The 223184-nt window shown below is 42.5% G+C and overlaps 12 protein-coding genes, 1 long non-coding RNA gene and 1 pseudogene across 30 annotated transcripts in view; 7 read left to right on the forward strand and 7 right to left on the reverse strand.

The window, feature by feature from the left end:
- Positions 1-1855, forward strand: part of LOC112261503 (sodium-dependent multivitamin transporter) — a 17093-nt gene extending 15238 nt beyond the window's left edge. For all 5 annotated transcript variants that reach the window (XM_024436888.2, XM_024436886.2, XM_024436890.2 and 2 more), the window contains exons 16-17: positions 1-25; positions 759-1855. The exon at positions 1-25 is cut by the window's left edge and continues 97 nt beyond it. In XM_024436888.2, the coding sequence (XP_024292656.1) occupies positions 1-25; positions 759-893 (160 nt within the window). In that variant the 3' untranslated portion in view covers positions 894-1855. The remainder of the gene's footprint in view (positions 26-758) is intronic.
- A 12405-nt stretch (positions 1856-14260) lies between these two features.
- LOC112261516 lies at positions 14261-17318 on the forward strand. The gene is made up of 4 exons (XR_002955177.2): positions 14261-14361; positions 15300-15414; positions 15735-15896; positions 16387-17318. It is a non-coding gene; the product is annotated as an uncharacterized LOC112261516 (long non-coding RNA).
- Positions 17319-21723: 4405 nt separating this feature from the next.
- On the reverse strand, positions 21724-29464 carry LOC112261513 (visinin-like protein 1). The gene is made up of 4 exons (XM_024436905.2): positions 29185-29464; positions 26397-26563; positions 24639-24854; positions 21724-23731 (listed from the first exon to the last, which is right to left on the reverse strand). The coding sequence occupies exons 2-4, from the start codon at positions 26556-26558 to the stop codon at positions 23534-23536; spliced, it is 576 nt and encodes a 191-aa protein (XP_024292673.1). The 5' UTR covers positions 26559-26563; positions 29185-29464; the 3' UTR covers positions 21724-23533.
- Positions 29465-30127: 663 nt separating this feature from the next.
- Positions 30128-46613, reverse strand: LOC112261506 (sex comb on midleg-like protein 4). Of its 4 annotated transcripts, XM_024436895.2 has the most exons (9): positions 39251-39435; positions 38835-38941; positions 38006-38229; positions 34423-34552; positions 34117-34317; positions 33392-33550; positions 32639-32857; positions 32260-32405; positions 30128-31649 (listed from the first exon to the last, which is right to left on the reverse strand). In XM_024436895.2, the coding sequence occupies exons 2-9, from the start codon at positions 38935-38937 to the stop codon at positions 31524-31526; spliced, it is 1308 nt and encodes a 435-aa protein (XP_024292663.1). In that variant the 5' UTR covers positions 38938-38941; positions 39251-39435; the 3' UTR covers positions 30128-31523. The 4 variants fall into 4 exon arrangements, with proteins under 4 accessions (XP_024292663.1, XP_024292664.1, XP_024292665.1 ...); XM_024436896.2 differs by lacking the exons at positions 38835-38941; positions 39251-39435 and adding an exon at positions 46355-46613; XM_024436897.2 differs by lacking the exon at positions 38835-38941.
- Positions 45948-52518, forward strand: afg1la (AFG1 like ATPase a). 3 transcript variants are annotated; one of them, XM_024436892.2, is made up of 14 exons: positions 45948-46103; positions 46565-46773; positions 46936-46987; positions 47121-47222; positions 47375-47505; positions 47761-47860; positions 47969-48027; positions 48336-48418; positions 48614-48750; positions 48881-48981; positions 50023-50163; positions 50513-50620; positions 51935-52093; positions 52129-52518. In XM_024436892.2, the coding sequence occupies exons 1-13, from the start codon at positions 45977-45979 to the stop codon at positions 52067-52069; spliced, it is 1485 nt and encodes a 494-aa protein (XP_024292660.1). In that variant the 5' UTR covers positions 45948-45976; the 3' UTR covers positions 52070-52093; positions 52129-52518. The 3 variants fall into 3 exon arrangements, with proteins under 3 accessions (XP_024292660.1, XP_024292659.1, XP_024292661.1); XM_024436891.2 differs by having other exon boundaries at positions 51935-52518; XM_024436893.2 differs by having other exon boundaries at positions 48614-48684; positions 51935-52518.
- Positions 52519-53402: 884 nt separating this feature from the next.
- LOC112261501 (forkhead box protein O3) lies at positions 53403-73744 on the forward strand. Of its 5 annotated transcripts, none has more exons than XM_024436883.2 (4): positions 53403-54729; positions 54941-55064; positions 55202-55818; positions 70202-73744. In XM_024436883.2, the coding sequence occupies exons 3-4, from the start codon at positions 55240-55242 to the stop codon at positions 71564-71566; spliced, it is 1944 nt and encodes a 647-aa protein (XP_024292651.1). In that variant the 5' UTR covers positions 53403-54729; positions 54941-55064; positions 55202-55239; the 3' UTR covers positions 71567-73744. The 5 variants fall into 5 exon arrangements, with proteins under 5 accessions (XP_024292651.1, XP_024292652.1, XP_024292650.1 ...); XM_024436884.2 differs by having other exon boundaries at positions 54945-55064; XM_024436882.2 differs by having other exon boundaries at positions 53403-54553.
- A 1319-nt stretch (positions 73745-75063) lies between these two features.
- si:ch73-242m19.1 lies at positions 75064-102037 on the forward strand. Its single transcript, XM_024438084.2, has 43 exons — positions 75064-75473; positions 75642-75825; positions 75985-76098; positions 76311-76505; positions 77157-77301; positions 77417-77568; positions 77735-77887; positions 78267-78368; positions 78588-78752; positions 78879-78955; positions 79064-79205; positions 79496-79783; positions 84237-84602; positions 84848-85054; positions 85284-85453; positions 85520-85790; positions 86013-86215; positions 88702-88854; positions 89466-89559; positions 89746-89880; positions 89967-90073; positions 90176-90287; positions 90389-90438; positions 90643-90819; positions 91038-91155; positions 91775-91949; positions 92129-92267; positions 92517-92667; positions 92825-92920; positions 93125-93289; positions 93481-93698; positions 94113-94251; positions 95844-95964; positions 96162-96274; positions 96462-96611; positions 96901-97122; positions 97432-97581; positions 97718-97852; positions 98115-98267; positions 98477-98686; positions 100538-100658; positions 100991-101118; positions 101216-102037. Exons 1-43 carry the CDS (start codon positions 75334-75336, stop codon positions 101333-101335), a joined length of 6726 nt encoding a protein of 2241 aa, XP_024293852.1. The 5' UTR covers positions 75064-75333; the 3' UTR covers positions 101336-102037.
- Positions 80300-83038, reverse strand: LOC112261512. The gene is made up of 2 exons (XM_024436904.2): positions 82918-83038; positions 80300-81379 (listed from the first exon to the last, which is right to left on the reverse strand). The coding sequence occupies exon 2, from the start codon at positions 81368-81370 to the stop codon at positions 80750-80752; it is 621 nt and encodes a 206-aa protein (XP_024292672.1). The 5' UTR covers positions 81371-81379; positions 82918-83038; the 3' UTR covers positions 80300-80749.
- On the reverse strand, positions 101382-109286 carry fbxo30a (F-box protein 30a). 2 transcript variants are annotated; one of them, XM_024436881.2, is made up of 3 exons: positions 109049-109286; positions 104670-106844; positions 101382-104369 (listed from the first exon to the last, which is right to left on the reverse strand). In XM_024436881.2, exons 2-3 carry the CDS (start codon positions 106824-106826, stop codon positions 104166-104168), a joined length of 2361 nt encoding a protein of 786 aa, XP_024292649.1. In that variant the 5' UTR covers positions 106827-106844; positions 109049-109286; the 3' UTR covers positions 101382-104165. The 2 variants fall into 2 exon arrangements, with proteins under 2 accessions (XP_024292649.1, XP_024292648.1); XM_024436880.2 differs by having other exon boundaries at positions 104670-106881.
- A 171-nt stretch (positions 109287-109457) lies between these two features.
- Positions 109458-124146, reverse strand: si:dkeyp-110a12.4 (alpha-tectorin). Its single transcript, XM_024436899.2, has 9 exons — positions 123882-124146; positions 122847-122935; positions 122519-122623; positions 116377-116537; positions 115934-116069; positions 114848-114942; positions 113017-113185; positions 112618-112732; positions 109458-111054 (listed from the first exon to the last, which is right to left on the reverse strand). The coding sequence occupies exons 1-9, from the start codon at positions 123967-123969 to the stop codon at positions 110876-110878; spliced, it is 1137 nt and encodes a 378-aa protein (XP_024292667.1). The 5' UTR covers positions 123970-124146; the 3' UTR covers positions 109458-110875.
- Positions 124147-125187: 1041 nt separating this feature from the next.
- shprh (SNF2 histone linker PHD RING helicase) lies at positions 125188-149119 on the reverse strand. Of its 2 annotated transcripts, none has more exons than XM_024436876.2 (30): positions 148953-149119; positions 147718-148443; positions 147319-147448; positions 145997-146218; positions 145768-145846; positions 145344-145494; positions 141861-141969; positions 141514-141770; positions 140597-141295; positions 140104-140355; positions 139806-139884; positions 139470-139633; positions 139026-139282; positions 138283-138404; positions 137948-138036; positions 137647-137739; positions 137320-137427; positions 136904-137046; positions 132693-132866; positions 132545-132607; positions 132217-132442; positions 130694-130837; positions 130322-130423; positions 129687-129758; positions 129272-129466; positions 127697-127789; positions 127459-127545; positions 127028-127206; positions 126851-126931; positions 125188-126128 (listed from the first exon to the last, which is right to left on the reverse strand). In XM_024436876.2, the coding sequence occupies exons 2-30, from the start codon at positions 148432-148434 to the stop codon at positions 126029-126031; spliced, it is 5187 nt and encodes a 1728-aa protein (XP_024292644.1). In that variant the 5' UTR covers positions 148435-148443; positions 148953-149119; the 3' UTR covers positions 125188-126028. The 2 variants fall into 2 exon arrangements, with proteins under 2 accessions (XP_024292644.1, XP_024292643.1); XM_024436875.2 differs by having other exon boundaries at positions 140597-141298.
- Positions 149120-150657: 1538 nt separating this feature from the next.
- grm1b (glutamate receptor, metabotropic 1b) lies at positions 150658-179105 on the forward strand. Of its 3 annotated transcripts, none has more exons than XM_024436877.1 (11): positions 150658-150745; positions 154654-155501; positions 159233-159482; positions 161964-162199; positions 163243-163254; positions 165309-165555; positions 165973-166141; positions 166560-166686; positions 174668-175056; positions 175520-176052; positions 176761-179105. In XM_024436877.1, exons 2-11 carry the CDS (start codon positions 154772-154774, stop codon positions 177743-177745), a joined length of 3678 nt encoding a protein of 1225 aa, XP_024292645.1. In that variant the 5' UTR covers positions 150658-150745; positions 154654-154771; the 3' UTR covers positions 177746-179105. The 3 variants fall into 3 exon arrangements, with proteins under 3 accessions (XP_024292645.1, XP_024292647.1, XP_024292646.1); XM_024436879.2 differs by having other exon boundaries at positions 176796-177034; XM_024436878.1 differs by lacking the exon at positions 163243-163254.
- Positions 179106-179131: 26 nt separating this feature from the next.
- rab32b (RAB32b, member RAS oncogene family) lies at positions 179132-183175 on the forward strand. Its single transcript, XM_024436903.2, has 3 exons — positions 179132-179447; positions 180051-180328; positions 182704-183175. The coding sequence occupies exons 1-3, from the start codon at positions 179234-179236 to the stop codon at positions 182839-182841; spliced, it is 630 nt and encodes a 209-aa protein (XP_024292671.1). The 5' UTR covers positions 179132-179233; the 3' UTR covers positions 182842-183175.
- A 23922-nt stretch (positions 183176-207097) lies between these two features.
- On the reverse strand, positions 207098-211337 carry LOC112262434 (annotated as a pseudogene).
- Between the last annotated feature and the right edge of the window lie 11847 nt (positions 211338-223184).

Below are 223184 nucleotides of genomic sequence, written 5' to 3' on the forward strand. Positions count from 1 at the left end.
CTGCGCCACCCCACTGGGGCACAGGGTAAGTCAACAGAGCACATGGGCTCATCACACTCACAGTTCAGGATTGTGTTCATTAGTGGAAACCACATCAAAAAGCAACAAAACATTTTGCAACAAAAACAAGTATTAATTATTGGACAAGGTCTGGTCCTCAGGGCTGCAGTAAACACAGGGTTGCAATTCAGCAGGCACAACATAATGGAACGTTCAGATAGAAATATGTTATGTTTGTCTGACGTGTAGAATAAAGAATCACGTCAGTTCCATTCATGACGTTTCTATCTGCAGCATTCCACAATGTTTGCTTCCTGAAGGTTCCCCTGATGCATTTATAGCAGAGGGGGCTATGCATTCAAGATAGGCTGGAATTCAATCATTGCAGATAAGAAGATTTCCACACGGCACTTTCAGCAAGTGTGTACAGCAGACAAATGTTTAAAAGTCCATTGTGGAAAACCCACCTTCTTCCATGATTGAACTCTGGCTTCAGTTAAAATATGTTATATTGTTTTGTCATTATGGCTAGCAACACTCAAGTTCTATTGTTTTGGGTCTGTGTGAGACATTTCAACAAAGCTACAGTGCCTTCAGAAAGTATTCACACCCCTTTACTTTTTACACATGTTATTGTTATACTTTCTGAAGGCACTATGTGCTATTGTATCAAGGGTACTTAACATTACCCATTATCTTATCTCAAGGTAAATTAACTCTTGGTGAGTTGTTTATAGTGTATGTTTTTGTACGAGTAGCCAATCATCCAGGAATGTCCACCTGCACAACACAAGGAAAGTAATGTTCAGGCCGACTACACAGAAGAAGAGGAGAGGCTGAACTTTCTTCCCACTTCCCCCACACCTGTTACGGAACACGAGACAACTGTGTGATGCACAGAGACACTTCCATAACCTCATGTTATGTCGTGGCACACGGGGCAGTGAAATGGTCCACACCATTTTATGTCACTGTTTTTCACCGAGGACCTTTTTCTTTTGAGGAGATGTGTTGTCGGGAGTGACTCTTATTTTAAAACTTTGCTTCAGGTTTGTAATTCAAGTGACTGGATAAAAAATGCACTGGGACTGTACATGTATATTGTACATGACGCATGGCAATACCAAATATACGTAGAGTATTACGTATTCTGGAAATCAAAAGATAAATCCGAGGCCATATTATCTAGTTCTGAGGAATTCAGATTTGAATGGACCGGATGTATAAATGCAAAAAATCCGGTTTATGTTTCCTCTCATTACCACATATTACCACACATTACCACAGATAAGAGGAAACCCAGTGGCCGGCAGTGGGAGCAGAAGGGTTTTGGCCGACATTCTGCCAATTTTCTCAACGACCAAACATTTTATGTCCATACAGTTTTCTGTTTCTAAAACTACAATCTGTAACCAACTGAGAGGACTGCATTTTGTAGACTTTACCCTTTGCCAAAGTTTGAAAAACGTTGTTTAGGAGTGCAAGGGTGAATTGAGTTATTGCACACCCACACTTTAGAATAGGCAACAGAAATATGCAAATAAATGCTAGAACGTGCCAATGGGAGCTTGTGTCTCACTAGCTTGTGCTTGTCCTGCCCACTATGATTAATTTGCTCCCATTGGAAACTACAGGCTCTGTTCAATCTTGGGTTAGTTATATATTTGATATCACTATGCTGCTGTCAATGAGAAAATATCTTTAATTTGTAGAACTGAGTAGTTCTTTCAGTAATGTGATCCGGTGAACAACTTTGTCATGTTGGCCTGTTGTGTCGAAGCAGAAAATATTTTTGTAAAATTATACTGAGACGGTTTTGTTAGAAAAGAAAATCTTAAATAAACATTTCAATGTATTTCAGGTTTCACAGTCCTTTACTGCTGCTGATAATTATACTGTTCCTAATAAAGAAAAATTATCTATTTGTGTTTTAGTGTAAAGTTAGTATTGAGTTGGCAGGGAAAGGCAGTGTTCCTGAATATCCAGTGAGTAGGAGACTCGGATGTGATGAAGTTGGTAGAGATGAATGAGGAGGAGAGGAAGCCTGCCCTCTTGGAGGTATGGTACACCATCACATATCTGGCCAAACAAAGACAACATGGGAAGTAATTATTGATATCACCAGAAAAATAGTTAAGTTTGTAATAAACATTGGAAATCTTTATCATCAGAGCTCTCACAATAAAAACTGCAATTCAGTCGAGACAAATATGCAGACAATGCTACATCAACCCTATACAGTACAGCATTGGTATAATAACAACCCTCATTGTGGAGCCAAAACACAATGTTGAAGGGATAGTTAGCCCAAATTATTTAAGTTAGATGGTTTCCTACAATAGTAAGTAGTAAACCATTTTAACTAATGTTGTCATTTGGATGCACTAACCATTTAATTGCTAAGAACTGGTTCAAGATTGGCGTTACTATCGGAAAGATACATGAGCTAAATAAGTAAAAACAATATAGAAATTGCAGTGCCTTTGGAAAGTATTCAGATCCCTTGTTCTAAGGTTACAGCCTTATTCTAAAATTGATTAAATTGTTTTTTCCCCCTCATCATTCCACACGCACTACCCCATAATGACATAGCAAAAACAGGATTTTAGAAATGTTTGCTAATTTATTATTAATAACACCAAAATATTACATTTACATAAGTATTCAGACCCTTTACTCAGTATTTTGTTCAAGCACCTTTGGCAGTGATTACAGCCTTGAGTCTTCTTGTGTATGATGCTACAAGCTTGGCACGCTTTCTCCCATTCTTTTCTGCAGATGCTCTCAAGCTCTGTCAGGTTGGATGGGGAGCGTTGCTGTGCAGATACTTTCAGGTCTCTCCAGAGATGTTTGATTGGGTTCAAGTCCGGGCTCTGGCTGGGCCACTCAAAGACATTCAGAGACTTATCCTGAAGCAACTCCTGTGTTGTCTTGGCTGTGTGCTTAGGGTCGTTGTCCTGTTGGAAGGTGAACCTTCGCCCCAGTCTGAGTTCCTGAGTGCTCTGGAGCAGGTTTTCATCAATGATCTCTCTGTACTTTGCTCCGTTCATCTTTCCCTCAATCCTGACAAGTCTCCCAGTCCCACTACCATAGAGGAAATCTAGAGCTCTGTCAGGGTGACCATCGAGTTCTTGGTCACCTCCCTCACCCGATTGCTCAGTTTGGCCGGGCGGCCAGCTCTAGGAAGGTTCTTGGTGGTTCAAAACTGAATCCATTTAAGAATGATGGAGGCCACTGTGTTCTTGGGGACCAAAGCTGCAGACATTTTTGGTACCCTTCCCCAGATCTGTGCCTCAACACGATCCTAATTCCTTCAACCTCATGGCTTGGTTTTTGCCCTGACATGCACTGTCAACTGTGGGAACATATATAGACAGGTGTGTGCCTTTCCATTGACTACCACATGTGGACTCCAATCAAGTTGTAGAAACCTCTCAAGGATGATCAATGGAAACAGGATGCACCTGAGCTCAATTTCGAGTCTCATAACAATGTGTCTGAATAATTATGTAAACAAGGTATTAAAGTCTTATTTTTATACATTTGCAAAAAAATCTAAAAAGCTGTTTTCGCTTTGGTATTGTGTGCAGGTTGACGTTTTTTTATTTAATCCATTTTAGAATAAGGCTGTAACGTAACAAAATGTGGAAAAATTAAAGGGGTCTGAATACTTTCCGAAGCCACTGTGTTCATACTTGAAATTGTATTTGATACAATTGTAAACCAAAGACAAATGTATATTTTCTAAAGCTTGACAATGGAAAGTTTTTAACTTGAAATTTAACTTGAAAGTAATGTCTTTCTTTTATGGCTGCTAGTTGAGGTATCTTTATTGTGGCTGTTGCACATTTGTTCTAAATACTTACTTTTATGTTCGCTAACTAGACAGGCAAACGCTGCCAAGTACTAAACGGTAAACCAATCAGAACTCGTCTGCTAATCACTTTCTCCGTACTTAAGGTACATAAACACAGCTGGTGACAGTTTAGTTATATAAATGTGATACCATCAATGCAATCTGTAAAATAACTCCCAACTTTACTTAGAACGCAGCAACCCTAGCAGCTAGCTACAACAAGTAGAACTGTTGCTAACTAGCAGTAGCATAGCTTTACCACTACTAGCATGTCGTTCCAGTACAGGGAGCGTTGGCTATCATTATTCAAATTAATAACAATGTCTCTATCCTTAACCTAGTTGTTGTCATTATTTAAACGGTAAGGATGGTCATTTTCTAACCTCATAAACTACAATCCTTTGATTCATTCTTGTCCCTCACCTTTATCTCCCATGAGCAATTCAGCTCTCCTCTCATGTGACCTACTCCCAAAGATCAAACAAGGGCTATTCACCAAGCATGGTCTTCGCTGATTCAGTCGCCTGTGAGGAGGACTATCCTACTGCAGTTTTAACTAGCACTGCAATCACTATTAGACATTGTGGCCCCATATGCATTTGCCGGTTGTCTATCCTTTGGGTTTAGTCGTGTACGGTCTACACAGTCTAGTGCATTTATTGTTATTATTTTTTTATTGAACCTTTATTTTAACTAGGCAAGTCAGTTAAGAACAAATTCTTATTTTCAATGACGGCTTAGGAACAGTGGGTTAACTGCCTTGTTCAGGGGCAGAACGACAGATTTTTACCTTGTCAGCTCGGGGATTCAATCTTGCTACCTTTCGGTTACTAGTCCAACACTCTAACCACTAGGCTACCTGCTGCCCCTGTAACACCTATGTGAGAATGCTATTTATTGACTACAGCTCACCTGTTCAACACCATAGTGCCCTCAAAGCTCATCAATAAGCTAAGGACCCTGGGACTAAACACCTCCCTCTGCAACTGGATCCTGGACTTCCTGACTTGAACACATCCGCCACTCTGATCCTCAACACGGGGGCCACTTCAGGGATACGTGCTTAGTCCCCTCCTGTACTCCCTGTTCACTCATGACTGCATGGACAGGCACGACTCCAACACCATCATTAAGTTTGCCGATGACACAACAGTGCTACCACTGTAGGCCTGATAAACGACAATGATGAGACGGCCTATAGGGAGGGCAGAGACCTGGCCGTGTGGTGCCAGGACAACAACCTCTCCCTCAATGTGATCAAGACAAAGGAGATGAGTGTTTACTACAGGAAAAAGAGGACCGGGCACACCCCCCATTCTCATCGACGGGATTGCAGTGGAACAGGTTGAGATCTTCAAGTTCTTTGGTGTCCACATCACCAACAAACTAACATGGTCCAAGCACACCAAGACAGTCATGACGAGGGCACAACAAAACCTATTCCCCCTCAGGAGACTGAAAAGATTTGGCATGGGTCCTCAGATCCTCAAAAGGTTCAACAGCTGCACCATCATGAGCATCCTGACTGGTTGCATCACTGCCTGGTATGGCAACTGCTCAGCCTCCGACTGCAAGGCACTACAGGGGGTAGTGTGAACGGCCTAGTACATCACTGGGGCCAAGCTTCCTGCCATACAGGACCTCTATACCAGGTGGTGTCAGATGAAGGATCTAGAAATTGTTACTTTTATTTGTTATTCTTATCTGTATTTTTTTTTTACTGCATTGTTGGTTAGGGGCTCGTTAGTAAGCATTTCACTGTAAGGTTGTACGTCTGTTGTATTCGGCACATGTGACTAATAAAATTTTATTTATTATACATTCATGGGGAATGGAAATAAATCTTACTTATTAAAGTACTTATGTTATTAACCCCTAATATACCCTCTATGCATTCAGGATACCTATGATAAGTGAGCAATACACTCTCTGAACAGTCTACCTAAGACTGACCTGCAACAGAGCCTCAAGAACAGGAAGCATACATAGTACAGTACAGAAACACCTCAGAATTAAAAGGGCAACTACACTCTCCAATTCGTCCGAGAGTGAAAACCTGAAAATATAGGAAAACAGCATTTTTCCCACATTGCACCTTTCCTTTGGGCAGGCAATTTGAGAAATGTTGGTCAAATTAGATTATACCCACTTCATTTCTTCGAGATGCTCTAACAAGCATGTGTATCTGTAGTTGGGTCTTCTTCAACTCTAAAAATCCAGGCTGTATCACAACCAGCCGTGATTGGGAATCCCATAGTGCGGCGCACAATTGGCCCAGCGTCGTCCAGGTTTGGCCGGTGCAGGCCGTCATTATAAATAAGAATCTGTTCTTAACTGACTTGCCTAGTTACATTTGTGTTCCTTTTGTCCAGGTGGGAAAGGGCTGTGTGGAGTGCAATAGAGATTGCATCATCTGTGGATCTATTGGGGCGGTATTCAAATTGGAGTGGGTCTAGGGTTTCTGGGAAAATGGTGTTGATGTGAGCCATGACCAGCCTTTCAAGCACTTCATGGCTACAGACGTGAGTGCTACGGTTCGGTAGTCATTTAGGCAGATTACCTTATTGTTCTTGGGCACAAGCACTATGGTGGTCTGCTTGAAACATTTTGGTATTACAGACTCAGACAGAGAGAGGTTGAAAATGTCAGTGAAGACACTTGCCTGTTGGTCAGCGTATGCTCACAGTACACCTCCTGGTAATCCGTCTGGCCCTGCAACCTTGTGAATGTCGATCTGTTTAAAGGTCTTACGCCCATCGGTCTTACCCACATATACAATATTCAAATGAATATGAAGATGCCCATTAATATTAAATGACAATAATAATAATAAAGGTTTTTGAATAGTTTCAACAATACAGGATTAAATACGTATATGTTAACTTAGTTAATCAATGTTTATATTTTTCCTTAAGGTTGATATTGATGTTGTCTGCCCAGGCTCTGAAGAAATACACTTTGTTCCAGGTCCAGGATCCACAAACCCAAAACCTTATACGAGCAGTACTACTTTATTATTTTTTTATCTGTTATTTTACCAGGTAAGTTGACTGAGAACATGTTCTCATTTGCAGCAACGACCTGCAATAGTTACAGGAGAGAGGGATGAATGAGCCAATTGTAAACTGGGGATTATTAGGTGACAGTTTGAGAATTTAGCCAGGACACCAGGGTTAACACCCCTACTCTTACAATAAGTGCCATGGGATCTTTAATGACCCCAGAGAGTCAGGACACCCGTTTAACATCCCATCCAAAAGACAGCACCCTACACAGGGCAGTGTCCCCAATCACTGCAATGGGACATTTTTTTTTTAGACCAGAGGAAAGAGTGCCTCCTACTGGCCCTCCAACACCACTTCCAGCAGCATCTGGTCTCCCATCCAGGAACTGACCAGGACCAACCCTGCTTAGCTTCAGAAGCAAGCCAGCAGTGGTATGCAGGGTGGTATGCTGAGGAAACAACAAAAGGCAAGAGGGATTACTTCTTATCCAAGTTTCATCAATTGCAGTTTATTTAGAGCATAATAGCTATGGAGAGGGTTTACTTCTATACCATCCAGTCTGAGGGGACTATCATGGTGAACAGGGTGGTGTAGACCTACCTTCTAGTCTGAGGGGACTATCATGGTGAACAGGGTGGTGTAGACCTACCTTCTAGTCTGAGGGGACTATCATGGTGAGCAAGGTGGTGTAGACCTACCTTCTAGTCTGAGGGGACTATCATGGTGAACAGGGTGGTGTAGACCTACCTTCTAGTCTGAGGGGACTATCATAGTGAGCAAGGTGGTGTAGACCTACCTTCTAGTCTGAGGGGACTATCATGGTGAACAGGGTGGTGTAGACCTACCTTCTAGTCTGAGGGGACTATCATGGTGAACAGGGTGGTGTAGACCTACCTTCTAGTCTGAGGGGACTATCATGGTGAACAGGGTGGTGTAGACCTACCTTCTAGTCTGAGGGGACTATCATAGTGAGCAAGGTGGTGTAGACCTACCTTCTAGTCTGATGGGACTATCATGGTGAACAGGGTGGTGTAGACCTACCTTCTAGTCTGAGGGGACTATCATGGTGAACAGGGTGGTATAGACCTACCTTCTAGTCTGAGGGGACTATCATGGTGAGTAGGCAGTGTTGGGAGTAGTTCAACAACTAATCTAATTACATTTTGCAGTAGTTGAACTAAATTAAAATCTTGGAAGTGTTTTCAGTAATTCATTATTTATTTTGCCATGTAGCAGTGTAGCTAACTACTGGAACTACACACAACTTTTTTTTTTTACAGAAATCAAATATGGCTGAAGTAGGCAATCATTTCCTTTCTTTTTCAGCATCAGACCTGTATAATTTTCAATTGAAATGTTTTTTTTGTTTTGTTTAATAGGACAAATTGCAGTGAACTATATTTTTCATAGTTAAGTGAACAATATTTTTCTTAAGGGTCGCTTTAGTGTAGCTTAAAATCTTCCAGTGTGAAGTAATAGCTCGGTAAACTACATTTTCAGAGTAGCTGTCCCAACACTGAAAAAGATAAGTGAACATGTAATGAAATCAAAGTTTATTTGTCACGTGCGCCGAATACAACAGGTGTTTCACCTTACAGTGAAACAGGTGTTTCACCTTACAGTGAAATGCTTACTTACAGTGAAATGCTTACTTACAGGCTCTAACCAATGGTGCAAAAAAGGTATTAGGTGAACAATAGGTAGGTAAAGAAATAAAACAACAGTAAAAAGACAGGATATATACAGTAGCGAGGCTACATACAGACACGTTAGTCAGGCTGATTGAGGTAGTATGTACATATAGATATGGTTAAAGTGACTATGCATATATGATGAACAGAGAGTACCAGTAGCGTAAAAGAGGGGTTGGCGGGTGGTGCGTGGCGAGACACAATTCAGATAGCCCGGTTAGCCAATGTGCAGGAGCACTGGTTGGTCGGGACAAATGAGGTAGTATGTACATGAATGTATAGTTAAAGTGACTATGCATATATGATAAACAGAGAGTAGCAGCAGCGTAAAAGAGGGGTCGGGGGGGCACACACTGCAAATAGTCCGTGTAGCCATTTGATTACATCTATGTGCGGGTTGTGTTTCTGCTGGAGGGGGACCCAGACCCACCTGGCCAGCAGGCTGCTGTCTGATAGTTGAGCTGCAGGTTGACTATAGTATGGAGTAGACCTGGGTTCAAATACTATTTGAAATCTTTAAGTAATTTTTGCTTTTGCGTACCTGGAGTGCCAGATGGGTAGAGTTTGCACTCTTGAGATTATTCTTTTGGTTTCATTCTTCCAGAGGAGCTCAATCAAGCCCAGATATGAGTATTTCAAATAGTTTTTGAACCCGGTTATGGGACCCACCTTGCCAGCAGGCTGCTGTCAAAGAACCTGGGCTGCAGGCTGACTATGGTGTGTAGCAGCTGCTGGGTCTGGTTCTGCAGTATCACCATTTCTGCCCTGCTGTTGATGCCAATAACTTCCGCCATGTCCTTGTCCTGCATGTTCTCTATGTAGGCTCTACACTGGGACCAGCTGGCATTGAAGAAAATATAATGTAATGGTCTCAATGTAGACACAAAGAATAACAGACAAGTACAGTTTTGCTTGAGGTTATTTTAAAGTATTGTCTGTAATATTTCATTATGTGACATACAGTGCCAGTCAAAGGTTTGGACACACCTGCTCATGCAAAGGCCTTTCTTTATTTTTTATATTTTCTAAATTGTAGAATAATAATGAAGACATCAAAACTATGAAATAACACATATGGAATCATGCAGGAACCAAAGAAGTGTGAAACAAATCAAAATATATTTGACATTTTAGATTCTTCAAAGTAGTCACCATTTACCTTGATGACAGCTTTGCACACTATTGGCCTTCTCTCTACCAGCTTCACCTGGAATGCTTTTCCAACCATCTTGAAGGAGTTCCCACATATGCTAAGCACTTGATGGCTGCTTTTCCTTTACTGTACGGTCCAACTCATCCCAAACCATCTCAATTGGGTTGAGGTTGGGTGATTGTGGAGGCCAGGTCCATTAATCTCCTTCTTGGTCAAATAGCCCTTACATAGCCTGGAGGTGTGTTGGGTCATTTTCCTGTTGAATAACAAATGATAGTCCCACTAAGTGCAAACCAGATGGGATTTTGTATCACTGCAGAATGCTGTGGTAGCCATGCTGGTCAATTGTGCCTTGAATTCAAAATAAATCATGCACAGTGTCACCAGCAAGGCAACCCACACCATCACACCTCCTCCTCCATGCTTCACGGTGGGAATCACACATGTGGAGATCATCCGTTCACCTACTTTGCGTCACACAAAGACACGGCGGTTGGAACCAAAAATGTCAAATTTTGACTCATCAGACCAAAGGACAGATTTCTACCGGTCTAATGTCCATTCCTCTTGTTTCTTGGCCCAATCAAGTCTCTTCTTCTTATTGGTGTCCCATAGTAGTTGTTTCTTTGCTGCAATTCGACCATGAAGGCCTAATTCACGCAGTCTCCTCTGAACAGTTGATGTTGAGATGTGTCTGTTCCTTGAACTCTGTGTAGCGTTTATTTGGGCTGCAATTTCTGAGGCTGGTAACTCTAATGAACTTATCCTCTACAGCAGAGGTAACTCTGGGTCTTCCTTTCCTGTGGTGGTCCTCATGAGAGCCAGTTTCATCATAGCGCTTGATGGTTTTTCTGACTGCACTTGAAGAAACTTTCAAAGTTCTTGAAACGTTCCATATTGACTGACCTTCATGTCTTAAAGTAATGATAGTCTGTCATTTCTCTTTGCTTATTTGAGCTGTTCTTTCCATAATATGGATTTAGCAATATTTGGTAAATCTGGACCATTTTCTGTATACCACCCCTACCTTGTCAACACAACTGATTGGCTCAAACGCATTAAGAAGGAAATAAATTACACAAATGAACTTTTAACAAGGCACACCTGTCAATTGAAATGCATTTCAATGCTTCTACACCTGCATTGCTTGCTGTTTGGGGTTTTAGGCTGGGTTTCTGTACAGCACTTTGAGATATCAGCTGATGTACGAAGGGCTATATAAATAAATTTGATTTGCTTTTTGATTTGATTTGATTTCAGGTGACTACCTCATGAGAGAACGGCAATAGTGTGCAAAGCTGTCATCAAGGCCAAAAGGTGGTTACTTTGAAGAATCTCAAATATAAAATGTATTTAGATTTGTTTAACAGTTTTTTGGGGGTTACTACATGATTCCATATGACATCACAATTATCCTATTGGTTGTTGTATCAGTGTGTTAAAGAAGCAGAGGCTAAAGAGCAGAGTCTTCCAGGCTGGGCTGCATTTTATCTTACAGAAGCTCCTCTGTCACCTCTCCACTGGGACTCATGGTGTGAAGGAGGCTCCACCGCTATCTACAGGACAGGAAGTGAAGTTGCTGTATTATTAACCGAGGCTCTCCAGCTATCGTCAGGAACAGAATCATTAGCAATGGATTTGTAATAACAATAGATATTGTTGTGTTCTGTGTAGAATCCCAAGAAGAGACAAAGCCCCTCAGACGATGGCAATTTGACTGGTTCACTCATGGGTACACCATACAAATAAAATCCCTAACTATACTGTGTGCACAAAACATTACGGACATGTCTTTCCATGACACAGACTGACCAGGTGAATCCAGGTGAAAGCTATGATCCTTTAATGATGTCACTACTCCAGTAAGGGATTTGGCCTTGTGTTTTAGGTTATTGTCCAGCTGAAAAGTGAATTAATCTCCCAGTGTCTGGTGGAAAGTGGACTGAACCAGGTTATCCTCTAGGACCAAACCGTTTATTTAAAAAAAACTCCCCTGTCCTTAATGTTTACAAACATACCCATAACATGATGCAGCCAACACTATGATTGAAAATATGGACAGTGGTACTCAGTAATGTATTATATTTGCCCTAAACATAAGACTTTATATTCAGGACAAATCTTTTTTTGCAGTATTACTTATAGTCCACACTATCAGAGCAGTTCAGTACCAAATATAACTTTCCAAGAGAATGAAGAGAAAAACAACATCAACATGGCTGTACTTCCTGAAAATACCCGTTTGAATACAGAGCTAAATGGATGCCAGTGACAATGATTTTCACTACTGACAATTTCAGGTCTACACACCAACTAACTAAATAAATAGGTAACACTTGATTTGGATAGTTTGTAGAGCATCTACAGACGTACTATCAGTAACAAGTATCTACTAACCCTAACTCTAACCTTAAACCTTACCCTAACCATGACGTAAACTTAACAAGCAGTTGCTTATCGACAGAGAGTCCATTGCTTATCAACGTATGCAGTACAGCTTGCCCCTGCTTGAACATGCCTGTCCAACCTGGTGCAAAAACTACAAACCATCCCCAAGTACACCAGCATTAACTACATCCACCAGATGGCAGGACTAAGAACAGTGGAGGAGAGAATGGCTGTTCTGGGATGCACAGATTTCTATCCAGCAACCCCTTTCTCTGCGCTTCTTAAATGATGAGTAATTACTTTTTCTTTTCTTTAGGATAGACACTTGTGTACTGATGCAAGACTTCAGTGGTGAAACCCATTCATCTAGGGGCAAAGTAGGGAGTAGAGGTTGCAAATAGCAATCATATCACGCAATTATACCATTTATAAAATGGTCGTATACACCGAGTGTCTAGAAAACATTAAGAACACCTGCTCTTTCAATGATGTAGACTGACCAGGTGAATCAAGGTAAAAGCTCTGATCCCTTATTGATGTCACTAGTTGAATCCACTTCAAATCACTGTAGTTGTAGGGTAAGAGACAGATTGAAGAACAATTTTTAAGCCTTGAGACAATTGAGACATTGTGTATGTGTGCCATTCAGAGGGTGAATGGGCAAGACAAAAAATGTAAGTGCCTTTGAACTGGGTATGGTAGTAGGTGCCAGGCGCACCGGTTTGTGTCAATTACTGCAAAGTATCAAGAATGGTCCACCACCCAAAGGACATCCAGCTTACGTGAAGAGGGGTGAAGACATCAAAACTATGAAATAACACATAAGGAATCATGTCGTAGCCCAAAAAAGTGTTAAATACATCAAAATATATATTTAGATTCTTCAAAGTAGTCACCCTTTGCCTTGATGACAGCTTTACACACTTTTGGCATTCTCTCAACCAGCTTCATAAGAAATGCTTTTCCAAAAGTCTTGAAGTAGTTCCCACATAAGCTGAGCACTTGTTGGCTGCTTTTTCTTCACTCTGCAGTCCAACTCTTCCCAAACCATCTCAATTGGGTTGAGGTCAGATGATTGTGGAGGCCAGGTCATCTGATGCAGCACTCCATCACTCTCCTTGGTCAAATAGCCCTCACACAGCCTGGAGGTGTGTTTTGTTTCATTGTCCTGTTAAAAAGCAAATGATAATCCCACTAAGCGCAAACCAGATGGGATGGCATATCTCTGCAGCATGTTGGCAACAATGTAAGAAAGAGGATTTTTAAACTGTCACTTTGTATGCCTTACGATATATACATGTTTTCTCTGCCTTATCTTACCTCTGGGTCATTCCATATGATTTCAATCGCTTTCTGACTGCACCCCTTTTGATTTGAACGGAACCTTAGAGGTGCTCAAAGTTGACCAATTTTGCATACCTCACCATGAGACATCCATGTCTTCATCATTGAAAATGATCGTGTTTGATATCATTCGAAAGCTTACAAACAAGATTGTCAAACTATTCTATGATTTCTTGTAAAAGAAAGTGTTTAATAATAAATACAAAAAATGTACTATTAACATCAATTATAAAAATTTTAAAAATCTCAAATGTTTTAGTTTGGACACTATTTGACATAATCTGAAGTGTTTGTGGTGTGTCTGTCATACTCTTGAATACAGGGTGGGGGTCATTTCAATCATGGAAATATAATTAATAGAATGGAACTATCCCTTCAGACTCCTGACATTTAAATTAAATTCAAACTTTAACTTCCAATTACGCCGGTCCACCCACCGTCAAATGTCAACTTGAATGGGTATTGTTTTTTATTCTATTGTCTATATTTCTATGATTTCAATAGGTTTCCTATAAAAGACTGCCCGTTTAATTTATAACAATGGATATTCCCACTCATGTCAACGTTCTCTGATATCTGACACCTACCTTGCATTCAATAGTATGCTGTGTCTCAACCGATGGCAGGCACAAAACCAACACCTCAGATGATGTAAAATAGGATCTAAACTACAACATACAGTACCAGTCAAAGGTTAGGACACACCTACTCATTCAAGTAGATTTTTTATTGTGGCTATTCATTGTACTATAAATGAGTGGGACCAATTTCGGCTATGTTGTTTTGCCATGTGAATTTGATCTGATTTGTTTTTGCAGGTGGGAAAAGTGTCATCCTGACTGCTGTAATAGTGGGTCTTGGTGGAAAGGCCACCGTCACTAACAGAGGAGTATCATTGAAGGGTTTCGTGAAAAATGGTGAAAGGTAAAGTCTCATGTTATAGACTCCCATTCCATATACTATTGTTCCCCTCCAGTGAAGTGAAGATAACATTTTAAATTTGTCTCTATACTCCAGCATTTTGGATTTGAAATGTTTCATGTGAGGCGACAGTACATAATGTCACCTTTTATTCTAGGGTATTTTCACACGTATCTGTTTTAATGTTTGGAAATGAAAGCACTTTATATATCTAGTCCCCCCATGTGAAGCAGTCATAAGTACTTGGAAAAATTCAGCTTACAGTGTATTCAAGTAGTCAAACATATATTATTCAGTCCCACATTCCTTGCAAGTCATGCTTACGTCAAGCTTGTGACTCTACAGACATCCCCCAAATGCATCCAACCAGGCTGTAGAGTCACACGCTTGATGTAGTCTTGGCGTGCAAGGAATGTGGGACCAAATACTCAACTTTTGACTACTTTAATACATTATAAGTGAATTTGTCCAAATGACTTCTTCAAATGTGGAGACTAGATAAATAAAGTGATTTTACTTGTAACGATTGTGTGTGAGTGTCTGTGGCGGTGTCAGTGTGTGTGTTTGTATATGTTCAATGGAGAGTTTAATGATGTTGCTCACTTTTACTAATGTCTGTACTTTAAACGCCTCTTTTACCGTAAATCACAGGTCAATAACCCAGTCTCAATTCTTAACCAAGAAAGAAAAAAGTAGTGCACTATGTAGGGAATATGGTGCCATTTGGGAAGCTGACATCATTTTTTATTGTTGTTGTTGAATAGCGGTAGCTACTATTGACCATATTTGGTCAATGGCCATATTTAGTTTTCGCTGTGTGTAGAGAAGTCTTAATGTTAACAAATAATTATGTTATATGCACATAACAAACTGTATATAAACATGTTGAGTCAGTAAAGCTATTTTGTATAAATGTGTTTTTGTATTCTGTTGTGTTTCAGGGGAGTCAATCATCCTGACTACCCCTCGGTGCTGGACTCTCTAAGCATAGCCAACCCAGTCATTACCAACTGTCTCATTGACAAGAGGGGCATATAATCCATTCTCATCATCAAAGTTAGTTTCTACCCGGATCAAGTTCATAATATTTACATGTTGCATGCACAGTCCAACAAACTGTTTGAAGGAGAGTGCATTGAGGTAGATCAAATTGAAAGATAGAAAAGTGGCACAATTGTGCTTCTAACTGTACCATCATGTAATGTATCAGGCTGTCTTGCATAGAATGGGCACTGTATGTGGCTAAAGTTTGATGAAGATAGTTTAAGTTGGCAGTAGACTTTGCTGCAAATGTAAAAGGTAGACCCCTTGCTTGCTCGAGTCGATGGTTATAAAGTGCCCAGGTACTAATGTCTCTTCCCCTATTTTGATTGCAGGGGAAGGACGCAGCCAGGAGGGTGATGCGACAAGGCCGACCCCCCAAGGAACTGTCGCGAGGCCTTCACTGTCGAAGGAGATCAGGTTTACCGCAACCGATACTACACCCCAGACTTCGGCATGGCCAAATACCTCAGGGGAGATCTGGAGACAGAAATTCGGTAAGTAACTATTTTGTTCATCTGGTCTCTACTATTTTCCACTCCAGTCTCATTTTCACCTCATTTAAGACCTGATTTACTTAACAAGAGGCACATCTCAGTAGGTGTTCCAGGTATGTCATGACATAGCACAAGTGTGGGGGTTCCTCTTTTGTTCTCTATCGTTCCTCTATTGTTCCTCAAGCAAGGGGGAGGTCGATGACATTACGGATTCTCATCAGACCAACTCCTTGAATGCCCTACTCCTTGAAGTTTTCAGTTGTGTAAAAAAACAACACTATTATTGTATTGGTTGATGAAAGAGCTTGCACAGAAACGCATCTGCACTAAATCTTTTCTATCTATTTATTTCATGTTTTATTTAACCAGGAAGTCCCATGAGAGGACTGATCTCTTTTTCCAGGAGGCGATAATAGAAGGGAATTAAGTTTCCGCCCTAAACCTGATCTTGTCTTTCAGAATTGTATTGATTTGTAGTTGCATTTCTCAGCAAATTGGAGTCAGAGCTGAAGAACTACAAGGCCCAGCTCTCCCGGGTTTCATCTTCACCTGGGCTCAGTCACTGAGGACATCCAGCGCATGGAGGCCAAACTACACAACACCATCATGGCCCTGGTAATGTCTTGAACTGTGTTGTAATGTGTCAGTCACTGCTGTATAAAATTTAAACATTGATGCATTGAATAGATAACAGTCAGATGCGTTGCTTCATCACACTTAAGCACCATCATGACCCCATAATGACTGAAAAAGACTGGTATTGTGTTGTGACTGTAAGCACGCTTGTTACAATTGTAATAATTGCATCTCAAAAATAAAAATGCATTTCCTGTATATCAATGCAGAGTGCTGCTGTCTGCTATTGTGCATGATACACCTCTATTTAATGTATGACATAAATGCTGTTTAACTGTTTACCTGTATTTTTGAATGCAGGCCACAGTGAATCAGGTCAAGGCCAGTGTGACAGAGCTTGAGAATGTCGAGGAGGAACAGACTGAGAACTTTATTGATCCATGATTACAAATTATGCTTTGATTTCCTATGGAGATGATCGATGTTGGTTTGATTGATTCTGAAAAACCTTTACATTAAATTGACCGTGCTAACGTCATCAAATGCTACAGGAAGAAGTGGCTCAAGAGAACCAGCAGAGAATCGAATGGTGGGAAGAAAACTGTGGAGGAAGCAAAGGAGGAGCTGGAGGAGCATGAGAAAACTACCAAGGAAGTTGATTGCCAGTATGTTGACGGGAGGAACAGGATGGAACAGCTGGCTGAAGAGATGGAGCCACTGAAGGTGAAGAGACATTAGCGACTAACAGTACAGGGAGGTGGTGCGTCACAGTGCAATGAGTACATTTTTGTATGTGTACAGTGCATTCGGAAAGTATTCAGAACCCATCCCTTTTTCCACATTTTGTTACGTTACAGCCTTATTCTAAAATGAATGTATTCTTTTTTTTCCCCCTCATCAATCTACACACATTACCCCATAATGACAAAGAGAAAATAGGCACACACCTGTCTATATAAGGTCCCACAGTTGACAGTGCATGTCAGAGCAAAAACCAAACCATGAGTTTCGAAGGAATTGTCCGTAGAGCTCCGAGACAGAATTGTGTCGAGGCACAGATCTGGGGAAGGGTACCGAAAAATTGCTGCAGCATTGACGGTTTCCAAGAACACAGTCACCTCCATAAGTCTTAAATGGAAGAATTTTGGAACCACCAAAACTCTTCCAAGAGCTGGCCCCTGGCCAAACTGAGCAATCGACCTCATGGCTTGGTTTTTGCTCTGACTTGTACTATCAACTGTGGGACCTTATATAGACAGTTGTGTGCCTTTCCAAATCATGTCCGATCAATTGAATTTAACACAGGTGGACTCCAATCAAGTTGTAAAAACATCTCAAGGATGAACAATGTAAACCAGATGCACCTGAGCTCAATTTCGAGTCTCATAGTAAAGGGTCTGAATACTTATGTAAATAAGGTATTTCTGTTTTTTTATTTGCAAAAATGTCTAAAAACCTGTTTTCACTTTGTCATTATGGGGTATTGTGTGTAGATTGCTGAGATCTTTCAAAATATTTAAATCATTTTAGAATAAAGCTTTGTGTAAAGGGTTTGAATACTTTCCGAAGGCACTGTATCTGGAGATAGTTTAGTGCCTAAAAATAAGGGGTTAAATATAATGTTATATCCCTCATATATAGGGCAGACACTTTCTTTTAGATATACATGTATATATATATGTTTATCCATGTATAAATGTGTGTCACGTCCTGACCTTAGTTCCTTTTTTATGTCTCTATTTTAGTTTGGTCAGGGCATGGTTTCCCAGACACAGATGAAGCTTAACCCTGTACAAAAAAAGCTCAATGGATAATCTCCAAGCCAAAGCCCACGACTGGCCCTTTTAGTACACAACTCTCCCTATAGTCCACAATACTGAGAATACGAATACTGTATATTGAATATTCCCACATTCTTTTGAATTCATATTTGTGTCTTAATGTACATAGGTCCCTCTCTGTGAGATGCAAATTGTACTTTCATCATTTCCTGATGGAACATGAATTGCTGTTGGTACATGAAGTTTGATCACAGCAGTGAAACACTCCATCTCGGTATGTGAGCTAATCCTGATAGCTCTCAAATGGCCTCTATAGCTTTTACATAATACCAATATATTTGTCAGAATCAATCTGACATAGATTTTTATCAAAATTGTTCAGTTAATTTATTTGGCCTTTTGGGCAGTTCTAATGTAACTCCATGGCAGCACCCAAGGGGCTTGAAGTTTCGAGCTCTCCCCGTAGATTTTGTGGTGGTATCGTGTCCCAATGAGTTACAGAACACTGAGCCAATCACAGCGCAACTAGAGAACAGTACCAACCCCATACGCTTCGTATTTTCCGCTGGCTGCCCTACCACCACAGAAAGCACTGAGCTAGGCTGAAACACCTACATTTTGGAGCTGCCTTACTCAAGAAAGCAAAAAAGAGATCATGTTTGTATGCGACTTCTTAACTCAATGCTCATGTATTTTTTACGTTGTTTGCAAACTGATATGTGACAAGTATTAATGCCAAAATAACATGCAAAACAGGTTTTTAAAAAACAAATAATTTGGTTATTATTATTTATAATAATGCCCCACCTGGCCTGATTGACGGGTCACCACTGCACTTTTCCAGCAAGTCAGCTTGTCAAATATCTTGTCCTGCTAGAGGTGCCCCGGTCAACTGTGAAGTGGAAATGTTTATGAGCAACAATAGCTCATCCGCAAAGTAGTAGGCCACACGAGGTCACAGAAAGAGGCCGCCGAGTGCTGAAGCGAGTAGCACGTAAATATTTTCTGTCCTCGTTTGCAACACTCACTACTGAGTTCAAAACTGCCTCTGGAAGAAACGCCAGCACAAGAACTGTTCGTTGGAAGCTTCATGAAATGGGTTTCCATGGCCGAGTAGCCGCACACAATTCTAAGATCCCCGGCTGGAGTGGTGTAGAAGGCCCCTTCCTGTTTCAACATGACAATACCCCCGTGCACAAAGCGAGGTCCATACAGAAATGGTTTGTCGAGTTCACTGTGGAAGAACTTGACTGGCCTGCACAGAGCTCTGACCTCAACCCCATTGAACACCTTTGGGATGAATTAGAACGCAGACTGCGAGCCAGGCCTAATCGCCCAACATCAGTGCTCTTGTGGCTGAATGGAAGCATGTACCCGCAGCAATGTTCCAACATCTAGTGGAAAGCCTTCACAGAATAGTGGAGGCTGTTATAGAAGCAAAGGGGAGACCAACTCTAAATTAATGCCCATGATTTTGAAATGAGATGTTCCATATACTTTTGGTCATGTAGTGTCTATATACTGTAGGCCTAAGGCCGAGACAATAAAAAGACAATAGCAGAATAAATTCAACCACACCTTTGTTTCATCACAAAACCGGAGAGCAACACCTGTCCAGTGAAGTCCACAAAACGTACTGCATGTAACAAGCAGTTACATGACCTACAGCATGGTCAAGCGAGTTAACGTTTCCAACATTTTCAGACTACAAAACAATTATTGATTTAGAACCACAGAGAGTTACCATGCTGTAGGGTTGTGTGTGTGTGTGTGTGTGTGTGTGTGTGTGTGTGTGTGTGTGTGTGTGTGTGTGTGTGTGTGTTTGCGTGTGTGCCCGCAAGTAGAAAAAATATGTTGACTCACCCTACTTGTAGAGAAATGCCCATGCCATCCTCTTTCATGTTGCCTAAACGGTCTAATTCGGCCCAATTCTGTCATACACGTTTTTAGTTTTTGTTGTCCTAGTCTACCTGGCTAAAATGCTTGCTCTCTAGCCTAACTTCCTTTCATGGGCAACGATGTGCCAGGCCAGCTAGTTAACATTAGCCTGATGTTACTACATCTAGCTACATGTTGAACTTCCATCCTCTTAGGCCAAGGGCACAATGTATGAATTTATGGTTGGAATCGCCGTTATAATTATTGGCCAGTATGTAGAATTAAGTAAAACCACAAATCCCTATCTCCATCCATGTCTAATTTAGGAAAAGGCAGATTATATGAGATGTAACAATTCAAGTGTTCTGTCAATGATGTTTGGCTTCTAATGTGATGTGATTGGTGTGAAGCCAAATCCAAACTGGCTTCCCTTGACGCTTTTTTTTGGTGTGCCATTCACAGCTGAGCTCACTCAGTTTAGTTCAATGCTGATGGCCTAAAATGATCAAGGGAGGCCAAATGCTCGCTGGCTTCCCTTGCATTCAGCACTAGGGCAGCAACAATGTCATACTCTTTTTGACCAAACAGCATGGATGGCCTACACATACAGAGATAGAGGGGCACTGTTTCGTTCGCTTGGACGCTTTCTCCAGTGATATACATTCAGCCTCTTGCGAATTGAAGGGCATTAATGTAACAGAGAGACGAAAGACAACATTTTTTGGCATGTGTTTTAAGCAGCCAATTTTTCTAAGAATGTATTATGTTGGAATTCCTACTGTTACAAAAAATATATATACAGGGGAGAATGTATAATTAATTTCTTCCCGGTTCGGGACCTCCTATATGTGCATGCGCTTGCACCAAAAATGTTTAGGGGCCTAATCATAGAACTACATATAGAATCCCTGTTAATTCAATAGGATCTCTGTGGGCCTAGCTGTAAAGATTTGTCATTTAACTTTTCAAATGTATTACCTTTTATTGTGTCATAAACACAACCAGTCATGATGCTTTTTATCTGATTGTCAAATTATCTCTTCAAAGGGCTCCTTTACTAGGACCTAGTTTGGAAAACCCTGGCCTACACCACCAGTTTTCAAGTCCATCCGCTAATTTTTCATGCCTCTGACATGAAGTAATGATAAATAATGGTGTAACAGCCTACAGTTTTCTTGACATTTTGTTTTCATTATTGTGAGAGGCTCATGTTTTACCGGTATGGCGTACCCCCATGGTGTAACCACCACCCCTTTATTTTGCTGGGATGCCATACCGGACCGTACCGCCTTACTTTTACCCCTGATTATATAGCAAATCTTAGCTTAACCAACAGTCATTGGTTGTAATAAAGGCAAATACAGACATTGGTGGGAAAATAGACAGAAATGGGAAAGAATGGTTAAATCAGAGAATCTTGAAAGGTGAATAATTCCACCTCAAACAACAATAAAATGCATCACAAAATATATACCTTTGGAACCTAACCAATTGTCAACTTGCATCATTTCCATGTTGGCGTATCAATCACGGAAATGTGTAATATTCTTGATTGATTGGTTAAGGAATAGCATCACACTTACCAGACCATGCCTTTTGAAAAAGCCCATAGATGTTTTTATTGAGTTTCATTAGTACTACATAAAGAATGTAACTATGTCATTTTGGGTGCAACACATGCCACATGTATAAAAAGAACAAAACAAAAAAAATACACAGTCACTTATCTTTTAAATTAGATTTTTCATATTCAGTATAAACATTTACTTGACAAAGATTGTTGCCATGAAGTTTGGATCATCCTGTACACATAATAGTATAGACAAATAATAATCAATAATGAGCATTCAAGTCTACATTATGCTGTATCCAGAACTGTCAAAAAACGGTGTCAGCTTCCACTAGTATAATGAGTGGAATGTTTGCCAGTACATGCCTGCATAGCTTCGAAATGGTAAATCGGTCTTGTATGTTCAATGAAATGCACATTTTCACGATATCTGCAATCCATATAGGAGTAAATTTGAAACAGAAGCGTTGTTTTTTTTACCTAGCACTTCTTGCAACTCATGGAGGGGTTCTGCACCATCACAGACCATTGTAAACTTAGATTTATTGAGAGATTAGAAGATTAAACCTTCAATAAAAAGTTGTTTTATATAAAAGTACCTTTTGTAGGAACGCAGTATGTCCAGTAAACTCTTAAGGCTTTTCGTATCTGGTTTTGGAAATTCACAAGCTCCGGACGCCATGCTTGAAAGCCAAGATTTGTTCAATTTCTGCCGTGCTCTGTGCTACTGTAAACATATTGATATGTGTGATGTTACTTTGTATTGTAAATCGAGTGGGCAAACGTACAGGCGGAGAATTCCAACCAATTTGGAGTTATCATGGCGCATTATGTATCCAGCAATGCTAAGAGTGATAGGTGGTTGATACCATTGAAGATGGATAAGCATTGACCTGGTGTTGATTGATGGCAACAGTGCAATAGAATAATATTATCAGGGAAATATAGTATATCATCAGCAGCGTATTTATTCACTAGTTGTTCTATAGTGCTGGACTTTAATTCAATACTCAACTTTCAGATACATCTGGACTCTGTGTGAAAGGTTACAACAAGGGCTCGTAATTAGCTATCATTCAAGAACTCGTGTCATATTAATTACACATACGTAATGTTATTAATAATGAGGGCAACATGCTCCCACAGGAAGTTAATAATATAATGGTCTGGTGAATCACTACTGTACATCCCATGCAACAATACCAAACGCTTTTTCGGAGGGCTATTTCTGGAATACCGCTCTTGAGGATGCAAAAATTGAAGAGGTTAGATTATATAGAGTCTGAACACATAACACATGCATGCAAAGATTGGAACCTACACAGTTCCAGTCTCTATTTTTCCAAGAGCTCAAGAAGTTTGGATATTATAGAGGCGAGTTACAATTATCATAGGAATTATTGTTCATTACCAGTATGTTAAGCATTAGCATTAGCATTAGCAGCTAGCTGCCACAGTGTACATGGATCATCTAAATACTGCAAGAACAGAATAATTCAATGTATAGCGCTTCACTGATATACAAGCTAGCCTAAAAGTGAATGGGTAAATGGAGTAGGATTACTGGTGCACAATTCACATTGGCAGGTTAGGTTTGATAAAATATAAACGTATCATGATATTGTGTAATATAATATATTCAAAATGATTCCGCTATTTCACATTCTCATGCATACAACCACAAGAAGCGAGTCCATTGAAAAATAGTCCAAGCATATTTTTTTTTCCTGTGGAAATGGCTGAGAAGAAGAACTTAATGAGACATTAAAACATGTGCTGCCTGTCCAAAGAGAGTGTACACGTCTGGTTTTATACAGATGAGCACCTCCTTCTCACTTCTGCATATCACACTGCAAGAGGAGCACGATGGAAGGATCACTCTTGGCCGCCTCTTTGAACTCATCCAATGAGATTTGGTCGTCGTTGTTCTTATCCATCTTGCTGAAGATCCTGTCCACCCTCTGCTCCGGTGTCAGGCCGTCCTCGTTCATCTTCATCATGATCACAGTGCCCACCATTTTGTAAATGGCCTAGAGAGACACAGGGGACGACATGGACGGATGATAAGTAAGGCAATACCACATAAAGGAACAGGGGTATAATTAATGAAATACCTATTTTCAGACAGTCTTAGTTAATATGTTAACATGTTCGAAGTTTAATCTCAATACTGCTGCAGTTATTTACCAATGTTCCCCACAATATAACACTGTAGTCCTACACATTCTCCTGATTATCTAGCTAAACTTGACTGTCCTCTGTCTCAATGTTTCCTTTTAGCCATGTTTGTCTTTGCAGAATACATTCTAATAACATGCACTGCTGATTACTTCAAACTGGATAGATAGCTTTAACAAATGGTATATAAACATCACGGTAACAATCCAGTGTAATTTGTTTTAAACACACAGTATAGGGCTGGTTTCCCGGACACAGATTACACTGGATTGTTACCATGACGTTTATATACCATCTGTTATATGGTAATTTTAAGCTTTTTTATTTTAGCCCCTTTTCGTGGTATCCAATTGTTAGTAATTACTATCTTGTCTCGTCAACTCCCGTACGGGCTTGGGAGAGACGAAGGTCGAAAGGTCCGAAACACAACCCAACTGCTTCTTGACACAGCACACCTCCAACCAGGAAGCCAGCCACACCAATGTGTCAGAGGCCTGCCACAGGAGTCGCTGGTGCGCAATGACAATAGGAAAATTGTGCATCGCCCCATGGACCTCCCGGTTGCGGCCAGCTGCAACAGAGCCTGGGCACGAACCCAGAGTCTCTGGTGGCACAGCTAGCGCTGCGATGCAGTGCCCTAGACCACTGCGCCACCCGGGACGCCTCCTAAAAAGCTATTTCAATGGAGGAAATAGCTTTTTAATCCAGAATGTGGCTTAATCTGTGTCTGGGAAACCAGCCATCAATGTGATTCCTTACCTCGATGATCTCCAACATCTCCACCCTGGTGATCTTGCCGTCTCCATCCAGGTCGTACATGTTGAATGCCCAGTTGAGCTTCTGCTCGAAGCTGCCACGCGATGTGATAGACAAGGCACAGATGAACTCTCGGAAGTCGATGGTGCCGTCGCTGTTCTTGTCGAAGGTCCTAAAGGCGTGCTGTGCAAACTTTGATGCGTCGCCATACGGGAAGAACTGCAAAGTAGAGTGATTGATTGAGAGACAGCTGTGATATCCAATTATTTATTCATCTCTGACATGATGTTTAAAAACATGTCTTTAGCTCTATCTAACTTAGCTCTCTAACTGAAAGGAACAGCTTCCTTCAGTGTTGTGTATTCATTGATGCCAAGGGAAGCCAGGCTTCCACCAAAAATGTACCAAGAAAAATCCAATTAAACAGAAATGGTTTTATCTTTCGTCTCTGTGTTTCAGAATTTTCCTTCAATTCGCAAAAACTTAATGTATCTCACCGGAGAAAGCATCCTAGTGAGCGAAACAGTGCCCCTCTGTCTCTGTATGTGTTGCCCATCTATCTAATGCTGTCTGGTCAAAAAGAGTATGACATTGTTGCCGCCCGTAACATTGGATGCAAGGGAAGCCAGCGAGCATTTGGCCTCCCTTGATATTTATTTGTATACAATAACAGGCCATCAGCGTTGAGCTAAACTGAGTGAACTCAACTGTGAATGGTGTTGGCACACCAAAAAAAGTGTGAAGCGAAGCCAGTTTGGTAGGCTAATGATAACTAGTTAGACTAGAGAGCAAGCATTTTAGCAAGGTAGCCTAGGATAACAAAAACTAATAGTGTGTACTGTATGACTGAGTCATAGACCGTTCCGGCAACATGAAAGAGAGGAGGATGGCATTGGTAGTAGGGTGAGTCAACATGTTTTTTCTACTTATGCACACACAGAAATCAGTACCATGGACAGCCACATGATACTTTGCTTACGTTGATTGGACTAAATTGTTTTGGGAATCTTTTAGTTGTCACTGTATTAGACTAAGTATAGGTGAGTGATTTGATGATGTTGAAATGTTACATTTGAAACGGTGCTGGAATAGTGGAGGCAGCTCCTGTTTTCTTTGCGACTTGTGGTAACTCTATGGTGTTGGTTTAGTAGTCCGAAAATGTTGAAAAGATGAACTTGCTTGACCATGCTATAGGTCATGCAACGGTTTGTTACATGCAATATGCTTTGTGGACTCCACCGGACAGATGTTGCTCTCCTGTTTTGTGATGTAACGAAGGTGTGGTTGAATTTATTCTGACACTTGGTCTTTTTATTGTCTCGGCCTTAGGCCAATATATAATGGTTTTCTAGGCATATGAACTAACAGGTAATAGAGCAAACAAAGCCATTTATCACAACACAGGTTGTTTTTCCTGGCTTGGCTCCCCAGTGATTTTACCCACATACCTCTACTGGTTTCCTTTCAACCATTTACAAGGATTCCATAATACATAGCTCAGAGCGACAACTGTTCAGGCATTATGATCAGTTAGAAAATATATTGAACAACAGTGCCTTTTGAATACGAACAGAGAAATCAAACCCTGATTCCGCTCTGTTCTAGCTTCACAAAGATTTCTTAGCATCACATTATATAATCATGATATCAATAATTTCCCTAGTTAGAAGTTATAACACCATATAAATAATGTCTCCAGCATGTGAAGCAGATGTACCACACCTGATCTGCAATAAGAGAATGTAGCCAATCACAACACACCTTGACATAGAGCTGTTGGAATTCGTCCAGGTTCAGTCTGCCGCTGGGGCAGTCTTTGAGGAAGCCTTTGTACCATTGCTTGAGCTCGTGTTCGTTAAACTCTGTGCTCTTCACCAGGTCCTCCATCACCTCAGGGGTCAGCTTGCTGTTCTGTTTTCCCATGGTGCCTGTTGTGCAGGAAGCACATGACCAAAGAGACTCAATAACATAAAACATCTCTGAAAATGATGACTGGGAAGGATTTATACTGATTAGAAAGGAAACTCCAGCACATGGGTGATCTTGTTGCTTCGCAACATTTAATGGATCCAAGACCAACGTTTCAGTCTCAGTAGACCTTCATCAGGGTATTTTTTTATACCAACATGTAGTACAATATAGCACAGTAAATAAGGCATTTCTTCATTTGAATCATGGTGAGAGAAATAGCCTATCACACATTCAAATGTATGTTGTGCATTATAATGCATTATGCATAACGCATAAGGTGTTATAAACATGCTTATAATGCGTTATAAAGAGAGGGTTTTCATTGGAAGTGTAACCAACAAGTTTGCTCTCAAATCTGCTTTGTTTCAAACAGTCCCTTTATAAGGAATGATATTAGTAAAAAAAAAAATAGAAAAGCTATTCATCAATAATGAATTGCTTTGCCTGCCTGATGCCAGTGTTCTATTTGTGTTTTCTAAATCTGTTGGCACCACAGTCTCTGGCCTGACATCACACAGTGCTGGGCAGGAACACTGCAGTCAGCAAGACTCACATCAAGCGTTCAATCATTGCCTATCATGTAACAACCTAGGTCTACGTTTTTACCTGTAGTCTCTTGTGACAGACTTTCGCACGCAAGTTTTGTTCTGGATTCCAAAATGACCAATAGCCTGATGTTTGGTGTTCGTCCCAAATGTACAGTGTACATTGGTAGTTTATTATATAGGGAATAGTGTGCCAGTTGGCACGCATGCTTTTAACTGCAGTTCACGTTTAATAACGTCAAAGTATAAACCTCTAGAGGAATCTATTCATTAATGAAAACGAAGTGAGTGATAATGACATGTCCTCATCACATAATGGAGTAATTATATGAAGTCAGCAGTGTGTAACCCATAGAGTACATGGGCAATAATAATAATAATAATATATTTATTTCATTACACAAGTAATCTCAAAGTCCCTGTAAAAACAAAACAGTCATTCATGTTGATCTCGCAAATTCTTGGGCGATGCCTTCCGCAACTTCAGATGATAACACGATGAAGAGTGAGGGAGTCTGTAGTTAGATAGGAGTTGATGCGGTTCTCTTCAGACAGGCAGCATGTTTTGGGCGGAGGGAGGGAGCATCGATGGTGCAGTACTTCATTAATCCTTTAAAGCCATTGACTAGATAATTAATCAACAAGGGAATCAACCCAACTTGTGAGCTGCTCTCTCACAGTGGATCATCATCTTAAATAACAAAAAGTCACAAATCTGACAGCCTAGATTGGCAGTGGCTACTGTTTACATCTGTTCTGCCAATATGTTGACTATGGAAACTATACATGGGCCTTCATACAGTTGCCTTATATGCTAAAATGTTATCCTGTCCTAGAAAACATAATAAAATGAACTCAAAGACTAATTGTAAATTGACAGTTGTGGGAGACCATGGTAACTGGAACAACTATAATATGACAAAAGCTGTCGATGGCCTGAGGTTTAGGCTATGCAGTAGGCATACATTGTGATGGAGCCATTGACAGCAAGCACCGTGCATGAACCAACAACCATGTAGCAGTGCACTTTCTATGCCAAAAAGGTGCAGACCTCTTTGCAGAGGCCATGTATGCCCCATACAGGCACATTACACAATACACAGGCACTCTACATTGACACGGGCTTGGCCTATTTGCACTGTATGTTGCATACCCAACATATGCAAAGGATATTGTTCATTAAAAAAACGACATATATTTAGATGATGCTACCAAAAGGCTTGTGTTGAAATTATTTGGATCTTACATAACATCAAATGAGCCTAAGGCATGGAATGACCTTGAGGAGGAACATTTTGCTTGAAGATGAGAAAAGAGATCAGAGGGAAGGTGAAAATGGGTTTGGCTCCTATGGTCTGAAGGCTTAATATTCTAGTCCCTTAGATTAACGTCGTTCCAAATATAAAAATGTATAGTTGTCCACATCACATGTACGCGCAACACTAACGTCATGTGGAGAAAAAAAATGCAATTTAATTGCAGATAGAACATGTCGTTTCAGATATCCATTTCATGGTATAAACCTGCTAGGACATAGAGGGGGGTATGCAAGTGCATTCCGATAGAAACGACGCAGTGGTGTGGGAATTAAACCTGGTTAGTGATAACCCGCCCGAAATCACACCACTCACTCATGTCATTTTTCACCATGCGCACCATCTAAAAATGATAAAAACGTCAAAAATGAACTATCAACCAATCAAATGACATCTGGTCATTCTCGTGAAATGTGAATAAACCAACGGAAAAACATGATATGAATATTATTTTCGAAATATAATTAGTTAAGCATGTTTTTATATTTCTAAACGTTATGCAAATGTTAATGATGGATGCACATATCCACCAAATAAAACGCCAAAACCTCTCCCCAAATCTCATTCATTGAAACGTGTCTATAAGGGCAGGAAAACCCCCAATTATGTGATACATCGTGAATGGAAATGATTATATCGATAGACAACCATCTCAAACTATTTAAATACATGCCATGCCAACATAAAAACGACATTCTGCAGACACATGCTTCTTACCTTACTATACAATTTTTGGAGATGCTATTGCTAATGGTCGTCTGCACTGTCGTGTATTGTGAGACAGTAAAAAACCTCCCGATGATCAAGAGTGCCCAAATGGGAATATACCCTAAAATTGGCCTCTTCAAGACGCAGAGAGAAAAATAACGGGTTCCCGTGCTATTCCAGATGAGACAGGCGCAGGCAGGCAGCAGCAGCGGCAGTAGGGACCGATCCCACGCTAGTCTTTGGTAATGCGACTGTAGACATACGGCGTCACCCGTGTGCATCACAAATTGATCTTATGTTGACTGTTGTCTCTGTGCATTGCTCCAACTGATTGATTTTATATTTGCGTTGATAAAAGAAGTATAGGCCTATCTATGACTTATAAGTCGTGTTCCCTTTTAGCACAAATAATTACATTTATTGGATAGGTAGGTGTATGGATAATTTATGATTGAGGTGACCAAAACCAGTCAATAAGCACATCCAGCATAATTAAATATGTATTTTACCCTGGGGGCTTTTATTTGGTTTTGTTGAAGGGCTATGTATCATAATGGAATATTCAGTAAATATTTACACTTTAACAGTTATATTCAATCAGATTATACCATTTACATGCCCCTGCAAAGCCTACTGCAGTAAGGCATGTTGCCCTATTTTACATTTGCAACGATTTCTGCATGTAGCCTATGTAGCCTAACTTCCAATGCAAACATGGCTGTAAAAAAAGGATAGGCTATATATACTGTTTGACTAATTCAAATATACTGAAGTAGCCTGTAATAAATAATGTTGCATCAGGAGGGAGCAGAGCTATCTGAATTAACATATGATTGTGTCACCATGTGGACACATTTGGTAACGTTTAATTCTTATTTTTCCATGAATCCTAAGCTTCATTTCATTCCGTAAATTGGTTGATATCACAAAGAAAGATGATCCTCAAACCATACCTGGTCCCCTTAAAATTTTCTTAATTTAATACTTAGGATACACAGCCAGGTTAAATACACACATTTGAGTGTTTTCCATTTAAAACTCACAACACAAAAGCAAACATGAGATATTCAATACATTGAGAATTTCTTTAGCACCAGTACAAGTAAACTCATCCATACATTGGTCATTCTCTGACTTACAGTACATCTTTCCAACATGATTTTCAAAATAAAAGACATCGTCCCAGTTTGATTTGACTTGGCATGGCTAACATGTAATCATTTTACAGCAGCATTCACATACACTGGTTACTAAAATGTACACATACTGCCAAACTGGCACACACAAGCAATGCTATATGGCCTCATAACCCAATACTGTAGGTCCTTCGACATTTTTCCCGGTGAGTGTTGTCATCCCTTATGCTCCAAATCGGTTTCAACAATGATAACATAGTAAAACATTTATATAGTAAATATCCACACAATCAAGTTTCAATGAATTTGTGAGGTGTCTTGGCGATGATAATTATTTGACAATCTGGTATATTCAACTAGAAATGGCTCATTGTCATGTATTTGAGCGCAAACATGTTTTTTTGACAATTCTATCAAAATAGTATGTAAAACAATATGCAAAGTCATTTGTATTTCTGCACTGAGTTTAGTTTACATTATTTTGTGTAAAAAAACAACAGTTTAATAATGTTTAACATGGGCTTAAATTCCTGTTTCTAATCACATGCTTCACAATATGAGTTTACATTGATGTGTATAGAACTTGAAAAACCATTATGTGGAACTGTATCTGTAGCTTCAACCCTATGACACATTCAAATAAACTTTTGTGAGGGTATAGAATCAAAACAATATGGGACAATTTTGATCTGTTTATCACACATTTGTGAGGCCTTAACTACGTTTTTAGAAGACCAAGTATAAATAATAGTTTATCTAAAATAATTCACACTTCTCAACAGATCATAAATGTGTCTTGCTATATGCTTTGGGCACATTATAAACTCATTTATGGGACAACTGTATCCTCGAAGTAATATAGTCTACTTTTCCCAATATTGTCTGCCAGTGTATCAGTTATGCATTCCAGAATTTGCATATTGTGTCATCTGTATAAACCAAAAAGTTATTTCAACATCAAAACTAGAATATCCCAAAACGTTGTATTCTGTCAGAATACATTTTTTCCATTAGCTACATAGCATCTGAAAATGCTAAATAATTAGTAAAATATAGCATCCCAAATGGCACCCTATTTCCTATATAGTGTACTACTTTTGACCAGGACCCTTAGTGCTCTGGTCAAAAGTAGTGCACTATATAAAAGTGCCAGTTGGGAGGCATCCACAAAGTTGGGTCCCACAGATTGATGAAGTGAAAAAATGTTCAGATTCAGAACTTGTTTTGTTTTAGTTTGTCGATGTGATAGCAGAGCTTCAGGGCTGGCCCCAGCTTCAGTCCTAGGTACTTCATGATCATCTCACTCTTTAGAAGTAACAACGCGTTGCCGTCTATCTCCTGTGGGAAAGAAAGTCAGGTTATATCTCCACAAGTAAACTAATCATACATGTGTATCAGTTTTGTTTACTGAATTGACTGAATTAAAATAGAAGTGACCCAAATCCTGGTTAGTATTTCACAAAACATCACATCCAGATATAATCACTGTTGCAGATCCATCCACTGGACACAGATGTCAGTTCAACATCTATGTTTGATTTACATTTGGTTAAGTTGTCAACTAACGTGAATTCAATGTGAAATCAACCAAAAAAAGTCACCATGTCATTGGATTTAGGTTGCAAGTTGGTAGCATTTTTTTTTTTAAATCCCTTAAACTGATGACTTGTTGCTAATCCAAACAGTTTTCCACGTTGATTTAATGTCAGCACATTTTTTGCAGTTGTTGAAATGACGTGGAAACAATGTTTATTCAACCAGGTTTTGCCCAGTTTTCTGTGATTCCTCTCACCCCGTCTCCTTCTCAACTATATTGGAGGAGAAGGTCCAAGGTTCCTCTGTTCCTCCCCCCTGACCGTCTCATCCAAGGCGTTTTGAGAAGGTGAGGAGAGAGGATGCAAGGTATCAAAATATTAATGAATTAAGAGTGAGCACAGGGGTAGCCTACATGCTTCCTGAATATGTCCACATGAGGGCCCAGGGAATGGGGGTCAGCGTCTCTGATGAACCACACCACGTCCTCTACACTCCAGGTGGAAGGGTCCTTACTGGGGGGCACCTTGGACTCCTGGGAGTCCTGAGATGGATTGTACGCTGGATGAGAAAAGAGAGATAGGTACAGAATAAAGATTTCACTACGGGTCTATTTTACCTGGTTAAGGCATTGTGATTATAGCAAGAAACAAACTTTCCCAAAATCCCCAGGTTTTCCAGAAAACCCAGTTGAAAGATCGCCGGAATCAGAAGGGAATAAGAAGGAAAACTTGGTAATTTTGGGAAAATTAACAGAATTTTGTAACTCTAGTCTCCACTCTCCAGTCTCTTACCTATCCTGTTACCTTCCAGGAAAGTATTTGGACTAGACGTCTGTCTACACATGCCCATGGGGGAGGAGCTGTTGGGGAATTGCTGCGAGGAGCGAAACCCATAGGACGGTTTGGATGAGTAGGAGGAGCTTATGGCACTAAAGGCGGAGTCACCTGGGTCCATTGAGTAGCGTTTGTCTGACGGGTCCAGAAGGTACTCCTCTGGCATCGAGGTTTCAGCTGTGAAATGGATGGAAAGAAATGACATTAGTAAAAAAATATTTGCGATACTTTGAATCACTTTTGGATAGAAGCTGAAGTCTTTGAAATATGTATTTGAAATGCCGTTCTGTGCTTTAATTGTCCAATCCGAAGCAACAAACGCACATGTTTGGGGAATTGAGCCTAGGATATTTCTGGGGGACATGGGAGTGTTCTAGGTAGTCTTCTGGCATGGAGGTCTCAGCTGTTTGGGTAGGAATACAGGGATTTTGATAATGGATTACACAAGTAAAACACCAAATGATGTGTATTTCACAAATTGTCATTCTGTGCTTCCATGTGCAATCTGAAGCAATATAGTACAATATTTGGGGAACTGAGCCCACTATATTTCAGAGGGACATTTTTTCAGAGGCTCTTGTTAAGTTACAGGACTGTGTTTTCTAAGAAGTAATGTACAATGCATCACATCTGCACTCCTGCCTACATAATTGCCCCTTGTAGGATAAATAAAGTATTTTGAATGTAATTGAATAAACGACAGTACATTACCCTCTGATTGGTAGGAGGCATTATGCTGGGTGATTGGTTGGTCGCTGAAGAGGTTTTCACAGTGTAAACTACGACAGAGCTTCTTGAGGAAGCGTAGCACGTAGCCAACGCTGTTGACCACAGGCAGACTCAGAAGGTGCTGCTTCCCATCGAAGGTGGCTGGAAATCAAAAGGAACACTTGATTAACCTAGAAACTTTGTTGATTTCCTATTGTAGTAAAGCTTGTTGCAGTTAACCTTGCCCTAGGCGACACATCTCTACAGCCATGTCTCAAAGCAACAATCTCAAAGCAACAAATGTCACCCTATTCTAGAGCCTTATGGGCCCTGGTCAAAAGTATTGCTCTCAACACTGAGTATACAAAACATTAAGGACTCCTGCTCGTTCCGTGACACAGACTGACCAGGTGAATCCTGGTGAAAGCTTTGCTCCCTTATTGATGTCACTTGTTAAATCCACTTCAGCCAGCGTAGACGAAGGGAATGAGACAGGTTAAAGAAGGATTTTTAAGCCTTGAGACAATTGAGACATGGATTGTTTATGTGTGTCATTCAGTGGGTGAATGGACATGAGACAGGAAGGATACCTCATGGTTATTAGATTATCAAATGAGTGTATGCCAATTTCTGTTATTTCCCTACGGGCTATTTCTACTAATGAAATAAATGAATATAAAACAGAAATCTCAGTTACACTACATACAATCTGTGGGTTTATGTTATACCTGATATTTTCTCTCCTCCGTAGCCCTGTGTGAGGAGAGTGAACACAGCTTTCTGCTGGAAGGCACTGTCGATGCACCCCTGGACAGCCTGCTGCAGCACCACGGAAGGCCTGTCAGGTCCAAAATGATCTGGGAGCTGCTGCAGCTTCTTCCTATCCAGGTTAGGACCCATGTTGGCTTGCTTGTTGATGTAGATACACACTGCAGGGAACACAAAGAGAGAGAGACACCCTTGTTACCCTGCTTGTTTATGTAGATAAACACTGCAGGGAACACAATAGGAGGGATCGAAAAGGCCTGGCCTACCTGTGAGCACCTGGGGCGTGGCAGAGTGGGGGATGGTCGCAGCATCCTGGGGGATGGAGCTCATGTCTGGTTCTGGGGTGCTGCTGGGAGGAGAGATGGCCAGGGGAGTCATCACCATCCTGGGCTTCAGCTGCAGGGAGACACAAGGCTAGGATCTCAATATCTACAGGGTTATTTATACACAGTTTAAATGGATCACTTGTAAATAATGGCATTTTATTCCAGTTTTAGGTAGCAACAATAGTCTAAAATTATCCTGTATGGCTCAGTTGGTAGAGCATGTTGCTTCCACAGCAGGGTTGTGGGTTCGATTCCAGGGGCCGCCCATACATAAAATGTACGCACACATTACTAAGTAGCTTTGGATAAAAGGTCTTCTAAATGGCATATATTATTATTATTAGTAGTAGTACTATTATTATTAAAATATTATGGTTCGCAATTTGCATTAGTTAACTGTCACGATCGTTGGAATGAATGGACCAAAGCGCAGCGTGATCTGGGTTCCACATCTTTTTATTACTAAGTGAAACTCACAGCAAAACAAAACAATAAACCTCAAACGAAACGTGAAGCTAACAGGCAACTATCCATAGACAATATCCCATAACCCACAGGTGGAAAAATGCAACATAAGTACGATCCCCAATTAGAGACAACGATTACCAGCTGCCTCTAATTGGGAATCATACACAAACCCCAACAAAGAAAATAAACCTAAAACCCCACAGAAAATAAACCTAGAACCCCACATAGAAATAATAAACTAGACTAAAACCCCTAGTCACGCACTGACCTACTCTACCATAGAAAATACAGGCTTTCTATGGTCAGGACGTGACATTAACACTCAACAGCAATCTTCATATTAATATACAGTCCAAGTCAAAAGTTTGGACACACCTACTCATTCAAGGGTTTTTCTTAATTTTACTATTTTCTACATTGTAGAATAATAGTGAAGACATACAAACTATGAAATAACACATAAGGAATCATGTAGTAACCAAAAAAGTTTAAACAAATCAAAATATATTTTATATTTGAGATTCTTCAAATTAGCCACCCTTTGCCTTGATGACAGCTTGGCACTCTCTTGACATTCTCTCAACCAACTTCATGAGGAGGAATGCTTTTCCAATAGTCTTGAAGGAGTTTCCACATTTACTGAGCACTTGTTGGCTGCTTTTCCTTCACTCTGCGGTCCAACTCATCCCAAACCATTTGGGTTGGGGTCAATTGGGTTGAGGTCGGGTGATTGTGGAGGCCAGGTCTTCTGATGCAGCACTCCATCACTTGGTCAAATAGCCCTCACACAGCCTGGAGGTGTGTTTTGGGTCATTGTCATGTTGAAAAACAAATGAAAGCACAAACCAGATGGGATGGTGTATTGCTGCGGAATTCTGTGGTAAGCCATGCTGGTTAAGTGTGCCTTAAATTCTAAATAAATCACCAACAGTATCACCAGCAAAGCACTCCCACACCATCACACCTCCTCCTCCACGGTGGGAACTACACATGCGGAGATCATCCGTTCACCGACTCTGCGTCTCAAAAATTACACAGCGGTTGGAACCAAAAATCTTAAATTTGGACTCATCAGACCAAAGGACAGATTTACATTGCTCATGTTTCTTGGCCCAAGCAAGTCTCTTCTTCTTATTGGTGTCCTTTAGCAGTGGTTTCTTTGCAGCAAATCGACCATGAAGGCCTGATTCACACAGTCTCCTCTGAACAGTTGATGTTGAGATGTGTCTGTTACTTGAACTCTGTGAAGCATGTACTTGTGGTGCACTCTGAGGTGCAGTTAACTATAATGAACTTACCCTCTGCAGCAGAGGTAACTCTGGGTCTTCCTTTCCTGTGGCGGTCCTCACGAGAGCCAGTTTCCTCATAGTGCTTGATGGTTTTTGCGACTGCACTTGAAGAAACTTTCAAAGTTCTTGACATTTTCCTGATTGACTGACTTTCTTGTCTTAAAGTAATGATGGGCTGTCGTTTCTCTTTGCATATTTGAGCTGCTCTTGCCATAATATGGACTTGGGTTTTCTACCAAATAGAGCTATCAAATAGAGCTTCTGTATACCACCCCTACTTTGTCACAACACAACTGATTGGCTCAAACACATTAAGCAGGAAACAAATTCCACAAATGAACTTTTAACAAGGTCCGCCTGTTAATTGAAATGCATTACAGGTGACTACCTCATGAAGCAGGTTGAGAGAATGACATGAGTGTGCAAAGCTGTCAAGGCAAGGGGTGGCTACATTGAACCATCTCTATTATAAAATATATTTTGATTTGTTCAAAACGTTTTTGGTTACTACATGAATCCATATGTGTTATTTCATAGTTTTGATGTCTTCATTATTATTCCACAATGTAGGAAAAAAAACCTGGAATGAGTAGGTGTGTTCAAACATTTTACTGGTATTGTACTTGTACAGCAATTTGTACACAAAACAAAAATATAAACGCAACATGTAAAGTGTTGGTTCCATGAGCTGAAATAAAATATCCAACAAAAAGCTTATTTCTCTCAAATTTAGTGCACAAATTTGTTTACATCCCTGTTAGTAAGCATTTCTCCTTTGCCAAGATAATCTATCCACCAGACAGGTGTGGCATACCAAGAAGCTGATTAAACAGCATGCTCATTACACAGGTGCACCTTGTGCTGGGGACAATAAAAGGCCACTCTAAAATGTGTCGTTCTGTCACACAACGCCACAGATATCTCTAGTTTTGAAGGAGTGTGCAATTGGCATGCTGACTGTAGAAATGTCCACCAGAGCTGTTGCCAGAGGAATTAAATGGTCATTTCTCTATCATAAGCCGCCTCCAACATCGTGTTAGAGAATTTGGCACTATTTGTCGAACCAGCCTCACAACCGCAGACCATGGGTATAGTGTCGTGTGGGTGAGCAGTTTGCTGATGTCAGCGTTGTGAACAGTGTGCCCCATGGTGGCGGTGGGGTTATGGTATGGGCAGGCATAAGCTACAGACAACAAACACAATTGCATTTTATCGATGTCAATCTATTTTTGTGCATTCAAATTACAGAGTCCCTGAGGCCCAGTTTTTAAAAAGGTTTCTGTGACCAACAGATGCATATCTGTATTCCCAGTCAAGTGAAATCCATAGATTAGGGCCTAATTTATTTATTTCAATTGGCTGATTTCCTCATATGAACTGTAACATTTTTGAAATTGTTGCATGTTGCGTTTATATTTTTGTTCAGTGTAAATAAAATCACTTTTTATGAAATAATTCACAATATTCCCTATTCTTATTGCGACACTCACCAATCACTTAAACAATGCAGACATTTTTGCTAGGCATATACAGTGGCCAATCAGAATACTAATCAATTAAACAAACCTACCTCATGTTAAGTCTTTTTCAGACAAATATGACCCCACTAAATATAAATGAAATGGGGTCTGTCTTGCTACATCATCATATACATTTTTAAACACACTGCATCCCCATTGCCACCCCCTTCCCCTCTCTTTCCCCCATCCCATCCCATCCCATACCCTCCTCTTCTATTCCCCTCCCTTCCCATCCCTGACACTGACCTTGAAGCCAGGCTTTCTCCCCCTCTTCTTGGGAACTTTGAGAGGAGGAAGGGAATCAGGGTAGTGGGTTGGAAAATCCATCTTGCGATGAAGTGGGGGTCTCCCTCTCTTCCTGCCGGGTATCTTTCCTGGCTGGCTGGGGAGGAAGGAAGGAGACACTGCAGGCGACTGCATTTCACTGTTGTTGTCTGCTTTCTGTGCTGCTGCAAGTACACTCATTGGAGCTGCAGGGAGACATACAGGAAGGAGGGAAACACAAAGGGAGATACAATAATAATAATTTAAGACTGCATGGCTTGTAATCTAAACCACTGTTAGTGCACACGTCGTACATCAACATTGTTCTTTCATAGAATCAACCATCTCTTCACATATAATAAACATACACATGCTACATAAGAATCTATTTACATTGTGCCTCCATAATCCAGCTACTGAGGCGGATGTGGAAAAAAGATGCTGTCACATAACATTAACCACAACAACAGTAAACAGAAGAGCCTGCAAGACATTCTGCTGCAGGGCACTAATGCAGCCAGCTACAGAAAATTGAGTTGAACACTAAAAAACAGACAACACAAAAGGCAACAATGCCTAAAGCAAGTTCCCCCTGATGGAACAGATCTACCACCCAGTCCATCCTATCTTCATTGTGAGCCCCAACGTTCTGGCTGCTTGTCTACCAGCGCCTCCGTTACCTGATCTCCTCTGATCTAGAACGCTTGAGAAGCAAGCTCTCCCCTTCTTCGATCCCTGTTAGAGTCCAGATCCGCAGGAGAAGGTTCTATGCACAGCACACTCCCTCAGCAGGCTGTGAAAGCCATTTTACCTCTAGCTGCTGTACTGTACGTGTTTCTCCCTGCTCCTTTCGTCTCTGCTGCTGCTGCTGCTGCACGGCACACAGGCTGGCTGGCTGGCTGCAGACATCTCATTACACTAATGCATTCAGCAGTGGCAGAGGGAGGGAGGAATTGATTTCACTACACAGCTATGAACTACCATTACGATGACAGTGCTCACCCTAATCTTTAAAAAAGCAGCAGCCTCAAGTGCCATCCTACTGATGAAAAAAATGATACATACATGTCTCATATATACACAGCACAGAAGGCTATGCACACAGGCACTGCTAAATTATAACAGTGGTCAGACTATAGCAGTAGCATGCAGCATGCTTCATCCTTCCTTCATGCAGACAAAGACAATGAAAAATAGGAAGAGAAGACATAGCCAATATGCACACACCATCAGAAAGAATGAGGATTGGAGAGTATATCCCTTTTCAGTTGATCTCCTACTGAATCCTCCTCTGTTCTGTCTGTGTCTGAGTGTATTTGCCTGCTTCTAAATCTCTTGAACCGCAACGCAGAGTGGAATATCCAAGCAGGGCAGATTCCACTGTAATGGTGTGTGTGTGTGTGTGTGTGTCTGTGTCTCTGCCAGAAACGGTCTACTGTTGTCATGGCAACAAGCCTGTAACACCATGGTGGCTGTAACTCCCATGTTTTGCCGCTTGAGTCAGGCTCCCTCAAAACTGGGAGGATGAATAATGAGTACAGAAGACATCCTCAAACCAACCGCTAACTACAATAGGAAATTAATTAAGTATTGAGTGTGTGCATATACTACCGGTCCAAAGTTGGGACACACCTTCTCATTCAAGGGTTTTTCATTTTTACTATTTTCTACATTGTAGAATAATGGTGAAGACATCAAAACTATGAAATAACACATGGAATCATGTAGTAACACATAAAAAAGTCTAAATATATTTTATATTTGAGATTCTTCAAATAGTCACCTTTTGCCTTGGTAACAGCTTTGCAAACGTTTGGCATGCGGTAATATTTTCCTATCTTGAGAGTAAAAAAAACAAAAAACTATAGTAAGTGCCTCTCCAGCTGAATTAAAAAATGAAAAAAATCTATTTGTATTATCTTATTTTATATCGATTTAATCAAAAACTATACATCGTACTCCACAGTATGTCAAAGTGTAGGTCTATGTAAGTCGCCTAGGTGTAGCAGGTAAGGCGGAGTCAGGCGCAGGACACAGAGATGAGTAATTCACGTAACTTTACTCAAAACATAAAATATTCCAAGAAGGAAAATAATCAAGCTCACAAATACAGACCAACTTACAACGAACAAACACGCACAAAACCATGGGGAACCAGAGGGTTAAATAAGGAACATTTAATAATGGGAATGGAAACCAGGTGTGTACAATGAAGACAAAACAATTGGAAAATGAAAAGTGGATCGGTGGCGGCTAGAAAACCGGTGATGCCGAACGCCGCCCGAACAAGGAGAGGGACTAACTTCGGCGGAAGTTGTGACAGTCTAGGTCTTGTACTTCCAATGAGTGATATTATACGGCTCTACAATGGATGGTTAGTGGTGTTACGTTTGTTTGTGACCAAGTGGGATATTACCACATCTGGGAAAAATCAATTTGGAAGACCCTCCAACTGGTAATTACTAGTTAAATCAGCCATGAATCCCCTTGTGACACAAGGAATGGAAGCTTGTGGTGTGCAACAAGGAGGGGCAACTGAATGCAAGATTCACAAAAACAAATGACATTGTTAAAATAAGTCTAGCATGTCTATCTATGGGTAGGTAACAGGGTTGATGTTATGCTCATTTTCACCACAAAACACCAGAAAATGGCCAAAGTAGAACCAGCTCACCTACTTTTACACTATGATTTGACTATTAGATGTTCAATGTTTCTTTTGAAATTGACCATATTAAAACGAGTTCAGTTCACATAACAGGGTTGACCTTGAAATTATAGACAGATGTAAATGAATCACTAGACACATAAAATAAATAATAACCTTCATAAATTACTAAAAATGCACTTTAGCAAGTCTTCATTCATATTGACAATTAGAAGTATTGAATTCTCCATGTGGACTACACCAAAGGGCACTTCATTTCATATAAAAGTATTTTAAAATGAAAAATTTGTAAAAATGTCTACTTAATATATCAAAGGACACTCATTTTGTGGAACGACCCAGTTCTGACCGTTGGAATGTTCTCGTCAAGTTTGTTTGTTCATTTGTCATATGCACATGAAAGACATGTAGTCACTACATGACAAATACAGTGCATTTGGAAAGCATTCAGAACCCTTGACTTTTCCACATTTGGTTACGTTACAGCCATATTCTAAAATGGATTAACATGTTTTTTTCCCCCTCCTCAATCTATACACAATAACCCATAATGACAAAGCAAAAACAGGTTTAGACATTTTTACAATTTTTTTTTTTTTTTTAATGTAAAAAAAACTAAATATCACGTTTACATAAGTATTAAGACAATTTACTCAGTACTTTGTTGAAGCACCTTTGGTAGCGATTACAGCCCCTAGTCTTCTTGGGTATGATGCTACAAGCTTGGCACACCTGTATTTGGGAAGTTACTCCCATTCTCCTCTGCAGATCCTCTCAAGCTCGGTCAGGTTGGATGGGTAGCATTGCTGCAGAGCTATTTTCAGGTCTCTCCAGAGATGTTCAATCATATCAAATCCAACTTTATTTGTCAGTCGCTCCGAATACAACAAGTGTAGACTTTACCGTGAAATGCATACTTTACAAGCCCTTAACCAACAGTGCAGTTCAAGAAGAGTTAAGAAAATATTTACCAAGTTGACTAAAATAAAAAGTAACACCATAAGAATAATGAGTCTATATACAGGGGGCACTGGTACCGAGTCAGTGTGCGGGGTACAGGTTAGTTGAGATCATTTGTACATGTAGGTGAGGGTGAAGTGACTATGCGTAGATAATAAACAGCGAGTAGCAGCAGTGTACAAAAAGGGAGGAGGGGGGGGGGTCAAAGCAAATTGTCCGGTGGCGGTTTTAGAAGCTGTTGAGGAGCCTTTCGGTCCTAGACTTGGCCCTCCGGTACCGCTTGCCATGCGGTACCAGAGAAAACAGTCTGTGACTTGGGTGACTGGAGTCTCTGACAATTTTATGGGCTTTCCTCTGACACCGCCTATTGTATAGGTCCTCGATGGCAGGAAGTTTGGCAGTACTGGGCCGTTCGCACTACCCTCTGTAGCGCCTTACGGTCAGATGCCGAGCAGTTGCCATACCAGGCGCTAATACAACCGGTCAGGATGCTCTCGATGGTGCAGCTGTAGAACCTTTTGAGGATCTGGGGACCCATGCCAAATCTTTTCAGTCTCCTGAGGGGGAAAAGGTTTTGTCATGCCCTCTTCACAACTGTCTTGGTATGTTTGGACCATGATAGTTCGTTGGTGATGTGGACACCAAGGAACTTGGAACTCTCGACACGCTCCACTACAGCCCTGTCGATGTTAATGGGGGCCTGTTCGGCCCGCCTTTTCCTGTAGTCCACGATCAGCTCCTTTGTCTTGCTCACATTGAGGGAGAGGATGTTGTCCTGGCACCACACTGCCAGTTCTCTGACCACCTCCCTATAGGCCGTCTCATCGTTGTTGGTGATCAGGCCTACCACTGTTGTGTCGTCAGCAAACTTAATGATGGTGTTGGAGTCGTGTTTTGCCACGCAGTCATGGGTGAACAGGGAATACAGGAGGAGACTAAGTACACACCCCTGAGGGGCCCCAGTGTTAAGGATCAGCGTGGCAGACGTGTTGTTGCCTACTCTTACCACCTGGGTTGGCCCGTCAGGAAGTCCAGGATCCGGTTGCAGAGGGAGGTGTTTAGTCCCAGAGTCCTCAGCTTAGTGATGAGCTTTGAGGGCACTATGGTGTTGAACGCTGAGCTGCAGTCAATGAACAGGTCGACCGATTATGATTTTTCAACGCCGATACCAATACCGATTATTGGAGGGCCAAAAAAAACCCGATACCGATTAATCAGATAATTTTTATATATTTGTAATAATGACAATTACAGCAATACTGAATGAACACTTTTATTTTAACTTAATATAACACATAAATCAAATCAATTTAGTCTCATATAAATAATGAAACATGTTCAATTTGGTTTAAATAATGCAAAAACAGTGTTGGAGAAGAAAGTAAAAGTGCAACGTGTGCCATGTAAAAAAGCTGGTCAAATCCAGAAACTATCATTTCGAAAACAAAAGGTTTATTATTCTTTCAGTGAAATACGGAACCATTCCGTATTTTATTGAATGGGTGGCAACCCTAAGTCTAAATATTGCGGTTACATTGCACAACCTTCAATGTTATGTCATAATTACGTAAAATTATGGCAAATTAATTATGGTCTCTGTTAGGAAGAAATGGTCTTCACACAGTTCGCAGCGAGCCAGGTGGCCAAAACTGCTGTATATACCCTGACGTGAATGTGCTTAAGCAGGAATCAGGAGGATAGAATTATGGTCAGATTTGCCAAATGGAGGTTGGGGAGAGCTTTGTATGTATCTCTGTGTGTGGAGTAAAGGTGGTCAAGGATTTCTTTTTTCTCTGGTTGCACATGTGACATGCTGGTAAAAATTTGGTAAAACTGATTTAAGTTTGCCTGCATTAAATGTCCTCGGCCACTAGGAGCGCTGCTTCTGAGTGAGCCTTTTCTTCTTTGCTTATGGCCTTATAGAGTTGGTTGAGAGCGGTCTTCGTGCCAGCTTCGTTCTGTGGTGGTAAAAAGATGGCTACGAATAATATAAATGAGAACTCTTGGTAGATAGTGTGGTCTACAGCTTATCAAAAGGTACTCTACCTCAGGCGAGCAATACCTCGAGACTTCTTTAATATTAGACATCGCACGCCAGCTGTTATTGACAAATAGACACACATCCCCACTCTTCGTCTTACCAGAGGTAGCATCTCTGTTCTGCCGGTGCATGGAACATCCCGCTAGGTCTATATTGTCCGTATCATCGTTCAGCCACGTCTCGGTGAAATATAAGATGTTAGTTGTTGATGTCCCATTGGTAGGATCATCTTAAAAAGTAGGTCATCAATTTTATTTTCCAATGATTGCACGTTAGCAAGAAGAACGGATGGCAATGGGAGTTTACTAGCTCGCCTACGGATTCTCAGAAGGCTGCCTGATCTGCGGCTCCTTTTCCTGCGTCTTTTCTTCACGCAAAAGGCCACGCATCTGGGCATATTCCAGTGAGAATGTAAAACGTCAGCCATGTTCTTTGTTGCCATCAGGTTCAAGTCCGGTCTCTGACTGGGACACTCGAGGACATTCAGAGACTTATCCTGAAGCCACTTCTGCGTTGTCTTGGCTGTGTGCTTAGGGTGATTGTCCTGTTGGAAGTTGAAACTTGGCCCCAGTCTGAAGTCCTGAGCAGTTTTTCATCAAGGATCTCTATACTTTGCTCCGTTCATTTTTCCCTCGATCCTGGCTAGTCTCCCAGTCCCTACCGCTGAAAGACATCCCCACAGCATGATGCTGCTACCACCATGCTGCAACGTAGGGATGGTACCAGGTTTCCTCCAGACGTGACGCTTGGCATTCAGGCCAAAGAGTTCAGTCTTGGTTTCATCAGATAATGTACTTACATTCAGTAATCTTGCTTTTGATTTGTCATCCTAAGGGTCCCAGAGATAAAATATAGCATCATTTTGTTTGATAAAATCAATTGTGATGTTCAAATGCGGGAACTGGGGTCTACAGTTTGACCCCACCGCTGTCTCTGGCTCCACACCCGCCCCGCCATCTAGATGTGTGAAAGTTAGTGTATAAGCTAATGATCCATCATGTATGACATTCCTGGGAGTGTGTAAACTTGTATTTTTTAATACCATAGCATTTTTGTATGTTATCTATAGTTATGTACTTGACAATGTATTAATTGACCAATTCGGCACATTTGGGCAAACTCGGGGCAGACTTGTTACAAAATATTGTGTAGTAATGTAATTATTCAACTGAAAGTATGGCCTTTCTCTTGCATTTCAAAGATGAAAAAAATGGTTTATATTATCTTTTAACAGATCTAATGTGTTATATTATCCTACATTAATTTCACAATTACACAAACTTCAAACGGTTTCCTTTCAAATAGTATCAATAATTTGATGTCCTTGCTTCAGGTCCTGAGCTACAGGCAGTTATATTTGGGTATGTCATTTTTGGTGGAAATTGAATTTTTTTTGTTATTGAACGTCATTCTAAAACAAGCTCAAGACTTATTTTGTCTGCTGCTTTTGAAAGCTGCAAAACAACTAAAGTCTGGGCTACAGTTGCTTGATTGACTAGCTACGTTCAGTTCATGTCCTTTCCGTTCCTGACAAAGGTTTGTAAGTATAAAAAATATTTGTAACTGAGTAAAGGAAGACGTAAAGTAAGAATTTAATGTGTAAATGTTAATTCATAGTCGTAACATAGGGTTTGTACATTTACAGATCTAATTTAATGGTTACGTTTCATGTTTCACACATGGCTTTTCTTACGATCTTAACAATTTAGGTATGGACTTTACGATCCTAACAATACATACGTTCAACCTTTTGGCAGCTATCTGGCTCCAAATACATTCAGCCTCTTGCAAATTGAAGGAAAATTATGAAACATTGAGAGAAGAAAGATAAATTGTATTAAAAAAAAATCAAATTAATTGGTACATTTTTGGGGGAATCCTGGCCTACCTTGGCAACCGTTGAATACACATCACTGGATGCTATGCTACTGGCCTCATATCATGAATATGCATAAATATCCATCTGGAGACATCTCAAAGTTAGTGTTTTTTCTCAAAGTTGCCGTGATATCACGAGTCCTACTTATATCAGTACACTCGTAGCAACTTTAAGCATTACAAAATTATATTCTATCAAATAAACCTCATGTGATAAAATAAGCCCTCTCTCTTTCAAACTCTTTGCTTGGTGGGCGAAACAATGAAAAGAGTGCCACCTGCTGGAGGGGACACATATTTTCCGCCGAGTTGGGCCTCTCTCTTCTACTACTGCCATCTCCTGACGCACTTCAGAATCGTTGTGTGCATTTCCGCCTTGTTCAATAAAGTTGGAATTGAAGCCAAAATGGCGACGTGCATGTTGTCGTCAAAGATGTCGCCCTTGGTGTCACCCATCATTAGATTTCTACTGAAAGATCAGTACTATTCCTCGAAAACGATATGTAACGGTGTGACTAACATTTCCAGACGAGGTGAGAATATTATTTGGGTGAGGCAAGAGCTAGATTGACTGCTGTGTGTTGTTCAAAATGAGTACTGACAGTTAGTTAGCATAGCTAACTTCTCTAAACCGCTAGTGTCAGCTGTCAAACTTAATTATATTCATGACCTGTCTAGTTAGACTAGATAGCGAATTATCTAGCAACCTATGCGTCAATCAGCCATTATTATAATTGCATTTTTAGATAGCTACTTACATTGTTACGGTGCTTACACAACTTACCTTTAGAGACGGAGGAATATCGAATCGCTGACTGAACCTTTTGGCTTTGGACAGTTTGCTCGCTAAATTAATAACGTTGCGTTTCTGCTCTTAGCACGTTAACCAATAACCGCCACAGGTGGTCTCGCTAATTATTTAACTAGTTCTAGTACTAATACAGCTTCAGGATGTACCGATAATTCCGATTCCGTGATCTTTTCTACTGCTCAGGCTATTCGACGGATGCTCTCCCCCAGCCGGCTGCAGAAGACAGCAATGCTGCCGCAGCGTACAGCGGACCACTGGAGCACTACAACAGTCTGGTCAGGGATGAGTCGCTGCAAGAGGACCCACATCAAAAAGCCGTGGTTCAGACCTTGGATAAAATGCACAAAACCCTAAGAGGTTACAACAACCAGCCTACGTCCCTCTTCGCGAAGGTAATCTGATTTCTATGCATGTTCTTACTGATGTCAATAATACATTATCTGATTTTTACCACTGTCAAAACACATTAAATAAAGTATAGACTATAATCTATAGTTAACCCTATATTCACACAGACTCACAATACATTGAACACTGTCTATTTTATTTTACAGTTTTTCTCTAAGCCAAAGCCCCCAAAAGGGTATTACATCTATGGAGATGTTGGTAAGTAGTAGCTCTATAATATCCATCTTTGTGCTGCCACTTTAGCATTACATGTATGATATTTCCCTTTTTGACTACATTGCACATTTGAAACAATTAATTATCATTCTGTTTTTCTCTGTTTTATTTATAGGCACAGGGAAAACGATGGTTATGGACATGTTCTACTCCTACGTGGAGACAGAGAAGAAAAAGAGGGTCCATTTCCACGGCTTCATGTTAGATGTACATAATAGTAGGTTAAGTTGTGTCGCTAAATGGCGATTTGACATGACTTGTCGATCATACTTAATGTCAATAATGAATTGAGCAATAGATTCAGATTGATTGAACTGAGATCTATGAGAGAGTCGACTCAATCTTTGTTCTTTTACTTACTGTATTTAGGGATACATCGCCTTAAAAAGAGCCTGCCAAAAAGGAAAGCTGGGAGGATGGCTAAAGTCTATGACCCGATTGCACCAATAGCAGAGGAGATCAGTGAAGAGGCCTGTCTGTTATGCTTTGATGAGTTTCAGGTGAGGTCTGGGGGATATTCCTCTTACTGATCACTTGTAACTACTGTTATACCTTCATGTTATAATTGTACAAAATCATCTGAATGGCATTAGCTAATGTATGGATGTGATAATGAGGAATCCTGTTTTAGCCAAAGCCTGTTTTAGAGTTGGACTAATAAAGTTCTATTCTATGCATGGTTCCCAGTTTTGGATGCATGAAAATATAACAGGATAGAACAATATGAGTGAATTGGTTGTAAATTCATTCCACAGGTGACAGACATTGCAGATGCCATGATTCTGAAACAGCTCTTTGAAAACCTCTTTAAGAATGGGGTTGTTGTCGTGGCCACGTCCAACCGGCCCCCAGAGGGCAAGTAAAATATTACATCACAAAACAAAAACCTTGTTGAGCTGCGTTCAGCACAATCCATAGAGGACAATCTATACTGATCTAACCAGACCTATTCCTCTCTTCTAGATTTGTACAAGAACGGACTACAGAGGGTCAACTTTGTGCCATTTATTGCTGTGTTGAAGGTAAATAAGAAATACATTTCTGATTCATTTTGTATATAAGACATGTATTCTACTGTATTTTAGTCAATGCCACTCTGACATGGCTCATCCTAATATTTATATATTCCTTAATCCTATTCTTTTACTTTTTTTGTGTGTATTGATGTGAATTGTTAGATACTACTGCACTGTTGGAGCTAGGAACACAAGCATTTTGCTACACCCGCCATAACATCTGCTAAATATGTGTATGTGACCAATAAAATGTGATTTGATTTGAAAACATACAGGCAAGGTTTGTCTTACGGTAGTCTGCTTCTTTCATGCAGAACTATTGCCAAGAGCTTCGTCTGGATTCTGGGATAGACTACCGCAAAAGAAACAGACCCTCAGCTGGGAAACTGTACTTCCTGTAAGAACTGCATGGTGCAAACCATGGATACAGCAATGAGGCATTTCAATACTCAAATTACTAGGTTATATTTGGCAGTATTTATTTTAATATGGAACTCTTTCTTTCAAGCCAATTTGTGTTTGATCAGTATAGTTTCATGTTTTAAATAATGTGGTTCATCATATTTTGCTATGTTACCCTTTTTCGACACAGCTCAAGGGAACCTTGTGTTGAGGCAATACTGGACAAGATGTTTGACGAGCTGGCCTTCAAACAGAACGACAGTAAGATGCTCACGTTGTCATTGAGTGTAGATAAAGAGGGATCGGTGGAGCCGTCTATAATTATAGGTGCATGATATGAACATAACATTCTGTATTAATGGTATACTTAATAATATATTTAGCCTCATTGTGTTCCATCATGTTGAGTTTATTACTTGTAATTTAGCTGAACCAGATGTTCATTTTCTTTCTCTAGTAACACGGCCAAGGACTCTGAAACTGCTAGCCAGGGAGGTCAGTCTTATGAAAACCTGTGGGACCATAGCAGACTGTACCTTCGAGGAGCTGTGTGATAGAGTAAGTGACCACAGCAGACTGTACGTTTGACTGTACGTCCTGTGTTACTTAGTTGGTAAGAGTTGTTGGTTCAATTCCCACAGGGATCACATAGGCATACTAAATACAGTGAGCTCCAACAGTATTGGGACACGTGATGTTATTGCTCTGTACTACTATGATGTTAAAGTGCAGAATGTCAGATTTAATTTGAGGGTATTTTAAAAAAAATTAAAAAATCAATCTCAGGTCAAAAGTTTAGAAATTACTGCACTTTTTTTTTAACCCAGATTATTTTGTGCCCAATAGAAATGAATGGTCAATTATGTATTGTCATTTTGGAGACACTTATTGTAAATAAGAGTATAATATGTTTCTAAACACTTCTACATTAATCTGAATGCTACCATTATTACGGATAGTCCTGAATTAATCGTGAATAATGATGAGCGAGACAGTTAGATGCACAAATATCATACCCCCTAACTTTCTCACTCATTATTTACAATTTAATTTAGGACTATCTGTAATCATGGTAGCATCCACATTCATGTAGAAGTGTTTAGAAACATATTCTTATTTCCAGTAAAAGTGACTCAAATGACACAATACATTATGTACCATTCATTTCTATTGAGCACAAAATAGTCAAACACAACCAAAACAAACAGCAAATGCATCCAACAAGTTTGTAGAGTCACAAGCTTGATGCAACCATTGTGTGCTAAGAAGATTGGACCAAATATTAAACTTTTGACTACTTCGATACTACATGTAAGTGAATTTGTCCCAATACTTTTGGTTCCATAGAATGGGGAGAGTAAATGAAGTGCTGTAGTTTCTAAATGGGTCACCCGATAGGGATGTAAATACCCTCAAATTAAAGCTGACAGTCTGCACTTTATCCTCGTAGTCATTGTATCATTTCAAGTCCAAAGTGCTGGAGTACAGAGCCAAAACAACAAAACATATCACTGTCCCAATACCTTCGGAACTCACTGTATGTATGCACTCCCTGTACTGTAAGGGGCATACTTATACATGATGTGTTTTGTATTCTAGCCATTGGGTGCCAGTGACTACTTGGAGATTTCCAGGCAGTTTGATACTGTATTCATCAGGAACATTCCCCTGCTCACTATGAACAAGAAGACTCAAGCGAGACGCTTGATCACGCTTATAGATGCCTTCTATGAACACAAGGTAACATTACGAACCACTTAGTTTTAATTTATGTTATTTATTTGCACCTAATAAGAAACCAAATCAACAAGCATAATCATACAGGGATGTTGAAACAGAGGGCTTTATTTCTAAGCTCGAGGCTGGATCATTTTAATATAGTATGGTTTATAAGGAAACTTTGTCTTTGCGCCATAATTATTGTAACACATTGTGATTGTTTTTTGAGACTATCCTTTGATATGAGTGGTTTTTATATGTACCGCTCTGAGGTTGTTTGATTAGCATTGTTGGATGCACTTTTTTTTTTTTGAGTTGCTAAAAATGAGAACAACCAGTGTCAGTAAATGTCTCATCCTGGGTCCCCCAGGTACGAGTGGTGATTCTGGCCGATCACCCTCTGGATGACATCTTTGTACACGACGGAGATCACGAACACCACCATCATGAACTCATGGATGATCTCAACCTAAAAAAGGTACAAATTGCAGCCAAATACTCCCAACATTATTTTCTTGATCTCTAACTTAGGTAGAGAGTATATGACCTACAATATACTGAGTGTACGAAGCATAATGATATTGAGTTACACCCCATTTTTTACCTCAGAACAGCCTCAATTTGTTGGGGCAAGGTGTTGAAAGCCTTCGACAAGGATGCTGGCCCATGTTGACTCCAATGCTTCCCACAGTTGTCAAGTTGGCTGGAGGTCCTTTGGGTGGTGGACCATTCTTGATACACACAGGAAACTGTTGAGCATGAAAAACCCAGCAGAGTTGCAGTTCTTGACACACACAAACTGGTGCGCCGGGCACCTACTACCATACCCCGTTCAAAGACACTCAAGTCTTTTTTTCTTGCCCATTCACCCTCTACATGGCACAAATACACAATCCATGTTTCAATTGTCTCGAGGCTTAAAAATCCTTCTTTAACCTGTCTTCTCCCCTTCATCTACACCAGGGGTCTCCTAAAAGGTTAATCGCAGCCCACCTTTAAGTAGCTCGCCAAACAATTCTGAAAGTATATGCGATTTTCAAGTACTCCACCGTAAACTGTCATTAACAAATATCATTTGTATCTATTATTTGTTATTTTCAAACTTTCCAATTAAATGAGCAGTAGCAATACAGAGTCATCACTCTACTGGCGCCTTAGAAGGCATATTCTTTTACTCACTAGATGCCCAATTTAAGGGGAATTTCCTCCAGTCTTCCAGAACAAAGATAGAACGTTCTATTTTGTTGTTTCTCTATGAACAATTGTAATTTTGAGAGTGACAGACAAAAAAAATACAACTGAGAACATAATTTGGGGAAAAAAAAAAAAAAAAATGGGGGAAATCACAGATTTTATAGGGACCCCTTAGTGGTTTATTAACCTTTTAGTTTACCAGGTATATTGACAGTACATAGTGCACTACTTTCTCTGGTACACTAAAGGCACTGGAGAAGAGAATAATGTGCTTATTTGAAAGCTAGAAAAGTATCTTGTGACATGTTTTATTTTTTAAAAAGTAGTTAATCATGCTAGAAATTTTTGGAGCCCCCTGATCTATACCGATTGAAGTGGATTTAACAGGTAACATCAGTAAGGGATCATAGCTTTCACCTGGTCATGGAAAGAGCAGATGTTCCCAATGTTTTGTACACTATGACCTTCTGTTTGTTGACTTCTCAGCTTCTCTCCAAAACTGCTTTGTTCTCAGGCTTTAGGAAAATACCAAACACTCTCACTAATGGTGTTTTTCTATTGAATGCATTTACACCCTCATGTGTTGTTCCTGGATCAGGATGCAGCCAGTGAGTTGTCTATCTTCAGTGGAGCAGAGGAGATCTTTGCCTTCCAAAGGACAGTGTCTCGCCTCACTGAGATGCAGACTGAAGAGTACTGGCTGGAAGGGGACAGGAGCACCATCACCACGTAGCTGTACAATACCCCTCACCAACCCTCTAAACCCTTCACTACCTGCAAGGACAGTGAAAACCACCTCACCAGTACAGACTATCAGTTAATTTGACGGGATCAGTTTGAGCGTACTGAGGCGCAGAATCACCAATCATGATCACATATAATAAGTGTGATTTGTAGATCAGTGATTCTACGCCGTCCGACTGCAAAGTAGTCCGTCTCAAACATGCACATACACTACCACGAGGGACTCCAAACAATGGAATATATTCATTATACTAAGAAAGTATGACTTCAAGCCTTTATGATTTTACTTTGCCATTGCACTTTACAAACTGACCATATTGTGCAGAACATTTTAAGTTAAACCTTTATCTGTGGATTTTTTTCTATACTGTACACAGGGTATATTGTGTGAATGGCTTTTGCAAAAAAGTTCAATGAAATCCACTTCTAAAAATGGAACTACTGGTTCAAGGTACATTTGTTATTGTATTGATATCTTATCATGAAAAGGATTGTCTATTTAAGTGATGTACTGTATTATTTTATTGAGACGATCATAGAGAGTGATGACTACAGTATGGTTCATATGGATGTATGTAAGGCTGCTTGTCTCTGATGTTGAAAGCAACATCCTGCCTTCTTCATGGTTTTTAAGTTTTATTTAGCAAACAGAAATTACTGTAACCTGAGTGCCAGCCTATGCTGTGCTGCCATGCCACCTCTTTGTCACTCATTGTCAAGTCAAATAATTGGAGTGGGAAAGAGTACAAACATCTAGGATCAAACTAGGAAACACAGATTACTGGGCACAATTGTGTAGTTTGACATGACATACACTTTATGACCAAAAGTGTATGGACATCTGCTCATCAAACATCTCATTCCTAAATCATGGGAATTAATATGGAGTTGGTCCTCCCCTTTGATGCTTTAACAGCCTCCACTCTTCTGGGAAGGCTTTCCACTAGATGTTGGAACATTGCTGAAGGGACTTGCTTCCATTCAGCCGCAAGAGCATTAGTGAGGTCGGCACTGATGTTTGGTCGATTAGGCCTAGCTCGCAGTTGGCGTTCCAATTCATCCCAAAGGTTTTAGATGGTTGAGGTAAGGGCTCTTTGCAGGCTAGTCAAGTTCTTCCACACCGATCTTGAACAAATTATTTCTGTATGGAACTCGCTTTATGCACAGGGGCATTGTCATGCTGAAACAGGAAAGGGCCTTCACATAACTGTTACCACAAAGTTGGAAGCACAGAAGTGTCTAGAATGCTGTAGCGTTAAGATTCCCCTTCACTGGAACAAAGGGACCTAGCCCAAACCATGAAAAACAGCCCCTGACCATTATTCCTCATCCACCAAACTTTACAGTTGGGGCTATAGATTCGGGCAGGTAGCGTTCTCCTGGCATCCGCCAAACCCAGATTAGTTCGTCGGACTGCCAGATGGTGAAGTGTGATTCATCACTCCAGAACGCGTTTTCACTGGCAGCGAGCTTTTAAGCTACTCCAGCCGACGATGATCTTAGGCTTGTGTACGGCCCATTTCATGAAGCCCCTGACTAACAGTTATTGTGCTGACTTTGCGTCCAGAGGCAGTTTAGAACTCGGTAGAGTGTTGCAACCAGGACAGATTCACTTCAGCACCCGGCAGTCCCGTTCTAATTGTTTTTTGGCCTACCACTTTGCGGCTCAGCCGTTGTTGCTCCTAGAAGTTTCCACTTCACAATAACAGGTATTGTAGATATTTGATAGAGTAGTGGCCCGAAGGAACACTTAATGTATTGTGTAAAGTCTTATGAAATGTCATGTAATATTTAAAATTGCGTATGACCTCTGGAAGAGTATGGGGATCCTTAATAAATACAAACAGCACTTATAGTTGACCGGGGCAGAAATGTGAAAAACTGACTTTTTGGAAAGGTGGCATTCTATCTGCTACGTTGAAAGTCACTGAGCTCTTCAGTAAGGCCGTTCTATTGCCAATGTTTGTCTATGGAGATTGCATGGCTGTGTGCCCGATTTTATACACTTGTCAGCAACGGGTGTGGCTGAAATTGCCGAATTCACTCATTTGGACATACTTTTCTATACACTATATATAGTGATATATATATATATCTCTTTACTGTGTAGTACCATGTGTAGTTTTGCCTTCCATGATTATAATAGTATTATAATTATTATTTGAAATACTAAGTAAGTACCTTTTGTAATTATGCATAATTATTGTATTAAATGTCTTGGTATGTTGCCTTTACTTGAAATGTTTCAACCTATCAATATGATGCAATAGAGTGAGCGTGTCACTTTAACTCCGATTCCTTCAGTGCAATCCAGGGGGCAGGTCTTTTCTTTCATCTGGGACTACGGTATTAGTAGCCAGCTGGAGATGGCCTTGGAGGTTGTGCTTGTGGTGTGCACCGCTGCTCGGGATGAGGAGAGGGAGCAGAATCACAGGCAGAGCGAATGTTTTATTAATTCGACATGCAACATTGTGTAAGTAGCTGAACTCTTCATTTGTTGCAAACGCTGAAAATAATTTCTCGATGGTAACCAGTAGCTCACTGGAGGCAGGGAATGAAAGCTCTCGGCGGTGCTCCTCATAGCTACACGGTTAATAAAGGATTTGGAAAGGAAATGGTCAAGATGGCAGCCCCATTTGGAATGTGAAGGTGTGGATTCTTATCGCTAGCAAGCAATTTATTTGTTTAATGTAACCTGCATATTGGAAATAGTAAACAAACACGGAACGCTGTTGATTGTATACAGTAGCTAGCTAACGTTATTCTAGAGGGTGCGCTACACGCCATTCCCAAGATAGGTGATGGAATTCTGTTGTGTCACTTAAAATGCCGTTTGTATAATAAATCAATTTGTTTACAGACAGACGCTGCAGTAATAAATGCACATGAAACAATGGCCTTTTGAATCGCACGATCAAGTTGCTGCGATCATCAGAGAAAAGGCAGTCGACGGGACGCACGTGGAGTTCTATCAGCAGCTGGAGGTGTGGAATGTGGACCTTGGACACATTTGACTCATTATACATGCTTTAAATTAGTCTGGTGATTGATTGCTAATATTATGCATGATAACCAAACGAATAATAGCCTATTATTAATGGAATGTAACTTTGTTGATCAGTGTATACCGAATACAAGCAAGAAACCAAGGAGGGGAATATGGCTGAAGTATCACACAATGAACCACTCTCTCAGGATATTGACATCGATCCAGACTTTGAGCCCCAGAAACGACCAAGGTCTTGCACCTGGCCTCTGCCTCGACCAGAGTCCAATGCAGGGAAGCCCGAATCAAACGATGACATCATTCCCGAGGAAGAGGATGATGATGTCACAGCACCCAGCAGCTCTAGCTCGTACACTGTCAATAATGTGAATGGTGGCATAGCCATACATCAGAACACAAAGAACTCTTCTAAACACCCGTGCTTCACCACCACCACTAAGGAAGAAGTACTAAACCCCACTTCCAAAGAGGAGGGGAATGACGTCGATGGGTCCTCCTTGTCCACACAGACGCATGCTGTCTCAGCTCTCAATGGCCTGGCCTCCCAACCTAGGAAGTCCTCAGCTAGGAGGAATGCCTGGGGGAACTACTCCTATGCGGACCTCATCACCCAGGCCATAGAGAGCTCCCCGGACCAGAGGCTGACATTATCCCAGATCTATGAGTGGATGGTGAGGTCTGTCCCTTACTTCAAGGACAAAGGAGACAGCAACAGCTCTGCAGGCTGGAAGGTGAGCAGCAGGGTGACATCACTGATATGGGATGATGCTTTCAGTAATAACACTGTAACAAAGGCTGTGTGAGTGAGCCCATGTGTTAGTGTGTACTGTCATCTGCAGGTGGCATCTGAATTGATAAAGATATACAATGCTTTCACTTGGAGTTAATGTGTTTTAGGTAGGCTACATACTGTAGATATTGTAGTGAGGGGACACCCTCGGGGTATTCAAACACACACATACCAAGGTTCACAGTATTTTTTTTTGGTGTGACTTCTTCTTCCATCTAGACCAGGGATAGGGGTGTGGGCCACAAAAGCTCAACGCATTAGGAGCCGCAAGTGGCTCGCGGGTCTACTTACCCACATCCATACCCACACATGTAGTCAGAGCCGGCCCTAGCCTTTTGGGGGCCCCACGTGAAATTTGTTCCCCCTCTTGACAGTGGAGATAAAATAAATAACTATCGTTTTTAGGGTATATTTCCTGCAATTCTACACTGGACATAGAGAAAATGTTTTAGTTTTTAAATCAGATTTGCTGCAATTCTACACATTTTGCCATGGGGCGGAGTGAACAATATGCAGTTTTAAAGCTAATTTCCTGTCATTCCTGGGGTTATATGGCCTGAGGTCATAGTGTTCTTATAGGTGCTACACTTTTTTTTTTAAATCAAAATGATTTTTGCATTTTAATTTCAGAAAATGTCTGTAATATATCTGGCGCTAATAGTGGAATGATAGTGTTTCATAGTGTTACTTACCCACCAGTGTTGTGATTGGCTGTGATTTTTGCCAATTGAGTTCTCCCGCTGGATTGGCATATGTTGTCAAACTGAGAAAAGCTGTTCTGACTTTGTGGCAGCGTTATCTAGTGGAAATCGCTGTCATTTCCTGGTTGCTAAAATTCTACTGTTTGCTCAATTTCAGTTCTTGTTATCATTGTACCATCTAAATCGCTGTGAAATATATATTTTCAGTAACAAATATCGTTTTTACAGTTTGAAACTGGTGGACCAAAACTGAAACCAACAAATTTTGGTCCGCCAGCTTCAAACAACTATAAAAACTATATTTTTTGTTATTGAAAAAATATTTCACAGCGATTTAGATGGTACAATGATACCAAACACTGCATAGTAGAGGGTTTCTCACATAAACTGAAATTGAGCGGACAATTGCGTAAAACAATATCATTCCACTAATCAGCGGCAGATATATTATGGACATTTTCTGGAATTACAATGCATACAAAAAAATGATAACCAGCTGGGATTGGAAAGTGTGTGGCTGCCTGATAGAAACAAGGGACGCCCCATGCAGATATCACTGTTGCATGAGGCTCCTCCTGAGTGCAGCCAACACCACCCCTGTCACCCGGCCTATGACAGTGCTGTAATAGAAGCAGATGGGTACCTACATTGTCATTCAGCCCTCTTGATGAAGACCATTCAGAGAAAGCTGGGCAATCAGATGCTGTCTCGAGTTTAGGACAGAACCATATAGACCTACACTATGGCTCTGGTTTAGGAGACTTAGGCTATATACTGTCAGCCTGGGTTCAAACCGAATTGTTCAGTTTCACTTTACGCTACTCGTACTGTAACACTGAGTGGAGAGTTCCTCTGACTGCCACCGTCTTATCAGAGTACTTGCATGTAGAAGAGGCCCTCTTGCCTGCAGGGGATCTCGGCTCAGTGCAACAAATTACAACAAACACTTTTCTTGTAAAGGAATATTTGTCAGCAGTTGAAAATTAAAAAAATGTTATTAAATTAAAACACATTTAGGGTGACCAATTTTTATGTTATGGTGTCCTTTTGATCTGAGTTTATTTATTAGAGCAGTTTTCAGTAACATGATCAGAACAAAGGCACAGTTAAACACATTTGTTTCCCAAATGCCATCCTATTTCCTTTTATAGTGCATTTGTTTTTACTCTGGTCCCGTAGGGTCTGGTCATATGCAATGCACTACAGTATGTAGGGATTAGGCTGTCATTTGGGATGCACCCAATGATGGGCTATTCATTGTGATGGTAGATGGTGAATGATAGCCATTGATTATTTAAAATGGATGCATACAGCTGAGGATGAAAACAAAAGACCCCACTACCTGGCCTCAACAGCCAATGAAGGTAGTTATTTTCCTTTAATTTCTCCCGAGTTGAGATACTTCTTAATCCACTTTTCCCATTTTATTAGTATTGTTTTTCCTGAGGAGTATTCATTAGTTCAGGTAGTCCCTCTCATCAGAGGCCTCTCTTTTAGTGCCCTTATAACCTGGTCGTTAAAGGGATAGTTCAGGATTTTGGCTGTGAAGGAAGTTGGAGGTAGTTTCGCGAGCCAATGCTAACTAGCGTTAGCGCTCGCTTAGCACAAAGACTGGTGGCATGCTAGCTGTACCCGAAGACTTCCAGTCTCTGCGCTAAGCTAGTTATCTTTGGCTCACAAAATTGCCTCCAACTTCCTTCTGGATGCAGAGGCATAAAAATGGTATCCATTAGTTCATCTGAGTCTTGGGAGGTAGATAAAGGTCTTCATTGCCAAAATCCTGAAATATCCCTTTAAGCCTATAATTTTGGTCCGCAAAGGGCTTTCTCTGGTCTGTTGTCTCTTGCCTCCGTTTGATTCTGGGGATTAGTTTGGCCTGGAAAACCAATCCATCCGTCATGGAATCGAGTCTAATGAAAGCTTCAGCTTTGCTGGATTTAAACGGAAAAAAGAGGTCTGGAAATATAAATAGTCTAGGTTTGTAATCCTGTGCAACTGTTGGATAGAGGTTTGTGGGTCTACAGAAATGGAATAATTTACATTTTTGTGTTTTATTTTTATTGAACATTTATTTAACTAGGCAAGTCAGTCAAATTCTTATTTACAATGACGGCCAAACCCTAACCCGGAAGACGCGGCGCCCTATGGCACTCCCAGTCACGACCGGTTATGATACAGCATGGAATCGAACCAGGGTCTGTAGTGATGCCTCTAGCACTGCGATGCAGTGCCTTGGACCGCAACGCCACTAGGATCATTACTATGATAATGATCATAGTTATAACAATAAATCAATAACGAGGGTGACATGGGCCGTGTCTGAATACATACTTGCGTCCTCAATAGTAGGCTGTTTGAATATGCAAAAAAATAAAGCTTAATAGTATACGACATGTTGAGAATCAAGAATACTGTTAATGCCTGGACGTCATACTCGTTTCGGCTTTGACAACAGCTGATCATTTAGATATGGGGATGCGCTACCAAAATCAACTAATTGCGGGAAACAACGCAATGACGCATTCTCAGTATGCAAATATAGAATGTTTTAATACTATGTGACATTTCGTATGGTTTAAATCCCAGGATTTTATACTCATTCTGGCTCGTCGTCTAGTAGAATTTGATGCAAACTTTTCCACATTGCATTGGAAGAGGTGGGCTGCAAGTTCTCTTCAAGTAGCAAACAACAAAACTAGGCTACTTAATTGGGAAGATGCACAAAGCTTCTTTTGGTGGTTTTCAAATGTAGGCTAAGTAGTTTTTGTTCTCCTTAAAATGATCACAAGTATTGCATCTTTGGAAACGTTCTTAAAAAATTAAATTACAAATCCCAAAGTGGATTACTAGTTTCTCACTGAAGTGTTATTTGTTCCCTTGGCTTTCGTCAGAGCTTTAAAATGAAATACTAAACAATCTTTTGATTTCTGAATCTGTCGGCACCGGGGACTTGGGAAATGGCTGCTTTTGAGTTGAACATGTGGATTGTTTTAGTTTTGTTGTCTAGTCTACCTATTTAGTTTATGGATCATTTTGATCTCCTTCCCAATAATTAGTGTGTTAGTTTATTATGTTGCTGTCCAAGTTTTGGTGTGTGTACTAGGCTATTTGATTTCATTTATATGTTACAGCACTTTGGTTTCACTAAATATGTCGAAATGGAACTGATCTGTTTGACTTCAGCCCTTTTTAAACGGGATACATGGGCTATATGGTCTACTGCGGTGTAGGTCAAATGTTATAGGCAGCCTGAGGCCTATAACTAACCTATTCTATTCAGAGTTTAGGCTGGTTAATGGAAAAATTCAACCGCACTCGGCCCCTCCCCACCTAAGCCAATCAGGAGCCGCTGCTGTGTTGTGGCATACTGCATACTTTTTACTAAACGGTACGCGCTAAATAGTATGCGCCGATGAGTAAATAGTATGCAGTTTTAAGTATGGTATTCGGACATGGACCTGATGATCATTGTTTGACAAAAATATTGTTATCCCTAATATCTCCATGTAGATATTTGGTATTTTATTAGGATCCCCATTAGTTGTTGCAACAGCTACTCTTCCTGGGGTCCCCATGAAACATAATACAGAACATCAATAGTAGAGGTCGACCGATTATGATTTTTCAACGCCGATACCGATTATTGGAGGACCCAAAAATTTGTAATAATTTGTAAATTTGTAATAATGAGAATTACAACAATACTGAATGAACACTTATTTTAACTTAATATATTACATCAATAATATCAATTTAGCCTCAAATAAATAATGAAACCTATTCAATTTGGTTTAAATATTGCAAAGAAAAGTGTTGGAGAAGAAAGTGCAATATATGCCATTGAAAAAAGCTAACGTTTAAGTTCCTTTCTCAGAACATGAGAACATATGAAAGCTGGTTGTTCCTTTTAACATGAATCTTCAATATTCCCAGGTAAGAAGTTTTAGGTTGTAGTTATTATAGGAATTATAGGACTATTTCTCTCTATACGATTTGTATTTCATATACCTTTTAACTATTGGATGTTCTTATAGGCACTTTAGTATTGCCAGTGTAACAGTATAGCTTCCGTCCCTCTCCTCGCTCCTACCTGGGCTCGAACCAGGAACACATCGACAACCGCCACCCTCGAAGCAGCGTTACCCATGCAGAGCAAGGGGAACAACCACTCCAAGTCTCAGAGCGAGTGACGTTTGAAACGGTATTAGCGCGCACCTCGCTAGCTAGCTAGCCATTTCACATCGTTTGCACCAGCCTAATCTCGGGAGTTGATAGGCTTGAAGAATTGCGAAGAGCTGCTGGCAAACGCACGAAAGTGCTGTTTGAATGAATGCTTACGAGAATGCTGCTGCCTACTATGGCTCAGTCAGACTGCTCTATCAAATATCAAATCATAGACTTAATTATAACATAATAACACACAGAAATACGAGCCGTAGGTCATTAATATGGTCGAATCCGGAAACTATCATTTCGAAAACAAAAAGTTTATTCTTTCAGTGAAATACGGAAAACTTCCGTATTTCATCTAACGGGTGGCATCCCTAAGTCTAAATATTGCTGTTACATTGCACAACCTTCAATGTTATGTCATAATTATGTACAATTCTGGAAAATTAATTACGGCCTTTGTTAGGAATAAATGGACTTCACACAGTTCGCAACGAGCCATGCGGCTCAAACTGCTGCATATACCCTGACTGCTTGCACAGAACACGAGAAGTGACACAATTTCCCTAGTTATAAGAAATTCATGTTAGCAGGCAATATTAACTAAATATGCAGGTTTAAAAATATATACTTGTGTATTGATTTTAAAGAAAGGCATTGATGTTTATGGTTAGGTACATTGGTGCAACGACTGTTTTTTTTCCGTAAATGCCCTTGTTAAATCATCACCTATTTGTCAGTCGGCTGTGATTCGATGAGAAATTATCAGGTACCACATCGATTATATGCAACGCAGGACACGCTAGATAAACGAGTAATATCATCAGCCATGTGTAGTTAACTAGTGATTATTTCAAGATAGATTTTTTTTAATAAGATATGTTTAATGCTAGCTAGCAACTTACCTTGGCTTCTTGCTGCCCTCGTGTAACAGGTAGTCAGCCTGCCACACAGGCTCCTCGTGGAGTGCAATGTAAGGCAGGTGGTTAGAGCGTTTTCAAAACATGTAGCCTACACACACTATCTAGGTCAAATAGGGGAAAGGCGTTGTGCCGCGAGGTGTTGCTTTATCTGTTTTTTTAAATCAAGTTTGCTGTTTGTTTGAGATGGAAGGAAGTTCCATGCAATAAGGGCTCTATATAATACTACGCTTTCTTGAATTTGTCTGGATTTGTGGATTGTGGTATCCAATTGTTAGTAGTTACTATCTTGTCTCATCGCTACAACTCCCATATGGGCTTGGGCGAGACGAAGGTCGAGAGCCATGCGTCCTCCGAAACACAACCCAACCAAGCCGCACTGCTTCTTAACACAGTGCGCATCCAACCCGGAAGCCAGCCACACCAATGTGTCAGAGGAAACACCGTGCACCTAGCGACCTGGTCAGCGTGCACTGCGTGGATTGTGAAAAGACCCCTGGTGGGATGTCTAGTGGGATAAGTGTGTGTGTGTCAGAGCTGTGTGTAAGTTGACTATGCAAACAATTTGGGATTTTCATCACATTAATGTTTCTTATAAAAATAAGTGATGCAGTCAGTCTCTCCTCAACTCTTAGCCAATAGACTGGCATGCATAGTATTTATATCAGCCCTCTGATTACAATGATGAAGAACAAGACGTGCCACTCTGTTACTGGGCCAGCTGCTGCTTAACTAGGTATTTCCTTGCAGCACTCGACCACTCGATAATCAAGATAAGACAAAACTAGAGCCTGCAAGACTTGCTTTTTGGAGTGTGCTGTCAAAAAAGCAGAGCATCTCTTTTTTTACGGCCAGACCTCTCCCCATCCTTACAACCATTGAATCTATATGTTTTGACCATAACAGTTTATAATCTAAGGTAACGCCAAGTAATTTAGTCTCCTCGACTTGTTCGACAGCCACACGATTCATTACCTGATTCAGCTGAGGTCTAGAACTTAAAGAATGATTTGTACCAAATACATGGCTCTTAGTTTTGGAGATGTTCAGGACCAGTTTATTACTGGCCACCCATTCCAAAACAGACTGCAACTCTTTTTTAAGGGTTTCAGTGACTTCATTAGCTGTCGTTGCTGATGCGTATATGGTTGAATCATTAGCCTACCCGCACAGCCTACCTGCGCTGTATCTGTGAGCTGTTAGGGCGCAGGTGTACCAATACCAGAGTAGGCACATTTTCTATTTAACGCAACAGTTTTTGACAACTATCGGTTGAGTTTAAAATGCGATGGAAGCACATCAAACTTTACATTTTTATTCTGTACCTGAAAACGTAAGTGAGAAAGTGCGCACAATGTACTATGTTGTCACGCACGGATTTTTATCCACAACAAGTCAGTTTGGTGGAAACCCACCACTGGTGGGAAAATGCGCATATTTTCATCATGCAGATTTTTGAATATTCACATGAAAGTCTGTCGCCAATTGGATGGGAACCTAACTAGTCATGGAAATAGTCACGCAACAAGCCACTCATGATTACTTGTGGGTGGCTCACACTGTTAAGGCGTCCGCATGCTTCCCAGCCGAAACAGTTCGGAAGAGTTTTGTGTATACAGTGGGGAGAACAAGTATTTGATACACTGCCGATTTTGCAGGTTTTCCTACTTACAAAGCATGTAGAGGTCTGTAATGTTTATCATAGGTACACTTCAACTGTGAGAGACGGAATCTAAAACAAAAATCCAGAAAATCACATTGTATATTTTTTAAGTAATTAATTTGCATTTTATTGCATGACATAAGTATTTGATACATCAGAAAAGCAGAACTTAATATTTGGTACAGGAACCTTTGTTTGCAATTACAGAGATCATACGTTTCCTGTAGATCTTGACCAGGTTTGCACACACTGCAGCAGGGATTTTGGCCCACTCCTCAATACAGACCATCTCCAGATCCTTCAGGTTTCGGGGCTTTCACTGGGCAATACGGACTTTCAGCTCCCTCCAAAGATTTTCTATTGGGTTCAGGTCTGGAGACTGGCTAGGCCACTCCAGGACCTTGAGATGCTTCTTACGGAGCCACTCCTTAGTTGCCCTGGCTGTGTGTTTTGGGTCATTGTCATGCTGGAATACCCAGCTACGACCCATCTTCAATGCTCTTACTGAGGGAAGGAGGTTGTTGGCCAAGATCTCGCGATACATGGCCCCATCCATCCTCCCCTCAATACGGTGCAGTAGTCCTGTCCCCTTTGCAGAAAAGCATCCCCAAAGAATGATGTTTCCACCTCCATGCTTCACGGTTGGGATGGTGATCTTGGGGTTGTACTCATCCTTCTTCTTCCTCCAAACACAGCGAGTGGAGTTTAGACCAAAAAGCTCTATTTTTGTCTCATCAGACCACGTGATCTTCTCCCATTCCTCCTCTGGATCATCCAGATGGTCATTGGCAAACTTCAGATGGGCCTGGACATGCGCTTGCTTGAGCAGGGGGACCTTGCATGCGCTGCAGGATTTTAATCCATGATGGCGTATTGTGTTACTAATGGTTTTCTTTGAGACTGTGGCCCCAGCTCTCTTCAGGTCATTGACCAGGTCCTGCCGTGTAGTTCTGGGCTGATCCCTCACCTTCCTCATGATCATTGATGCCCCACGAGGTGAGATCTTGCATGGAGCCCCAGACCGAGGATGATTGACTGTCATCGTGAACTTCTTCCATTTTCGAATAATTGCGCCAACAGTTGTTGCCTTCTCACCAAGCTGGTTGCCTATTGTCCTGTAGCCCATCCCAGCCTTGTGCAGGTCTACAATTTTAGCCCTGATGTCCTTACACAGCTCCTTACACAGCTCTCGGCCATTGTGGAGAGGTTGGAGTCTGTTTGATTGAGTGTGTGGACAGGTGTCTTTTATACAGGTAACTAGTTCAAGCAGGTGCAGTTAATACAGGTAATGAGTGGAGAACATGAGGGCTTCTTAAAGAAACAAGTCTGTGAGAGCCGGAATTCTTACTGGTTGGTAGGTGATCAAATACTTATGTCATGCAATAAAATGCAAATGAATAACTTAAAGATCATACAATGTGATTTTCTGGATTTTTGTTTTAGATTCCGTCTCTCACAGTTGATGTGTACCTATGATAAAAAATTACAACATGCTTTGTAAGTAGGAAACTGCCGATTTTGCAGGTTATCAAATACTTCTCCCCACTGTATGTTATGTCATTTTGTGACATTTTAGTTAGTTTTGGACATCGGTAAGTGTTTTTTCAACTGTTCGGGCACACAGCATTTTTTTCTTGAGGCAAGCCAAAGTCGGTTGCCGAATTCTATGACCCTTCGTCTGTGATTGGTCAACAGTAGGGATTCTTCAATAAAGTCTTTGTGATTCAACGAGAGAGATTTTTTAATTGAGAAATACTGCACCAAACATCTTTGTGTGGCTAAGATCATTTCAAAATAACAGATGTGTTGAGTTGGATTCATTCTAATTATTTTGAGGACATGTATACTGGCTACGGCGTCTCAAAATGGACAAACAGTACTATTGCCGCTTTTTTTCCCTAGTTTTTCAAACAACGATTCGGCTTGCCTCCAGCCGAACTGAAGCATGCTGATGGCTTTAGAGATCACCATTTAGGTCTTAGTTTCTATAGGTTAGGTACAGTAGTCTACTGATACTCTGTACACATAGGAAGAGGTTTAGTCTGCATATTAGGAAGGGATTTAGCCTAAAGTTCTATGGTCAGTAGTTTATCTCAGCTATTAGACAGTGTGGCATTAAGGAATATAAGATTTAGGTTGTCTATCTGTATCGGCTGAGCTGGGGCAAGGTCGGTGCATTATGTCCTTTATGAAGAGTGGTTTGGGGCTAATCGTTGACGTTGTCAATCTATACAGTAGGTAATTCAGCTACCACTTTGATAATAACGCTATGTTTTATGTCATACATTAGTGCTTCTGTTCAACCTAGAATATACTTGTAATTTAGCCCTGCAGTCAACCCAACTTGTTCCATACATAACTTACCTATTCAGTGCACATTTGTCCTGAAACATTTTGTTTAAGTCTTATTTTTTACGGAATTGATGCATTATGTCTGGTTGCTAGACAATGCACCCTTTGCTGTAGCTATTGTCCTGGTACAGTGTTATGGGTCTACCTACTATGGTTTGTTTTTAATCAATTGGAGTCTTGCCATTGGCTGCTGTGCTCCATACCTCCATTTTTCTTTATTGGCTGGTGGCCTGAGCACAAGAATCAGAATCAGCTGACTGGAAACTATGTAGGTCAATGTGTAGCAGTAAGAGGGAGTGAGAGATGGGACCGAGAGAGATTGATAGGAGGGAGAAATAGAGGGTGTCTGAGGGAGAGACAGGGATGATGTGAGCGAGGCGAGAAATAGAGGGGGAAGAGGCGTGCTGCCGGTTTACTCTAGATCTGGCGTTGCTTTGTGTAGACTGGCAAAATTCTGGTGTCTGTCGGTTTGTATGTCTGTCGGTTTGTCGGTCTGTTCACAAGGAGGCTTTGATCAAAGGCTGCTACCGGCTGCTGCTGTTGAATGACAGTGTGGGGGAGGGGAGCGCTACAGTGGGTGCTTTTAGTTCTGTCTTTTTACAGAAAGCACTGCATATTGGGCTCCCACTGCATCTCACTGCTAGAGGCGTCACTACAGACCCTGGGTCGATTCCAGGCTCACAACTGGCCGTGATTGGGAGTCCCATAGGGCGGCGCGCAATTAGCCCAATCCGGGTTTGTGCCAGGGTAGGCTGTCGTTGTAAATAAGAATTTGTTCTTAACTGACTTGCCTAGTTAAATAAAGGTCAAAAATATATTTTTTTAAATCAAAATATAGAGATCACATTCTACTTGCAATTATACATGTGAAAATAACAATAATACAACAATGTATAGATTTAAATCTGAATACGGTAGGTTTGTGTAACCTAATCAGCTAAATCGATACAGCAGAGCATTGCGATATCTATCAAAAATAATTGATGATGATAATAATAAGTAGTTAAATCTAGCTAGCGCTTAGTCAGCTGTACCTGTGCCAAAACTCCGGAATTTGTCGTTCTCGATCTTCTTTTTAAAATGGCGAGCCAGCATGTTTCCAGCATTTTTTTATTTCTATGTCTGATCACAACTCGTTTTCTTATGGCTCTCTCTTGTCCCTCTGCAGCAGACATGGTGAGCAATATCTTTGGCAGTATTGTACAGTTGAAGTCGGACGTTTACATACACCTTAGCCAAATACATTTAAACTCAGTTTATTCCTAGGAAAAATCCCCTGTCTTAGGTCAGTTAGGATCACCACTTTTTTTTTAAGAATGTGAAATGTCAGAAAAATAGTAGTGATTTTATTTCAGCTTTTATTTCTTTCATCACATTCCCAATGGGTCAGAAGTTTACATACACTCAATTAGTATTTAGTAGCATTGTTTAACTTGGGTCAAACGTTTCGTGTAGCCTTCCTCTAGCTAACCACAATAAGTTGGGTGAGTTTTGGCCCATTCCTCCTGACAGAGATGGTGTAACTGAGTCAGGTTTGTAGGCCTCCTTGCTCGCACATGCTTTTTCAGTTCTGCCCACAAATCTTCTATGGGATTAAGATCAGGGCTTTGTGATGGCCACTCCAATGCCTTGACTTTGTTGTCCTTAAGCCATTTTGCCACAACTTTGGAAGTATGCTTGGGGTCATTGTCCATTTGGAAGACCCAATTGCGACCAAGCTTTAACTTCATGACTGATGCTGCTTCAATATATCCACATCATTTTCCGTCCTCATGATGCCATCTATTTTGTGAAGTTCACCAGTCCCTCCTGCAGTGAAGCACCCCCACAACATGATGCTGCCACCGCCGTGCTTCACGGTTGGGATGGTGTTCTTCGGCTTGCAAGCCTCCCCCTTTTTCCTCCAAACATAACTATGGTCATTATGGCCAAACAGTTCTATTTTTGTTTCATCAGACCAGAGAACATTTCTCCAAAAAGTTAGATCTTTGTCCCCATGTACAGTTGCAAACCGTAGTCTGGCTTTTTTTATGGCGGTTTTGGAGCAGTGGCTTCTTCCTTGCTGAGCGGCCTTTCAGGTTATGTCGATATAGGATTCGTTTTACTGTGGATATAGATACTTTTGTACCTGCTTCCTCCAGCATCTTCACAAGGTCTGGGATTGATTTGCCCTTTTCGCACCAATGTCTCTGAGACAGAACTTGTCTCCTTCCTGAGCGGTATGACGGCTGCGTGGTCCCATGGTGTTTATACTTGCGTACTGTTGTTTGTACAGATGAATGTGGTACCTTCAGGCGTTTGAAAATTGCTCCCAAGGATGAACCACACTTGTGGACGTCTACAATTTTTTCCTGCGGTCTTGGCTGATTTCTTTTGATTTTCCCATGATGTCAAGCAAAGAGGCACTGAGTTTGAAGGTAGGCCTTGAAATACATCCACAGGTACACCTCCAATTGACTCAAATGATATCAATTAGCCTATCAGAATCTTCTAACGCCATGACTTCATTTTCTGGTATTTTCCAAAAATGACTTGTGTCATGCACAAAGATATAGTTTTGGTTAACAATACGTTTATGGAGTGGTTGAAAAATTAGTTTTAATGACTCCAGCCTAAGTGTATGTAAACGCTTCAGCTGTATATTAAATGGCAGTATTGAATCGCAGTGCATTGAGAATCGCAGTGCATATCATGTCAGCACCTACACTACCGGTCAAAAGTTTTAGAACACCTACTCAGTCAAGGGTTTTTCTTTATTTTTTACTATTTTCTACATTGTAGAATAACAGTGAAGACATCAAAACTATGAAATAACACATATGGAATCATCTACTAACCAAAAAAGTAAAGTAATGATGGACTGTCGTTTCTCTTTGCTTATTTGAGCTTTTCTTGCCACAATATGGACTTGGTCTTTTATCAAATAGGGCTATCTTCTGTATACCCCCTTAACTTGTCACAACACAACTGATTGGCTCAAACGCATTAAGGAGGAAAGAAATTCCACAAATGAACTTTTAACAAAGCACACCTGCTAAATGCATTTAAATGCATTCCAAGGGACTACCTCATGAAGCTGGTTGAGAGAATGCCAAGAGTGTGCAAAGCTGTCATCAAGGCAAAGGGTGGCTATTTTGAAGAATCTTAAATATAAAATATATTTTGATTTGTTTATAACACCTTTTTTTGGTTACTACATGATTCCATACGTGTTATTTCATAGTTTTGATTTCTTCACTATACAATGTAGAAAATAGTACAAATTAAGAAAAACCCTTGAATGAGTAGGTGTTCTAAAACTTTTGACCGGTAGTGTAGATATCGTGATATTGTATCATGAGGTCCCTGCCAATTTCCAGCTTTACAGCTAACCATAGTCATACCCACAGTTGTTGGCATGTTGCAAAGTCGTATCAACCCTGCCAGGCTAGTCAATAAGTAAAAGAACGACTGATGAGTCATACATTAACAGTGCAGGAAAAGAGAAGCATGTTTCACTCCTGACTGGATGATAAAAGTGTTTCTCTGCTTAGTTTAATCATGTAATTGGCTTGGAGCGAGTCACTGACCGAGGGGTTTTCGGGAAGTTTGATGTCAACAGACCAAACCATTGACCCATATTCAAATACAGACAAAACAGCCCACTGACCCATAGGAAAGAATAGGCCGGTTTGGTCAGTGATCTATCTCACATCACAGAAATGTCCAGCTTTGCATAGTAGGCAGACGTGTGCATATCAGATTTTGCGAGGCAAAATGGTAGAGGCACTTAGGACTACCCTTGACTTAGGACTCACACTTATCCGTACATCTCTCATTAACCCACCCCTCTCTAAGCCCTGGTGCCGCATACCCAGAGATGACTTACCGCGGTTCCTCCTCTCCCCTGCTCTCCTTTTGCTTCGCTCTGTGGCAGGACTCCCTGTTAGTGTAACCTGAATGGACAGACAGACTCCAGCCCTTTTCATTTAGAAGCTACATGGTGGAGAATATCTCCAGGGAAATCTGTTAGGCCTTTTACAGCAGCAGACAGAAAATAGGTCACAGTTGCAGTGGAATACTGTCTCTCTGAGTAGAAGACCCACACATTGTATAACTGCAGTGTAATAACCAGTGTGTGTATATTATTGTTTTCTCCCTTTTACTTTGCTTCTCAGCTTTATGTCCAGTGTGTATGTATGATTGAGCACAGGCCTTTTTTTTTAAATGTAATGTAAAAAAATATATATACAGAGGTTAAAACATTTTTTCACAAGTCTCCATATAAAAACTGCTTTTTTTGGAGCAATTTTACCACCAAGAATCTTTAACATCAAAGACAATCCACACATTTACATCAGGAATGAAATCAATACTGCAAAAATTCACATGCATTGGGCTCTTTCTCCATCAAAAACGTGTTTTTATATATTGTTTCTCTTAGATCTGTATAGTAACACTGTAATTAAACAGGTAACAATATTGTATTAACCTCCTGTTAAAGTGTCACACAAAACTAACCCTTTCCTCTCTCTCCAGAACTCCATCCGACACAACCTGTCTCTCCACAGTCGTTTCATGCGGGTGCAGAATGAAGGAACGGGGAAAAGTTCCTGGTGGATGGTCAACCCTGAGGGCGGGAAAGGCGGCAAAGCTCCACGACGACGGGCCGTATCCATGGACAACAGCAACAAGTTGATCAAAGGTGCTCGAGGCCGCGCCGCCAAGAAGAAGGCATCTCTAGGCCTACAGGCCGTCCAAGATGGCAGCTCCGAGAGTTTATCCTTATCCTCTAGCTTGTCCAAGTGGACAGGAAGTCCCACGTCTCGCAGCAGCGACGAACTGGATGCCTGGACGGACTTCAGGTCTCGCACCAACTCCAACGCCAGCACAATCAGCGGGCGCCTTTCCCCCATCCTGGCCAACCCAGAGCTGGACGAGGCGCTGGATGACGACTCCATCTCTCCCCTCTCCCCCATGCTCTACTCCAGTCCCAGCAGTTTGTCCCCCTCCACCGGCCCCCTAGGTCTGGCCGACCTAGCCCTCACTATGAACCTTAATGATGGGCTCCCTGACGATCTGATGGGCGACCTTCTGGACAACATCAGCTTGACGGCGTCCCAGCAGCCCCTGGGGCAGGAGGTGGAGAGCGGAGGACCCAATCAGATGGGGAGCTCAGTGTTAACCTTCAGCTGTTCAGGAGGTGGTAGTAGTAGTCTGGGCATTCCATCTTCCGGCAGCTACGGGTCTGCCATCTCCATCTTCCAGCTCAGCCCCCCGTCCTCCTCAGTGACCTCCCTACGCCAGTCCCCCATGCAGACCATCCAAGAGAACCACCAAGCTTCCTTCTCCTGCCTGTCCTCTCGTTTCAACCACCACCACGCCCTACAGGACCTGCTGAGCCTGGAGACACATGGCAGCCATGTCAGCGACATCATGCTCACGCACTCTGACCCACTGATGTCACAAGCCAGCGCCTCTGTCACTTTGTCCCAGAATTCCCGGCGGAATGCCATGCTGCTTCGCAAGGACCCTATGATGTCATCAAACTGGGACGGTGCTGCGGGTCTGAATTCCCAGACTTCCTTAATGCCTGGTTGGCGGGCTCAGGCTGGCTTGTCTACACCGAGCAATGAAGTGTTGTGCTCAAGCAATGACTTGGACCAGCAGGCCAAGCAGCTTCTCCAGCACCTACCGTCTCCCAGTAGAAACTCTTCTATGCAGCTTGGTGGCTCTGGTACCAACAACAGCACCTCTGAAAACCCATTTCAGTTGATCGCTCCAGACCGCTTTCCCATCCCTGACGATCTGGATTTGGACGTGTTCAACAGCAGCCTGGACTGTGACATGGACACTATCATCCGTAATGAGCTGATGGACGCTGACTGCATTGATGATTTGTGAATACAGGCCCAGGACTGTGGAGCTCTGTTTAGTCTCTGTGTTGGGAGTTGAGACAGGAACCATCCGTATTATCAGTGGGATTTTAGTAAATGTGAAGTTAAAATGTGAAATAGACACTTATTTTAAGTCTCAGGGATTTATCCTTATGTGGTGATTTGTAAACACTGATATTAAAATGAAATGTTTTTTATTTTATTTTATTTTTACCCAGCTTCCCATGTCATATTTCTTAACTATACATTAACCAACACAATATTTTTTGCCAAACCAGCCGTCACTCCAGTGTGGTTGACTGCCTGTTTACATCTAACAAGCTCCAGAGAATGTTACCATTATTTTGTATATACTTGATTCAGCTTTGTATGCTTTTACCGGTATGTTCTCAGCAGAAAAGAGGACTAAAGAAATAAGTTGGAAAAAGCAATTGTGTATCTTTGAAACGCCTTGCATCAAAGAACCATTCCATGCACCTGTATCGTAAAACATTTAGCTTATAAATGTTTAACGTCATCAAAAGCAAGGTTAACCACATGGCGTTAATTGTACTGTATGTATGTGATGTTTGGTTAATTTTCTTCTGTGATTTTGGTATTCAATACTCCTGAGAGAAGTCTCTGCTTTGTAAAGTTGCAATGTCAGACTCTGCACTATAACATGGCCTGTATTCAATAAAGCATTTCTGAGTATGAGTGCTGATACAGGATCAGTTTAGCCTTTTAGATCAGCACTCCTACTCTAGGAAGCTTTATAGCAATTCATGATTGCTCTGGAAATGCGATCCAGATGCTCCGTATAGAGGTTTTGACGCAATTGCAGAGCCTCTTGGAGGCTTGCAGAGGCCAAATCGAGCTCCGCACCGCATTGCCGTGCGCCTCCCAAATTTTGTAATAATACTTAGGGCTCCGCATAGCTCTGCATTGACATGATTGGTCGACGGTACGTGGGGGGCGGAAGGTGCTTTATAAACACATATTAACTTCCTTGACGACTTCCAACAGCTCATGCGAAGCGCAAGAAGTTTGACTTCTTCTGACTTCTGCAGAGGCCGCATAGCTCTGAATGCTGCACGGCCATTGCAGATGTTGGATTGACCATGCAGGACCTTTAAGGAAAAGCGTTGTATAAAAAAGACTGGCAGTTGCATGGTAGCATACCATTTTAGATGGCTTTTAAATAGGGAACAATAACAGTACAATATCTTCTTGAATATTGACAAATCTTTTCCACGTTCAAGAAATCCAATAAACGAAAACATTGAGAATGTACTTTGTTCAGCACACGCTTTAGTAGAAATAAGGGATAAAGTGAAATTCTACAGGCAAAACGACTTTCACAATAATTTAACAATGGATTTAACTCGTGGTTTTTCCAATATACTTTGTAAGAACAAAAAAGGGTCAACCTAAGGGTTAAGTTTACAATCTCATCCAATGAGAATGGATCTACTTTGTATTTTTACTTATTTTGAACACCGAAAGGAATTACATCTTACAAAAATCCTATTTTTGTACATTGGATAAACATTTACTCATGCTAAATATTGACATTTAGGCAAAGCCTGAAATATCAGATTATTGAATGGCCCATTCCATACAGAATCAGAAGCAATAAACTCTTAACATTCTGTTTAAATTATTGCCCCAAAAATAATATAATGAGCCGATTTCTGACATGGAATAGGATTAAGTGAAGAGATTATTACCAAAATGTCGAGTCAACATACATTGTACAAGCTTTACGGGTGTCCTATGCTATTGTATTGAAAATGTTAGGAGTTTTAATGACTCCTTATTTTCTTGACATCGATGTAATTCTTAACGCTACCGACATAGGAGTTCTATGAAATAAATGTAGATGGATTTAGACCTGATACAACATATTTTGAATACAGTACTTGGATTTGGTTTCACGATGATTAGATATTAACCATTTGGCTGGCTGGTTTTATGCTGAAATAATTTTTGTTTAGTATCATCATTAAAGTAATATTGCAGTATTATTTCTCGTACTGTAGATCACTCACTGCCTACCTATGATCTTATTAACTTTGCTGGTCCTAAATGACGTCACTCTACTTGATGTTTTGTTGGCATTTCCTTATGTATTTCCACTTTGGATGATGTAACGTCGGTCTAAGAAATGGTGCATGTAAATAAAAGCTTTGTGAAACACTATAAATCGTCTTGAAAATGTGTCTTGTTCTTTTATTGTATTGAATATTTATATCCGTCTCTACATGTATTCTTTTTTTAAATACTCCACCGCTACTGCAAGTGTAAACTAGCAAAAATGGATTGAAGACAAAAAGGGGGCATTCTAAGAACATTATTCGATTTCCTATATGTCCTTTGTCCTCAGACATCATGCTATAGAAAATGGTTGCTAGGGAAACATGCCATCTTAAAATGGGGGATTGATAGCAACCAGATGGTTAAATAAAAACGGAGTACTGCCTTTTTGTGATAGGAATAGCACGGTGTGTGGACGCACACTTAATTCATAAATTCAACAACAAAGGCATGTTTTTTTTTATTTAACCAGGCAAGTCAGTTAAGAACAAGTTCTTATTTACAATGACAGCCTACTGGGAAACAGTGAGTTTTTACACATTTTTACTTTGTCAGCTCAGGGATTTGATCCAGCAACCTTTATGGTTATTGGCCCAACGCTCTAACCACTAGGCTACCTGCCTCCCCCCAAAAATGATTTGATATCAAGGGGGCACCAGGATATTGCATTCTTGTTAATCCTCCATCCACAATCACAGTCGCCATGCAGTTCAGTCCAGGCTATCACAGCCTCTCTTCTCCTGCTGGTGACAAAGGAATTATGAAACTCCCTTGTCCTTGAGTATTTATTGGTAGAAGTGCACCGTGTGACCATTTTTTATTGGATGTGCCCATCCTCTGTTGGAGCCAATCGGCTTTCCTGTATCCAAGAGAAGTGAGCATGTTGAGCTATTTAAATCCAGCTAGGGGAGCTGATAATAGAATAATGAAGTATTTGAAATGTACAGTAGGTAAATATCTACCACCAAGAGATCATTGCATTGTATTGCTGCAAGGTACACCTGACTTCTCTAAATTGCTGATCATTGCTTTGGAAATTTAAAACAGAACTTTATCATTGTGATTTCATTGAGTGATGTAATTGTCTTTATGAAAACAAAAACAAAAATCTGCTAAAAAGATTATCACTGAAAATATTCTACAAGAGCATAGTGAAATTATTCAGAGATAATTAAGTGTATTAAGAATTAAGTGTATTCACCAATGAAAGAAACAGCACAGACAAATATTACCACAAATTGATACATTTGAAAAATACATTTTGGCATATGGTCATTGTCTATCAGAAAATTACGATTTGCATAGGTCAGCAATCCTGTTGGATCAAGGGGAGTTATTGAAGTTCTGGTGCCCTCTAGAGTTCAAAAGTATGTGTAGGTCTGTTTAGACTTTTATGGCACCATAGTCTCCATGGTGACACTGGACAACAAGCTTGGGAACCAGTTTGGAGTTGTTTTCAGGAGCCAATGATTCACTTTTTAAGGCAAGTTTCTTTTCTGTTTTGGAAGACCTATTGAGAAATCTAATTAACTTCTACATTTTCTATATAAACCTCCCCCCAAACAGCCATATTTCTCCTCAGAGATATTTTGATTGGATAACACCACCAATAGAGTTATGCCCCTTGATTTTGCTGTGGTACATAAATGACCATTTTTGGGGGGTTTGTTACTTATATAGTATCCAGGACATCCCATCATGTCCAAGCTGGTGTACAAAGTTTCCTCCACTGCCAAGGTAGAGCAGATGGAAGCAGAGTTGTCTGTCCAGCTGTCAGCTCTCCGAACTGAAATAGAGGAGAATGGATCTCCCCTGGAAACACCCTCCAAGTCTTACAGGTATGGATGGATACATGGATATGAGGGAGGTCTGTGAGCAAAATAAAGTTGCCCAGTTAAAATGCCAGTGATTGCAATTTTCTCCTGTTTGATACTGGCTGCCTTTTTTTGTAGATGTTCTATTGTATTTTATTGTATTCTATATATATTTTTTCCATCGTACTATAGCTCAGTTCCAGTTCCAAAAGATGTATCGTACTTTCGTATGGAGAGAGAGCAGGTCCTGAGGAGAGGTCTTCAGGTGGCAGAAGCACTGCCAGTGGTGTCTCTGTCTGATGTGCTACAGAGAGAGCTGCAAAGTTGCCTAAGCCTGGAGTACACACCTGAGAGTCTGCCTCTTCTCCTGCACCAGGTAAACTGGGCTGATTATAATGTCATTGGAATCACATTGGTGATGCTCAGGGCCCCCGCGGCTGCCCTGATAAATTGAAGGTGTTTGTGAGGGCAAAAGGGGGTGCGACTCAAAATTGGGAAGGTGTTTTGTTTTGTACACTCAGTGTATTTATGGTAGTTTTATGCAGACCGATGCTACCAGTTGGCCCAGATCAAGTACCTGCTGATGCTGAGATGGAGAAGGTTCTGTCGTCACTCCCACATCATTGAGCAGCTGTATCCCTTCTACAAGGTAACCTGGCACGTTGATATTTAATAAATCACCTTAGTTTATCATGAGTAATAGAGGATAATGGATCAATCAATAAATCCCTTTTTACATGGACAGTTGATTTCTGTGGTGTTCCACCAGGAAAGCTAAATCAAGCACTAAAGTATTTGAAAGAAAACCAATACTATTTGAACCCAGGTCGGGTGTGTTCTTTCACCATACTGTTCCACCAGGCCCAGGTATCAAATCTGGTCAGTGAGTATGAGGATGCTGTCCAGCGGGCCAGGAGACTGGCTGTTTCCAGGGAGAAGGTCCTGACAGGGCGGGGCAACCCCATCAACACGGTCACCCAGGAAGATGTGACCATCTACCTCACCTGGCTGGTCTGTCACCTGCATGCCTCCAAGACCATCCACCACTTCCTGACAGTAAGGCCATCAGAGAGACTATGGGTGATGTTTTTGTAGCGCAAAAGTGATGTGTGAAGTGCAAAATTTACCGTAAACCTCATTGGAATCTGGCACTGTGAAATAATTTTAACAGTGTGCATCATAAGGAGGAGATTAAGCAATATATAAATAGTTAACTCTTTGTTGAAATGCACATTGTTGAAAAAAAGTTTCAAATTAAATCTCGTTGCCAGATTACAATGAGGTTGATGGTACAATTTTCACTTAACACATTGCTTCTTCACTACGTTGCCCTATGTGTATGTCCAAAATCTAAACTTGTTCACTATATAGTGCACTACTTTTGACCAGGGATCATAGGACTCTGGTCAAAAGTAGTGCTCCAGGGAAGAAGGTACCATTCAGGGTGCATCCTATGGCTGCATCTCAATGGTCTAAAAGTGGCTTCCTTTACTCGTCTCCTCTACTTCATAGCCATGTAGCTGAAATCATAAGCTAGTTTAGATTAGAGCAGATAAAGAAAAAGAGACAAGGAGAGGAAGTCACTTTAGACCACTGAGATGCACCCCAAAGCTTGGTTGACTTTTGGGATGGGTGGATGAATATCTTGTAATAGATGTATTTAGAAATAAGACCGTTTGTTACCTCACACTATATGATGGGTTACAGGTGATCCACTACATCCCAGCCTCTGAGAAGAGGGATAAAGAATCTTCTGAGTTATTAAGGAAGTCCCTATCAAGTTCCCCAGTGCTGGTTGAATGTGTCCACACATCTCCAGAAGATAAAGACCAAGTCTTGGCTGGGCTTGAGGGTAACACCAACCCTTATTGAACCTCTACATTTAAATGTCTTACTAGAACTCGATGTAACTCTACATGTGGGTACAAAAGAGATTCATTCATGCTCGTGATCGTTCCTTTCTGTAGGGATGTTTAGACTGGCTAACCAAGTTCCCATGCACACTGTGAAACTGGAGGAGTTCCTCCCAGAACTACAACGCCTGGTCTCCTACTTCCGTTTGCCCTACGACACCCAAAACATCAGGAACACTGCAGACGAGATGGAGCTCTTCAGCATGGTAGCACCGTTGTAACATACATGTCAAGTTATTTGGTCCGTCGTGTACTCTCTTGGTGTAGATCCGCACGTACGTTTCTCATTGGCACCAATGAATAAGTTATGCGAACGTCTGAGCTGTTCGCATTTACCTCAACTCGGAATCTGGTCCTTTGTTTGTTGGTCAGATCTCAAAGGAGTTCAGGGTGATCTTCAGACAGCAGGAGGTGATGAAGACCTTCCTCCAGTATGATGGGACAGAGGCTGTAGAGGGACAGTGGGGGACGAAGAGGAGCACCATGGCTCTGAGGAAGAGTGCTAACTGGATACCATACATTCAGGTCTGGAGAGAGAGGGATTGTCCCGGTCTCTGTCGTGACCTCTCTCCTGTCAATCCTTGTCCTGCATAGTACTTGGTTTTATAACACTTGAAGTGCTAACAAGTTAGTTCAGAGATGATTGGAGAAAAGGTGTCAGGAACGCTGATATATAAGGGATGTAAATTGAGCTAGCCCTTTATCCAGAGGCTAGTACTTTTCAGACTGGGCTAGAAGAAAATGTGCCAAACTAGTAAAATGTTGTATTAGCAAAAATGGCATGGCACAGATTTTGGACCTAGGCTAAAAACAAATTGCAGCCTACTAGCCCGGCTGACCAGTGCCCAAAACCCTTAAATCCCATCCCTAATGTTTATTTTCTGACTAAACACTAACAAAACAGGTGAAGCCCAAACGGGATCCCTGGCAACAGAAACTTGTCACCAAGCTGAAGGAGCTCCAGTCTTATGATGAGTTGCTGAGGACTCACTGCAGGTTTCTCCAGGTAAACAGTCTAACACCTAAAGGAGGGATTTTATAAATGACCTAATAACGTTCATCTCTATAGCTTGTATCGTGTATCGAAGTATGGGCTAACTACAATGACTTTCAATCGTGTTATTTTGCATACTCACAGTGACACCTCTCTCTCGCTCTCTCTCTCTCTCTCTCTCTCTCTCTCTCTCTCTCTCTCGCTCTCTCCCCTCACTCTCTCCCTCCCCAGCTGTCAGATCCTGTCGTAGTGACTGAGGCCCTGAGGGAGCATGCTTCCCAGGTATGTGACCCTCAGGCCATCCAGCCCTCATCATCTCTGACATCGTCACACACCAACAGACACAACACCTTGCAGATCTGGACCAGCATTTACAGCGCTGCCAATCTTTATCAGGCATGTATTACCTAGTCAGAGATGTGATTATGTGTGCTACAAAGACAACATGCTTTTTCATCATGTTAAATGGATTGTGTCTGGGTTCATTCCAACCACAATTAGCATTTTTTTTCCCCCTGCTAGGAATCCAGTGGATGTGGAGGACAGGAAAAAAGCAACACAAAGAGCAGAACCACTTCAGTCAAGAAAGTAAATGAAAGGTACATTATTAAGAAGGACAGAAGAGGATCACTTGGATGTGGGTCTCATTGAAATAAAACGGAATGCCTTTTGCTTATTTGGTGTCCCTTCTCTCTCATTCATCCCAGCTATAGCTACCTGAGCAGCATGCAGCTGTTGGGTTTGGATGAGGGCCAGGAAGGGGAAGAGGGTACCTCGGACACCGTCACAGCCAGGGGAGCCTACCTGTCACTCCTCTACCTTCGACACCTCAAGATCAGGGAACTGCAGGTGAGCTTCATCCAAGGAGACTTACGTGATTGCTGCTGGAATTGAAACGATGACCTTGGCATAGCTAGAGCCACACAAGACCACAAGGGAGATTCAGAGTAGACTTTTAGACTGTTAGGGACTGCTCTCTATACTCTTGTCGCTCCCACTGAACCCTGAGCTGTCCTCTCTTCCCCAGTGAGTCTCTCTTGGGATGCTGAACTGCTATCCATTATCTACTGTGTCATATCATTGACCCTGCCATTCCCTCTGGAGCCTGAGCTGTCTTACCCGTCCTCTCTCCCTTAAAGCGCATCTCCCTAGGCATTCTAAACTACCTGAGGTCCATAGAGAGAACCCTGACTTTTGACACAGCTGGGATGAGTGTGGAGGGAGGAAGAGCATGTGGAGGAGGAGCAGGAGGAGGAAGAGCAGCAGGAGGAGGAGGAGGAAGAGGGGAAGCAGGAGGAGGAGGAGGAGGTGATTTGGTCAGCACCACTGAGGAGTCAAGCTGGATGAATGCGGCCAGAGGGTGCAGTGGGACAGTCGGAGGTCTTGGCTCTCACCTCTACAGCCAAAACACTCCTGTTGACTACAAGGTAAGGCATCACAGCTACAGTACAACCTGAGACATTAATGACATTAGTGATTTGTAGGGGTGAAGAAAATATGTGAGTAAACACTCACCATTAGAGGTGAATAAAATAATGCACCCTAAACTTTCAACACATTTTTCCTCAAAAGCAGTGTAAACACTTGCATTAAATAAAAAAGGATCAAAATGGCGTTTTCGTGTGTTTACACTCCACTCTGAGACGCTTTGTGAATACGGGCCCAAGTGTGTGAGTTACAGCCAATTGAGGTCACTAGCTCAAGCTGTTCTGGTAACCCTTGCAGCCTGGTCTGAGGACCAGGCTAATCTGACCCTGGGCTGTTTCATTCCACACAGTTGTCCTCTTCTGGTTTGGAACTCCATTTGTTATTGGTCTATTAACTTATACTGCCTGAGGATTTCACGAGGCACACCGAATCTCCACCCATGCAGAACCAGGTCCTGTGTAGATTGTATTTTCAAATAGCATTTATCAGAAAATAACACTGATCACATTTGCATATTTTTTTTTTACAGTGTTAGTTTAATCTGCTGTTGTACAAAATTATACAAACAGTTTTACTGCACTGATTTTGTTTTACAGAAAGGTATTATGGTAGAGTCAAGAGGCACTATTCATAACATTGGATTTGCATGAGCTAGACACACACACATACAATAATGTTGTATAGAAAATATTTATATATTTTTTGTATTACCAATAGCATAGTAATGCTAAATAGATCTTTTTTTAATTTTTTAAAAATCGATTTCCTCATGAAAAAGCTAAAGGACAAAACAATGAACAAGACAGGAGGGGGTTACAACAGCATACAATGAAAATACAATCAGTTACCTACATAATACACATTGAAAAAGGCTAAGCAAAACTATACTGCTGTTTTCCTGTCCTGTCCTTTCACATCAGAATCAGATTAACAGTGGAATCATTGTTAAAGAGCTCTGTACTACACTACAGTCTCAATAAGTCTTCAAAATAACTCAGAATGTCCTCATAATCATTCATGTGTAGGATTGGCTGGCGATTGCTATAGCCTGCCTGTTTCAGGAACTTACGCAGCTTTAGGCCACGGATGTCCCTGAGCAGACCCCTGGTGACGCGGTAGGTGTTGTCAGGGTCAAAACTCAGACCGTCATCGTCATGCTGGGTCACATAAACCTTATCCACAGTCCCGTCGGGACGCAGACTGATGATGAGGCGGTCCATGTTACTGTCGTCTTGGTCACCAGTAAAGTCTTTTCTCACATACTGAGGAAGGCAATTGGATTCTTCCAGATTCAGGTTGCCCACTATATAATATGGGTGGACATTATCGGGGAGCAGAAAATTGCAGGTAATTACAGCTATAGTTGTGGTCACATTGCTGTCGTCCCACTCCGGTCTGTTCTGGAAGGGATGGAAGTCAAAGCCCCCCTCGTTGGGGTTGTATCTTGCAACCATTTCACCCATGATATCAAAGTCGATGTAATTCTTGGCGAACCAGAACAGGAGCTTGAGTCCATGCCTGGGCAAGTGACGACCAAACCCAGAGAGTCTTAGATCTTCCATAGTGTTCAACGTACCTCGAACCATGGTGGTACTCTGGAGAGAGAGAGAGAGAACTTTAGAGAACTTTAGTAGGTGTGATTGTGTGCAATAAAATCCCATAATATTGTATTTATTTATTTTTATTTAACCTTTATTTAACTAGGCAAGTATTTTGAGAACAAATTCTTATTTACAATGACGGCCTAAGAAAAAGGCAAAAGGCCTCCTGCGGGGACAGGGGCCTGGGATTAAAAATGAAAAACAAATACAATATAAATATAAATATAACACAAAACACACATCGCAACAAGAGAGACAACACAAGACTACAATAAAGAGAGACCTAAGACAACAACATAGCAAGGCAGCAACACATGACAACACAGCATGGTAGCAACACAACATAGAAACAACATGGCAGCAGCACAACATGGTAGCAGCACAAAACATGGTACAAACATTGTTGGGCACAGACAACAGCACAAAGGGAAGGTAGAGACAACAATGCATCACGCAAAACAGCTACAACTGTCAGTAAGAGTGTCTTTGTTGCAGCTCAATCCAGTCGCTAGCTGCAGCGAACTGAAAAGAGGAGCGACTCAGGGATGTGTGTGCTTTGGGGACCTTTAACAGAATGTGACTAGCAGAACGGGTGTTGTGTGTGGAGGATGAGGGCTGCAGTAGATGTCTCAGATAGGGGGGAGTGAGGCCTAAGAGGGTTTTATAAATAAGCATCAACCAGTGGGTCTTGCGATGGGTATACAGAGATGATCAGTTTACAGAGGAGTATAGAGTGCAGTGATGTGTCCTATCAGGAGCATTGGTGGCAAATCTGATGGCCGAATGGTAAAGAACATCTAGCAGTTTGAGGTGAATAGTGCATACCATGGAACTTCATAGGCCCAGTGCAGTCAACATTCTGCTTTACCTGTGTTTTGTATAATATTGATGAAACTATCTCTATAAACGTGTGAAAAAATGTGTTCAGTGTTCTGAATAGTGCCTTGTTGAAAATACAATTTAGCCAGGACCTTCTAATCAGCAGGTTTTGCATGGATGGAGTTTTAGATTGTTAATACACTAATAACAAAGAGAGTTCTAAACTCTCTGTCAATAACAGTTTGTTTTCAGGTTAAATATCCCTCCCATGAGTCCCCTCCTCTTAGGTCCCTCATTCAGACAACTGCCAGACAGTCCTAGCAAAATTCTTGCTTGAGAAATATTTTTTTTGTAAAAAAAAAATTTAAAATCTGTTTCTTTTCGGGTCATTTTAATGGAAAATATTACAGTAAGTTACTTAATTGTTAACCAGGAATGATTTGATATTGAGATGAAAAAAAAAACAACTGCCCTGGGTCTTTAAGGAAAATATTCAACCATGTTGTATAATAAATAGAGGGCAATCTCTTACAATGCTTTTATGGTAGGAAAAGTTGCATTGGTGTGAAAAATATGTTTTTCTGAAATCTTGTTTTTCTAATGAGCAACAGAAAAACACACTGTTCAGTGGCTCTTAAGTATACACACCTGATATGGACAAACAAGATCACACAAACAAACACATCAAATATGTTATATTTACAGTAACTTACTGTAGCTGGTGTTGTGGTGCTGCTCTCCTTCCTCTCCTCACGTCTAAAAGATCTGTAATGACAGCTATTTTACCCATCTCACAGTGTTTCTGAGTGTGTTGTGCGATAAGGAGGCAGGACTAACCATGAAGACCACAGTGTACAGGAAATGAAACTGAAAGTGACTCAGTCCTGTGTTGGACAAAGTTCCCTTCTTTCTGCCACATATTCAAATGAGTTTCTCTGATCTAGGACCAGTTTTAAACCCTGTTAAACTTGGGGGAACTGTGGAGCTACGGTTAGAGGACATACGTCTGATGTCTGCCATTCTGGCCCCTGTTGTCCTCACCCACTTGCAACAGGCTCATACACATACATAGGGTCGCATGTTTTGCAGATGCTTGCATGGGGTAGCTTGACTATATGATGCTCCTGTACTCTGTCTGTTTTTTGGGCTTTCACTCCATCTCACCTGCGGGGATGGGGCGACCAGCCTCCTTATTATAATACGTTTTTCATAAAAGTAATATTAGTTAAAGGTAGAATTTCCACCACACATAAGAATAAGAACACAAAGTAAATGGCTCAGTAGAATAGAATAAACATTTTAGCATAAGTGTTATGCTGGAAAGCACAAATTATACACTCTTAGAACAAAAGGTGCTATCTAGAACATAAAAGGGTTCTTTGACTGTCCCCAACCCTTTGAATAACCCTTTTTGGTTTCAGGTAGAACCCTTTTGAGTTCCATGTAAAGTTTCCTTTACACAGAGGGTTCTACATTGAACCCAAAGGAGTTCAACCTGGAACCCAAAAGGGTTTTAACTGGGGAAAAAAAGAAGATCTATGGGGACAGCCGAAGAACCCTTTTGGAACACTTTTTTCTAAGCGTCATCCAATATTTACACGTGTTTTGGGGGGTTTTAATTGTGCAATCATAATAAGAGTCTGGTAATAAGAGTCTGGTAGCAGAAGTTGTGATGTAAATATTAGTCATTTAGCAGACACTCTCCTCCAGAGCAACTTACAGGAGCAATTAGGGTTTAAGTGCCTTGCTCAAGGGCACATAGACAGATTTTTTTACCTAGTCAGCTTGGGGATTCGAAACAGAAACCTTTCGGCTACTGGCCCGACGCTCTTAACCGCTAGGCTACCTGCCGCCCTTGGGTGTAGTATGAATGTGTGTGTGTATGTGTGTGTGTGTGTGTGTGTGTGTGTGTGCGTGTGCACGTGTGTGTGTGTGTGTGCATAAGTGAGTGAGTACATGAGTGATTGAGCGAGTGTGTCTGCTATGTCAAAGTTTCTTTAGGGAATTGATATCGGTTTTACTGTGACTACAGGTTCACTGTTCCGAGTTCATGGAGTACCCAGAGGTGGAGAATCTTCATGATTTCTACACCACCGAGGAGAGATATGTCCACACTCAGGACCAGCGAGGGCTCTACGTGGTGTACGACGTGGCTCTGAAGGACCTGGAGGAGCTGGAAGACACACTGATTCTTCTGGGCTCACACTACATCCAGAGGAGTAGTTGGAGGGTCAAGGGCCAGTCTGAGGGCAGCAGGGTCAAGGGTCAGTCTGAGAGGTCACCTAGCTCTGCAGCGACAGACCTCCACTCTGCCTGGGCTCAGACAGATGTGGATAGAGTTGCAGTTCTCCTAGACCTGTGGACATGCGAAGCTGCTTTTTTGGAGAGCAAAGTGCAGGTTAGCAAATATGCTGAACAGGGCCGTGTTCATTAGGGCACGTAACAGAAAACATCTTAAAATGTTCTGAAACTGAAAAAAAATTCACATTTCTCATTGGACATGTACATTTAGTCCCTCCCTGTTTCAGTCTGTTTTCTTCTCATTGATGCCTAATGAACACGACCCAGGTGATAATCAATTTATTTTAAGTCTAGTATATTGCGTGTCATTATGTGAACCATGCCCCCTCTGTTAATTTCCAGTTGTTGAACTGCTATATTGAGGCATACCAGCATGTGACAGGACCAGAGGAGAGGTTCTCCTTGGCTCAGGTCATCACAGACATCATGCACAGAAGGCCTCGGCTACACCTGGACATGGGAGCAGAGTACTTTATTCAGGCCTACCGGGCAGAGATGGTCTGCATGCAGACACACCAGCAACTCATCAGAGCCGTGCTGGACAACCAAGTAATTGTTTCTGGAAAATTGTGGCACAGCCTAGAGAGCTATTGATGCCAGTGTGGATAGTTGAATCATAACAGGTGTATCTGGCTTGAAGGACCATTAATAAACTATTGGCCGGGATAGCCCGTTAGCAAAGCTAATAAAAGCAATAGGTTTTGAAGTTGAATATATATTCACTTTTCCATGCCATGTGTTCTAAAGGTCTCTCTAACTGTGTTATGTTGACTATTAGATAGATCGTCAGCGGCAATACCTCCACCGGGTGTGGAGAGGAGGTCAGGGACAGGAAGCTACTCCTTGTGACTATGGTCTTCCTCCTAACTATGTGGCCAAACATCTGGTGTCCCTCGGTGGTGGCAGGCAAGTCGTAGTTCTACCCATGAATTATAGACTGATCACAGTGTAATGTGATGTCACCTCAAAACAGACTAACATGTTAAACAGTATAAATAAATAGCTAATGTAAAAATGGGTGCGCACACCCCTGCCTGTCTGTCCTCTTGTTACCAGTCCTGCCCTGATGAATGTGTTCCTTCTGGAGGTGCACCACTCTCTAAGCCTGGCCTCTGAAATGTACCAGGCCCTGACCCAGGCTCACACTGAGCTCTGCCAGCTCTACCGTGCCAGGGGGGTGACTGAGAGAGTCACCCTGGAACAGAGACTCCTACAGCGGGCTCTGCAGCACTGGCACTCCCTGTATCCTCCCGGGGCCTACTATAGCTCTCAAACTCAAAAGGATGTGAGTCGAGTATCTCCCTCACATTCGAGGGAGTCGAGTATCTCCCTCACACTGATATGCTGCACCTGCCACTTGAGAAGTTCTAATTGTAAAAAATTTGTTAATTGACTCACCTGTGTAAATAAAGGTTAAAAAAACACTATATCTATATAGTCTATATCAATATTGTTATGTGCAATGATTGCAAACAGATCGCAGCAGATTTTTTTTCTTTCGCTCCAGTTGTTTTCAGATGTTTTCATGGAGGACCCCTCCCTGGTCCGAGCGTTGGGGGTCTCTCTGATCAGGTCGGCTGAGGAGCAGGACATGAAGCAGGGGAAGGAGAAACAGTTCTTTGCTGTGGAAACCTTCGCCAAGCTGCTGGAGTTAGTCACCATCCGCCATCGCCTTATGGAGTCAGCAGCAGAGACTGCACATCTGGCACAGTTGAGTTGATTCTTCCTATATTGATTGTAGTTAGTTATTTCAGGGGTATGTACTGCAAGGGGTCTGCGATTTGTAAATCTTTTTTTGAATTCTGAATTGTATTATTATTATTTTATGAATATTGCTAGCTCCAGCAGACTACCACCGTGGATACCATTTTTATGTCTCTGCGTCCAGTATGATGGAAGTTTGAGATAGTTTCATGAGCCAATGCTTACTAGCTTTAGCGCAATGACTGGAAGTCTACAGGAACAGTTAGCATGCTAGCTATTCTTGTTCATTCGACTTTGAGGAAGTAGATAAAGGGCTTCATTGCCAAAATCTCAAACTATGCCTTTAATATGGAGGAAATTACAGTCATTAGAGCTAATTAAAGTTTTTTTTTCTGTAATGAAAATTCTTAGGCGAGGCGTCTAAGTGGTGATTTTCGGAATGGAAAAACAGTTTCAGGGTCAACCTAAATGACCAAAATTCGAAAGGCACTCGCAAATCTGAGCTATCTTTTTTTGCAGGTGCATGGTAACAGTTGAATAAGATGAGAAAAAATAAGAAACACGCACACTGCTCTTGCAGTGATACTAGCAAGAGCAGCTTTACGTATCAGCTTCAAGGCCAGAAAGCATGCAGAAAAGATATTGACTATATATATATATATATATACACTACCGTTCAAAAGTTTGGGGTCACTTAGAAATGTCCTTGTTTTCCATGAAAACATACATGAAATGAGTTACAGAATTAATAGGAAATATAGTCAAGACGTTGACAAGGTTATAAATAATGATTTTTAATTGAAATAATAATTGTGTCCTTCAAACTTTGCTCTCGTCAAAGAATCCTCCATTTGCAGCAATTACAGCCTTGCAGACCTTTGGCATTCTAGTTGTCAATTTGTTGAGGTAATCTGAAGAGATTTCACCCCATGCTTCCTGAAGCACCACCCACAAGTTGGATTGGCTTGACAACAGCTCAATAGGGTTGAGATCGGGTGACTGCTGGCCACTCCATTGTAGACAGAATACCAGCTGACTGCTTCTTCCCTAAATAGTTCTTGCATAGTTTGGAGCTGGGTCCTTGTCTTGTTGTAGTCATTGTCTTGTTGTAGGAGGAAATTGGCTCCAACTAAGTCCACAGGGTATGGCATGGCGTTGCAAAATGGAGTGATAGCCTTCCTTCTTCAAGATCCCTTTTACCCTCCTTTTACCCTGTACAAATCTCCCACTTTACCACCACCAAAGCATCCCCAGGCCATCACATTGCCTCCACCATACTTGACAGATGGCGTCAAGTACTTCTCCAGCATCTTTTAATTTTTTCTGCGTCTCACGAAGTTCTTCTTTGTGATCCGACCACCTCAAACTTAGAGATCCATCTGTCCATAACACTTTTTTCCAATCTTCCTCTGCCCAGTGTCTGTGATCTTAATCTTTTATTTGCCAGTCTGAGTTTTGGCTTTTTCTTTGCAACTCTGCCTAGAAGGCCAGCATCCTGGAGTCGCGTCTTCACTGTTGACGTTGAGACTGGGGTTTTGCTGGTACTATTTAATTTTAATGAAGCTCTAATATACTTGTCCTCATGCTCAGTTGTGCACCGGGGCCTCCCACTCCTCTTTCTATTCTGGTTAGAAACAGTTTGCGCTGTTCTGTGAAGGGAGTAGTACTGTACACAGCGTTGTACGAGATTTCTTTCTTGTCAATTTCTCGCATGGAATTTTTCAGAACAGGAATAGACTGACGAGTTCCAGAAGAAAGTTCTTTGCTTCTGGCCATTTTGAGCCTGCCATCGAACCCACAAATGCTGATGCTCCAGATACTCAACTAGTCTAAAGAAGGCCAGTTTTATTGCTTCTTTAATCAGTACAACAGTTTTCAGCTGTGCCAACATAATTGCAAAAGTGTTTTCTAATACTCAATTAGCCTTTTAAAATGATCAACTTAGATTAGCTAACACAACGTGCCATTGGAACACAGGAGGGATGTTTGCTGATAATGGGCCTCTGTACACCTATGTAGATATTCCATTCAATATCAGCCGTTTCCAGCTACAATAGTCATTTACACCATTAACAATGTCTACACTGTATTTCTGATCAATTTGATGTTATTTTAATGGACAAAAAAATGCTTTTCTTTCAAAAACAAGGGCATTTCTAAGTGAACCCAAACTTTTGAACGGTAGTGTATATATTAAATGATACCATCTTTGAGAACTAACAAGCAAAGAAAAGCTAGACAGTCAGGGAGAATAACATAAAAAAAGGGCATTCAACCCACATGCCCATAGATGTTGTTATAACGTTTGAGCAGAGGAACACAGCATTAGCCATGGCAAAATGCATAGAATTGCAGGAAATTTGATTTGAAACTACATTATGCTGAGATTATCGTCACTGTATTTGCAGGCTTTGAGGGGAAGTGTTACTAAATGTGTTTATGGTATAAAATGTCCATTCTGTAGTGTTTATATTATGGTCTGACTCTCCTAGGTTATACAAAACACAAGCTCTGGAGCTGGGCTTTGATGAGTTCCACCTGTATGTGCGCCCGGAGCAGTTTGAGTTTGCTGTCCAGAGAGACAAGGCAGAGCATAGACCTCTGTTTGTTACGGCACTACTGCAGGACGACAGCTGTTTGGACAGGTACCTTACCCTGTTACGCTGCTAACATAGATAGATGTGCAGCTACCTTCTTTTTCTTTCTTAGTAAATTGTATATCTACAGTTGGTCTTGAAAAATAAGGGAACTATTAACAATTCACTTTTTTGACATTGTAACGCTAATGCTTAAAACAATCATAAAAAAACCTTCTTCTCATGGATTAAAAGTCATATTCACTCCACATTTGGTCTTTGGACTCCTCACAATAATAACCCCTAAAGAGTTTGAGAAAATAACGTTGATGCATTCAAATGACCACACTATACTACACTATACGCTAATTTGCTAAAATATGCAAGAAATACTTCAAAAATCTTCTTCTCATGAACCGTAGACCAAATGACACCCAATTCTGATTGTAGGCCAATGGTACATGTCTTAACTTAGTTTTAGAAAAGCTAAGGGATTGGTCAAAGGATGGCTGAGGTATTAAAATTCACTCCAGATGTTGCATTTAGACTCATGAGTTCCTACATGATAGAGCGCTTGCTTTGTTATCCATCTGATCATGTGTCCTTTCTGTCATCCTGTGAACCCTATTTATTGCTGCTCGCAGCTATATTCTTATGTTTGTTATTCCCGACTCCTGTAGGTACACTCCATCTAAGTTTCCACTGAGCATCCAGGAGCTTGATGAGAACCAGATTGGAAAATTCAGCTTCTACTCTGAAGAGACAGTAGTGCATGTAAGGTCAACTGAGACTTTGGGCCTGATTCAGAGTTGAGATAAGGTTGAGAGGGCACAACCTTTTGTGTAAATCAATGTCAAGAGAGAGTCCTGCCTTTTTATGAAGCGATATTATAGCTGTTACCCATTATGATTCACACTTGATCTTATAGGGGTCACCTCAGTCCCGGTCTTCTCTCTCCAGCTCATGAATAGGTCAGCCATAGAGAACCTGCAGGTGACCCTGGCCTGTCAGGTGACTCAGAAGAACGCTCTGATTGGTGCAGTGAAGCAGGCGTGTCTATGTTATTGGTCAGAGACTTTCACAGGCTCTCCAGAGGTACCTTACATCACTACACATATACTTTAATCCAGTGGCCTGTTTGCTGGGATCAAATTACTTCTCTTTCTCTCTCTTTGATTTAGGCGGTTCTTTGTTCTAGTGGCGATGCAAGCTCCTTAGCTAAGCAGGGTCCCAAAGTTCGCAAAGATACAAGTGAACCAAAGATTACTGGTGCAGGAACCAGGGAGAGGTGAGTTGGAGGGTCAATGAAGGCCATGTTTTGTAATTATCAATATTATTACAGTTAAATATAATTATTATGTCATGTGATTTGACTGTTGTGTTTGTTCAGGCTGACCGAGGCGTTTGTCTCCATCCAGCTGGAGAAAGTGGGTCCACGAGATGAGATGTTGAACTCTTTTGTAAAGAGGCGACAGATCATGGGTGTTGTGATGATGAACCCTGTAAGTGAAATGTCATAGAGGTCAGAGGGGGCAGGGGCTATGTTGGATCTCAGATATTACTGTTTGATTGTTTACCTTCATGACCTTCTCTTTCACCGCAGGATGAAGTAGCAAAAATCAAGAGGAGGCTGATTATTGAGTTCTGTCGAAAGTATGTACATCTGTAGTAGAAGTTGACGATCATGATTGCCATGTTCAGACATGCTAAAGTGAAGCTTCTTAGCATGACTCATTTGGAAGTGTTTATTCACAGGAGATTGTTTCATCACATTTTGGGGACTTTATTTCCCTGAAGTTTGACTTTCCTCCAGGTGTACCTGTAACATGTTGTCTGTGTCTGTCAACTTTTTCCTAGATTCAGTTTGCGCATGTCCCAGTGTTGTGTGAGAGGGCAGATTATAGGCCTGTACCACAGCCTGACCACCTTACTGGACGAGCTGCCAGACATCCGCCAGTCCCACTTCCTGATTGGCCAGGACCATGAGTTGAAAAGCGATATGGACTCAGGACTAGGTGTTCGCCCTGACCCCAGGTAAGAGCAGTGTGAGAGAGCGTTTTGTAGCATGAAATTCAGGGATGTAGTGGTAAAAAAAATAGGTGGGTAAACATCCACTACATCAATGATCATATAAGAATACTTGCTTCAGAAAACCTTTCATATGTTGACAGAGTGAATATTTTAGGAGTGTGAAGACACCCTGTGGTAGTGTATTTGCTCAGAGATGATTTTTGTTCCACTTGGTTGGACAGGAAGTTCCAGCAGCGTCCCAGGCGCCTGCTGTCAGCCGACGGCAGAATGTTCCTCAACCTGTGGTTCCTCCCCCACTACACTGAGGTTCTCCTCATGTTCAGAACCCTGGAGGACTCGGTGAGAGGTTCTAACCTGCTTTACATTGTGTTAACCTACAGATGGACACAGACACATGCATGGATGAGTGGATTCAAATTAGATTTGGTGATATCAGTCAAAAAACAAAACCATGGCTTTGCTACGTCTCTGTCTATCTTTCCTGTATGCAAATGAAAACTAAATCCAGAACAATGGAATGTTTCTAAGACTCTAGAGCAGGGTTTCCTAACTGGCGGTTTTATTTGGCCACATAAGTTTTCTGAGGATTTGTTTATTTTGAATTTTACATTTTTATTGGTGGACATAAAAGACTGTAGAAACACCAGGAAATCAACTCCAAGTGATTTTAATTTAGGAAATCTGTTCCCATGTACTCCCACTCATAACAGAGAGACAGGTGATAGTATGCAAACGTGAGCAAGGTTTGAAATCGTTATCTTTTAGTCAAATATTAAATCTGTTTGGGTTTATTGTGGTCAATTTGCAGTCTACAAATGATTTGTAATTACATTCCGGAACCCCCGACCAACCGCAATTTTTTTTTTTTAAATCAGCCTTTGGCTGAATCGAGTTGGTGATCTCGGCATAGAGCACGTTGATCTTTATCTTGAACTGGTTTCCTTTTGTTGCATTACAGGCATGTTGCCGGGCTCTTCACCATAGTCTGGAGATAGTCTCTGCCCTGCATGACATCATCTACTACCTGGTCAGTTTCGCCCGACTGGGGAACCCAGGAGTCTTCAGCTCCAAGAGAGGAGGAGGAGCAGGAGGGGGAGAGCTTACTGCTGACTGGGGCGGCGCTGAAGGCATCGGTATGCATTAGTCATAAACAGACCCGTGGTTCCAATGCCTCAGTGGGTTAAATCATGGTGCAGGATTGTGAGTTTGATTTCCCACATCGAACACATATACTATCTGTGTCACTGTTGACAGTTCTGTAAGTCACATTGGAGGAAAGCATCCGCTAAATGACCATGCTGTTATTGTTAAGGTGCGGAGCTGTGGGAGATCCAGAAACAGGTTGACTCTCTTTGTGACCCTGGTAGCCCTGAGGCTGTGGGTCGCCTGCTTCAACTACGGAGACACGTGCTCTTCTTGCAGTACGACACCGCTGTGAGGCACCTCATCAGGTGAGTGGAGAAAGGTAGAAGATGTTGATATATGCCATCAGTGAGCTGGTTTAGATAAGTGTAATGGAGTAGGAGGGTTCGTAGCATAAGAACCAGACCTTGGTCAAATACATTATGTGTCAACAACTTTCATACGCTTGAGCTTGATTTAGCTAAATCAGTTCAATGGGACCAATGGAAATCAAAAGTGAAAACACAAAGTATTTGATATGCTCTCTCTCTCTCTCTCTCTCTCTCTCTCTCTCTCAGAGAGGCGTTTCTCTCCTCTGGTAACATCGTAGCCTATCAGAGCGTGAGTGACAACATGGGACACGCCCTCCCTGCACTGAGTGATAGCGTCAGAACCAATCACAGTTCTCTACTGTCTTTACCAGAGCCAATGGAGCCTCACAGCCCCCGGGTTTGTTATAAAGTTTACACTTCTAAAGCCCAGACAGTGTTTGCGTTACTATCCAGAGTAAATGGGAAACACAGTATAGTTAATGCTACTTTCTACTGCTCAGGCAAGGTTGTACTCTTAGACAATTGTGAGGTCATCATGTATTTGTGCTCCCTAGGCTCAAAGGATGTACCCATGGAGAAGTTTTCTGGTGTGTCATGGATTGCACTCTGTAGACATTTGGGGAATCCCACCCATTGAGTACTGCATGCAGGTAGACTTCTACTCTCCTTTATGATATTTCTTGTTTTTCCGATCTTACTAGCAAGTGATTTAGCAAATAGAGGCAACTAGAAATGATAGTGATTGTTTTATCTATTTTGGTTGAATGCATTGTAAGCTGCTCTGGATAAGAGTATCTATGATGCTAAATGACTATATTGTGGGTGTTCATGGTCTTATGCTGCTTGTAATCCAGCTGTGTCTGAGTGGGCTGGGTGACCGCAGCAGGATGGAGGCCAATGGAGCGATCCTGGGCGTGTCTCTACTAATGGAGGATGTCCTGAACAGCGGAGGGAGAGGGGCAGCACCGCTACGTCTCCATGACAACAAGACGGGGGACTCACGTGGAAAGCCAGAGGAAGTATATTTACATATGTGTTGGAGTGTGTTAAAATATATGGGTTACTAGGTACATAGTTGCATTCAAAACGCATGTAGGCCTAAACATGTATGTAACATCTATGTTTACCGGCAGAAAAAGCACCTTGTAAGCAACGCTGTGAACATTTTTTTTTTGTTGCACTGGCTGACAGTATTGTGTCTTAATACTAGGAGGATGGTAGCAGTGTGGATGACAGTGTTGATGAAGAAGAGAAGGGGATCTCCTCTGCTCCCCTCCAGGACCCCCTCCAGGTGCTGTCTGTGTTAAAGGGTTTCCTGCTCCTCACCAAACAGCTGGAGGTGTTTAAGGAGAGCTGGGGAAGGCGACAGCTAGGGGTGGAACAGATCAATACCATGAAGATCCACAGGCACTTCTCAAGACTCTACAGGTTAGTTAGTATTGCCCATGAAAAAGTTTTTACTTGATGTGATATTCTGACATACCATGCAATACATATTTCTTAATTCCATTCTTTTACTTTTAGATTGTATTGTATTGTTGGGAATTGTTAGATACTACTGCACTGTTGGAGCTAGGAACACAAGCATTTCGCTAAGCCCACAATAACATCTGCTCAATATGTGTATGTGACCAATAAAATGTGATTTGAATACATGGGGGGGGAGATTATATCAGGGTTTGTGAATAGTGATGGATTAAGCAACAGCGAAATTAACAAACTTTCACATAGAAATTATTGTTCCTTGTTTATCAAAACCAAGTCATTTTAATCCTGACTGTGAGATGATGTCGTCTCATTGTTAATATGTAGCTCAGTGGGTCTCATGCTTCCACATTTCAGAGCAGACATCCAGTACCCAAGTATGAGAGCCCTGGCTCAAACGATGGGTAAAGAGAAGGACTTTGAGGCTCTGCTGTCTGACAGCCAGCCTCTACTGCCTCCTGCAGGAGCTTCCGAGGTTCACATCAAGAGATTCCAAGTACTGTACTACTGCAGCACACCATGATAGCTCACTCACACCCCTGACCTCTATTGGAATATTTTAACACGGTTTAGTCGGAACTAGAAGCACAAGCATTTCGCTACACTCGCAATAACATCTGCTAACCATGTGTATGTGACCAATACAATTGGATTTGTTTTAGTTTAGGTAGAGAGTAAAATGTACACTGAGTGTACAAAACATTAAGGACATCTTCCTAATATTGAGTTGCGGCCCCCTTTATAACTCAGAACAGCCTAAATTTGTCAGGGCATGGGCTCTACAAGGTGTCGAAAGTGTTCCACAGCAATGCTGGTCCATGTTGACTCCAATGTGTCAAATTGGCTGGATGTCCTTTGGGTGGTTCCGTGTGGCTCATTTGGTTGAGCATGGCGCATGCAACGCTAGGGTTGTGGGTTTGATTACCACAGTGGACCAGTATAAAAATGTATGTAGTCGCTCTGGATAAGAGCATCTGCTAAAATGTAAAAGTGGGTGGTGGACTATTCTTGATACACACGGGAAACTGATGAGTGTGAAAAAAACCCAGCAGTGTTGCAGTTCTTGACACAAACTGGTGCGCCTGGCACCTATTATCATACCTCGTTCAAAGGCACTTAAAACATGTGTCTTGCTCATTCACTTTCTGAATGGCACACATACACAATCCATATCTCAATTGTCTCCAGGCTTAAAAATAATTATTGAACCTGTCTCCTGCCCTTCATCTACACTGATTGAAGTGGATTTAACTGGGGACGTCAATAAGGGATCATAGCTTTCACCTGGATTCACCTGGTCAGTCTGTCATAGAAAGAGCAGGTGTTCCTAATGTTTTGTACACTCAGTGTACGTGATCCAGCTGTTAACTTGAGTGTTTTATCAAAATGTACGCACATAATGTCTGATGGACATAAAAGCCACTGTATTCGTGTAACAATCCATATACCGTAGTAGTCTGGGATCCAAACTGAAGCCACGCTACGTTTCACTATTGTTTCACTTCACAAAATAAAGCCTTGATTCAGGTTGATTCTACCTTTTTTTGCCATTCGTGCTGTTGTCTGTGCCTAACCATGTTTGTGCTGCTACCATGTTGTGCTACTGCCATGTTGTGTTGCTAGCATGTTCTGTTGTCGTGTTGTGTTGCTGCCATGTTGTGTTGTTGTCGCAGGTCTCTCTTTATGTCGTGTTTAGCGGTGTCTCTCTTGTCATGATGTGTGTTTTGTCCTGCATTTTTTACTTGCAATCCCAGCCCCCTTCCCCACAGGAGGCGTTTTGCCTCTTGGCAGGCCGTCATTGTAAATAATGATTTGTTCTTAAATTAACTTCCCTAGTTAAATAAAGGTTAAATAACATTTTTTTATTTTTAAAGGTTGGAACCCAGACTAGTCGAGTAGTGCTACAGACTGAGGAACAGGTTATAAATTGTGTAATGAAAATGAGGATAAACATGAACATTGGTTTCTCTGTTGACTCTATGCATGGTGGCTCAATCAGTTTCTATGGACTGAGCAATAGGTTATATCTGTAATATGGCAAACAAGATGATGAGGAACATCTCATTGAGTCTGTGCATGGTGCCTCAGTTGCTCAGGCTGCTGGAGAGTACGGAGTGCGATATGATCCGAGCGGTACAGAGGAGGATCACGAGAGAGCTGACCCTGGTGATTTCAGAGCGGGCACGCCAAGACACAGGCCTCCCCACAGGTACACCACCCACCTCTCAGGATGTCTCACGAAGACAGTAACCAATGTTGGATCTGGATTTCTGTTGTTGTCCTTTAAAACATTTGAAGATGTTTACATTTTACTGTTACATCACAAACAGGTTAAACAGCTACGTGTATGAGTCGAAAGATTCTAGGTGTAATGGTTGACTAATCACTGTTACAACTGTTGTCCAGAGTTGTGGAAGCAAGGCCCCATGAAGCACAGTCTGTCCCCAGAGAGACCTCAGTTAGTGGAGCGCTTCACCCAGCAGCTAATGGAGTGTGCTGAGCAGACGGAGGAGGGACAGGTGAGAAACCCAACACAGAATGGACAGACAGGCAAGACAATAGCCCTAAAACAATGGGTAGCAGTCTGGTCCTTTTTCTCAGAAAAAAAATAATTAAAAATTGGCAGTCACAGGTTCATAGGTTCCAAGCACCAAGAACGTGAGAACAGTTTCATGACAAACATATATGTCATACGTCTCCTGCCAGCTGACCTTCCCCGCGGCCCACCTCCAGCGGTGTCTGTCCACTCTGGGCCACTCTGTGATGGAGAGAGAACGCAGCAGCTTCCTCCTCTACTCCCAGTTCTATGAACAGATCTTACAGCAGGAGAGCCAGCTGCTCTACCGCAGAGAACAGGTATCCTTCTCTACTGTACTTCAGCAGTTCAGCGCATAAGACGTGTGTCAAGATATGCAATGCCTTTTTTCCATTGGTAATACAATATATGTGTGAACGACTGGGATTAGAACCTCTGGGAGATAAACGCTAGTCTTCCGGTGTCGGGCAAGGTTAGTTATCACGTGAGCAGGGTTCCAAACCCGGTTTGATTCCGGGGCTTTATACCATTCATTTGCTAAACTGCACACAAACATATCTTTAAGTTCTTGCTTCTTTGACTTCTCTCTGTACAATATTTGTCCTGCAGGATGTGAAGAACCTTGAGGCGTCCCAGTCCCAGACCATCAACCCTTACAGCGAGGTTAGTGGGCTCTGTCGTGGGATGATGTTGCAGACTACAGCCCTGCGTACCCGGGTCACCCAACTGGAGGAGGAACAGAGAGGTCTGGAGCAGCAGATTAGCCTAAAATACAGACAGCGCTATGACTCCCTGGTCCGGCAACTTTTCTCCACCTGCATTCAACTGAAGGTACGAAACGCTTTTAAAACCTATCTTTTTATCATAACGGTAACTATCTAAAGCCTGAAGGTATAATGCATTATGATGCTGTTAGAATGCATTATAAGACTTGACATAAGCATGTATGAGCACCTTATAGTCTCTTAGTTTCACCTCATAATGATCTTGACTAACTTTGATCCACAATAACTGGTTAATTTGGAAAATACTTGGTGTTTGGTCGCGTCATACTTTTGACCACATCACTGCCATGCTAAAAGCACCATAACGCACACCCTCTCGTCTTTTTACTTTATTGTTTACTTGGATGGATCGCAGGCCAGGCTTGATGAGTACCATATGCGAATGGACCAGGATGTTACTCAGCTGGTGAGCAAAGTGAGGAGAGAGGGAGTGGATAACATCATCAAGCTGAAGAGGTTTGGCTCCACTAAAGGCAATGAAGCTCTTCTTACAACACAGTCGGAGGTGAGACGATTGGGGCCTAAAGTTGTTTTCGAAGCAAGTGACTGAATTGTGACTCAGCTGTTTACAGAATTATTGCATTCATAACTAACAGATATTCTCTTCCTTAATCTTTCTTCTTCCTCTTCTCCTCCATCAGAAGCAGGAGCTCCATGACCTGAGCATGGAGAACAGTCTGCTGACTGGCCTGCTGTCTAAGGTGAAGGCACTGGGCCACTGGAGACAGGTGGTTGGACAGGGCAAGCTGCACCGTAGATTGCTCCACAGCCAGCAGGTACGGTTAGGAGGATTGGAAAGGAGTGTCCCCAAAATCACACAAGTGTATTGACTTGCAATGACCGTGACATCACGGTTGTTTTATGATTTGACCTACTTAAGTTGAATGTACAGATGTTAACCTGTGCATAAGAGCCTCGGCTAAATGACTGTAATATGAATACACATGTACAGACTCATATGGATTGCACCAGAATGGCTGTGGCTTTTCATGTTTTTTTGCTGACGTTTTGTGCGACTGTGACTTGTGTTGTGTCTAGAGGGAGATGTCCTGTCAGAGGGAGGCACTGCGAATGAAGATGATGTCAGAGGATGAAGTGATCGTACTGAAGCAGGAACTGGAAGTCACTCAGAGGGCCATGACACAGTGTCAGACGGAGTACAACCGCACCAAGAGACTGCTCACCAAACAGGTAGCTAGCTATATCCTCACTCTGACTCATTCACATGCATTTCTTTCTACAACATTACAGATAACAAGTGGAATGAATCTTCACATTTTCTTCTCATTTTACTTCATTGTAAATAATGTGATATATTTTCTGTCATAGCCGATTTAATAACCAGATCTAGAGATATTTGCCTGTCTGGTCTGACAGTAGAGAGATTTTTATGCCCACAGAGCGCAGAGCTCCATGAGGTGAGGCATCACTCTGCTCAGGAGGTCCAGAGCAGACAGGAGCTGGACAGCTACCACCTGCAGAGCCTGGAGCAGCTGAGAGAGGGCATGGGGGACAGAGACAGACAGCTCCAAGACCTCAGGACTCAGCTGGACAGGAGCAGCAGAGACAGATGGCTACTGAGACAACGCAGTGCCAAAGACATCAGACAGGTGACACTAGTATTACTAGTATTACTAAAACAGACATCATCCGGCTTGGAGGACCATAAAACAGAGATGGAAAATAACTTAAGTTCCCAGACTTTTAAACAATTACATTGTACACTGCTCAAAAAAATAAAGGGAACACTTAAACAACACAATGTAACTCCAAGTCAATCACACTTTTGTGAAATCAAACTGTCCACTTAGGAAGCAACACTGATGGGCAATACATTTCACATGCTGTTGTGTAAATGGAATAGACAACAGGTGGAAATTATAGGCAATTAGCAAGACACCCCCAATAAAGGAGTGGTTCTGCAGGTGATAACCACAGACCACTTCTCATTTTCTATGCTTCCTGGCTGATGTTTTGGTCACTTTTGAATGCTGGCAGTGATTTCACTCTAGTGGTAGCATGAGACGGAGTCTACAACCCACACAAGTGGCTCAGGTAGTGCAGCTCATCCAGGATGACACATCAATGCGAGATGTGGCAAGAAGGTTTGCTGTGTCTGTCAGCGTAGTGTCCTGAGCATGGAGGAGGTACCAGGAGACAGGCCAGTACATCAGGAGACGTGGAGGAGGCCGTAGGAGGGCAACAACCCAGCAGCAGGACCGCTACCTCCGCCTTTGTGCAAGGAGGAGCAGGAGGAGCACTGCCAGAGCCCTGCAAAATGACCTCCAGCAGGCCACAAATGTGCATGTGTCTGCTCAAACGGTCAGAAACAGACTCCATGAGGGTGGTATGAGGGCCCGATGTCCACAGGTGGGGGTTGTGCTTACAGCCCAACACAGTGCAGGACGTTTGGCATTTGCCAGAGAACACCAAGATTGGCAAATTCGCCACTGGCGCGCTGTGCTCTTCACAGATGAAAGCAGGTTCACACTGAGCACATGTGACAGACGTGACAGTCTGGAGACGCCGTGGAGAACGTTCTGCTGCCTGCAACATCCTCCAGCATGACCGGTTTGGCGGTGGGTCAGCCCTCTATGTGCTCGCCAGAGGTAGCCTGACTGCCATTAGGTACCGAGATGAGATCCTCAGACCCCTTGTGAGACCATATGCTGGTGCGGTTGGCCCTGGGTTCCTCCTAATGCAAGACAATGCTAGACCTCATGTGGCTGGAGTGTGTCAGCAGTTCCTGCAAGAGGAAGGCATTGATGCTATGGACTGGCCCTCCCGTTCACAAGACCTGAATCCAATTGAGCACATCTGGGACATCATGTCTTGACCATCCACCAACGCCACGTTGCACCACAGACTGTCCAGGAGCTGGCGGATGCTTTAGTCCATGTCTGGGAGGAGATCCCTCAGGAGACCATCCGCCACCTCATCAGGAGCATGCCCAGGCGTTGTAGGGAGGTCATACAGGCATGTGGAGGCCACACACACTACTGAGCCTCCTTTTGACTTGTTTTAAGGACATTACATCAAAGTTGGATCAGCCTGTAGTGTGGTTTTCCACTTTAATTTTGAGTGTGACTCCAAATCCAGACCTCCATGGGTTGATAAACTTCATTTCCATTGATCATTTTTGTGTGATTTTGTTGTCAGCACATTAAACTATGTAAAGAAAAAAGTATATAATAAGAATATTTCATTCATTCAGATCTAGGATGTGTTATTTTAGTGTTCCCTTTATTTTTTTGAGCAGTGTATGTGTCCCGTAGGTATAAACTTGGGCCCGGCCTTTCCTGGTCAGATTATATGGTCATGGAAAATCCCTGGCCCTGGGAATAACTTATCTAAATGTGTATGTTCCCCGATGAAGGGAGCACATTTACCGTAAATTAGACAGAGCAAGTTTAGATCATTGGTGTAATGGACATTAACCCAGGCACCCACTGTGGCTTTAGGTGAAGGGCCAGCTTCATCAGGAACGCAGCCTCAAACAGGAGGCTTTCCAGCGGGTGGACAAGCTGCAGAGCCAGGTAGAGGACGTTGAGACTGCTCTCTCCAGGTGTACCTACACAGCAGGTAATGGCTCAGCTTCAGTGTGTTCCACTCACTCCCTTTCCATACAGCAGTAACTTACTATGGAAATGGTTCTCAATCCTGGCCCTGGGGACCCTAAGGGGGTGCACATTTTAGTTTTTTCCCTAGCACTAGGCTTTGATGATTTGAATCAGGTGTGTGGTGCTAGTGCAAAGACGCACCCCTTTGGGTCCAGAGGACCAGGATCGAGAACCACTACTCTATGCAGTTCTAGAGTAGTGTATGTGCCCAGTACAAAACATAATACACTGTTTAATGAATAACTCACTATGCTGCAGCTAGCCATTGATTCAGCCTGTGCTCGCTCTCAACAGGGCGACGCAAGACATCCTGTTACACTTTCCCTCACAACAGATCCAGCATCAGAAACCCAGAACACACTGGCCCACAGCAGGACGATAGCAAGAGGGATTCTACAACCCAGCTGGAGAGACCCAAAACAGTGAGTATCTCTTCTTGGCATATTACAGCCTAGTAACCAGTGAACTTTTGTGTGGGTTCGTTTCCCCAATAGAATTGTATCGTTTGTGTTTTGTCAGGAACCGCCTCGCCTGCGTATCCTCACCACCGAGGCCCTGCTACCAAACCTCACTGATGGAGGCCCAACCTCCTCTAGTCTCCTCACACACCTTCAGCAGCTGAGACTCAACCATCAGTAAAAATGATGCTGTTCTTGTAGAAAAATGTCAACCATGTTGTAACAAGTAATGAAAACAAACGTTTATTGGTGATGAAAATGATCTAGATGATACAGTATGTGAAGGACCTTTATACACCTGGGCGGCTAAAACAAGAAACAAAAACATTGTAAAACAGTGGTAAGACACCTTGTTTAAAGCTATAACTTGGTGTGATCTCATTGTTGCAGATGCTACCATACAAATGTAGTAAGACAAACCAAATATGAAGAGTTGAGACAGAACTACATAGGCCCAGTGTATCCAGGCTCAATACACACACAACCTTTAAAAGGGTTATTGTAGAGGAAACATAACCTTACAGTTTATGGATAAATCAGGTTAAGAATGACTGTTAATCTCTTCACTCACATGCAGGGGGAAAAAAATCTGACTTGAGCAAAAACATGGTTTGCCTGGTCTCAGATCTGTTTATGCCGTTTTGCCTACAGTCATTGGAATTTAACCATCTGACTTGGCTAAAAAGCACAAACTTATCTGGGACCAGGCTATAATGTGGGGATGATCAATAGGTTAAACCATAGCATCCTCTGAACAGTCTAATATTTGTGGCATGTTCATCAGATTAGAAACTACACCAGATAATAGAAGGACATTAAAAAAAAGGGTTGCATGGAAGAATACAAAAAGAGTTCTGACAATACAAATAAAATATCACAAAACACACACAGGATTGATGCATATTTTGGAAGTTAACACACACAAAAAAATGTTTCAAACTATCCATCTGGGGTGCTAATCATGTTTTCAACCATGCAAAGTTTGCACCGGTCTCCCCCAAATGGAATACAACTGTAGAATAAACTGTACAGGGATTCAGAGAAGAAGAACTTAAGGTCAAATAAAGTGATTTGTCTTTTACTTTTTTTTTAAACAGAATGCAAACTATGCCCTTAAGATCCAAGTCTGGCCCTCAATTTCTACAACAGAATCTTAGACCCATGAATTAAGGCTGGACTCCAATCCGATTACGCTTTGTCGACAATGTACCATTTAATTGAAACAATATATGCAGCGTTTACCAGGAATGCTAGCTCCGAACATAGCCTTTAAAAGCTGCATTGTCTACAACTCACGATCGGATTGAATCCCCGCCTTCATTTCTACAACACAATATGTCCGAATAATTAAATCTTGTTCTACACACTTCCAAATCCAAAGACTTTCAACTAATATTCAACTCAGAGAAAAATCAAGTCAAACGATAGGTAGGTTATTGATAATTAGATCTATTGAGGACATGGAATTTAATGTGTTAATACCAACACTGCCATAAAACACAATAATACTGACCGGTATATCAGTCCTGACTAACCCCACTCTATAACCATGACTTTAAAGTGACTGTTCCATGTGAAGACTGGTAGATTGTTGTATCTTTTACACATGAGCCTGATCACACTCCGAACCAAAAACCAAGCAGAGCTGTACAGTACAGTTTGGGTGGAACCTGTTGTGTGAAGCAGGCAATACAGTACACGTAATGGCCAGCACTTATTGATACAGCGTATTGTCTGCATCCCAAATGGCACCCCATTCCCTTTATAGTGCACTACTTTTGACCAGAGCCCTAAAATGGGCCCTTGTCAAAAGTAGTGTACCATATAGGGAAATAGGGTCTTATTTTGGAGGTAGGCATGTTTTACAAACCCTGAGACACAGCAGGCAACTTCTGAGCAGTGTCTACGTAGTGCCAAGAGGAAAATATAACGACGAACACTAAAATAACAACTTATAGACAGGACCATGATTGATTATTAGTTGCCATGATCACTTTCAATACTGATCAACTCTCATCCCCAGAAGCGACGGTATGCCCACGTTCCCTGACCTGCAGGATTCACTGGACTCAAACAGATCCAATAACTAGTATTCACACAAATGGTTTTCACAGAAGTACCATTTCTCAAATTAGGAAAGTAGGTAAAAGACAACCAATCACCCTTCATTTAACCAGCCAACATTGTTGCCCGGTCTGATACTGGTTGTAGAGTTAAATAGCTACATAGTAAAATGTTCCATTCTGATAATGGCCTGTAGTGTGGACATTAAGTTTGGTCTGAATCTTAAAATTCAGATAAGGTAATGACATTATCCGCTAACTCAAACCATGATGACCCTAAGTATGTAAAACCGTGTACGACAATAAGATGGTGTAAATCGCTCTAGCTGGGAGTCAGTGAAAAATCTCTTTAAAGGTCTTCGTCAGAACCCTCGTATGACCAGAAAGCAAGTGTTTATCATAAGGCTCCACTTTCTTTCTTTGTCAACGTGGCACAGTACTGACTTTGCTAGTTATTCATATAAAAATAAAGTAACATTTGTTTTATTTACACATTGACAGAGTATGTAAAAGTTAATCTCTTCAGTACATTGGTAACAATATGACATTACAAAGTGGCATTGAAAACAATTCAGGTTCTTTCTGTCAAGGCTGGAAAAAAAGCAGGGTTGGGAGTCCATTTCAATTCAGTAAAAACTTCCTGAATGGACTGAAATTAAATGGGCATCGTCCAAAATGGCAGCCTTATTACTACATTTCAATTTAATAGCAATTTAGCAGACGCTCTTGTCCAGAGCGACTTACAGGAGCAATTATGTGCCTTGCTTAAGGGCAGATTTTCCACATAGTCGAACCAGCGACCTTTCAGTTACCGGCTTAATGCTCTTAACCGCTAGGCTACCTGCCGCTCTATATCTATGGCCCCTGTTCAAAGGTAGTGCACTATATATAGGGAATAGAATGCCAATTCAGACATACCCATGGACTACAACCCTGTTATAGGGCAACTCATAATACTGGCTTGAGGACTGAGCGCAGTGAGCGTCCCTCTTTGGTGAGCTCTCTGGTGAAGCACATGCAGGGCAGAGGGATTGCCTCGTCCCGACGGGTGATGGTGTTAAACTTGCACTTCTTCAGATGTTCGGCCATATTGGCGATGTTGGCAAACTTCCACTCGTTCACCGTACCGAAAGCCGTACTGAATCGCCACACCTGGTTCACAAAAGAGAGTAATTGAAATTCATTAGTTGTAATGAAGACATTTATATGTGTAATATGGTATGCCTGCTTGTAACGCAAAGCCTTTAATCTAATTGATTACTGTGTTAATACAGGACAGCATGCATTCAGTGGTCAGGAAATAGGAGTGAATTCTAACTTGAGATCCCCATGCGCGTCTCAAACTGTCACACATCTGAAATTTCCCATTGATCATAGATTTATGGGAAAATGCAAAAGTAAAATTCAATACAGATGTTAATGCACATGTTTAAAATGCAGTGAGCGACTAACCTTGTTTTGGATCTGCCATGAGGAAGACCCATCTGCCCGTCGTGTGTTCTCCCAGAGAAGCACCACCATGCCTCTGGACTTGAGTAAGCTGCCACACACATCCCTCATGGTACGTGAGACCCTGGACAGCTGGCACAGGCTGAAGCCATCCAGGAAACTAGCCACATACTGTTGCACCTCGAAGGGCAGGGAGCTCAGGTGGTCGCAGGTGGAGCCGAACCGACAGGCATTCCTGGGGAGAGTTTTATCTCCGAACCGGGGAGGCATACCCGGCTGCACCCCGAATGAGCCCAGGTGTCTATCGTGGATGATTCTGGAGCCCTGCACAGAGGGACAGAAGCGTCTCTGGGAGTAGGTGCAGCCGTAGTAGGCCAGGGGACAGCGGTGCTCCAGCCAGCCGTTCAGGCCGGCGTGGATGTCCCCGTGAACATTTTTGAAATGCGAGGAGAACTCATCCCTGCGGAACAGCTGTCCACACACAAAGGTGAACATGGTGCGCTGCTTGGTCTGGTAGCGGGCCACACACTCCAGCACCAGGTCCAGTCTGAGAGTGTGGAAGGGGCTGGGGTTGGAAAGCTGCGGGCTGGCGTGATCACAGGCCGACGCTGAGGCAATGTCCCCCACCATGGTGTTAGTGGCCAGTATTGCCGAGGGGAAGGAGAAGGTCTGGGTACCAAAGTCGACGCGATAACCGTCTACAAACCTGCTGTCTGAGATGCTGCGGCCACCGGGGGAATCACCCAGGCAGAAAAGCAGTGCTGCTGTGATCAGGTCTATCCCATGGAGCCCCAATGGATCGTCAGTTACCTCCAGGTCTGAGGTGTCCACTGACTTGTCCTCCATTTTAGCTCTGAACAAATAGGGATCAGACATCATAGCCCTGCGCCCGTTAAACGTAAACACACTCATCCCTCGGAGCACCTGGAGGTTCTGTAGTTTCCTCTCCAGCCACCTATCTTCGATCTCTAAGGGCAGGTGCTGGAGCACGTTGTAGGGTTCCAGATTAGGGAGAGGCATGGGAAGAGGCAGGTGGATGGGTAGTGGTGGAGGGTGGGGCCCAGAGGGCTCCCGTGGTGCTACTATATTAGGCGTGGAGAGATAAGGCATCACCGGCCTGAAGTCTGAAGACCTGTTGACTTCTGAGCGTCTGGGTGGAGATCTGCTCAGATCCATCCGCTCACGTCGTCTCAAGTGATTGTGGTCGTCTCCTGTATGGTGGAAACCGTTACTGAGAGGAGGACGACCCACCTCTGCTAGACCCATCATGCCGTCCTTCTCCACCTCCTCCGAAGACTTGATTAGTTCATCGAGCTCTATCCAGTGGCTCTCATCTCCCTGTCTGCCTGTTCCGACTCCACAGTCCACGGACACTCCGCCCACTGCTCCGAGCTCACAGTCCAACTGTGTGCCACTCTCCATCTCTACATTCTTCAAGTCATCGTCACTGTTCTCTCCATTATGGAGAACCCCATTTCGCTCTGTTTTTTCCCCATTTATAATTCCATTGACCAAGTTGACGTCCTTTGCACTTCTGAGAACATCCAAGGTCGCTGCTAAGTTCTTTTTGTGTACCGAAATATAGGACTCCTCATCATCCATTTCAATCACTCCATTAGTCAAAGCAGCAGCCTCATCCATTTCAACCATTCCATTACTAACTGCAGTCTCTGGTACACTTGACACGACATCAGCCATCTTTTCATTTGTTTCCACAGCTGGTTTATTATATCCGTTATTTGACGTGTTGGTGGTGACTCTGAGGGACTCCAGTAGCATCCTCTGATCTTGGAGAGCCAGGGCCATGTCTAGCTGCTCCACCACTTCAACATTGCTCAGGTACTCATAGGACTTCCTGTCTGAATAGCTCACAGGCCAACGGTTCCACTCCATGGTGCAACACACCACACTGGCCGGGCACGTCTCTAGGTGTTCAGCCATTTTGAGCCGAGCAATAGTGAAAGGGCACCCGAATCCAGTGTTGAGGCAAGGCACTCTTTCAAACGGGCATAGTAAATGATGCTCCTCCACTTTGCAGGAGTGGAAGACGGCTCCACAGACGAGAGGGCAGCCAATGAGATCACAGGACACACCAGTCTCTGGGCGGATCATACACCTCCGGTTTACACACTTCATGCAGTGGGCATGGAGCGCCTCCATCTTTGTGGTGTTGATATTCTAGATTTAAAAGGAGGAATGAGTGAAGTGGTCTGCCCTGAAATAATGAGAAAAAAAGGTTTCATACCATTTTTAGTAAAGATTTAAGTCTAATTTGATGTGAACTAATTCAAGTTGAACCAGTCAGTTAATGAATAGAAAAAGCAACCAGGCCATGTCCCAGTTCCTAGAAACATCCTGTCCTGTTAAATTATCCCACTGACATAGTTCTAGGGCCAGCTCTCTACCTACCAAACATGTGGCAATGGCGTCCCGTGGATTTAAAAGACCAGCATCACATTCTATAACTTAGCACCTGCTCCCATCTCAGTCTTTCTGTTTACTAAATCTTTAAGCTGCCACATGACATTTCACAACACTCTTCTTGGGTTACAGTACATGGCCACAACACACCAGTTCTAGGATCTAGCCTAAAAGACCATGACCTTTAACCCCTGGCTGACGCTGTATGAAGCCAGGGAGGAAGAGAGAAGCCCAACTCTGTGGAAAATCTGTCTCCCTCCAGCAGGTGTTTTGTCATTGTTCTGCCCACCTAGCAAGGAGTTTTTGTATGGAAGTTAACAGCTTATCTGCTACGTGAGCTTTATTTGACCAAATAGAAGTTTAGTAATCCTTAAGTCGTTACGAGTGTACTGATACAAGTAACATCGCGGCATCAGAGAAAAAACAACTTTATATCAGAGCTCTCTGGAGATAGCTATGCATATTCGTGAAATCAGGCTAATAGCATAGTCTCTCTCTCCATTGAATACAGGCAGTTGATGTCACCAACCCTCATCAAATATTTACAAAAGGATTACAATAATGCGATGTATCCACCACTTCGAAGAAATGATGGGCGGGAGCTAGAAAGCCCACCGTGCCGCTTTACGGACTCCCATTATTAAGGCGGAGAGACATTAACACGGAGTGTACAAAACAATAAGAACACCTTTCTAATATTGAGTTGTACCTTCGCCCCTTTTGCCCGCAGAACAGCCTCAATTTGTTGTGGCATGGACTCCATAACGTGTCGAAAGTGTTCCACATGGATACTGGCCCATGTTGACTCCAATGCTTCCCACAGTTGTCAAGTTGTCTGGATGTCCTTTGGGTAGTGGACCATTATTGATATTTGCAGGTCTTGGTAGAGGATGGCACTTGCAACACCAGGGTTGTGGGTTCGATTCCCACGGGGGACCAGTACAAAAAAAGTATGACAATTTTGAACTCACTACTTACTGTAAGTCGCTCTAGATAAGAGCTTCTGCTAAATTACTAAAATGTAAAAATGGGTGGTGGGCCATTCTTGATACACACAGGAAACGGTTGACAAAAACCCAGCAGCGTTGTAGTGCTTGACACAAACTTGTGCGCCTGGCACCAATCATACCCTGTTCAAAGACACCTGAATATTTGGTCTTGCCCATTCACTTTCTGAATGGCACACATACACAAACCATGTCTCAAGGCTTAAAAATCCTTATTTAACCGCTCTCTTCCCCTTCATCTATACTGATTGAAGTGGATTTAATAAGTGACATCAAAGGATCATAGCTTTCACCTGGTCAGTCTGTATTGGAAAGAGCAGGTGTCCTTAAGGCTTTGTACACTCCGTGTATCTTGTTAGTATATTCATAATATTTTATGAAACAGACGGTTCAGTGGCCTTACTGGCCTGCTCAAAGCTTGATGACAAAAAAACCTGGTGACCTGTCTAAGCAACTGTCAGCCAACCATGCATGTAAGGGGAAACGTTACACTGCCAGTCTTGACTGGGCATGACTGAGTTGTCTGGCTTCACAGGCCTCATGTCAGATTGCGCAAGATAAACAAAAACAAACGACTAGCTAACTAACACAAGTAACACATCGTAGTAACACGCTAACTGGCTATTTAGATTAACACAATAGTAACACAGTTAAAGAACTAGTTAACTAGTTATTTTTGCCACTGGAAAGTGTAATGTCCGGCCTACTTAGAGTGGTTAAACTTTTTTTTTTTTTTTTAACTCTAACGTTAGATTACTAGCAACACCAACCAACTTTAGCTGTGCTAGCTAGCGGCTAACAGACCCAATATTGATTAATGGGTGAAAATGAGATGGAGGTTGGATCCGGCGGCTCTCCAAATGTCCAATTTTAGCCAGCCACTGAGCTAGCTAAAGTTAGCTTGGTAGCTAGCTATTTAACTAAAAAAACATGTCACAATACCATTTGGCTTACCCGTATTAAATAACGATACAGCAAATCGTTGATATCTGAGTCTTGTCCTTATATTCGGCAGTAACACTAGCCACACACAATTAACTAAAAGTTCGGTAGGTAATATTGTAGCAGCTAGCTAGTCAGCTACAAATATTGACGTCGTCTCTTCCGCCTCGAGTCACTATTGTGACTTCTGCTGTAAAATGCTAGCAAGCTCATCTGTGACTAGCTGCTAATATCTACAAGTGGCGCAAGTTGATTGCGTCATCATTCAGCGGACCCGGACCACAGCGAAGTTTGGCTAGAAATGTGCGCCTGAAATAGATGGGGAATACCCCAAGAATACTTAGCGAGCTACATCTCCAATAAATATGTTGTTTTAGACATCGAAAAGGTCAGAAATAGTTCAATTAAAGACAGCTCTTTGAAATACCTTTATTTTTTTCTTTACAAAAAACACTGAAAACCCATATGTTACAGATGTTTTCAGTTTTATACCACATCTTCAAAATCCCTGATTTCTACACTGATATTTTATATACACCCAAAAGTACAATAAATTCATGGTTTCCTCTTTCCTTATCCAACATTTAAATTTGTGTGGGTGCACATGCAAGCATGAAGTGAGTGTAGTGGTGACTGGAGAAGTGGCTATACTCAAAGTTTGCCAGAAATTTACCAAAAGGCAACACAAGGTGAAGGAAAGGCGCCATGTGTGAAAAATTCTATGAGAAATTGTGACATACACTTTGAATGGACTAATATGATAAATCCCATATTGGTCTTTCACAATCAGGCCAACCCAATCTGTACTGTGCAAGTAGGCTAATAGAAGGGTTTAAGCTCTCAAAGTACATTTTTCAAAATAGAAAAACACAATTGGATGTTCTAAGACCATAACAATGCTTTAACCACATCCAGAGACCCCTTTTTGAGGTCTGGGAAAAATCTAAGACATTTGTATTTTTGAGTGTAGTTATCCTTTAATTCAAGTGAACAGGCACCTAGCACTGCTGCTTTGTTAGCAGTGTTTCTGTAGCACATGAGATGGAGAAAACAAATGGCCACTGGATTAATGCAAATAATCATACAATCATTCTGCCAGGTAGGCATAGGCTACTTTGTAGCTAGTTAACATTTAATTGTGAAGGTTTTTGGGAAAGACTACCATCTACCATAAGATGTTTAGGCCTATCATTAGCATCACTATATTTTTAGTGTTCCTTCATTGTTTGAAATCATAGAAATGTGGAGGCAATTATTTTATAAAGACTTCCTCATATGCATTCTCCTGTTCTATTGGTTTTCTTTCAACTTCCTTCCATTGTCTAGCAGCCAAAGGCATTATCCTAGTCATATTGTCAACCCATGATTGTTGTTGCACCTTTAGATCTTGCCTCTTTAAAAATGTCTAACTGATATTTCCATCTCTGCCCATTAAACCCGGTGTGCATTTTATAGAACAGAGTTTTCCCGCAAATTCCATTTTGGAACATTAGTGTATATCCTACAGCCTTGAGCACATTGCTGCACCTAAAATATGAAGAAATAATAGTCTATCAACATTTTAAGCTAAACATTCTGATCTGTTCCATCAGCCGTATTAATTGATACAGCATATACCTCCCCTATACTACTTCAACACACATTGTGGGGACTAAGAAGTGAGTATACACAATGCCCACTGAAAAATAAGTGTGTATACAGCGTATACTTGCATACACCCTCCACTACATGCATGTCTGTGCATGCTTGCACTTGTGTGTCTGCCTTTGTAGATGTATGTATGAATGCACCGTTTGACATCTGTTCTCATCGCTTGGACTACTGGTCTGCTCGGCTATCTTAGGAGGCTACCTCTGAGATGTGGTGTATATTGGACAGAGTGAGCTGAGCAGCCTCCTGTGCTGGGTAAGAGTGTCTGGTTCTCAGCCACAGCCTCCCGAACACTCCAGTGATCAGCAGTAGGACCACCAGCAGTCCTCCCAGGACAAACGTCTCCACCGAAAGCACACCTCCAGAGTCTGCAGGGCAAGAGACCACAAGTCAGAGATGCAGGGATGTGTTGTTAGGGCACAACGTTAGCAAAACACAGAAGTAGGAAAACATAAGTAAGCTGTTCAACATTTTGGAACGTTCAGATAGAAATACAGTTGAAGTCGGAAGTTTACATACACCTTAGCAAAATACATTTAAACTCAGTTTCACAATTCCTGACAGTTAATCCTAGTAAAAATTCCCTGTCTTAGGTCAGTTAGGATCACCACTTTATTTTAAGAATGTGAAATGTCAGAATAATAGTAGAGAATGATTTATTTCAGCTTTTATTTCTTTCATCACATTTCCAGTGGGTCAGAAGTTTACATACACTCAATTAGTATTTGGTAGCATTGCCTTTAAATTGTTTAACTTGGGTCAAACGTTTCAGGTAGACTTCCACAAGCTTCCCACAATAAGTTGGGTGAATATTGGCCCATTCCTCCTGACAGAGCTGGTGCAACTGAGTCAGGTTTGTAGACCTTGCTCGCACACGCTTTTTCAGTTCTGTTCACAAATTTTCTATAGGATTGAGGTCAGGTCTTTGTGATGGCCACTCCAATACCTTGACTTTGTTGTCCTTAAGCCCTTTTGACACAACTTTGGAAGTATGCTTGGGGCCATTGCCCATTTGGAAGACCCAAACTTCCTGACTTATGTCTTGAGATGTAGCTTCAATATATCCACAACATTTTCCTTCCTCAAGATGCCATCTATTTTGTGAAGTGCCCCAGTCCCCCCTGCAGCAAAGCACCCCCACAACATGATGCTGCCACCCCCGTGCTTCACGGTTGGGATCGTGTTCTTCGGCTTGCAAGCCTCTCCCTTTCTCCTTCAAACATAACAATGGTCATTATGTCCAAACAGTTCTATTTTTGTTTCATCAGACCAGAGGGCATTTCTCCAGAAAGTACGATCTTTGTCCCCATGTGCAGTTGCAAACCGTAGTCGGTCTTTTTTTTAGGGCGATTTTGGAGCAGTGGCTTCTTCCCTGCTGAGTGGCCTTTCAGGTTATGTCGATATAGGACTCGTTTTACTGTGGATATAGATACTTTTGTACCGGTTTCCTCCAGTATCTTCACAAGGTCCTTTGCTGTTGTTCTGGGATTGAGTTGCACTTTTCGCACCAACGTACGTTCATCTCTAGGAGACAGAGCGCGTCTCCTCCCTGAGCGGTGTGACAGCTGCATGGTCCCATAGTGTTTATAGTTGCCAAAACTATAGTTTGTTAACAAGATATTTGTGGAGTGGTTGAAAAAAGAGTTTTAATGACTCCAACCTGTAAACTTCCGACTTCAACTGTACACATGCATTTCAATTCAGGTCTGTCTCTGCCATGTAGAATAAGGAATCATCTTGGCTCTATCATGGCATTTCTATCTACAATGTTTAACAATATTTGGCTCCTGAATTTGTCTCTGTTCTTATTGGACAAGCTCATGTTAGCACCTCCCTGTTTCACTCTAATACAAAACTTTTATATCTGCTCAACACAACCCAGTACAGTATGTTGGTGATAATAAATAAAGGGCCTATATTGTGAGACTTACTCAGAGTGGGCTGGTCACTCTCAGGCAGACGTCGCCTGATTGGTCCATAAGATACTGTATGGGACATGGCAACATCTCTTCTCATCCGCCTGGAGCTATCCTCAACAGAACAGTTCTGTTACATGAAGGGACAAATGTTAAGGTACAACAAGCATTTTGTATAGCTTAGTATTATCACAGCATTATTATCCTACTTACTTTTCCTTTTACATTTTCCAAAATGATCACATTTCTTTAATTAATACCAGTTGAAATAATAGGACTGTAAAAATGTTAAAAAGGAAAACAATGTGTTTTCATTGTCTTTATTTGTGACAGCAGTAGGCCCTTGCTATATACTAGGGTTTGAACAAGCCAGTGAGCATCATCTGAATGAAGAAAGGAGGAGGGATCACTCACAGGCTGACAGACCCCAGGTGTGTTGTGACAGATCTGAACATTGCAGTGGAGAAACACATCCTTGTAAGAGCTGCCCACGAACTTGAACATTTGTATCCTGAACATAGCCTCTGGCCCCTGTCCATTCTTCAGCACTGTCAACGTCTGTTCGTTTGACAACACGGGGCAGCTGAAACACACACACACACACACACACGAGAGAGAAAGCCAGAGAGAGAGGAGAGAGAACGAGAGAGAGAGCAGGCAGTGGATCGCATCAGTATCAGAGGCAGCATGTGCAACCGTTGAATAAGATATCATACATTTTAGAATGTGTTGGTTAATCAAATCCATTACAATCATTCCTGGTATGCTATACTAACATCTGAAACAAAACCCAGACAAAGAATATCCATTTGCTTGTTTACATTAAACAAATGCCATGTGAGAGCAGAGCACTTTGTGACTGTGACATATCCATCTTTCATAATGGGAAAGTATTAGGATTATGGGAAAGACAAGGAAGATCCTCTTAAGTGTTTTCTTCTCAGATGTAGTAAACAGAAGTCCTTGTGCAAGTCTTTGCTGTGCTGTTGCTAACAGTACAACATATGTCCTGGTTGTCAAGGACATGCACAGTTGTTGATCTGGGTCCTAGATCACGTGACGGGTCTGAGGTTGTTGTGTTACCCACAACTCTTAAGTCTAAGCATTTCAACAGCTCTTATTTCATATTTCAACAACGCCATTCCCAGAGGATTATGTGCTGGTGTCAAGTGTGGTTGATGTGTGACACTACAAAAATATACAGGTCATTCGGAAAGTATACAGACCCCTAGACCTTTTCCACATTTTGTTACATTACAGCCTTATTCTAAAATGTATAAAATATTTTTTTCCCTCAAACTACACACTTTACCCAATTTTTTTTGCACATTTATTTATTTATACTTTTTAAATATCACATTTGCATAAGCATTCAGACCCTTTACTCAGTACTTTGTTGAAGCACCTTTGGCAGCTTCTTGGGTATTTATTTTAATTTGACCTTTATTTAACTAGGCAAGTCAGTTATGAACAAATACTTATTTTCAATGACGGCTGATGAGAGAACCTTCTAGAAGGACAACCATCTCCACAGAGGAACTCTGTCGCTCAGTCAGAGTGACAATTGGGTTCTTGGTCACCTCCCTGACCAAGGCCCTTCTCCCCGGTTGCTCAGTTTGGCCAGGCTCCAAACTTCTTCCATTGAAGAAGGATGGAGTCCACTGTGTTCTTGGGGACCTTCAATGCTGCAGAAATGTTTTGGTGCCCTTCCCCAGATCTGTGCCTCGACACAATCCTGTCTCGTAGCTCTACAGATAATTCCTTCAACCTCATGGCTTGGTTTTTGCTCTGACATGCACTGTCAACTGTGGGACCTTATATAGACTGGTGTGTGCCTTTTCAAATCATGTCCAATCAATTGAATTTACCACAGGTGGACTCCAATCAAGTTTGATCACATCAAGGATGATCAATGGAAACAGGTTGCACCTGAGCTCTATTTCGAGTCACATAGCAAAGGGTCTGAATACTTATGTAAATAAGATATCGGTTTTTGCTAAAAACCTGTTTTTGCTTTGTCATTATGGGGTATTCTGCATAGATTGATGAGGAAAACATTTAATTTAATCAATTTTAGAATAAGGCTGTAACGTAACAAAATGTGGAAAAAGATATGCCTCCATAACACATTTTTGAATTCTAATAAACAGAATGAAGAGCAATATGTGGTGACAGGGCATATATAATGTTAAACTTTTCTTTCTTAAAATTTCTTTCTTAAAAATGTATTTCTTTCTTAAAATACCTGTCCTTAATGAAGGTGTACTGGATGTTGCTATACGGGTCGTTGGTTGGGGTAGCCCAGCATCTCTCCACACGCAGCAAAAGATGAGCCGGTATCTAAGAGAGAGAGAGACAAACCGGGACTGCAGTCAGTGACTAATTGACACCCCCCTACACACAAGTAGAGAGAGGTGTCTCCAGGCCTACACTGCACTCAGTAAATATTTTGACCAAGTCAGCAGGTCAACAGATGTACAGATAAAGAGAGAGTAAACAACAGTGGGAACTAGGGTTTCTTGGAAGCCAAAGATGGAGCAACAGACAATCACATTGGATCAGGGCCAATATACTTGACATGTACCGTATGTCTATTGCCAGGGCCAAAGACTGGTCTTCAGCGCAACACTCACTAAAGGTGCTCATCTTTATCTAGCAAGAGGGAGAAATGTCTCAACCAAGGTAAGCTTACAGTTAATTGGGCCTATTCTAACATTCAAAAGCTGCACAGAAAGTTACACCACATTGGTTGGTACTTCAGTTAACTAGCCTAACTAAATATCTGCTGGTCATGATCAGCTCTGATTTCATATTGCAACAACACCATTCCTAGAAGACTATGATGGTGTCAAGTGTGCTTGCAATGACAATAAGAAAACAAAATCAGCCTGGTCTCAGACTAGAAGTAACATAGTAAATGTAAATCCGGGACACTCAAATTAGTATGATATGTTACGTTTGGTGTGGTTACATAAGACAGAAAGTTACCACCTTGCTAATGTAACGGATGTGAAACGGCTAGCTTAGTTAGCGGCCGGCGATGGGAAGGTCTAAAGTTATACTGTTACACTAAAGTTAGCCACAACATATTGTAATTCATAACATCATACGTTTTGCACATTCGTAACATTGTACGAATTGCAATTTGTAACATATCATAAGAACTGGATGATAGACATCCACAAATTAATACATACCATGCAAAACGCAGCATGTCATACTAATTTGGTGTCCTGGATTTACATTTACTATGTCACGTCTACCCCTGAGTCCAGATTGGAAAAAAATACAACAGATTTCAAACAGAATGAAATCATATGATGACCTTTACCATGAAAACTTTAACGTAGATGTTGTCTTCCAGTGTCAGTGAGGGAACAGTGGTCCACTTGTCTTCAAAGTCCTTGTCTTTATATAGCAACATGGACACAGAGAAGTTCCCATCTTCTGTGTTCAGAGTGATCATCCTGGACAGAATAGTAGAGATTGTACAGATGCAGTGCTTGAGTTACAGTTACAAGTCCAAAATTCGATTAGAAGTGATTGGATTGATGTATTCTACAAACTGCAAGCACTACATAGAACATAAAGCGACCTCTTTTACATCAAATTATATTGGTGAAATACACATATTTAGCAGATGTAATTGTGGGTGTAGCTAAATGCTTGTAGATTAAGACTCTGAATAATGTTAATGAAAGTTTAAACCATGTATTGATGAACTCGTAACGAAAATCCATAACCCTTTTTAAAGGCCATAACTAGACATCTTACTTGACATCCACCCTGATCATGTTTTCCCCATTAGGTTGCTGGACCATGTAGTTTATTGGGTAGCGGCAGACAAACGTGATGTTTATGTAGTTCCTTGTGATGACATCCAAATCGTTGTTGCGTATAGTGTTAATGAACATAATGTGTGTATCATCCGATGCCTAGAAAGAGAAGTATGAATCGTTATTGTGGATGGGGCAACTTTGGAAGCAAGTCAACGAATCACTTTGGAAGTAAAGTGCATTCGGAAAGTATTCAGACCCCTTGACTTTTTCCACGTTACAGCCTTATTCTAAATACCCCATAATGACAAAGTGAAAACAAGGTTTTTAGAATTTTTTGCATATATAAAAAAATTAATCGAGCTCAGCTGCATCCTGTTTCCATTGACCATCTATATATGTTTCTACAACTTGATTGGAGTCCACCTGTGGTAAATTCAATTGTTTGGACATGATTTGAAAAGGCACACACTTCTCTATGTAAGGTTCTACAGTTGACAGCATTACTTCTGGAGGAAACATGGCACAATTCCTATGGGGAAGCATGGGGGTGGCAGCATCATGCTGTGGTGATGTTTTTCAGCGTCAGGGGCTGGGAGACTAATCAGAATCGAGGGAAAGATGAATGGAGCAAATTACAGAGAGCTCCTTGCTGAAAACCTGCTCCAGAGTGCTCAGAATCTCAGATTGGGGTAAAGATTCACCTTCCAACAGGACAACAACCCTAAGCACACAGCCAAGACAACGCAGGAGTAGCTTTGGGACAAGTCTCTGAATGCCCTTGAGTGGCCCAGCCAGAGTCCGGGCATGAACCTGATCGAACATCTCTGGAGAGACCTGAAAATAGCAGTGCAGCGACACTCCCCATCCAACCTGACAGAGCTTGAGAGTATCTGTAGAGAAGAATGGGAGAAACTCCCCAAATGCAGGTGTGCCAAGCTTGTAGCATCATACCCAAAAAGACTCAAGGTTGTAATCACTGCCAAAGGTGCTTCAACAAAGTACTGAGTAACTAACGGGTGTGAATATTTATGTACAGTGCCTTGCAAAAGTACTCATCCCCTTGGCGTTTCCCCTATTTTGTTGAATTACAACCTGTAATTTAAATGGATTTTTATTTGGATTTCATGTAATGGACATACACAAAATAGTCCAAATTGGTGAAGTGAAAAAAAACAACTAAAAAACAAAGGAAAAGTTGTGCGTAAATATGTATTCACCCCCGTTGCTATGAAGCCCCTAAATAAGATCTGGTGCAACCAATTACCTTCAGAAGTCACATAATTAGTTGAATAAAGTCCACCTGTGTGCAATCTAATTGTCACATGATCTCAGCATACAGTTGAAGTCGGAAGTTGACATACATCTTAGCCAAATACATTTAAACTCAGTTTCACAATTCCTTACATTTAATCCTAGTAAAAATTCCCTGTCTTAGGGTCAGTTAAGATGAAGTGGTGATCCTAAGAATGTGAAATGTCAAAATATTAGTTGAGAGAATGATTTATTTCAACTTTTATTTCTTTCATCACATTCCCAGAGGGTCAGAAGTTTACATACACTCAATTATTATTTGGTAGCATTGCCTTTAAATTGTTTAACTTGGGTCAAACGTTTCAGGTAGCCTTCCACAAGATCACCACAATAAGTTGGGTGAATTTTGGCCCATTCCTCCTGCCAGAGCTGGTGTAACTGAGTCAGGTTTGTAGGCCTCCTTGCTCGCACACTCGCACACGCTTTTTCAGTTCTGGCCACAAATGTTCTATATGAATTGAGGTCAGGGCTTTGTGATGGCAACTCCAATTCCGTGACTTTGTTGTCCTTAAGCCATTTTGCCACAACTTTGGAAGTATGCTTGGGGTCAATGTCCATTTGGAAGACCCATTTGCGACCAAGCTTTAACTTCCTGACTGATGATGTCTTGAGATGTTGCTTCAATATATCCACATAATTTTCCGTCCTCAAGATGCCATCTATTTTGTGAAGTGCACCAGACCCTCCTGCAGCAGAGCACCCCCACAACATGATGCTGCCACCCCCGAGCTCCACGGTTGAGAGGGTGTTTTTCGGCTTGCAAGCCTCCCCCTTTTTCCTCCAAACATAACTATGGTCATTATGGCCAAACAGTTCTATTTTTGTTTCATCAGACCAGAGGACATTTCTCCAAAAAGTACGATCTTTGTAACCATGTGCTGTTGCAAACCGTAGTCTGGCAGTTTTGGAGCAGTGGCTTCTTCCTTGCTGAGTGGCCTTTCAGGTTATGTTGATATAGGACTCGTTTTACTGTGGATAGCAGCACTGAGTTTGAAGGTAAGCCTTGTAATACATCCACAGGTACACCTCCAATTGACTCAAATGATGTCAATTAGCCTATCAGAAGCTTCTAACGACATTACATAATTTTCTGGAATTTCCCAAGCTGTTTAAAGGCACAGTCAACTTAGTGTATGTTAACTTCTGACCCACTGGAATTGTGATACAGTGAATTACAAGTGAAATAATCTTTCTGTAAACAGAATTACATGTCATGCACAAAGTGGATGTCCTAACCGACTTGCCCAAACTATACTTTGTTAACAAGAAATTTGTGGAGTGGTTGAAAAATTAGTTTTAATGACTCCAACCTAAGTGCATGTAAACTTCTGACTTCAACTGTATATACACCTGTTCTGAAAGGCCCCAGATTCTGCAACACCACTAAGCAAGGGGGCACCACCAAGCAAGTGCACCATGAAGACTAAGGAGCTCTCCAAACAGGTCAGGGACAAAGTTGTGGAGAAGTACAGATCAGGGTTGGGTTATAAAAAAAAGATCAGAAACTTTGAACATCCCACAGAGCACCATTAAATCCATTATTAAAAAATGGAAAGAATATGGCACCACAACAAACCTGCCAAGAGAGGTCCGCCCACCAAAACTCGCGGACCTGGCAAGGAGGGAATTAATCAGAGCGGCAACAAAGAGACCAAAGATAACCCTGAAGGAGCTGCAAAGCTCCACAGCTGAGATTGGAGTATCTGTCCATAGGACCACTTTAAGCCGTAGACACCACAGAACTGGGCTTTATGGAAGAGTGGCCAGAAAAAAAGCCATTGCTTAAAAGACAAAAATAAGCAAATACTTTTGGTGTTCGCCAAAAGGCATGTGGGAGACTCCCCAAACATATGGAAGAAGGTACTCTGGTCAGATGAGCCTAAAATTGAGCTTTTTGGCCATCATGGAAAATGCTATGTTTGGCGCAAACCCAACACCTCTCATCACCCCGAGAACACCATCCATCCTGCTGTGGGTATGTTTTTTTATCAGCAGGGACTGGGAAACTGGTCAGAATTGAAGGAATGATGGATGGCGCTAAATACAGGGAAATATTTGAGGGAAACCTGTTTCAGTCTTCCAGAGATTTGAGACTGGAACAGAGGTTCACCTTCCAGCAGGGCAATGACCCCAAGCATACTGCTAAAGCAACACTCGAGTGGTTTAAGGGGAAACATTTAAATGTCTTGGAATGGCCTAGTCAAAGCCCAGACCTCAATCCAATTGAGAATCTATGGTATGACTTAAAGATTGCTATACACCAGCGGAACCCATCCAACTTGAAGGAGCTAGAGCAGTTTTGCCTTGAAGAATGGGCAAAAATCCCAGTGGCTAGATATGCAAAGCTTATAGCGACATACCCAAAGAGACTTGCAGCTGTAATTGCTGCAAAAGGTGGGGGGGGTGAATAGTTATGCACGCTCAAGTTATTTTTTGTGTGTCTTATTTCTTGTTTGTTTCACAAATTTTGAATCTTCAAAGTGGTAGGCATGTTGTGTAAATCAAATGATAAACACCCCAAAAATCTATTTTAATTCCAGGTTATAAGGCAACAAAATGTGAAACATGCCAAGGGGGGTGAATACTTTCACAAGCCGCTGTAAATGTGATATTTCAGTTTTTTATTTGTAATAAATTTGCAAACATTTCTAAAAACCTGTTTTTGCTTTGTCTTTATGGGGTATTGTGTGTAGAATTATGATATGTTTTACATTGTTATACATTTCAGAATAAGGCTGTAAAGTAACAAAATGTGGAGAAAGTAAAGCAGTTTGAATATTTCCCAAATGCACTGTAACTGCAGATTGATAACCATGAAAGGGTGAGCTAGCACACGCTACACGTCCCAAACCCTGCTACATTCACCAAAAGTTACCCCTCTTCAGCAAACTCTTTTCTTAATTTCCTGTGACATACTGTTAACATAAATATCAAATTGAGTAGCTGGCCAGCCCATGCAAGATTTGGTTCTGGGTTCCAAGATGACTCTTTCCCCAACCACAGCGCCTACGTACAGTAGGCAGCAGCACTGTAATTTTCTGACACTATAGAATGTGTGAGTAATACAATTCAAATGTTTAGTAGAAGACTACTGACGTAGGCAGAAACCATAAAGAGGGGTTGGATGAAAAGGTTGTGACTGGGTTGTGTCCGGATCCCCGTTGAGAGCAACTGGAGGACTGGTCCCATGGCCATTGAGAAGGATGAATTGCACTTGTTCCTACTGTCCAGTACTGTTTTATTACCCCAGGGTAAATACACAGGGCCTACTGTCTGACCCACATAAGCTGCGTCTTAAATAGCAGCCTATTCCCTACATAGTGCACTAACGTCTTCATTATTCTGTAGGAATAATGCTCTCTTTACTAACTTTGGGTTAATTAACAAACTCATGCAATTTGACAGAGAGACCACAATGATTATGGCAATGGGTGACAAAATCTTCTAGTCCAATTTATTTTGGAGAGTCATTACATTCCCACTTGCTATTCTCTCCAGTCCTGTCTGTGGGGTTCAAGAGGGTCTACTTCTACCTCTCAAGGTGAAAGGAGGAGTGTTTGCTAACTATGGCATTCCCTTCTTTTCCCAACAGTGTCTAATCCCAGAAGCAAAGCGGGCTTACTACTTTCACTAGGGCTGGTTTGCTGAGGCAAAAGCCTTGTAAAACCTCAGAGGGTAGAGAAAGGGGGGAGAGAGGGGGGAGACACACACACACACACACACACACACACACACACACACACACAAAGCTGTGTTAACCTTTTGCTTGCTTTACAAGAAATGCCTCTGTGCATTCTAAGCAAGTGTTTCAATGACACTCATGGTCTTGAGTACAGATTTATACCACGCCAAAGTTAAAATTGTCCTCGGAGCTGTGCTCCTGCCACCACTGTATGAGACGCGGCTGGGAGGTAGTATAAAAGGGACGACTACAAAGTGGGCCAATGAATTATAGCCTGGCTATTCAGCAGGCCTGAAAACACACTCATTTCCATGTCAATCCAGATAATTTAGAGCTCCCACCCACTCCGCGCTGCTTTGAATAAAGTCCAGTGGCTCTTAGAAGGGCAAAGGAACAACACTCCCATTTTCTTTTAAATATAGGCTACTTATCCCTCCCCTCTCTCTTTCTCTCTGTCTGGGTCTCTCCCTCACGCTTTTTTTGACAGATTATTGGATCATTTCATTGCAGGAAACTGATAGCGGAGGCCCATGTACGTAACTTATAAAGGAAAAGAGGTGTTATTCATGCTAGTTATTATGAGCATTGCGTGTATCCAAACTCCATTTGAGCTCCCCCAATTAAAGGGATACTTCGGGATTTTAGCGTAATGACTGGAAGGCTATCGGTATATACTAGCATGCTAGCAGATAGCACAATGACTGGAAGTCTATGGGTAACGCCAGTTGCAAAACTACATCTAACTTCCTCCATGCTGGACACAGAGACATAAAAAGTCCTTTTTCCTGGCACAAACCAGTGCAGAGAAGTTCTACAATACTACACTAGGGGTCAGGCCAGAGCTCAATACAACAGAGGTGCATCGTAAAATTAGATAATTTACTGTGATGGGGATTTTATGTGGCTGGTAAAAGAGATCCAAACTGTAGTTTGTCTCCATGTTACTGGTGCTTATGTTTGTCTTCTTTGTCAGGGTTGCTCTGAACGACAAAGGTTACTACTTTGTTTACTTTTCGGATTTAAATCCTTCATAGTTGGCGTAGACAAGTGAATCTTAATCTCCCAAAGCAATTATCAGAGAATGGCAATGAAATTCCCCAAGTATGAAAGGGCATTCCTAGGGGGGAAAAGCTCAAAGTCTTACCATGATTGTACCACAGTCAGAGAGATTAGTCTTGATGCTGAAGACATAGTCATCTTCAATCTCAACACCACGGCACTCTGGGTCATTTAGGTGCAAATCCCAGACCTAAGAAAGAGAGGAAGGGACCTCACTAGAGCGCTACGGTAGACCCACCTGATAGCCTTAATATTAAAATGTTGATTTGGTTCTTGTTGTTGAAATGACTAGAGAACACAGCAACACAGCACAGCACACAGGCAGTGATTTATTATATCAAACTTCACAGTGAGTTAATGGTAGGTAAGCTGTAATATAGAGAAATATAGATTCGGGTTGACACTGAACTTACATAAATGGGTGGCAATTTATTGAGGAAGAAGGCACTGGGAATGACCACCTCCATCTGGTCATTGGTGCAGAGGACAGTTTCATTGAGCTCTAGAAGAGAGGAAGGGGTCAGTGGGACAATATTTAAAAAATCCTGTCCCCCTGACCCTGACATGATATCAGATCATCTGAAATATGTTACAAATTTGAAATGTGATGCATTGTTATTCCATTTTTGCAAGTATACAGTTCAAGAGTTATTTATAAAATAGATTTATCCCAGTTATTATGAAGGGCAGTTGTGACATCAATATGGTCACGGAGAAATTACAACTACAGATTCCACTCTCCGATATGTTCCATCCCAGACTCCAAAATGTTTCCTCAGTCAAAACATGATTCTGGGCTCCCCCTCTATTATATATATATATATATATGTGTTCACTAGAGTACAACAGGTGCTTATTGTTTAACAAGACCAACCAACATTAAGACCACATCAAGAAACAGACCCCCCCCCACACACACACACACACACACACACATTACATCAAGTTTTGGACTTATAAATTAATGATATGTACCCATTGATTCTTGAAGAATCCAACATATAAGCTTGTTTAACTCCAATGTAAATGTAAATAAACGCCGTGTCGCCTCAAAACGCATTTAAAACTATAATTTTGATAGCATGAATGATCAGTTCTTGCATCCATATCTCCGTCTATGAATTTGAGTGGGTACATTTCTCCAGGCCATCCCTCAGCTTTTTACCAAAACAGAGGCAGGGTGACGCTTTGTTTATCGTTTCAATTAAGGATTCTAGATGTAAACTTGAGATTTGCCTACGAATTAGGTTGCAAACTCCTAAAACGTTTCCCAAAATTCCCTGGTTTTTCAAAAATCCTGGTTGAATAAATTCCAGCTTGGAGGTTACTATCAACTTATTCCCTGCTGATTCCAGGAATCTTGCAACTGGGGTTTCTGAGAAGAAAACCCCCAGTGGATTTGGGGGATTTTTGCAACCCTTCTCATGAAGTAGTTGAACTGAACTCACCCTCCTTCTCGGGCTCCAGATACACAGCAGAGGTGACTGTCCTCACAGCGAGCAGGAGCCAGGCTAACACCAAACTGGCAGGTGTCATCTTCAAAGGGACTCGTGCTCTCTGGCTTCTCTACGGTCAGATACTCCAAACCTCAGACTACGGTCTTCTTGGCCCTTTCCCACAGATCTGTGAATCTTCTAAACTATTCACCAAAGTGTAGCTGTCAGGTTCAGACGTAGTGCCCACTCTCAGTGCAGTCCTCCAAACACAGCTCTAATGAACTAGGACCGAGAACCAGCCTCCCTCCCTCCCTTTCTCCAGACCTTAAAACACTAGCCTGAATGATGTCCCCACCAACAATGAGATTCCACACATGAATAGGGGGAGCCGAGGGGAGTCCAAGGTAACACACATAGATTTGCATCCCAAATGGCACCCTATTCCCGATATAGTGCACTACTATGGACTCTGGTCAAAAGTAGTGCACTATGTAGGGAAACGGGAGCCATTGGGGACGTCGCCATACTACCGGCGATGCCCTCTTCGTAAACATTGCACTATGCAACTACATAGTCTTACTACGCACATCAACAAGCAAACTCATTAACATGTCAGCAGAGACAATATGACAGGGGTGGTACTGCTTTTTTATCTGCTGTCTTTTGTCCATGCATTTTTTTTAAAGGCCATGGGGAAATCTTTACTGCTGCGTGGACCCCAGTCAACGGTGTTTGTCCCAAATGGCACCCTATTCCCTATAGTGCACTACTTTTGACCAGGGCTCATAGGGAATAGGGCGCCATTTGGGATGCAGCCCGTGAGAGGAAAAGAAGGTCTCCTGATGAGTCAAGGGCAGTTCACTGACACTGGCAATGGTCTAATTCTGTGTGTGTGTGTGTGCGTGTGTGTGAGTCTGTGTGTGTGTGTGTGTGTATGAGTGAGAGGCTGTAACAGACAAGGAGCACCACAGAGGAAGAAGCTAGAAAGCTAGAACATGAGGAACATTTGATGAAAATTATTTGTAATTTTTACAAGTTGACTTTACAGGCAAAGTTTTACAGACATGGAATCCGTGCTTTTTTCTCTCTTGCAAATAAGACTAGCTGAACAGTTAGACTGATTGTCTGTCATTATCCCAACCGACAACCAGCTTCAGTTGATCCTCTCAACGGAAGAGATACCCGCAAAACATTACAAAATACACTCATGCTGTAAAAGACAACAGCTTCCTTCCTCCCTGCAAATTTTACAACATGGACATTAACAACCTTGGCTGAGTTTGACTTGACTTATAAGACAAAAGGAGCAGACTCAAAACAGATTCAAAACAACTGTCCTATGTCAGCCTTTTATTCTTTAAAAAGGGATGGAATACCTCAACCAATCACCAAAGTGATTACATCATCTAGAATGTTTTTCCCTCATCACAATATCAACATTTGGAAAAGGAGCATGTTTGATGTCTATTAACATAATATATGACCTACTGTTAGATGCATTGTGGGTCGTGGGGAATACCGAGGTAAAACAACACAATATTTCAGTGAAACCTAATCAAATGGAATCATAAAAGCAGCTACTCATCCGAATGATGTGGAATCTGAGTGTGTTGCAGGGAGATATATATACACCCATTAAAAACTGCACAGTTTTCCAATCTGTGGCAACAAGTGAACTAAACATACTGTACCAGACAGAGAGATCTAACAAGACCATTAAACTGCCACTTCACATAGTTTAAAAAGACACAAAGTGATATTTGGTACGTTACTTACAGGCTTCCTTTTTCTACGTTTTCTTCTGTATCCATATCATTTATGTGATGCCATTGGAACAGCTACGTAAAAAGTGGAATATGCTCAACAACGATTCCATTGTGTCTTACGTGTAATATCACTGTTCCGTCTACTATTAACACTGTGTGCTGGATGCAGTGTGCGCTTATCTTTGAGCCTGCTTAGCTTTGAGCCTGCTTAGCTTTGAGCCTGCCTAGCTTTGAGCCTGCCTAGCTTTGAGCCTGCCTAGCTTTGAGCCTGCTTATCTGTACGACGGCCTCGTCTGTGGCTCTAGCCCCTGATGGGGTTAGGATTAGTATTGTAGTGGCTTGGTGGACAGGTTTCAGCTTCACACCAGGGCCAGGTGCGGTCGTGGCATGGTTTTACTCCAGGGCCTCGCTGTCCTCGGTGAAGAGATCAGCCAGATCAGCCACCATCAGGACTGCAGCCTCCGAGTGCTTCATGGCAGTCGCACTGTGGCTGCTGTGGTGGTAATGACAACATTTACAATGTTCAGAACTAACGGCGTCGCATTGCACTGTGACTGTGGTGTCTGAACAACGTTTCAAATCAAAACTAGCTACACGACTGTTCAAAAGTTTGGAGTCACTTAGAAATGTCCTTGTTTTTGAAATTAAAGCACATTTTTTGTCCATTAAAATGACATAAAATTGGTCAGAAATACAGTGTAGACATTGTTAATGTTGTAAATGACTATTGTAGCTGGAAACAGCAGATTGTACGCCTATGTAGATATTCCATTAACAGAGGCCCATTATCAGCAACCATCACTCGTGTTCCAATGGCACGTTGTGTTAGCTATTCCAAGTTTATCATTTAAAAGGCTAATTGATCATTGGAAATGGTTGCTGATAATGGGCCTCTGTACGCCCATGTAGATATTCCATTAACAATCTGCCGTTTCCAGCTACAATGGTCATTTACAACATTAACAATGTCTACACTGTATTTATGATCTATTTGATGTTATTTTAAATGGACAAAAAAATTGCTTTTCTTTCAAAAACAAGTACATTTCTATGTGTCTCCAAACTTTTGAACGGTAGTCTAATTCTTACAGAAGATATAGTTACCTAGTTATATTATCATTTAACGATGCAATTTCATCTTTAGATATATATGTTGTCCTATGACTATGAAATAGAACATTGGCCTCATTTTTTAGTATAAGAAAAGGCCCTCACCTTTTCTCTGCAGTCTTCAACATAGCCTGCATTCTCTCCTCAATAGTGGACTTGATGAGGAATCTATGGACATAGGTGGGTCTAGAGGACACAGAAATAACATGTTATAAACCTTAATAAGACATAATGGCCTATACATACTTATAAAAAGTAATAAAGCAAACCCAGTGTTCTCACTTGGTCTGTCCGATGCGGTGCACCCGGCCAATGGCCTGCAGCTCGTGGGCGGGGTTGAGTATGGGCTCCACCAATAGGACGTGTGTAGCCTCAATGATGTTGAGCCCATTGGAGCCCGTGTGGAGTGGAAGGAGCAGGATGTTGATCTTCTCCTCGTATTTAAACGAACACAGATTCTCCTGAAACACCGACGATCAATTCACAGGTTAAAGACACAGAGATGAAGACTTCATAATTGGAGCAAATGTATCTACAGGTTTGAATTTGGAAATGAGAGATGCTGCGACAGCTTGGGGGGGAATAAAGCTTCTCAGTGGCAGCTCTCGCTCTACAAGTAAAACAAATATTCTTCATTTAGGGGGAAAAGCATTGCGATTGTGCCACTGAGAAGTTGTACAGAAACTATGATTGGAGTGACATGCAACACAAACCTGGAATTTGTGAATGCCATTGATTTGAGAGAACTCCATGTTGTTGTCGAACAAAGCCTTGGCAATGATGTCCAACACACACTGCCACTGGGGAAAAGGAACACACACATCATCAACATCATCCTACTTTGATGTTTTAAACAGCATGGCCAATAAATGACGGTCACAATAAGTGTGATAATGAGTTTGTTTACTCTGTTATTCTTTACACCTTGTTTGCAAAGCACACATGCGTTACCGTGGAGAAGACGAGACACTTGGCTCCTGGGTCAGTTAGCTGGATCTTCTTCAGAGTCCTGACTACCGCCTCCACCTTGGTAGAGTGGCTTCCCTAAAAGACACAGATACAGGGAAGTTCACTTATTGTCCATATAAACTCAGCAAAAAAGGAACGTCCTCTGACTGTCAACTGCGTTTATTTTCAGCAAACTTAACATGTGTAAATATTTCTATGACCATAACAAGATTCAACAACTGAGACATAAACTGAATAAGTTCCACAGACACGTGACTAACTGAAAGGGAATAATGTGTCCCTGAACAAAGGGGGGGGGGGTCAAAATCAAAAGTAACAGTCAGTATCTGGTGTGGCCACCAGCTGCATTAAGTACTGCAGTGCATCTCCTCTTCATGGACTGCACCAGATTTGTCAGTTCTTGCTGTGAGACGTTACCCCACTCTTCCACCAAGGCAGAGAGATCCGGGCTCTTCGCTGGCCATGGCAGAACACTGACATTCCTGCCTTGCAGGAAATCACGCACAGAACGAGCAGTATGGCTGGTGGCATTGTCATGCTGGAGGGTCATGTCAGGATGAGCCTGCAGGAAGGGTACCAGATGAGGGAGGAGGATGTCTTCCCTGTAACGCATAGCGTTGAGATTGCCTGCAATGACAACAAGCTCAGTCCGATGATGCTGTGACACACCGCCCCAGACCATGACGGACCCTTCAATCCCGCTCCAGAGTACAGGCATCGGTGTAACGCTCATTCCTTCGACGGTAAACGCGAATCCGACCATCACCCCTGGTGAGACAAAACCGCAACTCGTCGGTGAAGAGCACTTTTTGCCAGTCCTGTCTGGTCCAGCGACAGAGGGTTTGTGCCCATAGGCGACATCTTTGCCGGTGATGTCTGGTGAGGACCTGCCTTACAACAGGACTACAAGCCCTCAGTCCAGCCTCTCTCAGCCTATTGCAGACAGTCTGAACACTGATGGAGGGATTATGTGTTCCTGGTGTAACTCGAGCAGTGGTTGTTGCCACCCTGTACCTGTCCCGCAGGTGTGATGTTCGGATTTACCGATCCTGTGCAGGTGTTGTTACACGTGGTCTGCAACTGCGAGGATGATCAGCTGTCCGCCCTGTCTCCCTGTAGCGCTGTCTTAGGCGTCTCACAGAACGGACATTGCAATTTATTGCGCTGGTCACATCTGCAGTCCTCATGCCTCCTTGCAGCATGCCTAAGGCACATTCACGCAGATGAGCAGGGACCCTGGTCATCTTTCTTTTGGTGTTTTTCAGAGTCAGTAGAAAGGCCTCTTTAGTGTCCTAAGTTTTCTTAACTGTGACCTTAATTGCCTACCGTCTGTAAGCTGTTAGTGTCTTAACGACCGTTCCACAGGTGCATGTTCATGAATTGTTTATGGTTCACTGAACAAGCATGGGAAACAGTGTTTAAACCCTTTACAATGAAGATCTGTGAAGTTATTTGGATTTTTACGAATTATCTTTGAAAGACAGGGTCCCGAAAAAGGGACGTTTCTTTTTTGGCTGAGTTTACATGTTCGGCAAAGGTGTGCGTCTGTCTGCATACCTTGACAGGGATATCTGTCCCCTGGTTGTCTGTCTGGGTGGTGAAGACATAGGAGATCTCTGCGTGGGACGTGGTCTGTCTGCAGATGGCACACTTGATGGCTCTCCGCCGCGTGCCCGACCCCACGCTGTACTGCTCGACGATGATGGCGATGCACTCGTTACAGAAACAGTGTCCGCAGGTCAGCACCGCCCACTGGAGCAGAGGGATTCAGACACACACACGGCATGAATCAACCATGAAAAGGCTGAGTATGTATTACACATACACACCAAACATCACAGTTCAGAATTATTATTAAGAGTGGTAAAGATCACGAGGTAGATGGGGGACACAGATAGAAAAACACTCGTCTCAAGGGGAATCAGATTGATCAGATTCGCATTGTAAATGGGCAGATTATAACATGTCTCACCTCCTGACCCAGAGGACGGGCACAGATAGGACACGGTTCTGGATTTAGTCCTCCTGTCTCCTTGTCCTGGGACTGAAACAAAACAACGGCAAACATTTACCTTTAGCTTTGTTTCCTTACAGAATGTAGGACACTTCTTCGAAGATATGGCCCGTGGCCCGGATCTGGACCGTGAGGGGGTCCAATTTAGCCTGTTTGAGTAAAATATAAAAAGGCAACAAAACAATTCTGCGGGAAAGCTAACTCAATACTTTAAAATTACTCAAATCAAATCTGCGTAGAAATGATAATGGTCCTACATTTATACAGTTTCTTGACTGTGTCCAGTTCACTAATAACCACCTAAATTAAAGCTAGACAGTATCGGAGTATCGGAAATTCTAAAAGCGATTAGAGGACTATCTTGTGCAAATTTTGACGGCTAGGAAATATAACACGTTTTAAGAGCAGCCCTCCGGACCTCTTGAAGAATGAACGCGGCCCCCGGGAAAAATGAGTTTGACATCTAAATCAAAGACAAGACAAAACTAAATCGACAAAAACAAAACCATTGCTATTATATTTTAAAGCCTAGGAAGAGAAACCCTGGTATTGACCAGAAACAAAAAATGGTCCGAGGCGAATGGCAGGCTTACCTTCTCTAGATTTGAGAGATAAAGGAATTGGCCCAGCTTCTTCTGGAGCTGAGACTTTGCCACTGCTCTATCGTTTAACAGTTTCACCCTGTTCTGATCCACCTTCACCCAGAAAGAAACAGAAAACAGCAATTAGTGAAATAGGCACTGAAATAACAGCAGCGCAGTAATATTTTACCCTGTCCTTATACAGAGTAAAATGCATTTCATTTTTTTATTTTATTCAATTACACTGAATCACAGTCTTTCAATATTTAATTATATCTTAAGTCATGCATAATATGAGCAAAAAACAAAAACAGGTAAAGGATGTAAAATACAAGTTGAACCAACAGTCCCTCAACCTGCAGCCCCCAGGTGTAGCTATCTCACCTCATGTGGTTCTATGATGTGCAGTACGGGTACTTTGGGTTTGGGTTCATCAGGCAGCCTCACACGCAGCCTCTCTGTGGCCATTCCCAGCTCATCAATGGCTGACACATTGTTCCTAAGTACCATCCAGTACTCATGTAACACCTGATGAGAAACACATATATGCAATATGATTTAGATTAAGCATTTATGAAATGCAATAGACTCATAATATATATATTTACATTAATTGTTATGTGGTAACCTGAATCGCATGTGTAAATATTGGACACTAATTGTGGAAGTAAAGGCTTGAATTGTTCTTAATAGCACAAGTACTATATAGACCTAATCTATAGTGCATTCAGAAACTATTCAGACCCCTTGACTTCTTCCACATTTTGTTACGTTACAGCCTTATTAAAACATTTTAAATAGTTTCTCCCCCTCATCAATCTACACAAAATACCCCATAATGACAAAGCAAAAACAGGTGTTTAAATCTTTTTGCAATTAAAAAAATGTAATCATGAAATATTACATTTACATAAGTATTCAGACCCTTTAATCAGTATTTTGTTCAAGCACCTTTTACAGCCTCGATTTTTCTTGGGTATGATGTTACACGCCTGTATTTGAGGAGTTTCTCCCATTCTTCTCTGCAGATCCTCTCAAGCTCTGTCAGGTTGGATAGGGAACGTTGCTGCACAGCTATTTTCAGGTCCGGGCTCTGGCTGGGCCCCTTAGGGACATTGAGACTTGTCCCGAAGCCAAACCTGCGTTGTCTTAGCCGTGTGCTTAGGCTTGTTGTCCTGTTGGAAGGTGAACCTTAACCTGCTCCAGACCTCAGACTGGGGTGTTCATCAAGGATCTCTCTTTACTTTGCTCTGTTCATCTTTCCCTCGATCCTCCCTGACCAAGGCCCTTCTCCCCCGATTGCTCAGTTTGGCCGGGTGGCTAGCTCTAGGAAGAGTCTTGGTGGTTCCAAACTTCTTCCATTTAAGAATGATGGAGGCCACTGTGTTCTTGGGTTCCTGGAACGCTGCAGACATTTTTTGCTACCCAGATCGGTGCATCGACACAATCCTGTCTCGGGGCTCTACGGACAATTCCTTCGACCTCATGGCTTGGTTTTTGATGTGACACGCACTGTAAACTGTGGGACCTTATATAGACAGGTGTGTGCCTTTCCAAATCATGTCCAATCAATTGAATTTACCACAGGTGGACTCCAATCAAGTTGTAGAAACATCAAGAATGATCAATGGAAACTTAATGTGGAGTCTCATAGGAAAGGGTCTGAATACTTATGTAAATAATGTATTTCTGTTTTTTAAATTGTAATATATTTTCAAACATTTCTAAAAACCTGTTTTCGGTTTGTCATTAAGGGGTATTGTGTGTAGATAGATGAGGAATTTTTTTTAATGATTTTGTTGTTGTTGAGTAAGGCTGTCACATAACAATTTCTTGAAAAAGTCAAGAGGTCTCAATACTTTACAAATGTACTGTATACAGACATATATTAAGTCAGTACAGGATACCTTGTACTCTTTCTTCCAGTTCTCAAAAAGCTCCATGAAGGTATTTCCTTCTTCCACCAGGTCGTGGTCCATGCGGCGGGCCTTGGAGAAGGAGAGAATGGCCTTCAGGGCCCGCTCTGTCTCGCTGGCAGCCCACAGCCCTCTACTGGTGGTGGGGAGACGGTCGTCCACCAGCCCCTCCTCATCCTCAATCATCTCCTCAAAGATAGCCGTCTGACCCTTTACCCTGACATGGGGAGATATCAGAGATATTAAGAGAGCAACGAGGTTGGTTCAGATTCGCTAATTTATTGTACATCTATTGTAAATCTGTGTTTCTTTTACTTACGTGTGTGAAAAGAGCTTGGACTCATAATCAGTGAAGAGCTCGTCTGCTTTGCAAAACACACAGCTGGAAAGATACAAGAGTCACAAGAGTCAAATTACCATGTATTATTAAATTGTACTATTATTTAGTTTTTTGCATTGAGGCCTACTTATTGAGTGGCAGGCGGACAGGTCTGAGATGACAGAGAACAGTCTCCTCTATGACAGCCTCTGATGGTGTGCCTTCCAGCCTCTTCACCGCGTCCTGCACAGACTTCTGGGACTTCGTCAGATCCTCCATCTGAGTGCTGAGCAGGAACTGCAGGCCACGCCCATCTCGGAACCTACAGGAGTCATAATGGTTGAGTGCACACATTCACCCAAATGGTCGGCGGTTCAATTCCTGCAGGGATCACCTACATATACCAAAGCTGTACTGAAAGTCGCTGTAAGTGTCTGCTACGTGGCATATATTCCAACTGTGTTCATTTCGTCAACAATAACTACAACGAAAACATACTTGTCAACAAGGACTAAAACTGTGACAATAACGATATACCCTAAAAAATTTTTTTTTTTTTTAAACATTTTTATTTTTTAAATAAATTCTATATAGTATATAACAATTCCACGTGAGACTAATGGACATTTAATTTGACATGAAGCTCCTTTCCATCTGTTGAGATTATTTCATGCAATCCTCTCATGGCAGAATTTACATCGTTGAGTTGCGCGGTCTGATTGAGGCTTTATAGCAGGGATAGGCAACTAGATGGGGGGGGATTAGCAATAATCATTTGTATACTGGAAATTGACCACAACCAAGCCCCAAAAAAGATTGCTCTTTTCAAATACCATCATTTCATACCTTGATTACATTAAGACACGATCACGTCTCTTTTTTTATTTGTGCGAATACTAAATTACATTATTTTGATCAATTCCTGGTGATTTTAGTCTTTATTTTATTGGGCCCTCCGCCTACCCCCCCCGACCCCTGCCTTTTAGTCTATATGGTTAATTATGTCTGACATTGGTTACAATATTAAAAAGAGAAAATGGTGTTCTCAGCTTTGGGTGCTGGGATCAAAAGGCATATTACCGGACGAAAGGAAAAACCTGAAGTCACTGAAATGTTAATATCTTATTTCTTAGCAGCACAGGTCAAAACAAAATGGCCGCGTTTTGGCCCGGCGCCTTCGTCAGCGTTTGGAGAACGATAGACATCCACCCATATTTATATAGTAGATGAAGTCACACTGTAGTACAGCTTCCTTCTTTTTCACACTCATTATTTAAACTCATTATTTACATACATTTTCTATTGTTTTTCACAAGAGCGTCATAATCCAAATAATAAACAAACCTCACCCCAAAAAATGCACCCTTTGCTTACAGGCAGCAACCTAACAGGATTTCTTCATTAAGGCTTCCAGGGCTCTCTGTTTGTAAGGCATGGGTATAATATGCCTCTCTGTAACAGCAACTTCTCTCTATTAGTTATTCTCTTAAGTGTCTGTACAACTTCTAAGCCCCGGAACCTCAGTTGGCACACATCATGTCTGGATACAGGGGCCTTCTCGTCACCAGTCCTACGACAACAACACGGTTTAAGAGCCCTTTCATCCCCCCTGCTCTGAATGCTTCTGTAGATACTTGTCGTTGTCTAGTTGACCAGCATGCGTCCTCTCTTTTTGTTCCTGATGAGGTTCAGAATTGTTTATTAGAGCCTGTCACTTGGTGAGCGGCAAGCTTTACGCTCCCTATCCAAAGACAACAGTGTGGTTATAAAACCCGCAAATAAAGGGGCGCAACTGTAAAAAAAAGGAATCATGTCGAGGAGAAACACTGAATCAATTAAGCAACAGAGACTTGAGTTCCCCCTTGAGTTGTGATCCTACCGCCAAGTTCTTGGGTGAATACCAAAGTTATTTTGGACAAAGCCATCCCACAGAAAGTGAGTCTAACTTTGTTACAGTAACACGTTCTCTGACCTCAATTTTATACTATTCAAAATACTCACAAGAGTTGCCAAGAACCTGTTCCCAGACGTCACATTGCTGCTGGCACTCAGTCAGACACTGAAGCCACGTCTCCATGTTAGGATTATCACATCAAGCCGGCTGTTACCTTCATATTTAAAGGATACAACGGTCTTCCTTAACTGAACTCTGTACAAGGCATTGCTGACTCAGACATTGTATGCACAATGTCTGAGTCAATAATGCCTTGGTATCGCTGACTCAGAAAATGGGCGGTGGTAGCTTCGAGGTTAGAGAAGTGGACCAGCATCCGGAGAGTTGCCAGTTCGAATCCCACTACTTAAGAAATCTGTCCGGAGTGAGGTGGCAACCAGAGGGTTGCTGGCATCAATGTCTCAGGTGCCACCTACCGCCGATGTTCCCTTGAGCAAGGAACTTAACCCCCCAATAGGCTGACCTCTTCTCCAGCCGTGTGTGGATGTGTGGATGCATGTGTAAATTTGAGGCGGTTGGATAAAAAGCATAAGACAGTTTTCCATCTTGTATGGACTAATAAAGCAATGTGACCAGTTTATATACTAATCCCCCCCCCCCCATGGGTTTGATACTATTAGTTATTTCATGTAAAAGAGAGACAAACAGGTGCCCCCTACTGACTTTTTATGTGAACTGGCTCAAAAACGACTACGTTTGAGAATGATTTCCAAATCCAGTCACAGGACACTGCGATGGGGTCCCCATTCATACCGAATTACGCACATTTGTTCATAGGGAAGCTTGAAGAAGATTTTGTTTTTAATGGTAGTTCGTTTTTACCCCCTTTTGAAATATTGGTTCAAAACCTGCCCTTTCTAATGATCAACCTACTGTATTTGTGTCTACTTATTCCCCCATCTCTCAGGCTGTTAAATATTCCATTAAAAAGCATTGGTATGGTCCTCCCGAGTGGCGCAGCGGTCTAAGGCTTAGAGGCATCACTACAGACCCGGATTCAATCCCAGGCTGTGTCACAACGGGCCGTGATTTGCAGTCCCACAGTGCGGCACACAATTGGCCCAGCGTCGTCCGGGTTTGGCCAGGGGGAGCTTTACTTGGCTCATAGCGCCCTAGCGACTCCGTGTGGCGGGCCAGGCGCCTGCAGGCTGACTCCGGTCATCAGTTGAACAGTGCTTCCCCCGACACATTGGAGCAGCTGGCTTCCGGGTTAAGCGGGCGGGTGTTAAGAAGCGCGGTTTGGCGGGTCATGTTTCGGAGCACGCATGACTCGACCTTTGCCTCGCGAGCCCGTTGGGGAGTTGCAGCGATGAGACAAGATCGAAATTGGGGAGAAAAAGGGGGTTAAAATACAGATAAATAAAAGAAAAAAATGCAAAAGCATTGGCATGTCCTGTCTATGGACCCCTCTGTGGGCCAGGCTTTTCAGAATATCCCTCGATTTGCTTTCAAGCGTGCTAGAAACCTGAGGGAGAGACTGGTAAGAGCAGATGAATATGTACCCTCTCAGAATGTTTAATCTATCCTCCCCTCAGGCAATTTTCCACGTCATAATTGTGTGAACCGTTAATGCGATGATCAAGGGTAAGTTCTTCCTTCATCCTCATACGGGAAAGAAAATGTAAGCCAGGGGTAGAATTTCCTGGAGAATTAAATGTGCGGTCTATTTACCGAAGTGGCTATTATTATGTTGGAAAATCGAACAGGAAATCGAAAGTTCATATTACAGAGCATAAGAGCAACATCAGAATTGGTGACGAGAAGTCCCCTGTAGCCAGACACTAATGCGGCCGGACAAGATGTGTGCCAAGTTGCGAACTGAGGCTCCAGGGTTTAGAAATTGTACAGCCACTTAAGAGAGGCGGTGATTGAGAACTATTGCTGTTATAGAGGCATATTATCTCCATGCCTTACAAACGGAGAGCCTTAATGAATAACTCCTGTTAGGTTGCTGCCTGTGATTAACAGATTTTCTTTGTTTATTATTACTTTTATTATGAAGCTCTTGTGAAAAAAAACATAGAAAATGTGTGTAAATAATGACTGTAAATGATGAATGTTGCCAGCTAAGGTATACAAGGGGACAGTCATCCTAGCTGGACAAGGCTGAACGTGCACATGATAGAAGTTAGAGGTAGCCTAAAATAGTCATTATTTAATATGATAAAATGCACAGACTAGTATGTGACTAAAATGGCTGTGACTAAAACTAAACTAAAATTGTCCAGAGTTTTAGTCGACTGATAATAACTACAACTAAGCGAAGGATGAAATGGCAAAAAATGTGACTAAGAATAAAAAGGTATTTTAAGACTAAAACTAAATCTAAAATACTGTAGATGCCAAAACTAACACAGGAAATATCAATGTATTGTTATAAATATAGTCAATTCAAATCCAAATACTTGTCAGCCATGGAGAACTTGTTGGCCTGCTGTTTGTAGCTGCAGGTCAGTTCATTCTGGATGCGGGAAACCAGGTCGTCATCGACGTTGTGCTGTATGGCCCGCTGTACCACGTCTAGCCACCAGGGGGATCGTAGATTGACCTGGCATAGAGAACAGCGATGAGAGGAGACAGTAATGTTTAGGTTAAGGGGCTCTTCATCTTGGAACCCAGAACCAAATCATGCGTAAACTAGCTCGCTATTCGACTTGATTCTGGAGACCCGACACAGCTGGAAATGGAAAGAGCAGATTCAACCCCCTCCCCACTACAGAACCACTACAAATCTACTGGTTAAAATCCCCACCTCCACCTCAAGCGCTGCTTAAATTTGTCAAAACAATCAGTGGCACTGTGCACAAGAGGGTCCTCTTACTTTGCGTTTGAGCTCCTTGATGTTCTGCAGTACAGGCTGTAGATTCTGGTAGGCCTCAGACACCTCAGCGTTGTGTTTGGTCATGTAGTGCTGCCTCAGCTGCTCTGCCTATGTAGATAACACACATAACAGAGGGACAGATATACATGTTCTATGAGCATTCGCACACAATTGTATAACTGGAAAAACATGATAGTACACATGTAGGCCGAATCCTAGGAAAGTGAAAGACATTTTCGATTTCTTTGGCCACGTCATAGAAACACAACGCGGAGACCGGGGTCAGGGAGGAACCAAACACGACACCATCATCAGCGGGTATTTCACCTCCTCTTTCAGCCGGTCGTCTCTCAGAGTGGGCGGTATCCCAGGGTGCTTTGCGTTGAGCAGCTCCATTAGGTTGTGCGTGGCATGAAGCCTCTGTTTATAAAAACACAGAAACAAAAAGACGAAAATGGAAACATTCAGGACTTCAGAAGGGTTTCCTTCTGCTGCTAACCAGCATCAAGCAGATGGCACATGCAAACGAGAGAGTTAATATGAGCAGAAAGGTTGCAAATCTGATGTTGAATAGGTTGACAGTCCAGAGCGGGCCTTTAGACGGCGGCTGCGTGGCTGTAGTGCATACCTGCAGGGAATCAGTCTTCAGTCGTCCTTTGTGTTCCTCCGAAGACCTCAGGACATCCCTGTACATTTCCACTGCCTCACCAAACTCATCTACAGGTGGCGATACCGACAACAACAACAGCAGCCCTCGTTAAAGCCACACCGCTCTGTGTTATACAACACTTTCATGCGTCATGCTATACTACTGCACACAGCACGAGCATAAAGGATGCTCATTATTATAGGGACAAGCACAGATCAGTGATGTCACAGTCTCCCAGGTCAGTTTCCCATGGGAAAGAGATGAGGAGACAGAACCACTAGAGATAGGTAGCGAGGAGGAGTTTTGTTGTCTACCTCTGATGATGTGGATGCCTGCCAGGCCGTTGAGGGCGCACACCAATTGTCTGTGAACCTCTTCACACTCCACTCGACATTTCTTCTGCAGGGACTTGAGCAGCTCCTCCATCGTCATGGTACTGTTTTAGGGGCATTAGGTCAGAAGGATCCGTTAGTCACTAACGTCATTGCAATCTACACAAAACCAAACCGCAGCACCAGAGACTGAAACGCACTTTAGGCATCCTTTATTGACCAACAAAACCAAACAACGCCACGGAAACACATTGTAGGAATGACCTCACCAACTGGCAAACAGAACCAAACAAAACAGCATCGCACCAGAAACCCAGACAAACTGTAGGGCTTTATCTATCAACCAACAAACAAACGTGAGGCCATAGATACTATTTATCTCTATGTGTGAGGCCATCCAATTACCAGCTAGTAATTTGGGCTGTGTGAACCAACTGGTACATAAGAAAGAACAATTCATTCGCCAAAGACAGCATGACCAGACAATAGCCTTTCTATTGGCCACCCAACCCCACCCTGCTTTACACAGTGAATGGGGCCTTGTAACACAGTAAAGGTTAAAAAAAGAAAACTGCACAATTAAGTCCAAACATTTACAAAATTACACAAGTGCAAATCTTCTTTTTTCCCCTACTAGAACAGTAACAGTGTCAGGCTCATCTGTCAAGCTCATCATACCAACATCTTCTCGATGAGATATATATTTGATATCTTTAAACCTTTACCTCTTCTGGAAGGGCAGGAACTCTCCCCTGACAGCCTGCGGGTGGCAGCAGGCTTGACGGAGTCTGAGCAGGGGGTACAGGATGGTGTTGACCGTGCGTCTGTCCAGGCTGCCCAGCTTCAGGCTCCAGTCCTGGATCTTCCTCAGCTTAACCAGGGCATCCTGGGAACACACCTCATGCTGCCGGTGGTAGAAGTGACCCTCCACTGGAGAGAACTGCAGCCAGTGGACCTCTTCTGTCTGAGGGGGAATCTGAATCTGGAAAACAGTGAAAAGTGATACTTGTGAATCTAAAAAGGCTAAACTTACTTTACCCCATTAAACCAGGTAAGCTATTAGAAACACATTCTATTTCACAATAACGACCTGATAAGGCAGTAGATTAAGTACTTGTTATGCTACGAAAACATTTGTATCATACAAAATGTGTTATTATCCAACTTACCTGATCAATGACATCTTTCTTGGCTGATCGCCACAGCAGCTGACCAATCAGGTTGTAGAGTGGCTCTGTGTTTCCACGGCGATAGGGTCGGTAGAGCAGCTGGTCCCACCAGTACTTGACCCAGTAGGGGTCGACCCCCAAGAACAGAACCAGACCATACAGATCTGTTAGGAACAAAGCAGTCTGTCAGGTTAGGGTTAAGAACAGGACAAGGCAAGACGGATCTGGACAGAACAGAGACAGATAAATCATGTGAAGACCGGGAAGCATGATATGGTAACTATTGAAAACTACTGTAGGCATCAATGAATTATACATTTGAATTTAGAAGTTAACCTTCCAGGCCTCTCTGTACAGGAGTTCCACTGACACACCAGCGGTTGACTGACGAGAGACGCAGAGCCATTTCTGCCGCCTGATGAAGAAAAACAACAATGAACAATCTGTAACAATGGAAACAATAGCATAGATGCTCAAAAGCCCAAGGGTAATTGACGAAAATGGTGTAGGAATACCATCTTTCTTGTTGCTATAACATTTACGGCATCTGAAGAGCACTCCAGTTTCCGACCAGTCTCTCCAACATTGAGGCTACCACCGCCCATAATTATTATTCTCCTTCCAGGCATCTCACCTTGGCAGTGGTGCATTCCACCATCTGGGCCTCGTCCAGACAGATGCGCCACCACTCTACGGCCACTAGGGGGCTGGGAATAGCCATGTACCGCTTCTGGTTGCGAAAGCGCCGGCCGTCTTTACTGTTGCTGTGGGGGATGTCTACGTAGTTGAGCTCCGAGCGCAAAACGTCATAGGTGGTGATGACCACATCCTGCTCAGCCAGCATGTGAGGCTGGATGAAGCCATGCTTCTTCACCCCCTGGTACACCTGGGGACGGTGGGAGGGATGGAGGGAGGATGGAAGGATGGAACAACGCAGGATGGGTGGACCAACTCGGGTCAATGTCAGCTACTACAAACGGCAGTGTTGGCAGCACTTTCCATCAAGTTATATAACTGTTTAATTACAGATTTATAAACGAATATAAGCTAACAATTAAGACTCCAAACTATTTGTAAAAGTTCAACTGTAATATAACTGTTTAGTGCAGACTTATAAAAGTCCTTACCAGTACTCGTAGTGATGAGGAGCTGATGTGTTTGTTGATCTCCTCAACCCACTGATGACAGATGGACGAAGGGGAGATGATGAGGGTAGCTCCTGTCGGGACAGGTGTCATGGCGACCAGGCAGTGAGGACAGTAGAACGGTGTGGTGTCTAGGCTTTCCTCCTTGTAGTTCACACACTCTGCATGCTGCCACAGCTGGCAGTTGAGACACTGCACCCGGGCCTTGTAGTCGATGAGACCCAGCTCGCCACAGATACACTCAAAGCGGTAGTCTGGGGTGTTGAAGGGGGTGAACGACACCCGGGTGGCCGGCGGCATTTCCGGAGTGACAGGTGGACCTGGTTGCTGCTTACTCTCTCCAGGGACATCTTCCACTTTATCCACTCGCTCCGTCGCCTGTCCCTGGGAGTTGTGGAGTGTCTCTTTGTCGTCCTCCTCAGGGCGGTCTGCCTCCGCAACAGGTGACAGATCCTGTGAGGCGCTTAGCGTGTCGCTGCGTCGTTCTTCCTCAAGGCGTCCCTCCTGCTGTTCATGTCTACTGTCCTCTGCAGAAGCAGGACCGTCAGGGGACAGGCAGCTCTGGCTAACATCCTCTGAGGGAGAGAGGTCTGGGGTATCAGGGTCTTTATAAGAGGTCTTCCCCTTCTTTCCTGCGCGCCTTAGGGAAGTTCTCCTGGGCCCACTGTCTCCAGAGGGACTCTGCTGCAAAACCAAACCAAACACCATCAAAGACCATCAATGGGTTTAACAGCAGTAATCTGAATGCAGTGCATGCCATTAGAAGAACAGAAAAACAAATTAATTTGAGGCTTACACAGTGAGGGTATTTCACAATTATAATCAAACTCTCTACATCTTATGGAAGACAGTGTAACTGAGAAGACAATATGCATTTCTGCAAGGACTCCAATACGTACAGACTTGGCCGTGGTGGTCTTCTTCTTGGTTTCCTTGTATTTCTTCCCCAGTTTAAAGGATCCGGCCAGACCGCGACCTTTGACTCTCTCTACTAGTTCCTCGTCCAGCAGCTTGCCCAGGGCCCTCTTGATGTGGTTGCGGTTCTTCAAGAGGTCGTACCGGTACGTGGTGCGAATGTACGCAAAGATGGCATTGACCGACGCTCCTTTACCAACCCTCATCTCTTTTATTGCCGTGAGCAGCATCACACGCACAGCTGCACAGAGATAACACACAACAGGTTGTAAAAAAAACCCATCAAAAACGCTAATTTGAAAGGATGTAGCTAACATCAACAGTGACTTACTTGGGTAGGATATTTTCACTTTAGGTTGAGCCTCTGACTTGCAGTGAATTATATGCATCTCCTCTTCTTCTGGTCGTGGAGGCGGTACAAAATAATTCACTGACTTTCCCTGAAAATCACAAGAGAGACAACCCTATGCGTTCATCAATCAATGGGAGTATCTTTGAAAAACAATGTTCCCATCTCTGATGTGCCAATAAAGTCAAGACAGGAGAGAAAGTCAAAGTGCCATTTGATGCCCCCTTATCTGTCACATGCGCCGAATACAACAGGTGTAGTAGACCTAACAGTGAAATGCTTACTTACAAGCCATTCACCAACAATGCAGTTTTAAGAAAATACCCCCCCCCCAAAAAGTAAGAGATCAGAAAAACAAATATTAAAGAGCAGCAGTAAATAACAGTAGCGGGGCTATATACAGGGGGTACCGGTACAGAATCAATGTGCGGGAGCACCGGTGTAGAGGTAATATGTACATGTAGATAGAGTAATAAAAGTGACTATGCATAGATGATAACAGAGTAGCAGCAGCGTAGTAGGGGGCAATGCAAATAGTCTGGGTAGCCATTTGATTAGCTGTTCCAGAGTCTTTTGGCTTGGGGGTAGAAGATGTTTAGAAGCCTCTTGGACCAAGACTTGGCGCTCCGGTGCCACTTGCCGTGCGGTAGCAGAGAGAGTAGTCTATGACTAGGGTGGCTGGAGTCTTTGACAATTTTTAGGGCCTTCCTCTGACACCACCTGGTATACAGGTCCTGGGTGGCAAGAAGCTTGGCCCCGGTGATGCACTGGGCCGTTCGCACTACCCTCTGTAGTGACTTGCGGTAGAAGGCCGAGCAGTTGCCATACCAGCCAGTGATGCAACCGGTCAGGATGCTCTCGATGGTGCAGCTGTAAAACCTTTTGAGGATCGGAGGACCCATGCCAAATCTTTTCAGTCTCCTGAGGGGGAATATGTTTTGTCGTGTTCTCTTCACAACTGTCTTGGTGTACTTGGACCATGTTAGTTTGTTGGTGATGTGGACGCCAAGGAACTTGAAGCTGCTCCACTACAGCCTGCTCCACTCCACTCCACTACAGCCCCGTCAATGAGAATGGGGGTGTGCTCGGTCCTCCTTTTCTTGTAGTCCACAATCAACTCCTTTGTCTTGATCACGTTGAGGGAGAGCTTGTCCTTGCACCACACAGCCAGGTCTTATCGTTGTCGGTGATCAGGCCTACTATTGTTGTGTCATCAGCAAACTTTAATGATGGTATTGCAGTCATGAGTGAACAGGGAGAACAGGAAGGGACTGAGCACGCAACCCTGAGGGGCCCCCGTGTTGAGGATCAGCGTGGCGGATGTGTTGTTACCTACCCTACCACCTGGGGGGGCCGTCAGGAAGTCCAGGATCCAGTTGTAGAGGGAGGTGTTTAGTCCCAGGGTCCTTAGCTTAGTGTTGAGCTTTGAGGGCACTATGGTGTTGAACGCTGAGCTGTAGTCAATGAATAGCATTCTCACATAGGTGTTCCTTTTGTCCATGTTTGAAAGGGCAGTGTGGAGTGCAATAGAGATCGCATCGTCTGTGGATCTGTTGGTACAGTATGCAAATTGGAGTGGGTCTGGGGTTTCTGGGATAATGGTGTTGATGTGAGCCATGACCAGCCTTTCAAAGCATTTCATGGCTACAGACGTGAGAGCCACAGGTCTGTAATCATTTTGGCAGGTTACGTTAGTGTTCTTAGGCACAAGGACTATGGTGGTCTGCTTGAAACATGTTGGTATTACAGACTCAGACAGGGAGAGGTTGAAAATGTCAGTGAAGACACTTGCCAGTTGGTCAGCGCATGCTCCGAGTACAGTTCCTGGTAATTCGTCTGGCCCTGCGGCCTTGTGAATGTTGACCTGTTTAAAGGTCTTACTCACATCGGCTGCGGAGAGCGTGATCACACAGTCGTCCGGAACAGCTGATGCTCTCATGCATGCTTCAGTGTTACTTGCCTCGAATCGAGCATAGAAGTTATTTAGCTTGTCTGGTAGGCTTGTGTCACTGGGCAGTTCTCGGCTGTGCTTTCCTTTGTAGTCTGTAATAGTTGCAAGCCCTGCCACATCCAACGAGCGTCGGAGCCGGTGTAGTACGATTCGATCTTAGTCCTCTATTGACGCTTTGCCTGTTTGATGGTTCGTCGGAGGGCATAGCGGGATTTCCTATAAGCTACCGGGTTAGAGTCCCGCTCCTTGAAAGCAGCAGCTCTACCCTTTAGCCCAGTGTGAATGTTGCCTGTAATCCATGGCTTCTGGATGGGGTATGAACATACAGTCACTGTGGGGACGACTTCCTCGATGTACTTATTGATAAAGCCAGTGACTGATGTGGTGTACTCCTCAATGGCATCGGAAAAATCCCGGAACATATTCCAGTCTGTGCTAGCAAAACAGTCCTGTAGTTTAGCAAGCATCTATCTGCTTCATCTGACCACTTTTTATAGACCGAGTCACTGGTGCTTCCTGCTTAAATGTTTGCTTGTAAGCAGGAATCAGGAGGATAGCATTATGGTCAGATTTGCAAAATGGCGGGTGAGGGAGAGTTTTGAACGCGTCTGTGTGTGGAGTAAAGGTGGTCTAGAATTTTTCTTCCCTCTGGTTGCACATTTAACATGCTGATAGAAATTAGGTCAAACTGATTTAAGTTTCCCTATATTAAAGTCCCCGGCCACTAGGAGCGCCGCCTCTGGATGAGCGTTTTCCTGTTTGCTCATGGCGGTATACAGCTCATTGAGTGTGGTCTTAGTGCCAGCATCGGTCTGTGGTGGTATGTAGACAGCTATGAAAAATACAGATGAAAACTCTCTAGGTAAATAGTGTGGTCTACAGCTTATCATGAGATACTCTACCTCAGGCAAGCATAAAGCCATAAGACTTCCTTAGATATTGTGCACCAGCTGTTGTTTACATACGTGTCTTACCAGAGGCTGCTGTTCTATCCTGCCGATAGAGTGTATAACCCCGCCAGCTGTATGTTATTAATGTCGTCGTTCTGCCACGACTCAGTGAAACATAAGATATTACAGCTTTTAATGTCCTGTTGGCAGGATATACGTGCTTTCAGTTCAACACATTTATTTTCCAGCGATTGAGCGTAGCTAGCAGGACGGAAGGCAAAGGCAGATTAGTCACTTGTCGCCTGATCCTCACAAGGCACCCTGGTCTTTTTCCGCGAAATCTCAGTTTCCTTCTCCAGCGAATGATGGGGATCGGGGCCTGGTCTGGTGTCTGTAGTATATCCCTCCCGTCCGACTCATTGAAGAAAAACTCTGTCTAATCTGAGGTGAGTAATCGCAGTTCTGATGTCCAGAAACTCTTTTCGGTCATAAGAAACGGTATCAGCAACATTATGTACAAAACAAGTTACGAACAACGCAAAAAAATAAATAAATAGCATGGTTGGTTAAGAGCCGATAAGACGACAGCCACCCCCTCCAGCACCATCATAACATGGTTCTCACCAGAGGCAGGGTGAGGGCCTCCTGCTTCAGGCCCTGTCTGCTGTTGTTCAGTATAAGAGCCAGGACCTCCACAGTCTTCCCCAGCCCCATCTCATCAGCCAGGATCCCCCCAGGCCACTCCAGCCCAGCCAGGGGGAACTCACGAATCAGGCTGCAGGGAGAATTAGAGCAATAGACAAGAAATGGTCCATGTATGTTGGTATGTATTTAAAAACAGTAAAAACACTGTAATAACTACCATCAGGCTGCAACAGGGAGATAGGGTCATGACATTGACAATATAAACTGTAATAAAATGTGATATCCATGTAATAACAATGTATTAAACACAGCTCAGAGGCTGATTGATTATATTTTGTTATGTTTATGATTTGTGTTATCTGCCAGTGTTTGATAATGAAGATATTTGTAGATAAGGTCATACCAGCCTGTATATGGATTGTAGAATAGCTTCTTCCCACACAATGTGACAAGCTCCCTCCATAGGAAATTTAGAGATTGTTCTGGGAAGGGGAAATTACATAGTTGCTATTGTCCAGTATAATCAAAATAAAAAAATACTTTCCCATTTGGAATTAGTTCCATAATGTACAACCTGGCAGGCAAAATGAATTCATTTCAACCTGTTTTGCCTGCAGGGAGAACGTATATACCTTGAGAAGAGCTACTGCTCCTGTACTTCTCTCTCCTCAGCATCCAGTTAACAGCCTGACTCTGGTATGGCCTGAGGACTGGGATAAGAGCCTTGTGCTGTACATCTATGCTCACGTCCTGGTTCTCTCTCTGGTGGAGGTGTCTGACGTAATCATACAGCTCCTCCACGTTCTGCCTCTCCAAGTCAGTGTCACACTCCTCCTCCTCGGTCGACACCACTTCTACCATGGGACCAGGGAAATGGTACACAGAGTGTCATGGGTCAATTGAGGAGGAGAAGTAAGGAGGGTTGTTCCACGAAATGAGTAGGTTTTGCGTCCATTTGATTAAGTAGAAATTGTGCAACAATATTGAATTTTAAAAGCCTGTTATATTACATTTTTATTGTGATTAAAGACAAGCTAAAGTGCCATTTTTGTTATTTAAAAAAAAAAAAAAGATTCATTTAGCAGACGCTCTTATCCAGAGCGCCTTAAGGGAGCAATTAGGGTTAAGTGCCTTGCTCAAGGGCACAGATAGATTTTTCACATAGTTGGCTCGGGGATTCAACTTTTCGGTTACTGGCCCAACGCTCTTAACCGCTAGGCTACCTGCCGCCAAAATCCAGCATTTTTACATGCCTCTCCGTGTACCCTCTATGACTCCCCTCCGTGGCACTCTCTAAATTTTAACCCACTTAACCTCAAAACGCATCCAAGTTTTCACCATTGTTGTAAAGCCCTAGTTATTTTGTTGCCTTGACAATTTCTGAAGATGAGTTATTTCATGTGATTAGTAATTCATTTACATCTGTCCCCCATTTAAAGGTCAACCCTGTGACGTGAACTGAACTCTCATTTTAATATGGTGAAACTATTCCCTGTTAAATATTTTAATCGTCAAATCATAGTTGAGCTGGTTCTACTCTTTTTTCTGGTGTTTTGTGGTGGAAAAAAACCTTGTTAACCATGATAGACAGGCTAGAAATGTTTGTTTTTTTTGCATTCAATTGCCACTCCCTGTTGCACACAACAAGCTTCCATTCCCCATTTCACAAGGGGTTTTATGGTGGATTAAAAATGAAATGATCAACCCCATTACGGTCAACCTTGTTACTTTATTTGGCACTTAATAGACATTTACTATAGTAAAAAAAATTGAGATGGGAAAACATGTTTTTTGTTTTTAAGTTGAACATGTGCTATTTATGACAGAACGTTAAAATTAGGTGAAAAAATATATATATCGGTCCAAGTTTACACTTCTCAAAAGGCACTGAATTGGTGGAACGACTCAGGAGGAGAGGGAGGAGGAGGAAAAAGAAGAGATACAAGTTACTTACCAGGGATGATAAAGTCATAGTAAAACTCCATTAACTTCTGAATCAGTTGATTTGCCTTTCTGATCCGTCCGTTTCCCTCGCTGAGGAATTCAGGCTTTCCCAATCCCGATTCCAGTACATATATCCCCACCTGCCGCGGGAAGGCCGACAAACACAGGAGAAAAAAAAACACCACTGCACTTCTTCAGAAATATAAACAGCAAAAATAAAAGGCAATTTAATAATTCATTCCATATTCATAACCATAATGGCCGAACACAAATGATGGGTGACTACATCAGCCACCATGCTGAATAAACTACACATTTCATTGAAGCTCTTGTGAAGAACTGAAAAAAAAATGTAATATTGACACTACTCTCCAAGTGATCACAGAGTACATAAAGTGAAAGTGCACACCTTAATTTCATCCTCCCCTGGCTGATGACACAGCTGCACAGCTCTTCTCTTCTGCAGCCAGTCCAGCTCCTCCAATACTATCCCTCCAGCCAGGAAACACTCCACTGGGCAGGTCCTATCCAGAGGCCTCATCTCCAGTCCTCCTGTACTTGTACTACTCTCTTCGCTGCTGCTGGTCAAACTGAGGCACAACTGATCTCCTGTCCTACGAAGGGTGAACGCCCTCTGGTCACAGCCTGGGGGATTAACCCACAGAGGGGGAGGACGGAGGCTGAACTCCCCGATCAGAGACTTCCAGATGTGAGCCAGGTCAGAAAGAGGAAGCACAGTGAGGGAGAGGAAAGTGGAGGAGGAGGTGTCTGTGGAGGAGGAAGCAGGGAGCTGGGGGTCCTCTCCTAGTCCTAGGTCTGACAACAGAGCTCCTGAGCTGGAGCAGCTTGCCTCACAGTCCTCCTGGACGCTCAAGAGAAGAGAACCGGTTGGGATCTGGTGGGTGGTTGAAAGAAGGGAACTGGTTGAAATCTTGTCGCCGGTGAAGAGAAGGGAAGCAGTTGGGATGTGGTGGCTGGTGGACAGAAATGAGCTGGTTGGAATCTGGTCTTCCTCTTCTTGGAGTAGAGTCTCAATCCTGCGGTCCTCATGCATGTTCCAGTTCAGCTTCTTCTTGGCCTCCTCATCTACCCTCACCGGTGGGGCACGCTTCCTTCTGTTGCTCATGGTGGCAACCTAGGAAAGCATAGGATGTCGGGAAAGTCACTCACTGCTGTAATGCTTATGATGAGTAAAGCATGCCCAGATTAAAAAGGTGGAGGGAACTGAGTTATGAAGAACCATGCAATGAAAGTTATTAGAGGTTAGTTCATCAAAACAAAAACCCACGTTAGGGACACGCATGGATAAAAAAAAACACCTGTCGGATCTACTTATACCATTGAAGTCTATTCCAGATTACCATAAAACGTCGTGTTTGGGCAATTCCGTTATCCTGACGTTCTAAATCCTTGGTGTAAACTTGCTAATTGTCTTCACATTACGACAGCTGCTCACTGATTGATTATCGAACTACAAAGTGTCAACAATGGCTCTGCAATGTAGAAATCCCATACTGCAACATTTTGCTACAATGTAACGAGTAGGTAACACCACAGTGCCGCTTCTAGGTGCACTGTGATTGTTGTCTGGCTTTGATAGCAAATATGTCTACTGTCTGGCTCTAACAAACATTGAACATTTACTTTTTATCTCTCACAAAGCGTCGTCTCTGTTCCTGGTCCCTGCAGACGAAATAATAGACTGGTCTGGTTGATCGAAATCAGTCAAGACTGGACTTTACTGTCTTCTTGAACAGCCAGCTCCTCCGCCGCTGCGATGCGCCATGTTTTCATAGTACAGGACGGAAGTGAGGTAGCGTCACAACAAGGTTGAAACAGAACCGTCGGGCCACAACCACTAGGTCGCAGCATTGCTCTCTGTCTGCAAAGAGTTTAACAAAATATGGCTTTTGCTCTCTTTCTAGTTGCCTTCAATTTGCCCCAGTCACGTCTCACACAATTATAATAATTCTGTCAAACCATAGGGGGCGCGTGAATTTAACGTTTGGGGAAGCTATATTTTCACGAGAAACGTCCCCTTAATGATAAAGCATTGCATGCATCTATCGTCGCTTGTGCAGACTGACGTAAATAGCCTACTATTCGTATAATCTGATGAGAATATTGCATAGCCATACATTAGGCTAAGAATATAACCTAAATAACTGTTCGCGAAAAAGTCCGTTCTGATTTCCCACTCCTTTCTTTGCACAGGTCCAGAGCTCAGCCCCCGATAAAACATGTTTTTTAAATGTATGATGCGAGAACATTTTTGCCTTTTACAAACACATTTCATGCAAATCTACGACACTTTTACTCTCCATGTCCGAATCTTTAATATCACAAAAATGCTGAGATCAAAAGCTGAGATCAATAAAAACGACATTGTCTTGAATGCAACCATCTAATCGAGGCCCATGAAAAGGGGAGACTATGACTAACATCTAGCCAAGAGGAGGAAATGATTGTCCTAAAAAGAACCTACCAGTGGCACGGACTCACCCAATGATAAAGACAGTGAATATGCATTCATCGACGCTCTTTGCTATAGTGCCAATATAATAGGCTCTTTTGGAATTTGAGATTTTTGTTAGTTTAACTAAAGACAAACAGGTTAGAGATGTGTTTTTGTCTCCTCTCGTTTGTGCTTTTTCCCGCAATTTAATTTTGAAATATTGTGATAGGTTTAGGATTGTAGATACTTTACACGGACAGCTGTAAATGAACAATCAGCTATTTGATATTTGCTACACGCGCTGCCCAAATTGCGCGTTTCCCGAGTTTAGGTTAAGTGCTGCGCTGGGATTTAAAGCAATTGATCCTCTGTGGCTAAATCATGCACACTGGTCTGGTCTTTTGAATGATTTCATTTATTTTTGTTTAGACAGCAGTAAGTATATCATTATGACAAGTTCAATTCAATTTACTTTAGGGGAAGCTCAACTTGGATGCGCAGCCATTAGATGCGCCGCCAAACAAATAGATGCTGTTGTCTATTTATATATGTTACATATCAGCTTATACCACTGACTAGCCTAGCCTACTGCTATTAGCCAATAGCTGCAGGATCCTATAGCCTAATTTGATACTGACATGATCATACCTTTATTTTGAAAAATAAATAAAGCAAGCTTGTACATGCAATTAACTTTTTTAATGTAGCTTACAATAAATACTATGTCTATCTCTGCATACTGTCTTTTGTCGGGGACATGCAATGCAGTTTATGTGACCCGGTTTTAAAGATGCATGCAATGATCCAAAGGAATAGAAGGGGGGCACCCATGCTTCATTTAAAAAAAGAGAGAGAGAGAGAGAGAGAGAGAGAGAAAGAAAGAGAAACCCTGTATTGGCGCGGCAAAGGCTTAACTTGGGCTCCAAACTGAGAGGTTCAGGAGACGAGGAGGTACGCAATGTTCCCGAGGCAGGAGGTGCAGGTATGTCCACACTCTAACGTTATGATGTTTAAGGTGTTTTATGCTAAGGATTTCAAAAGGTGCAACGTAACATGAATGGAGGAGACTGCTCTTCATGTGAACATCAGTGATGGTAGCATTTTGTTTAGTTAGGGTGATATATGCATGAGTGGGCCACTTTTTGGTCAGTGGCTGTGTACACAATAAAAATAAGTCTACCCCTACTCAATGTATGTTTATTTCAATTAATTAAGGTCTTATCTACATTGTGATGATGAAGCATGTTGATAATGTATTATTCAGTGGATGCTAATACCCCTAAAAGAACATCAGACCCCTACTTTTGCTAAAGCGTGGCTTTAAGTTTTAGTGGGACATTTAAGTAGATGAAGTGGGACACTATTTACTCATTAGAAATACATTACTGTCCCACTTCACCTGGCACTTGTTAGGAAATCACAAATAAGACTTTGTAGAGGCATATAGATAACACACTCTCTGTTTTATTTATGTTTTATTTTGTCAATGATCTTCTATTAGACCCTCTCATCAATGCTATTGGGAAATTGATTTGGGGACATTCCAAGCTCTTGGTGAAAATCTATCTAAAGGAGCTCGCTCAGCTTTTAATTGATCCTGAATCACCTCTATCATTCCCTAAATGCTGTCCCCTTTCATAAATTAAGGCTCTTTTCTAGCCTACATTTCTTACATGTCATTGTTCTTCCTTTCTTTCCTTTACCACCCGTGTTATTTCCCTTTAATTCCTTTCACTGTCATCCCATGATGTTTATGTGCTATATAGCGTCTAGACTTGATTTTGAGATGTTATGAACAACTACAACAACATATTTCAATGTACTTTAGAATATCGAATGAAGGAAATTATATTTCAATTGATTAAAGGTTTATGTTGTGCATTTTTATAGCTGAAAAGTTCCCTGTCAGTAATTTCCTTCATTAGATATGGGACAGTACTATAAATCAGATTTTCATAAAATATTCAAGCTGTTTACATTAATGTTTATTATATTTCAAAACGCTATCAATAACTATTCATTTTAACACTGAAATGCTAGATTGTTAAATTATAATTGACAGAATGACAGCCTTGTCGTTCTAGTGTAAGGTTTCATAGTACAGCGATTTTTCATAATTTTTAACGGGTCACCCCACCTAAGAAACCTGACCATAAATGATGGGTGTGTCCATCAATGATGTGATGTCACACTAACCAACACAGAATACATGCAGTAGCAACCCCAAAATAACATCTGTTGTGATTGGTTTGCAAAATGACCATAGTACAGTACTCTCAAACACAAATGTCCCACTACACCTGATGTCCCACTAATGCGGACTTCACCCTATATTAATAATATGGCATTTCATTCACAAATGTCTGAAACATTTGAATCAATGAAAAACTGTGAAATAGCCTATTATACCTAAAACGTTTGTAAGTTATTGTCAATTTGAATGTCCGTTAGACTTTGAAAATCTCAATAGGTTATATACAGTACCAGTCAAAGGTTTGGACACACCTACTCATTCCAGGGTTTTTCGATATTTTGACTATTTTCTACATTGTTGAATAATAGTGAAGACATCAAAAGTATGAAATAACACATATGGAATTATGTAGTAGCCAAAAAAGTGTTAAATAAATCAAAATATATTTTATATTTGAGATTCTTCAAAGTAGCCAACGTTTTCCTTGATGGCAGCTTTGCACACTCTTGGCATTCTCTCAACCAGTTTCATGAGGTAGTCACCTGGAAAACATTTAAATTAACAGGTGTGCCTTGTTAAAAGTGAATTTGTGGAATTTCTTATTTCATAATGCGTTTGAGCCAATCAGTTGTGCTGTGACAAGGTGTGTGTGTGTGGGGGGGGGGTATACAGAAGATAGCCCTATTTTATAAAAGACCAAGTCCATATTATGGCAACAACAGCTCAAATAAGCAAATATAAATGACAATCCATCATTACTTTAAGACATGAAGGTCAGCCAATGTGGAAAATTTCAAGAACTTTGAAAGTTTCTTCAAGTGCAGTTGCAAAAACAAGCGCTATGATGAAACTGGCTCTCACCGTGACCGCCACAGGAAAGGAAGACCCAGAGTAACCTCTGATGTAAACTCAGAAATTGCAGCCCAAATAAATGCTTCACAGAGTTGAAATAACAGACACATCTCAACATCAACTGTTCAGAGGAGACTGTGTGAATCAGGCCTTCATGGTCGCATTGCTGCAAAGAAACCACTACTAAAGGATACCAATAAGAAGAAGAGACTTGCTTGTGCCAAGAAACACGAGGAATGGACATTAGACTGGTGTAAATCTGTCCTTTGGTCTGATGAGTCCAAATTTGAGATTTTTGGTTCCAACCGCCGTGTCTTTGTGAGACGTAGAGTAGGTGAATGGATGATCTCTGCGTGTGTGGTTCCCACCGTGATACATGGAGGAAGGGATGTGATGGTGTGGGGGTGCTTTGCTGGTGACACTGCTGGTGACACTGTCAGTGATTTATTTAGAATTCAAGGCACAGTTAACCAGCATGGCTACCACAGCATTCTGCAGCAATACGCCATCCCATCTGGTTTGCACTTAGTGGGACTATCATTTGTTATTCAACAGGACAATGACACAACACACACCCAGGCTGTGTAAGGGCTATTTGACCAAGAAGGAGAGTGATGGAGTCAGATGACCTGGCCTCCACAATCACCCGACCTCAACCCAATTGAGATGGTTTGGGATGAGTTGGACCACAGAGTGAAGGAAAAGCAGCCAACAAGCGCTCTGCATATGTGGGAACTCCTTCAAGACTGTTGGAAATGCATTCCAGGTGAAGCTGGTTGAGAGAATGCCAAGAGTGTGCAGTGCTGTCATCAAGGCAAAGGGTGGCTAGTTTGAAGAATCTCAAATCTAAAATATATTTTGTGGCTCCCGAGTGACGCAGCGGTCTAAGGCACAGCATCTCAGTGCTAGAGGCGTCACTACAGACCCTGGTTTGATCCCAGGCTGTATCACAACCGGGTGTGATCAGGAGTTCAAAAGGGTGGCGCACAATTGGCCCAGTGTCGTTCGGGTTAGGGGATGGTTTGGCCGTGGTAGGCCGTCATTGTAAAATAAGAATTTGTTCTTAACTGACTTGCCTAGTGAAATAAAGGTAAAAAAATGTGTTTAACACTTTTTTGGTTGCTACATGATTCCATGTGTGTTATTCCATAGTTTTTATGTCTTCACTATTATTCTACAATGTAGAAAATAGTAAAAAGTAAAGAAAAACCCTTGAATGAGTAGGTGTGTCCAAACTTTTGACTGGTGCTGTACATAGGCCTCAAGGTTTAGTAAATTATATGAGATCTGATTCATAATTTCAATGAGTCATTTTAGCAGCATTTTAAGCATAAATATATGTAGCTCAGTGTGGGTAAATTACTGCAAACTCAACAGGCAAATTAGCGCTGAGTGCTGTCCAATGACTAGGTGCTGAAACCAGCCATGCAAACCAACCATCAGACCAATCAACTTTTAATCAGCCTCCGGCAAGCTGTTTTTGCAGTACATGTTATCAGAGGCATTCAATGTCATTATATACACTTATAAATTACTGTAGACTAGGCTATTATTATTTTGATTATTCATGATTGAATGTCAAGTTCGCTTCTGCATTATAGCTCTCCCACTGGGAACACACTGATTTTTCCACTTTATTTCAATTAAATTACATAGAACCAACGTGAAATAGTCGTTGAATTTACGTCTGTGTCCAGTGGGATATTTTCCTTTTGTTAATTGAGAAGTTATGTAGCGTTTCAAAGGGTATAAAGAGTTGCCAAAGATAGATTGGCAACGGACAGCTGTTTATCATCACTTGTTTCTAAAGAAAACTTATATTAATATACGTATCTCATCTGCAGAAAAGACATCAGTGAAAGAGGTATGGTAAGGAGATGATGGATCTTCGATTAAACTTGGACCCACAGCTCTTCCCAATGGCAAAGAGGACATGATTCTATCACCAAGACCGTTCACACCATGTGGAATATGATGTACTTGAATGCCATTAGGTTTTTGTATTTCCCTATTTTACTGTATGACGCATTCGTCTCCCCCAGTAACATATTTGAGAGGTCAGTGGTTCCTAAAGCTGGTTCGTCCCGCTTGGTGGCCAGAATGGATGGGGACATTATAATTGGTGCCCTGTTCTCGGTCCACCACCAACCGTCAACAGAGCAGGTAGCGGAGAGGAAATGCGGTGAGGTTCGGGAACAGTATGGAATCCAACGAGTAGAAGCAATGTTCCACACCTTGGACCGAATCAACTCCAACCCAAATCTTCTACCCAACATCACTCTGGGGTGCGAGATCAGGGACTCCTGCTGGCACTCCTCAGTGGCTCTGGAGCAGAGTATTGAGTTCATTAGAGACTCTCTCATCTCGATCCGGGATGATGACAACAAGGATGGTACCTCCAGACAGTGGTGCATTGAAGGGATGCCTGCGAGTCAGCCACCCGCCACCAAGAGACCCATAGCAGGAGTTATCGGACCTGGGTCAAGCTCAGTGGCTATTCAAGTTCAGAACCTCCTGCAGCTGTTCAATATCCCCCAGATAGCATATTCTGCAACCAGCATAGATCTGAGTGACAAAACTCTCTTCAAGTATTTCCTTAGGGTTGTGCCCTCTGATACTCTCCAAGCCAGAGCCATCCTGGACATTGTGAAACGCTATAACTGGACATATGTCTCAGCAGTCCATACAGAGGGTAAGTCACTGTCTGTAGACCTACTGTATGTTTTTTTGTTTACAAAAGTAATTGCATGTTGCATGTTTGCCATCAATATCTATTCAAACACAATTTGATTAAGTTGTGTTGGGGATTTAAATAATTGGCAGAGCTGCGGATACTCTCATGTCAGATATGTGTTATTGTACAATTGATTAAGTTCAGGAAGAATCCTTGAAAAGGTACAACCCACTGGGCACACACTGGTGTAATCAACGCTGTTTCCACGTCATTTCAATTAAATTACATTGAACAAACGTGAAACAGACGTTGAAGCCTCTGTAGGAAGAAGCCATTTTTTCATGGTCAAATTCTATGCTTGCTCCTAGCACTTTAAAGTTCATTAACCCTGGTCTAGCTTAATTGGGTGTGGAGAGAAGTGTCAGACCAGTGAAGAGAGGGCAATGTTTGGATTCAGCTGTTGGTTAGGGAGGACGGAATATTCTATCTCAGTGGCGATTTTAGCATGTAGATCGTGGTGGAGCAAAAAAAATAATAATGTGGAATGCCTGCATGCCAGCAAAGCCACTACACAACACTAAACAATACATTCATTGCACTATAACGGTGACAAACGGTGCCCACAAACTGTTAGGGCCTACATAAAGCTGTCCCAACAGCAGAGTCCCAACAGCAGTCCTAACACCTTACCACTGCTACATCTGGCTATCAGCGGAGTCTTGTCTAGAAGCGAAACAGTTCATTCAGCCTCATTTACTGCCTTTTAAAATAAAATAGCCGATATGGCTGACTTGCGTCAACAAATGTGGTTTCTACTGACAATTGGTCCTTCGTGGGTAAATTTTGTCATCAAACTTTGTCATCAAAGTCTGGCATTCTCTGGATTTATGGTGCTTTCAAGACAACTGGGAACTCTAAGAAAAAAAAGGTTGAATCATGGTGACGTCATTGTTCTTCAGGTCATAGCTCTAGAAAGAGGCCCAAGTTCTGAATTTACAATTCCGATTGGATGAAAGTTCAAAACATATTTTCCCAGTCGTAGCTCGTTTTCCCCGAGTTCCCAGTTGTCTTGAACTCACTAATGTCAGATTTTGTAGTTCCGAGTTAACAGTTGTTTTGAATTTTCGGCACAAATCATGCTTCATTGACAGCATGGCCAATGTTGAATGTTTATAAAATATAACCTAGGAAAAGAGACCCTTAATCTTAGACTTGGGACCACACAGCCACTCCACTGAATAGCAGGCTAAGGTTTGATTTGCTTGCAGTTAGCCACACTGGTTCCTTCCAAACCACTCATTGTTGAATTTGCGATTTCCAACTTGTGTAATGTTTATGTCCAATGGTCGATGAGCACCGGTACGTTTTATCTATAATTTCTCTTCATTATTTCTCTTCATATGACAAGGATTAAAAGGATTTGCTAGTAGATTGTTGACTTGATTCATGATGATGACTGCTAGATAAGATTTTGAAAGTATGATGTTGACATAGCTACTGTAGAAGCTACTGTAGATATGTGATTTGACGTAATTTTATCTGTGGCCAATGACCTTGAGCCTTTTGGATGGACACTTCTAATGTAACTCTATGGCAGCACCAGAGAGGCTAGAATGTTTTAGCTCTACCCTTAGACTTGGCAGTGACGTAGTGTCCCCACGAGTGACAGAACACTTAGCCAATCTGCTGGCTTGCTCCACCACCACAGAAAGCACTGAACTAGGCTGAAACACCTGCATTTTGGAGCTGCCTTACTCAAGAAAACAAAAAAGAGACCATGTTTGTATGCGGCTTTATTAACTCAATGATATATACATTTTACATTGTTTGCAAACTGATATGTGACAAAATAACAGGAAAAATAACAGGAAAGCCCCCCCAAAATATTATTATAACTTTTGTTGCTAAAAATGTGGGGCTCGAAGCCCCACCTACCCTGAATGACGGGTCGTCACTGGTCTATTTATAGTTTGAGGTTGGCACATGATTATGACAGGCCTGGATCTTTGGGTTCTATTTTTCCAGTCAGCAATGGTCAGTTATACCAGTTCATGTCCATGAACCCAACTGTTCATTTGCATTTCACAAAAGCTATATCAAATGACTTTACAAGCCTCAATCAGATGGGCGTACAGCTGGACACATGAGTTTTTTGTATGATCCGTTTGAGTGGATGCCGTAATATTGAAAGCAACAGTTTGTTATTTTCCATTATAATTCAGTTTTACATCGTTGAAGCAGATCAAATAGCAATCATGACTACAGTCTTAGAAAGAAAAGTGGTATCTATAACCTAAAAGGGTTCGTCGGCTGTCCCCGTACGAGAACCCTTTGATGAACCCAAAAGGGTTCTACCTGGAACCAAAAAGGTTTGTCAAGGGGTTCTCCAATGGGGACGGCTGAAGAGCACTTTTGGAACCCTTTTTTCTAAGAGTGTACTTCATCTCCCACATAAAGGTACTACAATAGAAGCTTTTACATGACGGCAGCCCTTACAATGATTTGTGTTGATGTTCCCAAAGATATCATTTTGTTTTGTTGGTTTATCATGGCAATAGCATACTTACAACTTGCTCCTGACCTCTGTTTCGAAATGAATGTGTGCAACATACTACCACAACTCACTAGTCACTGCCTCAACTCCACAAAATTCTTGAGTTACATGAATTGAATCTTTGAAGGATTTCGTGAACCAAGTCTTTCAGAAATGTCTGTCCTACTAAATCTTACTTGGGAGGTGATGGCAGGTAATCCACCAGGTAATCCACCAGGTAATCCACCAGGTAATCCACCAGGTATCCAGCTGTCAGAAAGTATCCTGGTGAGACGACTGTTGTTAAATGACTGCATTTAAGAGGTTAGATATATATATGCTGTCCTTATCCACAAACTCTTTGCAACATGATGTAATTGAGTCAAGATGAATAATTTTTCAGATTAATTCACTTCAATGTTATAAACTACCGGAAATAAGAAATATATATATTTTTCATGTTTTCCACCTTTTGAGTATTGAACAACTACAGCATATGAGACTGAGAAAACAAGACAATTCTCGGCTTTAGTAGCTACAGTTCGGTTCTGCAGTACAGAAATAAGATCCAGACAGTAGGATAGACTATTATACAATAATTAAGATTCCATGCCCCGATGATGAGATGTCTGAATGATATAAGGTTTATAGCTGCCTGCCTGCTGTGCATAGTCACCGGTTGTGTCCTATGGTATCATATTCCCTCCCTGTATAGTGCACTACTTTTGAACAGAGCCCTATAGGTCCCGGTCAAATGTAGTGCACTATAAAGGGAATAGGGTGCCATTTGCGATGTAACCTTTGATCTACCTGCAGTGAGGGACTCAGAGGACTCAGGCAGAGAGTTGTTGGTGAACTCATTAAAACCCAATTACATTTCTGTTCTGTTGCACCTTCGTTATTTTACCAGACCGATGAGTAGAATGATATGTGTTTTTATTAAATAAACAAGTGATATGAGTTACAGTGACATGACACGGCAAACAGACTGAAAGTTTGAAATGCCGTCACTAGTTATAGGTTACAGTGCTGTTGTGTTTGGCTTGTTGGCAGTACTTACAGGTGAAGTTATAGTACAAAATGTCTTAAATTTCTTCAGAATGTAGAATATTGTATTGACCTTTTAAATAATATTGTGTTCAAATATATAGTTACCTTTAAAGACCATGATATAGTGTTTTTTGTTGTTGTTTGTTAATGCTGTTTATTTTCCCAGGTAATTACGGAGAAAGTGGCATGGAAGCTTTTAAGGAGCTGGCCTCTCAGGAGGGGCTGTGTATCGCCCATTCAGACAAGATCTACAGCAATGCTGGGGAGAAGCACTTTGACAGGCTGCTGAGGAAGCTGAGAGAGCGCCTGCCCAAGGCCCGGGTGGTCGTCTGCTTCTGCGAGGGCATGACGGTCCGTGGACTGCTCATGGCTATGAGACGACTTGGGGTGGCAGGGGAGTTCCTTCTCATCGGGAGGTAAAGTTAGATCATTTTATATGTTCATAATCAGTCTTAGCAATGGGTCAAAGGGAGATATCAAACTGGTGCCTTGTGTATCAAGCATCTCAAAATAAGAGTGTTGATTTAGGATCAGTTTAGATCACAATTAATAAGATTACATGGACAGGGGACCTGATCCAAGATCAGCACTCCTACTCTAAAATGCACGATTCATTAGGCCCCAGATCAGATCAAGCTGAACATAGAATGGCAGATTTGCTGTTCTTACCTTACTCCATTTTGTGGAGTGATTGACCTCATTATTATCATATAGTATAAGGAAATTATTGCCATGACCATTGAGGGTTATCCTAAGCATTGAGGTGCTGTTTCTCCCTTTGATATATCATACCAAGGCCCCCGATGTTTACTCAGTTTATACTTGAACACAATAATAATCATTATTCTAGCAGTAGTGGAGGTCCTTCTGAAAACAGAAAGAAGCTTTTTAATCACACTCATTCTCATGAATAATGCATGGTTAGACAGCTCTCTATCTATTTCTACCACTCTCTATCTTTCTCTTTCTCCTCTGTCAGATCAACAGGCAAACTGGGGAGGCTTGGGTAATATGGGACAGCTCTTCTCTCCCCCCCTGTCAGATCACAGACTCAGTGGGAGACTAGGGTAATATGGGACAGCACCTCCAGCACAGAGCTCAGTGGTGAGGACGACTGAGCATCAAAGCACAGATCAGCTTGTAGACATCCCCTCACTGTAGTAAGACTGTAGCTATGCAGTGATGGAGCTAGCTAGCATGAAGACCTAGTCTTAGTGAAGCTCCAGCAGCAGCCACAACTGTCCCGAATTAGCCTGGTCTTTTTTCAATTGTAGGTTTTTATTGTTTCCTTTCACACAATAACAATACAGTTGGACCATGCAGGCTAACCATGGATTACAGTTTGGACAATTCCTCCTCAAGAGACAGAAACATATTGTATATATAAACAAAGTAAGTGATGTAACACTGTTATATGATGATAGTGAAGATACAGTGTGAAACACCGACGATAAAACACAAATCTATAAAACTTTAAACTCTCTGCAGTTGAGTTATGCAGCTTGTGACGTCTTCGCGGGTGATAAATAGGACACGGGATTGGTGCGGCTGTTTCTTTCTGGGTCAAGGAGACTAGCGACTGGAAAAAAAGGACTGTTTTGTAGAGCAGTGCGGTAAGTGAACGCAGCCAGCCCATTGCGTTGGGTCCATCTATGATAGAGGAGGCTGGGGAGGGCCATCCATCTATCCTGGGCTGTGTGGAGGATGAGAGGAAAGGCTTGTTTGCAGCGTGGACCTCATTCATCCAGTATGTATCCACTTAATGTTGCAGATGCTTTTACCCAGCATATAGTACAGTAGTTTGTCAAATACAATGTTACGTATAGTACAGTCTAGTGCACACATGTTTTGCATCCTATATGTGTATGTGATTCCTGTAAGAAACAAGATGCCTTTTCTAAATAGCAGAGGTCTTTATTGTTAAATGCTGACATTACATTTGCCATTGTCTTTGATTTGGGTATATAAGCTACAGGCTTCCTTCTATGTAAAGGTTAGACAATGCAACAATTATACCCAGTATCCCACATGGAGGTGGTATGGCCTGGTTGAGTGTTTTTTTGTTCATACCATGGTTTGAATGATGACTTCAATGTGCTGACGTCAGAGCAGCAGGTTCTTGGAGCGTAGTGTGTGTGTAGCGCTGTGAAACAGATGGCTAGATATTGGTGATGTTGCCATGCTGGAGGAGGGAGGAGGGCATTCATTAGTCAATTGTTTATTTTTGTGTGCTACACAAAAATATAATATGATTAGCATACTCTCCTGGCAAGTGGCAAGGTGTGTATTCCTCTGTATTGTGTTACTGATGAAATGTTCTGTCCCCTATAGTGATGGCTGGGCAAACAGAGATGGGGTGGTGGAGGGTTATGAGCAGGAGGCTGTGCATGCTCATTACTCCTCCCTAAGCTGTGAAATGAGTACACGCAACACAGATAATATATTTGTCACCTTTATTTCTGATATTCTCTGGTTGAGAAGAAGCTTTCCTGGAAAAAGAATCTCATAGGTTACACAGACTTTGTCTTCCTGACCATTGTTCATGGCCCCTGCCACTTGGCAACCAGTTTACTTGAATCAGAAGGTAGAAGTAGTAGCACCTTCTGCTCAGACTTCCTTTCACTTTCTCTTGCATTTTTTGTCGCGCCACACCTTATGCTTTTGTTGTGACTCTTGAAGATGCAGTCTTGCCATCTCCCTGAGGCTGTCCAACTTGTCTGGCATCTATATGATGTAGACAAGCAAATGAAAATGCAACCATTTTGTCCCTACCAGAGACATCTAAAAACTTTCTCAACATCTGTTTCAGGGGACCATTGAATTGCTCTACAAGACCACCCATTTTGGGGTGGTAAGGAGTAGTCCTAACGTTAATGTTACTACGTTTCTCCCCACAGTGATGGCTGGGCAGACAGAGATGAGGTGGTCGAGGGCTATGAACAGGAGGCTGTGGGCGGTATCACTGTGAAGCTGCATTCGGAGGAGGTCACGTCCTTCGATGACTATTTCCTGAAGCTCCGCCTCAACACCAACACCAGGAACCCATGGTTCCCTGAGTTCTGGCAGCACAGGTTCCAGTGCCGCATCCCAGGGCACCCACTGGAGAACATGAACTACAGGAAAAACTGCTCAGGTAGATATGGGGAGGAAATGATATGATAGAGAATGATAATGGTTTCTTCAGAAGGGTTGCTGACTTGCAATGTGAACTAGCATATGATATACTTTATGTTGTCTCAACTATAATTACATTTGATTTTTAGATGTTTACATGGTATTTTTGTCTCAAATGGCTAGAAGTTTCGTGAAACTGGAGCAAATAAATGGTCTCTGTGCATCTAGCCATACAATAATGTTTTGTTTTTGTTTTATTTGATTTCTAAAACATTCTCCTGGCCAACCAAAGATGATCTAGGTAAATTGAATTTAAAAGGCACATTGGATCTCCAAAAAAAAGTGAATAATCAGATGAATTGATTAGCTAAAGTTGTATTGATCACTTGAAACAATGCTCAAAAAGCATGTCTTCAAAAAACGTTTTTTTTCCCCACCTTGCACTTTTCTATTCCTTTTGAACTATATGCAGTACCAGTCAAACGTTTGGACACACCTACCTCATTCGAGTTTGCCTTTATTTGTACTATTTTCTACATTGTAGAATAATAGTGAAGACATCAAAACTATGAAATAACACATATGGAATCATGTCTTCAGTATTCTTCTACAATGTAGAAAATAGTATAAATAAAGAAAAACCCTTGAATTAGTAGGTGTGTCCAAACTTTTGACTGCTACTGTGCGTTTTCAAACTTAATTTACAAGTTGGTTACCATTGTTTAGCAAATCCAGTGATGAATTCTATAGAAATTGCTGATGTTTTCAAAAAATATATTTTGATTCAAGTGAAAGGTAAATATAAACAATGCATGTAACAGTATATATATATATATATATATATATATATGTTTTTTAATATTTAGCATGAATTTACGTTTCTATTTTACATCTCCTTTTCAAAGACTAGTTTTATCTTTTTTAATGTATATCCACCTCCTCACTAATAAATCAAGCACTAAGTTTCTCTTACGTTCTGCACTATTTATAACAAGGATATTGATCATTTGTGATAATCAGAGATAGAGTCATAGTCTGCTGTTCTGTCGTTCCTTTGTATAGAGCTCCAAAATGGTGAGTGTGTATTTTTCTGAACGAACTCTTAAAGCACATCACTCTGGCAATATACATAGAGGTCGACTGATATAGTGTATCATCAATAGAAAACTCAATGATTTGTTTGATGGGAAGTCATTAACCTTTATGGTTAAGATGGTTTTTCCTAACCTGCATAGATACCAAACCAGAGGCATATCAACCCTGAAATTCAACGCTATCAATGTATATCTGTTGACCCCTACTATATAAAGCTATTGGGGGGATTTTATGCATTGCAGTGAGAGCACAACAACTGGTTTCCCTCACATGCTGTGTATTCTCACATCCTCCTGGTTTTGAGATTGCCTGTATAAAACATAAGCCCAATAACATTTGAAAGCATTAGATGAGATGCGAACTGGCTGGTCTGCCTTGTAGAACTTCAAGCTGCATGTTCCTATATGGACCTTGGCCCAATACGTTAAGACACCATGGGGTTAGAATGGACACCACCCAAAGGACATCCAGCCAACTTGATGGAGCTGTGGGAAGCATTGGAGTCAACATGGGCCAGCATCCCTGTGGAACGCTTTCAACACCTTGTAGAGTCCATGCCCCGAAGAATTGAGGCTGTTCTGAGGGCAAAAGCAGGTGCAACTCAATATTAGGAAGGTGTTCTTAATGTTTTGTACACTCAGTGTATAACTCTCACTCTTCATACCACTATCCACAACCCTATCCAATCGATTGTTGGTGTGTTTGTTTGTACTTGTAACATTCAGTAAGTTGATATATAACCATTTTTAAAAACAAGCCTGGCTACAAACAAACACATCTGAAAACTGAGCAATCATTGTGCCCGAACCGTTTGATTCACAAATTGATATGAGTCAAATTGTTGATTCTTTCTGTACCGGATACTATTATTAAAGGGCAACTCCACCACTTTTCAACCTCATGTTCATTATCTCCAGCACCAAAACCAGTGTCGACATGTGTGAAAACTGCGCATTTCTACATTTTGTAGAAGAAAAAAAACAGAACATTAAGAAGTTCTACACGATGCCATAAGCAAAAGTTCAAACAAACTACGAGATTCGCGGTGACGTGGGGAGCAAGAACATACCCTCCCTCTGGCTAGAAACCTGCTGCAGCTTTTGATAATCACACTTTTTCTTACTTTTAATCCTACCATGTGATATCACAGATACGCATTTTTCAGGGCCTTTCTTCTTATCTTTTTAACCGCAGATCATAGAAACTCGCTGTTTTCACCGATTACGTAGACACTGGTTCGGTGCTGGAGATAATGAATATCAGGTTGAAAAGTGGTGGAGTTGCCCTTTAATATTGTGATTAGTATAAGACTGAGATCAGCTACAGTATGTGCTGTTTATATTGCTTCCAGCTTGCTTCACGCTTGTTAATCGATAGGGTGTCCCTGGACCCAGTTCTATATTGTTCTCTTCAAATTCTAGGTAAATCATCAAAGTGTTACTCTACTGTCTCTATCTTTTAACATACTGCACAATGTGTCAAACCGTTTTATTCACAAGACCTGTATTTCTGGCAAACGGGGACGCAACTGGATCGAGGGAGGAAGGAATAAATGAGAATAATAGATTTTCTTCCTCTGTCAATTAATGATAATATTACCACAGTATTTATACCTAATTGAATTGCGAGTTGCGAATACAAAATGGTTGGTGGCTCCATGGTAACAAGCATTTCTTTGATGCCATAACATAATGATGCCTGCCCTTTGATGCTCCCAGACACAGAACAGAACAGCACAGTGTGTCCTTCTGCTGCACAAAACCCAAGAAGAATAATAAGCATGTGTCTTTGGACACCCTATCATTCCTTGGTAATATTTCAGTCGATATTACACTGCAAAAGATGTTTGACAATAGAAAAATTGTTTATTTCATATTCAGCTATGACTATCTATTTCACTTTGCATTGCATTACATTGTATATTCCTTGTATAATGCTTACAGAACTGAAACATGAAGTACTTTTAAAAAAATTACTTTGAGGAAACAATGCATCCCTAATCTTCCTTCCTTTGTTTTAACTGTATTCCACAGGTTACGAAAGTCTAGAGGACAACTATGTCCAGGACAGTAAGATGGGATTCGTCATCAATGCTATCTACGCCATGGCTCAGGGTCTCCATGACATGCACAGCCACCTCTGCCCCGGCCATGTGGGACTATGCAAAGCCATGGACCCCATCGATGGAAGCCAGCTGTTAGAGTTCCTCATGAGGACCTCCTTCACTGGGGTGTCTGGAGAAGATGTGTGGTTTGATGAAAATGGGGACACACCTGGCAGGTAGGTGTAGCCCAGGTGATGCAGAGTCAGGGTCTCATGATGAGATAGCCCTGCCAACGAGACATAAAACCAGTGTCACCCTCAGCCCAAGAGGGAATTTCCTCTTAAGGTTAAGACGATGGTTTCCTGAGCGAGATGACTGCGGTGTGAATCCGACAAGTACAGCATCTACTCTTAGTACTCAACAAAAATCCCCTGACAGTGACAATACTGTTTCCAAATGATTAGGATGACGTGCCCCGAAGACAACCAATCCTCCTGAAACATAACCAATATCAATATCTATGTATACCAAAATCCCCTGGCCATGATCAATCAATATAATTTAATCTGTTGCTTTCTCTTTCACTATGAAAATAAGTCTCTGTACACTTGAATCAAATACAAGTTTCAGAGCAACTTTCCCTCCACTCTTAGGTATGAAATAATGAACCTACAGTATGTGGAGCCTGGTGCGTTCGACTACATCAATGTGGGTTCTTGGCACGAGGGTCAGCTCAGCATTGATGACTACATGATGCAGATAAACCGCAGTGACATGGTCCTCTCCGTCTGCAGCGAGCCCTGCTCCAAGGGAGAGATCAAGGTAGGTGTCAACAGTCCAGCTGGTCTGATGCTACTGAACGTAATTATTTATTTACCCATTGACTTTCATTAACACTAGGACGCCCACGGGCGCTTGATTTTCTCATTAAAATAAATCTGCATGCCATTGCGAAAGCAATCTCCTCCTCCGTCCCTTTCCATAACTCGTGTTAGCCCAACTTACACATTAGCAATCTGCAAAACCTTCCATTTTGCAGATCTGTAAGGTGTAAGCAATATGGTGGACACCCCACCACTACCCTGGTTATACTTATTCAGATGCTGCATATCTGGGTTAAGGCCAAGGGGAAGGAGTAGGGACTAGGGAGAGAACTGTGACTGGCTGTATGGGTAAATTGAGTGAGTTGAGAGACTCCAACAGTGCAATCTCATCCTGTCTATGTGTTTGAACGAAACAGGTGATCAGGAAGGGAGAGGTGAGCTGTTGCTGGATCTGTACAGCCTGTAAAGACAACGAGATTGTTCAGGATGAGTTTACTTGTACGGCTTGCGACCTGGGCTGGTGGCCGGACCCTGAACTGGAAGGTATAGTACGGTGCCCTTCCCTTCCCTCTTTCATACCTACAGAATTGTGCATGAATGGGTCCAAAACAGTACCATCGAGTTGTTGGGTTATTTAGGAGTGTATGGTGTTTGCTTTTAGCTTTTTTGTGTCTTTGTAGAGGTGCCTACATAAACATATACACAAAGCTAATGAAGGATAAAAGAGAGTGCATTCGGGAAAGTATTCAGACCCCTTTACTTTTTCCACATTTTATTATGTAACAGCTCAGGTGCATATTGTTTCCATTGATCATCCTTGAGATGTTTCTACAACTTGATTGGAGTCCACCTGTGGTAAATTCAATTGATTGGACATGATTTGGAAACCATCCCATGCTTGACAGTGTATGTCAGAGCAAAAACCAAGCCATGAGGTTGAAGGAATTGTCCGTAGAGCTCTGAGACAGGATTATGTCGAGGCACACATCTGGGAAAGGGTACCAAAACATTTCTGCAGCATTAAAAGGTCCCCAAGAACAGAGTGGCATCCATAATTCTTAAATGGATTAAGTTTGGAACCACCAAGACTCTTCTTAGAGGTGGCCGCCCAGCCAAACTGAGCAATCAAGGGAGAAGAGCCTTGGTCAGGGAGGTGACCAAGAACCCGGTGGTCACTGACATAGCTCCAGAAATCCTCTGAGGTGATGGGAGAACCTTCCAGAAGAACAACCATCTATAAGGGCACAAGGCGAGACCCAGATGCAGACACAGGAGGCAGATGGTTGAGCGTTGATATTTATTAAACAATCCAAAAGGGGTAGGCAAGAGAATGGACAGGCAAAAGGTCAAAACCAGTTCAGATTCCAGGAGGTACAGAGGTGCAGGCAGGCTTGAGGTCAGGGCAGGCAGAATGGTCGGGCAGGCTTGAGGTCAGGGCAGGCAAAATGGTCAGGCAGGCTTGAGGTCAGGGCAGGCAGAATGGTCAGGCAGGCTTGAGGTCAGGGCAGGCAGAATGGTCAGGCAGGCTCTAGGTCAGGTCAGGCAGAATGGTCAGGCAGGCTCGAGGTCAGGGCAGGCAGAATGGTCAGGCAGGCTTGAGGTCAGGGCAGCCAGAATGGTCAGGCAGGCTTGAGGTCAGAGCAGGCAGAATGGTCAGGCAGGCTCGAGGTCAGGTCAGGCAGAATGGTCAGGCAGGCTCTAGGTCAGGGCAGGCAGAATGGTCAGGCAGGCTTGAGGTCAGGGCAGGCAGAATGGTCAGGCAGGCATGAGGTCAGGGCAGGCAGAATGGTCAGGCAGGCTTGAGGTCAGGGCAGGCAGAATAGTCAGGCAGGCTCGAGGTCAGGGCAGGCAGAATAGTCAGGCAGGCTCGAGGTCAGGGCAGGCAGAATGGTCAGGCAGGCTTGAGGACAGGGCAGGCAGAATGGTCAGGCAGGCTCGAGGTCAGGGCAGGCAGAATGGTCAGGCAGGCTCGAGGTCCAGAAAACAGGCAAGGGTCAAAAACCGGGAGGACAAGCAAAAGAGAATAGAAGCAGGAGTACAGGAAAACCGCTGGTTGACTTGAAAAACATGCCAGATGAACTGGCACAGAGAGACAGGAAATACGGGGATATATACAGTCATGGCCAAAGGTTTTGAGAATGACACAAATATTAATTTTCACAAAGTTTGCTGCTTCAGTGTTTTTAGATATTTTTGTCAGATGTTACTATGGAATACTGAAGTATAATTACAAGCATTTCATAAGAGTCAAAGGCTTTTATTGACAATTACATGAAGTTGATGCAATGAGTCAATATTTACAGTGTTGACTCTTCTTTTTCAAGACCTCTGCAATCCGCCCTGGCATACTGTCAATTAACTTCTGGGCCACATCCTGACTGATGGCAGCCCATTCTTGCATAATCCATGCTTGGAGTTTGTCAGAATCTGTGGGTTTTTGTTTGTCCACCCTCCTCTTGAGGATTGACCACAAGTTCTCAATGGGATTAAGGTCTGGGGAGTTTCCTGGCCATGTACCCAAAATATCAATGTTTTGTTTCCCGAACCAATTAGTTATCACTTTTGCCTTATGGCAAGGTGCTCCATCATGCTGGAAAAGGCATTGTTCGTCACCAAACTGTTCCTGGATGGTTGGGAGAAGTTGCACTCGGAGGATGTGTTGGTACCATTCTTTATTCATGGCTGTGTTCTTAGGCAAACTTGTGAGTGAGCCCACTCCCTTGGCTGAGAAGCAACCCCACACATGAATGTGTCTCAGGATGCTTTACTTTTGGCATGACACAGGACTGATGGTAGCGCTCACCTTGTCTTCTCCGGACAAGCTTTTTTCCGGATGCCCCAAACAAACGGAAAGGGGATTCATCAGAGAAAATTACTTTACCCCAGTCCTCAGCTGTCCTATCCCTGTACTTTTTGCAGAATATCAGTCTGTCCCTGATGTTTTCCTGGAGAGAAGTGGCTTCTTTGCTGCCCTTCTTGACATCAGACCATCCTCCAAAAGTCTTCGCCTCACTGTGCGTGCAGATGCACTCACACCTGCCTGCTGCCATTCCTGAGCAAGCTCTGTATTGGTGGTGCCCCGATCCCGCAGTTGAATCAACTTTAGGAGACGGTCCTGGCGCTTGCTGGACTTGAAGTGCCCTGAAACCTTCTTCACAACAATTGAACCCCTCTCCTTGAAGTTCTTGATGATCCGATAAATGCTTGATTTAGGTGCAATCTTACTGACAGCAACCCTTTTTGTGCAAAGCAATGATGATGGCACGTGTTTCCTTGCAGGTAACCATGTTTGACAGAGGAAGAACAATGATTCCAAGCACCACCCTCCTTTTGAAGACTCCAGTCTGTTATTCGAACTCAATCAGCATGACAGAATGATCTCCAGCCTTGTCCTTGTCAACACTCATCCTGTGTTTACGAGAGAATCACTGACATGAGGTCAGCTGGTCCTTTTGTGGCAGGGCTGAAATGCAGTGGAAATGTTTTTGGGAGATTCAGTTCATTTGAATGGCAAAGAGGGACTTTGCAATTCATCTGATCACTCTTCATAACATTTTGGAGTATATGAAAATTGCCATCATACAAACTGAGGCATCAGACTTTGTGAAAATTAATATTTTAATATCAAAACTTTTGGCCACGACTGTACACCAGGGATAATAAGTGACACCTGGAGGGGTTGGAGACAATCACAAGACAGGTGAAACAGATCAGGGTGTGACACAATCTCTGGAGCACTTCACCAATCAGGCCGTTATGGTGGAGTGGCCAGACGGAAGCCACTCCTCAGTAAAAGGCACATGACAGCCCGCTTGGAGTCTGCCAAAAGGCACCTAAAAGACTCTCAGACCATGAGAAACAAGATTCTCTGGTCTTGATAAAACCAAGATTGAACTCTTTGACCTGAATGCCAAGTCTGGAGGACACCTGGCACCATCCCTATGGTGAAGCATGGTGGTGGCAGCAACATCCTGTGGGGATGTTTTTCAGCGGCAGGGACTGGGAGACTAGTCAGGATCGAGGGAAAGATGAACTGAGCATAGTACCGAGAGATCCTTGATGAAAATCTGCTCCAAAGTCCTCAGGACCTCAGACTGGGTTGAAGATTCACCTTCCAGCAAGACAACGACTCTAATTTGACCTGAATGCCAAGTGTCACGTCTGGGGGACACCTGGCACCATCACTATGGTGAAGCATGGTGGTGGCAGCAACATGCTGTGGGGATGTTTTTCAGCGTCAGGGACTGGGAGACTAGTCAGGATCGAGGGAAAGATGAACTGAGCATAGTACCGAGAGATCCTTGATGAAAATCTGCTCCAAAGTCCTCAGGACCTCAGACTGGGTTGAAGATTCTTCCAACAAGACAACGACTCTAAGCACACAGACAAGACAATCCAGGAATGGCTTCTGAATGTCCTTGAGTGGCAAAGCCAGAGCACGGACTTGAACCTGATCGAACATCTCTGGACAGACCTGAAAAAATATGTGCAGCGACACTCCCCATCCAACCTGACAGAGCTTAAGGATCTTCAGAGAAGAATGGGATTGGCCTCCCGATTGGTGCAGCGGTCTTAAGGCACTGTTTAATCCATTTTAGAATAAGGCTGTAACATAACAAAATGTGGAAAAAGTCAAGGGGTCTGAATACTTTCCGAATGCACTATGTGGCTAAGGAGAGGAGTGAATCTCAAATTGTATTGTTGATTCTTGATGTATACCTGGTTAATATACATCAGAGGATTTTTAACCATATGCTATCTTATAATATTACATCCATGTATATTATTACATGACATTACAGTAGGCCCAAAGTATATTGTCAATTTAAAGTCAATATTTACATTTACTTCCTTGCTCATGTGATGCACTCAACCTTTCTGTTCAGCTGTATAATATCAAAGGGATACTTCGGGATTTTGGCAATAAGGCCATGTATCTGCTTTGCCAGAATCAGATGAACTTGTGGATAACATTTTTATATCTCTGCGTGCAGTTTGAAGGAAGTTGCTAACTAGCGCTTGCACAATTGCTAACTAGCATTAGCACAATGACTGGAAGTCTATGGGCATCTGACTGGAAGTCCATGGGTATCTGGTCATTGTGCTAACGCTAGCTGGAAATTGCGTTAGCCATAGATAGCAACTTCCTTCAAACTGCACGCAGAGACATAAAAATGCTATCCACGTGTTCATCTCACTCTGGAGAAATTGCCAAAATTCTGAAGTATCCCTTTAAATATCCCTTTAATAAGAGCTCAGAGCAGATACAGTGGGGCAAAAAGTATTTAATCAGCCACCAATTGTGCAATTTCTCCCACTTAAAAAGATGAGAGAGGCCTGTAATTGTCATCATAGGTACGCTTCAACTATGACAGACAAAATTCGAAAACAAAATCCAGAAAATCACATTGTAGGATTTTTAATGAATTTATTTGAATTTATTTGCAAATTATTATGCAATTTTATTTGCAAATTTATTTGCAAATTATGGTGGAAAAGAACTATTTGGTCACAAGGTTTGCACACACTGTTGCTGGTATTTTGGCCCATTCCTCCATGCAGATCTCCTCTAGAGCAGTGATGTTTTTGGGGCTGTTGCTGGGCAACACGGACTTTCAACTCCCTCCAAAGATTTTTTATGGGGTTGAGATCTGGAGACTGGCTAGGCCACTCCAGGACCTTGAAATGCTTCTTACGAAGCCACTCCTTTGTTGCCCGGGCGGTGTGTTTGGGATCATTGTCATGCTGAAAGACCCAGCCATGTTTCTTCTTCAATGCCCTTGCTGATGGAAGGAGGTTTTCACCCAAAATCTCACGATACATGGCCCCATTCATTCTTTCCTTTACACGGATCAGACATCCTGGTCCCTTTGCAGAAAAACAGCCCCAAAGCATGATGTTTCCACCCCCATGCTTCACAGTAGGTATGGTGTTCTTTGGATGCAACTCAGCATCCTTTGTCCTCCAAACACGACGAGTTGAGTTTTTACCAAAAAGTTATATTTTGGTTTCATCTGACCATATGACATTCTCCCAATCTTCTTCTGGATCATCCAAATGCTCTCTAGCAAACTTCAGACGGGCCTGGACATGTACTGGCTTAAGCAGGGGGACACGTCTGGCACTGCAGGATTTGAGTCCCTGGCGGCGTAGTGTGTTACTGATGGTAGGCTTTGTTACTTTGGTCCCAGCTCTCTGCAGGTCATTCACTAGGTCCCCCCGTGTGGTTCTGGGATTTTTGCTCACCGTTCTTGTGATCATTTTAACCCCATGGGGTGAGATCTTCTCGTGGAGCCCCAGATCAAGGGAGATTATCAGTGGTCTTGTATGTCTTCCATTTCCTAATAATTACTCCCACAGTTGATTTCTTCAAACCAAGCTGCTTACCTATTGCAGATTCAGTCTTCCCAGCCTGGTGCAGGTCTACAATTTTGTTTCTGGTGTCCTTTGACAGCTCTTTGGTATTGGCCATTGTGGAGTTTAGAGTGTGACTGTTTGAGGTTGTGGACAGGTGTCTTTTGTACTGATAACAAGTTCAAACAGGTGCCATTAATACAGGTAACGAGTGGAGGACAGAGGAGCCTCTTAAAGAAGACGTTACAGGTCTGTGAGAGCCAGAAATCTTGCTTGTTTGTAGGTGACCAAATAGTTTCTTTTCCACCATAATTTGCAAATAAATTCATAAAAAATCCTACAATGGGATTTTCTGGATTTTTTTCCTAATTTTGTCTGTCATAGTTGAAGTGTACCTATGATGAAAATTACAGGCCTCTCTCATCTTTTTAAGTGGAAGAACATGCACAATTGGTGGCTGACTAAATACTTTTTTGCCCCACTGTATCTTATTCACAGGGGAGACACTATTCCCACAGGGGTATTACAGTCTGATTTTGAAGTTCAGTTCCTCAAAGCCTTTGCAGCACAACACTTAATTTGTGCTCAGCAGAGTTTATTCATCCATGATTGTTGGTAACAGCACTATTTCACCCATCTGGCCTATACTGCTTTCCTATTTTCAAAGGTGCACCCTATGACACCAGAGAACCATTAATCATATTCAACATGTATCAGACAGCACTACCTTTCTTATTGCTATGGCTTTCAAGCTCTTCAAAGATAAGATGCACTCCTTTAAATTAAATGTCTACCTTTCACCTTTATTTAACTAGGCAAGTCAGTTAAGAACACATTCTTATTTTCCATGAAGGCCTAGGCAAGGGGGAACGACAGGACTGCAGCAGGAGTCAGTACATCACTGCAGCATAACACTGGGTTAACTGCCTGTTCAGGGGCAGAACAACAGATGTGTACCTTGTCAGCTCAGGGATTTGAACTTGCAACCTTTCGGCTGCTAGTCCACCACTCTAACCACTAGTCTACCCTGCCACCCCAAATACATTAGGCATGAAACAATGATATTAACCAAAAATATTTGTCATCAACTTTGTGAAAGTGAACATTTTGTTTTGATAGCAATTATTTTACCAACCATAACACAAACTACTTAATGACCTTGTGTGATTATTTCCTTTTTGCTGTTTGACGTTAAAGGAATACTTCATGATTTTGGCATTGAGGCTCTTTATCTACTTCCCCGGACTCATTTTTATGTCTCCGGGTCCAGTATGAAGGAAGTTAGAAGTAGTTTTGCGAGCCAATTCTATCTAGCATTACCACAATGACTGTAAGTCTACAGGAATCGGGTATCTGCTCGCATGCTAGTAGATACCCATAGACTTCCAGTAATAGTGCTAACGCTAGTTAGCATTGCCTTACGAAACTACTTCTAACTTCCTTCATACTGGACACAGCGACATAAAACCGTTATCCACAAGTCCATCTGACTCTGGGGAAAAGGATAAAGGGCATCATTTCCAAAACCCTGAATTATCTCTTTCATATAAAATGGGTCAGTGAAATATTTGCCATTAGTTAGCTGTGTCATTGGATGAATACTGTGGTGATGTTGGATGCTTGGACCAGTGTTATGCTGCAGTGATTTACTGACTCCTGCTGCAGTCCTGTCGTTCCCCCTCGCCTCCAATGGCTACGCTTTGTACTACAGCTTGCCTCTCCCTCCCCATGGCTAGCTGTGCTGTGCACTGGCCCTCCCTAAGTAGAGAAGGGGTTTATTTATAGTTGAGCTGAAAACCTACTTTAATACTTGGTGTGTTTTCCAACTGGAGGCAGCGATTACACAGGCTCTCAGATGGTTGATTTGGAGAAAGAAAAATGCTATAGGCTACCCATATTTAATTAATATTCAACTGTGCAGAATGAACATTTTTTATCCACTATAAGTTTATTTCATCCTTTGTGATTTTGGGTAGTTTTGTCAATTTGGAATTAAGAAGTGTCAAGTCAGACATACACTGTCTGGGACCTAGGTTAAATCAATCAATCAATCCATCCATCAATCGGTTAGCCTATTGCATACAGTAAGAGCATTTGTGCTTTGTTTCAAGTGAAATATCTTCAGAGAAAGGTCTCACGCTTATTCTCTTTATCTGTGTCTTCTTCCCAGGTTGCGAGCCCATCACCTTGCGGTACCTGGAGTGGGGGAACCCAGAGTCCATCGTCCAGGTGGTGTTTGCCTGCCTGGGCATCATGGTCACCTCCTTTGTCACCTTCATCTTCGTCCTCTACCGGGACACGCCTGTGGTCAAGTCCTCCAGCCGCGAGCTCTGCTACATCATCCTGGCCGGGATCTTCCTGGGCTACATCTGCCCCTTCACTCTGATCGCCAGGCCCACCGTGGCCTCCTGCTACCTGCAGCGCCTCCTGGTGGGCCTCTCAGCCACCATGTGCTACTCAGCGTTAGTCACCAAGACCAACCGCATCGCACGCATCCTGGCTGGCAGCAAGAAGAAGATCTGTACCAGGAAGCCGCGGTTTATGAGCGCCTGGGCCCAGGTGATTATATAGACTTATTTAGATTTCTCTTTGTTCTTGTTTTCATTTGTTGGTTTTGACATTGGGGCGGCAGAGTAGCCTAGTGGTTAGAGCGTTGGACTAGTCTAGTGGTTAGAGCATCGGACTAGTAACCGGAAGGTTGCAAGTTCAAACCCCCGAGCAGACAAGGTACAAACCTGTTGTTCTACCCCTGAACAGGCAGTTAACCCACTGTTCCTAGGCTGTCATTGAAAATAAGAATTTGTTCTTAACTGACTTGCCTAGTTAAATAAAGGTTAAATAAAAATTGGATACCTCCCAAATGGCACACTATTCCCTATATAGTGCACTAGCAGGCCCTGGTCAAAAGTAGTGCACTATAAGGAATAGGATACCATTTCAGACACACCTATTGTTTTGTCTTTGTGTCCTTGAAAAAAGCGGCATATAAAACCTGTGTGTTCTTCTTATTTTGTGTAATCAGTTGGTGATCGCCGGCCTCCTAGTCAGTGTCCAGCTCACCCTGGAGGTTACTCTGATCATCCTGGAGCCGCCTATGCCCGTCAAGTCCTACCCCAGCATCAGGGAGGTCTTCCTGATCTGCAACACAAGCACGGTGGGCATGGTAGCGCCACTGGGCTACAACGGCCTGCTCATCATGAGCTGTACCTACTACGCCTTCAAGACGCGCAACGTTCCGGCTAACTTCAACGAAGCCAAGTACATCGCCTTCACTATGTATACAACTTGTATAATCTGGCTGGCGTTTGTGCCCATCTACTTTGGCTCTAACTATAAGATCATCACCACATCGTTCTCAGTGAGCCTGAGTGTGACTGTGGCATTGGGCTGTATGTTCTCACCAAAGATCTATATCATCCTCGCCAAGCCGGAGCGGAATGTGCGCAGCGCGTTCACCACCTCAGATGTAGTGCGCATGCACGTTGGCGACGGCAATATCGCTTGCCGGAGCAACAGCCTGCTCGACATGTTCAAACGGAAGAAGAACTCTGAGAAGTAAGTTGATGGAAATGAGTCATTCCTGGGCCTGTATTCAAAGAGTCTCAAAGTAGGACTGCTGATATAGAATCAGTTTAGCCTTTTAGAGCATAATGAATAAGATAAGCTGGACAGGGGGATCTGATCCTAGATCATCTCTCCTACTCTGAGACGCTTTGTGAATACGGGCTCCTGAGGTACCACTGGGATGCTGATTTTGCTTTACAGTAATTCACGCACAGAGGGCAGAGTCTGAGTACCAAATGGCAACCTATATAGGCTAGTTCTCTACTTTTGACCTGGGCCAAAAATAGTGCACTATGTATTGAATATGGTGCCATTTGGGACACAAAGAGAGTGTTACATATATTATGCCAGATCCAGGTCAATGTTCAATTAACAACCGCCGTTGATCTGTTGCTGAATATAATTAATACCAGCATACCCATGAGTACTGAAGGATCACTATCAGGATACAGTGTACCACAGAATTAGGATGTATAGTATATTGGAAATACATTCATCTGAATATATAAATAAATATACAATCCTCAGTAAATCAAACCAAAAATACACATTTTGTAAAGTCACCATCAACATAGAATTGATAGAGATTTTAACTTTCCTTTTTAAAAATGTTATTACATGAACCAGAAACACAGTTGTTGTCTCCACCTTTATGAGCCCCTATGAAATAGCTAACAGCCATCTTTATTCTGTTCATAGTTCTAATGGAAAGTCTGTGTCATGGTCTGAACCAGGTGCAAGACATCATGCTCCAAAAGGGGAGCACAATTGGCAAAGACTGTCTGTGCACGTGAAGAGACAGGAAGCAGGATGCTCCAATCAGATGGCCGTCATCAGACCCTTAACTAACACCTACCATAACACAGGCAGCAGCATGGCCATGGAGTTCTCTGACCTCAGCACCAAGACTCTGTACAATGTAGCAGAGGAGGACGAGAGCGACCTAGTCAGATACAATCCTCCCCTTAGTCCCCACATGATGGCCCATGGGCAGATAATGCCCACCACTGGTGGGCCGATGAAAGAGGTGGACGAGGAGGTGGTTGAATATTACCCTCCTGTTGAGCACATGCCCCCGCACCTGCCACAGAGCAGAGTGATCCCCCAGCAGAGAGTCATTATGGACCACCTACAGCTACAGGAGGTGGTGGGCAAGTACAACAGTGATTTCATCATACCTGAGCTCAATGATATGGACATGATCATTCCGCCCAGCCCTGTTGGTGGTGGTGAGGGTTTTGGGGGCAGGTCTGGGAGCAGTCATGGCAGGCCTGTGTACCACCAGGCTCATCTCATCCAGCAGCATGCAGTCTTGCCCCTGCAACTAGACCTTGGCTCATTCGACGACGAGGAGCACACCTCCCACCTGGAGATGGGGGAGGAGGAGGAGATTGAGGAGATTGAGGAGGATGTAGTGGTGGAGAACGAGCGGTTTGGCCTCCTCCATGGATACATGTATGACAACGCCCTGATTCACGAAGAAGAAGAGGACGACGACCTCGTTCAGCTCAAATTAGCAACGGAGAATTCTTTGGCCCTGATGCCCCCCTCCCCATTTCGTGATACAGCGAGCATGGGGAGCCCCTTTCATAACGCCTCACCCGTGTCCGAGTCCATATTGTGCACCCCTCCAAACTATGCCTCCGTCATTCTGAAGGACTACACACAAAGCTCAACGCTGTGAACGAGTACTGTAGATATGGTAGAATAATATAGAGCCATTTTGTAGCTGATGACTTGTAGCATATTATTTGTGTTCCATTTAATGACCAGTAAGAAATGGTCAAAATGTCTTGAATACGTTATTGAGTGATTGACTGGACTATATTGGTTGACTCATGAAATCTATGAGCAAAAGTGTGTGTTTACAGGGATGAAAGTGAGCAAAAAAAGCACCGGACACACTTTTAAAAAGGTCTTATTGTTGTATAATAAATATCACAAAGAAAAGATTTAACCTGTTGCAAAATGTATTGCCATGTTTATGCAAGAGATGAACAGCTTTGAAGTTGCTCAGTGTCTTATTAGGAAAGCAAAAAGCTAAGATAGTCTTCTTCATGTAGCTTATTGAAGCTATTATAGTCTTCTTCGTGTAGCTTATTGAAGTCATGTAAGTAGCAGTTATTTTAAGGGTACAATGCAGTGTAAATTTGACCATCATCAGGTATTACAATAATGGTTGTGTTTGTTGCTTGTTTTCATTAAGGCAAACTTCCACCACTTGAAAGTAGATTGTTTATCATTATAGACTATCCAACCTGTAGTTCACAAAAATGTCTATAAATAATGTTATGCACTGTGTAGGCCCATGTTTTCTAATACAGTTATAACCTTACAATGTCAAATATCCTAGATGAATGTGTTTTGTTGTTTTGCTCAAAAGAAGTATGTATTATTCAGAGAAAAAAAGCACAGAGTTTGTCACAGTCACTTTCTTCATCAGATAACTTCAGAATGAATATATTATACAGATACAATAACTAACTACTGTAAGAATGTAGCAAGCAAAAACCAGAAGGATTCAAGTGCCATGTATCCGGTATGCTTCCATTTACAGAAAAACATTTTTTTTAATGTCTCTAATTTCTATTGCAAGTCTGTATATTTTATAAACACTCCTTTAAATCCATACTTGCAACAGTGTCTATTATAATATGACTGCCAAAAATGTAATTTGTTACTTTTGTGAATGTACAGTATGTAGTAGTATGCATCCTATTTTGGTAACGATTCAGATTAGTTTTACTAAAAGGAATTACAACTTTTATTTTACAATTTATAAGTGTGTTGCTTATAGTGACTTTTGAGTTTGTACAGTATAATTCTTACTTTTACCAATTGTTATGATCTCACTATATATAATGCAATAAACAATGGCTAGTAACATGAATAGGCTATTTGATAGATATGCCTTCATAGGGTCCAATCATGTTTTCTGTTTTACAACATGTATCAAACACAGTCGTGCAAACAGTCATTGTCGTTCACATTATTGAAGATATGTGTTTTGTTAGAATAAATAAAATATTTGTTTTGCACATGTACTGAGTCATTCATTCGTGGTGGCTGTCTATACCTTGGTCACCTGCGGCAAAATGAAAGTGTAGGCTACCACTCTCTGGTCTATATCGCTAGCCTACAACAAAACTGATGTTGCTGTTGATATTTGAACATGGCGGGGGGTTCAGTATCGGTATGCACGGAGTGTTTGTTTAAGGTTTTGGTGATTGGAGAGAGGGGTGTTGGAAAAACGAGCTTTATAACGCGGTACGTTAACATGCGGTTCAAGGAGGAGTACAAGGCATCGATTGGAGTTGACTTTGCGTTGAAAACGATCGAATGGGACAATAAAACAGTGGTGAGACTTCAGCTTTGGGACATTGCAGGTAAGCCAAATATGTTGAGCACACACACACACGTGAAATAAGGTTTTCAGCTAGCAGAATCATGTTTTTCTCACTCAAAAATGTACAGCCTAGAAATAGAAACAAGATTATCAAACGACCTCAAAACTAAAGAAAAGTTTACTCTATTAACAATAACCATTTCGATATTCCTATATAGAGAAGTGTAGAATTGGGCATTAGAAAAAGTGGACTGAAATGAGATCTTGATGATCTATGGGGTTGTGGGTGATCTATAGGGTTGTGGGCTTGACAATATGGAGTGGGGTTGACAATATGATGACAGTCACAGTTCTGTGTTTCTCTGCTTTTGTTATTTGATTTGGGGTTACAGCTCTTTACTTACTAGGTTATCTCCATGGATTGTAGACAACATTTTGCTTTCCAAGTTGTACATTTTCCATAGCCCCAGATTAACATTTATGTAAGTGAACAGCTTTCCAATCAAAGTTAAGGAGGATTAAGAATGCAAAACAGATGACAACTGTATGATTGTGTGCCAACAGGCGCCCTATTCCCTTTATAGTGCACTACTTTTGGCCAAGACCCATAGGGACACACTATGTTTTTCTCTATTTCCTGAAGGTCAGGAGAGGATTAGGAACATGTCCAGAGTATACTACAAGGAGGCCATGGGGGCGTTTGTGGTCTTTGACACAACCAAGATGGAGACATTAGAGGCTGCCTCACAGTGGAAGCATGACCTAGATAGCAAAGTGAGACTGGTCAGTGGAAGCCCTGTCCCTCCTGTCCTGTTAGCCAACAAGTGTGACCAGACAGAGGGAAACAAGGAGCTGTCTGCCCTCATGGACAACTACTGTAAAGAGAAAGGCTTCCTGGGTTGGTTTGAGACGTCAGCAAAGGTGAGGAAGTCAGAAAGAAATCAGTCAAAGAATGAAGTCATGTGATGTACATTTTTGGACTTTAACACAGTAACAATGTACTCATAAAGATTTAAGGTGTGTAAACATGAGTCACATTAGTTACAGTGCTTTACTGTGGTTTAAAGAAGCTGTTTATTGTACAAGGCAAACATTATGTAGTGCATTGGCTGTCAACGCAACAACATCTCATCTGTTAGTGAATGCTCTGTTCACCCTCATAGAGTTTGGGGACTAATGGATATTGGGTCATTTCAGCAAGCAATGACATCCACCATCTCAGGTTGTTGTGAAATAGTTCCTGTAGTTACAAAAACAGATAAGATTTGCATTCCTGAAACATTATTTTGTTGAAATTGAATTTGAAACCAAAAATCGTCCCTTTTAATTTATAGGATTCACATAATATTTAACAAATATAGTAACTAACCTAACATCCGATTCTTCTTTCTATCATTGAGTAAGACTTGAGGAATCAACTAAAATGGTAAAAAGCCACCCACGGACACCCACACACCCCACGCCAATCAGATCAAACATCCCACCCCAACAACTAGTATACAGTATCAGTTCTCTATGTTTGACAAGTACTATGGAGCTGCGGCTTGGAGTATTGCTTCTTCACCATTTGTTATGTATTCCCTGTGAATCTGGTGACGGCTTTTCCCCCCTGTTTAAAGAAATTGGCCATTGAAGTCGCTTGCATTATTTACTATAAATGAATGTGAAAGTACCAGGTTTTGCCCACTAGATGCCACTGTTGTTGCTGCTGCCGCCACACCCTTTTATCAATTTTGCTGTTTTATTTAATGAATCACAACATTTTCTTTGCAACTTTGGATAGAAAACCCAATAGCGTTTGCTCATGATAAAAATAAATTGTGTGGTCAATTGTGTGGTCAAGCCAGTCCTCCATGAAAGCAATTCAGTTTGTCCTTCTATTAGCAACCTAATGCTTCAAACCAACTCTCCTTGAATAGTTTAACAAATGGCAGCTCTCTGAGGGCTATGTGTATGTTGCAATTCTCATATGAAGACGTTTCCTACCAGCCCAAACTTAGAAATGGGCTAGTGACTAAAATGTTGTGACAATAATAAAATGATGAACCATTGGGAAAGGGATACCTAGTCAGTTGCACAACTGAATGCATTCAACCAAGATATGTCTTTCACATTTAACCCAATCCCTCTGAATCAAAGAAGTGTGTCATTGGCACTCAGAGAGCACTTGTTGTTTAACTGCCATGCTCAAGGGTAGAACAGCAGATTTTTTCCACCTTGCTGGCTCTCGGTCTTGAACCAGCGCCATTTCGGTTACTGGCCCAACACTCTTAACCGCTAGGCTACCTGCCACCCCATGACAATCATACTGTATGTTTTTCAATAAAATTATATTGTAGTGTGATTATTTACCATTAAACCCAACCCAATACCATTACCATAGCAAAACACTATACAGTGTGTGTTTGGGACTTTTACCATTGAAGACCATTAGAGACCATAACATTGAAACCAATAGAACTGCTGTAGTCAAATGTTTTGCTTGTTCACCAGAAATGGTCTAACAGTAACTAATTTGGCCCTTTTTTGAAGGGAATTAAACACACACAGAGGGTCTGTTTCCTTGTGAGGTTGACCATACAATCTATTTTCATCATGTGCAAACGCTAATGGCTTTCTACCCAAAGTTGCAAAGAAAATGTTATGGTCCATTTAATAAACACAAGAGACCAGCAACATGGATAAAAGTGTTTGGTGGCAGTAGCAGGAACAGTGGCATCTAGTCGGCCAAACGTTGTACTTTCACACTATAATGCAAGTGACTTCAATGGCAAATTTCTCAGAACAGGGGAGAAAAAACATCCCCAGATTCACTGGCAATACATTGCAAAGGATGAAGAAGCAATACTCCAAGCAGCAGCTCCATACCACTTATCAAACATAGAGAACTGATACTGTATACTGGTTGTTGGGGTGGGATTGGCGTGGGGTGTGGGAGGTCCGTGGGTGGCTTTTGATAATTTTATTGGATTCCTCACGTCTTACTCATTGTTAGTAAGAATGATGGTCCAAATTTGATTTTAGGTACTATATTTATTGAAGATTATATGAATCCTATATTTAAAATGGCCAGTTTAGGTGCAATCAATTATCTTAATTTCTCAGAGATCAAATTAGAAGGTGGGTGTCGAAATCCTTTTTCTTGTGTTTTTTGAGGTGGAATGACTTTGTTGTAATTGAATGAAAAACTGCAACAAACCTGATACTGAATCTGACCAAAATAGGTTGCATTTCACCATTCTTAAATTGAACAAAAAGTGTTCCTTGTACCATATTCCCCTATGTCTGACTTTCAGGACAATGTCAATGTTGACGAGGCAGGAGCCTTCCTAATGGAGAACATGCTGCGGATTGACAGAGGGCTGTCCAGCAGAGACAACGAAAATGACAGGATCAACATGAGCCAGTCCAAGGCAACATTTAAATGCTGCTAGTACCACCATGGAGATGCGATGGACTCAGGGGACAGAGGGATAGAGGGACTTTAACAGGGAGGCTTAAAGCTGGGTAAACTCATAAATATGTCATTTCAACCAGCATTGCCCACTGGATTAGGTGTCAGGCATGTCCGTTTATATCATTCTAATTTCACACCCTCACATATGATTTCAGCACATTCCATCATCAGTACATGGGTATGTGGCAGTAGGCTACATGGGCTGTATGTGTGGGGTTTGTAAGAAACATCTCTATGGAGATGATTGAGCCTCAATCTTCTGGTAATCCACTGATCCAATCAGCAGGCCAATAAACCGACCAGCGGGAACACACAGACTGTGATTCCGTGGCTGTGACACTCCCTTTAAATGGTCATAAGACTGACTGACAACACATTTGAATTCTATTTTATCCTCATGAAACTCTTGGATATCATTCTTTCCTACTCCCTCCCTTTCCTACCAGATAGAGGAGATCTCTAAGACAAGGTTATTGTCAACATGACCCATTTTCTGGCATGCTTTCTTGAAGAAATATCTGAGAATGCAACACAATGCTAGTGCTACACCCTCCGGAGATGCGTTCTATATTGGAGTGTGCTATATTCAGTGTAGAGGACCCGTCTCAGTCACGGTCTCTAGACGGAGAAGGTGTGTTTAAAGGAGCCATCTGCAATTCAAACCACAACAAAGCGGACACCCCACCCCTGTTTTTGTAATCAAATCAAATTGTTTTGGTCACGTACACATGTTTAGCAGATGTTATTGCAGGTGTAATGAAATGCTTGTGTTTCTAGCTCCAACAGTGAAAAAATAATAATATCTAACAATTTCACAACAATACACACCGATCTAAATTAAGGAATGTAATTAAGAATAGAATGGCTTTGTGATGGCCACTCCAATACCTTGACTTTGTTGTTGCTTCAATATAGCCACATAATTTTCCATCCTCATGATGCAATCTATTTTGTGAAGTGCACCAGTCCCTCCTGCAGCAAAGCACCCCCACAACATGATGCTGCCACCCCCATGCTTCACGGTTGGGATGGGGTTCTTCGGCTTGCAAGCCTCCTCCTTTTTCCTCCAAACATAACGATGGTCATTATGACCAAACAATTCTATTTTTGTTTCATCAGACCAGAGAACATTTCTCCAAAAAGTACGATCTTTGTCCCCATTTGCAGTTGCAAACCGTAGTCTGGCTTTTTTATGGCGGTTTTGGAGCAGTGGCTTCTTCTTTGTTGAGCGGCCTTTCAGGTTATGTCGATATAGGACTCGTTTTACTGTGGACATAGATAGTTTTGTACTTGTTTCTTCCAGAATCTTCACAAGGTCCTTTGCTGTTGTTCTGGGATTGATTTGCACTTTTCGCACCAAAGTACGTTCATCCCTAGGAGACAGAACGCGTCTCCTTCCTGAGCGGTATGACGGCTGCGTGGTCCCATAGTGTTTATACTTGCGTACTATTGTTTGTACAGATGAATGTGGTACCTTCAGGCGTATGGAAATTGCTCCCAACGATGAACCAGACTTGTAGAGGTCTACAATTTTTTTCTGAGGTCTTGGGTGATTTATTTTGATTTTCCTATGATGTCAAGCAAAGAGGCACTGAGTTTGAAGGTAGGCTTTGAAGTACATCCACAGGTACACCTCCAATTGACTCAAATGATGTCATTTAGCCTATCAGAAGCTTCTAAAGCCATGACATCATTTTTGGGAATTTTCCAAGCTGTTTATAGGCACTGTCAACTTAGTGTATTTAAACTTCTGACCCACTGGAATTGTGATACAGTGAATTATAAGTGAAATAATCTGTCTGTAAACAATTGTTGGAAAGATTACTTGTGTCATTGTCATGACGTGTGTGTAGGTGGCAGGGAAGTCAGGCGCAGGAGAATCAAACTTGGTATAATGGAGTAGTTTAAACGTGAAACCAAACTCCAAACCCAAAGTACATAATAAAATAAACGTGAGTACAAGAACCCGTCTCACACCAATCCATAAAACACGAGCATAACAAAAAACAATCTCTGACAAGGACATGAGAGGAAACAGGGTTAAATACACAACAATAAATGAATGGGATTGGAACCAGGTGTGTAGGAAGACAAGAGAAAACCAATGGAAAATTAAACATGGATCAATGATGGCTAGTAGATCGGTGACGTCGACCGCCGAGCACTGCCCGAACAAGGAGAGGCATCGACTTCGGTAGAAGTCGTGACAGTCATGCACAAAGTAGATGTCCTAACCGACTTGCCAAAACTATAGTTTGCTAACAAGACATTTGTGGAGTGGTTGAAAAACAAGTTTTAATGACTCCAATCTAAGTGTATGTAAACGTCCGACTTAAACTATCTAACAAGTAATATCTAACAAATTACACAACATATACCCAAAACACACACATCTAAGTAGGAATGAATTAAGACTATATACATATGGACGTGCGTTGTCAGAGCGGAATTTCGGACAAGCCAAATTCCTTTAGCCTCCTGAGGTTGAAGAGGCTCTGTTGTGCCTTCTTCACCACACAGTGGGTGGTCCATTTCAGTTTGTTAGTGATGTGTACTTGAAGCTTTCCACCTTCTCCACTGTGGTCCTGTCAATATAGATTGGGGGGTGCACCCTCTGCTGTTTCCTGAAGCCCAACTCCTTTGTTTTGTTGACGTTGAGTGGGAGGTAGCTTCCAGAGCCCTCACCTCCTCCCTGTAGGCTGTCTTGTCATCGTTGGTAATCAAGCCTGCTACTGTTGTGTCTTCTGCAAACTTAATGATTGAGTTGGAGGCGTGCTTGGCCACACATTCATTGTTGAACAGGGAGTACAGGAGGGGGCTGAGCACGCACCCTTGTGGGGCCTCAGTGTTGAGGATCAGTGGAGTGGAGGTGATGTTTCCTACCTTCCCCACCTGGGGGCGGCCCGTCAGAAAGTCCAGGGCCCAGTTGCACAGGGCGGGGTTAAGACCCAGGGCCTCGAGCTTAATGATGAGCTTGGAGGGTACTATGGTGTTGAATGCTGAGATATAGTCAATAAACAGCATTCTTACATAGCTATTCCTCTTGTGGGATAGGGCAGTGTGCAGAGTGATGGCGATTGCATCGTCTGTGGACCTGTTGGGTGGTAAGCAAATTGAAGTGGGTCTAGGGTGGCAGGTAAGGTAGAGGCGATATGATCCTTGACAAGTCTCTCAAAGCATTTCATGATGCCAGAGGTGAGTGCTATGGGGCGATAGTCATTAAGTTCAGTTCCCTTTGCCTTCTTGGATACAGGAACAAAGGATCGGGAGAGATTGAATATGCCCGTAAACACACCAGCCTGCTGGTCTGCGCATGCTCTGAGGACATGCTCTGAGGATGCGGCTAGGGATGCCGTCTGGGCCGGCAGCCTTGCGAGCGTTAACGCGTTTACATGTTTTACTCACGTCGGCCACGGAGAAGGAGAGGCCACAGTCCTTGGAACATTAAGAACACCTTCCTAACATATTCCCCTCAGAATAGCACCAATTCGTCGAGGCATGGACTCTACAAAGTGTAGAAAGAGTTCCAGAGTGATTCTGGCCCATGTTGACTCCAATGCTTCCCACAGTTGTGTCAAGTTCGCTGGATGTCCTTTGGGTGGCAGACTATTATTGATACAAATGGGAAACCCAGCAGCGTTGCAGTTCTTGACACACTCAAACCGTTGCACATGGCACCTACTACCATACCTCGTTGAAAGGCACTTAAATGTTTTGTCTTGCCCATTCACCCTCTGAATGGCATCATTTTTTATTTAAACTTTATTTAACTAGGCAAGTCAGTTAAGATCAATTTTTTATTTACATTGACGCCCTAGGAACAATGGGTTAACTGCCTTTTTTTATGGGTTAACTGCCAGATTGGGTTAACTGCCAGATTTTTACCTTGTCAGATCAGGGATTCGATATAGCAACGGTAACTGGCCCAACACTCTAACCACTAGTTTACCTGCCGCCCCATAATGCAAACACAATTCATGTCTCAATTGTCCCGAGGATTAAAAATTATTCTGTAACCTGTCTCCTCCCCTTCATCTACAGTGATTGAAGTGGATTTAACAAGTGACATCAATAAGGTATCATAGCTTTCACCTTGATTCACCTGGTCAGTCTATGTCATGGAAAGAGTAGGTGTCCTTAATGTTTTGTATACTCAGTGTAAATCATTCATTTAAAATTACAAAAATGGATACATCAATCACAGATTTCCCCTTTGTTTGCACATTTGCAAACAGCACATTCTGTTAAATCAATAAAGGATGATAGCTTTCACCTGGATTCACCTGGTCAGTCTAAGTTATGGAAAGAGCAGGTGTTCCTAATGTTTTGTACACTCAGTGTATATTCTCCTCTCTTTAAAGGTATGCTGCTTTACAGTTGTTGCCAAAAGGCACCTAAAGGACTCTCAGACCATGAGAAACAAGATTCCCTGGTCTGATGAAACCAAGATTGAATTATTTGGCCTGAATGCCAAGCGTCACATCTGGAGGAAACCTGGCACCATCCCTACGGTGAAGCAAGGTGGTGGCAGCATCATGCCGTGGGGATGTTTGTCAGCGGCAGGGACATGGATACTATTCAGGATCGAGGGAAAGATTAACAGAGCAAAGTATAGAGAAATAATTTATGAAAACCTGCCCCAGAGTGCTCAGGACCTCAGACTGGGGTGAAGGTTCACCTTCCAACAGGACAACGCAGCAGTGGTTTCGGGACAAATCTCTGAATGTTGTTGAGTGGCCCAGCCAGAACCCGGACTTGAACCTGACCGAACATCTCTGGAGAGACCTGAAAATAGCTGTGCAGTGACGCTCCCCATCCAACCTGACTGTCACGTTCTGACCTTTATTTCCTTTGTTTTGTCTTTATTTAGTATGGTCAGGACGTGAGTTGGGGTGGGCAGTCTATGTTTTTTCTATTTCTGTGTTTGGCCTGATATGGTTCTCAATCAGAGGCAGCTGTTTATCGTTGTCCCTGATTGAGAACCATATTTAGGTAACCTGGGTTTCACTGTTGGTTTGTGGGTGTTTGTTTCCGTATGTGTGTTTGTCGCCACACGGTACTGTTTCGGTTTGGTTATTTCACATATTCGTTTATTGTTTTTGTATTTGATAGTGTTCAGTGCTTTTCTTATTAAAATCGCCATGAACACTTACCGCGCCGCCGCATGTTGGTCCGATCCTTACTCCTCTTCAGACGAAGAGGAGGAAATCTGCCGTTACAGAAACACCCACCAACAGAGGACCAAGCGGCGTGGTAATGGGCAACAGCAACAGCGGCCGAAGACACAGGACTCATGGACTTGGGAGGAGATTCTAGACGGGAGAGGACGCTGGGCACAGCCAGGGGAATATCGCCGCCCCAAAGCAGAGCTGGAGGCAGCGAAGGCAGAGAGGCGCTGGTATGAGGAGGCAGCACGGCGGCGCGGTTGGAAGCCCGAGAGTTAGCCCCAAAAATGTATTGGGGGGTGGCACATGGGGAGTGTGGCGAAGCCAGGTAGGAGACATGCTCCAACTTCCCGTGCTTACCGGAGAGCAAGAGGGACCGGGCAGGCACCGTGTTATGCTTCAGAGCGCACGTTGTCCCCGTTGCGGGCGCATAGCCCGGTGTGGTACATTCCAGCTCCTCGTATTGGCCGGGCTAGAGTGGGCATCGAGCCAGGTGCCATGAAGCCGGCTCTACGCATCTGGTCTCCAGTGCATCTCCTCGGGCCGGCGTACATGGCACCAGCCTTACGCATGGTGTCCCTGGTTCACCAGCACAGCCCAGTGCGGGCTATTCCACCTCGCCGCACTGGCCTGGCTACGGGGAGCATTCAACCAGGTAAGGTTGGGCAGGCTCGGTGCTCAAGAGCTCCAGTGCGCCTGCACGGTCCGGTCTATCCAGTGCCACCTCCACGCACCAGCCCTCCGGTGGCAGCCCCCCGCACCAGGCTGTCTCTCCGCCTTCTGCCTACAGGTGTTCCCGCCTGTCCAGCGCTGCCAGAGCCTTCCTCCTCTCCAGCGCTGCCAGAGTCTCCTGTCTGTCCAGAGCTGCCAGAGCCTTCCGTCTGTCCAGATCTGCTTGAGTCTCCCGTCTGTCCTGAGCTGCTAGAGTCTCCCGTCTGTCCTAAGCTGCTAGAGTCTCCCGTCTGTCCTGAGCCGTCAGTCAGCCAGGAGCTGCCAGAGCCGTCAGTCAGCCAGGAGCTGCCAGAGCCGTCAGTCAGCCAGGAGCTGCCAGAGCCGCCAGCCAGCCAGGAGCTGCTAGAGCCGCCAGTCAGCCAGGAGCTGCCAGAACAGTCACCGCGGACAGACGCCCACCCAGACCCTCCCCTATAGGTTCAGGTTTTGCCGGAGTCCGCACCTTGTGTGGGGGGGGGTACTGTCACGTTCTGACCTTTATTTCCTTTGTTTTGCCTTTATTTAGTATGGTCAGGGCATGAGTTGGGGTGGGCAGTCTATGTTTGTGTTTATATGTTTTTTCTATTTCTGTGTTTGGCCTGATATGGTTCTCAATCAGAGGCAGCTGTTTGTCGTTGGCCCTGATTGAGAACCATATTTAGGTAGCCTGGGTTTCACTGTTGGTTTGTGGGTGTTTGTTTCCGTGTGTGTGTTTGTCGCCACACGGTACTGTTTCGGTTTGGTTATTTCACATATTTGTTTATTGTTTTTGTATTTGATAGTGTTCAGTGCTTTTCTTATTAAAATCTGGAGGAAATCTGCCGTTACACTGACATAGCTTGAGAGGATCTGCAGAGAAGAATGGGAGAAACTCCCAGATGCAGGTATGCCAAGCTTGTAGCATCATACCCAAAAAGACTTGAGGCTGTAATCACTGCCAAAGGTGCTTCAACAAAGTACTGAGTAAAAGGTCTGAATACTTATGTAAATGAAATATTTCAGTTTTATTTTATTTTCAAATGTGCAAAAATGTCTAAAAACCTGTTTTTGCTTTGTCATTATGGGGTATTCGTGTGTAGAGTGATATGGGGAATAAACAATTTAATCCATTTTAGAATAAGGCTGTAACGTAACAAAATGTGGAAAATGTTAAGGGGTCTAAAAACTTTCCGAATACAATGTATATTCTCCTCTCTTTAAGGGTATGCAGCTTTACCGTTGTTGTCCCTGTCACGCAATCAATTCCTGAATTTGAAAAGATTTTTGGGCCACACATTGCATTTTGTTGTTGCTTATTAATATATTTTTAATTTTTAGGGAAGTGAAACCTTGACCCTTATGCTGTATTTTCTGACATGCCGTATATTAGAGACAGGTTCTCTTTACATCCCATCTGCTCTTTGCTGTCTTGTAGCTTTACTTTACAGTGTCCTCAGACCTCTTGCAGTGCGTCTAGGGATCTGTTCCCTATGGTCTCCTGGTTGCTGCGCTAATCACTGCCTACACTCTATAGCATTCGGCCACATTCAGGTTTCTGCCTGTCACATATCGGCCTGTTTTCCGGACAAATATACCCCTCGACAAAAAAAGCACTTTCAATGAAGATTCACCATTGAGCATGCTTTTTACTCCAGGACTAGACTTAATCTGTGTCCAGGAAACCGACCTTATATGTTCAGAGTAACTTCATCTTGAAAACTGTGAATCTGGCGGCACCGTGATTAGCCTACTCTATGATTGATACTGTGTGTATGTATTCACCATGATCAGGTTTGGTGTCATTAGTTTACCTCCTATGAGTAAGTGTGCCTGCGGAAAGTGACTTAGGAGAAGTAACACAACTTCTAAATATGGATTACGTCCTAGATACAATACAGCCAGGAGACCTAGATTCAGGAGTCAAGATAAGATGTTGCCCCAAATACTTTTATATTCTGGATCAACACATAATATCTCATTAATAACTCATCTATTCTTGGTGACATGCTCATAAATGTGACATTGTGAATGAAAGACCCTTTATTCAACCCACCCTAACACTTTTTAAATTCTCCTATTTTCATTCACTCTCTCCTTTCTATTGACATACTGCTACGCACAGTGCTATGAAGAATTCTGACGAGCTAAACTGTTTATTGAATTGGCACAGCATGCTGTTGAAGAGCTAGCACCAGATACTACTTTATGTTGTTTATTGAATTGGCGCCAAAGACAGTTCTAGCGAGGCTGGCACCAGATACACGGTCTAAGTCCCAAATGGCTCCCTATTCCCTACATAGCCCACTTCTATTGACCAGGGCAGATAGGGTTCTGGTTTAAAATAGTGCACTATATAGGGCAGGGATGGGCAACTTTGATGGGGGTGGGGGCCACAAAAATCGGATCTCATCATGAGGGGCCGCAGTGGCTTGCGGGTCTGAGTACCCACATCCGTACCAACACATGCAGTCAGAGCCAGCCCTAGCCTTTTGGGTGCCGTAAGCAAAACTTTGTTGGGGGGGGGGAGAGAAAATATTTGTTGACAGCAGAGATCCTTTTTTACATTTAAAGTTCATTTACTGCAATTGGGCATAGAGCAAATGTTGCTGTTTTAAAGAAAGTTTGTTGCAATTCTACTGTCACGCGGGACTAGGTGTGTGAGGAAGAATCAGGCGCAGAGAGCAGAGAGTTCCACAGGGAAAAGTGCACTTTAATATGGCACAAAAGCAAGGCCCACAATACAGGGCGCGGAAATAAACGGACCACCCAAAACACAGGGTACCAGGTCTAGAACACGAACACACCTAAATAACGCACACACGTAGCACAAGAATAATCCCGCACGAAACAAGGGCGGCTAAACATATTTTAAATAAGGAAGCCCATCAAGCACACAAATAGACACAGGTGCAACTAATAAGACAAAAGAAACAGACAACGAAAAAGGGATCGGTGGCGGCTAGTAGGCCGGTGACGACGACCTCCGAGCACCGCCCGATCAGGCAGGGGAGCCAACTTCGGCGGAAATCGTGACATCTACATATTTTGCCATGGGGCAGAGAGAAGATTTTGCAATATTATATTTGTTCGATATGGTTTGATCTTTTAGTGTCGGTATAATTAATTATGTGAGATGTCAGTGGAAACGCCTTTATGCTCAAATATTGATATAATAACAATCATATTGAAGTGAACGTGTAGTCACGAGATGATATTGCTTGTGGTCCTTCCACTACAACTCTGGATACCGTGCAGTTTATTATGCTACAGATTAAATAAATTACAGGGTGGTGAAAACGCACAGTGATGAGCTTGATGCTCCTTTCCAATAAATATCGAGGGTCTAATTCTGGTGACATGAGGATCAATGCTTGACTGCCGTTTGACAAATCAAAATATTGTCGCTCTTATCCATCATAATCTCGTCATGTAGACTAGCCTACCCACACAGCGGTATCTGCGAGCTGTTGGCTACAGAGTGCATGGGCCAAGACCAGAGAAGGCACATTTGTTATGCAATGCAGAGTTGAAAAAGCGATGGAAAAAAATACATTTTGTGTGCACTATGTCATCACGCACAGATTTTTATCCACAACAAATCAGTTTGGTGGAAACCCACCAACGGTGGGGAAATGAGCATACTTTCTTTATGCAGATCTTATTTGCATGAAAATCTGCAGTGGTGTAAAGTATTGAAGTCAACATATTTTAAAGTACTACTTAAGTCATTTTTTGGGGCATCTGTACTTTACTATTTATATTTTTTACAACTTTTACTTTTACTTCACTACATTCCTAAAGAAAATTATGTACTTTTTACTCCATACATTTTCCCTGACACCCAAAGGTACTCGTTACATTCTTAGCAGGACAGACAATGGTCCAATTCGCACACTTATCAAGAGAACATCCCTGGTCATCCCTACTGCCTCTGATCTGGCAGACTCACTAAACACAAATGCTTTGTTTTGAAATTATGTGTGTTGGAGTGTGACGCTGGCTATCCGTAAATAAATAAAACAATACAATTGTGCCGTCTGGTTTGCTTAATATAAGGATTTTTAAATTATTCGTACTATGACCTTTACTTTTGATATTTCAGTATATTTTAGCAACTACATTTACTTTTGATATTGAAGTATATATTTATTTAGACTTTTACTCAAGTAGTATTTTACTGGGTGGCTTTCACTTTTACTTGAGTCATTTTCTATAAAGGTATCTCTACTTTTACTCAAGTATGAGAATTGACTACTTTCTCCACCACTGAAAATCTGTCACCATTTGGATGGACACCTAGCTAGTGACTGATATAACAAGATAAAAAAATATTTTTGTTTTGGGGAATTGATCTGCTGGCCTACAAAAGGTCCAGTTGCCCATCGCTGATCTAGGGAATAGGGTGCCATTTGGGACACAGACACACTTTCTGTTATCTGGCTATTCTATCTCTCTCACTGCATCCTGTGCACCATTCAGTATGCTTTAGCCAAAACTCCTCCAATGGCTTCTCTTCAATCCAACACATTGGGGCTGTTTAATATTCATAAACCTTATTTTACATGCAAATTAACATGTTTTAAATAAATAAAAATATTGTGAGAGAGCTTGGATACTGAAGTTGATGGGCCCTACTATGTACAGGATTTCAGTGTTTTGATATTCTTACAGAGCATAACACTGAACCCCTCAACTGATACGGCATATGTTGCTGTCCATTGTGTGGAATTTATATAAGGATTCAAAGCTAAAACACTTTACTGGTCATCTGTAGAAGAGAAGGATGGGAAGAGGAGAGAGGGATGGGATGAGAGAGAGAGGGATGGGATGAGGAGAGAGAGATGGAAAGAGGAGAGAGGGACGGGAAGGGGAGAGAGGGAAGGCAGAGGAGAAAAGGATGGGATGAGGAGAGAAGGATAGATGAGAAGACAGGGATGGGGATTCAGCTAGTGCTAGCAGGCAGAATATGAGCAGGAACAGAGGAGGGAGAGGGTAATGCTAGAAGAAAAGGAAATCGCTGCAAAAATCGCTGCCTAAAAAATGCTTCCTTAAGATGGAAGCCTCCACATATAGTTTGGCTCATTTTTAGATATTGTTCTTTCGAAATTGTCCAATGCTCATTCTCATGGTGCGAATGAAAGAAGCTTAAGGATGTGGTCAAATGCAGCTGAAAGTGTAAGAACTCCTATCGACTCCTACCGTCGTCGTCGCCGGCCTACTAGCTGCCACTGATTCTTTCCTCCCCCTCCTTGTCTGTTTATTGGTTATTTATTGGTTTATTGGTTTATTGGTTATTGTTCGTGGGTTTTTGCAGGACTGTTTTAGTCCCCGTGTTTGGGGCATTTGTTTTTTAGCGCCCAGTGTTTCGTGGGGTGGCCTATGTTCACCGTGTGAGCATTAAAGAGCACTACCTTAAACTCTCTGTTTCCTGCGCCTGACTTCACACCCTCGACACCCATATCGTTACAATTGCTCTGAAGAGCTAAGTTAAACGGGTCACTCGGGTGGGAGGGGTGAGATGGGGTGGTTTTATTTTGGGTTTATTTTCATATTGTTTTTGGTTTTACTTGTAATGGTGAATCAATAAGCACAGCATACATTTTTACTTGGTAGTAGGTCTGTGCATGTACATGAATTATCATGTGATATGCACATGCGCTGACAATGCATTTGTCTTTTGTCCAATGCTGTTTATTCTGCCTATTGATTGTACCACATAAAAATAATAATAATGATCAAAAAAGAAAGGGAGATAGGAGAAACTGTAAATGACATGTTATAGCACTCGAACATAATACACCTGTAACTCTATTGAACCACCATGATGGATATTTCCATTTCCCATCAACATCACCGAGGTCTCCTCTTCAGCTTTATTTTATCATTTATATTTTATGCATCACTGGAGTCGAGCTCCCTGCCATCCAGGACCTCTATATCAGGCGATGTCAGAGGAAGGCCCGAAAAATTGCCAAAGACTTCAGCCACCAAAGCCATAGAGTGTTCACTCTGCTACCGCACGGCAACCGGTACTGGGGCATCAAACGGTACTGGGGCATCGGCTCTCGGACCAACAGGCTCTGAGAGCAGCTTCTACCCCCAAGCCGCTAAATAGCCATAAGGCTGTTAAATAGTTAATTAAATGGTTACCCGGAGTATCTGCATTGCCTCTATCTTGAACTGATTCTATGCATACTCACCAGACTATACTGTATGTAAACTCACTCACACACACACACACTACACTGACACTCTCACACAAAACCTACATACATTCACATACACTACATACGCATACACACATAACACAAACACACACATACCCACCTGCACATTGATCTGGTACTGGCACTCCCTGTAAATAGCTTCATTCTTACGTATTTCATTCCTCGTGTTATTATTTTTTATTACTATTTTTAACTGCATCGTTGTGAATCAAGCATTTCACTGTAAAGTCTACGCCGTTGTATTTAGCTCATAACATTTGATTTGATTTGTCCCTTCCTAGTGTACAACTCAGAGAGCGACTGCTGGGTAGCAATGTTGATAAATTGTGCCATCTAGTGTCTCTTTTTTCATAGCCTATCATGCCAACTCCTTGTCACTCATTGTCATGTTAAACATTTGCGTGAGCAATGGAGTTGGCAAGATCTGTGCCAGGTTATCTTTTTCACACTCACTGAGTAGCAATATTTGACCAATGCATTTAAAAATCTCGAATGAATTCCTTGGTGTGTAATTCTTTGTTCTTACATTAAATAGTGTTTCATACATATGAACAACGCACATACGAATGAAACATTGCTTAATCAAAATACCTGTAACAATGAACATACTTCCACTGCATGCCTCTGAACATCAGTGAAATGGTCCATTGGTCATGCGATGAATGATTTCACAGATAAGTGGTGGCCCCATACAGTGCCTTGCAAAAGTATTCATCCCCCTTGGCATGTTTCCTATTTTGTTGCATTACAACCTGTAATTTAAATGGATTTTTATTTGGATTTCATGTAATGAACATACACAAAATAGTCCAAATTGGTGAAGTGAAAAAAATTACTTGTTTCAAAAAATTGAAAAAAATGTAAACTGAAAATTGGTGCGTGCATATGTATTCAACCCCTTTGCTATGAAGCCCCTAAATAAATCTGGTGCAACCAATTACCTTCAGAGGTCACATAATTAGTTAAATTCCACCTCTGTGCAATCTAAGTGTCACATGATCTCAGTATATAGGCCCAGAGTCTGAAACACCATTAAGCAAGGGGCACCACCAAGCAAGTGTCACCATGAAGAAGAAGGAGCTCTCCAAACAGGTCAGGGACAAAGTTGTGGAGAAGTACAGATCAGGGTTTGGGTTATAAAAAAATATCCAAAACTTGAACCTCCCACAGAGCACCATTAAATCCATTATTAAAAAATGGAAAGAATATAGCACCACAACAAACCTGCCAAGAGAGGGCCGCCCACCAAAACTCACAGACCAGGCAAGGAGGGCATTAATCAGAGAGGCAACAAGGAGACCAAAGATAACCCTGAAGGAGCTGCAAAGCTCCACAGCGGAGATAGGAGTATCTGTCCATAGGACCACTTTAAGCCGTACACACCACAGAACTGGGCTTTATGGAAGAGTGGCCAGAAAAAAGCCATTGCTTAAAGAAAAAAATAAGCAAACACGTTTGGTGTTCGCCTAAAGGCATGTGGGAGACTCCCCAAACATATGGAAGAAGGTACTCTGGTCAGATGAGACTAAAATTGAGCTTTTTGGCCATCATGGAAAATGCTATGTCTAGCGTAAACCCAACAGCTCTCATCACCCCGAGAACACCATCCCACCATCGGTAGTGAGTGTTACAACCGAGGACAGATGATTTATTTGCGCTACATGCCGTAGCACTCGGCGATCCAGTTCTGTGAGCTTGGTCACAAATGGGTCTTCCAAATGGACAATGGCCCCAAGCATACCTCCAAAGTTGTGGCAAAATGGCTTAAAGGACAACAAAGTCAAGGTATTGGAGTGGCCATCACAAAGCCCTGACCTCAATCCTATAGAAAACTTGTGGGCAGAACTGAAAAAGCGTGTGCGGGCAAGGAGGCCCGCAAACCTGACTCAGTTACACCAGCTCTGTCAGGAGGAATGGGCCAAAATGCACCCAACTTATTCTGGGAAGCTTGTGGAAGGCTACCTGAAACGTTTGACCCACTTTAAACAATTTAAAGGCAATGCTACCAAATAATAGAGTGTGTGTAAACATCTGACCCTCTGGGAATGTGATGAAAGAAACAAAAGCTGAAATAAATCCTCCTCTACTATTATTCTGACATTTCACATTCTTAAAACAAAGTGGTTGTCAGAGTCGTGTGTATAGGTGGCAGGGAAGTCAGGCGCAGGAGAATCAAACTGTGTGTAATGGAGTTATTTAATAACGATAAACAAAACACTCCAAACACTAAATGTAAACAATAAACAAAATGGATATGAGGACCCTTCACACCACAAAACAAAAAAACACAACACTGAATAACAAACAATCTCTGACAAAACATGAGGGGAAACAGAGGGTTAAATACACAACAGGTAATGAATGGGATTGAAACCAGGTGTGTAGGAAGACAAGACAAAACCAATGGAAAATGAAAAATTGATCACTGATGGCTAGAAGACCGGTGACGTCGACCGCCGAGCACCACCTGAACAAGGAGGCAGAAGTCACAGTAAATGTATTTAAATGTATTTGGCTAAGGTGTATGTAAACCTCCGACTTCAACTGTATATAGTGTATATGGATCACTTTCATATGGATAATATCAATGTAGTCATATTGTTTTTGCCAGGCAAAACCGGAGAAAATTAAACAACTGTCACGCCCTGGTCTTAGTATTTTGTGTTTTTTTTATTTATTTGGTCAGGCCAGGGTGTGACATGGGTTTATATGGTGTTGTGTTTATGTATGGGGGTTTTTCGTAGGTTTTGGGATTGTGGCTTAGTGGGGTTTTCTAGCATAGTCTATGGTTGCCTGAGGCGGTTCTCAATCAGAGGCAGGTGATTCTCGTTGTCTCTGATTGGGAACCATATTTAGGTAGCCATATTCTTTGAGTGTTTCGTGGGTGATTGTTCCTGTCTCTGTGTTAGTTTGCACCAGAATAGGCTCAGTCACTTTGGTTTTTTCTTTTTTCCTTGTTTTGGAAGAGAAGAGAACGAGCGCCATTCTCCTTGCGGAGATGGTGCTAAATCCATCAACACGGTCGGTCCCTCGGATTGGGCTGGCCAACACGATTCGGTTTGCTTGGAAGGAAAAGGAGTTGGAACCTTTAGGACGGGAAACTTTTGGGAGGATAATATTGATGGGGATTCTAAAGCTGACGGTGAAGGACGTGTTTTGTTTCCAAGGCAACTCGTTGGAGGGAGCATACGACGTGGCACTATATACAGAGGAGAAACACGATGATATCCTGAGAAGGGCAAGAGCAGTGGGAGGTGAGAGGCCGATGAGCCACTATGAAATAACAAGCCTGGCGAAGAACAACTTTAGGGTTGTAACTGTCAACATTTACAACCCATACGTTAAGGACGAAGAGGTGAGGGCCTTTCTGGGGAGATACATGGATAATGTCTCCTCAGCAAGGCACCTCAAAGACTCCCTTGGGTTTTGGAATGGGAGGAGAGGCTTCCAGGCCCTCCTCAGGGAGGACCCAAAGGGACATGGTGGCTACCTCCATCTTCCTGCTATGTTCTCCCTAGGGGCTGACAGGGGGACGTTGTTTTATGCACGTCAGCCCCCATTTTGCAGGCGCTGTATGGCCACATATTCGCCTCGTGCAGCACAAGAAAATGCCGATTTTGTGGATCTGAGGAACACGAGGCGAGGGATTGTGACAAGCCTAAGGCGTGCCACGGGTGTGGCTCGTCAGCACACCTGTGGCGGGGGTGCCCGGCTCGTCAGAGGTCATATGCGTCTGCGGCTGGGGGGGAGCAGGAGCGGGGGATGGGGGAAGAAGAGGAGGGGAAGGAAGCACGCCTCATGACCAGAGTACAGGTCCAGAGGGGAAGGCCGCTAGGAAGGAGGAGGAGCAAGAAGCGGCGGATGGAAAAGAGAAGGAAACAGAAGGCACGGGAGTAGGAGAACCAGGAAAAGCGGTGGAAGAAGGCAGCCGAGTGGAGGAGCATGAGAGAGAAGAAAGCGAGGGAGGAGTGTTGGAGAAGGAGACGGTGGAAGAGCAAGTCGACTGGGGGGAAAGTGCCCTGGTGGAAGAGATGAGGGGTATGGTGGAGGAGCTGGCGGGGGGGGAGGGTGGTATCTCTCCACTGCCGCCATCACCAAAGAAGAGAATGAAGAGGAGGGTGCGATTGGCCGACAGTGAGAGGGAGGGGATGGCCAAGAGAGTGATAGGGGTGGGAGAAACCTCTGGGTTGCTGCTGGTTTCCCCAGGCCCCCAGCCTCCCCGATTTTTTTTTTTTTTTTTTTTTTTTTTTTTTCCAAACCAGCTGCAGCACTGGGGAGGGGAGGAGTGTGGGGGTAGACCCAGGGTGCAGGGCACCCCGAAGCCAAACACTATTCCTGCATCCTGGGTTGGTGAGATGGAGGAAGAGGGGGGGATGTCGGATGGTGTTCTCACCGGTAGATATGGAGCAGGGGAGCATCGGGTGAGTCTCCTGTTTTTTTTTTTTCTGTCTGGGTTTAGAATTTGAGTGTATTACATGTTTTTATTTTATTATTTCATGGGGTCTAATTTTACTTTTGTTAGTTTAAATGTAAGGGGTTTAAGGGATTTTGTTAAGAGGAGGGCGGTTTTTAGTTATTTGGAGGTTGTGGGTTTTGATTTTTGTTTTTTACAGGAGGTTCACCTGAGGGATGGAGGGGATGTTAGTAGGTTTAAGAGGGAGTGGGACAAGGGGGAGTCGGTTTGGGGTATTGGGGGTGCACTCATCGGGGTAGGGATTTTGTGTGGGCACAGGGAGGTAAAAGTGGAGGATTCTTTTGTGGTAATGCAGGGGAGGGTTATAGGGGTGGATGTCACGATAAGGGATTGTAAATTTAGATTAGTGGTGGTGTATGGGCCACAGGTGGTGGCAGACAGGAGGGAGATGGTGGACTGTCTGACGCCCCTGTGTGTCACAAATAGGAAATTAGTGATAGGGGGATTTTAATACAGATTTAGGAATAGGGGGGGATAGCAGTGCAGGCGCCATTACCGGGCTAATGGCTTGCCATGGTCTGGTTGATGGTGGTCTGCACACTACTCCGAAAATGGCCGGTCCTACATGGCGCAACTCCAGGGGGGTTGAGCGGAGGCTCGACTATATTTTTGTACCCAGGTCTTTGGGTAAGTTGTCTGGGCGGCTGTTGCCTGTTTTCTTTTCAGATCACGACGGGGTGCTCCTGCAGGTGGGGTCGCCAGTCTGCCTCTTTGGTAGGGGGTACTGGAAGTTAGATCGGGATGTGCTGGAGGAGCAGGCTTTTGTTGACGGGTTTTATGGTTTCTTTTGAGGCTTGAAGGCCTCCGGTCCATGTGCGAGGGGTGTTAGAGTGGTGGGAATTAGTTAAGGTGAGGATTAGGGCTTTTATAATAGGGTATTGCAAGAGGAAAAAAAGGGAGGAGAGGAGGGAGGTGGATCGTATCCAAAGGTTAATTGAACTCGAGTACGAGGCAGGCAACCTCGGCGGGTCGTTTGACTGGGAGAGATCCGCAACCCTAAAGGCGCAGCTCAGGGAGTTGCAGGAGCGGAAGGCTCGAGCTTTCCTGGAGCGTGCGCATAGTGGCTTTCTAGAACACAATGAGACTTGTTCTGCTATGTTCTTTAAGTCGGTTAGGGCCAGACAGAGTAGGAAGGTAATGCATGGCTTTAGGGAAGAAAATGGTAGTATAGTTAGAAAACCAGAGGAAATGGTCAGGGTGACAACTGATCATTTCCAAGGTTTATTTAAGGAAAGGGAAATAGATGTAGAGCAGGGAAATGTGTTTTTAGAACACTTGTCCAGGCGGTTGCCGGAGGACATTAGAGAAGTGATGGAGGCCCAGATCTCACTAGAAGAGGTTGAGAGCGCTCTTAGGAGGATGGGAAAAGGGAAGGTGCCTGGGATGGATGGGCTGCCGGCTGAGTTTTATCTCAAGTTTTGGGGTATACTTGGACCAGTGGTCCTCGAAGTCTTGAAGGCCATCCTTGAGACCCGGGGGGGGATCAATGGCTGTTGGTGTGCTGTCACTTTTATATAAGAAGGGGGAAGTAACAGACCTTGGCAACTGGCGGCCGTTGACCATGCTGTGTGTAGATTACAAGCTACTTGCAAAGGTTTTAGCAGACCGGTTGCGCACAGCCCTTCCCTACGTCGTCCATGAGGATCAGACGTGCGGGGTAGAGGGCCGCTCTATTAGATGGAACCTACAGTTAATCAGGGACTCCATCGCTTGGGTTGAAGATAGAGGACTGCCTTTAATGGTAGCAGCGCTAGATCAGGCGAAAGCCTTTGATCGCGTGAATATATCCTTTTATTCAGAGTGTTAGGTCGATTAGGATTTGGGGAGAAGTTCATAGGATGGATTCGTACATTATATGTCGGAGCGGGGTGCCGAGTTAGTGTAAATAGTCACTTGGGTGACGTTTTTGACCTCTCGTCTGGGGTCAGGCAGGGGTGCCCACTCTCGGCTCTCCTCTTCGTTCTGTACATGGAGCTCTGGGGGCTGCCATTAGGGCAGACACAGGGGTGGAAGGCTTGTTGATCCCTGGAAGTGGTGGGCTGCGTGTTAAGATGACGCAGTACGCCGACGACACTTCCTTGCTGCTGTGCAAGGACTCGTGCCTGACAAGGTCCCTTGCCATCTTTGGGGATTTCACCCGAGCGTCGGGAGCGGTTCTGAACCATGCAAAGTCTTCCGTCAAGTTTTTCGGAAGATGGCGCGGTAGAACGGATGTGCCCGGGGGGGTTATCTCTCTGTGAGGGGGCCCTGAGGATTCTCGGGGTCCATTTTGAGACCTCCGGCTCAGCGACGCTAAACTGGAACATGCGTATCGCAGTGGTACAGAGGAAGCTAGCAATGTGGAAGGATAGGTATTTGTCTTTTATGGGCAAAGTCCTGGTCCTAAAGGTGGATGTGTTGCCGTCTCTTTTGTATTTGGCGTACATCTACCCATTGCCGGCTTGTCTGAGGAGGCCTCTAGTGAGGCTTGTGTTTCAGTTCATGTGGAGTGGCAGGTGCGAGTGGGTCGCCAGGGCACGCATGCTCTGTCCCATCGGGGAGGGAGGTAGGGGGGGTACCACATTTCCCCCTCAAGCTGGATGCAATTTTTGTTTCTTTCTTGTTAACGGAGCTTGCTCATCCAGTGATACACCCGTCCGGTTACCTCCTGCGGGTGTTCTTCTCGTATCAGGCGAGAAGCGTAATGGTGTGGTCTAACACGGGTCCTCGGGCGGAACAGCTGCCGTGGCACTTTGGTCATGCTGCCAAGTGGCTGCGTGCACACCCTGAGGTTGAAGTTGCCCGAGTAGGTTTAGATCACAGGCACCTGTACGAGGAGGTCAGAATGGCAGGGAGTCCGGCGCCTGTAGTGGGCATCTCGGAAGTGGTCTGGGAGGGAGTGCAGGCGCGGGGTCTGGACAACAGGCTCAAGGACCTGAATTGGTTGAGCCTCCATAAGTGCTTGCCGGTACGTTCCATCATGTACCGGTATAATTTGGTGCAATCCCCCACCTGTCCAAGATCCTCTTGTGGCAGGGAGGAGACTGTGCGCCATGTCTTTTGGGACTGTGCCTTTGCCGGAGTAGTATGGGCTAGGGCACGGGTGTTGTTAGGTTTGGTAAGGGGGATTTTGTATTGACGTGGGCCAGGTTAGAGAGAGGTGTAGGGAGAGCGAGAGGGACGGATAGGGACAGGTTTCTGCTCTGGCTTCTCATGAGTCTCTTTAAACGGGGGCTGTGGGAAGCCAGGCAGAACATGGTGAAGACAAGGAGAGATTGGGGGTGGAAGGGATAGTGAGGAGGGTGGAAGGAGATTTGAGGGGGAGAATGAAGAGGGAGGAGAAGAAGTGGGGGCAGCATGCTGCTCGGGAGAGGTGGAAGGGGGGTTTAGGGCTGGGTGTCATTTAGATTTGTAAGGGGATAGATTAGGGACGGGGAGATAGGGAAAGGTAGTTTGTAGGGTGACGGGGAGGGAAGATGCTCCCCTGAGTTTTTGTTTGGGGTTTTTGTTTTGTTTAGTTAAATTAAAATACCATTGTTGGAGTATGTATGAAAATTATGAGTTGTAAAAAATGAATGGTATTGAAGGTAATAAATTATTTTTATTAAAAAATGTATTTTTTTAAAGTTTAGGCTGTTTCGGTTTTCACGTTACGTTTATTGTTTTTGTATTATCGTGTTTATTCGTTTATTAAACATGTATCTAAATTACCACGCTGCATTTTGGTCCGACTCTCTTTTGACGCAAGAAAACCTTAACAACAACTGCTTTCTGCAGACAAATCCTTTGTGAGCTAATGCTGATGACAGGTTATTGGTCAACAATCAAGGCTCACAACTTTTTGGTTCTGAAGCACAAATGTGATGTTTTTTTTGACAATCATGGCGTAAATCCGTGGACCTATGTTAGAACCAGATCAAATAGGCAAAGGTAAAATTCTAAAATACAAATGTTATGTACAGTACCAGTCAAAAGTTTGGACACACCGATTCATTCAAGGGTTTTCTTTATTTTTTACTATTTTATACATTGTAGAATAATAGTGAAGACATCAATACTCTGAAATAACACATATGGAATCATGTAGTAACCAAAAAAGTGTTAAACAAATCACAATAAATGTTAGTTTCTTCAAAGTATTAACCCTTTGTCTTGATGGCAGCTATGCACACGCTTGGCATTCTCTCAATCAGCTTCACCTGGAATGCTTTTCCAACAGTCTTGAAGGAATTCCCACATATGCAGCTTTTCCTTCACTCTGCGGTCCAACTCATCCCAAACCATCTAAATTGGGTTGAGGTTGGCTGATATGGAGGCCAGGTCATCTGATGCAGCACTCCATCTTGGTCAAATAGCAAATTGAAAAACAAATGATAGCCCCACTAAGCGTAAAACAGATGGGATGGCGTATCGCTGCTGAATGCTGTGGTAGCCATGCTGGTTAAGAGTGCCTTGGATTCTAAATAAATCACTGACAGTGTCACCAGCAAAGCACCCCCACACCATCATACCTCCTCGTCCATGCTTCATGGTGGGAACCACACATACGGAGATCATCCGTTCACCTACTCTGCGTCTCACAAAGACACGGCAGTTGGAACCAAAAATCTCAAATTTGGACTCCGTAATTTGGATTTTCACCGGTCTAATGTCCATTGCTCATGTTTCTTGACCAAGTCAAATCAAATCCAATTTGTCACATACACATGGTTAGCAGATGTTAATGTGAGTGTAGCGAAATGCTTGTGCTTCTAGTTCGGACAATGCAGTAATAACCAACGAGTAATCTAACATAACAATTCCACAACTACTACCTTATACCCACAAGTGTAAAGGGATAAATAATATGTACATAAAGATATATGAATGAGTGATGGTACAGAACGGCATAGGCAAGATGCAGTAGATGGTATCGAGTACAGTATATTCATATGATATGAGTAATGTAGGGTATGTAAACATTATATTAAGTGGCATTGTTTAAAGTGGCTAGTGCTACATTTGTTTTTACATCAATTCCATTATTAAAGTGGCTGGAGTTGGGTCAGTATGTTGGCAGCAGCAACTCAATGTTAGTGGTGGCTGTTTAACAGTCTGATGACCTTGAGATAGAAGCTGTTTTTCAGTCTCTCGGTCCCTGCTTTGATGTACCTGTACTGACCTCACCTTCTGGATGATGGCGGGGTGAACAGGCAGTGGCTCGGGTGGTTGTTGTCCTTGATGATCTTTATGGCCTTCCTGTGACATCGGGGGGTGGAGATGTCCTGGAGGGGAGGTAGTTTGCCCGTGGTGATGCATTGTGCAGACCTCACTGCCCCCTGGAGAGCCTTACGTTTGTGGGTGGAGCAGTTGCTGTACCAGGTGGTGATACAGCCCGACAGGATGCTCTCGATTGTGAATCTGTAAAAGTTTGAGTGCTTTTGGTGACAAGCCAAATTTCTTCAGCCTCCTGAGGTTGAAGAGGCGCTGCTGCGCCTTCTTCACAACGCTGTCTGTGTGGGTGGACCAATTCAGTTTATCTGTGATGTGTACGCCGAGGAACTTAAAACTTACTACCCTCTCCACTACTGTCCCGTCGATGTGGATAGGGGGGTGCTCCCTCTGCTGTTTCCTGAAGTCCACGATCATCTCCTTTGTTTTGTTGACGTTGAGTGTGAGGTTATTTTCCTGACACCACACTCTGAGGGCCCTCACCTCCTCCCTGTAGGCCGTGTCGTCGTTGTTGGTTATCAAGCCTACCACTGTAGCCTACCACTTGATGATTGAGTTGGAGGCGTGCATGGCCACGCAGTCGTGGGTGAACAGGGAGTACAGGAGAGGGCTCAGAACGCACCCTTGTGGAGCCCCAGTGTTGAGGATCAGAGGGGTGGGGATGTTGTTACCTACCCTCACCACCTGGGGGCGGCCCGTCAGGAAGTCCAGTACCCAGTTGCACAGGGCGGGGTCGAGACCCCGGGTCTCAAGCTTGATGACGAGTTTGGAGGGTACTATGGTGTTAAATGCTGAGCTGTAGTCGATGAACAGCATTCTCACATAGGTATTCCTCTTGTCCAGATGGGTTAGGGCAGTGTGCAGTGTGCAGTGTGGTTGCGATTGCGTCGTCTGTGGACCTATTGGGGCGGTAGGCAAATTGGAGTAGGTCTAGGGTGTCAGGTAAGGTGGAGGTGATATGTCTCTCAAAGCACTTCATGATGATGAAAGTGAGTGCTACGGGGCGGTAGTCGTTTAGCTCAGTTGCCTTAGCTTTCTTGGGAATAGGAACAATGGTGGCCCTCTTGAAGCATGTGGGGACAGCAGACTGGGATAAAGATTGATTGAATATGTCCGTAAACACACCAGCCAGCTGGTCTGCGTATGCTCTGAGGATGTGGCTGGGGATGCCGTCTGGGCCTGCAGCCTTGTGAGGGTTAACACGTTTAAATGTTTTACTCACGTCAGCTGCAGTGAAGGAGAGTCCGCAGGTTTTGGTAGCGGGCTGTGTCAGTGGCACTGTATTGTCCTCAAAGCGAGCAAAGAAGTTGTTTAGTCTATCTGGGAGCAAGACATCCTGGTCCGCGACGGGGCTGGTTTTCTTTTTGTAGTCCGTGATTGACTGTAGACCCTGCCACATACCTCTTGTGTCTACTTTGTCTCTATACTGACGCTTAGCTTGTTTGATTTCCATGCGGAGGAATAGCTACACTGTTTGTATTCGGTCATGATTCCGGTCACCTTGCTTTCAGTTTCGCATGAATGCTGCCATCAATCTACGGTTTCTGGTTTGGGAATGTTTTAATAGTTGCTGTGGGTACGACATCGCCAATGCACTTTCTAATGAACTCGCTCACCGAATCAGCGTATTCGTCAATGTTGTTGTTGGATGCAATGCAGAACATATCTCTTCTTATTGGTGTCCTTTAGTAGTGGTTTCTTTGCAGAAATTCACCATGAAGGCCTGATTCACGCAGTCTCCTCTGAACAGTTGATGTTGAGATGTGTCTGTTACTTGAACTCTGTGAATCATTTATTTGGGCTGCAATTTCTGAGGCTGGTACTCTATTGAACTTATCCTCTGCAGCAGAGGTAACTCTGGGTCTTCCTTTCCTGCTACATAGACTGAGAATCCAAGATGGCAGCAGTCTTTGTCTGTGGATGTGTTTGTCGTCCAGTGCTTGTAAGTCAAATCGACTGTTTAATCGTCCCTCAACCTAACCCAAACTTAAAATATTATTTATCGTTGTGTAGCAACACTGAATAAGGCCTTTGGCGAACTGCAATATGCCTTTACTATTGTCCAGGCTCAGCTCTGTCAGCTGAAGTTACTTTACAATACTGATAAAACAAAGTTGATGGTTTTCATGAAATCTACGATGAAACCTCAGACTCTTCCATGTATAGTCACCAAGCAAATAGAAAGAGTATCAACTTACAAGTACCTGGGTTTCTTGTTAGATGAAAAAGTTAGTTCTTTATTTTCAAAATAAGTCATGTTTATATTTTGAAGCGAGAAAGAGACTTGTTTCGCTAACTTCTTGCTTGTAATCGACTATGGCGATAGCTTGTACATGTTTGCCCCTGTGGAGTCATTACATATGCTGGACACTGTGTACCATCGGGTGTTGAGGTTTGTTAAAAACTCCAAACCTCACCCATTACGGAGTGAGGTAAAAAAGCGTTCTCATACTCCGCCTCTTACAATTGAAACTTCTTCCACTAACATCAAACCCCTTCTGGACAGCTGAAACAAGTGAGGAAAAATTATTATTTATTAAGTAATAATAATTATTTGTATGAATAGACCAGGCGCTAGCTGGGATGCTGTCGTTCTGGGCCCTCCAAGCAGTGGTGTTGTAGATGGCCTCTCCATTGACCCCCAGCCACTGACCCATCTGCTTCAGACATAGGTCCGATGTTCATCAGCAGGTTCCCTCCACAGGACACTGTCTCCACCAACGTCTGAATCACGCAGGCCCCAAGTATGCATTCATAAAGCCTTTATTACAGCTATATGACATATTATAATATCTTCCATAGGCAGGCATGCAGCTGAATCTGCATTGTTAAATTTAGTTGCGTAGTTTAATTGTGTGGGGCTGGAAAAGTAACCAAATTTCAGTCTCCTCGATATCAAATACATTCCTATTAGCTTCATACATGTCCTACTCTTGTGTACAATTATTAGTCTATGAGAGAAGAATGAAGCCAAACAAGTCATGCTGTAGAGTTGAGCATTTAGGTTACCCAAAAAACCGTGGTGAAGTGTTATACAAGAAACATACAGGACCAGCAGCATTTCAAAAATAAGTCAAAAGACTTTAGACTGAGTGCACTTTACAGTTAAATTATGCTGTTTATGAGTCATACTAAATCATATGCAAACAGGATTATGACCGATTCAGCTACAAAAAGTTTGTTATGGTAGTGCAATAACCTTCGTGACCTAAATGATTTAAGTCTCCTGTTTACCATAAAATAAAGTGCTTTTTTCAGTTCCATTTAAAACTGACCGCCACAAGCTGCTCGATAGTGAAGTAGTCTTTAAGCTGGGCGTTTCTCCTGTAACCCCAGGAACCTTTGTCTATCGAAAAGCAGGTGTCCGGGCTGGTAGCGATCATCGCAGGTGTAGTAGCCTCCATGGGTACAGATGCTGCCGTAGCCCCAACGTTGGTCACCACGGTCTCTCGCACTGGGGTATTCCAATTTCTGTACCAGTGTTGTTAATGCAAATGCTGAAGCATGTGATGTTTACACCGTTGGTGCATACATCATACTCCATAGCATTAACTGACACATTAAATAGACCTATAACTGCAAAAAGAGATTGGTGTAGATTTTTAGACATTTACGGACAGTTTCCCTGGACACAGATTAAAACTAGTCCTAGACTAAAAAGCATGTTGAATGGACAATCTTCATTGAAAGTGCGTTATAGTCCAGGACTAGGCTTAATCTGTGTCCTAGCCCATAAAGTCCCTACATCTCATTGTAAAGCAGAGAACGCGTATAGTATATTATTTCCCTAAACATATTACATCATATTTTATCGCTCTGATTGGTCCCAGTTTTGTTTGTGGATATGCTCTGTTGGAGGTCGACTGACCGAAAGCTCAGCTATTATCAAAATAAATGTGCATCTGACTGGAAGTGTGCAGAGACTTTTCTGCTTTCTCCAGTTTTGCATTTTGCCTTCATCACCTTCACTTATAGGTTTTGAGAGTGTGGTAGATTCTGTCTATTATCTCTATGACTGTACCTCTCGTTGTATAGCCAAGCCAGGAATCCGGTGCTGTTCCAGTATTTATCAGGAGCATCCCCATCTCCATCGGACCACAGCAGCTCCGGCTTGTACTTGTTGATGATCTCATAGAGCTCGGGCAGCGTCTTAGTGGTGGGGAAGAGGTTGGTAGTGTACAGGTTGGCAGCGTCCTGCTCGTAAAGCAGATTAAACAACTCAAACAGAGAGTGGTACAGTCCCAGACGCAGGTCGCTGTGGGCTCTGAGTGCTCCAGACACTTCTCCAACTAGGTCCTGTTAGGAGCCAAGTCCACTGCGTTGCAGTTCCAGGAGTTCTCAGGACCCCACAGAGTAAAGCCTGCAGATAGAACAATAACAATAAACCACAAATACATTTTTATAGGCCTAATCTAGTGGAATCATAGAAATGATTATTTTATTCAATGGAAGGCTACACCTTATTAGTGGAGCATGCATTGCACACACACACACACACACACACACACACACACACACACACACACACACACACACACACACACACACACACACACACACACACACACACACACACACACAGTCTACCTTCATGGTGTTATGTGGTGAGGTAAATATATTTTGCCCCAGATGTTGCAAAGATGTGAGTCCATTCTTTGGCATCAAAGAACTCAGCTTGATTACTTGAAGTCTGGAGGATAGTTCTTCTGCATGAAGTCAACATAGGGCTTCATCTGTCACTTCTGCCAATACCACCTGGAATAAACATCCAGACAAATTATTTAAAATGATATACACTATATATACAAAAGCATGTGGACACCCCTTCAAATTAGGGGATTTGGCTATTTCAGAGACACCCGTTGCTGACCGGTGTATAAAATCGAGGACACTGCCATGCAATCGCCATAGAAAAACATTGGCAGTGTCACACCCTGACCAGTTTACAAAACAGTTTCACCTGTCCTCGTTATTGTCTCCACCCCCTCCAGGTGTCGCTTGTTTTCCCCAGTGTATTTATCCCTGTGTTTCCTGTCTCTCTGTGCCAGTTCGTCTTGTATGCTTCCAAGTCAACCAGCGGTTTTCCCGTTCGCCTGCTTTTTGCTTTCTCCTTTTTCTAGTCCTCCCGGTTTTGACCCTTGCCTGTTTCTGGACTTTCTACCTGCCTGCCTGACCATTCTGCCTGCCTTGACCACGAGCCTGTCTGCCACTCTGTACCTCCTGGACTCTGATCTGGTTTTGACCTTTTTGCCTGTCCACGACCATTCTCTTGCCTACCCCTTTGGTATTAATAAACATTGTAAGACTCCAACCATCTGCCTCCTGTGTCATGGCCTATCACTCCGTGGTAGGCCACACAAGCTCACAGAACGGGACCGCCGAGTGCTGAAGCACGTAGTGTGTAGCAATCATCTGTCCTTGGTTGCAACACTCACTACCGAGTTCCAAGCTTCCCCCGGAAGCAATGTCAGCACAAGAACTGTTCGTCGGGAGCTTCATGAAATGGGTTTCCATGTCAGGCTCTTCAATGCCACTTCACTCAACATCTTTGACACCAAAGGTTATTAATTAAGCCCTTTTAAGCTCATATGACTTGTAATATTTTGTTAGAGGCCTGAAAACCTCAGCCAAAAGGGTTACAACTGACAATTTCTCACTAAATTTCGCCTCTTACACAGAACACAGGTTAGGGTATATAATCCATGTCAGATTTTTCAATGCCACTTATCCCAACACATGAAACCCCAAAGGTGGCCAAGCTTTTTCTTGTACATAAAAATGATGGACATTTAAACAGAGTAATGGGAAAAATAGGGTGGTGCAAAAACATTTAAAAAAAATGGGTAGTCGAGTGAAGAACATAAAATCCCACGTTTGTATGTGCAATAGGTTATGAAAAGTATCAACAACTTCACATGACCTTATGGTGAGAGCGAGAGTGACAGATGTAGTGATGAAGTGAGACGAGCCAATTGGATAAATTGTGCACATTTTTTAATTCAAGTTCTCTCTGTACATATACAATGGCTTAAAAAAACAACCCAATATGAATGAAGAAAAAAAAACATGGAAGGGCTTTGTATTCAAACACTTCTATTCCTTCCTATTAAGCAAAGAGGGCTGAGCTTATTTCATCTTCCAGGCTCTCAATAACTTAAATGGATTCAGTTTTGACGAGTTCAAAGCGCTGAAACTCTCCCCCAAAATGGTATGTATCAACAGGATCATACTGCCCTTTCAGGGTTGGAATGTGATTTAAACATCAAGGAGTAAAACTGTGGGTTAACTGAGACCTCTGTGGATTAACTGAGACCTCTGTGGATTAACTGAGACCTATTCTTAGTTTTTTGGGAAACAGCCTCCTCAAACGGAGACTCTGAAACAGAGAGACAGGGACAGTTCAGAACTAGAGACACAGTGATCTTGGAAATCAAGGCTCTTTACTAAAACTGTAATAGTTTTAGTGAGTGAGAAGTATCATAATTTTAGTAAGAGAGACACTTGTTTTGCTATTCCACTACATGTCATCCTAATGGGTCACGGTGTGAGCCTCCTGACCTGTGTGTTCCTTCTCAGCCAGCAACAGGTGTCTTCTACAGGGGCTGGGCAGGGGGGTCTGGCTCGGAGCCTCCTGACTGGTATCTAGCTGGAGACGCCTCGTGTGAAGGACCACCGCTGTGGCATTAAACGCTCGTTGCAGGACTAAACGCATTCCCATCAGAGACATACGGACTTATAAATGATTCATTAACCATTACTAAATTAATTATAAACCCTTTAAAAAACCCTTGTAAAGGGAACCTTATTGTAAAATGCCATTTTAAAATGTTAATAGTTGATAGCAGGAGAATGTAATAAGAGAAATCAATCCTCCATGCGCTCTTCTTTTCGATCTAGTTGCTGATAGACTCATGGATGTTCTTATCCAGGGCTGTGTCTTCAGCAATCCTGGGGGAGGGAGAGAAACTTTGCGCTGTGTGTGCGTGTGTGTGCATTTGCTCACCAGAGAGGTAGAGGCAGCAGGTGGCTGTGTGTGTGTTTGTGACTGCCTGCAGGTGTGTGTGTGTGAGACTCTGTGTGTGTCTATATTACTACTAACCAGAGACATTGAGGCCGCTGGATGAATATAGGGTTACCACCACACGGTCCTGTAGATATTAATGTATTGTGTGTGTGTGTGTGTGTCTGTCTGTCTGTACTACAACTCACCAGAGACGTGGAGGAGGCAGGATGACTGTATGGGTACCACCACGCGCTCCTTTAGATGTTGATGTAATAAACGAACAACGCCACCAGCAGGTACAAGAAGAGCAGGAACTCAAACAGCAGGCTGCTGCCCAACGGGAGGTCAGGGATCCGTGAGTGACGGACAGGTTCCGGCATGATGAGGGTCGAGAAGGGCGGGGCCGAGAGACCCACACAGTTACTCCTCCTAGATGGAGGGGGACATACAGGTAGAGGGGTTAGTGTGTGTGTTTGTGGTGCAGTGTGAGTTGGCTACAGGAATAAACCTAGGTGTCTGTAGCATGGTCATTTGTGCTCTTGCCAACGCCACTGCTGTCATTGTCAAGCCAAACATTTGGCATCATCATGAGTGTCAAAGGAGTCGGCATGATGGCACAAACAGACTGGACTCTAAGGCTAAGGTCTGCAGCAGCTAGGAATGTGTGTGTGTGTGTGTGTGTGGGGGGACAGACAGACACACACAGAGTGTGCAGAAGAGCATGTTGTGGAGAGAACAGTGGAAGATATCTCTCCTCTTATCTGTGTTGCCATACATTCTTACCCCTAAGGGGAAATATTTCAGACAAGGTAAATAATCTCTACTACTATGTCACATTTATCTGACTTACCTAACCTCTGCTATGTTAGAGAAGATGGGAGAGAATATTAAAAGACAGGTATCTTATATCACCGGTTAGAACGTTGGGCCAGTAACTGAAACGTCGCTGGTTCGAATCCTGTAAGTTGCTCTGGATAAGAGCGTCTGCAAGGGGGTCGGATCAAATAGGCCTACACATTTAATTTTCCATGGAATGAGCCTTGCGTAAATATGTGAAGTATATATGTGTGTGTGTGTGTGTGTGTGTGTGTGTGTGTGTGTGTGTGTGTGTGTGTTTGGGGAGGGGATGTCAAGCCTGCTTGTTGTAGTACATTACTGTACCACGTCTGTGTGTGGATCACCAAAGCTCTTCCTAGAGTTGGCCGCCCAGCCAAACTGAGCAATCGGGGGGGAAGGGCCTTGGTTAGGCAGGTGACCAAGAACCCAATGGTCACTCTGACAGAGCTCCAGAGTTCCTCTGTGGAGATGGGAGAACCTCCCAGAAGGACAACCATCTCTGCAGCACTCCACCAATCAGGTTTTTATGGTAGAGTGGCCAAACAGAACCCACTCCTCAGTAAAAGGCACATGACAGCTCGCTTGGAGTTTGCCAAAAGGCACCTAAAGGAATCTCAGTCCAGGAGAAAAAAAGATTCTCTGGTCTGATGAAACCAAGATTGAACTCTTTGGCCTGAATGCCAAGCTTCAAGTCTGGAGGAAAGCTGGCACCATCCCTACGGTGAACCATGGTGGTGGCAGCATCATGCTGTGGGGATGTTTTTCAGCAGCAGGGACTGGGAGAATATTCAGGATAGAGAGAATGATGAACAGAGCAAAGTACAGAGAGATCCTTGATGAAAACCTGCACCAGAGCACTCAGGACCTCAGACTGGGGCGAAGGTTCACCTTCCAACAGGACAACAACCCTACAATCTAGACAACGCACAATCCCCCCACAATCTAGACAACGCAGGAGTGGCTTTGGGACGAGTCTCTGAATGTCCTTGAGCGGCCCAGCCAGAGCCCAGACTTGAATCCAATCAAACATCTCTGAAGAGACCTGAAAATATCTGTGCTGCAACGCTTCCCATCCAACCTGGCAGAGCTTGAAAGGATCTGCAGAGGAGAATAGGAGAAAATCCCCAAATACAGGTGTGCCAAGCTTGTAGCGTCATACCCAAGAAGACTCGAGGCTGTAATCGCTGCCAAAGGGTCAAGTCAAAATATATGTCATGTTGTCACGTGTGCTCCCTCTTCAGCCTCTAGGTCACCAGGCTGCTCGTTATGGCGCACACCTGTCACCATTATTACGCCCACCTGCGCGTCATCAGACTCACTTGGACTTCATCACTTCCCAGATTACCTTCCCTATATAAGTCACTCTCTTTGGTTCCTTTCCCAAGGCGTTATTGTTTCTGTTCCTGTGTCATGTCTGTGCATTGTTCGTGTTTCTTATTTTGTATTATGCTGTAGTCATTTATTAATGCACTCATTCCCTGTACTTGCTTCCCGACTCCCAGCGCACATCGTTACACACGTGCCGAATACAACAGGTGTAGAGCTTACAGTGAAATGCTTACTTACAAGCCTTTAATCATCAATGTTGTTTTAATATTTACTAAATAAACTTAAGTAAAAAATAAAAGAGCAAAAATAAAATAACAATAACGAGGCTATATACATTCTTTAACAAAGTACTGAGTAAAGGGTCTGAACATTATTATTTATTTCGTTTTCCCCCATTTTTTTCCCCAATTGGTAGTTATAGTCGTGCCATCGCTGCAACTCCTGTACGAACTTGGTAGAGGCAAAGGTTGAGAGCCATATGTCCTCTGAATCATGACCCTGCCAAGCCGCACTGCTTCTTGACACACTGCTCGCTTAACCCGGAAGCCAGCTGTACCAATGTGTTGGAGGAAACACCATCCAACTGGCGACCGTGTCAGCGTGCATGCGCCTGACCCTCCACAGAAGTCACTAGAGCGCGATGGGACAAGGATATCCCGGCTGGCCAATCCCTCCCCTAACCCGGACAACGCTGGGCCAATTGCTCACATCGGCTACGGAGAGCGTGATCACACAGTAGTTCTGAACAGCTGGTGCTCTCATGCATGCTTCAGCGTTGCTTGCTTCAAAGTGAGCATGAAAGGAATTTAACTCGTTTGGTAGGGTTGCGTCACTGGGCAGCTCGCGGCTGGGTTTCCCTTTGTAGGCCGTAATAGTTTGCAAGCCCTGCCACGTCCAACGAGCATCTGAGCCGTTGTAGTAGGATTTAATCTTGGTCTTGTATTGACGCTATGCCTGTTTGATGGTTCGTCTGAGGGCATAGTGAGATTTCTTATAAGCGTCCGGATTACTGTTCCGCTCCTTGAAAGGAGCAGCTCTAGCCTTTAGCTTGGTGCGGATGTTACCTGTAATCCATGGTTTGTGGTTGGGATATGTACAGTTGAAGTCGGAAGTTTACATACACTTAGGTTGGAGTCATTAAAACTCGTTTTTCAACTACTCCACAAATGGCTTGTTAATAACAAACTATAGTTTTTGGGGGGACAAAATGGCGCCGTAGAGAGAACACGGTGTTTCAGCGAGCTCTCGTGGCATTCGTAAATTTATATTCTTACATTAATCTCCTAGCTTGAAAAAGTGGTAGAATTGGCTAAATAAGTTACCATATAATGAGTCTTGACGACTATTTCACAAAAATCTCCGACAACATGCCCAATAGAACTACTAAGAAGTCGACCAAAACCACCACCCCTGTGGATGTGCATGAGGAGCTAGCTAACGTTAGCGAAGCTAACACCATTGCGGATCCAGGCACAATGGACCTGATGATTCAAAAGATGACTGATAACATTACTAAAGTGATCGATGCTAAGATAAGAACGGTCTTGGAAGCAATAGCAGGCCATTCAGCTGAAATACAGAGCGTTGTGAAACGTGTTGTTGAGGCGGAAGGGAGAATTGCTGCAGTGGAAACTTCAACTACATCTATGGACGCTAAGATAAAAGCACTTGAGAAACAGGTGCGCGAAATGGCGGAGCACATTGACGACTTGGATAATCGAGGACGCAGATGCAATATTCGTGTTGTGGGACTCCCGGAAAATTCTGAAGGGACACGTTCAGTAAAATTCTTTGAGGAATGGATCCCTGGCTACCTACAAATGGACACTAAGGCTGGTCGTGTGAAGCTGGACAGAGCCCATCGCTCTCAAGCACCGATACCCGGTCCCAATCAGCGCCCACGGCCGGTGGTTATAAAGTTCCACAACTTCACCGACAAGCAGCGCGTCATGGATGCGGCTAGAAACATCGGCTCTGATGGTAGTCAACATAAAGGTCCAAAGGTCTCATTCTTCAATGATTATTCCACAGCGGTTGTACGAAGACGCAAAGCGTTTGATGAGGCGAAGGCTCGACTCAGGAGAATGAAGATGGACTACGCACTGTTGTACCCGGCCACATTGAAGATTATGGTCAACGGATCACCTAAAAGCTCTACACACCTGAAGAGGCTGCTGCGTTTATTGACTCTCTCGGGTAAATAACTTTAAGCTGCACCTCCACAGCATTGAATAACTTTGTTTATTTTTGGTTGAATCTGATCATGAAACAGTGGTGTGAGTCCTCACGTACTCCGGCTCAGTAATATTCGTATCTTTATTATTTTTCTTACTAAAGTAATAGCCGCTATAGCTCAGGCTGAGATATGTGTGAATCCATATTGGTGCCCAGGCTTGGTTTTAGGTGGAAGAGCCTCAATCTTCTTCTATTGATTTTCTTTTCCATATATATAAAGGATGAGGCTATTGAGCGGCAATGCGGAGTTAAGAGTCTACATTGGAGAGTTGAAATCCCCTGCATGTTAGCTAGTGGGAAAACCCCTTTTGGATTTTTACATGTTTAATTTTTGGGTTTAGTATAGTTCGAGTTCAGGGTTCATATTTTTTGTTTATGCTCAGTGAGATAGGGGAGAGTTCAACACATGGAAAAAGGTACCACCACACTTTTACAGTAGGATCCATTCTGGATATTGAATGGTCAAGATACAATGGCAGATAACAGACTGCGTGTATGTACGTGGAACATTAGAGGGAGCCATAACCCCATTAAAAGGAAGAAAGTACTGTCTTTTTTGAAAAAAGAAAATATTGATATTGCCCTGTTGCAAGAAACTCATTTGGATGATAAGGAGCACCTGAAATTACAACAAGGAGGGTTTGGTCAAGTGTTTTTCTCATCATTTACATCCAGAAGTAGAGGTGTAGCAATTCTGGTGAAAAAGAACTTACCACTTAAGGTCTTGAATTGTGTGAAAGATAAATTTGGTCGCTTTGTTATAATTAATGGTACTTTACAAGGGCAGAATATTTCCATAATGAATATTTACTTCCCCCCTGCTCACCCCCCTGATTTCCTCACTAAGGCATTTCTAGACTTTTCAGAATTAAACTCAGACACTGCAGTGGTTGGAGGAGATTTTAACTGCTTGTTGAACCCCCTTATTGATAAGTTTCCCAGTGGTATAGCTTCACTCTCTCCTCAAGCTAAGTCACTTAAAGCTATTTGTGATGATCTGGGGTATGCGGATGTCTGGAGAGCTTTTCATCCCTCCAACAGAGAGTTCACTTTTTTCTCTGCACCTCATGGATGTCAGACTAGAATAGATTATTTTTTTATGCCCAAGACGTCTTTGCAGTCTGTTTTATCCGCTAGGATAGGAAGCATAGTCATATCTGATCATGCTGAGGTGATCCTGGACATAAAACTCAACGGGGCATTCAATCGGTCAAGACATTGGAGGTTGAACACAACCATTCTTAAAGACCATACATTCACATCATATTTTATAACAGAGTTTAAAGCATTTTTCTCTATTAACTCTCAATCAACAGATAACCCCTCGCTCCTTTGGGAGACCTGTAAAGCGTATGCCAGGGGTCTGATTATGTCATACACAGCTACTAAGAGACGGAAAAAGCGGGAAAAGCAAAAAATGTTAGAGGGTGAATTAGGAACTAAAGAGAAGGACTACATTAAAACGCCCACTCCTGCCCTATTAAAGGAAATATCAGTCATTAGATCAACGTTAGACTCTCCTAACACAGGACGCTGAAAAGAAAATGAGATTTGTCAGGCAAAAGCTATATGAACATGGCGATAAGCCAGGAAAGTACTTGGCATACCTATCTAAAAAGAGGGCTGACTCTCAGTCAATTGCTACTATTACTGATTCTGATGGTAATCATTTATATGAAAATAAATTGATAAGTGACTCATTTAAGAAATTTTATACAAACCTTTATGCCTCAGAACTGCCAAAGGATGCACCCAAATTAATGGAGAACTTCTTTTGTAAGATTGAGCTCCCTACTATCTCCGAAGAGCAGAGGTCCCTCCTTAATGCCCCTATTACCAAGGAAGAGATAATGTTCGCAATTAAGAATCTGCAAAATGGTAAGGCCCCAGGACCAGACGGGTTTTGTAGTGAGTTCTATAAAGAGTTCCATGGCCTGATCCTTGAGCCATTGCGTGATATGTTTAACCACTCATTTTCAAATGACCAACTCCCTCAAACGCTGAGAGAAGCCAACATTTCACTTATTCTCAAAAAGGGAAAATGTCCAGAGTCTTGTTCCTCATACAGGCCAATTTCCCTTCTGAATGTGGATAGAAAATTGCTTTCTAAAATTCTAGCCACAAGATTAGAGGACTCACTGCCACTAATTGTGAAAGGAGACCAAACTGGCTTCATTAGGGGCCGTAAGTCATGCAACAACGTCAGGCGGCTTCTTAATGTAATTCAAGCCTACCAACAAAGTGCTGTGGATGGTCTTGTGCTCTCCCTAGATGCTGAGAAAGCATTTGATCGTGTGGAGTGGTCTTACCTATTATTTGCTCTAAATAAATTTGTTCTGGGGGACAACTTTATAAAATGGGTGAAAGTTTTATATGATGATCCTCAGGCTGCTGTCCTTACTAATGGGCTACGGTCAAATAGCTTCTCTATACACAGAGGTACCAGACAGGGCTGTCCTTTATCCCCCCTCCTCTTTGCACTCGTTATGGAACCACTAGCCGAGGCCATCAGGGTAACGCCTGCTCTACAGGGGCTGCTCATTGGTGATGTTCACCATAAAATAAGCTTGTATGCTGATGATGTCCTGATATTCATCTCTAGTCCCGAGACTTCAATTACATCTCTTATTAATATTATTGAATTATTCAGCGAATTCTCAGGCTACAAGATTAACCTTACTAAGTCAGAGGCTATGCCACTTGGTAGCCTACACTCTGTACCTAATACTTCTCCCCCCTTCCCTTTTAAATGGTCTCCCTCAGGTTTCATGTATCTGGGTATATTTGTAACTCCTAAATTCCAGCTAATGTACAAAGCCAATTTTGTTCCCTTGTTTGATACAATAAGACAGGATCTGGATCGCTGGAACTCTCTCCCGATTTCTTGGTTGGGTAGAATATCCCTCTTGAAAATGAACATTTTACCTAGACTACTTTACCCAATCCAAATGATCCCAGTATTACTCTCCAATAAGGTAATAAAGGATGTAAATGGATGGCTAAGTTCCTTTATATGGAGTAAACGCAAGCCAAGACTTAAGATGGCAATATTGCAGCTGCCAAGTTCTATGGGCGGCTTGGACCTGCCCAATATCAGGTTCTATCAATGGTGTGCCCACCTTTGTTATATTTCTGACTGGATCACAAATGATGACTCCTCTATTTGGTTAGACATTGAGACTTCTCTTTCAAAATACCCCTTACAGGATCTTTTATTTTTCAGAAGTTTCAAGTCTGTAGAAGATCACTGCAATAATCCCATTACACTTAACACACTCAAAGTATGGAGGTCAGTTCAACGCTTCCTGGGAAGGTCCAAACTAACCTCTGCTCTTACCCCAATTCTTAACAACCCAGATTTCAGTCCAGGATTGCTGGATGCTGGCTTTAACTTATGGCTTAATAAGGGCATACGCAGGCTAAATGACTTATTTGCTGATAAGATTTTGTTGTCATTTGAGCAGATGGTCGAGAAATATCGACTCCCAAAGCAGGACTTTTTCCGCTTCCTACAAGTAAGACATTATATTCTGAAGAGCACCACCTTAATTGGTAACCCTGATGTGTCTGTCATTGAAAGAATGCTTTTTTTCCCACAAAGGAAAATGTCTGTAAGTCTGTTTTATGATACTTTAAGGTCCTTTTCTGCTGTCAACACACAGAGGGTGAAACAAGTGTGGGAGAAAGAATTGTCTGTTACTATTGACGAAGAGATGTGGGAGGACATTTGGAGATATGCTAAAACAATATCTATATGTAACCGTACTAGAGCAATCCAATTAAGAATAATACACAGATTGCATATATCCCCAAATCGCAGACATGCTTTTAGGCCCACTTCCTCTTCCCCTCAGTGTCTTAAATGCAAAACTGATACAGGCACCCTAACACATTGTTTATGGTCATGTACCAAAATACAAAGATACTGGTCTGGTGTTCTGCAAGAAATTGAAAAGATCCTAGGGGTTGATCTAGAATTGGACCCAGTTTCTTTACTGTTAGGTCTCCCTAGTAGGCATGTTACTTCTGTCGGTAAAAGGAGGCTTTACAACATCCTTACCTTCGCAGCGAGGAAAAACATCCTTTTACAGTGGATTAGTGATAAGGTTCCTTCTATTAAAGATTGGCATAAGATACTATTTGAATGGGTGCCTCTGGAATATCTGACATGTACATTGCATTCTAAAACAGACCAGTTCTACAAAGTATGGGAACCTTATCTAAATTACCTAGAACCTGAGGTATCAGCTATTATGTTGCAAGGATTCTCTTAGAATGGCGGGGATCTATGTATTTCAGAACTACACTGTACGTTCCATGTGTGGAACCTAACCTCTTGGTTTAAACTGAGCTTTTTTGTTTAATTTCTGTTTGTAAGTTTGTTTAAAATGTATGTATTGAGAGATGCAATGATGGTGATGGGGTGAGAGAAGCACAGAGCGGGAAGAGGAAAATGGTGTACGTATGTATGGGTGTGTATATGTGTGTGTGTGTGTGCGTGCGTGTATGTATACGTATGTGTGTGTATATGCATGGGTATATGTATGTGTGTGTATGTATGTGTATGTATGTGTATATATATGCACGTAGATATGTGTAAGTGGGTGCTGTTTTTCTTGTTTTTGTTCTGTGTGCTTTGTCTCTGTTGTTGTATCTCTTAATATGGGTGAAAATTGTGAAATTCCAATAAAAATACTGTTACAAAAAAAAAAAAAACTATAGTTTTGGCAAGTCGGTTAGGACATCCACTTTTTGCATGACACAAGTAATTTTTCCAACAATTGTTTACAGACGTATTATTTCCCTTATAATTCACTATATCACAATTCCAGTGGGTCAGAAATTTACATACACTAAATTGACTGTGCCTTTAAACAGCTTAGAAAATTCCAGAAAATGATGTCATGGCTTTAGAAGCTTATGATTTGACTATTTTACATAATTTGAGTCTATTGGAGGTGTACCTGTGCATGTATTTCAAGGCCTACCTTCAAACTCAATGCCTCTTTGTTTGACATCATAGGAAAATCCAAATAAATCACCCAAGACCTCAGAAAAATAATTGTAAACCTCCACAAGTCTGGTTCATCCTTGGGAACAATTTCCAAACAGCAGAAGGTACCACGTTCATCTGTACAAACAATAGTACGCAAGTATAAACACCATGGGACCACGCAGGAGAAGGAAGGAGACGCATTCTGTCTTCTAGAGATGAACGTACTTTGGTGCGAAAAGTGCAAATCAATCCTAGAACAACTCCAGAGGGCCTTGTGAAGATGCTGGAGGAAACAGGTAATATCCACAGTAAAATTACTCCTATATCGACATAACCTGAAAGGCAACTCACCAAAGAAGAAGCCACTGCTTCAAAATCGCCATAAAAAGCCAGACTACGATTTGTAACTGCACATGGGGATAAAGATCGTACTTTTTGGAGAAATGTAATCTGGTCTGATGAAACAAAAATATAACTGTTTGGCCATAATGACCATCGTTATGTTTGGAGGAAAAAAGGGGAGGCTTGCAAGCCGAAGAATACCATCCCAACCGTGAAGCACGGGGTGGCAGCATCATGTTGTGGGGGTGCTGTTGGGACCGGTGCACTTCACAAAATAGATGGCATCATGAGGATGGAAAATTATGTGGATATATTGAAGCACCATCTCAAGACATCAGTCAGGAAGTTAAAGCTTGATCGCAAATGAGTCTTCCAAATGGACAATGACCCCAAGCATACTTCCAAAGTTGTGTCAAAACGGTTTAAGGACAACAAAGTCAAGGTATTGGAGTGGCCATCACAAAGCCCTGACCTCAATCCTATAGAAAATGTGTGGGCAGAACTGAAACAGCAGGTGCGAGCAAGGAGGCCAACAAACCTGACACAATAATATCATCTCTGTCAGGAGAACTGGGCCAAAATGCACAAAATTTATTGTGGGAAGCTTGTGGAATGCTAGTGGAAAGCTTGTGGAATGCTACCCCAAATTCTTGACCCAAGTTAAAGCATTTAAAGGCAACGCTACCAAATACTAATTGAGTGTATGTAAACTTCTGACCCACTGGGGATGTGATGAAAGAAATAAAAGCTGAAGTAAATCATTCTCTCTACTATTGTTCTGACATTTCACATTCATAAAATAAAGTGGTGATCCTAACTGACCGAAGACAGGGAATTCTTACTTGGATTAAATGTCAGGAATTGTGAAAAACTGAGTTTAAATGTATTTGGCTAAGGTGTATGTAAACTTCCAACTTCAACTGGACATACGGTCTTTGTGGGGACGCCGTCGTCCATGCACTAATAGATGAAGCCGGTGACTGAGGTGGTATACTTCTCAATGACATTGGATGAATCCCGGAACACATTCCAGTCTGTGCTAGCAAAACCGTCCTGTAGCGTAGCATCTGCATCATCTGACCACCTCCGTATTGAGCGAGTTACTGGTACTTCCTGCTTCAGTGTTTGCTTGTATAAGCAGAAACCAGGATAGATTTATGGTCAGAAAGCTTTGTATGAGTCTCTGTGTGTGGAGTAAAGGTGGTCTAGAGTTCGGTTGCACATGTGATGTATATGTAAACTCAGCAAAAACCGAAACATCCTCTCACTGTCAACTGAGTTTATTTTCTGCAAACTTAGCATGTGTAAATATTTGTATGAACATAACAAGATTCAACAAAAAGAGACATAAACTGAACAAGTTCCTGATGTAACTCGGACAGTTGTTGTTGCCATCATGTACTTGTCCGACAGGTGTGATGTTTGGATCTACCGATCCTGTGCAGGCGTTGTTACACGTGGTCTGCCACTGCGAGGATCAGCTGTCCGTCCTGTCTCCCTGTAGCGCTGTCTTAGGCGTCTCGCAGTATGGACATTCACGCAGATGAGCAGAGACCCTGGGCATCTTTCTTTTGGTGTTTTTCATAGTCAGTACAAAGGCCTCTTTAGTGTCCTAAGTTTTCATAATTGCGACCTAAATTGCCTACCGTTTGCAAGCTATTAGTGTCTTAATGACCGTTCCACAGGTACATGTTCATTAATTGTTTATGGTTCATTGAACAAGCATGGGAAACAGTGTTTAAATCCTTTATAATGAAGATCTGTGAATTTATTTGGATTTTTACGAATTATCTTTGAAAGACAGGGTCCTGACAAAGGGATGTTTCTTTTTT

Source organism: Oncorhynchus tshawytscha, linkage group LG11 (genome assembly GCF_018296145.1).
Source record: "Oncorhynchus tshawytscha isolate Ot180627B linkage group LG11, Otsh_v2.0, whole genome shotgun sequence".
Lineage (NCBI taxonomy): Eukaryota > Metazoa > Chordata > Actinopteri > Salmoniformes > Salmonidae > Oncorhynchus > Oncorhynchus tshawytscha.

Coding starts and splice junctions, on each gene's coding strand:
- LOC112261513 (XM_024436905.2), bottom strand. CDS start 26,558: ATGGGAAAACAGAACAGCAAGCTGACCCCTGAGGTGATGGAGGACCTG. Junction 24,855..26,396: donor TCCAACAGCTCTATGTCAAG/GTGTGTTGTGAT, acceptor TCTACTTTGCAG/TTCTTCCCGTATGGCGACGC. Junction 23,732..24,638: donor AGATGTTGGAGATCATCGAG/GTAAGGAATCAC, acceptor GTGTCTCTCTAG/GCCATTTACAAAATGGTGGG.
- LOC112261506 (XM_024436895.2), bottom strand. CDS start 38,937: ATGAGATGTCTGCAGCCAGCCAGCCAGCCTGTGTGCCGTGCAGCAGCA. Junction 34,553..38,005: donor GGAGAAAGCCTGGCTTCAAG/GTCAGTGTCAGG, acceptor GTCTCCCTGCAG/CTGAAGCCCAGGATGGTGAT. Junction 34,318..34,422: donor CACGCCCCAGGTGCTCACAG/GTAGGCCAGGCC, acceptor TGTTCCCTGCAG/TGTGTATCTACATCAACAAG.
- afg1la (XM_024436891.2), top strand. CDS start 45,977: ATGGCGACGTGCATGTTGTCGTCAAAGATGTCGCCCTTGGTGTCACCC. Junction 46,104..46,564: donor GACTAACATTTCCAGACGAG/GTGAGAATATTA, acceptor TCTACTGCTCAG/GCTATTCGACGGATGCTCTC. Junction 47,223..47,374: donor CATGTTAGATGTACATAATA/GTAGGTTAAGTT, acceptor TACTGTATTTAG/GGATACATCGCCTTAAAAAG.
- LOC112261501 (XM_024436883.2), top strand. CDS start 55,240: ATGGCTGAAGTATCACACAATGAACCACTCTCTCAGGATATTGACATC. Junction 55,819..70,201: donor ACAGCTCTGCAGGCTGGAAG/GTGAGCAGCAGG, acceptor CTCTCTCTCCAG/AACTCCATCCGACACAACCT.
- si:ch73-242m19.1 (XM_024438084.2), top strand. CDS start 75,334: ATGTCCAAGCTGGTGTACAAAGTTTCCTCCACTGCCAAGGTAGAGCAG. Junction 76,506..77,156: donor CCATCCACCACTTCCTGACA/GTAAGGCCATCA, acceptor GATGGGTTACAG/GTGATCCACTACATCCCAGC. Junction 89,560..89,745: donor CTGAAGAGACAGTAGTGCAT/GTAAGGTCAACT, acceptor TTCTCTCTCCAG/CTCATGAATAGGTCAGCCAT.
- LOC112261512 (XM_024436904.2), bottom strand. CDS start 81,370: ATGGTTCGAGGTACGTTGAACACTATGGAAGATCTAAGACTCTCTGGG.
- fbxo30a (XM_024436881.2), bottom strand. CDS start 106,826: ATGGAGGCGCTCCATGCCCACTGCATGAAGTGTGTAAACCGGAGGTGT. Junction 104,370..104,669: donor CATGGCAGATCCAAAACAAG/GTTAGTCGCTCA, acceptor TTTGTGAACCAG/GTGTGGCGATTCAGTACGGC.
- si:dkeyp-110a12.4 (XM_024436899.2), bottom strand. CDS start 123,969: ATGACACCTGCCAGTTTGGTGTTAGCCTGGCTCCTGCTCGCTGTGAGG. Junction 116,070..116,376: donor ATGATCAGGGTGGATGTCAA/GTAAGATGTCTA, acceptor TATTCTGTCCAG/GATGATCACTCTGAACACAG. Junction 113,186..114,847: donor TACACCTTCATTAAGGACAG/GTATTTTAAGAA, acceptor TGTGTGTTTCAG/CTGCCCCGTGTTGTCAAACG.
- shprh (XM_024436875.2), bottom strand. CDS start 148,434: ATGAGCAACAGAAGGAAGCGTGCCCCACCGGTGAGGGTAGATGAGGAG. Junction 137,740..137,947: donor TGAAGACTGATTCCCTGCAG/GTATGCACTACA, acceptor TTTTATAAACAG/AGGCTTCATGCCACGCACAA. Junction 126,932..127,027: donor CACCGCATCGGACAGACCAA/GTGAGAACACTG, acceptor TGTGTCCTCTAG/ACCCACCTATGTCCATAGAT.
- grm1b (XM_024436877.1), top strand. CDS start 154,772: ATGTGGAATATGATGTACTTGAATGCCATTAGGTTTTTGTATTTCCCT. Junction 155,502..159,232: donor CTCAGCAGTCCATACAGAGG/GTAAGTCACTGT, acceptor TTATTTTCCCAG/GTAATTACGGAGAAAGTGGC. Junction 159,483..161,963: donor GAGTTCCTTCTCATCGGGAG/GTAAAGTTAGAT, acceptor TTCTCCCCACAG/TGATGGCTGGGCAGACAGAG.
- rab32b (XM_024436903.2), top strand. CDS start 179,234: ATGGCGGGGGGTTCAGTATCGGTATGCACGGAGTGTTTGTTTAAGGTT. Junction 179,448..180,050: donor TCAGCTTTGGGACATTGCAG/GTAAGCCAAATA, acceptor TATTTCCTGAAG/GTCAGGAGAGGATTAGGAAC. Junction 180,329..182,703: donor GGTTTGAGACGTCAGCAAAG/GTGAGGAAGTCA, acceptor TCTGACTTTCAG/GACAATGTCAATGTTGACGA.